Source organism: Loxodonta africana, chromosome X (genome assembly GCF_030014295.1).
Source record: "Loxodonta africana isolate mLoxAfr1 chromosome X, mLoxAfr1.hap2, whole genome shotgun sequence".
In the NCBI taxonomy this organism is placed as follows: domain Eukaryota; kingdom Metazoa; phylum Chordata; class Mammalia; order Proboscidea; family Elephantidae; genus Loxodonta; species Loxodonta africana.
The window spans coordinates 145,473,810-145,706,666 of NC_087369.1; the positions used below are offsets into that span (position 1 = coordinate 145,473,810).

At 39.2% G+C, this 232,857-nt stretch overlaps 1 protein-coding gene, 1 non-coding gene and 1 pseudogene across 12 annotated transcripts; 1 reads left to right on the forward strand and 2 right to left on the reverse strand.

Moving 5' to 3' along the window:
• Positions 1-19,908: 19,908 nt before the first annotated feature.
• Positions 19,909-134,503, reverse strand: THOC2 (THO complex subunit 2). 11 transcript variants are annotated; one of them, XM_064277550.1, is made up of 39 exons: positions 134,387-134,503; positions 122,478-122,536; positions 119,030-119,121; positions 116,720-116,771; positions 111,421-111,491; positions 110,432-110,553; positions 109,747-109,880; positions 95,026-95,192; positions 84,573-84,665; positions 82,340-82,495; positions 80,844-81,016; positions 78,276-78,471; positions 62,517-62,558; positions 61,701-61,831; positions 61,500-61,601; positions 59,152-59,236; positions 58,198-58,291; positions 57,533-57,613; positions 55,844-55,940; positions 52,408-52,525; positions 51,425-51,604; positions 50,465-50,629; positions 45,995-46,270; positions 44,833-44,974; positions 44,240-44,397; positions 43,194-43,322; positions 42,721-42,852; positions 42,443-42,627; positions 41,750-41,928; positions 41,407-41,509; positions 39,563-39,996; positions 39,304-39,362; positions 37,758-37,889; positions 32,565-32,702; positions 32,153-32,222; positions 31,915-32,072; positions 29,719-29,795; positions 29,233-29,272; positions 19,909-23,767 (listed from the first exon to the last, which is right to left on the reverse strand). In XM_064277550.1, exons 1-38 carry the CDS (start codon positions 134,455-134,457, stop codon positions 29,251-29,253), a joined length of 4,875 nt encoding a protein of 1,624 aa, XP_064133620.1. In that variant the 5' UTR covers positions 134,458-134,503; the 3' UTR covers positions 19,909-23,767; positions 29,233-29,250. The 11 variants fall into 11 exon arrangements, 10 of the variants coding, with proteins under 10 accessions (XP_064133620.1, XP_023409618.1, XP_064133621.1 ...); XM_023553850.2 differs by having other exon boundaries at positions 29,233-29,278; XM_064277551.1 differs by having other exon boundaries at positions 19,960-22,403.
• On the forward strand, positions 23,891-25,744 carry LOC104846318 (tyrosine-protein kinase Fer-like; annotated as a pseudogene).
• Positions 134,504-217,762: 83,259 nt separating the features above from the next.
• On the reverse strand, positions 217,763-217,868 carry LOC111751890 (U6 spliceosomal RNA). The gene has a single exon (XR_002786963.1). It is a non-coding gene; the product is annotated as a U6 spliceosomal RNA (small nuclear RNA).
• Between the last annotated feature and the right edge of the window lie 14,989 nt (positions 217,869-232,857).

The following is a 232,857-nucleotide window of genomic DNA, read 5'->3' on the forward strand; positions in this document are numbered from 1 at the left end:
CTATTTTAGGTGAAGGGAAAGACAACACAATACAGGAGAGGTCAGCACAACTGGGCTAAACCAAAAGCAGTTTCCTGAATACAACTGAACGCTTTGAAGGCCAGAGTGGCAAGGGCGGGGGTCTGGGGACCATGGTTTCAGGGGACATCTAGGTCAATTGGCATATCAAAATGTATTAAGAAAATGTTCTGCAAACCACTTTGGAGAGTGGCGTCTGGAGTCTTAAACGCTAGCAAGTGGCCATCTTAGATGCATCAATTTGTCTCAACCCACCTGGAGCAAAGAAGAATGAAGAACACCAAAGACACAAGGTAATTATGAGCCCAAGAGACTAGAAAGAGCCACATAAATCAGAGGCTACATCAGCCTGAGACCAGAAGGACTAGAGGGTGCCTGGCTACCACCAATGACTGCCCTGACAGGGAACACAACAGAGAACCCCTGATGGAGCAGGAGAACAGTGGGATGCAGACTTCAAAATCTTGTAAAAAGACCAGGCTTAATGGTCTGACTGAGACTAGAAGGACCCCAGGGGTCATGGTCCCCAGGCCTTCTGTTAGCCCAAGACTGGAACCATTCCTGAAGCCAACTCTGCAAACAGGGAATGAACTGGATTATAAGATAGAAAATGACACTGGTGAGGAGTGAGCTTCTTGGCTCAAGTAGACACATGAGATTATGTGGGCAGTTCCTGTCTGGAGGCATGATGAGAAGGCAGAGGGGGACATAAGTTGGCTGAATGGACATGGGGAATACAGTGTGGAGAGGAGGAGTGTGCTGTATCATTAGGGGGAGAGAAACTAGGAGTACATAAACCCAAAAAACCAAAACCCGTTGCCATTGAGTCAATTCTGACTCATAGCGACCCTATAGGACAGAGTAGAACTGCCCCACAGGGTTTCCAAGGAGCACCTGGTGGATTTAAACAGCCAACCATTTGGTTAGCAGCCATAGCTCTTAACCACTACGCCACCAGGGTTTCCAGGAGTACATAGCAAGGTGTATATAAATTTTTTGCATGAGAGACTGACTTGATTTGTAAACTTTCACTTAAAGCACAATAATAAAAAAAAAAGGGCATCCTTGTCTTATTCCTGATCATAGGGGAAAATTTCTGTGGCTCATGACCTTTAAGTTTTCTGCTCATAGTACATGTAAGCTACAGGTTGATTCAACAGCAGCTAACAACAACAAAAACGGGTTGACTGCAGGTCAGCTGCAACTCTGCTTGGTTCTTCTTACCTGTGCTCCATGTGTCTTCTCATTTTAGGATGCAGCCTGAGGTAGCATCTCTTACCTAGGCTGTACTATTCTCTTGGGAGAGGGCAAAAACAAGAGGCCAAGCCAAACTGCCTACATTAAACCTCTACTTGGATGTGGCATATGTCATATCTGTTCACAATTTTTTGACCAAAGCATGTCAGCCAAGCCTGAAACCAGTGAGGCGAGGACCTGTCGTCCTCCCACAGGAGGCGTGGCAGGTCACCTGGCAATGGGCAGGGATATATAATCCTCTTACAGGAAAGATGGGGAGTGAATAACTGAATAAGAATATCATCTACCATGTTAACTTTATATCTAATTTCCATTACCTTGAAGAACTGTAGAAAATGGTTGATTAAGCAACAAGTTCAGTGAATGATCTTGGCACAAAAACACAATGAGACCAGCTAATTTTTGTGACCAAGACCACTCTTTAGAAACTGTCCAAAGTCACAGAACACCACGTAGGAAAACTTATCCAAAACTTCAAAATAAGGCACAATGATGATTTTGTGACTTGTTAAATTTCATGGTGGCACATTTTCTGATAAGCTTGACTGAGAGTCACCTAATTTTCTTGAGGTTTGTAACTTTAACTATCCACAACTGATGAGAGCTCAGAAAAGTCTAGTTTTATCAAATTAAAGGTTAATGGACAGAAAACTACTAAGGTTTGCTTTTCATTTTTTTGTTGCGAGGGGTAAGGGGAACGTCTTGGTTCAGCAGATAATCCCAAAAATTTCAGTTTATTGCCCTATAAAGCATTAACCAATTTTGAAGCTAACTTAGCAATCGTATTTTGGTATTCTTTTCCCAACTGACTACTAAATCTCTATCTTCCAAATGCTCTTGAACAAGCGTTCTTGTCCTTCTGCTGGTTCTTTCATTAATTGGTGGAAGAAAACTTTGACACATGCTAACAAATGACTTTGTCTGAGATGTATGCTTCTATAGACATCACCTACTGCAAACAGTTTTCCCTGAACTCCTCTCCCTCCAGCCTCCCACCCATCCTCTGTGCTCTCACAGCACCCTGTAATTTCTTTATCAAAGCACTATTCACACTGCCTAGGAATGGCTGTTTGGACCCACCCAGAGGCTCTTGGGAAGACAGGCCAGGGATCTGCTTCCAAAAGGTCACAGCCTTGAAAACCATATGCAGCAGTTCTACTCTGCACACACGGAGTCGCCATGAGTCGGAATTGACTCAATGGAAACTAACAACAAACAACAACAAGGAATTGCTTATTAATTTATCTCCCTCCCTTACCACACTGTGAGCACCTTGGTAGGGATCTTGCCTTACATGATTGTGGATCCCCAAGACCTAGTGCAATGTCTCCCACATTGTACATGATCAATGTTTATAGATTGAATGACTGCTCTGTAATTGTTGTAAGCTGGTGACAAATAACTAAGGAATAAATGGAGAAAGACAACTTGGTCTCTAGAATGTAAAAGAAATGATCACAACAGAAATAATAGCCAAGGAAAAAAATTAAAGAGAAAAAAATATATAGGCTAGGTGGTCTTCACTTTCAGGTAAGCCAATAAATGAAATTCAAATTTAGAACACAAGAATGCACATTCATTTTTCAAGTTTATAAAACTTCTTTATTTCATGAAAGGATTCACTAGGGTTCCCTAAAACAGTAAGATCTCCTGAGTTTAAGTACCTCTTATTAAACTACCTTACTGGGTTAGTTTTAGAATCTGCTGGCAAATCAAGATCAGAAATGAAAATGTGAGTCAAAGAGAGAGAGAGAGATTGAAATTAGCATAGAGCTTTCCAGGAACATATTTACTGTGTAAAGTGAACCAGAAGTACCCAGGGTAGTGAAGAAGTTCCACTTACAGGCTAATAACTCACTGACTTTGAGGTTCAGAAATGCCTTTGGATGAAAAAATGAGGGGGAGGGGAGAATAAATACTGTTTACATGCTCCATTTTAACATCGAGAAGAATCCTTGCCATCTTACTTTGCTTTCTCCCTGCCCAGCCCCTCCCTCTCCTCTAAAACAAAGTGTTCTCCCATCCCTTCTCAAATAAGGACATATTGTTAATAATGCTCATATTTAATTAAGCTACATAAATCAAAATTTTAATGGAACATCACTTACCACCTTAACTTAAGCCACTGAGTCTCTTCTCCAAATGTGGTGGATAAATGGAATTTCTGACAATTGAACTATGGTTTTAGAATGTCCTAAGTGAGTTTTCTAACAAAACAGAAAAACAAATGACTTCTTTCACTGACTGTATTGCTTCACTATGGCAGAGAATGCATGTTGGACATATGTTTATTACTTTGAGAAAGAGTTTAGACTCTATTTGGGCCAGCAATCAGAGTCAGAATTTCCCTGGACATATTCCCCAGGGAGCAGTGGAATGTGGCCCTTGAAATATTTCAAATAACTTCATCTTTCAACCTACTAGCTCTAAAATGACTGCATGAAAGTTCACTCTGTCTGATATCTTCTATTATCTACAATGTTCTTTCTTCAAAGGTTAGCATATTCCTTATCCTGGGACATTAGACAGCTATATTTTATGTCCCACCAATAGAACTGAACAAATAGCAACCTTGGAAGAACCTGCCATATAAATTGCCAAGATGGGTGTTATTTTAGTTCTAAAGAGAAAAAACTGTATTTGAAAAAAGTTAAACTGCAATATTAAAAAAAGTTGCTCTGAACTAAAATCCTTCCCAAGTCAGTAACCACTACCACCAGAATAAAAGTGAGCAGAAAAAGAGTTTTCTTTAGACAACTCATCTTCTGTCAAAAAAAAAAATTATACCAAACTTAAGAAGAAAAATCTTCTCTGCTATTTGTCCAGAATTACAGAAAAGGGAATGGCACCTGTTATTATATGGAGACTAACATGGCAATCCATGTTTAGCTGCATAGGAAAGACCAATTACCAGCAAAGGACATCATGGTCAATAAAGTAGAGGGTCAGCAAAAATAAGGGAAACCCTCAATGAGATGGATTGACATAACAGCCAATACAATGGACACAAGCATACCAACAATCATGAAGATGGTGCAAGACCAGGCCTCATTTTCTTCTGTTTTACATAAGGTCTCTATGAGTCTGAGCCAACTCAGTGGCACCTAGAAACAACAACAACCCAAGCTCCTCGGTGGAAAAAGCATGTCTGAATTAGTCTACCGGTCATCTCCAATTTATCAGTGGGTTGTGTTCCAAAATTTATTTCTAAGTCAACTGTTTGAAAGTCAGAATATATTTTCCCGTAAGAACAAAGGATGCTTTGGGTCTCAGACCTGCTCACAAAAGCCTATAGGTTGTAAATCAACCTTAACCATGGGACTGCTGTTACTAGTCTGAATTCTGGGTCCTGAGAGCAATAGGTTGCAGTGCAAGAGAGAAAAGGAAGAGTCTACAGCTCTCTTTTGCAGAGCAATTCAGAGAAAAATTTCCCTAAACACCAAGCTTAGGTGTGACACCCTCTGTTCTCCTAATCCTCCTCCCCAGTGCTTTAACCTCTCCCAAACTCCTAAAGCTAACACAAGCCCTAGTTTCTGGTATGTGTTGAGGGACATTGACAGCAGGTATTAGGGACTCTGCTATGATGATTTATATACAAAGCATGGACACCAACCCTAGGCAAACTGGGATACAGAGAAAAGTCCTATTACCAAAACCTGTGAAACACCTGTCTAGCACTTTTCAACTTCTCCAGCCCAAAATAAGTCCAATCCAGACAGAACTGGGCCCAGAGTCTAAGTTTGGAGTTCAGTTTAGAGCAGGTTAATGCTCTAGGTCCAGTTAAAAGGCAGAGGTTGTCAAATTGCATTAAAAAATAAGAAATCCATTTGTCTTAGGCTGTGTTCTCTAGAGAAGCAAAACTAGTAAAGCACACAGATATATAGAGAGAGAGATTTGTACCAAGGAAATGGCTCACACAGTTGTAGAGGCTGGAACATCCCAAGTCTGTAGATCAGGATAGAGGCTTCTGATTCACATAGCCACAGGCGCTGGCAAATTCAAGATTGGCAGGTCCAAGAGCAGGGCTCTTGCTCACAGGCTGTGAGGATGGACGAATCCCAAGATCAGCAGGCAAGACTGCAGGTAAGCTGCTAGCTCAAGTCCCAAGAACCAGAGGTCAGACAAACAGGAGCCAGTTGCTGGATCCAGAGGAGGCAAAAGCCAGAACATCTGCTTATATTCGAATGCAGGCCACACGCCCAAGGAAACTCCCTTTCAACTGATTGGCTACCCACAGCAGATCCCATCACGGGGGTGATCACATATCAAACATCAACAGGGAAGTGATCACGACATTATATGACTGCCAAAACACTAGAATCGTGGCCCAACCAAGTTGACACACAATCTTAACCATTACACTCTACCCCCTGTCAACTTGGCACCTGTATACATCACCTTAAACCATACATAACCTCTGAATAAAGACAATTACAAAGTCATACTTGCGCCTAACATGATACAACAAACACCCATACAACCAAAAATGCACTAGCCCTGTTTACATCTTATATTTTATAAATGAAGAAAAGAAAAATATTTGATGCACACTGTCATGGATTGAATTGTGTCCCCCAGAAAATGTGTATCAATTTGGCTGGGCCACGATTCCCGGTATTGTGTGATTATCTACCACTTTGTCATCTGATGTGACTTTCCTATGTGCTGTGAATTCTGCCTCTATCATGTTAATGAGGGGGGGTGGGCGGCAGTTGTGTTGATGAGGCAGGGCTCAATCTACGGGACTGGATTGTGTCTCGAGCTGGTTTCATTTGGGATATAAAAGACAGAAGCGAGCAGAGAGACAGGCGGACCTCATACTACCAAGAAAGCAATGCCGGGGGCAGAGCGCATCCTTTGGACCTGGGATCCCTGTGTGGAGAAGCTCTTAGTCTAGAGGAAGATTGACAGGGGATACACTTCTGTTTGTTAAAGCCATTCACTTACGGTATGTCTGTTATACCAGCACTAGATGACTAAGACACGCACATACAAAGCAGAAATACTCATAACAATTACAGTCCTTGTTTCTGCAACTGGTCACATGGCTGTAACTTGTATTTAGAACCACATTCTCCCACACCCATTCCGTATTCCCTTTGCCCACAGCAAGCACCTCAGCTGGTTGTGGTTCTTTGCCTGGTGGGGTGACCCAAACCTTCATTCCTGAAGGGTCAGGCCATTAGCAGTCGTGTCAGAATTGTGTTGCTGTAGTTTTCCATTGACTATAATCACAGGGTGTGGTAGTACTAAGGAGATGCCCTAAGGGATCTCCTGCATGCCATACATACTCTTCTTTACCTCCTTTATGTAATATCAATCCAATTTCCTCTTGGTAATCAGGATCAGTCACACCAGTCAGAATGGTAACTCCCTTCTTTGCCTGTTGATCCTGAGGCATAAGGAGCCCAAAGTGGCCAGGTGGCATTCTTGGCTTCCAGTTCAATGGAATCAGTGATGTGCCTCCAGGTGGGAGCATTCCTTCTTGTGGAACTAAGGCCTCTAGACCTGCAGAGCATAAGGTCGTGGGGACAGGAAGCAAAAATCTTGGGAGTGGGTCACTAGAGATAATAGTGAGTGGTGCCAATCCCATTTCCACCCCTTGATTCCTGGGCCCATAATTCCTGGCTATGGGAGAAACAGCCCCATATACTGGATGCTGGTTTGGAGCACATACAGTCTCCTGGAGACCAATGTCCCAATCCTGCAAGGTATTCCCACCTAGCTGGCACCGTAATTGTGTCTTTAAAAGGCCATTCCATCATTCTATCAAGCCAGCTGCTTCAGAATAATGGGGAACACGCTAAGACCAGTGAATTCGTGAGCATGGGCCCACTGCCACACTTCTTTTGCTGTGAAGTGAGTCCTTTGATCCAAGGCAATGCTGTGTGGGATAACATGACAGTGAATAAGACATTCTATAAGTCCACAGATGGTAGTTTTGGCAAAAGCATTGTGTGCAGGGAAAGCGTATCCATATTCAGAGTAAGTGTCTATTCCAGTAAGAACAAAACATTGCCCTTTCCAAGTGGTCCAGTGTAATCAACTTGCCACCAGGTTGCTGGCAGATAGGTCCCCTCAAGGAATGGTGCCATACCAGGGACCCAGTGTTGGTCTCTGCTGCTGGCAGATTGGGACTCAGCAGTGGCTATAGCCAAGTCAGCCTTGGTGAGTGGAAGTCCCTGTTGTTGGGCCCATGCATAACCTCCATCCCTGCCACCCATGGCCACTTTATTCATGAGCCCATTGAGCAATAACAGGAGTAGCTGGGGAAAGAGGATGACTGGTTTCCACAGAAAACGTCATCCTATCTACTTGTTAAAATCATCCTCTGCTGAGGACACTCTTTGGTGAGCAATCACACGTGACACAAATATCTTCATTTCTTTGGCCCCTTCAGGGAGGTCTATCCATATACCTCTTCCCCATAAATGCTTGTCTCCAATTTTCCAATCATGTTCCTTCCAAGTTCCTGACTATCCAGTCAAACCATTGGCCACAGACCATGAATCAGCATACAATTGCATATCTGGCCATTTCTCCTTCCAAGCAAGGTGAACAACCAGGTGCGCTGCTCGAAGTTCTGCCCACTGGGAGAATTCCCCTTCACCACTGTTCTTCAGGGAGGTTCCAGAAAGGGGCTATAGTGTTGCCGTTGTCCATTTTCAAGTGGTGCCTGCATATAGTGCAGAACCAACTGTAAACCAGGTATGAGAGTTTTCTCTTCTTCAGTCACCTGATCATAAGGAACTCCCCATGAGGCCATAGGTGCAGACTGGGAGATGGAAGGTAATGTGACAGGAGTGGAGACCATGGACATTTGGGCCACTTCCTCATGGAACTTGTGTTTTCAGGTCCTGCTCAGGCCCGATCTCATATATACCACTTCCATTTAAGCATGGACTGCTGCTGTGCATGTCCCACTTTATGACTCTGTAGGTCAGCAACACCCAGTTCATGATGGGCAGCTCAGGCTGCATGGTGACATGGTGTCCCATTGTTAAGCATTATTCAGTCTCTGCTAAGGCCCAGTAACAAGCCAAAAGCTGTTTCTCAAAAGGAGAGTAGTTATCTGCAGAGGATGGCAGGACTTTGCTCCAAAATCCTATGGGTCTGAACTGTGATTCACCAATAGGGGCCTGCCAAAGACTCCAAACAGCATCTCTATCTGCCACTGACGCTTCAAGCACCATTGGATCAGCCAGATCATATGGCCCAAGTGGCAGAGCTGCTTGCATTGCAGCCTGAACCTGTTGCAGAGCCTTCTCCTGTTCTAGGCCCCACTCAAAACCAGGAGCTTTTCAAGTAAATAGGTCAATAAATAGGCCAGAGTAGCACACCCACATAAGGACCACGTTGCCTCCAAAACCCAAAGAGCCCTGCTAGGCGTTAGGCCTCCTTTTCAGTTGTGGGAGCAGCCAGATACAATAACTTATCCTTCATTTTAGAAGGAATATCTCAACATGCCCCACGCCACTGGACCCTTAGAAATTTCACTGAGGTGGAAGGTGCCTGAATTTTTGGGGGTTAATTTCCCACCCTCTAGCATGCAAATGTTTTACCAGTTAAGTTCAGGGTTATTGACACTTCTTCCTTACTAGGTCCAGTAAACATAATGTCATCAATGTAATGGACCAGTGGAGGGGAAAGGTGATCAAAGTCCCTGTGGACTAAATTATGACATAGGGCTAGAGAGTTGATGTAGCCCTGAGGTAGGCAACTGAAAACGTATTGCTGGTCTTGCCAGCTGAAGGAAAACTGCTTCTGATGGTCCTTCGAAACAGGTATGGAGAAAAGGGCATTAGCCAAATCAATAGCTGCATACCAGGTACCAGGAGATGTATTAATTTGCTCAAGCAACGAAACTACACCTGGAACAGCAGCTGCAATTGGAGTCAACACCTGGTTAAGTTTTTGATAATCCACTGTCATTCTCCAAGATCCATCTGTTTTTTGCACAGGCCAAATAGGTGAGTTGAATAGGTATGTGGTGGAAATCACCACCCCTGAATCCTTCAAGTCCTTGATGGTAGCAGTGTTCTCTGCAATCCTTCCAGTAATGTGGTATATATTGCTTTTGGTTTACTATTTTCCTAGGTAGAGGAAGTTCTAATGGCTTCCACTTGGCCTTTCCTACCATAATAGCCCTTACTCCATTTGTCAGGGATCCAGTGTGGGGGTTCTGCCAGTTCCTGAGTATATCTATTCCAATTACGCATTCTGGAACTGGGGAAATCACTACAGGATGGGTTCAGAGACCCACTGAACCTACTGTGAGATGGACATAAACCAAGACTCCATTGATAACCTGACCTCTATATGCTCCCACTCTGACTTGTGGGCCACGATGACATTTTGGTATCCTGGAATTAGTGTCAGTTCAGACCCAGTATCCAGTAATCCCTGAAAAGTCTGATTATTTCCTTTTCCTCAATGAACAGTCACTCTCATAGAATACCATAGATCCCTTTGGGGAAGGCTGGGAGAGAGATTAACGGTACAAATTTTTGGCATTGTATTGGAGTCCTTCCCCAAGGGAACCCAGCCTCCCCTTCATTCGGGGGGTTGTGGGCCTTTAAGCTCCCTCAAGTCTGGGAATTGGCTGAGGGACTGTGACTCTCTATTCTGGTGATTCAAGGTAGACTGCTGTTCACCTGACCTAAAATTCATCCATTTGTACAGATCAAATAATGCCTATTTCACTCCTAGGGACACCATGACTAAGTAGCCAATGCCATAAGTCCATATGAGTCAGACTATTCGGATTACTGCTTTGACTCTGCTGTCCATAACCATTACCATGCCCACCTTGTCTTTGTCGACTGAGTGCAGCCACTTGGCCCCTACTACCATGGGGTTCAATCAGCCCTATTGTAGTTAGGTGTGTTAATTCAGTTACGGCAGTTCCCACTGTCAAATCTGATTTATAAAAAATAGTAATCACAGCAGTCTTCAAGGAGGCTGGAGCTCCCTTTCACAAATTTGTTCTTCACCTTTGTGGTAAAAGGTGTGTCCTCTGGACACTCCGTGTGTGGGTCTGTGGGTCTAACCTGGTAAATCCACTCTAGCATGCCAATTTACCTAAGCCTTTGGATACCTTCTTCTACAGTATACCAAGGCAGGTCCGGTACTTCAACTTGATTTAGTGTAGGTCACCTTGTAATTCATGCTTCAGCAACCCAACCAAATAAAACTATTAGATCCTTTCCTAACTTCTCAAGCAGTAACACTGAATGAAGAATCTGTGCTTAGTGGGCCCATATCAATAAACTCAGACTGATCTACCTTTATGTTCCTTGCACAATTATCCCATACCCTCAATACCATTCTCACACATATTCCCCAGGTTTCTGTTTGCACATATTAGAAAAGACAAGGAGTTCTTTTGGAGTGTAGTGTACCTCCTTCTGGGTCACACTTTGTACTTCACCTTTTGGGGTTCGCTGGCACTTAAGTCTAGTTATAGGTCCAGAAACCAGAATCAAAAAAAAAAAAAACCAAACCCACTGCCGTCGAGTTGATTCCAACTCATAGCGACCTTATAGGACAGAGTAGAACTGTCCCATAGAGTTTCGAAGGAGCGGTTGGTGGATTCAAACTGCCAACCTTCTGGTTAGCAGGCAAACTCTTAACCACTGTACTACCAGGGCTTGGAAGCCAGAATCAGTAGTGTGGAATTGCTTGGAGAATATTCAGCATTGTCTTGCAAAGCATCTGCCTCAGGCAATGCCCCAGGCAATGACTCAGAAAAGGGCTCTTTAGAGGCAGCTGAGCTAATCTCATTAGATGGGAATGGAGGGCCTAATGGTTTTTCTGGGCAGCGTGTTTTAGCAGACAAACATGAAGTAATCTCTTCAGATGGGAGTGGTCCTGTTGACAGGAGTGATTCCATGGAATTTAGGGGCTCAGTGTCTCCAGGTTCCTGATTATCTGCCCATATGTCCCCACCCCAAGTTTCAGGGTCCCATTTCTTCCCAATCAATGCCCTCGCTTTAACTTCATACACCTCTCGAAGTTGACAGTTGAGTTGGCATCATAATTCAGCTACCCTTAGAATAAGACTCTGTGTTTGGTTTTCGGTAATATCAGCTCTGTTACTCCAAAAAAAAAAAAAAAAGGTTTTCTTTCAAAGCACAAGTCGGAACTTTGAGGTCGTTTATGCAGCACTTTAGCTTTGACTCTAAAGCTCTGAGCGCATCTCTTTCCTTCACCAGTTTGTCTACCGAATGTAGGACCAACCAACCAGCTTCCTTATACTTCTCATTATGACAAAACTGTAGAAAGATATCACAGCTGTTCACTCAGAGCCTCACCTTCACCAATACCTGATCTACTGGTGTTGATATTTTGCATATCTGTATGGCACCTCACACAGTGGATTAACAGTGCCCTCTTTACTACTGGAAACAGAGTCATCAATATCTTTAAGACTAACCAGACTTGAGAACCAATTTAAAAAACTCATCCTTACCATTTTGTTTCTCTAGAACCACTCTTGGTACCAAATGTCTTAGGCTGAGTTCTCTAGAGAAGCAAAACCAATAAAGTGTATAAATATATAGAGAGATTTATACCAAGGGAATGGCTCACATGGTTGTAGAGGCTGGAATGTCCCAAGTCTGTGGATCAGAATAGAGGCTTCTCCTGATTCACGTAGCCACAGGGGCTGGTGAACCCAAGATCGGTACGTTGGAGAGCAGGGCTCTTGCTCACAGGCTGTGGAGATGGACAAATCCCAAGATCGGCAGGCAAGACAGCAGGTAAGCTGCTAGCTCAAGTCCCAAGAACCAGAGGTCAGACAAACAGTGGTCAGCTGCTGGATTCAGGGCAGGCAAAAGCCAGAACATCCGCTTATATTCAGATGCAGGCCACACGCCCAAAGATACTCCCTTTCAACTGATTGGCTACTCACAGCAGATCCCATCATGGGGGTGATCACCTATCAAATCTCAACAGGGAAGTGATCACGACACTGGAGGACTGCCAAAACATGGAGAATCATGGTCCAGCCAAGTTGACACACAATCTCAACCATCACACCATTTTTAAAATAAAGGAAAACAATGGAATCAAATATACCATGCAAAAGCCAAACAAAGGAAAGCTGAAGAGACTATATTAATATCAGACAAAGTAAACTTTGGAACAAGTAATATTACCAGTGATAAAGAACATTTCATATTGATAAAGGCATCAATTCACCAAGAGTACGTAATTCTAAATGTGTATGCACTTAATAACAAAGTTTCAAAGCACATGAAGCAAAAGACAAAAATGAAAAGAAAAATAAGACAAATCCACAATTACAGTTGTAGATTTCAATATTCTTCTCTGAGTAATTGACAGAACAGGCAGACAGAAAATCAGCAAGACTATAGAAGACACAGACCTAACTAGCATTTATAGAATACCACACTGAACAAGAACAGTGTCATGGATTGAATTGTGTCCCCCCAAAACATCTGTCAACTTAGCTGGGCCATGATATTCAGTGTTGTGTGATTGTCCACCATTTTATGTGATTTTCCTATATGTTGTAAATTCTATCACTATGATGTAATAAGATCGGTTAGTGGCAGTTATACTGATGAGATGTATAAGACTAGATAGTGTCTTGAGCCAATCTCTTTTGAAATATAAAAGAGAGAAGCAAGCAGAGAGACAGGGGAACCTCATACCACCAAGAAAGTAGCGCCAGGAGCACAGTGCTTCCTTTGGACTTGAGGTTCCTGTGCTGAGATGCTCCCAGACCAAGGGAAGACTGATGACAAGGACTTTCCTCCAGGGCTGACAGAGAAAGCCTTCCCCTGGAGCTGGTGTCTTGAATTCAGACTTCTAGCCTACTGGACTGCGACAGAATAAACTTCTCTTTGTTAAAGCCATCCACTTGTGGTATTTCTGTCATAGCAGCATAGATGACTAAGACAAACAGAATACACATTCTTTCCAAATACACGTGGAATATCCACGATGGTAGGCTAAATTCTGGACCATAAACAACTCTCAGTAAATTTAAGAGGATCTGAATAATTCAAAATACATTCTTTGACCACAATGGAATTAATGTAGATGTCAATAACAGAAGGATATTTGAAAATTCACTAAGTATTTAGAAATTAAGCACACTTCTACATAACCCATGGGTCAAAGAAAAAAACTACAAGTTAGAAAATATTTACAGCTGAATGAAAATGAAAAGGCCACATGTCAAAATTTGTGTGATGTAGCTAAATCCGTGGTTAGAGAGAAATTTATAGCATGAAATCATTAGATGCTTACACAAATTCCCAGTCATTTATATCAGTATATTATCCAAGGAAAAACTAGGAATGGAGGCCAAAACCTAGCCCTGAATACAACTGTAATCATAGAAAAGTGAACTACTGCAGATAAAAGTTAAAGGAAAAGGTCTATGTGATAATAAAAGTAGCTCTGAGCTAACTCCAAATTGCTTATCATGGTAGTAGGTGTCTGCTGACAATAAATCTAGACTAACAAGAAGTTAGGTCCAGGAAGGTCAGTGGGGCTAGGCTGAAGAATACAGGGAGTCAGCAAAAACAAGAGCAACATGGGCTAGCAAAATTGATGAACTCTGATCCCAGGGTAGAGGCTGTTGCTTTTACTTTAAAAATATTCCTTGCTGGGCATGGGTTGTCCCGGGGCTTAATAAATTTATCACCTGCCGAAACAAGAACGCTCTAGGTGGTTTCTGCCCCTGATTAAAGGACAGAGATGCTGGGATTGCCGGCTGGTTAAACTCAGTAATTCATTCCCAAATGCCATCCCTATATTAGAATCACCTCAAGGACTGTTTAAAAAATATTATCCTCACCCCAATAATATCTGATTCAATATATTTCAGTTAAGGACCTAGTTTCCCCAATAATTCTGATTTTGATGATTCGCAGTTTGGAAACTTGTTAGGTTATGTTGTTAGGTGCTGTCGATTGGGGTCCGACTCAAAGCAACCCTATGTACAACAGAACGAAACACTGCCCAGTCCTGTGCCATCCTCATGATCATTGTTAGGCTTGAGACCCTTGTTGCAGCCACTGTGTCAATCCATCTCCTGGAGGGTCTCCCTGTTTTTCACTGGCCTCTACTTTACCAAGCATGATGTCTGTCTTAGTTATCTACTACTGCTATAACAGAAATACCACAAGTGGATGGCTTTAACAAAGAGAAATTTATTGTCTCAAACAAAATCTAGTAGGCTAAATGTTCAAATTCAGGGCACCAGCTCCAGGGAAAGGCATTCTGTCAGCTCTGGAGGAAGGTCCTTGTCATCAGTATTCCTCTGGTCTAGGAGCTACTCAAAACGGGGATGCCAGGTCCAAAGGATGTGCTACACTCCCAGTACTTCTTTCTTGGTGATACGAGGTCCCAATGTGTCTCTGCTCGCCTCTCTTTTATATCTCAAGAGAGATTGGCTCAAGACACAATCCAATCTTGTAGATTGAGTCTTGCCTCATTAACATTTAGTTGTTCTTGTTAGGTGCTGTCAATCCCAACTCATAACAATCCTACGTACAATGGAACAAAATGCTGCCTGATCCACCGCCACCTCACAATCCTTGTTATGCTTGAGCCCATTGTTGCAGCCACCCTGTCAATCCAACTCACTGAGGGTCTTCCTCTTTCTCTCTGACCCTCTACTTTACCGAGCATGATGTCCTTCTCCAGAAACTGATCCATCCTGATAACATGTCCAAAGTATGTGAGATGAAGTCTCGCCATCCATGCTTCTAAGGAGCTTTCTGGCTGTACTTCTTGCAAGACAGATTTGTTTGTTCTTTTGGCAGTCCATGGTCTATTCAACATTCTTCACCAACATCACAATTCAAAGGCACCAATTCTTCTTCGGTCTTCCTTATTCATTGTCCAGCTTTCACATGCACATGAGGTGAGTGAAAACACCATCGCTTGGGTCAGGCACATCTTAGTCTTTAAGGTGACATCTTTGCTTTCCAACACTTTACAGAGAGGTCTTTTGCAGATTTGCCAAATGCAATGCGTCTTTTGATTTCTTGACTGCTGCTTCCATGGGTGTTGATTGTGGATTCAAGTAAAATGAAATTCTTGACAACTTTAATCTTTTCCTCCCTTATCATGATGTTGCTTATTGGTCCAGTTGTCCGGATTTTTATTTTATGTTGAGGCTTAATCCATACCGAAGGCTGGTCTTTGATCTTCATCAGTAAGTGCTTCAAGGCCTCTTCACTTTCAGAAAGCAAGGTTGTGTCACCTGCATAACACAGTTTGTTAATGAGTCTTCTTCCAATCCTGATGCCACATTCTTTTTCATATAGTCCAGTTTCTCAGATTATTTGCTCAGGATACAGATTGAAGAGGTATGGCGAAAGGATACAACCCTGACGCACATCATTCCTGACTTTAAACCACGCACTATCCTCTTGTTCTATGTAACGGTTCCTCATGAGCACAATTACACGTTCTGAAATTCCCATTCTTCACAATGTTATCCATAATTTGTTATGATCCACACAAATGTCTGCATAGTCAATAAAACACAGGTAAACATCCTTCTGGTATTCTCTGCTTTCAGCCAGGATCCATTTGACATCAGCAACGATCTCTCGTGTTCCACATTCTCTTCTGAATGTGGCTTGAATCTCTGGCAGTTCTCTGCCGATATTCTGCCGCAGCCACTTTTGAATGATTTTCAGCAAAATTTTACTTGCTTTTAATATTAATGACATTGTTCAATAATTTCCACATTCAGTTGGATCAGCTTTCTTGGGAATGGGCATAAATACAGATCTCTTCCAGTCATTTGGCCAGGTAGCTGTCTTCCAAATTTCTTGGCACAGACAAGTGAGCACTTCCAGTGCTGCATCTGTTGGTTGAAACATCCCAATTGGTAAATTCTGTCAATTCCTGGAGCACTGTTTTTCACCAATGCCTTCAGTGCAGTTTGGACGTCTTCCTTCAGTACCATCGGTTCCTGATCATATACTACCTCCTGAAACGGTTGAATGTCAACCAGTTCTTTTCGGTATAGTGACTTTGTGTATTCCTTCCATCTTCTTTTGATGCTTCCTGTGTTGTTTAATATTTTCCGTGTAGAATATTTCAGTTTTGCAACTCAAGGCTTGGATTTTTTCTTCAGTTCTTTCAGCTTGAGAAATGCTGAGTGTGTTCTTCCCTTTTGGTTTTCTACCTCCAGGTCTTTGCGCATGTCATTATAATACTTTACTTTGTCTTCTCGACGCAAGCCCCCACAGTACGACAAACTGACAGATGCATTGGGGTCTACTACGTACTGCATAAAATTAGGATTATGAGGGCCCTGTACATAGTACAATAGCATTCTTGTTAAAGTATATGAAAATTGTGAGGGAGGCTGTCAGTGTGATACTCAAGCCCCCAGACAACTAGCTGTCATCTGACAAAAAACAGGGGTCAGACTAAGCTAGGGGTTATGTACCAGGTCATTTTCTAGCTATTTCTGACTTGCATTGATGTATTTCTTAGGTTTATGTGCCCTGTGCCTAATCAGAATCTTCTTCTTTCCTTGTTATATTCACCATCTTTATTTAGCAGCACATCAAATAAATTAAGCTTTTTCAAGCTGACTCATGTAGAAATGGCTGTTAAGGCTTAAAACAGTATCTAAAAATCAGGACAGAAAATCAAGTATTTGTACATTAAAGTATATCCTCTCGGGTCATCTTGCTTCCTTCTGCCACTACTTCCAATATCCCTTCTCTTGATATTCTTAATTATCATGTCTATTTATGTCTGTAAGTATAGCAAAATATGTATTCAATTGGCATGAATTAGCATCTTTTAAGCAGCTCCTCTTTTTATTTTCAATTCTAGACCCAACAGAATCTCTTTGGCCCTGACATGTAGTGTCTCTAGAAATGTTATCAATTTTAAAAATTAAACATTTAATTTTAACAATGCAGTATCTAATATAATAACAAAAAGCACAAAGGACAAAATAAATGGGACCTCATAAAAATTTTTTAAAAACTTTTGTGCATCGAAAGACTTTACCAAGAAAGTAAAATGATAAGCTACCGACTACGCGACGATCTTTGGAAACCATATATCTGACAAGAATCTAATCACCAAAACACACATAAGACTTCGACAACTTAACTACAAAAAGGCAACATAATCATAAAATGGGAAAAGGACTTGAACAGACATTTCACCAGAGAAAATGTTCAAATGGTCACCAAACACATGAAAAGATGCTCAATGTCATTAGGCATCAAAAAGATGCACATCAAAACCACAATGAGATACCATTTCATTCCCACTAGGATGGCTAAGATAAAAACAATAATAAATGTTGTCAAGGATGCAGGGAAATTGGAACCCTTACCCATTGCTGGTGGCAATGCAAAATGGTACAGCCATTGAGCAGAACAGTGTGGTGGTTCCTCAAAAAATTAAAAATAGAACTACCATAAGAGAACTACCATATGAACTAGCAATTCCACTCCTAGGTATGTACCCAAAAGACGTGAAAGCAGAGACTCAGACTTGTACACCAATGTTCATTGTAGCACTATTCACAATAGCCAAAAGGTGGGAACAATCTAAATGCCCAACAATGGATGAACGGATAAGCAAAATGTGGTACATACTTACAATGGAATACTACCCAGCCAGTAGGAGAAATAAAGCCTTGATAAATGCTACAGGATGGATGGAACTGGGAGACATTTATGCTGAAAGACAAATATTGCATAACTTCACTTACAGAAAAAGACAAGAAAAAGTTGATGTAGAGACCAAAGTTTATTAGTCATTACCAGGGGTGAGAGGGAGGAGGAAAGGGGGGGGGTTAAAGGTGATGGAAATAATCACATCCATTAAGGGTAGAATTGCACAGCTGTTAACTGTGATTGCTGCCAGTAGGTTATAAAAAGTTGAATTGGCAAAGAAAAAAAAAACATTTAAAGCATTCTTCTGATAAGTGATGAGATGGAATATTAAGTGGCTGTAATGAGCTTCACTCTAAGGGGCAGTCCTGGACATCAGTATCCACAAAAATGGAGGGGGGAGATCAAAGGCTGAACACAGCTGTTAAACTGAGATCTTGTTCATGTTACTGGTTTTATGGGAACATGCCTATGAAGAGGAAGGCTAGCACAAAGCCCAGTTTAAGAGCCCTGTTCCAAATATTCAAAAATATTTTCTTGTACTGAACCCAATCAATCATCGGGAGACCTGGCTGCCTGGACCACATGTTTTGGTGTCATTGTAGAAATACTCTTATTGGGAAAAATTGAGGTGCTGGTCATCAGGGCCAATACAAGATACATCCCCATTGTTTTATTTTTGGAAAAGACATGGCTTCTTTATGATAATCCAAAGGGGAAGTTTCTTTCAGGCCTCAGTGTCAGGAAATACTATTCTCCACTGCCACTAGCTTTTTATTTAGTGGACACCGCAATTCCTCTAAGTGACCACATTACTTTCTCTACGTGGCCTCTCAGAGCCAAATCATAGCCCAAGTATACACTTTTTGGGGGTATTAACCTCACTTGGGATATTTTTACCCAGAAACCAAATTTTCTCGTTAAAAAAAAAAAATCTTGTATTGCAAGTTTTTACATAAATCCTTTTTGGACCATGATGGGGTGGAATAAAACAATTACATAATTATTGGAAAAAAAATAAGACCAAGAGGATTTCCACCCATACATGGCTAAATAAAGTGATGCCTTGAAATAGAAAAAGGCCCTCTACCACGGACCAGTGACTTTTCCAACAATAAGCTGCAAATCACTTGTAGCTCATTTGCCAAGGCAAGGCAAGCTGCTCTAACTTTTGCCCCTACTATTTGCCTTGGGCAAATCTGCCGCAAAAGACCTCTTTTTAAAGTGTTGAAAAACAAAGATGTCACCTTGAGGACTAAGGTGTGCCTGACCCAAGCCATGGTGTTTTCAATCGGCTCATATGCATGCGAAAGCTGGACAATGAATAAGGAAGACCGAAGAAGAATTGACACCTTTGAATTGTGGTGCTGGCGAAAAATATTGAATATACCATGGACTTTCAAAAGAACAATCTGTCTTGGAAGAAGTACAACCAGAATGCTCCTTAGAAGCAAGGATGGCGAGTCTGCACCTTACATACTTTGGACATGTTGTCGGGGTGGGGGGGATCAGTCCCTGGAGAAGGACATCATACCTGGTAGAGGGTGAGAAAAAAAGACAAAGACCCTCACCGACATGGACTGACACAGCAGCTGCAACAACAGGCTCAAGCGTAACAATGATCGTGAGGATGGTGCGGGACCGGGCAGTGTTTCGTTCCGTTGTGCATAGCGTCGCTGAGTTGGAACTGACTCTATGGCACCCACCAACATTTAATCCAAGGAGTCCCTGGTTGGTGCAACTAAGTACTCAAATACTAACCAAAAGGTTGCCAGTTCAAACCCATCCAAAGGTGCCTTGGAAGACAGGCCTGGTGATCTGCTTCTAAAAGGTCCTTGAAAACTGTTATGGAGCACAGTTCTACTCTGCAACACGTAGGGTCACCATGAGTTGGTGACTTGATGGCAGCTGGTAGGTAGGTTTAATGCAAAGCAGATGGATAGACAACTATCTTCCAACTTCTCACCAGTTTCAGATAGACAGGTTCAGGGTTATATAGGTTTTGATTGCTTTGGAACAAAACCCAGAAAAAGTTGTTACCTCAAGATCTACTGAGCTATATTAATTGTGCTCCTACCTTTTTGATAACCAAGTGAAAGCTAAAGACCCAGAAGAATACACATATCACAAACTTGCATTCAATTTCTGGGGGTCCATAAGTGTCCTCCAAGCCCATTTATGAGCCCAAAGTTAAGAACTTCTAGAAAATGGACAAGCCTGAAGAACAGCCACTAGAACTCAGCCCAAGTTCTGAGAAATTCTGCATATTACATGATATTCAGGTAAAAGGTTCAAAGATGAGTTGTGGATCAGGAATATTTCCTGCTCATATTACTTGGTAATAAAATATTCATACTGTGACATCTGCCTCAAAATATCCTGCTTTGCTCTTCATTCCCTGATTATATATAAAGCAGTAAGCCCTGTCTCAGCCTTTCTCCTTATCCTAGTCTATTTTTCCTCAGAGCTCATCTCACCACCTAACATAAATGCCGTCAACCTCCACTAACTAGAACGGAAGCTCCATGAGAGCAGGGACTTTGTTTTGTTCATGGCTGTACCTCTGGCGCTGTGGTGCACAAATACCTTTATTTTTTCAATGAATCTTCTCTAGGACTCTCTACTCTCTATAGCAAGGTTAGGACTCTCTATAGCAAGGTTTAATAAACTACAGTCTGCATGCCAAATCCCACTCCCGTTTTTGTAAATACTGGAACTCAGTCAGGGTCATTTATTTACATATTGTCTATGGCTGCTTTCATGCTACCAGGGCAGAGTTCAGTAGTTCCAAGAGAGACCATATGGCCTACAAAGCCTCCAACACTCACAATCCGGCCCTTTACAGAAAAGTTTGCTGACCCCCTACAGCACTCACTGGACTTTTATTTTCCCAGCTAGACTGGAAGCACCTTAGGGGCACGGTCTTACACAAATACAGATTTCTTATTTCCAAAATCATTATTGCTGCACAGCTAAATCCAAAGATTTAACATGCTAGATTTTCCATTCGCAATGCATTTCTACCAAGGCCACAACCAAAGACTGCCTGTGTTCAACCATTTGGGGGACAGGGAGAAGAGATACTGATGTTAAATAGTAAAATTTCTAGTTCAAATGCACAATCATGTGACCTTTAAAATGAAAAAGTGAAAGCAATGCAATACCTGGAAAGCTCTTCCCTGATGTTTCAGATGAATTTGAGGTGAACCATATTTTCTTAACACCGAAATCACTCTAACGAAGTATTTATTTTTATGCCAGCAAATTATGGCTGTTCAATAGTGACTGAATGGATCGCTCTCTCATAAATATTCTGCTCAACCAATTTTTGCAAATTATTAACTACCTGAAAAGCAGTACTGAGATACATATATATACATATCCCTTTGCCAATTCTAAAATATGCTCAGCATTTCTCAGCAAATTACATCCTTTTTATCATTCTCTGCAATTTTTAATAGGCAAGGTATCATTGGTTCCAAGGAATGAAAAACTAAATGGATAATTCTAGGCATGATTTCAGCACACTGTTTACCCCACCGCAGAGGTGATCAAAGAGAATTTTTTAATATTACTGGACATGTTATTTTAAAACACTGTAGCCCATGTACTAAGAATCCTTATGAGTTATCTTTGCTGAGGTATTCTGAATAAGCAACAACATACACAACGATGTACAATCAATTGAGAAAACTATCGTTTATTTAGAAAAAAGGTTACACTGGCATAATTCAGTAGATAAAAAAATTCTCTTTTAAAAATGTCACTGTGAAACTTTTCCAGACGAAAGTTCAGCAATACAAAGCTCCTGTAGCTGTAGAATTAAAACACAAGTAACTTCTGATTCCCCCCGACCCCGATTTGTCTCACATAATTACAAGAAAAAACATGGCAAGGGACAAATGAGCGCTGGTACTTTTTTTTCTTTTTTACAGGTTTTAATATTGTCCACGTACTATATAAAAGGATTCCTAAGCATTGCATAAGACACTGCTCCCACTTTGTTTTTAGTGACTAATATTAAAAAAGAGGCCAAATAATAAATTAAAAGTGAGTTTTAAAATGAGGTAAATTCAAAATGGTTCCATAATTGTTTATTTTCAGTCTCAACCAATAAAAAGAAAGCATTTCAGATTAAAAAAAAAAAAAAAACCAAACCAGGCAATATTTAGTTAACCTTAAGTGAAATTCTGTACATATGTAACCTTATTTGCTTGTTGGGAACTGTAGGCAGCACATTGTGCTAAAAATATTGAACAGTTAACACTTTCAGCCATTTACTGAAAATAAACATGTAGATACGAAGCAACAAGTTAAAATACAGTAATGCACGACTCAATAATTTAAGTTTTCAGCACGGAGCAATAAAGCAGATAACTGAATAATTTAAGGAGATGAAAATGGGCCCTCTTCATTCATAATTGCTCGGCAATCTACTCAGGAAAATAAATTTCTGGTCACAGTTGAACAATTTCATTCCAATCTCACCTGAAAGAAACAAAGTGATTATATTGATAGACAGGAAGGAAGGCAGGCAGAAAAGGAGGGAGGGGAAAGGATGGGAGGAGGGAGGAAGGAAGTAGTGAAGGAGGGAAGAAAAGGGAGGAAGGAAGGAGAAAGAAAGAAGAGAGGATTGACTGGTTTAAGAAAGAAAAGTCAGTGAGTTCCATCAATAACAAATGCCTGAATTAAGTCCCCAGAAAGGGATAAAATATTTGCGTATTTCTTACTGTCCAGTCTTAGAAACCATTAAAGACAGGGACATCATGATGACTTAAAAAGAACACTTAGTATTTTGTTCATGTGAGAGGGAGGGGAGAATGGGGTGAGGAAAGAAAAAGAAAAAGCCAGAAATAAAACATTCCACAGGGGTAAGCAGTAGCTTGTCAAAAGTAAACAGAACATGGAGCAATGAAAAGGAAGCTATTTCATATGACCAACAGCCAAAGAAAAGAAATGAGAGAGAAAGAGAGAGAGAGATGCCATCACATTTTTTACAAGGACACAATTTTAATAGTAACTTATATTAAGATGCAATGTCTGCTAAATTACAAAAATTGCTTTAAAAATATATTGACTCAATTATACTCATTTTCTTTCCTTTATGTATTGACATTTTTCAAATACTGCATATTGAAATAAATTCAAAACATGATCATTACAACATGTGGCAAATAATTTCATATCTGCCTAACATTGTTCTCATTCAAATTTTAAACTAATGCTTAACGCATTAACCTTTATTGATGAAAATACTACATTCATATATTTGATAAAATCAGAGCAAGAAGGGGCCTTAGAAAATCATCACACTTTCATAAAATGCTGACAAATAATTTACATATTGTTTCTACACAAGCGTTCTATTCACACCGTGAACAATCTTGACATTACCAATTGTAACTGTGGATACACTAATGCTGAACTTACAATTTTAATACTTAAAAATCATCATTTCTGTCCATCGACTGATGAATAAACAAAATATGTTACACATTCATTCAATGGCATATTATTCAATCATAAAAAGGAATGAAGTACTGATACATGCTACGACATGGATGAGCCTTGAAAACATGATGCTAGGTGAAAGAAACCAGAAACAAAAGGCCACATATTGCATTATTCCATTTATATGAAATGTCCAAAATAGACCAAATTCATAAAGAATTCATAGTGGTTTCCAGGGGCAGAGAGGAGAGTTGGGAGTGATTGCTAATGGGTACAAGGTCTCTTTATATACACTTTTTAAATGGTGAATTTTGTTATGTGAAGTTCATCTCAGTAATAAAATTGGAAAAATAAAGGTGAATGTTCCAGTAAAGAGCATCATGGTATCAGTATGGCTATGCCTATGAGGAAAAGAAATGGGTTTCAATCATTAAGATGTCACATTGGGAGAATTACTGGGCAAGGGAAATATTGGTGACGTATTTAAGGGCACATTGAAGGATAAAATTGCTGTTGCTGTTAAAATGTGTAAAGAAGCTCTTTCCCAGGAACAGAAATTAACTTTTTTACAAGAAGCCAAAATCCTCAAGCAATATGATCATTTCAATATTTTCAAACTCATAGGAGTTTGCACACAAAGACAGCCTATCTACATCATTATGGAACCGGTTCCAGGAGGCGATTTTCTCTCCTTTCTGAGGAAAGAAGGATGAACTAAAATTCATTTAGTGAAATTTTCATTAGATGCTGCTTCTGGGTGACGTATCTCCAATAAAAACTGTATACACAGGGACCTTGCTGCAAGAAACTGCCTGGAGGCGGAAATAATGTTCTGAAAATCAGTGACTTTGGAATGTCTCGTCAAGAGGATGGTGGTGTGTATTCATCTTCTGGCTTAAAGCAGATTCCCATTAAGTGGACAGCACCAGAAGCTCTTAATTATGGGAGATATCGTTCTGAGAGTGGCGCATGGAGCTTTGGCATCCTCCTCTGGGAGACCTTCAGCTTAGGGGTCTGTCCATACCCTGGAATGACAAATCAGCAAGCACAAGAGCAAGTGGAAAGAGGATACTGGGTGTCAGCCTCTCAGCAGTGCCCAGAGGATGTTTATAAAACTATGCTCAAGTGGTAGGATTACAAACTTGAAAACTGCCCCAAGTTCAGTGAACTTCAAAAAGAGCTAGGTGCTGTCAAGAAGAAAGTCACACAGTGATGAAACAGTGTCACGCTCAGCCACTGGGACTCCATCTTCCAGCAGAGCAGTAGTTTTCTTCTCATTGAGTTTATACCATACCACATTACCTCAACATTCTTCAAAGGTTATTTTTATTAACTATTGTTTTAAATATGTGCCACTTTAACCATTGTGAATAAGAAAGCACAGGCTGTAAATGTAAAGAATCACACAGATCTCTTTTTCATACCTAGGACTACCGATGTTTCTCAAGTGTTTTCTACTGCAGGCTCAGTTCACAGTCTCCTGTCCTATTAAATGGACACCTACCTATTGGTGCTATAAACTGCATTGGTAATGCCATGTTCACAAGAAATGTTTAAACAAAATGTGGCTTTCTAATCTGCTGAGACAAGATTCTACTTGTAAACATCATTTTATATTGGGAATTATCTTGGGCCACTGGGTTTTCTCTCTCTTTTTTTTCCAGAAATAGGCCTTGCTCTATCAGTAGGGCTATCATTTCCCTATGTTCTATCATGCCCTCTCCTCCTCTGTCAAGGAATCAGAAAACTATGCATGAAATGCCCTCAAAGAGTACCCTCTGAGAGTTGAGGGTGCTGCTTTTAAATAACGTTATGGAGAGCTGTGACAGCAAAAAGCAAATCTGAAAGGAGGATGATCTGGAGAAAAGAACAGCTAGAGCAGTGATCAAGGCAGAAAAGCTGTATATATAAGATCAGCCTTCTTATCAAAGGTACGCCTTTATACACACACACACTTTTTAATTTTATGCTCAGAATAAATGTGCGTACAGGGGACAGTCATGCTCAGGGGTCAATGTGACATGGGAGACTTTTTGAAGTGCTCGTGCCTATGTCCAGATTAAAAAAAAAAGAGCACCTTACAGTCTACCTTAAGTGGAAAAGCAAGGAAATAGAAAATCCCTTCTGCCCTGAATATCAGTGCACAGAACCCACACCCAATACTTTTAAATAAGGGATGATAATGAAAAGAAAAATGGTTTGCATCAACATTTCAATCTCCTAACAAAGGTTTTGTATACATTCAATGATTACTACATACAGACCAAAATGAAAGTATAATAAGCTTGCCCTCAAAAAATATGTTGGAGCACACAAAGCGACTTCTTTTTAATCAGTATGGCTTTCCCTTCTAACAGATGTTATAAATAAACTGAACCTTCTTTTGATAAAATAGCAGAAAATAAAAGCCAATATTCCTCCTCATCAATGTTCACACCAGATACCAAAGAGAAACATTTAATACCTCGGGAGTAGGTGGTCCTCTACGTAAAGTTAACAGAGTATCTGAAACATAGCAAGTAATACAAAAAAAATAGTTGACTGATTAGAAAGAAGAGATGCAGGTATTGCCTTCAAAAAGATCCCAATCTAGGGAGGGGGGCTATGCAACCATGTAATAAAATCTTATATATACTCATACATACATAGGAATCAGTGACTAGGACTCTGCAGGCAAGCTCGTGTGTAAGCAATTGAGAAAGAAACTTAATCAAACATTTCCTACTCCAACACATATTACCAGCATCTAGGGCTATGCCTCAACCGGGTAGTACATTCCTAAATTTAAAACTCTTTGAGCACTTGGTAGGTCAGTTTCCAAGTATGGACTGAATAAAACAATGGCTTAAAGCAGGAGTTGCAAAACCAGTTGTGGGTTGGGTGGGGACTGACTGTGCTGCACTGAAAAAAAGGTCCATGGCCTAAACAGGAAAAATTACAGGTCGAAGCCCTGCTGGAAACCTAATTTCCCTCTTTGAAAACAAGAGCAGTGTATGTGCTGCATAATAGCAACCAAATTTCTTGCCAGACGGATTTTGAGCAGAGTCAGAAACAACGGTGTCCTGCTAAAAGATAGCGGCCGACCACACTGCTTTGAATGTGTGTCACTCTCCACAGTCCTGCAAATAATCCAAACTCATGTATCAGGCTCCTCAATGGGCTCACTACGCCTCTTCCAAGTCTACCATTCCAGGGCTTCGACCTGTAATTTTTCCAGTTCCAGTTATCGTTCCAGATCATCCAAATTGTAAAAACTCGGTTCTGTTCCAGTTTCGCTTCAGCGGCTATGACTGAATCAGTCTGAACTGGCTCAAAGCCCTGGGTTAAAGGCGAAGCAGCCAGTGATGTTCAAGTGATTAGTCAAGGAGTGGCAAGATGAATCTGGATGAAGACTTTAGCAATAAAAGGTAACAGAAGATGCAGAACTCGGAGGATAAGCAAAAAGAGTTTTGTAACTAAAAATATGAAACAGGAAAAGAAGACATAACACTGCAAGTAATTTAATCTGAGCCATATTGGTATACCGTATTTTCTTAGTTCTAATATGATCATTTTAATGTCTCAGAAATCGGGGTGATATTTAGAAATCAATGTTATTTCTCTACCCACTCCTGTCAAAAAATGTTCTAGAAACTAACAATGAGTCTTAGAATAAATGACATCTCTGAATCATGGAAATGTGAAATAGGCAGCAGCTCTCTTTCCCATAGGATGAAAAATAAATAAAAGAGGGAGCGGGGTGGAAATGATTTAGAAGTAGCCTATAGGTAGATGGTGCCAATGAGAAATGATGAGACCTCTACACAAAAAGGAAGAAAAATAGAAAACACTCGACCAACCCTAGAATGTATCCAGATAGGAAGCAGCCAGAAAAAGGAAGAATCAACCAGAGCCTCAAAACTAGAGTCTACTTAAGAAGAAAAGTATAGTACATAGTTGTCAGCAAGAAATTTAACAGGGTGAACATCAAACTAAATGTATTTTAAAAGGATATCTGAATCTAGAAGCTTTGCTACAAGGCCACTAGCCAAACACCAATCCATGGCCAGTCTTTTCATGCCTTTGGTCCTGAAAAATTCTGTAGAAAAGTAAAGTACAAATCCACGGCCAACATGAGAGAAAACGCAAAGGAAAAAAAAAAAAACCTATAGCATAATCTTCACATACCAAAGGTTAATATTTAGGTACTAAGTAAAGAGAGAGTATAAAATCACAGTGAAAGATGTGAGATGTGACAATGGTAGGCCCATTCCTAGTGAAGATATGAGAGGTAGGGCATTTTGGGAGACAGTTACAATTGAAGAATGGGCAATGATTTTTTTTTTATAATCTTCCTAATTAAAAAAAAACTCTATGAAATTAAAAATGCCCTCTCATAATTCTAGTTTACCCTACTCTACTACTTAGTTAACACGCACAGAATAATAAAGCCGTAAAACCACACCACTGATCAGGAGGTTACCTATTTGGCAACCTCAAGTACCAGTTTTGCAGCCAAAATAAGTATTACAAAATTCATACCCTAAAGCTCATTCCCTTGTACAGAGCTGGTTCTCAGACATTTCTCATTCTTAAACAACTCTAACAGCCTTGATCATCTATCCGATTTCATAAAAGACTAGAAGCAGCAAATGGTATTTGCGGTGAGGGGGTTACCATGAGTCGGAATCAACTCAACAGCAACTAACAACAACACAGACAGCAAGGATACTTGATATCATTAAGTGACAGCTAACATGGAACAGAGAAAACGGGCTATGAAAAAACCTGAGTCAACAACTTCAAATATAGCCACCTGGAACCATTAAATGTAGGAGGCAAAGGATTCTACATACCTCAGTAATCCCAAGGCATTATCAAGCAAAAACAGGTATTCATAAGATGATCTAAGTGCTCAAAAAAAGTTTTGATCACTATGGCCACTAAGATGGACAAATGATTTATTTAAGATGGTTAAAAAAAAAACCTTTCGCATGAAATACCATTTTGGTATTTAAAAAGGTAAGCTTCTATATCTGGAAATTTCATGTAAGGTATAAGTGAATTATCTTGAAAACAAAGCCACATATTTTAAATTCCAGAACTAAAAGTACAGACCAAAGGTTTCCGCACTGCAAAATATGCGCAGAGGTAGAAAAAGTGGTACAAAAACTTAAAAACCTTGGGATAACATGTCTGCATGAGAAGCCAAAAAAAAAATTAAAAAAAGGAAGAAACACCGAAGGCTTTAGAAGACCTAGATTTGAGTCCTGGCTCTGTCGAGTAATATCTCCATGACCCTGTCCAACTTATCCTCTCCAAGTCTATTTCTTCACCTATAAAATGCAGATACCACCAATGGCTATATTCATTGCTGTCGAGTTAATTCTGACTCATAGCAACCCTGTAGGACAGAGTAGAACTGCCCCATAGGGTTTCCAAGGCTGTAAATGTTTATGGAAGCAGACTGCCACATCTTTCTCCCACGGAGAGGCTGGTGGGTTCAAACTGTCAACCTCCTGGTTAGCAGCCGAGCGCTTAACCACCATGCCACCACAGGTCCTTTTGCAGGGCTAGAGGTACATTAAAAAGGTAACTAAGTATCCAGAGAAGATGGGAACCAGTGGAAAAAGAAAGTCAGATGTTCTTGAATACATCTTGGTACTTAAAAAAAAAAAAAGTGTAGCTAATTGGCAAGCTTAAAATGAAAACAGCTTAAAAATAATTGAAATGAATCTTGTTTTGCATCTGTACCCAAACGCGTGGTCATTATATTTAGGTACAAATTTCAAGTAGCTGAATCTTGCAAAATGGACCTGGTTTCTTCAACGTTATCAAACCTCATTTTATGTTTTTACCTTTAAATAAAAAGCGAGAGAACACTCACCTTGATGGAAAGTCTTCATTATCTGTGCTTGTCTGAAGACTTATGAGTAGATGACAAATTAAGGGAAAGCAACTTTGAAAAAAAACAATGGTATTTTGCGTTTTAGTTCAATCCCTCAGCGTGCAGGCCTCATTGGCTCCAATCAGCCTGGTAGCCACAACCTACCAGCTCTGCTTGTCATCGGCATTATTTTGCCCTTCTATTCCCCATGTCTCCAGCCCAAGGAACTGTCTGTGGTCCTTCTTCCTCTCAGTGATAATACAGCCTAAGGAACTCTAAATCCCTTGGTAGCATGAAACAGCCTCAGTCACTACAGAAGTTAAACCAAGAACATCAAAGTCTCCCACTTCCGGATTCCGTACTAGAGAGACCACTTAAAAGCTAAGAAGCACTTAAGCATTTAGACCACCTACTACAAGAGTATAGTTCTAAAACATGACCAGTATCAAAGTTTTCCGTTACATTGACTGAAAACAAAAAGGATATTGTTTCTTCTCTTCCTTTCCTCCTGAACTGTCCCGTTTTTCTTTCTTTTCTATCTTTTCTTTATCATGCCTGGATTCCTATAAGGAATGGTGGAATTGGGTGGGGAAGGAAATACCAAATATAAAAATTAGCTCAAAAACCCATTTCAACACTCACCTGTCATAAATTTTTCCTTAAAAGCTTATTTAATATGACAACCAAAAGCACAAGCAACACAAGGAAAAAAATTGACAAACTGGACTTCATCAAAATTAGTAACTTTTGTGCATCAAAGGACACCATCAAAAAAGTAAAAAGACAACCTAGAGAATGGGAGAAAATATTTGTAAACCATATATCTGATAAGGGTCTAATACCCAGAATATATAAAGAACTCTTACAACTCAACAACAAAAAGACAAACAACTCAATTAAAAAATGGGCAAAAGACTTGAATAAACATTTCATCAAGAAGATGGACAAATGGCCAATGAGTACATTTAATAATGCTCAGCATCATCAGTCATTAAAACAAACAAACAAACAAAAAACCCATTTGCCATCAAGTCGATTCCGACTCGTAGCAACCCTATAGGACAGAGTGGAACTGCTCCATAAGGTTTCCAAGGAGAGACTGGTGGATTCGAACCGCTGACCTTTCACTTAGCAGCCAAGCTCTTAACCACTGTGGCACCAGGACTCCTCATTAGTCATTAGGGAAATTCAAATCAAACCCACAATGAGATATCATTCACTTCCACTAGAATGGCTATTATTTAAAAAAAAAAAAAAAGCATGGGCAAGAATGTGGAGAAATTGGCACCCTCGTATGCTGCTGGTGGGAATACAAAATACAGCCACTGTGGAAAACAGTCTGGTGTTTCCTCAAAAAGCTAAACATAGAATTACCATCTGATCCAGCAATTTTACTCCTAGGTATATACCCAAGAAAAGTGAAAACAGGTACTCAAACAAATACTTGTACACGAATGTTCATAGCAGCACTACTCACAATAGCCAAAAGGTAGAAACAACCCAAATGTCCATCAAGAAACGAGTGGATAAATAAAATATGGTATACATATACAATGGAATATTATTCAGCCGTAAAAAGAATGAAGTACCAATACATGCTACAACATGGATAAATCCTTATGCTAAGTGAAAGAAGCCAGACATAAAAAGTCACATATTACGATTCCATTTATATGGACTATCTTTTTTTTTTTTTATCTAGAACAGGTAAAGCCAAAGAGATGGAAAGCGGATTAGTGGTTGTCAGGGGCTGAAAGGAGGGAGTGATGGGCAGTGACTGCTTAACGGATACAGGATTTCCCTTTGGGGTGATAAAATATTTTGAAACTAGACAGAGGGAATAGTTGCACAATATTGTGAAAGTACTAAATGCTACTGAATTGTACACTTTATTTAAAATGGTTAATTTCATGTTACGTGGAATTTTACCACTACTAAAAATAAACTTATTTACAAAGAACAGTCTCTTTTAAAATATACAGAAATTTTAAAACTTTCACCTTATAATTTTCTAAAACTGTTTTTATGAAATATGAATATGACATATATTTTATATTCTATGATAATGCTTTATAAACACTACACGTTTATACTTTAGTAATGATTTGCTTACTTTTAGCAGATACATGAGATCTATTTTTAATACCATCCAAGTGATATAATATCTTAGTATCTAAGGGAATACACCCTACAGTTAATTTTAAAATCAAATACAGGTTGCAAACACATTAATTTATTAAAAAATGTTATAAAAATACATTTAAAATCATGGCTCACGAAGGCTTTACGACAAAGTGATGGTCAGAGAGAACACATGTGACCATCTTTTGATCTCATAAGAGAAACTAAAAGCAAAAATGGGTGGAGAAAAAAGATATGAAGAAAAGCTGAAAATCAAAGAATGGAAATAGGTGGGAGTAGAATGGAGAGGAAAGGAATTTCTGAGGTAAGCTCTGTTTGAAAAAAAAAAAAAAAAAAGCTCTACCTACCAGTAATTTGGAACTGAGCTGGCACAAGTCCTGGAAACAGATAACCTCCCCTTTTTCTCAATGTCTCTTCTTCCCACACCGAAATAATTAACAAAAGATTGTTTGACTAGGAAAATATTCAAGACATGCTAAATTCTTTAAAGAGTTGATTTTTTAAGAAAAAATATATCATTCTTTTGTTTTCCTAATTTACCTTTTTGCCACCGGAGGAGATTTTATCCATCTTTTCAGATTTAAATGAATCGCTGCCTTTTTCTTTGCCTGAAGATTTTGACTTATTTTTTTCCTTGTCTTTCTCATTTGGGTAAGGAGACTCACATGGACTTTCACTTTTGTGTTTTGAAACTCCCACTACAATTACAAAAGAGAATCATGAAAGCCTCTTCCAATTCAGTTTGATTGCTTCAAAGGTATTTAATAAGTCTACCTACTTGTTCCATTTTCCTCTTTACGCCTCTTGGTTAAGTCCGGTGGCACTTCACGGTCATTGTTTGAATGATCCTAGAACCAAGAATTGTGAACTACGTTGATCAAGGGTTTATGCTTTTGTTTTAAGGTATTACTTTTACACTAGAAGAGCACAGCTAACTAGCATTGGAGAATTATTCGTGGTAGTTTCACATACTTGGTAAAGTGGCACGAAAGACAAGCAGAGCTGGTAGAGATTACTAGATTGAAGATCCTCGTTACTGTAGAAGTTGCACACTTTAGGGCTAAAATACCAGGTAAAACACTAAATAACAGACTTCTATGGAACGAACCAGTATTAAAAAATAAAGACAACAACCATGCTACTGTATATGATAATGAGTTTTCCAAACTAATTTATAGAAGGTTACAAACCCTTTTCCGCTCTTTCCTGTCCTTTTCATCTTTTTTTTCTCTCTCTCTGGATCTTTCCCTTGACTTGTCCAAATCTTTCTTGTCCATTTCTCTCTCCTTACTCTTGGACAGTGGTGGAGGAGTATGATTAATGTAGAGCTGTTAAATTAAGGCAATATTACTAAAGATTATTAGTTTTCCAGTACTGGTATTATTTATTTATTTAATGAAAGACGATTGGTAGTTAGACCTAAAGCCAAAACTGGTCAGCTGTCTGGATTACAAGAGGTAAAGAAAAAGCTATGGCACAAATTATGCAAAGCTTCCATGTTTTTCCTTTTTAAAAATTACCATCTAAACTCAGTTCATTACTGTCTCAACTGAGACTCAGTAAATTCACAAGCTAGCGTTCTCCTTATAGCTCTATTTTGAAGATCTATAACCTCTATTACAAGAGTCCATATGTGAAAAACAGTGACTGAATTTTCGCTACTGTAAAAAAGGTCCATGTCTCTAAACAATCATGGGGACTGTAAGCAGTTTTACCATCCACTGATAGGCAGTGATAACAGTGAGTAAAGATTAAAAAAAAAAAAAAACAGGACCTAGCCATGACTTTACTAAAGGTCTTTTCTGCCTCAGCATAAACCATGCACAGACTTCCCTAAACTGTTTTTACAAATGTACAGGCAGCATATTTTCTACTTCAACTGACTGTAAGATTTGTCTTGATGGTTCTAAATAACTCAGAAAACCATCTGGTCATTCTCATCATCTGAAGATGATGAAACAACTCAAAGACTGCAAATGATGAACCAATGTTCTCCTTTGCCTATTCTGTCGCTGCCAAAGGCCCACTGGCAATAAAACAGCCAAAGATCACAGAAACTGGATATTCTAGTTCTGAAGAATTGAGAGATGATCCTACTTATGCAAGTTGTAAATATGGAAATCCATTAAAAAAGAAAACATTTATGAAGTAATCAGGAAATTATCAGATACCTAACCTTACGGCATTTTTAACTGTGCTATAAGCTTACGTTTAATTGAAGACATTAAAAGTATGAGGCAGTAGATACACTGAATATGACTCATTATATAACTATATTAATTCTAGATATACCTTCGGAATGAACAGAATAGTCAAAAGTCAAATATTTGTACACAAAGAAATTCTTTGGTATTCAAAAGAATACATGAAAAAAAGATAATCCAGTTTAAGAATTAAGAAACAATTTTTTTAATACCACCAAACATTTTCAATTCAGTTAGCTCCAAAATACTATTATAGCAATGCAGAAGTAGAATCTTTAAAATTTCAATGTTTAGAAGTTGGTGACCGACTGAAATACACAAAATGTTCACTAATTACAAGCAGCAAGAGAACAAGAAACAGTCATAAAAGTGCTTGTCGAAAAGATACTCTTGCTGGGTATGCCTTAAATAACATTTCAGTCTTTCTAATTGTGAGGTTTATTCACATCTTAAGTTAATATTAGTTAAGAAACTGATAAGAAATAATATATTATTGCAATACTCAAAGGAAATTTCTCTAAGAAAAGTATTGCTTAATTTCTCTCGATAAAAGAAAGAAAGGCTTGTGGTTACAAATACATATACACACGAACCAATGTTCTCTGTAAGAATGAAGTTTTTAAAGGTGCCTAACTTGAATTCTGTATTGCAAGCAATTGAAAAACCTTTTCTAGGACTTACTTTTGGCATTAATGTTCAAATAAATATTTCATTCTTGGCCTAAAGAGTCAAATTAACCCAGTGCCGTCGAGTCGATTCTGACTCACAGCGACCCTATAGGACAGAGTAGGACTGCCCCACAGAGTTTCCAAGGAGCGCCTGGCAGATTCGAACTGCCGATCCTATGGTTGGCAGCTGTAGCACTTAACCACTACACCACCAGGGTTTCCTAAAGAGTCAAATAGCTTGATTAATATACAATCAGAAATTCTTAGTTTAGAAATGCCCCCAGTTCTATTCTTATTTTCTGTCCTTCTAAGAATACCTCTGATCACAATATTCTTTTCCACAAAAACATACAGTGTCCCATTGCCTACTCAATAAAATATATAGTCCTTAGTTTGGGGCTTCCAAGCTCTCCTCATCTTTTCATAATTACATATATCCTCTACACGGTAACCCAGTGCACTCTATGCCATGACCACTAGTGCTCTCTAACACCCTCCCCTTTCCAGCAATTCTCTTCACCTGCAAGGGTCACTCACATTTCTTCATCTTTTGAAATCCTATTTAGCCTTCAAAGACAGCTCAAAACCGTCAGCACTCAACCCTCCCTCAACTCTGCGACTCCCTTTCCTGAGAACTCTTATATTATTTTACATTTGCCTTTTTGTGGCAAGTATTCTCTATGAATTTCATGATATTTATTTTTGTTCATAACATAGTTTCTGGTATGGTAGAGGAGCCAAGTATTTTTTCTACTTTTATACATAGTATAATACATGTTTGCCAAATAAAATAAATGATTCATTAATGAATCATCTGTATTCATAGCATTGTTGGATTTTGTTTTTGATTTGCTTTTATTCCTGACACTGGGATCATTAGGGCCAAAAGAGAAATTTAACCAATTTTCAAAATCTTTTTAAGGGAACACTGTCAAAGTGACAAAGTGACTTCATTCAGGCTGCAATATACAAAAGTGGCCTGACTTTTTCAGGCTTGGTTGTGTCTCTACATCGTTATTTTCAGATGGTGAATAGAATTAAAAGCAGAATTCTCTGTTAAGGTGCTGCCCTTCAAAATTACAGAGAAGCTTGATTAGAGGAACATGTTCTTAATACTTTTTTCATCAAATACAGCCGCTAAGATTAGTAGGTCAAAACACAACTGATCAAAACTGGAAATATGCCAGTTGGAAATTGGGGGAGAGGGTGAACTGACAAAGATTTGAATACTAAGCTAGATTTTTTCCCCTTTAACTACTAAATCCCACTTTAGAAGTTGAATTCATGTATTACTTTTACCTTAGATTAGAAAGTAAAAATAATAACAGAAAATGCCAGGGACAAAGTACAACTAAAAAACTCAAACTAAGGCAGGGAAAGAATTTTATATGTACAGGTGACAAGCTACCCCCAAAACACTGAGGTTATAGATAATCAATTTTAGAGATCATTCAAATTCCAGTAAAATTTGTTCTCTAAAGCAATAATATGCTATTAAATTTTCTTAGACATGTAAAAATGCAACATCAGCTGTGATGAAACCAGTACTTTGGATGCTTTACCAAAGTCCAAAGGCTTAAGAGTTCATTTCAAATATTTACTGAACACCTAATCATACTGCCAGATATCATGTGAAGCACTAAGGATCAACAACGTGGTTATGATTCATATAATTTTTAGAAATATATTCGTATGCCATTTTCACTTTTTTCTGGTTGAATAGCAAAAATCTACTGAATTTTAACTACCCACAAAATCATCACTTTAAAAAGGGGGTGTGGACACTAACTTGGATCACTACCATTTTAAAATAAACACACTTAGAAACCCTTTCAACCTATGCTGAAATGGGTGCTAAGAAAGAATAATCTTAATTTTACTCCCAGTTTTAGTACTAACACGTTGTAGGCCACTGGGAAAGTTTCAAGAACTTTTTCAGTCTCTTATTTGTCAAAAAGACACCACCAAAGGCCCTATCTACCTCACAGTGCTGTTATAAGCACCAAGTAAGATAACCTAAGTTATCTCACAGGTTTTATTTTCAAAAAGGCTTTCACAAAAGTGAAGTAACATTATTTTTATCATAGATTAGAAAAATCCAGTTAACTTTAACAGCAGGTTTCAAACTGCTTCTAAGCACGTTTCAGAAAATACTAAAAACTTAACCCATGAATTAAAACTAGCCCACATGCGCGTTGAAAGTTAATACTGACACACGCAATCTCAAAAAGGTTACAGAAACCTACTACATCGCAATGCAGGTTTAATCTAGCCAATAAAAAGTTTTACTTTAAAAGAAAGTGCTCACAATACAGCTGATATTCTTTCTTGATTAATACAGTATATTCTAAAAACAATCCTACAATTTTAGGACACAGGCACATTGGCTAATCTTAACTGTTAAAAATGAGTGCTTATTTACCCAACATCCACAAACATTTCACTATAAAGCTATAGATCTAAAAGCCATTAGCGATGTCACCTGGCTCTGTTTCAGAATTTTATTTTGTATTGGTCCACCAGTAAGCAATCATACTTAGCAGATACAAGAGGAAGCAAAGTAGAAAATCAAAGTAACCAAAACCAAACCCACTGCCATTGAGTCAATTCCGACTCATAGCAAACCCACAGGTTTCCAAGGCTATAAATTTCTACGGAAGCAGACCGCCACATCTTTCTCCCGTGGAGTCGCTGGTAGTTCCAAACCGCCCACCTTTCGGTTAGCAGTCGATTGCTTTAACCACTGAGCCACCGGGGCTCCTTAATCCAAGTAAAGAAGGGTACAAATTGTGTAAGACAAGATAACATGAATAACGAACAATACAACTACAATACTGAAATGATCTCTGTCATAACATACACAAACTGCACATTACTTGTAGTAGCAGAATTCTCAGGAATGTAGAGTAATGAATAAGAATTAATACTGACATGTAAACACAACCACCAAGTTGAGTACTCCCCCTCCAGGGGAATGATTACATGCCCTGATATTGTGCGACAACTACCAAAGAACTAGCTCAGCAGAAGAGAAATTTATGGACTGAGATAGGCTCAGTTTTTAGAGCAGTTACGTGAATGAATAAAATTTACTTTTTGGTCTTTTGGATTGTCTAAAAAAAAGTCAGAAAATAGCCTGGCAGATTTGTTTTGAGAAATTAAATAAGCACACTCCCCAAAACAAACCAACACCCTCCTTGTCCAAAACTTAAAATTTATTTCCAGGTCTTTGAAGCATAAAAGGAGAATGCATTTAACACAGCAGGCAAGGAGAGATTATAGAAATGTTGCCACATTACACACATTTTATAACAATTTCTTTAAAAGAGACCAGTATCATCTGTTGTGTCAGTTTGTGATAGGTATTTTTAGAGGTTATTCTAAATAAGCAAAATACTTTTTCTTGTGGATCCTAGCTTAATGAATGTATCGGGGCTACGGAATCTACTAAATAAAAGAAGTAAAGAATTTTTTGATTTACTTAGGCATGATGATTTTAAAAGACTCAAACCTTTGCTGAAGACTCCTTGAGTTCGATGAGACTGTCCTGTAGAAAATGAATGGAGATGACAGGTGAGCTGGCATAGTTCTCAGAACCCAGAGGAACTTTGGGAAGTGTGGCTGTAACCTGGAAATAAACCAGCTACTTCTTGTGAGGATAAATCTCGTGATGTCATTATCACATGAATATCAACAATAAAAACAAAAACAAAACCATGTAATGGAATTGTAATGTTGAAAAAAATGAAATTGTACATACTCAATGTAACAAATAAAAATCTTTTTCTGCTCAGAATTTAAAAATATGTCAATGCCACATTTTCCATAACTTAAGCTATAGGTAATGTTAAGAGGCTTATAAAAGCAAAACATTCTTTCTCCACAAAAAGTTTAAAATAGTGGAGATGACTGTGGAAGAACAACATTGTCTCAGATTTTCAGTTTTTCTTTAATTGGGAGGCTTTAAGCTTTACTTTACTTGTGACTCTAATATAAATATGCACTTTTTTTTATCCTAGCTGGAAAACTTAGTGGCATTATATAACAAGAAAACAAAATGTATTCTATAAAAAAGTAATCTTTTTTTTTTTTTTTGCAAAGTGCCTATCTGTGATGGTGCATCTCACACCTCCCATGAAAAAAGGAAAAAAAAAAAGGCATTTAAAAGAAAAGAAAAAGAAAAAAAAGGAATTACAGTATTCCACCAGTGCTCTTGATGAAAAATTAGTAACTTACAGTTTTAAAAGTTCAGTGTACTGCAAATTCAAAGATTCCATGAAATTAGATGACTTTAGAATTAAAATTAAATATGGAGCAAGGAATGGCTACCCTGAGTCTTCAAGAAGGCTACACCCACGATTTTGTGCTGCAGTTGAATGCTTGGGGTTTCTCTTTGCTGGTAGGACTGGATGCCACATCTGCTTTTATCGTAACGCAAGGTTCAACTTGTTGGGAACCCAATGGGTATAAACAAACCTCCAAGGGAAGATACAACAGAAGCTGCATGCTCACTCAATACACACAACTACAGGAGAACTGATCACCAAGGAGACTTTAAAATGGGAACTCCTTTCAAGACTCCTTCTTAGAAGGCACACATCGGTATGATGCTCATCAAGAAGCTTGATGAATTCAGAGGTATCTTGTGATCCTGTATCATCCAGGAAGTCTTCAGTGCTATATATTCTTCGATATTTATGCAGAAAAATAGGCTTTCATTCTGCTGAAAAGATTCATTTGCTTGTAGCTACCATTGCACTCCAAAAATAGACTGCTTAAAGCAGTGAGGCACTTCTGGGTAAAATTTCTCTTGTACTTTGAAACATTATTTACAAAATTAGTGCTAAGTCCTTGAAGTTTTAATATTTTTATTATAAAAACACTCAATAGTAAAAAATATCAGTCCACCAATATAGAAAAAATTCATTTTCTAATGCAACATAAAACCTCCAGTGGCTCCAGTGAATACTTGGCACAAGACTTGAAGGAAGTCAGGACACTGGTATTCCAAACAGGTGAGCCTAACATGGACGCTGCCTTCCTCAGGCTATACTAACCTTTACTGTTGAGGAATGTGATGGAGAAGGGTGAGAATCAATTTTGCGGCGTTTTTGTTCTGTTAGGACAAAAAAGAAATAGAGTAAGGTACAATTCCACTTCCCACTTTTTCCAAACAAAAACAACCAACTTTTACGGTCATCAAGTATTAGTTCCCCTGGCAAAGTCCCTAGATCACTTTACCAAAACAAGGAGGCAACAACCAATTATACATTAAAACAGTAAAAGGTAAACAAATATAAAGAAAGATGAACTTGCCCCTTTCAGGCTCTGCAATATCTGATCGGGGAACAGGTGACTTCAAGGACCCAGGAACTGCTGTTTTTTCTCCTCCTTTAACATTTTCCTTAGATTTCATTTCCTTTGCTATATCTCTTTCTCTGGATGGCTCCTTCTCCCTTTCCTTTTCTTGAGTTGATTTTGACTCTACGATGGGGACAACGGTCTTGAATTTTTCATCTTTAGCTTTTTCTTCCTTCTTGAATTTTTCCTTCTCTTTGTCAGATTTTGGTGTTCTTTCCTTGGTCTCTCTTGCTTTTTCATCTTTATTTGCCCGCTCTTCCTTTGGTTTTTCTTTACCATCTTTACCAAGTACCCTGGCCTCTGGAGTAGTAGCTGGAGTCTTTTCTTTTTTCTCTTTTTCTTTCTCTTTTGCTTTTTCTTTGTCATTTTCTTTAACAGTTTTGTTGCTGCTGAATAAAAATATGAGACTTTGAGACAAATGATCATAACATATATTCCATGTTTAAAATCATAAAGGGTTTCTAATGACTTAAAAAATTCTCAAACTAAGGGTAGCCCTTTGAAAACCAAAGGATATCTAAAAACTCATTGCCGTCAAGTTGATTCCAACTCATAGCCGACCCTATAGGACAGAACAGAACTGCCTCATAGGGTTTCCAAGGCTGTAAATCTTTATGGAAGCAGACTGCCACATCTTTCTCCCACAGAGCAGCTGGTGGGTTCAAACCGCTTTAACCACTGCACCACCGGGGCTCCTTACATCTTAATCCAATAGGTAGTAAATAAGCAAATTCATGAATAACAGATTTAAAAGAATGATTACAGTGATGTCTGGCTTTACTGTTTATTTTATACACTCATAACCTTTGAGGATAATAAGGTAAAGGTAACAACCAAAAATATATCCCATAAACCAACCAAGGGTGTTACTATCAGGAAATGGATTACTTGGCTGGATAGTGATTCATCTAAATTGCACAGGCTCTTATGATGTTAATTATCCTTATCCAGATTGTCTACAGTCATCACTCAATCCTAAAGTTTTTTATTTTTCCTTTGCCACCTACCTTCTCCTGTATACCCTAGCAGGGAAAATTAAGTCCCAGTATTATACAAAATATAATTAGTAGGAGAGTAAATGCATCATCAAAATAAGAACATATACCAAATTTCAGAGTCTAACATGAATGATTTTCATATTACTCAACTACCACCCCCTTCCATTCATGGTTAATGATGTCAATCGTATAAGAATATAGAATTTTCTACCACAGCCTCTATGAGACTGAGCCCAGAACAACCAGATGGTGCCTGATTACCACCACTGACTGCTCTGACAGGGATCACAATAGACGGTCCTGGGCAGAGCAGGAGAAAAACGTAGAACAAAATTCAAATTCACAAAAAAAAAAAAAAAAAGGGCAGAGACTGGAGAAACCGCAAGAGTATGGTCCACAGACACCCTTTTAACTCAGTGCTGAAGTCACTTCCGAAGTTCACCCTTCAGCCAAAGATTAGACCCGTCTATAGGGCAAACAATAACACACGTGAGGAACGTGCTTCATAGTTCAAATCATGTATACGACACTAAAGGGCACACAGCCCAGAAGCAAAGACAAGGAGGCAGGAAGGGACGGGAAAACTGGACAATTGGAAATGGGAACCAAGAGTGGAGAAGGGGAGAGTGTTGACACATCACGAGGTTGACAGCCAATGTCACAAAACGATTTGTGTATTAATTGCTTAATGAGAAATCTGCTCTGTAAACTTTCGCCTAAAGCACAATCATTAAGGAAAAAAAGAATGTAACCAAAAATAAATAAATAATTTAGAATTTTAACATATGGTAGAGTTCGTACCTGGTAGAGCCACTATTTCCATTGCTTGAATTCCCTTTCGGTGTGGCATTAGAAGCTTTATTAACAGCTTTCACACCACACTGAGATCTCTCCCTTGATTTATCTGAAATAAAGGTAAGGCTTTATTTGATAAGCTCCTAATGTAAATAAATTACAATTTCGCAGCAAAATAATTAAGAGATTAATTAGAAAGAAATAATAGGCTGATTACTTCCTTGACAGTCATATAATCCAACCAAGGAAATTAAAAAATACTAAATCAGCATTTCACTTGTAACATTACAAAATACTTCAGTTTGTTGAAGCAAAATGTATTACGTTAAGTTATTGCAAATAAGCATACCAGTCTCCTCAGTACTGCTTTCGTCCGATTTAGATATACTTCCTATCGATGATGAAGAAGGCCCACCACCAGGCCCATTTTGTACACTGGCAACTGCATTCCTCGGAGGGGGGTCTTTGTGATGAAACTCATTTTCAGGTATCATGTATGACTTTCTACTTTTCAACTGCCCAGAGTAGCTGAAAGTCGCACAAAGTGTTTAAATATACAAGCACAAATCAGAAAGTACAAACATGGAGTTTAAAAGAATAAATTTAGCACGTGATTCACTCGGCTACTTGGTTCCAGAGAATAAAAATATTGATTTTTTCCGTTAAGTTACTGGAAGTCTTTATAGAAAGCCCTAGATACTTTGTTAAAAATAAAAATCTCTCAATATAAATTAATACTTGAGCTGACTTTTGTTCTTTTTGCTATTAAAGATCTGATAACTCAGCTGATGATAAAAATTAAAACTTTCTCCCAACCAAGACATACTAAGTATGACTTTTGAAACTATCATCCAGTATAGACCGGAAGTTGATAATCAGAAGTGCCAACTCTCACCAGCCTGTGGGAACATGATCGCATAATCTCCCATAATCTCCTGAAATAAGGCAGAAGATAAACTTCAACACTGTAAAACATTTTAAAGTCTTCAGAATCCTTCGGTCATCTAGTCTCATAAAGCACTTTAAAGTAAGATTATGTTACCCCATAGCCAATGCATATAGATCAGGCCTCTTCTCTTTTTCTTCTTGGTAGATTTTATGCACTCTTCTTTCCAAAGCCTGACCCAGATTCAAAACTTTTGGGTACCAAGGAAGTATTTTTGTTAGCACAATCAAGATATTCCTGATGTGAGTATATTCGCCTGTTTCAAGGCAATGTACTGATGCCTACAACAAAAATTTTAAGATCCATTATTATAAATGTGTAAGCATGAAAAAAATTACACCCTTGAAAAACCTCATTTTTTTTTCCTTTTTTACCTTGGTTAGTTTGTAATGCCATTTATGTACAACATGTCGAAAATTTTCATAGTCTAATTGATCAGCTTTATTTCCACCATCAAATCCAGTTGCCCGTAATATGGTAAGGAATCCTGGATAGTTTCCACATTCCTTTTTTAAAAAAAAAAAAAAGGAAAGGAAAAAAGTTTGTCACTTTTAAAAGAAAATCTAGTCCTACAAAATAGCAGAAGCTGAAACTTAAACATTAAGATTAATGGTTCCGTGTGAAAATATGATGTGTTTTTTATGGATAGTAGGTAGTTTTCACATAAAGGTTCAGCTTATTTAATGGTACTAATTTGGAATGTCAGTTCCAGATAGGATAAAAAAGTACAGCACTTTTTAAACACTGCTTGACAACTAAATCTTAAACTCAGCTTTTAAAGGTGAGTAATTCAGAGATTACTGGAAGTACTCATGTCATAGGTAAAATATATGGGTATCAGTTCTACCTTCTCATATGTGGCTCTATCACTGTGCCACCTGGTCACAGTCTCTAACATGCAGCAAAGAAATCTCCCGTATCGACTAGCTTCATTTTCAGTACAGCTTGCAACTGTGTAAATTATGTCAGAGAAAACCTACAGGAAAAAAATTATTGAAAAATAAAAATAAATCAAGGTCAAAATTCGTTCAGAACTTAAAAGATCATTTTATAGTAAATGATAATAACTTAAACAGGTAAGTTTAGTTCAGATTAATTTTCTCCTTTTATATTCACACTTGCAGAGGCCTTTGGAGATTATAGATTTTGTGGAAAAACAGCACACTCATAAGGCAACCCCAAAAAACGTTTACACAGAAAGGTGATTTACAATGACAGAAGAAAAAACTATCATCATTATTACATAATATCATAACTTCTTTAGCAAAGGTTTAGCCATAGATGTTACTGGGGTTAGGGGAGCAGTAAGCAGAGGCAAGGCTGATAGAAACCAGAAATTGGCAGCTGACATGCTGGAACAAGACATTTTTAAACCACAAAATGTAATCATTTATTATTAAGAAAAGTCAGGCGTAAAATCTGCTAATGTGACCACACTGAAAAGTTTCACTGCTTTTACGTATGTGTGAAGGTGTAAGTAAGCTTTCTGTCGTTTTTTGAGGGGATGGAGGTTAAGAGTAGAGAAGAGGATTCTACCTATAACACATGTAAACCCAAATGCAGAGTTAATAGTTTAACCTTGAGTGCTTATTATGTACCAGGCACTATCTAAAGTGTTTTTATGTGTAGTGATTCTTTAACCCTAACAACAATCTTATGAAGCAGCTACTATTATCCCATTTTACAGGTAAGAAAACTGAGGCACAGAGAGGTTAAATAACTTGCCAAAGATCATATAGGTAGAAAGTGGTGGAGCTAAGATTCAGGTTCAGGCACTTGGCTCTTGAGTTCATGCTTTTAAACCACATACACAGTAATACTTGTATAGATTATAATGTTTAGCTATCTTTGCGTGAGACTTTTTTTTTAAAGGTTGCAATAAAAAGAACTTACTCGATCATAGCAAAGAAGTGTGGAAAAATTTGGAGTTTTCTGTTGATGTACCAATTCAACAAAACGAGCACAGTAAACAGCATCAATTGCTGAAAAAATACATCGAGGAAATATACACAGCTGTAGAAATTTTGTGATGGTCTCATTTTTGGTAGATTCTAAAAATAAGGGAAGAATATATTAAGTGGGAAACTTCTTCCTCAAGTGCCTCAAGGCCACTAAACATGATAACATATTAACTTTCGTGTAGAAAATGCTACAAAACCACAAACTATTTATAGTTTGTACCAAAGGGTCATGCCTGGGATACTCTGTGGACACTTTTCTATCTATAATTTCTCCGGAAATATGATTTTATACAGAAGAATTGAATGATAAGCTGCCAATACTGTAGTTATAATTAATTTCACCAGCAAACTAAATCGTTCCTTCAGTGAACATGTGAAGTTGGTTCTGCATTAATGAATAACCCAAGAATGGAATAGTGAACACTGGGTTGAAATACAAACATAATAAACACCTCAACACCTGTAAAGTTACATTTTCTTTTGTAATTTAGCAGCAACAGGAATGTAGCGATTCTAAAAACCTACTTGCTAAAAGCCAGTTGTCCTTTTCCAGTTTCAGTCTTTGTAGAACTCTCTGTACATGTTCCATCTGTTTCTTTTCTTCTTCAAGAAGCTTGTCCTGAAGGGCAGTACAGCGCTCCTTCTCTTTTTTCTTTTTATTTGGAGGCTACAAAGTATAAGTTAGATTCTTTTCTAACTATATGCAATTACCTCCCTTTTTTAATGAAAAGTTTTAAAAACAGATAAATGCTGAAACTCTATAATTACTTCAACATGGTTATACAGGAGGCCTACTTGGATGTGCTGCTTTCAGGTCCATTCAAAACAAAGTCACCCAGTCTTCGCACCCTCTCAAAACAGGCTGCCTTCCCAACACTGCTACTATTAATCTTAGGCACAGAATCCTCTTTGACTTGTTCTCTTTCATTCCTATATCCCATCGTTGACAAGTATTTTATGCATTCCCACTACTTCCACCATAGTCTAGGCTCTCAGTACCTCACACTCAATCACCCCAAAAGCATGGCCTCTATAGTCTAATGCTAGTTCCTCCCGTTATCAAATGCATCCTTCATACTGCTGCCATAAGTCATCTTTTTAAAGTGCCGTTTTTACCATTATCACTTCCCTGCTAAGGAATCTAAAATAGCTGTCAATTTTACCAAGTCTGCTTTTCTACCTGACTTTCAATGCCCTATATAATTACACCTTATCCTAACTATTCAAATTTACCACTAATCCCAATCATTACAGTATAAACTGGTCTCCTTAAACCCTAGACCGCTTCATACCTTTGCTGGAGCCCTACAGTGGCCTCCCTAGTTGCCTCTATATATACAAGTCTATCTTCAAGATTTACCCAGCTCAAGGCCCATGTCTTCAACAAAGCCTTCTCCCAAAAAGAACTCCTACTCTTGCAATTGGAGTCACATAGATCACTTTAAGTTGATTAACACAGTTTTCAGTAGAAAAGCAAACTCAAATACCTTTATTTAAGGATGAAAACCTCCACCCATTCATCAAATCCCCCCACCATGACCCACTGAAACGTTATCATCAACCTACTTAAGAAAATGTTATACAGCAATAATACAGGTTTTATGAACCTGAGCTAAAACAATTTCCAAGTATGGGTAATGGTGTACCATAAAGTTATTGTACTTGAGCTGATAAAACAAAAACCTACCATTTCCTGATTGTCATCAATTGCTTTCATCTGGATTTTAAGTTTATTGACTTCTCTTTCATAGCTGGTTTGTGGAACTGCAAGGTCATACATTGTCAACGACCAGAATGTAGCATAGAATTGAGGGCTGATGTCATCCCAGACTTTGGAAATGTGCAAGGAGACCACTGCTTCATGAACAGGAGCCATCACCATCTCACATGATGTGATGTACTTATGAACTTTATGTTGCTGTTTACTTCCCTTTTCTGATTTTTTAAGTTCATCATATTTTGACTGGAGATAGAAAGTTAAAAAAAAATACAGACAGACACAACATAATTTATAGCATTGATTATCATGGGAAAAATGCCTTTTCAAGAATCAGAAGATCACCAATCTCAAAACTGTTACAGGAATTCTAGTTTCTTACCAACATTTATTTTCTGATAAATCATCCCTGGCAATTGTTCCAATCTTTAATCCCTGTGCTAAGAGCTTTTTAGAAGATTCTTATGGAATCTGACCTGCTGATTAAGTGAATAGGGTATGTGTGCCCTCCTGTCCGTTATCCCCATCTTACTCCCTCTTGTGCTGCATCAGGGATTGAGCATGTAGGGCTTCCAGTCCCAGTTTTGAGCTATTCAAGAGAACCAAGTCAAGGGTCTTAACACTAGTGAAGAGGCAGAATGGAACTAGTAACAGCCAGCTAGGACAGGATGTACTGTTGCTACATATAGTCCCTACCAGTTTTTATAATCTGTCAATTAAGAAGTCCAATTATTGCAAAAAAACAAAAGTTATAAGAAAGTCACTGCAAGACTGCTAAGTAGGGTGACCAATCTCCTAGGCTTGCCAAGGACTGAAGGGTTTCCCAGGATGCAAACTTCTGAGCTAAGCCTGGGAAAGTCCCAGGCAAACCAGGACCATTTGGTCACCCCAGCGCTAAGCCAAATGAGACTTTCTGTAAACAGCTATGGTTAAGTACATTGGAGTTTAAAGCATGTGGAAACTAAAGCTGTAGTTTCTTTGCCCTGGCTGGCTTATTTCATTTAGGGGGAGAATCAGAAGACAGCCATATTCTTAACTGTATGAGAAAAATAACCTGCTAGTACAATGGAGGGGAGGGGCAAAAGGAGTTGCTGTGGAGTAGACTCCATGTGGAATAGACTCATGGTGACCCCAAGTGTGTCAGAGTAGAACTGTGCTCCATAGGGTTTTCAATAGCTGATTTTTCAGAAGTAGATCACCAGACCTTTCTTCCAAGATGCCTTTAGGTGGACTCGAACCTCCAACCTCTTGGTTAGCGGCCGAACATGTTAACAGTTTGCACCACCAAGGGACTCCAGTACAATGGAGGGAACTACAAATTAGCTCAGAGCTTATGCCAAATAATAAAACAGTCAGTTGTTGCTATTGTCTCTTGTCCTTCAGTGTCTTTAAGATGAAAGAATTTTCATCTCAAAAACTCTGTTTGGGTTAAACATCATCCTTGAAGATGAACCTAAAAGGAGATGTAAAACTAGCTTCCTTTTGATAGAAAAACACTTAAATCATTCTATTTGTGCTAAGCACGGTACCAAAAATTCAGAACTAGAAGGTCAGAGGACAAAGGTTCCACTTCCAATTCTGTATGGTGATAGGCAGGAATCTTAGCAACTTAAAGTACAGCTGCCTTCCCTCCTGAATGCCCTGGATGCTGCCATACCCCCCAGCTCATTGGGCTAAGGGCGTACCAAGTAACTGTTTACCGTCTTGAGCAGCATCTGAGAATCCTATGATTTTCCTAGCAGTAGGAAGATTTACCTCCTGTTCTCATCATTTTAGAGAGCATGTTGATAACTAAGACCACAGAAGTGACAAAGCTACAAAGAATAATATTTATGACAGACTTCCCAACTGCATCAGAGATTTGAAAGACCAGCACCTAGGCTAAGGACAAGTTTTTCTTTTTGTTTGTTTTTTGAGGGCAGGTCTTCTTAAAGGTATCTAAAATGAATCTAGTTGAGCAGAATTGGCATGTACTAAGTAAGGTTCTAACAAAACACGGGATAAAGTAGTGCTGAAACTACCTGTGTAAGGCAGCCTAGCTAGCTAATATGGGCAAGATCTAGAATATGAGCTGGGGGAAAGCCTTTCATTCACTTGTCACAAGGTGGGTCTCATCAAGTAAAGCTGAACATTAGATTACAGGTATGAGAGAGTTACATGATAGCCCCAGTCTCCCTAGTCCTTCTTGTTCTGAATCTGAGTTCTATTGCTAGGCACCCCTAGTTCCTAATCTAGTTATAAAATAGGTTTGATAAGAAAGACGACTAAACTTCATATTTACCTAGGATGGATATTTCCTTGTCTAAAGTCAGTTTAACTCCCACTTCAAGCTCACATCTTCAGTCAAATGGAGAGGCATAACAGCTCTACATCTGAAGTCACCTGGGGTACTAGATCTAGGGAACAGAACTGATAGCCAGTTATTGGTGTATTTCTAATTACTGTTCAAAAAGCTCTTGTTGCCCTAAGAATCTGAGCAGTATTTGGTTGGCAGAATTATTCCCAAGAAAGCCTACTGGTCATCCATTTAGGGAAGAGGCCTAGCAATCCTCCAATACTCATACACATTCACTAACCCATCAAAGTCTCTTCAAGAGAGGCTTTCACTCAATAGGCGAAAGCAAGGATCCCCAGCATAGCCTGGATGCCCATCCAGTACAACCAAGGTTGCCGAGAACTCCCTTTACGGAGGGTGCCAAGTAGCCTGAGGACACAGGGCTTATCCCTCCCTAACTTGGCTTGTATAGCCACCTGTTTTCCTCCTTTCCATTTCTTTAATTTTTATTTAATGTTTTATTTCTTTAATGACAAAGATATAATATTTTACACAGACTAGGGATGCAGCAGATATTCCTTTGAATGACCTGCTCCATTTTCTGACCTGCAAAAGCTCAGCCAACCAGGTATTCTTGTTTGCTAGGGTTCAATATAGCCGATTGGTGTGCTCACTTCTCAGTATAGCACAGGGCAGGTCAAAATTCCTGAGATGAAGCAATCCTCCCACCTCAGTACTTCAAGAAATCAGGTCCCCTGCTGTATAGCTGAGACTGATCGACCGTGGGATATAGCAACAACACAAGACATAACTACTTAAAGAGCATACAAGTTCTCTGGATTGAGAGATTCCAAAGGGGAAGAAGGTAGCTAACCCCACTCCCTTACTGCCTTTTCCCCCTCCAGAGAGAGTAGCACAGGAACTGCTGTATAATGCTAATAGAGATAATGTGATAATTAAGTCAATTAACATTTAGTTAGTTGTTAGAGGGAGGTGAGAGACTACAGCAGCTGATATGTAAACAGTAACAAGTGATAGTCTATTAAATGATCAATTAGACCCCAAACTTTTTAGCACCTTTTTTGCAGCCTCTGCTACACAGCTCTGGTGTCTTACTGGGAACAAAGAAGGGACCAAGACCTTCCCCAAATTCTGTAGTGAAGGCCATGTTTACTACAGACTTAAAAACAGCAACAAACGAAGAGAAGGGACAGAATCCAAGCCTACAGAAAAACGAAGAATATGCTGGGACTCCAATCAGAGTAGGGAAGTACCACAGGTTCCAAACTGAGGACTGATCATGGCCCTGAGGGAAAAGGAAATTTCCATGCAAGGTTACTGCTTTGCAGGGAAGAGTCCAGGTGGCAGGTAGAGAAGGGGAGGGAGGACTGCCTCCTCTCTCCCACATCCTTACTTGAATTTTCAGTCACTACTAGGATGCCCTGCCTGGAAAGTCCATGGTTTGTGTTTGGTTTTATTTTGGAATTGTTTCATTGAGGTGGAGAGAAATAAAACAAGAAATACGAGCGCATCCTTCCTAGACGTTACACAACAGAGACTGCAAGGGTTTTTAAAGAATTGGGGGTACCTTTTTTTTTTTTTTTTAAGCCTTTCTGTCTCTCTGTTTCAAGGCAGTATGGGCAATAACAAGTCAACATCAAACAAAAACACTTGTCACTGAGGAAACAGGACTCTCTGGACTCAACAGGGGTCTTTCTTAGAGTGAGGTACCCAGGCTCACCTGCATAAGAATCACCTAGTGCTTGGTTAAAAAAGACAAACGAAAACATAACAAAACACCAGAAATCCCTAGGCCCTATCCAGGTTACTGAACTAGTACCTGTGAAAGTGGGATTCTGAATTTTTAAGATGCTTCCCTGGTGACTCTCATCTTCACTAAAGTTTGAGAACTACAGGTTCTAGAGGGCTGGTAAGATATCTATCTGGAAAACTGACAAAGTTGTAACAGTAAAATTATAGAAATAGTAAGACTTTACAGAGACATTTTCATTGGGCATTGCTCAGAGCTAAGTATTAACAAAAGATGAGAGTAACTCTCCAAGAAATATTATCTATACTTCTGTCAAACTAAAATGCATTTAAAAACAAAACACTTAAACAATTTAGAATCATTCTTGAATGGCAACAAGGATACTTGTACTTACTGAAATGTGATGTGCATACATTGGCCTAGACAGGAAAAATGCTGCATCATGAGGTGTGTGAAATTCATTACAGAGCACATCAATTGAAGGTACTCGTTTTATGTAATCTTCTGTGCTTAGGTTAGATGCCAAAAACCCACCAAACTGTACCAGGGTATCATGACACTAAATTTTAAAAAATAAGACAAAAAAACACAGATGTGCTACCATTCTACAAAACCAACATATTTTCCAAAATAATCATGATGTTATTTTAACAATACTTTGATTAACAATTAAGAATCCAAATTTCAGAACTTCAAAGGACTTTAGAGACCATTACAAACGTAATCACATAAACATATTACATAAGTCACTGAGGCCCTCATAGGTTGACTTATCCAAGGTTTTAAGAGTCAACCAGGTCTCTTAAGTTTCAAGCTACTGCTCATCACTTTTAATAAAAGAATATATTTACCTAAAGCATACAAAACAATATGCACAGGCAAACAGAAGTAAACTCCTTTGCCCTTAAAATATGCAAACTTTATTTATTTATAAATATTAAGCACCAAAATCTATGATTAACCTACAAAATGTGTTCAATTATCACCAACTATTATTATAAAGGGGGTGGGGGGGAAGACAGCATCTACTCTGCTGTAATTGAAATTCCAGCTTTCCGGAGATCAGGAAAGGTATGACAGCAAACAACTTGAAGTTGCAGAAATTTGATGCTAGAATGTCTATTTAAAATTTTGTACGTTATGATAGCTCTCCTACAGCCATCTCTTCAATACCTTCCTTTGCATCCATTTCTGAAGTCATACAGAAATAGGCCCTACTTCCAGACTACTTTACATCAGCGCTGCTTCACACTGATGTGATGTGCATACATGACATTTTTCAAATTATACCAGTTTACATTTTCCTTTATCCAAATAAAAAATCTACATAAACACAAAAGCCACTTTAACTTGCCTGATCATAGAGCTTTCCCACAAGTTTCAAATGTTTCTCTCCACCTTCCTGAAAGATTACACCATTCCGCTGTTGAGCCATAAGCAAACACAGAGGAAGCGCAAGATCATGGTCCAATAGTGCGTCCTTCAGCCTCTGAGAGGATTTTTTAGTGTTTCGGATCTGGCCAAAATAGCCACCCTGTACAAGAGAAGACACAAATTTACCAGTGTACAGTACATAACAAAGGCCATTTGACTTGAAAAAGACAGAGAAACCTGAGTTCAAACCTTAAAATAAAAATCTCATACATTCTGCATTCCTTAGCCTTCACCCTTCTTCTGAAATTTATTTAAATGACACTATTGGAATCAACTCGACGGCACTGGGTTATTTCTGATAATACGGAGCCCTGGTGGCACAGTGGTTAACAGTTTGGCTGCTAACCAAAACGTCGGCAGTTGGAATCCATCGACCACTCCTGAGAAACCCTATGGGGCAGTTCTACTCTGTCCTATATGGTCATTATGAGTTGGAATCGATTCGACAGCAACAGGTTTGGTTTTTTGTTTTTTGTTTTTGTTTTTTTGGTTTTTATTTCTGATTATAGTTACTAGCTTAAAGATAACTGTCCATTGTGTTTAAACTACTACATATTTTCTTTGTCCACACTGCAGTCCCTTATAAAGGATTATTCTTTGCTCAGTGTGGAACAGATTTAACACCAAAGTGATTACCTTCAGATTTAAGTCATATCAAGGACCACAGATGATATGGTATTTACTTCCCTTACAGATGTATTACTATCTTTCACACTTTGTTTCAACTTTTAAAAACACATTAGGTTAAAATAACTAGTATATCTTAATTTTAAAAAGGAGGAGGTGCTTGTGAAGGAAGGGTATGGCTTTATGTACTTCTGTATCATCTGGAATCTTTACTATGGGCAGGCACACCTTTTGAATTTTAAAATAATTTCGATAAATAAAAATAGCAGTGCTCACCTCAGCTTTAAGTTGTTCTCCACCAGTCATAGCCTCTAGTTGCTCCATTGTCATTTCTTCTGTAATTTCTATTCCTGCCATTTTTTGTACCACTTCTTTCAATATTAGCAGGTCAAAACTATTTTAAAAAGAAACAGTTTGTAGTTGAAACTTTAAATACAAAAGTAGAAAAATATTTTAATTAGAATATTGATAATCTCTAAATTATTTACAATTAATACAAGGGAGGGGCTGAAGTAGTTTTTATGGGGAGGAAGAAAGGAAAAGCTGCATTCCTAGAATGAGATAAAAAATTTGGCACATTTGTTTATGTTTATTTTAATTTTTTATTCGAAAATAATTTCCAATCTGGAGATAGGCTGCAAAAATAAAAACACTACAAAGCAAACCTGTATACCTTTTGTCCTAGCTTCACACCTATTAACATTTTTACCGCCATTAGCTTTATCATTTGCATGTTCTTTCTCTGAGAGAGTGCGCAAGTGTGCACACATGCACAAATTTTTTTGAACCATTTGAGGGTAAGTTAGATACATCATTGCCCTTTACCCCTAAATATTTCACTGTGCATTTCCTAAAACAGGGATATTCTCTTACATAACCACAGCAGTTATCAACTTTAGTAAATCTAAGGCTCACACAATAGTTGTATCTAATCTACTGTTCAGATTTCAATCTTATCAGTTGACCCAATAATGTCCTTTATAGCATTTTTCTCTCCTCCAGTACAGAATGGCCGATATATTTTTGATAATATAGAGGCCTTCTCTCTAAACAACCTACTTATTAAAAAGGAAATAAAGGTGTGGAAGGGACATATACACTTGGAAGAAAGGAAGGAGGAGGGAGGGAGAGAGGGAGGGAGGAGGCAGGACAGGGCAGGGAAGTTACAAGTTGAAGTATCAAGCCTAAGATGACAGTTTAGTGTCCAGTCCTAAGTACATTTTAGTAATGTGCCAACAGTCACACATTTTAATTTTCGAAGTGTAGGATTATCTATGGAAAGAACACCATATGACTTCTAAGATTTTCTTTAATAAGTTAAATAATGAAGATAAAGTGAAAACATTCCTTCCTACAAAACAAGTACAAACGTTTTTCCAAAGTTAAAGCTAAACATACCCAAGACACAATAGACAAAGGAACCATTTCCTAAGATTCTCATCAAGTGTTTGCTCTCTCAACTTGCCTTGTCTTTCCTAAAGACAGTTTTCGAAAACAATTAGGTCTCTCATCTAAATCAGTGTACAAACTCCACCAAACCAAACCCACTGCTGTCCAGTCAATTCTGACTTATAGTGACAATATGGGACAGAGTAGAACTGGCCCAAAGGGTTTCAAAGGCTGTAAATCTTTACAGAAGCAGACTGCCACATCTTTCTCCCTCAGAGTGGCTGGTGGGTTCAAATCGATGACCCTGTGGTCGGCAGCAGGGCACTTTAACCACTGCAATTAGTGTACAAGTACCCATTAAATCCTCTGGTTTAATTTTTCTTTAAACTACCTTTCAATGAGATGGTCATGAAAACTGTATTCATGGTACAAACATAAACTGAGTTATATATTCAAAAGTAATGTGTAGTTTCCTGGCCTATAAACGGAGAGCCCTGGTGGCACAGTGGTTAAGAGTTCAGCTGCTAACCAAAAGATCAGCAGTTTAAAATCCACCAGTTGCTCCTTGGAAACCCTATGGGGCAGTTCTACTCTGTCCTACAGGGTCGCTATGAGTCGGAATCGACTCAATGGCAACGGGTTTGTTTTGCTTTCTTTTTTTATAAACAGAGAAGAATAAAATGGATAGGAATGGCCAATAGATGAGCACAGTATAAGTGGTAACTTATCTGCTGATAAAATTCTGAGTCTAATTTTTTTTAAGTTTTCCCTAAGTAAGCACCTGTCAAGAATTACATAGATAATGCTTGCTTAGACCACCAGACTTTTTTTGTTTGTTTTTTACAGAAAGCTTTTAAAAACAATTTCTAGTTCTTTGATTCTAATCAGTCTACTGCTGATGAATTTAATATACATACTAATTCAAACATTAATCACTGATACTGGCCCAGAATAAACTAATAAAATTCAGTATTTATAAAGAAAAGAGGATGTCATCCAAAAGATATGCAAACGGCCATTTAAGATACAACTAGTGGTCTCTACTTCTATGGAGCAAAAGAGAATAAAGGAAATCAAAGGCTCAAAGAAGAAACTAATCCACGGGATTAACAGCCCACACGAACCACAGTCTCTTCTAATCTGAGACAAGCAGGACTAGATGGTGCCCAGCTACCACTACCGACCTTTCTGACCAGAGACACAATGGAAGAAAAATGTAGAACAAAACTTAAATTCTAAAAAAAAAAAAAAAAAGTCCAGACCTACTGGACTGATACAGACTAGACGAACTCCCAAGACTTATCGCCCTAAAATAACAACCTTTGAACGTGGAATTGAAGCTATTTCTGCAGTTCACCTTTCCGCCAAAGAATAAATTGGCTTATAAAATTAACAGTATCAACCATGAGTGATGTTCTTAAACAATAAACCATATGAGACCAAAAGGTCAACATTTACCCAAAAGCAAAGATGAGAAGGCAAGGAGGGGAAGAGAAGCTAAATCAATGGAGACAGAATAAACAGAATGGAAATAATGAGAATGTTGACACATTGTAAAAATTGTAACCAATGGCATGGAGCAGTTTGTATACTGATTGTTAACCAAAAAAAACCCACTGGCATCCAGTTGATTCCAACTCATAGCGACCCTATAGGACAGAGAACTGCCCCATACGGTTTCCAAGGAGCACCTGATGAATTTGAACTGTCAACTTTTTGGTTAGCAGCTGCCACCAGGGTTTCCTCACAAATTGTTAATGGGGAACCTAATTTGCTGTGTAAACTTTCACCTAAAACATAATAATATTTTTAAGTATGCAATTCATACATATCTCTGAAGTTCAAATTCAAAAATTAACTGTTTTACAGGTACCATATACACCCTCAAAATTAATAAACACTCTCCTACCAAATACTCAATTTAAAGGTCAATCACTGTCTAGTAACATAATCAATAATGCAATATGTTCTGTCATGAGAGGACATACAACAAAATATTCCTATTAAAAAGGATCGCCCATTTACTCAAAAGCCTAGCAGATAGGCAAAATGAGTTAAAGTGTCTTTTTGGTGAATTATACATATAGCCGAATAATAAAATTACTTCTGTAAAAAAAAAGTGTTCATATTTTAGCAGAGTTTGTATTAAATTATAATTTCTTTTAATTAAAGAATTTCATGTAAATAAGTGAGCAACTATTCTACTTGAGCATACAACCAATCAAGAAGTAGCCTTTCAGGATAATAGCAATCTTACATTCCCAATACCATCAGATGTATTCTAATTATTGAATTCTATTTATATACAGTTTACTATGAATACCTTTTGCCTGCCTTTAGCTGATTGGCGACATATTGAAGAAGACCAGCAAGATCAATTGGGTATTTACGAAAAACTGCACCGCAGAAACTAGCCAGACCTATATGAAATTTAAAAAATGAGATTACTAACAGTTCATAAAACAGAAAACACAACATTAAGTGTCAACTAACATTAGTGTTCAACTAACAAAATATCTAAAACAAATAAAAGTAGGAATGAATAATTGTATTGTTGATGCCACTGAATGGGGTTTTATAATTAATAATAATAGGTAACATTTGCTGAGCCAAGCACTGTACTGGGCATTTTACATTATCTCATTTAATCCTCACAACCACCATCTTAGGTTCATAGAAACCTATCGACGAGGCGGATTAGGAACAAACATGTCAAGTAAGTTGCTCATGGTCACATAGCTAGTATGAGGTAGAAAAGTAATTCAAAGCTATGCCGCATGACTCCAGAAGCTGTGACATTAAATAGGACACAACAAAATCTTACCAATTACTCAGTAAAGTTAAATAAACAACAAAACACCCCCTCAAATGTTTGAGTCAAGAAAGAAAATATCTTTTTATCTAGGAACATGCGCCTTGGGTAGGGGCAAGGAGACAGGTAAAGATCGCCAGACCGAAGGCAGACAAAAGACCGATTTTAACCAATAGTCCTTTATCCTGAGTAGGGAGGAAACCCCAGTCAAGACAAAAGGAAGGGATCCCAGTAAAGTCAAGCAGATCTGTAGCCTACTGAACAATTATTTGCTAAGAACCTAAATGACAATGGACAAAACACACATCCTGCCCTCAAGGAGTTTATTGTCTAGTGGGTGATACAGAAAAGTAAAATGAAATAACTATAGTGAGTATAGAGTATCATGGGAATACAGAGGAGGAGAACTGAATTCAAACTTGTGGGTGGGAAGCATAACAGGGAAAGCTTTCTGAAGGAAGTGACCTCTAAGGTGAAATCTGGTGAACGAGTAGAAAATAAAGTGCAGGGAGATAAGTGGGCAAGGAAGGGCATTTCACGTAAAAGGAATGACATGTGCAAAGGGCCAGGGAAAGTACGAGAAGTATTACTGGAGCCTAGAATATTGGGGAAGGGGGGAAAGATGAGGCTAAAACAGTGAGTAGGGACTTGATGCCAAAATAACTTACTTGTATGACTTATTAAAGATTTCAAACTTTAAAGGGCAACAGGGAGCCACTGAAAGACTCAGCTATCAGACATGACAGGTTAAAAGAAAACAGAGAACTAGCTGCCGGAAACCAAAGGTACAAGAAGTAAAAAGAAACAAGTCTAAGTTTTTTGTTAAACAACCAAGTTTTTGTTCTTGTAAGATGAACAGAACCTCAGGATAAAAGGGAAAGAAGGGAGACTAGTTCCCTTAAGGTCAACTCCTCTAAAGTCATAGTTAAAAAAGAAGAGGAGCTTCATCTCCCCAGTCATGCTTACCTGAATTCTATCACAACCAATACCAGCCTCTTGAGTTGGAAAAATGACTAAATACTATATAAACCTGCTTACACACCCAGGGGCTGGATACTCTGTCAAACAATCACAGTGGCAAGAGATTCTCAACAGCTGACAAATAGGCTCTTAAAAGTCTCTAAGCATAGGTAATGAAATATACAGTGTAGCAGTTACCAGAGACAGTAATTTCACCTTTGGAAAAATAAAAACACTTACTCTGAAGCCAGCTTGAGATGGTTGTGTCATCATGTTTCATTCTCTCCTTTTCTGGATTAGCTAAAGCTTCAATGATACAATCTTGCATTCATTAAGAACAAAATTTATGTCACTATGTCTCTAGCAAAGACCCTTAAAACAAAAAGTATGCTACATCTTGGAAAAAATAAAACATCTGCTTCACGTTATTACAAACTACTGAAAAATACACTCATTTTAGTACCAACTTTTCTTTAGCCTCATTCCCATCTTTCAATGAGCAAGACACATTCTACTTTATCAAGGTGTTTGGTACAGTGGTTAAAGTGCTCAGTGGCTAACCAAAAGGTCAATGATTCAGACCCACCAGCTGCTCCATGGGAGAAAGATGTGGAAGTCTGCTTCCGTAGAGATTTACAGCCTTGGAAACCCTATGGGGTAGCTCTACTCTGTCCTATAGGGTCGCTATGAGTTGGAATTGACTCAATAGCAGTGGGTTTGGTTTCGTTTTGGTATATACAACACAAAGACACACGCATTCTCTCCCTCTCTCTTTTGAGAGAAAAAGATGACTGGTCAAACTTCAAAATCAGCCATGTGAATCCACCTCAGGTAGTTACAAAAATAAAATGTTCACCTCTTAGATCTATGAAATGTGAAATATATGCATTACTTTGAAAGGATACAGGCCAAGACATCATAATTTAATGAAGTGAGGTATTTCAATGAATCTACTACAGGTGTTATTAAGTTATCATACTTCTGTATTTGTGACAAGATCTGGAAGACAACAAAAAAGAACAGATGGTATTAATCAAAGGACTTGTACTGTGCTAAGTAAGTAACGGCTACACTTTCTACTTTTCAAAATAAAGGAACCGTGTTTATAACTAAAGTGGTTTTCTTCCATTTTGTATTCATATAAACCCACTGTTCTTATCATTGCCTCAGAGGTTATTTTCTTAGGCTACATTTTCCAATTAGGAAATAATTCTAGAAAGTCTACTAAACTTGGCTTTTGGAATTATAAAGGCTAGTCTCATCACAAAGGTTTTAGAAATCTTCCTAAAGTGAAAGTAATAGTGCTATATCTGAATCACAATGAAACGCTATTCAAATGTTTCTAAAAACAGAAATCAACCAATAATTTATCTTGCTATCAGAATGCAGTAAACAAGATTAACATCAGACTGTTTATAATAGTAACAATGTTACATAGTAGGAGCCCCAGTGGTGCAGCGGTTAAAGCACAGGGCTCCTAACCAAAAGGTCAGCGATTTGAATCCACCAGCTGCTCCTCAGGAGAAAGATGTGGCAGACTGCTTCTGTAAAGATTTGCAGCCTTGGAAACCCTACGGGGCAGTTCTGCTCTGTTCTATAGGGTCACTATGAGTCGGAATCAACTCGACAGCAGCAGGCGGGTGATGGTGGGTTAAAAAAAAATAGTACTAGAAAATTGTATTAATATATTAAATATATTGTGTACTAAGTTTTGTTTTTAGCATAATCATACAATGTTTCCTTTGCTAAAGGTTCTCCCCCTAAAACTACCATTTTTAAAATATGTCATTCCCTTCCTGCCTGCTAATTTGATACAAAAAGAAAACATCCCTTAAAATGATATTAATCTCCAAACATACATAATCAAACAAAATGGTTGGATTGCTGTGGCTCAACTTCCCAATTTGTCTTCCGGAAGGTTTCACATTTTCCTTGGTTAGACGCCTACGAGGGGAGAAAAAGGTGACAGGGTTTATCTTAAGTAACTTTCCTCATAATGTTGATAGCTTTGTTACATTATGGGAGAAAAAAAATTATCTCCCATATATCCAAAATAGATACATACAAACCACCACATTCCTCATATTCCTTACCACAGGACTTAGGCTATTTTGGTTAGGCATTCTCCCAGAGGGTTATTGAGAGTTTATATAAAATGCTTAATATTTATAAAATACACATTCTCATTTTATAGTAATACGCTAAATAAGCATTAAAACTCACTATACAAGTTTTTTTTATACAAGTTCTTATTACAGTAAATCATAAGAAGTGCTTCTTTATCAGTTTAGGGATTAAGATATCAAATTTGGTATTAATGCAATGAAATACCGCATGGCATCTGCCTCAGTGACCCTAACAGAACAATAGCTAATGCTGTACTTCTCGATACAGAAAGTTCTCATATTCAAAGAAAACAACTTTACAGAAATCAATTCTATTCCTTTCTTTCCTCCGCTCAGTGTTCTTTTACCAACATTCTGGAGACACATGTCAATGAAATGCTTATCGTTCAAAACAATTACTACACAGAATCCTGAACTTTTCTGATGAAATTATTACATAACAAATCCAGAAGCTTGAAAACATTAGAAGTGATAGGAAAGAAGTTTTCTAGAATGCAAATGTAATGGAGCAAATTCCAAATTCAATTTATACGTCAAGGAACTATATTCCATTCTGGAAGTGACAAACTTGATACATTACCTTAAGAAGCTTCTTATGACAAAACTGACCCATCAATCAAAATTATGCCATCACCAACTGCTTTCCTTTCCCATCCTCCATGGCCCAGATTCTTTTTTCACAGGGAAGAGAGACCACCAGTTTTTAAACTTTGTCTACACTCTGTTCTACCTTCAAACTTACCACCACCTCTCCTTATTCCCAACCCTACTATTTCAGGTATCCCTCCCACTTGCCAAGGCTAACCCTCCCCTCCAAACCTCCACACCCTGAAGGGAAAAACAAACACACAAAAATAAAACAAATATTTTCTTGATTATGTCTTCCTACCACCTGAGTATGGTATCTGGCATATGAAACACCACAAGCAATAAGGATTCATGGAATGGATTACTGAAGGCCCAGTAGAAAACTCACATTTTAAACAGTATTCAAAACTTATATTATATAATTATACAAGTGATAAATTAATACATTCCATTCTCAATGTAAAAAAGTTCAAGCAATACCAAAATCATGTTGTTCAAGACTAGTGAACGTTATAGCTTACAAACGTAACGAAAATCTGAGTACATTAAATACTCTGCACATATTCTTCTGTGGTAAATTGTATTTTTAATTAATTTATTTATTCACTCATCATGCGCCTACTATATGCCAGGCAAGGTGCTAAGCACTAAGGATACAAGGATGAGTAAGAATAGCTCCAACTCTCAAGCTCAGTCCAGCTGGGAAGAAAGATTTAAAACCATTTTTTAAATTTCTAGATAATTAAATAAAAATAGTAAATTACAGAACAGTACCTGTTATATGCTATCAATAGTACAAATGGGGGCGAATACACTAGTATTGCCTTGTATATGCATTAAAAAATATCTGGAAGAATAAAGAAGAAACTAAGCAGTGGTTACTTTTCTCCCTTGCAGGGACTAAATGGATGGGTGAAGAGGTGGTGTAAACATATCTCAACTGATACTAACCTAAAGTACGCAGCTTTCGTAATTAAATTTCAAATAGTCTACCGGAAAGTAAAACTAACATCACTCTCATGTTAATAACATGAAAAAACAAAATACCCAAACGAAAAAAAAAAAAAAACAGAAATTTCTCAAAAGTTTGACTCCTTGTGGAGATGTGCATAATTCCATTAGATCCTCCTAACAGATAAAACAGCTTTATTAAAATAACTTCCAGCAGAAAAAATTCCTAGAACATTGACTACTTTGCGCAAACTATTAAATGCATTATGCACACTGAGCAAAGGCGACAGCATATATGTATGCATAAGAAGTATTTTCATTAGATTTTATACCTATACAAATATGACAACTATTAAAACATTAATTAGAAGTCAAAATGAGCTAAAACCACAAAAACTGATAGTTCACCTGGAATATACAATCAGTGATAGCATTAGCAAACATTCATGGACTTCCTCAAAATCAAGGCAGACTTAAAGCTAGCTGAAAGAAAGTAAAATCAGATCCAGATATAATTTAGGTTAATATGCAGAAAAACTTACTTCATGATATATTTGGCTCTGTCTATTGTTTGAGCTTTAACTTTTACTAAAAGTGGGTGACTGTTATAAGTTTCATTCTTCCACTGGCCATACAGACGATATCTTAAAAAAGGAAGATGAAGAATTAGAAAAAGTGTTAAACAATTAAAGGTTAATACACTAGAACTAACGGTACTTAAAAATATGAAAATAATTATTTACCTATGCTGATATGGAAATGTTTTAAACATTCCCCATAGTTCCTCAGACATACAAGCATTGCAGTCCATCAAAGAAAGAGATGGAAGTAGTACCTGGTCAGTAATGCTAAGCAAACAGCTAAGGATAACTTCCTAAGAAGAAAGGGAGAGAAATTATTTCAGTAAGAGGTAATTGCCTATGCACATTCATCTTCCCCCACACACGATATAAACTGACAGCAGCGTTGGATAAACTGCCATTCCGTCTCATAACATACGATATCTAATTCCCCCACTCTATTTTTTTTTATCACTATCCTTTTCATAATGCTTATTTGTGTTTCCCCAGAAGAGCAAATCTAAGGAGCCTCGATGGCACAGTGGTTAAAGCGCTCAGCTGCTGAACTAAAAGAGCAGTGGTTCAAACCCACCAGGCACTACACAGGAGAAAGAATTTTTTCTCTGCTTCCATAAAGATTTACAGCCTTGGAAACCCTATGGGACAGTTTTATTCTGTCCTATACGGTTACTATGAGTCGGAATCAACTCAATGGCAATGGGTTTTTGGGGGGATACCGAACAAGGTGAGGGCAGGAAAAGGGTAGCAAGAGTATGTGGAACTTTTACACCTCTTTCTTCTTCAACATGTTAATCCTCAAAAAAAAGGAAGTTGTTAATCTTAAAAGGTAACTCTGTACAATCTACCAGAAGTTATAATCAGCATACAAAGTATAAAATAATTATTCACACATGTGATTAAAGCTTCTTCACATAAAATCTGCAGTCTGCTGTACTTAGACAAACATTAGACACATACTGGATTTTTCTAGTCTCTTACCGTTTTCTCTCTATCTTCTTGTTTGCTTCCATCAGACTGAAACTAAAATTTAAAAAAATACTATAAATAAAATGCAAAAAGGTTAAGCTGATGCTATCAAAATTTAGTTTCTCCTTTGAAAAAAAATTTAACTTGCACGTGTTTGTGAATTGTTTCCTTACTTTTTACACACATACAGATTTTAAATATAGCCAATGTTACTAAATTTTTTATTTCATCCGTATTGCTAACCTCCAAATCATTCTTGACATCCATGAATTTTAAATATGAATTTGATAAGCCAATTCTTTTAACCTCATTATTGCAATCCAAAGCATCCTGAAACTGATCTAAGTATTTATCATAAAATTGTAGCTAGCACCGTAACTTAGTTGTAATGCATTTTTCCACCCAGAGGTTTCAGTTTTCCCCCTACTAAAAAAAAAAAAATTTTCCCCCCTACAGAGTTAGAAAAATCAAATACTAAAGCAACAACAAAAAAACACAAATTAAACACGAAGAAATTTAAAGCTTTGTTTTAATTCACCACTACTGAAGTCCTCATTGAAAAATAGGCTCAAGATATTAATAACATTGCTGACAAAGATAAAACCATTGCCTAACTTGGACAAACTGAATGAAAAGGCCTGGGTCCAGATAATTAACATCTATGATTTGCAGGTGGGTCGCCTACAATGCTATGTTTGAATATGTTCTGTGTTCATCCAAAATGAAATAGTAATACTTGTATGTGTACACGCGGAGTGGGTTGTGCAGAGGCCAAAAGGACAACTGAAGCATTGATAACTATCTAGACTTCTAAGAAGGATTTAGCTCAATACCAAGTAAGGGAAGGGGAAAAGCTAATAGACAGCTAACAAAGTTTCTTATTTTCTCGGCAAATAAGGGTATTTTGTATGTGTTTTCATGCTTGAGTAATTTAATGGGTGTTACCAAGGGAAGTCTAACTTCTGTACATCATTTTTACGTAAGACCAATTCAGAAGAAAATTCTATCTCTTGGGCTTACCATGTTACCTTGATTGGAAAACATATAAAAGGTATAGTTCCCTCTCACAGAAACAATTATTAAGCCAGGTTAGGGAGGATGGCCCGGCAGAAAAAAAGCTAAATAGGTTTGTTTTGGGGGGGTTTTCCTTTGGGGGGGGCAACTCTAGCAGCACATTGGGTACACTGGGAAGCAGAAATAAGGGTATGCCACAGCTCCTGTCTGCAAGGGAGATGAGAAGGCAGAGGGAGACAGAAACTGGCTGAATGGACACGGGGAATACAGGGTGGAGAGAAGGAGTGTGCTATCACATTAGGGGAAGAACAACTAGGAGTATATAGCAAGGTATATATAAATTTTTGTATGAGAGACTGACGACTTGTAAACTTTCACTTAAAGCACAATTAAAAATTAAAAAAAGAAATGAGTATGCCATAATTGGAAGACCTAGGTTTATAGAATACTATTTTGGAGATAGAAGCAGTTAAGCTACTCCTTCCCTGGTATACTATGATTCAAATAAACCTAATAAAGCTATACACATAGTTTTCTCTATAATAATAAAATATTTTCTTAGTTACTAAGCTGTTCTAATTCCTTTAAGGTACATGTATGAGTTTCTAATGCCTACATGCCAATTATTTAGATTTCAAAAACAGGAAGATTTGAAAAGGAGAAAGAAATATGGAAAGCAAAATGAAACCATCTAGAAGAATAATAAGAAACCTTTCTATCAAAGGCTAATTATCGCAAGGATGAACAAAAATAAATCAAGAGGTACACATAGGTAAAGGTAACCTTCCGACTCACTTTAGGCTTTCTGTTTGTGTGTTTAACTTAATTCGCTTTTAAATTTAGCATAAATAATATAAAACTCTCCTTTCCCATAGTACAATACTAAAAGTTTTATTGAATGACCAGGCTAGGAGGAAATGGGGAGAAAGAAATTGGGGGGGTCGGGGGGGAGACAGACAGACATTCATTCATTTATTGACCAGGTGCCAAGGCACTGGGAATTCAAAGACGAAACGGACAGTTCCTACCTCTGAAGAGCTGACATCTCTTGGAGATAAAAACTGTACTTGCCAATGTACTGTTAGGAACTGACTTTTTAAGCTTGGAATAAAACTGGGCACTCACAGAGAGAGTGGAGGGACGGAGCAGGCTGTCTCATTAGGCAGAGAGCAATTGGGAGTATGTAGCAAAGTGTATATAAGTTTTTTGTGTGAGAGACTGACTTGATTTGTAAACTTTCAGTTAAAGCACAATAAAAATTAAAAAAAAAAAAACTGGGCACTCACAATTATGCCTGGACAGGCCATCAGCTGAATGGCCCAATGCAGGTTTCAATCTTGCCCCTTAAAGATTGAGCAATTGACTGGGCCGCGCAATAGTACTGGGCACAAAAAGAATGTTGGTCTATCAAGAGGGAGGCTTTTGAAGAGTTGAGGAATAAACACTAGGAAAAGTTGTAAATATAACTAAAGTATTGTTATTAATTACTTATTTTTAGTATCTCTAACTCATGAACATTTCAAATGCTTCTTTAGACTACACATTATCTCAGAAAATACTTAAGATTTGTGACTAGATTGCAACCTGAAGCAATATCTATGTAAATTAAGGCACTATTTTCACCTTTCTTATTCTTACTAACCACCATTTATGGTGTACTCACTATGTGCCACGTACTAGGCTAAGAACTTCATATATATTATCTCATTTACGTCTTAAACCTACTTTATAAGGAAAATCTTTTTGCTGGAAAGGATCGAAATAAGACCATTAAAATAACTAAGACATTGGAAAATATAACCTATAAAAGTTAAAGGAACATGAGCTTACAAGCCTGGAGAAAGGTAACTAAATCACCTTTCACTGCTTTGGAGAAAAGAGTATCATTCAATCAGAAGCCCTTAAAACTTTATAAAAGCACTTAGAAATAACCAGTAATGTCAATACTATATCATTTGTGAAAACTCAGGAAAAGATACTAGATAAAAATGTACTATCTCGTGCAACATTTCATTTTTGGTCAATACAAATCCACGCTAGGAGCCCTGGTGGCGCAACGGTTAAAGCTAAGACTGCTAAACCAAAAGGTTGGCAGTTGGCAGTTGGAATCCACCCGCCGCTCCTTGGAATCCCCATAGGGCAGTTCTATTCTGTCCTTCCACTTCGCTAGGACTCAGAACTGGCTTGCAGCCAACAGGTTTGGTTTTTTTTGTTTGTTTACACGCAGGATGATGATAAGCACTGGTTCTTGCTTTTTATTCCAGTGCAATTAATGGCACAATCTTTCAATCTCAAAAGAGTTCTGGTTGAGTCAATAAGTCACATGGTTTCCCTATCACATGGGTAGCATTCACAGTGCAAACACAGTATATTTGGGAGGTAATCCTAGAAACCACCCATAGAAAATTATCCCTGTGAGTAACCTGGAGCTTAATCTCACTGGGGATCCTGAGAGTCTGTGTAGAAATACATCTCAGGGTTACTCCATCTCAGGGGCAAGATAGCTGGTAGTTACACACACAATTCCTGTCATTCAGTGGTTGAGAACTAGAGGAGAGGGGTGTGATTAGTTTTCGCTCTCCAGCAATGCAGGCTCCCAAGCAAAGATACAGGTACCAGCAGTTGGAAATTAGGCTGGGACACACTGAAATGGTAAGTACCTGGTATAGGGGCCAAAGAGAAAGAAGTGGAAACTGATAGCATCTGCTACGCTCTGCGTAAACAAATAGCCAAAGCTCTAAAAGGTAAGCATTTTCACAAATGTTTTCAAATGTAACCACTCCTTTGCAGACTTTTAGTTTTGTTTTTTGTTGTTGTTGTTTTTTGTTTTTTCCCCCTGAAATCGAACTTCAATTTCAAAAACAAAGCCTTTGGGGGAAGAGACAGAGGGTTCAATCAATTTTTTACAGTGTGCATTTCGTCCACACTAAAAATGCTATGTACTTTTCTTGTAAAAAGTATACTTTTAAAAATTATATTTGTACATAAAGTCTACATATGCCTATTAACAGACTGAGTAAATGCCTATCTTCTATATTTATATACCTCTCAGCTAAAAAGCATAGCTAACAGGAAAAATGTTAATTAATTAAGGTCCTATTTGTAATTTATTACCTTAGCTATGATTCCACACCTTGATTAGAATTGTTACATGAAGATATTCAGTAATAGCTAAGGTGACCTTAGTTCAAACTAATTATTATAGGTGACAATATAAGCGCAAATACACTAAATGCCCTAATAGTTCTTCCTTGTTCAGGCTCATTAAATAGCAAGAGTGTTTTATTTTAAACTTGGCCCTCAACTTTAGAGTTCCTCATTTGCTTTTGTATAAGACCTAGAAAATACATAGGGGAGCTTAACAAATGGTGCCAATAATAGCAGTATCTGTCTCTATTTAGAACATAAGAACTATAATGCAACATTTTGATTGTTTTTAAAATATTCTAACAAAATTTGTTTCCACTTAAAATGGAGAACAGATACACCCGTAACTACCCTTCACCAGTTCACTCACAAAACCCCAGCAATAAAAATTTTCTTTATTTGTTACTAATTTATAATATAAAATATAACAAACATCTGATTATCGCTAAAAAGTAGTCAAAAGAATTATGTTCGAGGGAAATGAAGCTGCTACTTTAAAGAAGCATCTAATATTTAAAGACAGAAAATAGACAGTATATTAATACTTTAAAACAAATTATCAAAAGTTTAGTAAAGCAATAACTTACTTTGATCTTAAGAATTCATGACTACTCATTTTTTTCTTTACTCTCTGTAGTGTATTACCTAATTAATACTTAGACATATCTCATTTGATCCTCATAGCAACCCCAGAAACTATTTAAGGCAATTATTACCACCACCCTTCTCTGGCTTAGAAAAGTGACTGGCTTAAGATCACATAACTAGAAAATAAATAGCAGCTTGTCCTAATGAAACCAGTTAGCGTAACGATCGACTGTTAACCCTCTAATTACTTTGTCTGGGGGACAGCCTTAAACGAACACTTTTTGTGGGCAAGTTAGGTTCTAAACTCACTGCATAAGACAGAAATTATATATACTCACAATTACCCTTGAAAATCCATTAAATCATCCATAAAGTATACAGATACACAATCTCTCAATTAAGCCAATAAAGACTGTATTTGTTTCCCTCTAGCATTAGAAGAAATCACTGTTAATTCACTTGAACATAAGTTGAGGTGACTGGCTTGAATTTCGGGGTCATGTCACTTGAAAACACATAACTTTAAATACCAGGCTCACCCACTCAATGTGGTGAGAGACCCTAGAAGAGATCTGAGAAACTGAACCAAATTGAAGGGGGAAAAAATGCCTCCAAACTCTACCCTTACTCTTTGGGCATGCACACTCACTGAGTATTTTGATGGTAAAAGTGTGGCTACATTCACACAAATTAAGCACAAGTATGGTGCAACTCCACTGTTCTTGAACTCCATACTTCCATCCAAAAGGAAAATTAATTTTGACCTCTAACCTACACAACCAGAGTAGATCTTCAATTTCATAAAGAAACAAATGGAGTAAAACAGGATTACAGACTCTCCCTGTCATGGATTGAATTGTGCCCCCCAAAAATACGTGTATCAATTTGGCTAGTCCACTGACTCCCAGTATTGTGTGACTGTCCACCATTTTATCTGATGAGATTTTCCTATGTGTTGTAAACCCTGCCTCTAAGATGCTGATGAGATGGCATTAGCTGCAGTTTTGTTAATGAGGCAGGACTCAATCTACAAGATTAGGTTGTATCATAAATCAATCTCTTGAGATATAAAAGAGAGAAGCAAGCAGATAGACAGGGAGATCTCATACCACCAAGAAAGCAGCGCCAGGAGCAGAGCGCGTCCTTTGGACCCGGGGTTCCTGCACAGAGAAGCTCCTAGTCCAGGGAAAGATTGATGACAAGGACATTCCTCCAGAACCAACAGAGAAAGCCTTTCCCTGGAGCCAATACCCTAAATTTGGACTTGTAGCCTACTAAACTGTGAGAGAATAAACTTCTGTTTGTTGAAGCCATCCATCTGTGGTTATTTCTGCTATAACAGCTCTAGATGACTAAGATATTCCCTTCCCTAACAGCTGATGAAAAATGAAAAGTAGTAAACATTGGCCCCAAAACTCTAAAGCAACTGGTTCATAAACCAGAGTTTTGGAACCACTGGCCTCAGGTACACTCTCCCCCTAGACATCCAAAGTTTTATTATGAAAAATTTCAAATATTCACAAGAGCTGAAAGAATAGTACTCTCAACACCTAAATACATACCTTCTAGATTCAGCAACTGACATTTCACTTTTTTTGTTTTTGGCTGATCAAAAACAACATTGCAGACGTGACACTTTACCTCAAAATAATTCAGTATGCATCTCTTCAGAATAAGGACATTCTTCTATCCTACCACAATATCATTATCATACCTATTTCCTAATATCATCCAGTACTCAGATTAAGGTATATTTTGACCATCTGGCTCCAGGTTTTTCTAAACTTTATCTGTGAATCAATTGAGAGCACTCTGACTTTGCCAAGGGCCAATATATGAAGCAGCCATATACAGTCACCATGTTGTGCATGATGAATGTAATTACTTTCACTGAACGGTACAAGAAAGAATGGCAGAAATGGCAAATGCTTTGTTATACATATATATTTTTACAACAATAAGAAGAAACAGCCATACAAAGAACCCACCCAGACAAGTGAATTCAGATGACAAAGTGAAGCATAAACCCAGAATCTCTCTCCCCTAGTTCCTAATACAATGAACAAACTTTTGGTTGTTTTTTTTTTTTAATGTCCAAAACTCACCACCGACAACAAAGCCAGAAAAGAGGAACCTATGCCATTAACTTCAAAAACTAGTGACCAGAAACAAGACCCATACCTCACACCATGCACAAAATCTAACTCAAAATGGATCAAAGGCCTAAATACAAAATCTAAAACAATACAGATCATGGGAGAAAAAATAGGGACAACACTAGGAGCCCTAATACATGGCATAAACAGTATACAAAACATTGCTTACAATGCAGAAGAGAAACTCGATAACTGAGAGCTCCTAAAAATCAAACACCTATGCTCATCCAAAGACTTCACCAAAAGAGTAAAAACATTACCTACAGACTGGGAAAAAGTTTTTAGCTACGACATTTCCGATCAGTGCCTAATCTCTAAAATCTACATGATACTGCAAAAACTCAACTACAAAAAGACAAATAACCCAATTAAAAAATGGGCAAAAGATATGAACAGACACTTCACCAAAGAAGACACTGAGGAAGCCAATAGATACATGAGGAAATGCTCACGATCATTAGCCATTAGAGAAATGCAAATCAAAACTACAATGAGATTCCATCTCATTCCAACGAGGCCGGCATTAATCCAAAAAACATGAAACAAATGCTGGAGAGGTTGTGCAAAGACTGGAACACTAACATATTGCTGGTGGGGATGTAAAATGGTACAACCACTTTGGAAACCAATTTGGCGCTTCCTTAAAAACTTAGAAATAGAACTACCATTGGATCTAGCAATCCCACTCCTTGGGATATATCCTAGAGAAATAAGAGCCTTTACACAAACAGATATATCCACACCCATGTTCACTGTAGCACTGTTTACAATAGCAAAAACACGGAAGCAACCAAGGTATCCATCAACAGATAAATAGATAAATTATGGTATATTCACACAATGGAATACTACACATCGATAAAAAACAATGATGAATTTGTGAAACATTTCATTAGTTGAGTGAAATTAGTCAGTGGCAAAAGGACAAATATTGTATGAGACCACTGTTATAAGAACTCAAGAAATAGTTTAAACAGAGAAGAAAATAATCTTGGATGGTTACGAGTAGGGAGGGAGGGAGGGAGGGAGGGAGGGAGGGAGGGAGTGGGTTTTCACTAATTAGATAATAGATAAGAAATATTTTAGGTGAAGGGAAAGACAACACACAATACAGGACAGGTCAGCACAACTGGACTAAACCAAAAGCAAAGAAGTTTCCTGAATAAACTGAATGCTTCAAAGGCCAGCTTAGCAGGGGCGGGGGGTTGGGGACCATGGTTTCAGGGGACATCTAAGTCAACTGGCATAATAAAATCTATTAAGAAAACATTCTGCATCCCACTTTGTGAGAGTGGCATCTGGAGTCTTAAACACTAGCAAGCGGCCATCTAAGATGCATCAACTGATCTCAACCCACCTGGATCAAAGGAGAATGAAGAACACCAAGGACACAAGGTGATTATGAGCCCAAGAGACAGAAATGGCCACATGAACCAGCGACTACATCATCCTGAGACCAGAAGAACTAGATGGTGCCCAGCTACAACCCACAACTGCCCTGACAGGGAGCACAACAGAGAACCCCCAAGGGAGCAGGAGAGCAGTGGGATGCAGACCCCAAATTCTAGTAAAAAGACCAGACTTAATGGTCTGACTGAGACCAGAAGGACCCTGGAGGTCGTGGTCCCCAGACCTTCTGAGAAACAAACCATTCTCAAAGCCAACTCTTCAGACAGGGATTGGACTGGGCTATAAGACAGAAAATGATACAGTGAGGAGTGAGCTTCTTGGCTCAAGTAGACACATGAGACTATGTGGACAGTTCCTCTCTGGAGGGGAGATGAGAAGGCAGAGGGGGACAGGAGCTGGCTGAATGGACACGAGGAATACAGGGTGGAGAGAAGGTGTATGCTGTCTCTTTAGAGACAGAGCAACTAGGAGTATATAAATTTTTGTATGAAAGCCTGACTTGATTTGTAAACTTTCACTTAAAGCACAACAAAAAAAAAATTTTTTTAAATAAGTAGTGACCAAACCAATTGGCATGACACAGTTCATAAATATATTACTCTACACTCTAGTTTGGTGAGTAGCCCCTGGGGTCTTAAAAGCTTGTGAGCATCCATCTAAGATACAACTATTGGTCTCTACTCATCTGGAGCAAAAGAGGAAGAAGGAAGCCAAAGACTCAAAGAAGAAACCAGTCTGGCTACCACTAACAACCTTTCTGACCAGGGACACAACAGATGGTCCCGGAAAGAATGGAAGGAAAATGCAAAACAAACCTCATATTCCTAAAAAAGGCCAGACTTACTGGACTGGCAGAGAGACACTAGAGGAACTCTCGAGACCGTCACCCTGAGATATCGTTTAAGTTTGGAACTGAACCCACTCCCAGAGGTCACGTTTCAGCCAAATAATAAACTGGCTCATAAAATAAACAATATCACCCATAAGTACTGTGTTCCTTTTAAATAATCATCTATATGAGAACAAACAGTCAATATTTACCCTAAAGCAAAGATGAGAAGGGGGGACAGGGAAGCTAGATTAATGGAAACAGAACAACCAGAATGGAGATCATGGGAATGCTAACACATTGTGAAAAATGTAACCAATGACAGTGAGCAATATGTACAGAAATTATTAAACGGGAACTTAATTTTTCTGTGTAAACGTTCACCAAAAATGCAATTTAAAAAAAATCGCCTACATGAGACCAAACAGTCAACAATTACATTAAAACAAAGATGAGAATGTAAAATCAAAACCAAACCCTTTGCTGTCAAGTCGGTTCCGACTTATAGCAAATAAAGTTAACAAATCTGTTGCTGTCAAGTCCATTCCAACTCACAGCAACCCTACAGGACAGAGCGGAACTGTCTCACAGGGTTTCCAAGGAGTGCCTGTTGGATTCAACCTGTCAACCTTTTGGTTAGCAGCCATAGCACTTAACCAGTATGCCACCAGGGTTTCCAATGAAGAAGGTAAATCAACAACAACAAAAAAAAAGAAGGTAAGTCAACAAAATCCGGGCAACTAGATTAATGGAAACGGAGGAACCAGAATGGAAGTAATGAAAATGTTTACATGTCATGAAGAATGTAGCCAATGTCACTGAACAATCTGTGTAGTAATTGTTGAATAGGAACCTAAACTGCTGTGTAAAACTCTACCAAAAACACAATAAAATATTATTAAAAAAAAATAGCGACCAAGGCAAAAATAAATACAAGATTCTGGTACAGTACAGTATGGCTCCTGTCCCCACTCCAATCCCCAGAAGTAGTATTCGATGAAGAAGGTAAACAAAACAAAACCAAACCCACCGCCATCAAGTCGATTCCAACTCATAGCAACCCTATAGGACAGAGTAGAACTGCCCCATAGAGTTTTCAAGGAGCACCTGGTAGATTCGAACTGCCAACCTCTTGGTTAGCAGCCGTAGCACTTAACCACTATGCCACCAGGGCTTCCAATGAAGAAGGTAAATCAACAACAAAAGAAAAAAATGAAGAAGCTAAATCAACAACAAAAAAAAAATGAAGAAGGTAAATCAAAATCCTCCCAAATTTTCTCATGAATACCTTCCAGTTAGGCGATGTAGCCTGCAGGGTAAGTAGGCAGCCCAAGAAAAACCCCTGCAAGCAGAAGCCCAGGAGGACACTGACAAAGGGAGAACCAGCTGCCAAGGCCTGCTGTCTTACAAGGCGGGCCTAGTATAGGGTTCAGAAAAGAAAACAGAAGTGAGGTCCTAAATAAGGGCTATACTTATCCTCAGCTGAGTTCATTCACTCCCCTTCTAAAGAACAGAAGACTGAAAACAGAACCCAATACTCAAATTGTAGCTTGGCTGCGGGGGGCGGGGGGAAGTCTGGCCATAAATAAGGTGGAAAGGGTGTGAGGATTCACTCACATTCTGTCAGAAAGAATAAAAGATCTGAACAGAGCTGTTCACATTAAGATGAAAAGAAATGTTGTGGCAACTATGGAAACACAGATGGCCAAAAGCGGGGGAGGGGGAAGAAAAGCATATAAAAGTCAAATGAATTTAGTATGGAAGAAAGTACAATACAAAGGACAGAGGCATGTTCTTCACAAGTAACTATATGAAGTCATAGGAAATTTAAGAATGAACTGAAAACAAAAAAACAAAGAGATGAGATGAAAAGACAGACTGCTAGAGATAAAACACAAAAACACTACTAATACAGATACAATGCAAAACAGCAAGGTATTTCAAGAATCGCAAAATTTCAGACCAAAACAAAAACCAAACAAAACTCGTTGCCGTCGATTTGATTCTGATTCATAGAGACTCTATAGGACAGAGTAGGACTGCCCCATAGGGTTTCCAAGGCTGTAAATCTTTACAGAAGCAGACTGCCACATCTTTCTCCCAGGGAGCAGCTGGTGGGCTCAAACCACCAACCTTTCGGTTTGCAGTGGAGCATTTAGGCACCTAAAATTTCAGACATGCTACATTTGTGTAGACAGTACAGCATGGTGATTTTGAGCTTGGTCTCTGAAGCCAAATTGCCTGGACTGAAATTGCAGCTCTGTGCAATACTAGCTCTATTACCTGGGATACGTTACTTAACCTATAACACAAAAGGTGGTATGGTAAGGATTAAATGAGCTAATTCAAGTGAAGCACTTAGAATAGGGTCTGGCACAGAGTAAGCACTCAATTAATTTGAACTAACATCGTAAACAATTTCATCCATTAACATCAACTGGATGCAAAAAAGCACCAAGGCAAACAGATACTTGTATACCAATGTTCACTGCAGCATTATTCACAATAGTCAAAAGGTGGAAACAACCCAAGTGCCCATTAACAGATGAGTGAACAAACTGTGATATATACAATGGAATACTATGCAACTATAAAGAGAAATTAAGTTCTGATAACACTATATCAATAAGTAAACCTTGAAAATATTATGCAAAGCAAAATAAACCAGTCACAAAAGGACAAATGTTGTATGATCACACTTACATGAAATATCCAGAATAGGCAAACGCATAGAGACAAAAGATGATTAGTGGTTACGGGGCGGGGGGGGTGGTGGTGAGGAAGGGAGGAATAGGGAGTTCTTGTTTAAGAAGCACTGACTTTCTGTTTGTGGTGATAAAAAACTTTGGGAAACAGTAATGATGACTGTACAACATGGTTAATCTAACTAATGTCACTGAAATGTACACTTTAAAACGGTTGGGATGGCTTATTTTTTGTTATATATATTTTACCACAATAAAATTTTTTTAAAAAACCAAGGAATTCATGTATGTAGGTGCTATCAAAAACATTTAAGTATGTCAAATGAGTATGCTAAAGCTATGCTCTACAACAAAAGAAAATGTTAAAGATAACAAAATGTTATCTGTTCACAGAGAAGTATTCTATAGAGCCCTTCCCTTTTTAAGCCTGGGGAAAAAAAAAAAACTGTTAGTCAACTAGAACAACTGTGCTCAAATTTTGGTCTCTGCAGCAGCAACATCAGTTTCACCCAGGAACTTGTCAGAAACACAAATTTTCAGGCCCCACTCCAGACCTACTAAATCACAAACTCTGAGGATGGGGCCCAACAATCTGTGTTTTAACAAGCACTCCAGGTGATGTGCGTGCTGAAGTTTCAAAATCACTGTACTAGAAAGTTAGTCCTATACTAGAGTACATACCTCAAATTTAGGAAACGTATATATAAAAATTAATATACATGATTAAAGAAATAAACGATTATAAATAACTACAGGCTGGACAACTATCCTGTAAAGTGATATTTGGTATAAGCATATAAGTTACTTCTTTAAAATACGAATTACTTATATATACAAGGAACCCCAAACTTACTAGTGAGATCTGTTACAGACATTTCGGTATAAATAATTTGGAATGACAGTCATGTTCCCCCATTAGAAGCAATCTTAAAAACCTGGTTAAATTCCTAGCTAGGCCACAAAAGCCTTTTAAACCTATAAACACAGAACAAATGGTTTGTTGTGGTGAAATATTTATACAGGCAAAAACGAACCAAAATTCTAACTCAGATCAGGCAGATTCCTTCCCATACTGGCCCAAGTGGTTAAAAGAAACCTTTTTTTTTTCTCTTCCCTTCCCCCTTTCTACCTCTGCAAGTCTCTACTCAGACTGAAGTTGGGGCAGGAATCAAGCACAACTGGGACAGAACCAAGGTATAGGGGGGCTGCAATAGAGATGGAGGGAAGGGATGGCTGAGAGCTCTAGCACTTCTGTAACAGGGCAACAATATTTTATATGCATAGGACTTCCATAAGTTGGATGTCTGGTCTCTTGTTGACAAGTTCATGATACAGCCAAAGAAAGAATTTCAGAACAGGAAATTTGAACAATAAGATTTTCAGTTAACAAGAACTGCATTAGTGGGTGAAATTATTATGAGAGCAGGCTATTTACACAGTCTCAAAGTATCTCCCCACAAGATACATATTAACAACAAAGGAAAAACTAGTAACTTTAGAAGAGGGAAATCTGACAGTCATCACCTTAAACAAGTAATCGAAGTTAACGTTACCAAAAATGGTACAAACTGCCATCACGTGCCTCTTACTATAACGCCCTGGAAAAGACACAACCATTTTGTTCTTTGAGCAGGCACTGGTGGCACAAATGGCTAAGCACTCAGCTACTAACCAAAACGTTGGCGGTTCAAATTCACCCAGAGGCACCTTAGAAGAGAGACCTGGCTATCTACTTCCAAAAGATCCAAGCCACCGAAAACCCCATGGAGCACACTTCTACTCTGAAACACATGGGGCCACCATGAGTCGGAAGTGACTCGACAGCAACTGGTTTGGTTTGGTTTTAGGTAACATGATTCATTCTTTTCTGACTATAAGGATCAACCCAGGGAAATGTCATTATATTTCCTTTTTATATGAATGCATGTGTTATATAATAAATGATACACATAATAGTAATAAACTAACAGATTGTTTTAGAGTACCTTTACCCAGCATAAATTTGCAGCTAAGTATTAAAAGCCAAGTCAAATATTTCAGGTGTGGAGTGAAATCAACAACAGCTGTTTAGTTTTTCTATGTGATTACTGTTGTCTAGAATTAAAATTAGATAAAATTACCAAAACACTGGACAAACCTGCATTCGTGGTTATAACAACTTCTAGATATTCTTCTGGCTATCTTACTTTATAATTGAGAAGAAATTGTGTATTATTCTTTTCAGCTTCAAGACCTCGGGTGGGCAAAGGTTTCTTAGAACACAAAAGGCAAAACATAAAAGAAAAATACTGCTAAATTGGAATTAGTCAAAAATTAAAATTTCTGCCTTTTCAAAGACAGTTAACAAAATTAGAAGGCAAACCAGATTGAGAAAATTTTTGCAAATTATCTGAGAAAGTTTTTGTGTCTAGAATATAAAAAAGAACACTTACAATTCAATAACAAAAAAGAAAATAACCCAATTAAAAACTGGGCAAGAGATCTGAACAGATCCTTCACTAAAGATGATTGCAAATGGCAGATAAACACATGAAAAGATGCTCAGTATCCCTAGTCATCAGGGAAATGTAACTTAAAAGCACAATGAGATACTACTACACACACCCACTAGAATGACTAAAATGTGAAAGACTGTCAACACCAAGTGTTGGTGAGGATGTGGAGTAACTGGAACTCTGATTCACTGCTCCTAGGGATGTAAAATTGCACAGACACTTTGGACTAGTGTGGCAATTTCTTACATAGTTAAACATACACTTATCCATATGAACCAGCAATCCAACTCCTAAACAAAAACCTACGCCCTCCACCCACAAAAGACTTGTACAAGAACATTCATAGCAATTTTATTTATAATACCTCCAACTAGAAACAAACCAAATGTCCATCAACTGCTGAATGAATAAACAAGCATTGGTATATCTATAATATGAAATATTACTCAGCAATACAAAGGAACTACTGACACAAGCAACAACTCAGATGAATATCAAAAGCACTGTTAGTGGAAGAAGCCAGACACAAAAGCGTACCATACATACTATGCAATTCCATTTATATGACATTGTAGAAATAGCAAAACTATAGTGACAGAAAGCGTATCAGTGGTTGCCAGGACCCAGCAATTGGAGGCAGGGAATTAACTGCAAAGGGACACAAAAGAACTCTACCAGGGTGGTCAAAATATTCTATTATTATTATTGTGTTGGTAGACACACAACTGTATATATACATTTGTCAAAACTCATCAAACTGCACACTTAAAATTGGCAAAGTTTATTGTAAATTATACCTCAAAGCTGATTTTAAAAAAATAGCACAAATGGTTACCCGTGGGGAGTGGTAGTAACTGGAAGGGAGTACCAGGCAACTCTGGGATGTTGGTACTGTTCTATTTCTTGACCTGGGTGGTAGGCACCAGGGGGTTAGTTTGTGAAAAGTTGCTGAGCTGTACAATTATGATTTATGTACTGTTCTCTATACATATTTTACTTTAATAAAAAGTTTACTTAAAAACATAAAAGAATGCATCCTCAATATTCTACAGTTGAAGGGGCTTCATATAAATAATGATGATGATTCAAAATTGCAGCCAAGACAAAAATAACCGATCAGAAGAAACTCAACTTAAAAGAACACTAAGTTACCACTAATTACAAGGGGATTCGAAAAAGAAATCACTTGTTCAAAGGTAATTTGTCACTTTCGTATGTGGAGGACCTGACCACCTAGATTATGAGCTATATTTGGGTTATGTATTTGGTTAGGACACACGGAGTTTCCCCAAACCTTACCCAGCATAGTATTTTCTTAAATTAGGTTCGCTCTATTTTTCTGTCTAGAGTTATTCACAACACAAATATACTCAGAACATTTCCATTTCAAAATTTAGTTTTCTGCCTGGAAGAAAAATCTTACTAACCTCCTTCATAAATGACTTGCCTATGCGAACCACTTTTGCAAATAAAATGGGATCGTGAGAAAGGTGAGGACCAAGATAACAGAACATATGGAATACGTCCCTTCTCAAATCTTCAAAGTTCTCTGCTTGTTTTGGTGCTCTCTTGTTTTGCAAAGCAGTAACAGGTGAGCCTTTAGCACCTTTAGGAACTCCAACTCTATAAAAAGAAGTAAAATGTATATGTATTATACAACACCTACCATTTTAACACCATCATCTTAGTAAATAAAGCTTTTCTTGCTCATATTTGCTTTCTATATTTCAATTCTGCCTCAATTTATTACATGAGATAATTCTCAACCAGTAGAAAATGCAAAAACAATATTGACTAGAAAAATTAGAGCTTAGAGAATGTTTCAAATTAACTGCATAAGAAAAGGAAATCAGAGAAATGAAGATTTCAAGTAACATTTAACATAGATCATAAACATGGCCAGTATCAGGAATATGGATATGGGAATGAGGAACAAGAGATGGATCTCAGAGACACTAGAAGGTAAAACAGAAAAATACGAATATAACAACACTGATTCAAGTCAATAAACATTTCTGAATCTGGGTTCCACTACCTAGACTGAGTGTGAGGGAAGTAGTGGTAGGGAAAGTAGGCAGAATAATGGAAGAGGGTATCACACTAAAAAGGACAGTGTTGAAAGGGCTACATAAACCAGAGACTACATCAGCCTGAGACCACAAGAACTAGATAGTGCTCAGCTACCACCGATGACTGCCCTGACAAGGAACATAACAGAGAACCCCTGAGGGAGCAGGAGAGCAGTGGGATGCAGACCTCAAATTCCCATAAAAAGACCAGACTTAACGGTCTGACTGAGAATAGAAGGACCCCAGACCTTCTGTTAGGCTAAGATTGGAACCATTCCCAAAGCCAACTCTTCAGACAGGGAGTTGGCCTGGAGTATAAGATAGAAAATGATACTGGTGAGGAGTGAACTTCTTGGATCAAGTAGACACATGAGACTATGTGGGCAGTTTCTGATGAGAGGGCAGAGGGGGACAGAAGCTGGCTGAATGGACACTGAAATAGAGGGTGGAGAGAAGGAGTATGCTGTCTCATTAGGGAGAGAGCAACTAGGAGTATGTAGCAAGGTGTATATAAATTTTTGTATGAGAGACTGACTTGATTTGTAAACTTTCACTTAAAGCACAATAAAATTTTTTTAAAAACTGTCAACCTTTTGGTTACCAGCCAAGCTCTTAACCACTGTACCACCAGGGCTCCTACTTACCTTACAGGGGGGTTGTAATGATTCAGTAGGATACTGACTATAAAGCACTAGCCTCAGGCTTGGTAGACAGTTGTTGTTATTGCAATTAGTACACCTTGAGATGTTTTTGAAATGCCCCAAAATAAGATGGAGCAACTTGTGAAATCTGAGTAAGGTCTGTAGATGGAACCAATGTCAACTGCCTGGTTTTGATGTTGTATTATAGCTACTTAAGACATTACCACTGGGGGAGGCTGGGGCAAGGGTTCTCAGGACCACTCCATACTATTTTTTACAACTTCATGTGAGTCTAAAATTATTTCCAAATAAAAAGTAAAAAAACAAAAAAGGACAGCGTGCTCACAGTTCTCACCTGCTGAGCAGGTGTCCAGCTGTGGAGTTACAGGGGTCACCCTCTGAGAAAAAGCCTTCATCGTCCACAGCCCAGGTGGCACTGAATGCAGCAGCCAGCAGCTAGGCACAAGTCACAAGGCTGGGGCTTTTGAGGCAGGCTCTGGTCTGTGGGGCTGAAGCCACAGCTGCTGCTAATACTGTCCCTAAATGTCCTGCAAGTAGGCCAGGGGCTTGAGGACTAGTGGACACAAAAACCAGGAATGATGAGAGGGGCTACACTAGCAATTTCCAGAAGAGCAGCCTATATGCCAGGAGAGATAAGGCAAGTGGAGAGGCAAAGTCCTCACTCAGAAATACTCAACCCAGAATACAGAAAATTTACACTAATTAAAAACCTAAGGAATCCCTGGGTGGTTCAAACAGTTAACACACTTAGCTGCTATCCAAAAGGTTGGAGGTTCAAGTTCACCCAGAGGTGCCTCAGAAGAAAGGCCTAGCGATCTACTTCCAAAAAAATCAGCCACTGAAAACCCTATGGAGCACAGTTCTACTCTGACACACATGGGGTCACCATGAGTGGGAACTGGCTTGATGGCAACTGGTTAAAAACCCTTAGGAATTCTCTGACCCCCTCCCCTCAAAAGAAATGGAAAAGTCAAAAGTAGAAGAATGGAGTCTTCACTCTCAATGGAGCAAACCCAACCTAGAAGTCTAACCTACGGTTTTTAAGACTACACTACAGCACAGGTTTTACAACACCTAGTCTAGACATTAGGAGATAAGTCACTGATTAATCTATATCAGACTGATACACTCTGCAAATAGTTTTCTTTTGACAAAACATACCAAAATATATGCTTAGTTTGAATAGACAAGGTAGGTATACAAATATTTTTGTAGTCCTCAACTATTTCTACCACAATGATTTATAAAGTATCCAGCAACGTACCTTCGGTAGAGAGGCTCAATAGTTATGTGAATGAGTTTGCAAATAGCAAGGGCTATTAGCTTATGTGAAGCTGCATAGAATGGAGGCATCTGATCCATAATGTTCTGTGCATGCTGCCAATCACCGATCTTTAACAAGGCTTCCAACAAACCAAGTTTTTGGTTGTCAGGTGGCTAAAAAGAAACAATCACAGCAATACTTATGATACTGATAGGAAGAAATCTTAATACTTCTCATAAAAAAATTAAGTTATACAACACAACATACAACAATAATAGCTGCCATTTGTGGGAAACTCAAGAGTATTTTCCTGAAGCTACATTTAGCAGACACAAGAGTGACAGTTTATAGACTTGGAATTAAATTACCTTTTACTAAATGGCATATTTTGTCATAGGGAGCTAGAACTAATTGCTTTTTATTTGACAATCCCTTTAGAACCTGAGGCATTATCAAATAAAGTACAAACAGGTGAAATCAATCCACTTAGTCATTTTAGTTAGAATACATTTTTAAATTAAATTTTTATATAAGAAAAAATATGGCAGCCTCTTTTGGAATATTGCTCGTTAGATTAAAAACAAACTCTTTTTTTTTTTTTTTTTGCAAATTACTATCCCAAAAACCAGGTTTCATCATAATCAAAATTACTCAACAACCCTGAGGGACCGAATTGCTGGGCTGAGGGCTGTGGGGACCAGGATCTTGGGGAACATCCAGCTGAACTGGCATAACATAGTTTATAAAGAAAATGTTCTACATTCTACTTTGGTGAGTAGCATCTGGGGTCTTAAAAGCCTGAGAGCGGCCATCGAAGATACTCCACTGGTCTCACTCCTTCTGGGAGCAAAGAAAACTAAAGACACAAGGGAAAGATTAGTCCAAAGGACTAATGAACTACAACTACCATGGCCTCCACCAGACTGAGTCCAGTACAACTAGATGGTGCCTGGCTACCACCACTGACTGCTCTGACAGGGATCACAATAGAGGGTCCTGGACAGAGCTGGAGAAAAATGTAGAAAAAAATTCTAACTCATAAAAAAGACCAGACTTACTAACTAGCCTGACAGAGACTGGAGAAACCCCGAGAGTATGGCCCCAGACACCCTTTTAGCTCAGTAATGAAGTCACTCCCAAGGCTGACCCTTCAGCCAAAGATTAGACAGGCCCATAAAACAAAATGAGACTAAAGGGGCACAACGGCCCAGGGGCAAGGAATAGAAGGCAAGAGGGGGCAGGAAAGCTGGTAATAGGGAACCCAAGGTCAAGAAGGGAGAGTATTGACATGTTGTGGGGTTGTTAACCAATGTCATAAAACAATATGTGTACTAAATGTTTAATGAGAAACTAGTTTCCTCTGTAAACCTTCATCTACAGAGCGATAAAAAAAATATTTAAGAAATTATACCTCTATAAATTAACTATTAGAACTTAAAACTTCACAATTCTAAATCCAGAAAACAATGTTAATTTTACTGGAATTAATTACATACCTTCTCTACTTTCTCCTCTTCTTTTTCCTTTTCTTTTTCTCGCTCATCAATTTTTTCGGAAGACAACACAACCATTGTAAGTTTTCTAACAATTTGCTTAGCTTCCACTATTTCTCGTTTATGTTCATCCATAATGCAATTATCAGCTGGAAGAAGCTAAAAATGGTTCATTAAAAGTTCGTGTAACAGCTAATACCAACTTGATCATATAAAACGCAAACACTACTACTCTCAATCGATAAAAATGTAAATAAGAAGTCTAGTCTATTCTTGACCATGATTTCCCTTCTCATAAGTTTCTCTTGGTTATTTTTGTATAATTTGGCAAGGTTAAGTACCTGAATTTTGGACACCTTTTAAAATCAGACAGCAATTCGAAATTTCCTATCTTCTGTCTGCTACAGTGATGCTTACCATTGAATTTACTAGCTTACCCAAAATAATACGCACTTGTTCCATTAAAAATATCACAAATTTCCCCTTTAAAGTCCAAACTCCAAGTTAAATAAAGTGCTGTATATAGCTCTAATTAGGGAGAGGAGAGCTACTGAATTATATAAGGAAGTAAATTTGATTCCTCTAAATGAAAAATCTCAATTAGAAAAATCAACACCTTAACATTTCACTTTTAATTTTCTAGATATCTGACTTAAGTCACAAAACTAGTTTCTAGTTTATTACAAAAGAGAAAGTAATGTCTGTAGTCAAAACTCCATTACAACAAAGGCTTGAGTTGAAGATGGTGAATGTACACATTCCATGAAATACCCTAACACAAAGAAAAATATAGCCAATAAACCATTATTTGGTGGTTTGCGCTAGGCACTATGGTGAGTTGTAAAAGAAATATTCCTACCCACTAGAAATCTGTAATCTATTTCAGTAAGTCTAATGCAAAGGAAACAATCAGTAAACAATAAAAGGCAATATGGTGAAAACATTTCAGCAATAAATCTATCATTTTTGTGCTATCTGTCCTACTAGTCTACATCTGCCTCTAAACTTATGTTTCCAAATTTTCCCTTTTCCATATTCTCTCCACTTTACATCTTAAATGGCTCTCTACTCCTGAGGAAAAAAAAAATCCAAACTCCTCACTATGACATTTAAGGCCCTTCACAATTTAGCCTCAACCCACTTCTCCATCCTTATCTCCCTTACAAGCCCTAGGGGCCAACCACGCTGAGATTCCTGATATTTCCCCGAGGGGATAATGAAGCTCTTTCAAACCTGCTGCCTTTACACTCAGTTCATTCTTTCTAGAAAGCCTCCCCCACCATTTAAGTCTGGCAAACAACTACTCCCTTATCAAGATTCCAGTTCAACATCACTAATTTGTAACCCCCAGGCAGAGATGTTATCTACTCTTAGCTTCCACAGTAATTTGTGCATACCTCCAACAGAGCACTCATTGCTTAACAAAATGTTTATCTCCCTTGCTACACTATGAACGACTTCCAAAGTAGATACCAGGTTTTATTCAATGCTGTATAGGGTCCCTACGAGTCAGAAATCAACTCTGGGGCAAAAGGTTTGGGTTTTTTTTTTTTGGTAGCCACAGTAACTAATGACAGGGAAGTTACAAAGTGATTTGAAAGGCAATGAGGATGATGTAAAACATAATCAAACAGGAATTTCTACACTACAAACCTAAGTTTTTTTTTTTTTTCAAATTGATTGGTTAAATTGGTAAACTAGAGGTCCTCTATCACAATCACATACACACTCTTCTAGATTATGGTTTCAGCAATAAAAACAATGTTAGTCATTCATTACCCGGTAAATACACAAGAAAAAAATTTTAAATACACTAACAGTTTCCCATTTATTTTGAATGCCTAAAAGTAACATTTTTGGGAGAAGGAAGAAGTAAGTACCCCTTATTTCTCATAATCTGTGTATAACAGAGAAGCCTAAGATCACATTGGTTAGATCTTGGCCTCTCTCCTCAAGGCATATGCCTGGATAGCAACTAAGAACTTGAATTTTATATCCAACTTCAAACTCTGTATGGGTGACCATAAGGTATTTTGCTTCTATACGTTGCTGAAGAAAAGACTTAAATTCATTCATTTTATAAAATAAACACAAGGTTTTTTTTTTTTAATGTATTAGGGTTTCAAAAATTAAGACTTTAAGAGCCTAGAACCAACTCTGAAGTATTATATGACTGCTTACTCCTCTTCACTACCCCTGAGATGGACAACTATTCTTAGCAGACCATTTGACTTACATGTACATAAAGATCATCTAAATCAATAAGATTAAACTGGAGAAGTACTGCTGCAACTCTGTATAAAGATGATGGAGTCTCTCCATTTGGTTCCTTTAAAAAAGAAAACAAAAAGGTTTCTATTTAGTACACAAAGTACAACTGAAATCATATTCTTTATCTACCAATAATTAATAACAACCAGATAAAAAAAATCTCTAGGCCAAGAATACACTTCATTGCTCTCCCTTATCTTACCTAACATCTGAATCCAGGACAAAGATTAACATGTCAACATCCCTTTTCACATTGGAACGTAACTCTGATGAGCACAAGGAAAACAGTTTTGAGAATGGACACATTTTGCTATGCATGCTAATATATGAATAAAATCTGACAAATAGATTGTGATTTTATACTGCCTAATATTTAGTCTGGGTTTCTGTTTACATGTGCATGTATTTTCTTAACTTATTTTGTCAAGGAGTTCTCAGTGGAGATGCAAACGGACAAGGCTGACAAATGGAAATGCAGAACCATCTGCGTTTGCTGTATACTTTTCTCCATTTACTTTGATTTCTTGGATTTTATATTAAGTGTATCTGCTTGTCATCTAATTTTCCCTTCAAAACAGTTGTCTATACATACTGTTTTTAGTCAATTTTCGACTCACAGTGACCTCATGTGACAGAGTGGAACTGCCCCATACGGTTTTCTAAACTACAATCTTCACAGGAGAAGATCACCAGGTTATTTCTCTCACGGAGCTCCTGGGTAGGTTCAAACCACCAACCTTTCAGTCAGCTTAATCACTGCACTACCAAGGTTCCCGTATTACATATGAATAAATCAACATTTTAAAATATGGAATGGCAGAGTCATTTCCAGGCCAGCCCTGAGGGCCCTAAACAAAAATACAAGGATCTTTGAATGCTATCAATTTTAGAAGTATTTCCCCTGGCTTTTTAACTAATGGGGTCAGATGAATGGAGAGGTAAAGTGAAGATTACCGGCAAATACTAAATGGCCAAATGCAAATAAAAAATAGAGACAATCCATTAATCCATTATATTTTAATTCTACTCAGTGCTGAAAATGAGACCTTTGTATTTAAGGTTCCTCCCACAGTTGTGATGTATACTGTGTGCACATAAAATAAGAAGGTAACCCAACTAACAAATATAAATAAGGCATTCTGCTTCACTTTATAACAGGTTAAATCTTCAAATGTTTGTTTATAAATGGTTATTTATTATCAAAACAATATCCAATAATAAGAAATGGTGGTCAAGGTCTCAGACTAAACCCACAAAAGCTTACTTATTACAGCTTCTCCTCCATTATCTGACTTGAATCCATCAGGACTACTCTCATTTATTCCTTTTAACCCTGTTGAAATGAATCACAAAAATTCCCAGACTGCCTGGTCACATGTCACCTCCCACACTGTGATCCCGACCTTGCTCTGCACAATCCCTGTTCTGTCCTTTCCCCATTCTTGAAACCTTTCCACATTATCCATTGGAACTCATGACCCATTGGAACTCATGACCCATTGTTAGCAAAACCCCCTATATCCTGAGCCTCTCCTCAGACTGTTGCCTTCACCTTACCACTGGAACAGAACCTGGCTCTCCTTAAGAACACCACTCCCACTGTTTACATGTAAAGTCCTTAATGATAAGGAAGGGCTGACTTATGCCATTTTGCTATGTTTTCTTTTTTTGTTCCTCAATTACTATCTTCTTTAGTGTTTGATTTTTTTGTAGTGTACCATTTTGATTTCCTTCTCATTTCCTCTCTGCTTATGTTTTAGTTTTTAGTGGTTACTTTGGGGATTACATCTTAAACTTACAACAAGATAAAGTGCGAATAAATACCAACCTATCTTCAATAGCATATAAAACCCCTACTCCTATACATCTCCATCCCTCCCCCTATATTATCACAAATTACATCTTCATGATTGTGTATCCATCAACATACTTTTCTAACTATTGTTTTATACATCTGTCTTTTAAATCATTTAGGAAAAAAAGAAGAGTTACCAACCAAAAATACAATACTGGCTTTTATATTTACTTATGTAGCTACTTTAACAGTGTTATTTCATTTATGGCTTCAAGCTACTGTCTGATATCCTTTTATTTCAGCCTAAAGGACTCCCTTTGACATTTCTTTTAGGGCAGATCTAGTGGGACAAACTCCCTCAGTTTTTGTTTATCTGGGAATGTCTTAATTTCTCTCTCATTTTTGAAGGGCCATTTTGCCAGATACGGAATTCTTGAGTGACAGTTTTTTCCTTTCAGCACTTTAAATGTCATCCCACTGCTTTCTGGCATCCATGGTTTCTGAGGAGAAATCAGCATGTAATCTTATTGAGGATCCCTTGTATGTACCAATCACTTCTCTTTTGTTGACTTCAAGATGCCGTTTCTGTTTCTTCTGACAATTTGAAATGATGTGCCTCAGTGTGCATCCCTTTTCAGTTTATCCTGCTTGGAGTCCATTGTGCTTCTTGGATGTGCAGATTCATGTCTTTCATCAAAAAAAAAATTGGGGGAGGGGGTAGGCCATTACTTCTCCAAATATTCTATCCATTTCTCTCTCCCCTCTTCCTCTGGTACTCCCATTGCATTATGTCGGTACACTTGATGGTTTCCCACAGATATCTTAGCCTCTGTTCATTTTGCTTTCACTCGTTTCTTTTTCTGCTCCTCAGACTGGATAATCTCAATTGACCTATCTTCGAGTTCGTGGACTCTTTCTTCTTCCTGTTCAAATCTGCTTTTGAACCCCTCTAGTGAATTTTTCATATTAATTATTGTATTTTCAGCTCCAGAATTTTTTTCATTCCTTTTTATAATTTCTCTTTATTGATAATTCTCTATTTGTTGAAACATTTTTTTATCCTGGTTTCCTTTGGTTCTTTTTCCATCGTTTCCTTTAGTTCTTTGAGCATATTTAAAACAACTGATCTAAATTCTTTGTAAAGTCCAATGTCTGGACATCCTTAGGGACAGTTTTTATTAATATTTTCCTCTAAATGAGCCATGCTTTCTTGTTTCTTTGCACACCTAGTAACTTTTTGCTGAAAACTGGGCATTTTGAATATTATAATGTGGCAACTCTGGAAATCAGATTTTTCTCCATCCCCGGGGTTTGTTGTTGCTGACTGCTTGCTTAGTGACTTTTCTAAACTATTTTTATGAAGTCTAAATTCTTTATCATGTGTGGCCATTGAAGTCTGTGTTCTGTTAGCTAAAAAGCTACTCTCCCAGTCTTTGCAGATTGGATCTATGTTCAGGCCCTTCTTCAATGCCTAACCAGGCCGTTTACAACTCTGCCTTAGTCTTCACTTCCTACTAGCATGGAACCTGAGGCTATCCCAGAGGTGAAAGCTTAGGGGCTTCTCAGGCCTTTTCTGACCAGGCATCCAGCCCTGGGTATGCAGTTGGCCTTTTCAATGTCTCAGTATATGCAGGAGCTTTGAAAAGCCCTTATTTCTCCACATGTCTTCTTTCCCAACTTCTTCCTTCCCAGTTCCCAGCTTTTCTGGTCTCTCTACTGCCTGCCCCGACTGCTGACCTTTGCCCCAGACTGCTGTGGCCAATACTTACACCTTTAAATCCTTTTGACAAAAGCCAACCAAGAAGCCACCCCAGCCCTGGGAATGCTTTGAGTCAGATGAAACAAAGGCAAGTCTTTGCACCAGTCCTTCACAGAGCAGCCACACAAGTCAAGGCCCACAACCACAACTATGAGAAAAATTCTTTGCTCCCTCTGGCACTAGCAACCTGCACCAAAAGAATGGGTTTCTGTCCTCATGGGCCAATGTGAAGGGTGGAAGATGGTAGGCAGGGAGTTTAAAACTCCCTGGTGTTTTCTTACCACACAACAGCAGCTTCTTTCTTGACTAAGTCTTCCTCTGGTTGTTGTACGATTTTGACTAGATTCCAGAGTTCTGCAAAAGTTGATTCTGACAGTTTTTGCCAACTCATTAGTTGCTTTTGCAGAGGGACAGAACCCTGACGTTCCCTGCTCTGCCATTTTCAGTGACATCCTGGTGCTGCCATCTATGGAGCCCTGGGTCACTAACCTTCACGTTGCAATGATTTTAACTTCTAACTAATTGTCACTCTCTCCAACTCTACTTCTTAAAATTTGGGGAGATTTTCAATTACACATTGTTGCTCCTTCTATCACGCTGGCCTCTCGGTTCCTTGAACTCCTTTCTTGTAAAGACCTTCTCTATCTTATCTCAACCAATCACTCCATATCATATGCCTTAATATTATTAATAGCTACAACCTCCCCAAAATCTTGATTTCATGTGTCCAACCTCAAGTAGGCCATTAACGTTGCTGGCCAAGCATAATCTATTCCTCTAGTTCATTTGCTCTCCTACACAATTATTTCCTGCCTTCTCCTCTAACTTCCAATACCTCTTCTCCCATCCTCTCTCTCAGCTGATGACCTTGCTTTATACGTCAGTGAAAACACTAAAGAAATCATTAGGACTTCTATAAACTACCATCACATCTACCCACCTACCAAAAACTGTACCCATATCTATTGCCTTACTACCTGTTATTATAGATGAATTCCCTCTGCTCCTATTTAGAGTCAATCCCTCCACTTAAGACTCCATTTTCTGTATCCTACTCAAGAACAATGCTCCAGTAATTCTACTCCTGTTTCCTACTCAATTATTCCCATCAACATACAAGTACTATTTCTCTCATCTTTAAAAAAAAAAACTATTTCTCTTGACTCAGCTTCCCCTTCCAGCTACCACCCCATTTCTCTGCTCCCCTGTGTAGCAACTCCTTGATAAAGCTGTCTGTTCTCACTATCTCCAAATCTGCTCTTCCAGTTGTCTCATAATACCATGCCAACAACACGAAAATGGCTAGTTTTGACCTCCCTGCTAATAAATCAATGGTCAATTTTCAGCCCTTATCTTACATGAACTATCAGGGGGCATTTGACACAGTTGATCATTTTTCCCTCCATTTAGCTTACAAGATGCCACATTCTCTGTTTTCCTCCTATCTCACATTATTCCTTCTCGACTTCCATTCCTGGTTCCTCCTCTTTTCCCAGACCTCTTAACATTGGAGCACTCCAGGGCTCGGTCCTTGGAGTTCTCGCCTCTCGTCTCTCTCTATTCATCCTATGGTGATTTCATCAGGTACCACAATTTTAAATACCATCTACATGCTTTTGACACCCACGTTTCTATTCCTAGCCCAGTCTTTTCTCCTGAACACGGATCCATATATTCAATTATTTAATCAACATCTCCACCTAGATATCTAAAAGACATCTCAAACTTAACATATCCAAAACAATTCCTGATTCCCACCCCCAACACCTCAAGACGCACTCTACCTGAAATTTTCCCTATCTTAGTTGATGACAGTACCATCTTTGTAGCTGCTCAATCCAAAAAAACTTTAGAATATTCCTTAACTCTACTTTCTCATACCAATGACCATCAAATACTACTGGTTCTAACTTCAAAATACATCTAAAATTTGATCAACTTTCACTGCTACCACAATCAGACTGATCCCTTATGAATCTACGTCAACATACACATGTACAGGCACACTCTCTCTCTCTCTCTCACACACACACACACACACACACATACCACTCGTGTCACCATTGGAGGTAGCTATTAAACTCCTTACTCTGTTACCTGGCAATTAAATGGGCAGGGGGAAGCATTTGCCCTGCCTTTCCAGTAGGAATTGTATTTCAGGGTAACCAAATAGCCTGAGTTGATAAGACAGCTCTTCGTTACAGAAGAATGACAGCTAATAACTGTAGAAGACATGATACAATTAATAAATCAACAATTTGGAACCCCTAAAAAATAACTGGCTCAGGCAAGGCTCATCCATGAAGTCTAAAACATTTTAATGTTTGGTTAATAAGAAGTTAGATATTCACATGGTAGCAAAGTATCGACCTGCAGATAAATTGCTGCTGCTAAGGAGGGAAATATACCTGTATAATGGAGGGAATTAAGACTGTCACCAGCTTACTGAAACATTAAAAGTGAGACAGACATTAGATGTTATACAATATGAAACATATAACACAAGCTGTAAGCATTTTTGCCACAAACATTGTACCTGAACATTATCAAGACTTTAGACCTAATTCACAGTATAAAATATACAGGGGACAGTGAAGAAATTAACCATGAAAAAGTAATTATATAAATCTAAAAGGTGGAACCTTCCAAAGGGAATGCTCTCTTCAACAAGTTAATGGGATTAAAGGAAGGGGAGCACTATTATAGGTTAAAAAGAGACTGAAGAATCATTAACAACCAAATACAATGTGTGGTCTTTGATGGAATCAAAGTCTGAACAAATAAGTTGTAAACTACATCTGGGGGACAATTTGGGAAATCTGAATATGGTCCGAGTTAATGGCAATGAATTACTATTTATCTAGTTAGGTATGAAATTGATATCATGGTTATATAGAAAAATGTCCTTATTTTTCAAAAGTGCAAACTATGTAGGAGAGACCTTTCATGGTATTTGTAATATGAATTAATATTTCAAAAAAGTATGGTAGCATATTAATAAACCTAATTCTAGGTGATGGGCTATGGATATTTATTACACTACTCACTCTTTTTCTGTATGTTTGAAAACGTTCACAATAAAAGTGAAAAAGTAAAAGTGAAACAAAAAGCTAAATAATAAGATCACAACAAACAGCAATTACCCATGAGGAATGCGGTCCTGAGGACAATCAACTAAATGAGAACAAACGGGCAATATGTGCCGAAAGCAAAGATGAGAGGCAAGGAACAGCAGGGAATCTGGAGGGATGGAAGGCAGAGGAAGGCAGAGGGGGAAACGGGGAGAGTGCTGACACAACGTGGGGATAACAAGCAATGTCACAGAACAATTTGTATATGAATTGTTGAATGAGAAACTAATTTACTGTGCAAAGTTTCACCTAAAACACAGCAAAATGTTAAAAAAAAAAAAAAAAAACCACATCACCCCCTGCTCAAAACCCTCCATCTGATTCACTCAGTACCCAAGTCAAACCCTACACTAGCCTAGAAAGCCCTACGTGATCTGGTCTCTCATGTTTGACCTCTTCTCCTACTACTCTCCCACTGGATCACTCTAATTCACCCGCACTGGCCTCCTTCCCATTCCTCAAACACCTCAGACATGCTCACCTTAGGGCCTCTGAACTGGCTGTTTCCTTTGCCTAGGGGCTCTTCCCCAGAGGTCCACATAGTTTACATTTTCACATCCTTGAAGCCTTTGCTTCAATCTTATCTCCTCAATGAGGTCTACTCTCACCATTCTATTTAAAATTGCAACCTACCACTCCAGCTCTCCCAACCTTCCTTATCCTGCTCTGTACTTTCTTTTTTGTCCCATCACGCTGATCACTTTCTAAGATACCATATAATTTACCTAGAATGTAAGGACCACTAAGGCAAAGATTTGTTTACAGATGTAGCCACAGCACCTAGAACAGTACCTGGCACATAATAGGCAATCAATCAATATTTCTTAAATGAATGAATTTGGGGTATAATAGGACCTAACAATGGTACCACTATTACCACTATCATTGCATTTTGAATTCAAAAATCAAGGGGCTATGCTACAGGTGAGAGCAATTATCACCTTCTTTCCTGTTGCAAGACAACTACAGCCAAGTTTGTTTTGTGGTACCCTCACACTTTCCAGTCCTTTCTCCCTGTTCCCTGTGGTGTTCCTCATGCTGTCCCTAAACCCTCTATTATAGCAATTCCTGTCAGGGGAACAGGGCAGATGTGGCTGCCCTATTCTCCAAAATGCTCATGTGCTCTACAACGGCTTAAATTCCCCATCATCCTTCTAAGTCAAAGCATCCATTATGTCTGATCACCGCTTGACGTCAGAATAAAACCATCCTCACTGACATTACAACTGGAATAATTAGCTATGCCTAGAAGTACTAGCATTAAAAAAAAGAAGTCTATTAATCCAAATTCTCAATTGGTCAGAATATGGGTTGGGGCTGAGGAGCTGATAGGGAGAAGGGGGTTGGAGTTAAGCAAGGGACTAATACATAGACCACACATGCCTAGAAACCTACCAGGGTTACACGCCCTAAGCAGTTCTTGATTTTCATAGTTTTCCTTACTGTACCTCCCAAATCACAAATTATCTAGACTTTCTAACATTTCTCCCCTTACCCTCAGTGGCCCTTTAAGTTGCAGATTCTCACAAGACAGCTCTGGCAATAGAAACGGGGGAATACAGTGTTACACAGAGCAATACAAGGGTTGCTCTTTCCAGTAACAGGTTATTTCTAAATCAAATGTTTCTTGTTTGGGTACTGCTTATATAAGAAAAATGTTCACAAAAAAATTATTCAAATATTGTCAACCACTCCAGGTACATTTTAATTCAGCTCAAAAGATGTTTACATTATCATGAGGAATATTTTCATACAAAAAGATTTTTTCCAATTCTAAAACTCAATTCAGCTAACAATACTTGATTTAATGCAGCAGATCATTATTATTCACTGTGATCTGCTCTGAAAGCTAGTGTCTCCAAAGCCCTAACCTATATTCTAATTTATCGTGCCCAAGTCAAATTTCAGCTACTGTCACTTCAGCAGCTGGGTTCATGTTTCCAAACTCAAAGCAATCATGGTGCCTCTAAAAAACTGATGGAATGCTTGAATCTCTCTTTCCTGTATTAAGAGTATGCTCCTTGGCTATTACTAGGAAAAGGAGCAGCTACCATCACTAATTTCTGAACAAAGATGAAGGTGTAATGAGTTTGCCCAAAAGCCCTGCCGTGTATCTTGTTTGGTCTCTAAGTGCTATACGCTTTTAAGCTCTGATCTGTTTTCTGTCTTTTGCAGCATCCCAGAGAATGGAAAGTGAAAGTATAATCAGAGGCAGTAGGTGATATATCATTTGAGAATCCTAAAAGGAATCCTCTTACACAAGCTCCAAGAAGACAGGAATAGATACTCCTCTTCATCAGAGTATGTTCTGTGCCCAGCAAAGCAACAGTATATTATAAATGCTCAATAAATGTATATTTCTTAACTGATCATCCAAAGCAGATACGCAAATTAGCAAAGCTATGCCAAAAGGACAATGGAGGCCTTATTACATGGAAATCCCACTACCTACCATCTACTAACTAGAGAGTTATCTTCCTGAAATACAGATCACTCATTTATATTTAGTGATCTTTACTACAGGCTGAGCTGTAAACTAACCCCCAGAAATTAGTAAAACACACACCCGGATACAAATTGCACACAATCTGACAAAGGAGATAGGCACAATTTATTCTAAGATAAGTACTAGAAAAATGTGTCAAGTCCTATAAAAATATAGATTAAGAATCCTGCATGGGTGACTTGTCAGTCAAGCCTTTACAGAGTCAAGTACCACTTGATATTAAGGAATAAATAGGAACTCACAAGATGAAGAAAGGGGAGGTGAAAGGGTTGGGTAAGAATAGTTTTCTGGTTATAAGGAGTTGTACAAAGGTTCACAGCAATGCCTATACCTAAGCTCAGGAAAAGGCCAGGTATTTGATATGACCAGAATAGTAGATTTGACAAAAAAAAAAAAAAAAAACATGATTAAAGATGAGGCTGGAAAGAAAGTACAGGGTTAGACTGTAAAGAGCCTTTCCTGCCACATTCAGAAGTTTGAATTTCATCCTATAGGCAAAGGATTTTGAGCAGTAAAGTGCCTCAATTAGATCTCTTTTAGAAAGTAACAGTAGCAATAACATGGAAGATGGATTTGAAGGAGAAATAACTCAAGGCATAGAGATTAGTTAGATACCTACTGTGGTCTAAATGAAAAACGATATAAGATATGCCTCAAGTACGTATTCGCATCCTTAAAATATTCCAATGGCCACTGTCTACACAATAAAATTCTAACTCTTAACACAGTTATTAAGTCCCTTAATAATCTAAAGTGAGCCTACCTTTCTAGCTTTGATTCTTGCCTCTTCTTTTCCCCACATCTTATAATTCAGCCACATCAGACTATGTATCATTCATTCCTTCAACATGCATGTACATGCACACCCCTACATCTTCGCTCTCACACTGTTACTTCTGAACAGAAAACTCTCAACAAATTCCTACTCATCCTTCAAGGACCAAGTTAAAGGAGGTCATGTCTGTCAAGTATTCCCTGACTCTATCTCTCTCAAGGCAAAAATTAATCATGCTTTCCTCTACGCTTTCGTATCACATCATTCATACCACTAAAACACTACTTATTACGTTGTATTGTTAGCTATCCATTTTCTATCTCTCTGCTAGAATGAGTTGAAACCAACAATTACAAATAAAATTCAAAATTAAATTGTATATATAAAATTATGAGATTAACCTGTAGTATGTGTGTGTGTATATATATGTACATATATATATTTTTTATTACCTGGTAAAACTTGAATTTGAACCCAAGAATATGACACAGTGTTTGCGGTTCACACATACTCATGTAAGATTCTAATAAAGATATAAAGAAGTCATCGTGTTCTGGCCTGCATTCAAACACTTCTAAAATGACATCCAAAACTCTATTGGGATCCAGATTAAAGCATCCTGCAACAGATGAGATATACACAAATTCAAAAGTGATTATACATCATTTCTAATAAAGCCATTAATTTTCAGGGATAACTTATATAGCAAAAAAAAAAACATGTTTGCAAAAACAACTTATTTTGCACATTGGCTTCCCCTCCCCCAGAGGGAAATCTTCATAGCTTTCAATACCAAATCCAGACCCCACATTCTAAAGATGAGAATTGTGACTTGCCCAGGATCACAAGGTGGGTTACAAACAGGGCTGGAGCTCAGAACTTGTGACACTGAGTCTAGTAACCTTTCTTCTATGCCACACTGTCTCATCAGTTCTTAATTACTCAGGCTAGTGAAAGAAATCCACATCTTTAATTCTTAAAATATGAAATAAAACAATGCTGTACACAAATTAGGCAACTAAAAATTTTATTAAATTTTTACAAAAAAGTTATTGGAACATTGATAAACAGTTAAAAGTTCAAGTTCATGAACATGGACCATCTTTTTTAAAGTCAATTTTTAGTTTATCTTACATATACAACAGATCTATAAAATATAATTTTAGCGCTGATTTATATTTATGGTTTTTGCAGCATTCTAAGGGGAAAAGAGGTATGCTACTGCTACTCAAGAGATGAGAGAATATAAGGGAGTTGAGGATACAACAAAGGAATGCAGAGGACACAAGTAAAGAGAGAAGGAAGAAAGCAGACAACCTAGGCGTATTAGGAAAGGGAAAAAAGCACTGAATAATCAATTCAGGTATTCATGTGTACTGATCCTTCCTAATCTCCTAGGGTAAGTTAAAACCTACTAGCCACCCTATTATTATTATTATATGCATATGGCTTCAGCCGTTAACATAATTTTATTATACTGCAGTCACATCATATATGCATTTACCTTACGAGAATTCGACCATTTACACACAAAAAAAGAGAGAAATAACTGAAGTCAACAGTCCCCCTTTATCATGGGGGAATACGTTCCAAGACCTCCCGTAGATGTGTGAAACTGCAGATAGTACCGAATCTTATATATAGTAAGATCTGTCCTAAACATACATACCTATGATAAAGCTTAATTGATAAATTAGACACAGTAAGAGATTAAAAACAATAACTAAAAATAGAACAATTACAACAATATACCGTAATAAAAGTTATGTGAATGACAGAGTGGGACACCATGAGATTTCATCATGCTATGTACTAATTTAACATTTTCGAACCTTGGCTGACCACAGGTAACTGAAATCGTGGAAAGCAAAACCACTGATAAGGGGGGCTACTGTATAGACACTTCCACCCATCATTCCTCTCAACAAACCGTATGCCTATGACCTAGAGTGAGCATAAGATATGAAATTGCTGTTCCCTCAGTTTATGTCAGTTTCCACATGCCTCACATCAAGCTGAATGGGATTCTAGTATTTTAAATTACTTTTCATTAGACATAGTCCCTAAACGCAAGCTAACCACTTTACTGGAATAAGCAAATAAACAGTGATTTATTCTCATGCTGGAAGAAAAAAGAACTGTATTGAACTTCACAAGAGATGTTTGGTACCTTATTAATGACTTACATGATTTTTCCAAGATAAGCCTTACATAAGCTATTTTTGTCCTCACTCTTTTGTAAGAGGAGATTTCCAGAGTTACATCTATTAACTCCATACATAGTTATATTAAATGCTATAAACCTAATGTCTGATTAACTCTTCAGTTCCAGGTAAGAACACATTTTCTCCTGTTTCTCATACTATGAGAAAAAAGGACTAAAGCAGTGATCATGTCTTACTAAAAAGTGCTCTAGATTTTCATAAATTTCCCAAAAATATGTTTCCCTAAATTTCTGGGATGAAAACATCTAAATACTTTGCACCCCTCCAAAAAAAAAAAAAAACCAGTATGGTCTTCCAATGTACAAGTGACTTCAAAATAGCAACTACAACTCTCCTTATATGCTGCCGATGAGGCTGTAAAATGGTACAATCACCTTGTAAAACTGGCAGTGTCTTAAAAAGTGAAACAACCCAATTTAAAATGGAGCAAAAGACATGAATAGACATTTCTCCGAAGAAGATACACAATGGGCCAACAAGTATACGAAAAGACCTTCAATATCATTAGTCATCAGAGAACTCGAGATCAAATGAGATACCACTTCACACCCACCAGGACAACTATTATCTAAAAAGCAGAAAATGATAAATGTTGGCAAGGATGTAGAAAACTCTGCACACTTGTATATTGCTGGTGGGAATGTAATATGATGCAGCTACTGTAGAAAAGTTTGTCAGTTACTCAAAAAGTGGACACAGAATTATCATATGACCCAGCACTTCCACTACTAGGTATATAACCCTCCCCCCAAAAAAATGAAAGCAGAGACTCAAGAAGACACATGTACACTGCAGTGCTATTCACAATAGCTAAATGTGGAAACAACCCAAGTGTTTACAACACATGAATGAATGAATGAACAAACTGTAGTACATACACAATGGAGTATTATCCAGCTATAAAGAAAAAGGAAGCTCTGATATATACCACCACACAGATAAACCTTGAACACATAATGCTAAGACACAAAACGACAAATATTATATGATCTCATTTGTATAAAATATCTATAATAGGTAAATCCATCAAGACAAAAGAAAGAAGACTGCTGGCTACCAGAGGATGGGGGGAGGGGGGCAATGAGGAATGGGGGGAAAAATCAACAGTGTCCACTTAAAATTGCTAAATTATTTTTTATGGGCATTATTCCTCAATAAAGATTTTTAGAAATAACTACTACTACTCTATTCTATCAGAAAGGACAAACAAGATTTTGAATATAATATTGAAAAACTGTAATTAACCATTAAGCTATTCACACAACACTTGTGAAAAAGGACTAGAACAGCAACATGTTATATGGAAATTTTTTAAGTGTTTCCTTCACATTGCTCTGAAATTCATGCTTTCAATGTGATAAAATGTCAACCACTAATATTATGTTTTATTTAATAGTATTACTCCATCAAAGCTATTCTATCAGTGATTTGTACTATCAGCTACCCATGTCCCTCTAGGTGCTAGTAAGGCGATAGTCTGAAAGAAAAGGTATACACTTTTGTTTATGACATAAGTCAACCTCTGCACCTTTCACATAAGAAAAACTAGCTTGTGAGTTATCTATTAAGTATCTCAAGTGCCCTAAGTCAGTGCAATCAATTAGGATGACCATTTCTATATAAGGTTTAGAAAATGATTTTTAAAACTTTAGATATTTGCTAAGTAACAGCTATTTCACATACAATGAGACTCTAGTAAAAATCAGTAGACTTACAATGACAAAAAAATTTTTTTCTAATGCCCAGCTGTGGTAGAACATAAGCACTCTTATGCTCAAGTATCTTAGAAAGACTTGTCCAGCCCAAGAATCTATAATCATATACTCTGGACAGAGATCATAAACCTAGCTCCCTTCTTCTACTACCAGTTACACTGAGAAATATATTTCATTTGCCTAAATATACACACACATGCCTTTATGTATTTTGAGAAACAAACAGGGAACCAGAAGGGGGCCAGTGGCAAATCCATAACGGCCATCCTTTTTTTTTTTTTCCAAAAAAATAAAAGGAAAACAGAAGAACTGATGCAGTCAAACTGTGGTGTTTGTGAAGAATACTGAATATACTATGGACTGCCAAAAGAATGAACAAATCAGTCTTAGAAAAAAATACAACCAAAATGCTCATTAGGAGAGAGGATGGTGAGACTTCTACTCGCTTACTTTGGAACAGATCATCAGGAAAGACCAATTGCTAGAAAAGGACATCAAGTTTGGTAAAAATAGAGGGCCAAAGAAAACAAATGAAACCATTAATGACATGGACTGACAGCACTGGCTGCAACAATGGACTCAAATACACCACTGATCAGGAAGATGACCCAGGACAAGACAACATTTCAGTCTGTTATACACACGGTCACCGTGAGTCAGAGCTGACTCCACAGCAACTAACAGCAGCCATGGATTCGTCCTTTCATTTAAATAAACATTAAACAAAAATCCATTAAGTGTCAGTTGCTTGTGATCCAGAGATTAATAAAATGTTTCCCCTACCCTTGCAAAGAATTCACAACCTTTTAGGATAACGTATCTTTGAAGAAATGCACTGAAAAGTAACTGGAATGGTGCCTGGCTACCACCACCGACCGCTCTGACAGGGATCACAACAGAGGGTCCTGGAAAGAGTAGTAGAAAAATGTAGAACAAAACTCAAATTAGGAAAGACCACCTAACTTACTGGTGTGACAGGAGGAATCCCCAAGACTATAGCCCACAGACACCCTTCTAACTCTGAACTGAAGCCACTACCAAAGTTCACCTTTCAGACAAAGATTAGACAGGCCTATAAAACAAATAATAACATACAGAAGGAATGTGCTTCTTAGATCCATCAAGCATACAACACACCAAACAGGGAACATCTGCCTGAAAGCAAAGCCGAGAAGGCAGGAAAAGATAGGAAAAATGGACAAATGGAAATGGGGAACCTGGGGTGGGAAGGGGAAGAGTACTGACACATTGAGGAGATTACAACCAATGTTACATTACAAAACAATCTGTGCATAAGCATTTGAATGAGAAACTAATTTGCTCTCTAAATTTTTACCTAAAGCACAATAAAATTAAAAAAAGAAACTGGAGTTTCTCCAAATATGAACAAGATGGCCAGGATATTAGAGCAAATGACTATAACAAGAGGAAAGAAATATGATTAAACTGACAATGGCTGTTGTAGCAATACGGCCAAACTGAGATTTTAACAGCAAAAAAATGCCAAGGTAATATTGTAAACATGACTAGAGACAACTAGCCTGTATATTTCAGACAAGAAAACATTATAGCTTCAATCATGTTCCTGACAGAATGGAACTTAGGACACAGAAAAACTCTGTTTTTTAAAAAAGGAAAAGCTCTGGCATCCAGGAAGAATTCCTTTAGAAATAGGCTAACAAAATCTACGCTACACTGTTTCTAAGAAACAGTATTTGTAAAACAAAACTCTGATGTCTCAAGGCAAGAATCAAAGAGATACATTTCACTCCCACTACGAAGGCTAAGGAAATCCTGGTGGCATAGTGGTTAAGAGCTATGGCTGCTGACCAAAAGGTCGGCAGTTTGAATGTACCAGGTGCTCCTTGGAAACCATATGGGGAAGTTCTACTCTGTCCTATAGGGTCACTATGAGTCAAAATCGACTCGACGGCAATGGGTTTGATTTTTGGTTTAGGAAGGCTAAGATCAGAAAAAAAAAGAAAATAACAAATGTTGACCAGGATGTGGGGAAACTGGAACCCTTATCCGCTGTTGGTAGAAATGCAAAATGGTACAGCTGCTGTGAAAAACAGTGTGGAGGTTCCTCATGAAACTAAAAATAGAACTACCATATGACCTAGCAATTTCACAATTAGGTATATATCCAAAAGACTTGAAAGCAGAAACTCAAACAGAAACTTGTACACCAATGTTCACTGCAGCACTACTCACAACAGCCAAAAGGTGGAAACAAACTTAATGCTCATCAATAGATGAATGCATAAACAAAACGTGGTACATAAATACAATGGAATACTACTCAGCCAGCAGTAGAAACAAAGTCTTGATACGTGCTACAATATGGATAGAGCTGGAAGACATTATGCCAAGTGAAATAAACAAGTCAATCACAAAAGGACAAATACTGTATAATCTCACTTATATAAAAAGATAAGAAAAGGGATATGTATAGAGACCATAGTTTATTAGTCATTGCCAGGGGTGGGAGAAAGGGGCAGGGGGGGCTTAATGGCGATGAAAAAAATGATACTAAGGGTAGGGCTGCACAGTCAATTATTGAAATTGCTGTCAATAAGTTGTATACCTATAAAAAGTTGAAGTGGCAAAAGTTGTGTGATATACATCCAAACTCCCTGAGGCAACAAATTGCTGGGCTGAGGGCTGTGGGGACCATGGTCACAGGGACTATCTAGCTCAATTGGCATAACACAGTTTATATGGAAAATGTTCTACGTTCTGTTTTGGTGAGTAGTGTCTGGGGTCTTAAAAGCCTGAGAGTGGCCATCTAGGATACTCCACTGGTCTCACCCCTTCGGGAGCAAGGGAGAATGAAGAAAACCAAAGACACAAGGGAAAGATTAGTCCAGAGGACTAATGGGCCCAAAACTACCACAGCCTCCACCAGACTGAGTCCAGTACAACTAGATGGTGCCCAGCTACCACCACTGACTGCTCTGACAGGGATCACAATAGAGAGTCCAGGACAGAGCTGGAAAAAAATGCAGAACAGCATTCTGACTCACACACACACACACAGAAAAAAAGACTAGGCTTACTGGTCTGACAGAGACTAGGGAAACCCCAAGAGTACAGCCCCCAGACATCCTTTTGGCTCAGTAATGAAGTCACTCCTGAGGTTTATGCTTAAGCCAAAGATTAGCTTGTCCAATCATTGGCTTAAGGGTGAACAGGTAAAACAAAATGAGACTAAATGGGCACACCAGTCCAGAGGCAAGGACAAAGCTGGAGGAGACAGAAAAGGTGGTAATGGGGAACCTAAGGCTGAGAAGGGGGGAGTGTTGACATGTCGGGTTGGCAACCAATGTCACAAAACAATATGTGCATTGTTTAATGAAAAGCTAGTCTGCTCTGTAAACCTTCATCTAACGTACAATAAAAAAAAATGATAAATAGATTCACAAAAAAAGAGTGTAGCTGCTAAGGCTTCTTATGTACAACCAAAAACCTCATAGGATTTGGTTCCTCAGTTTGGAGGTTTAGGGTCATGGTTTCATGGAAGACCGCAGTTAATTGGCCGAATAATGTGTTAACTGCTTCTGTTCTATCTTCTAGTTGCACAGTGCCTGGGGTCTTAAAAGTTTGCAAGCTGCCATCCAAGGCACAACGATTGGTCTCTATTCACCTGGAGCAACAGAGAAAGGAGAGTCAAGAATAAGAGAAAGATATGGAATGTGTGGCTAACTGCCTCCATGGACAACTGCCTCTTGTGCTATGAAACCTGAAGACCTGGATGATGCCTGGCTCCATTACTGAACATTTTGATCAAAGAGTCCATAGAAGAATCCTGATCAAAAGGGGAAACATGTAGAACAGAATTCCAAATTCTCATGGACTCCAGACTTTCTAGAGCCATGGGGGCTGGATGAACCCCTGAAGCTACTGTGCTGAAATAATCTTTAAAACTTAAACCAAAAATATCCTGAAGTGTTCTTAAAACCAAAGAATAGTTTCACTAACTGGTTAAAAAAAAAAAAAGTCTGCCTTGAGCATTTTGTACCATCATGGATTGAATTGTGTCCCCAAAAAGTATGTGTCAACTTGGTTAGGCCATGGTTCCCAGTATTCTGTGGTTGTCCTTCATTTTGTGATTTTCCTATGTGTTATAAATCATAACCTCTGCCTGTGGGTTAAAGAGGATTAGGGTGTGACATAACACCCTTGGTCAGGTCACATCCCCGATACAATGTAAAGGGAGTTTCCCTGGGGTGTGGCCTGCACCACCTTTTATCTTACAAGAGATAAAAGGAAAGGGAAGCAAGCAGAGAGTTGGGGACCTCATACCACCAAGAAAGCAGTAGGAGAGCAGAGCGTGTCCTTTGGACCCGGGGCTCCTACATGGAGAAGCTCCTAGTCCAGGGGAAGATTGATGACAAGGACCTTACTCCAGGGTGAATAGAGAAAGACTTCCCCTGGAGGTGAGGCCCTGAATTTGGACTTCTAGCCTACTAGACTGTGAGAAAATAAATTTCTCTTTGTTAAAGCCATCCACTTGTGGTATTTCTGTTATAGCAGCACTAAATGACTAAGACACGTACTTTTAAGAACTATCTATATGGGATCAAACTGACAACAGCAACTTGAAAGATCAGATAAGAACTTCAGGGGGCAGTGAGTTTATGTTAATGGAAGAAGAACAACTCAGAAAAGGACAGTGAGAATGTCTGCATAATGTGAAGAATGTAATCAGTGTCACTGAATTGTACATGTAGAAACTGTTGAACTGGTGTATGTTTTGCTACGTATATTCTCAACAACAAATAAATAAAATTTTTAAAAATACCACTATGTCCCTCTCTCAAGAAAAAAACTGCCCTGTGCATACCTAGCTGCCACGTGTGCCTATGTGGGGACAAGCTTTTTAGCTTCTCCCACCAACATCCATTCCCTGAGTTTCACCCATCCTGAAACCCAAAAGAACCAATCAAGTTTAAAAATGGAGGAGTAATCCTCAAACTTTACTGACAGAAATGTTAAAACGACAGAGCCACTGTGGAAAGCAGTTTCTTAAAAAGTTAAACATCAGTTTACCATACAACCCATCAATTGTATTCCTAGGTATCTAGAACCTATTTCCCACAAGTTGATTCCGACTCATAGTGACCCCACAGGACAGAGTAGAACTGCCCCACTGAGTTTCCAAGGAGTGCCTGGTGGATTCAAACTGCCGACTTTTTGGTTAGCAGCCGTAGCTCTTAACCACTACAACACCTGGGTTTAGCCAAGAGAAATGAAAACATATGTTCACACAAAGACTTGTACATGAGTGTTTATAATAGCAATATTCATAATAGCAAAAAGTGGAAACAACTCAAATGTCCAACAACTGGTTACACAAAATGTGGCATTATCTATACAGTGGAACACTAGCCAGCCATAAAAAGGAAGGGAATACTGATATATATGTTGCAATATCCATAAAGCTCAAAAACAGTATGCTAAGTAAAAGCCAGACACAGAAGACCACATATTATATGGCCTCATTTATATGACATGTCTAGAATAGGTAAATTTATGGAAACAGAAAGTAGATTAGTGGTTGTCTAGGGATAGGAGGTGGAACAGGACATGATTCCAAAAGGGCATGAGGGATCTTTTGGGGATAAGGGAAATGTTCTAAAACCAAATTGTGGTGATGGTTGCACACCTCCACACATTAACTAAAAATCACTTAATTGTATACTAAAATGGGTGAATTTTTAAGGAATGTAAATTATTCTTCAATGAAGCTATTTTTAAAAAATTCAAATGCAAAAAAAAATAAAGATGAGTTCTATATGCAAAGAAACCAAAAATCACCTCCAGTAAGCTAGCTCCATGACTAGTTTTTAGCCAAAACTTAATTTAGAGCAAAGATCAGCAAACTACAGTCTGTGGGTCAAATCCAGTTGGCTGCCTACTTCGGTAAATTATAAAAAAGTTTTACTGGAACAAAGCCACACTCGCTTTCGTGTCATAATGGCAGCATATAAGTAGCTGCAACAAAGACCACATGGCCCACAAGGCCAGAAAATATTTACTATCTTGCCCTTTAAAGAAAAAGTTTGTTGATCATTGATTCAAAGGAGAGGGAAAGAATCTCCAGCAATCACTTTTTTTGAAGGGCATCTAGAAGAGTGTAGTACTTATAGTTTAGCTCATCAAAGGAGTCCATCTCTGATATCTTCTCTAAGTTCTAAAAGGTGCTTTTTCCATCTTGATTAAGGAACTACTTTTGTGCATCTATAACTTGGCAGCTCAAAAGCCTGCTAATTAAATTATTAAATTCCTGTTTAATAAGATGTTCAAATTTAGTGTCAGACTTGAGATCGCAACCAACATACAGATTCATAATAGTTCTAACTCCTTGCTTGATGCTGCAGTAAAGAGTCCCAGACTCTCTAATACGCTATGAACACTTGGATTTTCCAGAATCTTTTAGGGAACATGTGACTTGACTGCCTTTTAACTAAAGGATGATAAATAGTGATTTCTCCTGATAAGACCAAGTATACTGGAAGTGTAGGTAAAGTACCTAGTCTCCCAAACTAGTTTATCAGCTCTGACAATGGATGGTGAAGGAAATCAGACCTGAGATAGTTTTTTGTAAGGTACAAGTCTAGGTTGCTCCTAAAAGGAAAACAATGGGAGTAAACAAAGAGAAACTAATCCAGAGATGCCATGAAAAACAGGATGCTGGGTCAGCGAGCTGTTTTGGCCAGATGAGGCAAGGCCTGGATGGAATTTACACTGAGAAGGAATTCAATAAATTCAAATACTGAAAGGATATTCATTAGAATTTAAGTCGTAACCTCAATTTTCCTGTCAACGAAAAATTCCTGTCTCAGATAATGACAGGAAGGAATTCGTAATACACATAAATGAAAGCTCTGGGGTCCTCAATAAGAGCATAAAGGGGTCCTGAGACAAAAAAGTTTGGGAACTGCTGAGTTGGCCATCCCAGTCCCCTACCCTTGCCCGTGTACCTAGGCAGCTATTCCTCCCCTGACACAAGAAAACCTCCCAGGACTGAAGAACATTTGTTATCAGGTTGAAAGGGCCCACTGAGTGCACAGCACAATGGATGAAAAGACCCCCACCAAAGCATATCATTTAAGAAAACCAGGGCCAAAGAAAAGGTCCTAAAAAACCTCTTGATAAGGGACAAAAAGGCCACCTACAAAGAATGAAGAACCAGAATGACCCCAGGGTGCTCAACAACACTGGCAACCAGAGACTGAGCAATATCTTCAAAAATTCTGAAGGAAAATGATACTTGCCAAAGTGTTGCTCAAGACAAAGGGTAAAATAAAGATATTTTCAAAGATGTTAGGTATCAATTTGTACTTGCCACGCACCCATTCTCTGAAAGCTACTGGAAGATATGCTCCTTCACACCAAGAAAGTAAACAAAGAAATAGGAAAACATGATTCAGCAAACGAAGAGACCCAACACAGGAAAGAAGTGAACGATGGTGAATGGAAGTCCTAGAACCCCAGCAGTTGAGCAAATACATGTTAGAGGAAGAGGATGCAGATTCCAGAAGGGATATTGCCAAGGGGGAAAAAATAGAACTGACTGATACATGCATGTATTGATCTTAAGAGTTTTCAGAGTTAGGAAAATTAACTAGCAACAGATTTCACAGAAAATTTAAAAAATCAAGGAATTATTAGTTCCAGGAGAAGCAAAAAATTATACAAAAAAGGAACTATACTCACAGAAAACTGTAGTTCACCTGCATATTATACAGTTGTAATAATACAAAAACACTGATTTAACCAAAAATCTTAATGTAACTATTAATTTATTGAAAGGATGGGAAAAGGGGAAGTGTGATGGGGACATGGTATAAGAGATAAATTGATACTGCACATAGAAGTCAACAGATAATATTAAAAAAAAAAAACATTAACCAACAGCAAGAAAGGCATGTCATTTCGAGTTATGGACATAAATGTCAGAAGAAATAGCAGAAAGAGTTGAAAATGGATTCCTCTAGAAAAGAGGAAAATCATTTTAAGTACAATAATATTTTAAGTCTTTGAGTACAACTTAATTTCTTCAGTTATGCTCATATACTGCTGGATAATAAAAAATATTTTTAAAAGGAAGAAAAGAAATATAGACCATTCTATGTAGAGGGACTGTGTTACCAACAAGATGTTAAGCTAATCATAAACTTCAAATGAAGTTTACAAAAATGCCCTTCCATGATATCTTCATTAGGCAAGAGTCTTACTTAATTTGAACACTCCACCGGTCTATGTTCCTTTTTGGATTTGAAATCATTTTCATGAATTAGAAAGGTATATAGAAATCGCCCTGAGATAAAGGGAGGAATCAATAATTCATTCTGTCTTAAACTTACTCCAAAGGGTCACTTCACTAGCTCCACCAAATTTCCCCCCTCATAAATTTCCAGTTGATACTGTCACCATGACACCTGGCACAAAGTGCAGGGGTCAGCAAACTAAAGCCCACAGGCCAAATATGGCCTGCTGCCTATTTTGTATGGCCCACTAGCTAAGAATGGTTTTTACATTTTTAAAGATTGAAAAAATATCAAAAGAAGAATATTTTGTGACACATGAAAATTATATGAACTTCAAATTTCAGTGTCCATAAATGAAGTTTTTGGACCAATAAGCAACATCATGATAAATGGAGCAAAGACTGAAGTTGTCAAGATTTTATTTTACTTGGATCCACAAACAACGCCCATGGAAGCAGCAGTCAAGAAATCAAAAGACGTACTGCATCGGGCACATCTGCTGCAAAGGACCTCTTTAAAGTGTTGAAAAGCAAAGATGTCACCTTGAAGACTAAGATGCGCCTGACCCAAGCCATGGTATTTTCAATTGCCTCATATGCATGTGAAAGCTGGACATCGAATAAGGAAGACTGAAGAAGAACTGATGCCTTTGAGCTGTGGCATTGGTGAAGAACACTGAATATACCACGGACTGCCAAAAGAATGAACAAATCTGTCTTGGAAGAAGTACAACCAAAATGCTCCTTAGAAGCAAGGATGGCGAGACTGCATCTTACATGCTTTGGACATGTTGTCAGAGGGATCAGTCCCTGGAGAAGGACATCATGCTTGGTAAAGTGGAGGGTCAGCAGAAAAGAGGAAGACCCTCAATGAGATGGATTGACACAGTAGCTGCAACAATGGGCTCAAGCATCACTATTTTAAGGGTGGTGCAGGACCAGGCAGTGTTTCATTCTTTGGTGCGTGGGGTCGCTACAAGTCGGAACTGACTTGATGGCACCTAACAACAACAAATGAAGTCTTACTGAAACACACAGTTATTCATTTATATACTGTCTATGGCTGCTTTCATACTACAGTGGCAGAGCTGAGTAGGTGGGATGGAGACCATATGGCCTACAGATTCTAAAATATTTACTGTCTGGCCCTTTACAAAAAAAATTTGCTAACTCCTGCCAGAAGTCCAGTGTTAGCCCAGATGTGAACAAATCCCTGAAGCCATTTATATATCAGAGACAGGGTCAGGAAAAGAACCAGCTTCTTCTGTGCGCCCAGTAAACTGTATGAGCCTAAAAATTCTGCAATTAAACTTTAGTTTTCTTAAAATAAAAATTCTGTGTGATGTAAACTGCTCAATTGGTTTTATGTCTTTTGTTTTTACTTTATATCCCTATCTTATCTTCCCTAAGTTTCTCAGCAAGGTATCTACCTACCTCTCAGTCTACGGAAAAAGCCATAGGAAGCCAGTGTAGGCATGATACATAGAGTGCTCCATATATACAACCCAGATGGAAACCTGGGGAAACTAAGGCAGTTAAGTGACCACCCACTCTACACACAAAGAGTACATTTGGTATAATACCAATGAGGGTTTCCTCTTCACCTAAAAGGCTCCTCTATCATGAGAATAAGAGGTAAAAGTATTTACCCTTACAGCAATAGCTGGCTCTTCTTAAAGAGAAGGGCAAACCAGTCATACAACATCTAGTGTAGACCAATATATGGGGAATAACATCTTAACTAAGTACACGGCAGGATACAGGAAAAGCAAGTCTATAGCAAAGCAGTACTGACATGCTTCTAAAGCAAGACCAAAGTGCTGTAGGAAAAATGTAGAGCCTACCCTGGAAAGGATGGAAAGGAATCTCAACAGAAGGATTAAAAAAATGGCTCACTGCCACACAAGTAAGCAAGGGCCCTGCAGCCGGGGTGGGGGCAGGTGGGAGGACACCACTCTTGGTGTTAAATTGACAACAGGAAGAAGTAGCAAAGAGAGTAGATCTGCTAACAGAATTAAGCTTACTCCAAAGGGTAAATTTAAACTAAAAGTTCCTTACCTTCTATATTTGTTGGTCACCAAAACACTTAGCTAAAAACAGGATGACTGTAGTAAATACAGTTTTATTTGAGTCCCTACACAGAGCACTGGAGAAAGGGGATAAGGATTGGGTCACCTCCTCTCTTCCGTAGTCATACATAAACTCCAAAAACGGAGAGAAAGAACTGAGAAACCAAACATAGGCATCCCCTACAATATAACCAGGAAGTCAGGGAATATGACTTCTATGACAGGTCTCAAAACCTAAGGCACCTAGGTGTTGTGAATTCTTCCCTAGGACATTGTAACACCTAACAAATAGTAGCAAAACTCTCCATCCTTGAAAAATCAGGATTACTATAATTTTCTACTGTCATTCCTACTTTGTATTTCCTTCAAATTCCCAATGCAAATAAAAAGAAAAAAATAATGCTAAAGAAATTCTATTTAAAAGGTAGATATAATAACACTTTCCTATCAATTACATACTTTTACAACATCTGCTGCACTTACCTTACGGGGCTGGAAAGATAAAATAAGATGTGTATCAAAGTCCCTTTTAAAGTTATTTTTAAAATCAAGTTCAAAACAACTATTCAATGAAGATTTTATTAAATGTTCCAATTTGCTCATTTATTTTCTGCCCTCTATAAAATGACTGAGAAATACTAAAAAATTAAATATGGAAATACTAGAGAGTAGAAACTAATACAAACACATAGGTAACAGTGACAAAAAGATTTCTGATAAATATCATCCCATAACTGCTGATAAAATCTTAAAAGTATAAGATAGAAACTTTCATTTCTTAATTAAAAAAAAACTATATTCAATGCACTCATTTTGTCTTTATGGATATTCTCCAATAGTTTAAAAAACTTATCTTAATAATAACACATACTAGATAGATATGTCTTACCTATTAAAGATTTGATATTTTCTAAGATTAAATCACTAGTAATATTTCCAGATAAATCTTGCCCCAATTCAGCAATCAGCTTGGCATAACCTTCATTCTCTTCTCTTAACAAATTGAATTTTTGCTGTTTATAACTGAAATTAGATAAACATTATTAAGGGGATAAAATTAATTTTAATTAACAAGCTTGCATAAGAGTAGTGTATTCTACTCATTGAATTTTCTTATCTCTCTAATTTACAACAATCATAAGAATAGGTTTGGTAAGTTTACCTCTTTGTGTATCTTTTAGATACGATGGTTCATAAGAGACATCCCAATATTAATTCATGGGAAAACTAGTAACACAAGAAGAGGAGACTGCTAATACCCAGAGACAACATACCACTATTTCCATCACTGACTAGAATATACTCAAGAGTATAGCCTTAGTTATAAATTATTTTATTGGTAATAATGAAAGCATTGAATATTATTTTAACTTCTAATATGGATAAAATTAACATCAATGTCACAAAGGTAAAGTTTACTGGTAAATCAATAATCTTAGCCTATTTTTAGAAAGCAAAAAACACAAGACACATGCTAACGCCACCAAAAGAAAAAATCTTTAAACTTGCCTTTTCATAAGAACCAAAAACCATACTCAGCTACTAAATCTGCAACATAAGATGCATGTACTTACAAGAGTTTTGTCTTGATTTTAACTGACTTTTGATTGAATTGCTGTGATTGTTTGATAAGCCCCAATGATTCCAGTGTTTCTGGATCCAGACGTTCCTTTAGAACTGTGTCTGAAACTAAATACTGCATTAAAAAATATTAAAGGCCATTTATTCCTCAGCATTCCAACTGTGCATACACAATCTTAAATAAATTTAAAATAATTTTCCCAAATAAGAACACAAAAATCACATTCTAGATATATCAATAAATGTATAATTTATAAAAAGACCTGGAACTTCAATTTAACAAAAGTGATGACTCTCCGAAGATTGAAATATATAACATATGGCTCTTTAAAAAATCTCATCAAAAAAATGTATGCATGCTATATACAACCCACAAATGACAAGATGAAATTCTAATTAAAACTGTGTCTGTCTTAACTGAACTTTCATTTAAGATAATACCGCACGCACTTCAGCCTTCTTTAGTTTCTACTGTGAGTCAAATTCTAGTACAGCAAAGACAAGGACATTCTTCCAGGTCTGAGTGATGGCATTTCTCCTTGGTTCTAAATTCATGAACATAAAATGATTTACTAGACAATAATTATGACAAGTTCTAGAACTTACTATTTTTAAACTACCTCCATTCTTTTTCCCCTTGCCTAATAAAGAGTTTATGAAAACATTCTCAGTTTAAAAGCTGTCCAAATCTTCCTACTCACTTTATAATTGCTTACCTTTTCCTTAGTTAAGAACTTTAAAATACTAAACAAGGAATATCGCCAAGTCTTATACGTACAAATAGTTTAAGGAATATGATAACATGCCTATTTCATGGAAATAATTAGTATGTCTAATTTCACAAAACGTTCAATCTCAAAACCCAAACCTCACCTCATAATGGTCAAATGAACGTCAACTCTCTCCTCCATTAACACGATTAACTGTGATTACAACTGTTCAATACAAAACTTAGAAAGGAAAACAAATTTTTAATACTTACCAAACATGCTAATACCAACTGAGTAAAATAGTCTCTTTTGTTTTTTTCTTCTAAACAATTTGTCTCAATATCTATAAGGATGAAGAAAAAAAATGAAAGTCTGATTTTTTTTTCTAGACTCTCTAGCACTGTAAGACACTTGTTTTCTTTAAGAGTAGGTCATTTTAAAATGCCTCATTCTGAACTTGCAAAAATATAAAACTACAGTAAACATGAGCTGTCCTTCATATGCAGCATATGAATGCTCGGAAAGAATTTCTCCTGATAATGGAGGCTGACCCATGCTCTCTAACCGAGCTCCCTGTAATTTGTGACATATCCATGTAAGTCAGTTATATAGGAGATACCTACCTGCATTGCCATGTCAAAGCTTCAAAAAAAAAAAAAAAGACTATTCTCCAAAACGGAAGGAAACTTCAAGTAAAGTTTAAATGTCCACTTGTCAGAGATGCTGAAGAGATTCCTTCCTTGGGTAAAAAGCTGAGCTGGGTGACAACAAAGATGTCCTCTAACTCTAAAGATCCTATTACTCATGAAGATCAAACCCTTGACCTTGGCAACCTTGGTTCCAAATAAAATGTTCTAACCAAGGCACCTGGCCACAATACTATGAAAAGACAGTATTAAAAGATATTTTTTAACATCCTATTTTGAATCAAAATTCTATTCAGTAAACAAATTCATTCAAGTTTTTAGTTTTCTTCCTACTGAAATGTTAAAAAGAAAAAACTAAGACCTCCTTGAGTTTCAGTAAATTATTCAGAAAGTTTGTCAAACAATTTTCTGATTTGAGGATCAACTAGCTCTAAATGTCAAGCATCAGAAATTTCAACCAGGACTGGCAGGATTACAAGGTTAATTTTCAGATAACTGTTTTTATTGACTACATACTATTACCCTATTTAAAAAGTCAACTGATAATTTAGAATGTACTATAGAAAGAGGAAGAGCTACGGTGGTGCAATGGTTAAAAGCTCGGCTGCTTAACGAAAGGTCAGTGGTTCAAACTCACCAACTGTTCCACAAGAGAAAAGACCCAGCGATCTGCTTCCATAAATATCACAGCCTAGGAAACCCTATGGGGCAGTTCTGCTCTGTCCTATAGGGTCACTATGAGTGGGGATCAACTCAGTGGCACACAACAGCAACACAGAAAGAGGTCCCAGGGTGGCACAAACTGTTGGTTCGAATCCACCCAGTGCCACCTCAGAAGAAAGGCTTCTGTAACAATTACAGCCAAGAAAACCATACAGGGCAGTTCTATTCTGTAACACACGGGGTCACCATGAGTCAGAATCAACTCGACAGCAACGGTTTTGTTTTTCTTGTTTTTATAGAAAGAGGTAATGAAGTAATAAAAATTGTCCTCTAAGGGTTCTCTCCCAAACAAAAGATGCCCTACCACTGCTTTGGTTCAGTTTACTTTCTACTGCCATCACTGAGATGTGAAAGAGAAGAGGATTTATCCTCAGGCATGTCCACATTTTCCTGGCCCTTCTCTTTCCCTTCTTGGACACTGCCATTTCTCCATATCCTGGCCACTGCAGCTAAGCACACAGTCAGCTTGGAGTGTATTAACAGAAATTTAGGATGTAACTGTATGCAAAGTAAACTGCAGTACAATCTCAATTTCTCACTAAGGCTGTTTATCTGTATCTAATCAATCCCTTCCAGGAACTCCTCTTGTCACTTTGCTATCTACTCTTTCAGGTTCCTCCTCAGCCTACAACTTCAAGGACACTTATTTCAATGGGTCAGAGCTAAACTGTGCTCATTTCTTTAACCAACATCTATCTATCCTCCAGGGCCCTAAACCCTAAGATCTACCTCCCAGGTCCCTAAGCTCAGGGTACCTGGGTACCAGGTTCATCCTCCTATCCTTCAAGTCAAGTCTGCTCTCATTTTAGCCATCTGACCTGATTAAGATACCCATCACTAGGTTCTGACCATAATAAACCAAAAAAAAAAACTTGTTGCCATCAAGTTGATTTTGACTCAGAGTAACCCTATAGGACAGAGTAGAACTGCCCCATAGGGTTTCCAAGAGCGCCTGCCTGGTGGATTCAAATTGCTGACCTTTTGGTTGGCAGCCATAGCTCTTAACCACTACACCACCACGGTTTCCCTGACCATAACAAGAAATGCTTAATAGGATCTCAGTAAATTTTTTAGCTGAGTTACCTCAGCAATCAATATAGCATTTTATTATCCCAACGGTGCTTTTCCTGCTTTCTTTATTCTTTTTGTTCTAACTCATAAGACCATTCTAATAGACTCATTCATTATCCCTGACTTCTCTACCCTCAATCAGCTTCTAATAAGTTCTTTTTACTTTCCCTGTGAATTTACTAAAAAGCCCTCAGCCATTTCCAACTCCAGTCCTCAGTATCACCAACTACCTAACTCACCTCGGAGGTCCCAACAGCCCATCAAGTTACCTCAGATTCCTCTTTCAGGTTAATATAGCTCTCAGGTCTTTTTAAAGAAAGTTGTTATCTTAACCTGGAAATTATTTCCCTACAACATGATGTAGCAAAAAGATCATGGGCTCTGGAGCCAAGAAAACCCAGGTTCAAATCCTGGAATGTAGGCAACATGGTCTGGAAAAATCACTACTTCTCTGAGCTTCATTTTTCTGATCTACCTTATATCAACTGCTACGAGGATTAAAATAAAATTAAAAGCTGCTTATGTACAACCAAAAACCTCATGGGGTTTGTTTCTTGGTTTGGAAGTCTGGGGTCATGGTTAAATGGAACATCCCAGTTAACTGGCCTAATAACACATTTAGTGCTTCTGTTCTGCCTCCTAGTTCATCATGTAGTGCCTAGGGTCTTAAAAGCTTGCAAGCTGCCATCCAAGGCAACTGATGTATTGGTCTCTATTTGCCTGGAGCAACACAGGAAGAAGGTGAGCCAGGAGTAAGAAGAGGATATGGGAAGTGTTGGTAATTGCCTCCATGAACAACTGCCTCCTCTGCCATGAGACCATAAGAACTGGATGGTGCCCAGCTACCATTACTGAACATTTTGACTGAAAGTTCTATAGAAGAATCCTGATCAAAAGGAGGAAAATCCAGAACAAAATTTAAAATTCTCATAGACTCCAGACTTCTTAGAGCCATGAAGGTTGAATGAACCCCTGAAACTACAGCCCTGAGATAATCTTTAGACCTTAAACCAAAAATATCCCCCTGAACTCTTCTTAAAACCAAACAATAAGTTTAGCTTTTTTTTTTTAGTAAATAATGTCTGCCTTGAGCATTAAGCTCTTATAAGAACTATCAGTGTGGGATCAAAGTCACAACAGCAACTTGAAAGATTAAATAGGAACCTCAAGGGGCACTGAATTTATGTTAATAGGGGAGGAACAACTCAGAAAAGGAGGGCAAGAATGGACGCACAACTTGAAAAATGTAGTCAATGTCACCAAATGCTACAGGTAGAAACTGTTGAACTGATGTGTGTTTTGCTGTGTAAATATTCTCAACAACAAAATTTAAAAATTTTTAAATCAGATTAAATGCTTAACACAATGCCTAGAACATAGAAGGTACTCCAAAAACAGCACCTACATTATCATTATCATCATCATTACTATAGATAGCTCACATTCTTACTCCTATTCCCCTACCTTGGTCTGGGACGACCCTTGGATCATTTTTTTTTCTGCCAAGGGTAGGGGTAGGTGAATGAGGGGGCAGGTGAGGGAAATTCTCTTTCCAAGTTTGCCGTCCTAATCTTGCTTGTAAAAATGGACTGGATAGGCTAAAAGAAATTTCCCAAGAGCAACCAAACATCATCTTCATGAATTCACGTTACTAGTAAAAAGCAATGACGTATAATAATAACTTATCTTAATCCAACCATATTACTAAGTAACCATGAAGGGAAAAATACACCCTAATAAAATAATAAAGAAATTACTGGAACTAGTAAGCTGATAATTGACGATTACTCAAAGAAAGTCATAAAACATACTTCTGACAACTATCCAGGAACTTCTACAACACGTTACCTACAAATCAGTCTTTCAGTCTTACAAATTGATGGTAAAAGCAAACATTTTTTTTAAATTGAACGTTACTTCATCTTATATTTATTTGTAACATAATATCATTAGTGCTTGCTTCAAAAATTAAGCTTAAAAGGTTTTTTGTTGTTGTTGTTATAAATCAATCAACCCAACAGATAGTTGATCACATACTTCACAGTTTTGATACTGTAAAGAGCACTTTTAATAATTATACCAAGGGAAACAAGGCAAACTGGGACATATGGTCACCCCATCAACTATCTGCTCTGTTCATTTATCACTCACAGCCCACATATGAGTTGACCTGTTTCCAACATTATTGCTGTTATGAAATCTTAAATATCCTGAAGGATCAAGTACCCGGCATTTGTATTTATTGAGATCAAATTCTAGACTCTCAGTAAGACATTTAAGTAATCTATCCAATTCTAGGAATTAGGATTAATGAGCTAAAATAATTCATTTCAGCTTGACAAACCCTCAGCGGACAAGTCTTATTTTAAAGTAAATATTATAATGTCTCACAATGTTTTCTATTAGACTCAAAGTTATAGAAAGCACAAGACTGATGGGAATAACTGTGCTCAGAGTTATTTTAATCCAGATCTAAAATTAAATAAATTTGTGATACACATTATTTTTTTTAATCCATGCTTCCCATAGAGGGATGCTACTTTTTGTTAAATCGAAGAAATATTTCTTTTTACTCTAGCATAAATTATTATTTATTCTGGACAAATAGAGAAGTTGTTATTTCCAAAGATGGTTTCTGATCCTCAAAAGTATTTTTGATTACTTTGGTTCTTCTTGTTCTTTCTAAAATTAAGAAGAATCATAACAGCACAATAGCAAAGTTATTATCTCTCTTGAGTGTCCTAAATTGGAGATTCTGACGCCATTCACTGATAACCTGCGCTGAATATTATTTGGTTACTTTGATCTCGATAACTCAGACTAACCCAACGTCAAAAAAACCTGGCTTCTTTACTTGAAATGATCTAATGCAGCTCAACTTTATTTAAACACACATTGTTAAAAACCCAAACCACTTGAATAATACTCTAAAGTGAGTTAATAAAGTAATTGTACTGCCATTAGATTTACAATACTATTCTTTGTAAATATACATGTATATACTTCTAAATTTGCAGTCATGTATACATTTGTTTAAAATTATTAGCATAGAAGAAAGCATTTCATTTAACACAGTTCACTGATTTATCAAACAGCACTTATTTTACAGGGTAAGTAAGGCAATACCCACCTAATATGCAGAATACGTCGGCAAGAATGGAGGGCATATCCTCACGAAATTCCTAATTTTAAAAATATAATCATTCATGGTAAATAGTAGAAGAGAACACCAGCAAGTACTATGGTTTGATAATATAATTCTTTGGTAATACTTAAAAATAAACAAAAACCCAACACCAGTATGTTCACAAATGTTAAAATTCAACTTAAGCTTCATAACACAGAAGAAAAGAGGGAGATAAATGTTGAAAAAATGTTTAAATGTCTATCATGAAAACACCTGATAAAAAACAGAAACCTAAATAAGCACCTCAAGAAACATTAAAGAACACAAATAACATTTTTCCAATGAGGTTTTATGTTAGAAACCACTTGACTGTAGAGCACCTTACACCTAACCTATAGCAAGACTGTTAAAAAATGGTACATTTTTTAATCCAAAACCTTAAAAGCTGTGCTCATGCCTGAATCAATACTGATCTATGCAAGGAAAAAAAAAAAAAACCACAGTGGTATAAGATGAACAGAAATCTAAAAAATACAAAATAAATTATAAGCTGTTGTCTCATAAAAGATATCTCTATTTTCTTTATTCATTAATGCTTACAGTCTTTGGAGAAGCTGACCCAATACTCTCCCTTAATTTCTAGATGAAAACGTCAGCATTTTTTCTAGATTTTTCTCCTGACTTCCCACCCCTATTCCCAATTGTAAAGCCATTTTCCACTAGTAATGATCATAGTTCAATTACTTACTGCAATTAGTTTTCTGATACTATAGCAACCCTAAAGGAGCCCTGGTGGCACAGTGGTTAAGTGCTCGGCTGCTAACCAAAAGGTCAGCAGTACAAACTCACCAGCCATTCCGCGGGAGAAAGATGTGGCAGTCTGCTTCTGTAAAGATTACAGCCTTGGAAACCCTATGGGGGCAGTTCTACTCTGTCCTATAGGGTCGCTATGAGTCAGAATCGACTGGACGGCAGGGAGTTTAGTTTTTTGGTTAGAAGCCCTAATATTAGCCTATTTTCAGAGACTAAAAGGAAGGGGCATAATTCTCAAGAAAAACACAGCAGCTGCAAGGAGACACACAAGGTGTGCTTCTTTGGCTAAGATATGGAACAGTATATAGTACTATGAGAAAGCCATGGCAAAGGCAATCAGCTGCAGCTAACTAAGAACTGAATAGACACACATGAAGTTCATCTGGACTATTCACTTTCAGTAAATGGGAAAAGAATTAGAATCAGATTCTATAAACACACTAAAACCTATACTGACACCCAGTTTACAGAATGAAAAGAATCTTAATTATCAATCAGATTTTAGTTTCAAGTCCCAGGTCCCACCTCAATTGTACTTATTAAAATAGCTGTTCTCAAGTGGGCAGATAACTTTTTTTATACAAGCTCAAAAACCGGCCTATTAACACATTTAAATGTGTAAAAAAAAAAAAAAGGCACAGTAAAATTTCAAATTTAACTACTGATTTACAATAAACCAAAACCAACCCCAGTGCCTTGGAGTCGATTCCAACTCATAGAGACCACATAGGGTTTCCAAGGCTACAAATTTCTACAGAAGCAGACTGCCACACCTTTCTGCCATGAAGCAGCTGTCAATTTCGAACCACCAACCTTTCGGTTAGCAGTCGATCACATTAACCTAAGAGCCACCAGGGCTTCTTACAATAAAAAAAAAAAAAATTTTTTTTTTTTTTTTTTTTATTAAACACCCTTAAATTTGGGAGCCCATCTTCTAATTCAAATACCAAACAACCATGAAAAGTATCTGGTCTGAATCTAACTTAAATTCTCTAATAAATGAAAACAGAATAACCGCTTAAATGTTAACAAAAAATCTAGTTATTTCTAGAAAAAAAACAGCAAACATGAAAACTGACAGCAAGTGAATGCGAGAGCTGTGAAACCTTAATTTAAAATAATATAATCCTTAATTTCTTAAATATATATTTAATTTCCAAACAGAAGGACAAACAAAAGAAAATACCTAGATATGCTATACTGGGAGAAAAACATTCTACCCAACTTTTTTTTGAGGATAGCATTTTTATATTAAGGCTACCTTGATTTCATTGCAATGCAGGCTTTCCCCCATCCCAGCTTACCTAACATTTTCTGCTTTACTCACAATTGAGACAAAAAGGCAAAAATATCTTTATTTCTGTCTAGTCAAAATGGCTTACCAATATTATCTTAAAACATTCACTACTACAATTTCTAATAAAATGAAATGCAAGTTATGCACTTCAAGGCAAAAAGAGATATGTAACAAGTCTTAAATTAATATATATTCATACTTACACTAACGTCATTAAGAACATTAGATGCCTGTTCATGCTTTAGATTTCCCTTAATGACATGATATGATAACTCATAGAGGGCTTGCTGGAAATCTGTTGAATGTAAAAGAAATAGTGAAAGGTCGACTCTTTGGGAGAAAATCTATGTATTTTCCACTTCTCAGAATTACTGTAAACATCAATAATGATAAGAAAAAGTACACTTCTAATGCTTTCCTCTAGCATGTTTTTCTCTTTTATATTCACAAAAACACAACACTCTAAGATGAGAAAAAGCCAAATGATATTCCACTATTATTAAGGTAACTACTACTTGAGCATTCCCTGCCAGTCTTTTTCCGTGTCTACAGCTTCCACATATTTCCATTCACAGTGTGCGATATTTGCTATTCTGGTTCCCCCCACAAACACTTTTGAAAGCATTTTTTTCATGCAACCTAAATATAATTATTTTTAAATTAACCATTTCTGTCACCAGCAGATTTCACAATAATTTTTCTAAATTTACTCAGATGACAGTTAATTCAACCTCAGGGCTACAGTGACAGGAGTAAATATAAAACCAAGTTTTCTCCATATCCTACTGTCAGAAATTTACCCAAACCTAAATCTCTTTTTATCTTTTTCTATCGGCATTCCAACTAAAACATGTACATACACACATACATCAAATGGCAGTTCTCTGAGAACTGTTAACCACAAGTAGCTCCAGGTACTATTAATTACTATGTCCTCTTTCTTGGAGAGGAACTTTTTTTTTTTGGAGGGGAGGGCTTAATGATCAGGTGAACATCTCCTTCCAGTCATCTTTTTCTTTAGTCTGCAAAACTAAAACTTGTACCTCCTTCCTCTCATTAAAAGTGGGAAATAAGCAGCTCTAAGATCACAATTGTAAAAGTCTATTTATAATCACCTTTAGAGAAGAATCAAAAATCTTTGAGAAGAAAACAGCAAGTAAAAATCAAGTATTTTAAAGTCTCCCCTGGTTTAACTACCAGTCACAAAAAAGGAACATAAATGAAAATTTATATCAATCCCCCTTTAACCAATGAAAATAGTAGTTTCCAATGAAATTAATTTGTCCACTAAATCACTTGCTAAAAGAAATATAGCCAGATTATCCCACTTCCTCATGAAGAGTTCATTATTAAATATATTCTGCCTTTCTGACAACTATGCCTTCATTAGGCTTATAAATAAACAATATACATAAAAACTGGAACCCTGGTGGCGCAGTGCTTAAGTGTTCGGCTGCTAACCAAAAGGTCTGCAGTTCAAACCCACTAACCGCTCCTTGGTAACTGAGTTGACTCAACGGCAACAGGTTTGGTTTTTTGGCTTTTATACATAAAACCTAAAATGCAAAAGGAAAAGCTCTATTTGTTGGTATGGTAAGAATATGAGATCAATTTCACACTTCCCGTTTTCATTAATAAAATACTTATTTAAAATTATCCAGATAACTACTTTAAAAAAAAAAAAAGCAATCACTTTTAGAAGGACAAAACAGTTGATCAGCATGACCTAAATTCCCATAAGAATATGTTCTCTACTGCTCACTGGGGCTGAGGGAATTCTAATCTTACTCACAGAAGGAGATTAAAATAGAGAACAAATGGCCAGGCTCATTTTACTGACATTAAAGTGACATACAAAACAGTCACATTGTAATCCACAAAGTAGCAAAAAAGTCCCTAAAGCACAAGTAAAGTTTTCTAAGTGTCCTTTAAAAGTCTGAAGTTCAGAACTCCTATTGCATTCAATCCACAGAAACAGGGAAACTGTCTATCTGAACTGAAATTAGCTCAAAGGAGGGGCAGAAAGGGAAAGGCAGAAGAAACACTACCCAAGGGCCTCAAGATAAAACAAAGATTCGGAAAAAAGGACAGTTTCCTGCATATGACTACCAACTGGGGCCCTCAGATGAAAGCCCTCAGAGATCAGGCAAAGGGTGTGTGTGTTGAAGAAACAGGTAGGGGCAAGAGAGGGAAAACAATGGCAGTTCAGCCAATGAAGCCATACTCAGAACTATTTTTGGTTTCACAAGTTAATCAGACCTGGGCAAATTAGCAATACCCCGGTTAAAATTAAAGAACCATACAATCTCATTTAAAACTGAAAGAATAGTCACCCTGTGTTTTGCTATTTAGTTTTACTGAGAATTCTTTTTCTCATTTGAGCCACTCAAGGTTTCAAGAGCTGACAGTATCAAAGCTAATTACATAGTTAAGAACTTGTTTCAAACATGGGGAAGAAAAATAACTTAAGTATCAGACTGTTTTTAGAAAGGAGTCTTTTGTACTTTCTTACACTTCTGACAGTCAGCTGACTTATTCAAACAATAAGGCATTGCAGCAACCTCAGAAATCTTTATGAATGATCACACAATTTTATAAGCACAATTTGTAAGGAATTATCTTTGGGGGCTGGTGGCTGGGGGTGTTAAGTCTTAAAACAGGTCTTCCCCAAGTGGGAAAAAGACTGCTCTTTGATTTGTTAAAAAATGCTTTCTACTCAAATATCCAAATGTTCTTTAAAAAGCATAACCTCTAAAGGTAAGGTATAGTCAATTTTTGATAAAACAAAAGGAAATGTATCTACAGAAAAACATTCTATTCTTAATCTTCTATTCATAAACGTATAATTTAAATAATTATAATAAATGTTATCTAATGATATTTGCTTTAAAATATTAGTTATAAAAAATTTACTTTCCAGATCAAAAATATGTTCAGTTCTACACCTAATGAAAACTATGTATGAAAATGTTTTAAATTTATTAATCATAATTGCTCTTATTTTTTAACCTCCCCTTTTTCCAAATCCATACACTCAATTTTAAATCAATGAACGTTAAATGGTAAAATCCTTTAAAATTAAGGAAGTTTATATACTGTTTAATTATATAACATTTTACTTAATAAATCGTATTCGTGATATGCAGTAAACAATGCTTTGCTTTTAATGTTTTCTATGACAACTGCTTTAATAAGATCCCCAGATACCACCTAAACATAACCAGCTTTAGGAAAAACACTGAACCTCAGTTTCTGGAAATTTTGCAGTGCAATTAAGATGAAGACAGTTTTCTTTCTGTGCCAGCTTCTCTTTTCTGTTTGTGATGGGTAGCTAGCCTGTGTAATTTTTAATACAAGCAGCAACTGCTCAAATTCAGTGAATATGCCAAGTCCCAATTATAAAAGTCAAGTGATATCATATAACTATAACATATCTGCATGTAGAGATCAAAAAATATCTGTATGTAGAGATGGACAGTCTTGCTATAACCATGGTTTTAACCCTGACAGTAATACATACATATAAAAGCTTTATATAATGTGAACTATCTTATATCTTTTGTTTTCAATCATAACACTGAATGGGAAGCAGATATTTATTAACTTCCATCAAGCCAACAACTATAGCTATTATACTTTTAAAAGTCTTACCTCTATATGTTGAACTATCATGGCTTTTATTTTCACTGAGGATTCGGCATAAATGCAAACTAGAATAAAAGAGAAATAATCTGTATTAACTTCTGATCCTAACACTGGATGATTCTTACACAGCAAATTATATCAACGAAACAATATTTGGAAATGTATCAGGTATATTTAAATCCATTTGTTTACAATGACACTAAAACAAAGCTAAAAACCTAATTGGTCAATATTGGAGGATGCCACTGAACCAATTTATTACTTTGAAAACTGGTAAATAAAAGAAAAAAAAACAAGCATTTATTCTGCCCTTCATATATGAACTATACCTATTGTCTGTTGCCATCGAGTCAATTCTGACTCATAGCAATCCTATAAGACAGAGCAGAACTGCCCCATACAGTTTCCAAGCAGTGCCTGGTGGATTCCAACTGCCAACCTTTTGGTTAGCAGCCACAGCCACCAGGGTTTCCATGAACTACACCACTGGGAAACCAAATAGTAGATAAGAAATTTCTCTGTATCAAAGTATTTCAGCTGATAAATAATGACAGAATTAGAATGTCATTTTAAGATCTCTAATGAATAAAAGGATCAGTGGCTGTTTGCATCATTAAAAAAAAAATCAGTATGTGCCTCTTGATCCTGATGAAAGAGTATACTACCCACCTATGAAGTTGTCTTTAGAAAAAAAAGCATGAACCTAAATCTGATCAAGCGATCTAGACCCAACTATCAATTTACAGAAAACAGATGCACACATTAAATGATGCCATGGGGACGCAATCAGCAAAACTCAGACCATGGCAAACTCTCATCGGACAAATTACCCAGTTTCCCCAACAAATAAAATTGCAAGAAAAAAATAAAAGATAGTAGGGGATCCTGAGGTTATGAGAGGCTTAAGAGACATAACAATCACCATGTATGGATCCGTATTTAGATCCTGTTTCAAATGACTATTTAAAAAACTGACATTTATAAAACAATTGGAAATTATAAAGCGTCTGCATCTTTCAAAGACAGACTCAAATATTTACAGATGATATGACAGTGTCTGGGATTTGCTTCAAAATAATACAAAAGAATGGAAAAATGGGTGGGATTATAGGTGAAACAAGATTACTCAGGAGTTGATAATTGTTGAAGCTAACTGATGATTTCAATAGGAGCCTATTCTGCTACTCTGTCTACTTTTTAATGTGTTTGAGATTTTTCCCACAAAATAAACATAAAAAATTGAAAATTAAAAATATACTTTCCTGTTTTGACTATTTCTTCATTAGATTAATTTAAACACAGCAAAGAAGATACACAGGATATAGTGAGCAAAGATACACAGGATACGGTGAGAAAGTACACGATTAATCGGAGCTGCAGAAAGAAGAGAATAGGGCAAAAGCCATATATGAAGAGATAATAGCCAAGAATCTAGTTTTCCAGAACTGAAGTAAAATCCCTATCTGGAAACATCATAGCTAAGCTACAGAAAACAGAAAACAAATCCTGTCCAAAAAAAAACAAGATTATCTTCATAAAGTCACATGACTTTTCAACAAGAACAGTGACCTCGAGAGACAGCTGAAAGATACATTCAGGGTGCTGAAATCAAGTATGCCAATCCAAAATTCTATACCAAAGAAAATAGTTCCAAGAAAAGTCAAAATAATGAATCTCAAACAAACAAAAACTGAGAGTTCGCCTCCAGCAGACAAACACTAAAATAAATGCTTAAGAACTGTTCTCTATTCACCTGGAACAACATAGGAAGGAGAGTCAGGATAGGAGGAGGATATGGAATATGTGCCTAATTGCTTCCATGAACAACTTTCTCCTTTGCCATGACACCAGAAGAACTGGATGGTGCCTGGCTACCATTACCGAACATTTTGGTCAAAGACTCCACAGAAAACCATGACCAAAAGGGTGAAAATGCAGAACAGAATTTCAAATTCTCATGGACTCTAGACTTTTTGGAGCCATGGAAAGCGAATGAACCCCTGAAACTATTGCCATGAGATAATCTTTGAACCCTGAACCAAATACATCCCCTTAAGTCTTCTTAAAACCGAACAACAGTTTAGCTTAACTAGTAAAAAAAAAAATTTTTTTTAGTAAAAAAGGTCTTCCATGGGCATCATGTTCTTTTAAGATCAATACAGGACCAAACTGACAGCAGCAACTAGAAAGATCGGATGGGAACCTTAGGGGGCAGTGAGTTTATGTTAATGAGGAACAACTTAGAAAAGAAGAGTGAAAATGGTTGCACAAGTCAAAGAATGTAATCAATGTCACTAAACTGTTCATATAGAAACTGATGAATTGGTGTATGTTTTGCTGTGTATATTCTCAACAACAAAATAAATAAAATTTAAAGGAAAAAAAAAAGCTTAGGGAACCTGTTTTAATTCCATAAAGTAGCAGTTCTAGAGTGAGTGGTTCACAAACCCTTGATCCTTGAGATTCTTTCAGGGGATCTGCAAGGTCAAAACTATAATTACACATAGTAGTATTAAAACTTCACTTCCCTTTTTTCACTGTAGTAACATTTGCACTAATAGTGCAAAAGCAATGGAAGATAAAACTGCCGGCACCTCAGCATGTATCAGTGCAGAAGCACCGAACTGTCTCATCCTACTCTTCACGACCGTGAACTCGAAAATAAAAGCCAGTCTCAGTTAAGATGGCACCAAACTGTACCTTCATGACCATGCGCTCTCAAGTGAACAAAAGCCAGTCTGTTAAGAATGCCCTTGATGAAGTGATAGAATTAGTTTTATTAAATCTCAAGCCATAAGAACATTTTTAAAAGAACATGCCTTTTTAACATTCTATGTGATGAAATGGAAAATATGCATAAAGTATTTCTACCACACACCAAAATATTATGGTCATCTCCAGTAAAAGCATTTGTGCGACTGGTGAACTGTGAGCTGAACTAACTACTTCTTTATGTTTTACTGGAAAGAACAACTGACAAACTATGATTATTCAGACTTGGGCCTTGGAAAGACATTTTCTCAAAATTGAACCAAGTGAGCCTGTCACTTCGTGGAAGCCAAATGAGAGTACTTGCTGCCAATGATAGAAATTTAAGATTTCGTGCAAAAATTAAAATTTTGGAAAACTTGTATCTGCCACCATGAGCCTGTTTCCTAATTCATAAAGACTCTCCTGATTAGTTCAGTGATGATACGTAAAAATGTGATTTTTGATATTATACAACGAAGTGTGTCAATATTTGGAAGATCTGCATAGACAGTGAACCAATATTTTTCAACTGATCAACGGATGATGTTGCAAAATGATGCATGGGTAAAAAAATTCATTCCAAATTCAAGAGAGACAAATGGATTTTAATTTAACAAAATATGAAAAGTTTACATTACAAGAAACCACTAAGAAACAACCACTTGTCGAATTTTGGTGTGGTATTAAAGAAGAATACCCACAATTATCTGAAAAGCTGTAGTTCTTCTCTCTATGCTAACTACTTATCTGTGTGAGGCCAAATCTTCTTCATATACTTCAACCACAACATAGTATTGCAAACCCCTAGTTCACAGTATACACAAAAATCAATAGCAGGTAGATAAGATCAAAAAATAAGGAGCAAAATAATAAAGTTTCCAGACAATTATAGGAGAATAGTTTCATTACCTGAAAACTGGGAAAGACTGCTCAAACACAAAACTACTAGCTATAAAGCAAAATATTGATCAATTTGACTATACTAAAATGTATAGTTTCTGTTCATCAAAAGTCACTATTACAAAAGGGTCAAACAACAACAAAAGATATTTGCAACACATACAGTGTAACAAAGGACTCAGATACAGACTATACTGTTGTTAGCTGCCATGGGGTCAGCCCCCAACTCGTGGCAACCCCGTGCACAACAGAAGGAAACACTGCCCAGCCCTGCACCATCCCCATGATCGGTTATGGATCTGATGGTTGGTGCTTCAGTGTTAAAATTCTCACTTTCCATAAGGGAGACCCGGGTTCAATTTCTGGTCAATACACTTCATGTGCAGCTACCACCCATCTGTCAGTGGTAGACTGCATTTTGCCATGATGCTGGACAGGTTTCGGTAGAGCTTCCAGGCTAGGAAGAAAGGCCTGGTGATCTACTTTTGAAAATCAGCCAATGAAAACCCCACGGGTCACAACGGTCTGACAGACTACGTAACGAACTACAAATCAATGAAATAAATGCAAACAATCCAACAGGAAAGTGAGTTAAAAGATATGAGGCCCTTCAGAAAAAGACATCAGAAATCCACATGGTCAATAACATATACAAAGATACTCATGAAAATATAAACCACAATAAAATATCATTACATACCTATCAACTTGACAAAAAAATTTAAATCTAACAATGTCAAAAATTAGCCAGGATGTGGAACAAGTGAACTCTCCATACACTTCTGGTGGTAGTACATATTGAATTAGTTTGGCAGTATCTAGTAGAGCTGAAGTCAAACATAATCCATAATGCAGTGATTCTACTCCTAAGTATATACTCCATAAAAACACATGCTTGTGTACACAAAATACTTGTACAGGTTATGTTTCTACTACACTGTTGGCAATAGCCAAAAACAAGAAATAACCAAAATACTCATCAACAACATAAAAGATAAACAAATTAGGGTATAGTTATACAATGGTATATTTTGCCTCTATGAAGACAAAATGGAAGAACTATAAATATGTGCAACACAGACAGATCCTGAAGACATAATGTTGAGCAAAAGCAGCCAGATACAACAAAGTACATACTCTATGATTCCATTTATATGAAGTTCAAGAACAAACTTGAACTAATTGGGAAGTAAAAGCAATACAGGTCTATCTTGTTGACCTGGGCATGAGTTATATGGGTGTGGGTTTTACAATCATTCTTTAAGCTCTGCATTTGTTTTATGCACTTGTCCGTATTTTTGTTGAATTTCACAATTTAAAAAAAAAATTATTTGTACAAGTTGCACAAGGCTTTAAAGAAAATGAAGTCAGTGGCCAACGAATAGGAGTTTCTTAGCTCTTTTATGTCTAGCAATCTTTTTTCTATAGTGAAAAAACTAATTTTAAGACACTGAATTTGCTTATATGCCACATCTAAAAAATGATGCCACATTACAATCATCCACAGAAAATTACGTATTTACTTTGCAGATTATCCACGCCCCTGCAGCTCACCTGTGTCTTCTGATCATTTCAATGGTCCATCATCAAGATGAGCAGGGTAAGGTTATTAAAAGCCAACTAAGTATACTTTTCTGGTCAAGAATTCACTTGTAGGTCTCACAAAATTATTTTCAAAACCAAAGAATAAAAAGGGCTTGCCAATGAAGAGTTAATACTACACTAAATCGGAATAGTTTAAAAACCTCATTTTTTAGTTAGTTTTTAGCCAATTCGTTTAAAAGAAAAGCTCTTCAGAGAGCAACTTACAAATGGTAAAATCAACTGCTTTAAGTTTGATCCCAAGTGCTTTTGCTTACTTCCCTGGAGAACTACTACAGGCCTTCCAATGGGTTGAGAGCACTGGTTAAGCTAATTTCTCAAAATATATTAAACCTACCCATAAGCTTATCTGGAATGTAAACCAAAATCAATTTTCCTTCCAATAGGCAACAAAGAAATACCATTTGCTTCAGACTAGCATGAGAGAGTATAACCAAAAAATGTCTGCTACCGAGCTCCTTTCTGTTGAGAGTAAATATATATATCAAGATTGCATCAATATTTGCTATAAAATTACAAGAGTCCCCTCCTCCCCCTCCTTGTGGTTCTCACTGCCTCCAAAGATTCATTTCCCTTTAGAACACAGTGGCAAGAAACACTGCCTTTGACAGAATTTAACAGAATCAAGTAACTCATCTTTCCCTTTGTACCCAGGCTACAAAGTGCAAGGTAAAATATTCCTTCTTATGATGAATGTATTTGCTTCCTCCCCATTTTCAGTAACTTCATTTTTCTATTTGTCTTAATAAGCTTAATGCGTATGTCTTTCAAGGTAAGCCTTCCAAAGAGGGTAGTAGGGATAGTGTCAGTATTCTAAACCCCTAAATAATCTAATGGTACATTCATCATTACATAATTTTAAGAAATAATTGAAAGATCATTCTATCTTGTCAGTTACAAGGCCACAAACATATTAGTATGCAGATGACAATGGCATCATGAACTATTAATTCCCATCTCAAAGATTTTTTGAAATTGTGTAAAGAATCACTGATGGGTTATTACAATAAGGCAATTCACTTGCATAACAGATACTTATATTACCTTAGTATAAAACAGGCCTTCCTTAGTTGGAAGAAACTAAAACCAATCACTAAGAATTTTCCCCCAATCAGTGGGTTAATCTGTGCTCTTCTCTCTAAACCACTAACAGAAGAGCAAGTACCCTTAAAGAAACAATTGTTTCTTACAATATTGTTCAACAGTTTTAGTATCCTAATCTAAATTACGGAGGAAAAACAAAACTACCTCCAATGGTTGGCCATTGTAACATAACTTGAAAAATAACCAAATCTTCCACCTTAGTTCAAATTCAAATGATTAGTTCCTTAATGACCTCCAAATAATTACGTTCAGCACTCTTTCCGCTTTTTACACATTTTAGTGTTATTGTGGAGATGCTGTCTTAGGTACCTGAGAAGGACAGAATCTGCTTTCTGTCGAAGATCTGTGAAACTTAAACTGAATAAAATGTCTTAAGCTCTTCCAAGGGCTTCAGAAGTATTTTGTGAATACTTGTTAACATGAGTAGCTAGCATTTCACCTTACCGGCTCCCATTTTCCAGTAAAAAGGAAACACAGCACAAGCCTGAACTACTTGATTATGCTCAACATTTCAAAGCTGGCTTCACATAGAGAAGGCTGATGTTCATTTGTGCCTCAGTTAATTGTTAAAAACAAAACAATACCGAGAGAGTATGACCCCCAGACACCCTTTTAGCTCAGTAATGAAGTCACTGTCGAGGTTCGCAGATTGGACAGGCCCATAAAACAAAAACAAACGAGGCTAAAGGGACGCACCAGCCCAGGGGCAAGGACTAGAAGGCAGGAGAGGACATGAAAGCTGCTAATAGGGAACCCAAGGACGAGAAGGGAGAGTGTTGACCCGTCACGGAGTTATTAACCAATGTCATAAAACAATGTGTACTGTTTAATGAGAAACTAGCTTGTTCTGTATGCCTTCATCTAAAATACAATAAAAATAAAAAAGGCTAAATTTGGTAAAGTGAAGTGCTACCTCTATTTTCAGTGTTCGAACACAGACATAATCCATAAAAATGAATACCAGGACAAAGTAGTTGTATCTTGTGAAAACATGCATTTATGAGCAAAGGGAACAGGGAATGGTAAAGAGACAAGAGAAGCTCCTGTACTTACAGTAGGAAAACGCACAAACACTTTAACAGCACCCACTCTAAATGTTTAAGCCTTATACAATATTTTAATTTTTTAACAAAGAAAGAAAAAAGTAACCTAGATAACCTCCTGATATTGTTTTAACATTTTCTAAAGAAGGCATTTCTCTTACCAGGAAAACAGACCAAGACTTATACTTGTGAATACAGGTTGCAATGAGAAATTAAGGCCAGATGTTTGAAGACTAAGACATCAACTAAACATCAAATAAAGTTTAAGCAGAATTTAGAGCACCTTTGGGGAGAAAAAATCTTCAGCCACCAAGACTAAAATTTCTAAACCCTCCCCTCCTACTTCCCTTTAAAAAATTCAGGTCAGACATTTATTGAGCATCCAAGTGTATTTAGACAAGTTCTAGAATGTTTAAAATCATTTAGCAGCAGTAGAAGAAAAAGAATGGCAACCAAAACATTTAGCAATTAAATTTTAAAGCTTTATTATGATTACCAATGATTAATTAATAAGTCCTAACAAAAACTTCTAATTGGAATATGTAGATTTTTTAAAAGAAAAATAAATTCTTCAACCAGACAAATTGATGATACTAAACAAATATAAGTATGCACTTCAAAACTAGACTAAAGCATTTACATGAGGCTAGCATCTTCAGATTAAGAGCTTGGAACATAAGTCTTCCATTAAGGTTGCCTGTGACAGAGAAATGCTGAGCTCACTGTGTGACTGATTTCTACTAAAAGCAGAATTCTCTACTGTATCTACCAGTACATGCAAGTTTATTTGCTTCATCAAAGCAAGTCCTATGCTAACATAAAATCATAAAGACACTAAAACTCTTAATTCCAAAATTAAAGTGATTAAAACCATATCTTGCACATGTGGCAGAATCTGAAAGGGTTTACATTGTGAAACTTCTAAAACTAGATATAAGGGAAAAAAAAAACCTAAGAATCTAAAAAAAGATTCTAAATCTAAGTGTTACTGGAGAAGACAATTATGTTTTGGTAATCCTTTGCCTTTTTGCTACCATTTGAAAAAGACCATTTTAAGAGTTCTGTAATTTATCATCAAAAACTATCAGTATCTCTGGAAAGACAGGTATGTGGTGGACTATGCAGTTAGGCAAAATACAGTTTTAATTCTCCTTTATGTACCTAACAAAGCTTATTTTTCAAAGCCAGGATCTTCCAGCTAACAGACAATGGCTTTTCATGGGGCACAGTTAAGAATTTGCCCTCTTTGAAAGTTTTTAAATGCCCATATCTCATGTGTTGCTTTTAACACTATGATGCTGAAATTAACTGCAACTCCCAGAATACAGACTTAACGATAAGAAGTGACAGACAAGAAATGAACTAACAATATCACGAACTACATCATACCTTTTTAAAAGGTAATTTTCAGTCAAGTTAAAGCTCATCTGTTAATTCATCTCCTTAAAAAGGAAAGATCCATCAAAGATCCAATTTTAAATATTGGTCATACTCTTAAGAGCCAGAACTATAAATGGACTCACTTCTAATTTGGTGACACACTACCTTTGTTTTTAACATTTTCATTTGCTGTTTTACACTTAAAAGAGGCTGTTTTCAGACAAAGGAAAGATTTTTTTGGAATATATTTACAACATAATTTGTTCTGTCTAATGAAATTGCTAACATCTATCTTTAGTAAGATGACAAGAAGTCCCAAATTAGGCTATATGCAACAAAGTTTTTATAGCGGGAAAAGGAATCAAATATATGAAAACTAAGTATCAAGTGGTGAAATGACTGACTATTTAAAATATTCCATTATGTTACACAGTTAACTTCAGACACTTTATATAACAGAATTCAATTACAAAACTGACTATACTGATTTGGATGTAGTATAATTCAAACCACATTCCACAAGCCATGCAATAACTATATACATGTAAGTCCTCGTAACAATTCTGAAGCAGCTCTTCAAACTCAGGAACTATGACAGATATCATGGAGCGTGTAAATATACATAAAATGAATTCAAAATTCCATTCTGGCTAGGTATTTTAACTCCCAACATCATTTTGTTTTTCCCCAACCACTGCCAGTTAGAAGCCAAACAGAAGGCTCTTGATTTTACTTCCTAGCCCATAGCACTCATTCTAAGGTGGGAGCAATAATAGTAAAACTGTCAAAAACAGCAGGAAGGAGAAAGTTGAGCAATCTCCAAAGATGACAACCCCTGAATAAATAAGTTGGCTTTAAAAGTAAACAAAACAGACAGAAAACCAAACCCACTGCCAGCAAGTCGATTCCTACTCACAGACCCTATAGGAAAGAGCAGAACTGCCCCATGGGGTTTCCAAGGTTGTAATCTTTACAGAAGCAGACTGCCTCACCTTTCTCCCTTGGAGTGGCTAGTGAGTTGGAACCGCTGACCTTTCAGTTAGCAGCCAAGCGCTTTAACCACTGTGCCCCAGGGCTCCTAACAAAACAAGGAAGTGATTTATCAATCTTTTGGGTTATCCTAATCTAACACAGATGATGATCATCCAGTCTTCCCTGCATGCACACAGGGGACTTAACAGATAATTGTTGACTGTCTGTGTAAGAATCTGGACAATGTTCATGACAGTTCAAAATGAATGTTTATCAAATAGACTTCTCTATCCGTTAATAGGAAACCCTGGTGGCACAGTGATTAAGGGCTACAGCTGCTAACCGAAAGGTCAGCAGTTCGAATCCACTAGGCACTCCTTGGAAACGTTATGGGGCAGTTCTACTCCGTCCTATAGGGTCGCTATGAGTCGGAATGGACTCGACGGCAACGGATTTTTTTTTTTTTTACCGTTAATAAACCAATAAGCACTCCAAGCACGTGCCAGAAGGGCTGGCAGGAGGGAAGGGGCAGAATCAAAAGAAATATGAGACACAGTCCCTACTCTTCAAGGGCCTCTCAATTCGTTGGAGAACAGAAATAAATACACATAAAAAGTCAAAGACCAATTAACTGCGAACTGAGTGCTACAGACTTTAAGCGCAAGGGCTGTCCCGCTAAGTTTAAACATCTATAGGTTGAAATATTACTATTAATAGCTATCACTATGGCACTTACTATATGCCAAGTGCTTTACGAGGATTATCCTTTAGTCTTCACAATGCTCTTCTGAATAGAGTACTATTATTCCCAGTTTATTCAAGGGAAAACAGTCAAAGTGGTTAAGGAACTTAACCAAGGTCACTCAGCCAGTTAAGAGGCTAAAACGGCCGCTTACTCAGGCAATCCAACTCTAGGGCTCCACTGTTAAGACTTCGTGGCCGTGCGCGTAGGAGGGGCGGTGGGCCATTGGGGCGGGCAATATTACACCCGTAAGATCCAGCAACGCGTTCCCCGCATTTCCTTCCGAGAAATGAAGTTCCAAAGATTCTTATCTTTTCACACCAGCAACCTTAAACAAGCTACTGGAAGGGAGGATGGGGGCAACGACGACAAAAAGGGCTAGCAAGCATTCAGCTCATAGAGGGTTCAGCTTTAGCTTCTAAAGCAATTCAGTGAAGGAAATTAGAACTAAGTTGTTTTTAAACCTGTGGTTTCTTTTGCTGCTTAAACGGTATTTTTTTCACAAGGTGGGGGGAGGGAAAGAGCGAGCGAGCTGAAAATTTGGGCGAGGAAACCGCGAGTACGGCAAATAACTGTTTTCGGTGTTACTGGGGGAAAAATTAAGTTTTATGGCTAAAGGAAACGCGTTATCCTAGGTACTCGAGAAGCTTGGAAAGTTGCCAAAATTAGTTGAAGTCCCAGGACAAAATGGGGTTTAGGAAACATTTAATGACGACAGTTGAATCCAACCCGAAAAGGCTCTAAGGTGAAAAGACGAGCAAAGAAATGCCGGTAGGTCTTCGAGGAAAGAGGCAATCCCTGCCACACTTCCCCACGGCCGCGGCGCCGCGCGAGGCCGGGACAATCCGAGAGATCGCTCCCCGGGAGGACGAGAGGTGCCAAGCGGGGCTCTTCGCGATGCCCGGGGCTTCGCGGCGGCGGGCGGAGAGGAGGGGAGGGAGTCCGGGACGGTTCGCCCTCCTCGGACTTCGGGCAGAGGAGGTTCCGGGCTCCCAACTGCGGAGTCGAACGGGTGCAAAGTGAAGAAATGGGACAGAGAGAGGTGGAGAGTCCGAACCCCCCCCGGCGGCCCCGTAAAGAGAAAGGAGCCAAGTGAGCTCAAGCGAAGAAGGGGACAAAAAGAGACCGAGCAGGAGCGCAGGGACCCGCGGGGGCGAAACGGAGTTCTACGAAGAGGCTAAAGGAAGCCGGGGCTACCGCAGGAAGCAGGGACTTTACGGAGGCCAGGGAAGGAAGGAGGTCGGCGGCGGTTACGAGCACCTCTCCTCCCTGAGTTCGAAACTCCCAGACAACCGTCCACGCCCGCCGCCCTGATGGGGGAGGGGGCGCATCTTTCTCCCCAACCTCCCGCCACACAAGAGAGGGCGGCCGCCGCCCGGGCCCGGCCTAGACGGGCGCCTGCCTCCGGCCTGGACACTCACAATTCGCCTCTCCCTGATTTCTCCCAGTTCTTTATCCACTCTGCGGGAACCACCACAGTTGCGGCCGCCATCTTCCCCTCACTAGTAGCAAAAGCCCGGATGTGTAGCACGCGAGCGAGGGGTCAAAGGGGAGCACCGCCCACGAGGAATGCCGGGAGCTGAGAGTTCGGTTTTCGATTTCCCGCCCCACCTTCCTCCTAACTCCGCGTGAGTGAGAGGCCCGCCGGTCAACGGTGAGGCCGCGAGCCGTGGGCCCCTTCGCAAAGTAACTGTATCACACGTGCCCTCCGCCACCCTCGCTTCTCTTTAGAACAGGAAACGTGCCGTCCCCAGTCTGACTTGTAACTCTTAGGTTCCATAGTGTCTACAGGCGACTGTTCAAATTCGATTGTAATTTATCTGCTTGTATCTCCAGTGTCTAGCATGTATTGTATGCGTGCTATACTTTGGTATTGAGAAACAGTAGGCCACGATGCCTGCCCTCGACGAGTTCATAGTTTGTGTGAGAGACAGACATAAATTACAATACACTCTGCTCAGGGCTGAGATAAAAAGAAACTAGTCGGGTAGGGGGCGGGCATTCACTGCGCGCCAGGCGTTATGCTAATGCAAGGGAGGGATCCAGAAATCGGCCCTGGGAAACACAAGGAGCTACGTATTCTGAAACCCTACTCTGTCTATCACTATTGTAACCTTACGCAGAACTAGGGAGCGCAAGTAAGATGAGAAACTGAATATTTACGTAGTCTCAAAGTATATTCCCAAAAGATAGTTACTATTTCAAAGCGTGAAATAGAAGCTTTACAATGGAAAAACATGGTGGACGCCGTCCTAACTGAGGAAAGTAAGCAGCCCCAGAAATGAGACAAATGGACATCAAGCGCCTCCTGATGAGGCACTAAGAAAAACCCTGATCGATTTTGCAGTATTAGTGCCAAAACTTTGCATAACCTAAATCTGATCCTGAGGAAACATCGGACAAACTCAAATTTAGGAACGGTCTACAAAATAATTTGTATCCACTCTTCAAAATTATCAAAGTCATGAAAGACAAAGAAAGATTGAGGAACTCGTCCAGATTAATAGAAAAGAGGTAGGACCACTAGTCCTGGACGGAAAAAGCACTATTTTTAACTGACCAAATTAGAATAGCTGTAGACTAGGTAATAGTATCATATCAATGTTAATTTCCGATTTTAATACATGTACAGTAGTTATGTAAGAGAAAGTCTTTGCTGTAAGAAAATTCTCCCTGAGATGTTTCGAAATAGTGCGGCGTTGTTTTGCAACTTACTGCAAAATGTTTCAGAAAAATAACTCATAGCAAGTAAAGCAACTGCGGTAAAATGTTCACGTTTGAAGAATCAAAGGGCATATGGAATCCTCTGTACTATTTTAGCAACTTTTAAAATAAAAAGTTTTAAAATGTTAATTCAAAATAAAAGTTAATGTTTGTTTCAAAACAACATTTCATGTTATGTCAACATTTGTTTCAAAATGAAATATTTCATGTAGATATATATATGCTGTTGTTCCAAAAATACAACCTGCTGCCAACTGAGTGGATTTCAGCAGAGTAGAACTGCCCCGTAGGCTTTCCAAGGAGAGCACCCGGTGGATTCAAACTGCAGACCTTTTGGTTAGCAGCCGAGCTCTTAACCACTGTGCCACCAGGGCGCCACGTTGTTAAAAAAAAAAAACCAAACCCGTTGCCATGGAGTCGATTCCGACTCCTTGTGACACTATAGGACAGAGTAGAACTGCCCCATAGAGCTTCCAAGGAGCACCTGGTAGATTCGGACTGCTGATCTTTTGATTAGCAGCCATAGCTCTTAACCACTATGACACCAGGGTTTCCATGTTGTTGTCAGTTGCCTTCAATGTTAGCCACATCCCTGTCCTCAACCTACTAGTTGTCAGTAGCACCCCCATACACACACTAGTTGATACAACCAACAATGTCTCCAGACATTGCCAAATGTCTCCTGGAGGGCAAAAGGTCCCCTGTTGAGAACCACTGATCTACAGTATTCTACTGTATTGTGGCTTACTTTGCCACTATGTCGCAGTGATTTCTTCTTACAGGTACTGAACTGTACAGTATGAATACTATGCAGTATGCCATAAATGTGGTATGAGCTAAGTGCAGTGGTGCCCTTTGAGGCTTTTGAAGTACACAGACCTTGGTTTTCCTTTCTCCCAGAGGCCACAAAACTATTTTTACATGCTATGACAATTCCTTTAGGAATTCCTCAGGGCTAATTGGCTTCTTGCTCAATAAGATTGCGAAGCTACTGTATCTTTTACATCCTTGTTGTTGGCTTACCTGTTCTTTGCTATCAGTGTCTGGTATTGTCTTGGCACCTGGGAGTACTGTTCCCTGGTGACCTAACTGGCTCAAAGGTAGCAATCTGCTAGGCAGGGACTGAGATCTGTGGTGATGGCTAGGGACTGGTTAGTATCAATGTTGATAGTCTGATGCATGTAGTCATAGATTGGTTTTGGGTGATGGTAAGGTCAAGCAATCATTTCACTTACCATCTCAGTGAGAATAGATAATGGAACCAAGAAATAGGCACATAAAAATAAACCAAGACAAAATAAGTAAAATAATAAAAGAATGAACACAAAAGGTTTTCCAAGATCCCGACTTAAGTTCCTTGGAATAAGGTACCTAATAGCTTCTGCATTTTATGCTAAGGCTGTTTATGCCAAACCAATCAACTTGGCTCTACCTTGACTGAACTGCTCGTCTGGTGAGAAAAAGGTCCTTCAATCATCTGTGTCAGGTAGTATAGTTAGGTCTTCAGGTTGGAATTGGAATCTCACAGAAGAGGCAGTGTGGGAAGAGGTAGTGGTCCAGATGCCTGTGAGGGAGAGGTTTGTCAGAGTCACAGGGCAGATATGGCCATAGTTTGAAAACTGGGACATGTTAACACTATCTGTCTGCTAGGTTTGAACAGGGCCCAGATTATAAGGATTCTCACTATCTCCTCTAAGCTTTTCGTTGTTTCTCTCCCTACCATTTAATTTTCCTCTTCTCTCCCACTTCAAACCCAAGCAGTCTGGCTCCAGAGCTGACAATCTTACCTCTGTTGTGCCTGAGCTTGAACCCAAGTTCTTCCACTTAGCTATGTGACTTTGGGAAAGTTAATCAACTTCTCTATGCTTCTGTTTCTTCCCTTATCGAATAGGATTGAAGGGAGCCCAATGACTTACACTTTTCTTTCTTGCCCAAATTTCTAAATCAAATTTTAAAAAAAGAAGAAAGGGGGAGGCAGCTAGTAGAATACGGTTAAATCTGTAATCGATTGGGCCTCTATGAGGCGCATAAGGCAATTTCACCTTTATTCTCAGTTCCTGAGAGCTGGAGGACAACTGAGACTAATGAGTGGGGGCTGACCAGAGCAAGAAGGACCACCTGGCGGCCTGATGTTGACTAACCTCTAGAGGCATAATGTATCATGACCACATGGTGAGACTGATAAAAGCCCTGAGCCCTAAGGCTCAAGTGGACTTCCTGGTTGGTAAGAACATCTGCTCTCAGGAGGGTAGTGTGTCCCTTTGGGGTGTGGAAGCTCCATGCTGGGACCCCTCCCAGACCTCACCCTACGTGCCTCTTCATTTGTATCATTTTTGGTTGTAATAAATGTGTAGTCATAAGTATGGTATACTTTCTGCAATATTCTGTGAGTCATTCCAGAATATTATCAACCCAAAGGGGCAGTGAAAGCCAGCAGAGGCTGGCGTCTGCCTATTTGGCAGTCTAAAGGATGGTGTCCATCTAACTTGTGAGCTCTGACCCAGCTCTGGGTGGGTAGGGTTGGAGAGAGAGAGTACCACTTGGAAGGCTGGTGATGAGGATGGAGAAGTAGGAAGGTGTAGACTATATCAGTCTCCACATTTTGGGGATTGGTTTCATGCTGATTCTTAACACTCAACTGGCAATGAAGGTGGGATTTGCCCCTTACTTAGTACAACTGGCCACAAGGATGGGATTTGCCCACTTTGCACCTTACTTAGTACAGCCTTCTAATACTTAAACTCCAAAATCAGACTGACCCACTCAGTCACATGCAGCACTGAACCAGGGCAAGCCTCCCCCTGACCCCACAGGGGCATAGGTTGCCCTTATAAAAACTGACAGCATTAATAGAACTGAGCAGAACATCTGTTCTCTTCCCATGATGAAGTAGAAAGGTAGGGGGCCAGGCTACACATGACCAGTTTCTTCTTCCAAAGGGACCCATCACGTAAGTCACAGCTCCTAAAGAGGGGAGTTGGAGGAACAGTGGAGAAATTAAGGAGGCAGAGAGTGAAGGGAGAGAGGCAAGTAGTATTAGTCTGTGGAGCAGGGCCCCGCCCCCACCGAGAAGGATACATCGGGAGTGGGAAATCATATGCTCCCCTTAATGGCACCAATTTCATGGGACTATTGTGAGGATAAAATCAGATGACAGGTGGTAATACATGCTTACAACAGTCCCCAGCACATAGTAAAAGCTCAATAAATATTAACTATTACAATTTGTGTGGGCCCTGATCATGGCAGGTACTATTTAGTGGGATGCTGAAAAGTGTTATAGATATGGACAGACACTGAATATGGGCTTTTGCCATGTGTGTATTGCAGAGATTGTTGGTATAGGCCTTATTCTTAGGCCCTTGTTTGGGTGGGGGCTATTTTAGAGAAGGCTGACCTTTGTTATATGCATAGGCCCTGTCTTGGGTTGGGTTCTACACAATTAGACCCTGAGATGAGGATTTGTGTGCAAGTGGTATATTACATAAGCGCCCCCAGGAGAAACTGGTAAAGCAGTGGAGAAACAGGACAGAAGGGGATGAGTCCAAGCAAGGGTGTGAAATGAAGTACCAGCCTCTGTCATTAGCACCCCTAAGCCCGAAGGGGCAAGGGGAGAGAGTGGTTACCAAAAACTGATGAGAACTCTATCAGTAGCTATGAGGAAAAGGCCACCTAACAGTAACTGTGGTCTTCTGTAGAAGAACACAGTCAGTGCCAACTCACATTCCTTCAGGGAGAAAGTATGGAGAATGACTACCCAACTGTTCTCTCTTTCCACCATCTGATCTTCTGCTGGTACCTCCCATTGGCTGAAGGCTACTAGAAGCCATTATGCAAAGGAACTTGGTTAATCCAGTTCATATAGGTCAGGGCACAGAGGAGGAAAGAGGAGGGTGAAGAGTGGACCCTGAAAAGACAGAGAATTTACATCACTGACTACTCCTTTTGTCGTTCCACATTCACTTTTGCCCTTTTTCCAAATAAAAAATCCATGTCCTCAAACAAAATGCACACCAACATCCCAATTAAAAAATGGGCTAAGAACTTGAATAGACACTTCTAGTTTGTCTTAGTCTGGAAGCTCCACTGAAACCTGTCCACCATGGGTAACCCTGCTGGTATTTGAAATACCAGTGGCATAGCTTCCAGCATCACAGCAACATGCAAGCCCCCACAGTACAACAAACTGTCGAGGGTTGATTGAAAACCTTAAGCCAAGTGAAATAAATCAGACACAAAAAGACAAACGTTATATAACCCCACTTCTATGAACTGTCTAGAATAAACAAAGGCATAGAGATAACAGTTTATTAGTGGTTACCAGGGGATGGAGGAGGGGGAATGAGAGTTATTGCTTAAGGTATGCTGAGTTTCTCCTTGGGGTAGTGATAATCTTTTGGACAAGGATAGTGGTGCTGGTAGCACAACATGGTGAATGTAATTAATGTCACTGAATTCTACACCTAAAAATGGTTAAAATGGCAAACTTTTTGTTATATATATTTTACCACAGTAAAAAAAAATAGTTAAAATGAAACAGAATGTACAAATGACAAAAAAATTAATTATTCAAAAAATGCAATATACGGAGTCTGATCAGTTACCGTGTCAATGCGAGGTAATGTCAATTCATTTGTACTTCCACATAAAACCTAAAATATTAGCCACCACTAGTGCCAGTGCTTTTCATATAAAGTAGAAGGGAAAGGAGAGAGAATTAACATAAAACATAGCTGCTACAGTCCCTGCTTCTGGAGCTAGAAGTAAGCCCTAAGTTGATAATCAAGTTTCCTTAGTCTGCTACCTATTCTATGTTGCCCTTACCCTCTGCCGGCATCTCAGCAGGAGAGAGTACATTACATGGTGCCATGACCTAAACCCTCCTTTCCACAGGACCTCAGATCTTGCAGCCTTGTCTTGATTAGGTTACCAGTTTTCATGAACAGGTACTATTGAGCAAGGGAGTATTAAGAAACACCCCAGTAGTCTTAAACTCTAGCAAGCAGCCATCTAAGATGCATCAATTGGTCTCAACCCACCTGGAGCAAAGGAGAATGAAGAACACTAAAGACACAAGGTGATTACGAGCCCAAGAGACAGAAAGGGTCACATGACCCAGCAACTACATCATCCTGAGACCAGAAGAACTAGATGGTGCCCGCCTACAACCGATGACTGCCCTGACAGGGAACACAACAGAGAACCCCTGAGGGAGCAGGAGAGCAGTGGGATGTAGACCCCAAATTCTCATAAGGCCAGACTTAATGGTCTGACTGAGATGGGAAGGACCCCGGTGGTCATGGCCCCCAGATCTTCTGTTGCCCCAGGACAGGAACCATTCCCAAAGCCAACTCTTCAGACATGGATTGGACTGGACAATGGGTTGGAGAGGGATGCTGGTGAGGACTGAGCTTCTTGGATCAGGTGGACACTTGAGACTATGTTGGCATCTCCTGCCTGGAGGAGAGATGAGAGGGTGGAGGGGGTTAGAAGCTGGTGAAAAGGACAGGAAAAGAAAGAGTGGAGGGAGAGCGTGGGCTGTCTGATTGGGGGAGAGTAATTGGGAGTGTGTAGCAAGGTGTATGTGGGTTTTTGTGTGAGAGACTGATGTGATTTGTAAACTTTCACTAAAGCACAATAAAAAATTATTTAAAAAAAAAAAAGAAACACCCCAGTGAAGCCTCTGAGTTCTAGCCATTGTCTTCCTTGCCTCCACTGTGTAGAAAACACCTAATTTGCTCTTGGTAACCAGGATAGATAACCCTTGTCTGTACAGTGAACCCTTAATCTTCCTGTTAGTTCATTTTATGCATGAACACCTTAAAATGACCAGAGGACAGTGTCAGCTTTCAAAACATCAGAATCATGGCTATGTGCCCTGGGGGAAGCATTTCTCCCTTGGGTACTAGAACCTCCTAACCCACTGTGTAACCAACCTGCCAGCAGCTGTCTATCTGGTCCCCTGGGGAATGGTGCCATAGTGGTGCCTCAGTGTTTGGTCTCTACTGATAACCAGGTAGCCCATTTAATAGTGGTGATAGCCAGATCAGCCTCACTGAGGGGAAGACTCTGTTGCTGAGCCATATATAGGCCACCTCCCTGCTGCCATGGCCATCTTGTACATGGGCCTACTGAGCATGTACTAGAGTGGCTGAGGAAAGAAGCTGGCTAACATCAATAGAATAGGTCATCTTATCTACCTGTGCTGCAGTGGAGCGTGTCCCCAAAAATTCAGATTCACCTTGAACCTCAGAATGTGACATTCTTTGGAAATAGAGCCTTTGCAGATGTAATTAGTTAAGATGAGGTCATATTGGGTTAGGGAGGGCCCTAAATTCAATCTGACTGGTGTCCTTGTAAGAAGAGGAAAAAAGACAAAGAGACACATCCAGGCAAGAAAGCCATGTGAATGTGGAGGCAGAGATTGGAGTTATGTTGCCACAAGCCAAGGAATGCCAAGGATTGCTAACAACCACCAGAAGCCAAGAAGAGGCAAGGAAGAATTCTTCCCAAGATTTCAGAGGGAACATGATTCTTCTGACACCTTGACTTTGAACTTCTAACCTCCAGAACTTTGAGAGATAAATTTCTGTTGTTTTAAACCACCAGTTTGTAGTTACAGCAGCTCTAGAAAACTATTATACCACCTGAGCAATGAGAGCCTCCTCTACAGTGGATGCCTTCCCGTGTATGTGGAATACAAATATCTTCACACCCTGGCTCATTTCCAGAGGCCCATCCATATACCTCTCCCCTTGCCTCCTTATCGCTAAATTCCTATCTTTTACTTTCCAAACTCTTCACCAACCAGCCAATTCATTGGCTTCTGTCCATGAATCAGTATAGATCAGTATGTCAGGCCATTTCTCCTTCCACCAAAGTAGACAATCAGATGTACCACTTGGGAAGATTTTTCTTCACTGCTATCTTTAAGCGACATCCTTGAGTGGGGTTGTAAGACAACTGACACCCACTTCTACCTGGTGTCAGCCTACCATACAGACTATAAACAAGGCCTGCATTTACTTGCTCTGTCAAATGATTATAAAGAACTCTTCTTTAGCCCATATATATGGGCTGATGGAGAGGCAGTGATGTAGTAGGAGCAAGTGCCATGAGGGCTTGAGCCACTTACTCATTTTACCTTCCCAATATACTGGGACCTGTGTGGTGGTTAATATTATGTAGTAACTCATATGATTCTCAGTTGTTTGACCAAGCACTATTCTAGTTACTAACAAGGAGTAATAACACGTGATTAAATCAGTTGGCCTTGAGTAGAGCGGGTTACTTTCCATAATGTAATCTAATGTTGGTTTATAGTGTCGTTCAGGTCCTCTGTTTCCTCGTTGATCTTTCTAGATGTTCTGTCCAATATTGAAAGTGGTATATTGAAATCTCCAACTACTATTGTAGTACTATCTATTTCTCCTTTAATTCTATCTGTGTTTGCTTTATATATTTAGGTGCCCTGATGTTGGGCACATATATATTTATGGTTGTTAAATCTTCTTGATTAATTGACCCTATATCACTATATAGTTCTTGGTTTATATCAATATATAACGTCCAACTTTATCTCTTCTCACAGATTGTCTTGAAGTTTTCTTTGTCTTATATTAAGATTGTCACACCAGCTCTCTTTGGGTTATTATTTGCATGGAATATTTTTTTCCATCCTTTCCCTGGATGTGTCTCTTTGTCTTTTTTCCTCTTCTTACAAGGACACCAGTCAGATTGAATTTAGGGCCCTCCCTAAACACCTATTTGTGTTCTTGGGTTTAAGGCATGTCTCTTGTAAACAGCATATAGTTGGATCACATTTTTTTTAATCCATTTTGCCACTCTTTGCCCTTTGACTAGAGCATTTAATCCATTTGCATTTTCTGCAATGATTGATAAGAAGTGCTATTTTGTTTTGTTTTGTTTTGTATGTGTTTTAAGCCTTCTTTGTCTTTGTCCTTTAGTACTGCTTGCTTTTGTGTTTTATTGGTCTATTGCAGTGTGCCTTTTTGGTTTCCTTCTCCTTCCCTTTTTTTGTGTTTTCTATGTATTTTCTTCGTAGTTCCCATGAATATTACATTTGACAGCTTGTATTTACAACATTCTAGAGTAAGTTGGTACCAACTTAACTCCAGTAACATACAAGAAATTCTATATCTATATCATTCCTGTCCCTCCTTCTGTTGTTGTCATCACTAATTACGTCTTTATATTTCAAGTGCCCTGTAACAATTTTGTACTTGCCTTTTATATATTTGTTGTTAAAAAACATGAAGGACAAAACATTTAGGATTATCAAGCGTGAATACTCTATCACTAGCCTTTATACTTGTCCATGCATTTTCTTTATTTAAGGATCTTTCTATTTACGTATACCTTTGAATTACTACCTAGTGTCTTTTCTCTGGTGGCGTAGTGGTTAAGTACTACCAAAGGGTTGGCAGTTCAAATCCACCAGGTGCTCCTTGGAAACTCTATGGGGCAGTTCTACTCTGTCCTATAGGGTCGCTATGAGTCGGAATCGACTTGACGGCACTGGGTTTGGTTTTTGTTTGGCTTGGTCTTTTCTCTCCTATCTAAAAAAAAAAAAAAATTTTTTTTTTTTTCTCTCCTATCTACATAACTCCAATTAGTACTTTTTGTAGGGCCGGTCTGGTGGTTATGAACTCTCTCAGCTTCTGTTTGTCTGGGAATGTTTTAATTTCACCCTCAATCTTTTTATTTATTTTTTCTTTTTAGTGTTTTTCCATCCCCACCCCTTCCCTCCCTCATAACCATCAATGATTGTTTCTTTTTTTGTGTGTAAACCTTTTCATGAATTTTTATACTAGTGGTCTCATACAATATTTGTCCTTTTGTGATTGACTTATTTCACTCAGATTCATCCGTGTTGTGACATGCTTGACAGATTCACCATTGTTCTTTATTGTTGCATAATATTCCATTGTGCATGTACCATCATAGTTGGTTTATCTATTCATCTGTTGATGGGCACCTAGGTTGTTCCCATTTTTTGCTATTGTGAACAATACTGCAGTGAACATGGGTATACATATGTCTATTCATGTGACAGCCCTTATCTCTCTAGGGTATATTCCTAGGAGTGGGATTGCTGGATCATATGCTATTTCTATTTCTAGCTTTCTAAGGAAGTGCCATATAGATGTCCAAAAAGTTGTACCATTTTGCATTCCCGCCAGCAGTGCATAAGCATTCCAATCTCTCTGCAGCCTCTCCAACATTTGTTATTTTCTGTTTCTTTAGTTCATGCCAGTAGTGTCAGGGTGAGATGATATCTCATTGTAGTTTTGATTTTCATTTTTCTAATGGCTAATGATTGTGAGCATTTCCTCATCTGTTAGTCACTTGAATGTCTTCTTTGGTGAAGTGTCTGTTCATTTCCCTTGCCCATTTTTTAATTGATTTATTTTGTCTTTTTGTTGTAGAGGTGTTGGATTTTCCTGTAGATTTTAGAGATTAGAGCTTCGTCGGATTTGTCACAGCCAAAAACATTTTCCCAGGCTGTAGGTTCTGTTTTTACTCTTTTGATGAGCATTAAGTGTTTCATTTTTAGAAGAGCCCAGTTATCTAGCGTATCTTCTGGAGTTTATGTTTGTTAGTTACGGTTTTTAGCCTTCTTAATGCTGTATATTAGGGCCTCTACGTTGATCCTATTTTTTCATCTGTCATCTTTATAGTTTTGGGTTTTATATTTGGGTCTTTGATCCATTTTAAATTAGTTTGTGTGTATGATGTGAGGTCTGGGTCCTGTTTCTTTTTTTGCAGATGAACATTTAGTTTTGCCAGCACCATTTGTCAAAAAAACTGTCTTTTCCCCATTTGATGGACTTTAGGCCCTTGTCGAAGATCAGGTGACCATAGGTGGATGGATTTACATCTGGGTTCTCAATTCTATTCCATTGGTCAATGTATCTGTCATTGTACCAGTACCAGGCTGTTCTGGCAACCGTAGCTGTATAGTAGGTTCTGAGGTCAGATAGTGTAAGCAGACAGACCAAAACTGATCCCCAGGGAGGTCTATCCTGTTGGTTTCAGAGACCTAAACTATGGGGTACATAGGGAGGCAGGTCGAATGCTGAGTGTGGGAGCAGACTCCACTGCAGGGGCCTTTGTAGCAGTTTGCAATAGCCTGGCAACCAACAATTACCAGGTTGGGGAGGGGGTGTCTTGCTCTGGTCAGATCCCCAAGGAGGTCTGCATTGTTGCTATCAGAGTCCCTCCGGTAGATTGCTGGCTGTGAATGCAGCCTCCGCTCAAGACTTCTGCTTTCTAATGCACAGCAGCCTCAGTCAAGAGTCCTCAACACCAGCTGGAAGTGGGGGCAGACTAATCCTAATTGATCCCCAGGGAGGTTTGTCCTGTTGATTTCAGGGGCCAGAGCTATGGGATATGCAGGGAGGCGAGTAGAGAGCTGACTATGGGCGCAGACTCCACTGCAGGGCCTTCTGTAGTAATTCACAGTAGGCTTGCAGGTGATAGTGTCCAGGCGGGAGAGGGACTGTCATGATACAAACAGGCCTCCAGGGAGGCCTGTCTTGTTGCTATCAGAGCCCTCCCTGTAGTATGTTGGCTGTGGGTGTAGCCTCCACTAACGATGCCTGCTTTTTAGCACACAGTAGCCTGTCAGCAGTCCTTAATACTGTCCAAAATGGAGAGCAGATAGGCCTAAAGTGATTCCCCAGAAGGTCTGTCCTATTGGTTTCAGAGGCCTGAGCTATGGGGTGCGCAGGGAGGCTAGTAGAGTGCTGACTATGAGAGCAGGCTCCACTGCACAGGCCTTCTGCAGCAATTCACAGTAGGCTTGTAACTGACAGTGTCTGGGTGGGGGAGGTGCTGGCACACTCCACATGGACCACTGGGGAGGCCTGCCTTGTTGATTTTAGAGCAGAAGCTTGGGGTCCTGTCTCCTTGTACAGGCAGGAGTTGTGGTGGTTAGGGAAGCAGACTCTTTTTCTGGGGCCATTACCCCAACTCACAGCAGCTGGTGGCCCATATGGCTGGAGGAGGGGCAGGGACTGTGGGAGAAGCAATTTTCCTACCATATGTGACTCGTTGGTTTGTTGATTCTTGCTTGTCTGCAGTTCCCTGCTGCTTTCCTCTGCTCCCTGTTTAAGTGTTCCTCAAAGCTGAGCACCTTTTCCTTGTTGTATTTGGTGGCAGGGGGCTGGGGGGTGAGTGGAATGATGGTTTGTTTATGCTGCCATCTTCCCAGAATCCCAATGTATTTCATAATGTCTTAGTGAAGGGTGTGTCCTTCCAGTAGGGTGACCAAGTTGTCCTGATTGTCCTAGTACTGTCCTCTTTTTAAACTGAAAATCCCATAACCTAGGAAACTCTCAAGTCCTGGGCAAACCATGACAGTTGGTCATCTTATCACCCAGTCCTCCTAAGAGCATAGTTGGAAGTAGACACTGAGCAGGTTACACATAATAGATCCATTTCAGCATCTTCATCCACTTGGGCATTTGGGCACCTGGGCTATGCTGGGATCTAACAATTCTTATGAGCATGGAGGCAATGTGGTGTGTAATGGCCAGTCCTGAGGAGAATCAACATTCCTTGTGAAGCAAATGCCCCAGATGAAGTCACCGAAAGGTTTTTATGCAGAGGAAGTCTGGCTCCTTTACATAAGCGATGACGGGCTGCTTCTACTGTCAAGGAAGATTCAGGGGGATTTGGGGTTTAAAATTTTCTCAGCCTCATCTGCTTATGCCCAAATATTCCACTCAATATCTTAGGGTCTTATTCTTTCCCCAGGAGTGCCCTTAACTTAGTGTATGAGTCCTAGCAAGGCTATGCTTTTAATTGATGCTGCAACATGTATAATCTGTCCCTGAGCACGATCTTCAGGCATGTCTGTCCTGTGGCTCCAGGAGAATCATGGCTACTTAAACCCTGACATTGAGGCACTTTGATTTTCCACCTGTGATATGAGTTGTACATTCAAGGCTTTCAGTTTGTGGTGTTTTCTATGTAAGCTCTCTAGGGTCATCAAAAGCAGTTAACCCTTGCCACATCCTTCATAATCATCATTGTCACCATAGGGACTAAGTGCAGTTTGAAGTAGTGACAATCTAAGGAGATTTTGAAATAAAATTCAACAGACAGACCTTAAAGAAAGGAGAGAGAGCAAGTTAATCATGTGAATGTATGAGGGAAGAGTATCCCAGGCAGAAAGAACAGTCAGTACAAAGACCATGAGACAGGAATGTGCTTGGTGTGTGTCCCTGGAATAATTCAAAGCCAAGGATTTGACTTTTTGTTCTTTCTGGTTCCTTATGTTCTTCCTTCCCCTGGGGAATAAGGTTCAGTTTATTATTCTATCACACAAAAGGGGACATGACATACATGCTGTGCTGCAACTCTCATTTTCCCTTAATGATAAATCATGCGCATTCTTTCAGGTCACTACATTTAAAATCTACCTCATTGTTTATAAAGGCCGCATAGTATTCCATTTTATAAACGTATCAGAGATTTACTTATAAAAAAATCAATTATTTCATGATTAAAAGCATTCAGTAAACTAAGAATAGAAGGAAACTTCCTCAACATGATAAAGGCCATTGTAAAAAATGGTGTGGCAGCAGCGTCTGACCTCCTCTAACATCTCAAGCGGGAAGGAGAATCAAGATCAACAGCCCAAGGCTGATTCCTCTGAAGCAGAGGTCAGACATGCCTCCACCCTCCAATCTTTTTACTAATTCTGACACCAACTGTCCCTCCCACGGCACTCTCTGCTTCTCTGCTGGGCTTGATAATTCATTGCAATGGCCACACAGAACTCACAGGCCATACTCACAGTTATGGGGTTTAATAGGGGAGTTAACAGGCTACAATTCAGGTTCAGAAATGCTCAGGATACAATTCTTCAATCAGGACAGCCACTTCTCAGCCCCGTCCACAGGCAGGACTCCCTCTGGCCCTTGTTCTCTCAGCCTGGCCCCTGCCCTGCTTAGGCGAGTTTTATAAAGCTCTTTTAGCTCTGCTGGTAAGTGTCCTGAGGTACCCCACTCTGCCAGTAAGCCTCGGCCAGAAGGCACTCAGCTCTAGCTCCTGTGGGTTGGCAAACCTAACTCCACCAAGTGCTTGGAGGCACCCTATTCCTCCAGCAAGCCTCCTGCCTGAATGCACTCAGTTTCTCACTCATGGGTCCACTGCATCATCTCCTACCAGCCTCCTGCCTCTATAGCTGCTGCTGCTCTGCTGCTGCTTCTCACTGTCTTCAGTATTACAACTCTCTCCCTTTTTTTTTTAAATAATTTTTATTGAGCTTTAAGTGAATGTTTACAAATGAAGTCAGTCTGTCACATATAAGCTTATATACACCTTACTCCACACTCCCACTTACTCTCCCCCTAATGAGGCAGCCCTTCCAGTCTCTCCTTTCGTGACAATTTTGCCAGTTTCTAACCCTCTCTACCCTCCTATCTCCTCTCCAGACAGGAGATGCCATCACAGTCTCAATTGTCCACCTGATACAAGTAGCTCACTCTTCATCAGCATCTCTCTCCTACCCATTGTCCAGTCCCTTCCATGTCTGATGAGTTGTCTTCGGGAATGGTTCCTGTCCTGGGCCAACAGAAGGTTTGGGGACCATGACTGCCGGGATTCCTCTAGTCTCAGTCAGACCATTAAATCTGGTTTTTTTATGAGAATTTGGGGTCTGCATACCACTGATCTCCTGCTCCCTCAGGGGTTCTCTGTTGTGCTCCCTGTCAGGGCAGTCATGGGTTGTGGCCGAGCACCATCTAGTTCTTCTGGTCTCAGGATGATGTAAGTCTCTGGTTCATGTGGCCCTTTCCGTCTCTTGGGCTCATAGTTATCGTGTGACCTCGGTGTTCTTCATCGTCCTTTGATCCAGGTGGGTTGAGACCAATTGATGCATCTTAGATGGCCGCTTGTTAGCATTTAAGACCCCAGACGCCACATTTCAAAGTGGGATGCAGAATGTTTTCATAATAGAATCATTTTGCCAATTGACTTAGAAGTCCCCTTAAGCCATAGTCTCCAAACCCCCGCCCTTGTTCCACTGACCTTTGAAGCATTCAGTTTATCCCGGAAACTTCTTTGCTTTTGGTCCAGTCCAGTTGAGCTGACCTTCCGTGTATTGAGTATTGTCCTTCCCTTCACCTAAAGTAGTTCTTATCTACTAACTAATCAGTAAATAACCCTCTCCCACCCTCCCTACCTCCCCGCCTCGTAACCACAAAAGTATGTGTTCTTCTCAGTTTATACTGTTTCTCAAGATCTTATAATAGTGGTCTTATACAATATTTGTCCTTTTGCCTCTGACTAATTTCGCTGAGCATAATGCCTTCCAGGTTCCTCCATGTTATGAAATGTTTCAGAGATTCGTCACCGTTCTTTATTGATGCGTAGTATTCCATTGTGTGAATATACCACAATTTATTTAACCATTCATCTGTTGATAGACACCTTGGTTGCTTCCAGCTTTTTGCTATTGTAAACAGAGCTGCAATAAACATGGCTGTGCATACAGCTGTTCGTGTAAAGGTTCTTATTTCTCTAGGATATATTCCGAGGAGTGGGATTTCTGGGTTGTATGGTAGTTCTATTTCTAACTTTCTAAGGAAACACCAGATAGATTTCCAAAGTGGTTGTACCATTTTACATTCCCACCAGCAGTGTATAAGAGTTCCAATCTCTCCGCAGCCTCTCCAACATTTATTATTTTGTGTTTTTTGGATTAATGCCAGCCTTGTTGGAGTGAGATGGAATCTCATCGTAGTTCTAATTTGCATTTCTCTAATGGCTAATGATCGAGAGCATTTTCTCATGTATCTGTTAGCTGCCTGAATATCTTCTTTAGTGAAGACTCTCTCCCTCTTGGTCTTCTGGTTCCAGGAGCTTCTCAGTACAGGGATCCTAGGCCTCAAGGATGCACTCTACTCCTGGTTCTTCTTTCTTGATGGTGGCGAGATCCTTCCCTCCCACCTCTGGGATGGCTCATTTTAAGCCTAGTGGAATGGCGAAACTGACCTACCGCCTTGTTAGGGTTCTATATACTTTATTTACATGGTCCCCCATATATATATATATAACCCCAAAGAATCCACAAGAAAATTACTAGAGCTAATAAATGAATGCAGTAAAATTACAAGATAAAAACTCAACACACAAACATAAGTTGTATTTCTATACACCAACAATGAGCAAACCAAAAAGGAAACAATTCCATTCTCAATAGCATCAAAAAATAAAATAAAATACTTAGGAATAAATTAAACCAAGGAGGTGAAAAGCATATACATTGAAAACTATTAAACATTGCTAAAAGAAATTAAAGAAGACTTAAATAAATGGAAAGACATCCTGTGTTCACAGATTGAAAGACTTAATATTGATAAGATGTCAATATTACCCAAAGTGTTCTACAGATTCAATGCAATCCCTATCGAAATTCCAGCAGCTTTCTTTGCAGAAAATGGAAAAGCCAATCCTCAAATTCACATGGTATTGCAAGGGGCCCCAAAGAGCCAAAATAATCTTGAAGAAAAAAAAAAGAACAAAGCAAGAGGGCTCACACTTCCCGATTTCTACACTATAAAGCTACAGTAATCAAAACAGACTGGTACTGGTACAATGATAGACATATAGACCAATGGAATAGAATTTAGAGTTCAGAAATAAACCCATACATCAACTGATTTTTGACAAGGGTGACAGGTCCATTCAATGCAGAAGGAATAGTCTCTTCAATAAATTGTGCTGGAAAAGGGAGAATGTTGACATGTTTTAAGGTTGGCAACCAATGTCACAAAACAGTATGTGTATTGTTTAATGAGAAACTAATTTCCTCTGTAAACCTTCATCTAAAGTACAATAAAAAAATTTTTTCCCACAAGCAATCCCCTCTTGCCAAGCCAGAGGCCATGTGTATCTGAGTTATCACATAGAGAAGAGCTGCCAAAACTAGTACCTGCTAAAGAACATTTGCATTGGACTTAGTGTAAGAAGTTTATTATGTTAAGCCACTGAGATGTGGGGTATTTGTTATCGTAACTAACATTAATCATTCAGATTAATACAACTCTTTTCAAAATGTGTAATAGAATAAAAAATAAGAATGAAATAAAAGTACATAAGGTGGCAAAAATAAACAAATTGTGCTGGAACAATTGGATCTCCACATGCAAAAGAATGAGCTTGGGCCTATACCTCACACCATATAACTCAAAATGGATCAAGGATCTATACATAAGAACTAAAATCATATAACTCTTAAAACAAAACAGAGGTGTAATGCTCTGGTAATGTTTTCTATAATACATTCTTAGATGACACCAAAAGCATGAGCAACAAAAGACAAAATTATAAAATGGATTTCATCAAAATTTAAAACGTTTGCATCAAAAGCTTTACCAAGAAAGTGAAGAGACAACCAACAGAATGGGAGAAAATATGTGCTAATCATATATCTGGTAAGGGTTTAATATCCAGAATACAACTCACCAACAGAAACAATTCAATCAAAACATAGACAAAGGACTTGAATAGACATTTCTCCAAAGAAAATACACAAGTGGCTAATAAGCACATGAAAAAACGCTCAAAGTCGTTAGTCACTAGTGAAATATAAATCAAAACCACAGTGAGATACCACTTCACACCTACTAGGATGGCTATCATCAAAAAAAAATGGAATATTAAGTGTTGGCAAGGATGTGGAGAAATTGGAACCCTTGTGTATTGATGGTGAGAATGTAAAATGGTACAGCCACTGTGGAAACCAGTTTGATGATTCCTCAAAAAATGAAAAATATAATTATCTTATGACCTGGCAATTCCACTCCGGCATTGCCTTTGTTTCCTAGTGCTGCTATAACAGAAATACCACAAGTGGGTGGCTTTAACAAACAGATATTTATTTTCTCACAGTTTAGGAAGCTGTAACTTCGAATTCAGGATACCCTCTCCAGGGAAAGGCTCTCTATCAGATCTAGGGGAAAGTTTTAGTCTCTTTTCAACTTCTGTTCCTCGGTTCCTTAGTGATTTTCACGTGGTGTGTATCTTCCTCTCTGTTGGTGCTTCCTTCCTCTGTGCCTAACTGCTCTTTTTATATCTCAAAGATGATTGGTTTAAAACACACCCTACACTGACGTGGTCTCATTAACATAACAAAGCCCTATTCCCAAATGGGATTACATTCATAGGAATAGAGGTTTAGGATTTACAACACATATTTTGGGGGGACACAATTCAATCCATAACAGGTATATACCCAAAAGACATGAAAGCAGAGTATATCAAAAATTCAAAGCAGCATTATTCACTGCTGGGGGGAGATGGGTAATGGGAAGTTATTGTTTAACGGGTATAGAGATTCTGTTTGGGGGTCTGGGGAACATGGTTTGAGGAGACTTCTAAGTCAACAGGCAAAATAATTCTATTATGAAAACATTCTGCATCCCACTTTGAATTGTGGCGCCTGGGGTCCTAAATGCCAACAAGCGGCCATCTAAGATACATCAATTGGTCTCAACCCACCTGGAGCAAAGGCAAAGGAAGAACACCAAGGCCACACGACAACTAAGAACCCAAGAGACAGAAAGGGCCACACGAACCAGAGACCTACATTATCCTGAGACCAGAAGAACTAGTTGGTGCCCGGCCACAATCGATGTCTGCCCTGCTAGGGAGCACAACAGACAACTCCTGAGGGAGCAGGAGGCCAATGGGATACAGACCCCAAATTCTTATAAAAAGACCATACCTAATGATATGAAAGCGACTAGAGGAATCCCAGAGACAATGCTCCCCAGAACTTCTGATGGCACAGGACAGGAACCATCCCCGAAGACAACTCATCAGGCATGAAAAGGACTGGTCAGTGGCGGGGAGAGAGATGCTGATGAAGAGTGAGCCGATTAAATTAGGTGGACACTGGAGAGAGTGTTGGCAACTCTTGACTGGAGGGGGGATGGGAAGATAGAGAGGGAAGATGGCAAAATTGGCACGAAACGAGAGACTGAAAGGGCTGACTCGATAGGGGGAGAGCAAGTGGGAGAAGGGAGTAAGATGTATGTAAACCTACATGTGACAGACTGGAATGGTAAATGTTCACTTGAAGCTTAATAAAAATTAATTAAAAAAAAAAGATCAGGAAATAGATAATAGTGATGGCTACACAACATTGTGAATGTACTTAACACCACTGGATTGTACACTCAAAAATAGTTAAAATGGTAAATTTTAGGTGATGTATATATTTTTTCATTTTTTACTAATGTAAAAATAGATATAACATTTGCCTGTTCACCATTTTTCACGTGTACAATTTATTGATGTCAATTACATTAATCATGTTGTTCAAGCATCACCAATAAAAATTTTTTTTTTTTTTTATTTAGTCACTGCTAAATTTTCTGTCACCTATGTTTGGTATATTTTACCATAATAAAAAAAAATCACTTATTTAACCAGTTTCCTGTAAATGAGCATTTAGATTGCTTCCAGTTTTTAGCTATGACCAAAAAAATGATTTTTCATGTATGTGTGTCTGTGTGTGTACTGGCTCACGCACTCCTTTATCCACCAAAAATTTACTGAGCAGCTACTATGTGTTAGGTACTTTGCTGAAAATACCCAAAACCAGTGCTGTCGAGTCAATTCTGACTCATAGTGACCCTATCAGATAGAAGAGAACTGCCCCATAGGGTTTCCAAAGCTGTAATCTTTAGGGAAGCAGACTGCCACATCTTTCTCCCGCAGAGCGGCGGATGGGTTGCAACCGCCGACCTTTCAATTAGTGGCTGAGCACTTAACTACTGCGCCAACAGGGCGCCTACTGAAAATACAGCGATGAACAAACCAGACACGGAATGTAGGGTCTACTAGGGAAGAAAATCATACAATAAATACATAATTACAAACTGAGAAGTGCTAGCAAAGCATGGTAGATACTGTTGTTCAGCTGACCCAACTCCCAATCTCATTTTCCCCAGCCTTCTACCATCTACAATTTTGGCTAATGAGCTCAATGTCATATTTGGCCAATGAGACTTAAGTGGGCTGTGGTAAACAGAATAATGGTCCTCCAAAGATGTTCACATCCTAATTCCCAGAACCTGTGAATATGTTATGTGGCATGACAAGGAGGAATGAAGGTTGCAGATGGCTTTAAGGTTGTTAATCAGCTAACTTTGGCACAGGACCAGGCAGTGTTTCCTTCTGTTATACCTAGGGTTGCTATGGGCCGGAACCGACTCGACAACACCTAACAACAACAACAATCAACTAACTTTAGGATAGGGAGATTACCCTGGATTATTTGAGTGGGCCCAATGTAATCACAAGGGTGCTACATGTGGAAGATGGAGGCAAAAGAGTCAGAGTCAGAGAAGGTGATGTGACGATGAAAGCAGAAGTCAGACTGATGTGATTCCTTTGCCGTGAAGACGGAAGGGGGCCACCAGCCAAGGAACCCAGGCAGCCTCTAGAAACTGGAAAGGCAAGGATTCTTCCCCAGTCTCCAGAAGGAACACAGCCCTGCTGACACTATGATGTTAGCTCAGTGACACCCATTTCGGACTTCTGACTTCCAGAACATTAAGATACTAAATGTGTGCTGTTTTAGGCGCTACGTTTGAGGTAGCTTGTTACAGCAGCCATAGGAAACTAATATATGGGTTCTTTGGGGAAAACTTTGGCTTTTCTGATACAGATGCTGTCCCTTCTTCTTCATTATTCTTGCCTTGAATGTGGAACTGTAAAAGTCATCTAGTAATAATAATGAGGGAAAGGCCAAGAGAATTGCAAAACCATCATCCCTGACATTGTTGAGCTGCTGAACCTATGCCAGCAGTCCCTGATCTCCACCCTTCTAGTTCTGTGAGAAAAATAAATCTGTAAACCCACATTTTGGGGGTTTGGATAGTTGTATATTCTGTTACTTGCAGATAAAACCATCTCTAGGTGATAAGAAGATAAAAGTATAAGGAGTTATGAGAGAATATAACAAAACAACCTAACTTGGTCATGAAAGGTGTATGTAGTGGACTTTTTTTCTTTTTCTGTACAAAGTCCAATTTCCCTTCCTCTTTGGAACAAATTCCCCAATATGTATAGTGAGTTAATAGTTGGCTGACCAAACCTCTCATTTGAACTACAGTTCCAACCCCCTCCTTCAGGATCTAAAGGGTGAAATCTTCCATCTCCCTGTCTCTTGGTAGCCAGTGCAAGCTCACCTAAACCAGAAAAAGGATTGTTGTTAGGTGCTGTTAAGTTGGCTTCAACTCATGGAAACCCTCTATATAACAGAATGAAACGTTGCCTGGTCCTATGCCATCCTCATAATCATTTGCACGTTTAAGTCCACTCGCACAATATTCTGTTGTGATCCATAACGTTTTCATTGACTAATTTTCAGAAGTAGACTGCCAGGTCCTTCTTCCTAGTCTGTCTTAGTCTGGAAGCTCCACTCAAACCTGTCCACCATGGATGACCCTGCTGGTATTTGAAATACCAGTGGCATAGCTTCCAGCATCATAGCAACACCCAAGCCACCACAGTACAACAAACTGACAGGCAGATGATGGAGAAAAAGGATGCAAGTATAAAGAAAAAGTTAATAATTTCCCTTCACTCCTTATAGTCAACTCTGTTGGTGCCCCACCCAATATCCTCCAGGCACTTATTGTTTCTGTACAGATCAAATGCTTCTTATTGCAAGCACCTGTGACTCTCTGCCTGAGGCCTTTCTGGCCACAGGAGTGTGCTCAACCAGTTTGCAAGGCAGGCCAGAAGTGCCAGGGATTCACGCCCACAGGAGCAACCCTCAATCGTGATGGACAGGAGTTGATGGAAAACACCCCAGTTTCTTTGTTCCCTGGATAGAAAACCTCTGAGTCATGTTCTGCATGGTCTTCCTGCCAAGGTCCCAGTGGAATTGAGTCCCAGTTGCTTACAGCACTAACCTGCTCATTAACAGGCCTTGTATTGTTTTTCATCCTCTCCCTATCTCATTTCCATACTTCCTCCATTGCTTCCTGGGATTATCCCAAATAAACCAATTGCACACAAATATTAATCTCAGGGTCTATTTCACCCAAAGCAGGACAATTTGTACGAGAAATGATCCTTAGAAGAAGACCCTCAAGATAGGAATCAGATCACTTGTAGACTGTATGACAAAACCCTGCTTGCTCATTAAGTGGTAGTAATAATCCCTGCCATGTTGTAGCATCACAATTGGTGAGACTCTTACCTATGCTGGATTGGGACGGGGTACAAGTGGCAGGAGATGCACTGGTTTATGCAGTAGTCCTAGCCCTTGAAAGATACGGGGTAACGGAAATTTTAAGAATCATCGAGTTGGTTTGCTGTCGTCAATGGCCATAGAAACCCTGAAGCAAATAATACGTTTGACCAGCCAACTATTACCTGAAGGAACAGCATGAAAGCAGAAGGCCTTCGATGGAAATTTTATCTTGTTTCATCTCCTGGAAAAAAAAAAAAAGGCAGAGGGGGCGTCTAAGCTGAAAATCGGGTCCAAGATTTAATTGCGAAAGTGGTAGACTGCACAGGATGATGCTTGTCTTCCTCAAGGCCTGCGCCGCCCCCCCCCCCGCCCGCCGCAGCTCATTTCTTCTATAGACAAATAACTAGGGGCAATTATTAGCATGGCCCAAGCAGGGAAGTACTGCTCCTCCTATAAGAGAAAAGAAACTATTTACTCAAATAGTTGTAACCTGTTGCTGTCAAGTCACTTTCAATTCATAGGGACCCTATACGACAGAGGAGAACTGCCCCCTAGGGCTTCCAAGGCTGTAACCTTTACAGAAGCAGAGCTGCTGGTAGATTCCAACTGCCAACCTTTTGGTTAGCAATCAAGCACTTTAACCATTGCCCCACCAGGGCTCCTGAAATAATTGTAGGTCTTGGCTAATATGTATTGGGAAGAATCAGAAGAATAAACCTGGGAATGGATCCTGAGGGTGCTGTACCAGGGAGAGAGGAATATAAAGCTGGATGTGGGAAAGTTTATTGATATTGGAACACTCACCCATGACTCAGGATTTAACAGTCTGGCAAGGACACCAGGAGCCAGCTGTAATATGCTGATGGAATGATTCCTTAAAGCTTGAGAACAACAATGCCTATATAGTAAATAAAGTGGAGTTGTTGGAACTGTCTTGACAGAGTATAGAGAAAAAGGTCAAAAGGCTCAGAGAGGTGGGCAAATTAGACTCACTTTCTTATTATAAGACCAGAAAACACACTAGCTGACTATGCCCCCTTGGGAGGGCCCAGAGAACTCTTCTTCTGTTAAGGCAATAGGGAATGTGCTCTGGCACTGTTGGGATCTCCGTGGTGACTGTCTTCTATGGGCTAGAGGTGACGATAAGGGAGACTGCTGTGTGTTTGGGCTTCTTGGTGTCACTGGCGATGAAAGGATTCTAGAATAGTAGAGGCCAACTGTTAGAGCCAAGTTGGGTGTAGTAATCATAATGGGCATCAAGTCTGAATGGCAAAGATGGAGCTTTGACCTGCTGGGATCGGTAGAGATGGCCACTAAACTGTGGCATCACTAGGAACAAGATAGGAAGCCAATGAGGATATTGCTTATAAAACAAAAAAAATCAAGAATAGTTGAGCATTAGACTGATGCCAGTTGCCACAATGGAAAAATCATGATCCTTTGCTTACTTTCCATCCCTGAGCAAGTTCTCAGAGCCATAACTGAGAAGTAAAGAGGAGGGCAGGGACCCTTGAGGAAGGACTCTACAATGCCACAGCAAATATATATAGTTACGAGTCCGTCAATTCTTCCCTAACAGAACCTAGTATAACTGTAATACTGTTGCTGTCATTACTGTTGGGTGCTACAGTTTTCGACTCCTACTGATCCTATGGGACAGAGTAGAGCTGCCCCGTGGGGTCTCCTAGGCTGTAATCTTTACAGAAGCAGGTCACCAGGTCTTTCTTCTGTGGAGCTGCTGGCTGGGTTCCAACTGCCAACCTTTCAATTAGCACCCCAGTACTTAACCGTAGAGACACCAGGGATCCTTAACTGTAATACTAGGGCAAGAGAAATACCCATATTTCAGGGGGCTGGTACCAAGGACCCAAAGCACCATCGGGAGCCCCTGTCAGAGTAGAAGGTATGGCAGCCTGGTGAGAAATGGAGCCCTGGCCCAGCCTCACAGTGAATCCAATGGACCACAGACCTTCTGTGGCAACAGCCTGGCCAGTCCTGGCTGGTGGGATACCCTTGTTCCAAAAGGTTATTCGGTGACCCATGTTCCTTCCATCTTAATGTCCTGCCATCTACTGGGGTGTTATATTCATCTGCATGGTTGAGGCTGAGTTATAATTATGTCTACGTTCCAGCCTGTGGGGAGCAGGATGGAAGGAAAGCTCAGGGCGAGCAATTTCCTTTTAAGCAATTGAGGGATAATTTGAACTCACCACTTCTGTTCACGTTCTCTTGGTGCAAATGCAGTAATGTGGCCTCACTTAGACTGGCCAAAGCAGTCTCTCAGTCATATGCTTAGGTGAAACTGTATTTCTAAAGTAGAAAGGGAGAATGGATTTGGGGGGACAACTAATGGACTGCTATACATAGTACTTCAATTTCTTGTCTTACTGCATTAGTTAGACCATCGAAAACAATATTGAATAGTAGTGGTTATAGATAGCATCCTTCTCTTATTCCTGATTTTAACAAAGATGACTTCAGTGTTCCATCATTTAGTACAATGTTTGCTCTTTAATATTGGTAAGCAATCTTTATCACATTTAGGTAGTTTATTTTTTTTAAAGCACTTAGAACAACGGCAGGTACATAAACTGAAAAACCAAACCCACTGCCGTTATATCGATTCCAACTCATAAAAAGTAAAAAGAGTAGAGCTATAGGGATTCCAAGGCTGTAATCTTTACAGAAGCAGACTGCCACATTTTTCTCCCACCGAGCAGCTGGTGGGTTTGAACCGCTGGCCTTTTGGTTAGTAGCTGAATGCTTAACCACTGCACCACCGGGGCTCCTTGGCTGGTACATGTTGTGTTGTTAGGTGCCACTGAGTTGGTGCTGACTCATAGCGACCTTATGTACAACAGAACGAAACACTACCCAGTCCTGCGCCATCCTCATGATCGTTGTTAGGATCGAGCCCATGTTTGCAGCCACATGCCGATCCACCTCTCTGAGGGTCTTCCTCTTTTTCACTCTCTACTTTACCAACCATGATGTCCTTCTCCAGGGACTGATCCCTCCTGATAACATGTCCAAAGTATGTGAGATGAAGTCTCACCATCCTCACTTCTAAGGAACATTCTGGCTGTACTTCTTCCAAGATACATTTGTTCATTCTTCTGGCAGTCCATGGTATATTCAATATTCTTCACCAACACCATAATTCAAAGGCATCAATTCTTCTGTCTTCCGTATACATTGCCCAGCTTCGCATGCATAGGAGGCGACTGAAAACAGCATGGCTTGGGTCAGGCGCACCTTAGTCCTAAACGGTGGAGAAAAAAGATGCACATAGTAGACAGAGAAAACAAGATAAATAAAATTAATCTAACTGTTCATTTCGAAAGAATCAATGGAGGTAGATGGCCAAGAGAATGAAGGATTCTCATGTGAAAATCAGGGAATTCCAATTTGAGTAGTTTCTTTTTCATTTCGATTTTGCTTTGAATATTTATTAGGAACCGCTGCTGAATTTTTAAATGCCTTTCAGTGTGTTTCTATTGACATAATAATGTGGGTTTTCACCTTTAATTGCTTCGTATCATGAATTATGCTGATAGACTTCTTAATGCTGAATCAGTTTTTGCGTTTCTGAAATAAACCCTACTTGGTCAAGGTGTGTTAGTCTTTGAATACACTGGAAGATTCCGTTTACTAGCATTGTATTTAGAATTTCTACATGTATATTTTATACAAGTATTATCATATTCTAACACTTGGTATCTATCATATTGTCATTATTTAAAGCTACGTTAGCTTTACAAAAGGAATTTGGGATCTTTTCCTCTTTTTCTATGGTTCGCTATGCAAAGTGTGGTCTGAGGACTGGTGGCAGCCTCTAAACTGTTCACTACCAATCCATGATGAGATACAGAAATTGAAAGTGTTTAGAAACCTTTATAGCAATCTGACATAGTTACGACATCCAAGCAGTGATCAGTGAATCAATGAATAAAGTATTCCGTTTTTGTCATTCCTTTTTGTCCCTATGTTAGATTTGTTTTGCTTGTATTTAATGAAATCTAATTTTAGTTATGATGAATCTAAAAATTAGGTTCATTTAATCTAATGTAATTAGATTGCATTTTATGTCTGTTTATTATTTCATTTTTCTAATCATTTTTATTGAGTTTTTTTAAATTAGATGTCCACTAAGATTATGGACACAGAAAAGAAAACTTGGGTCTTCACTACGGATACTGGTCCAGAATTTATTTGCTCTTTAAAGTTAGCTATAACTTAGTGGTGCAGAGGTTAAGAGATAAGGCTGCTAACTAAGGGGTCCGCAGTTGGAATCCACCAGCCGCTCCCTGGATACCCTATGGGACAGCTCTACTCAACAGCACGGGTGTGCGTTTTTTTTTTTTTTTTTTTTTCAATAGCTTGATTGTAAAACCACCTGAACCTGGTAATTTTCATTTTCTTCTATGATTGTTGCTCTCTTCAGGTTTTCTACTTCTGCCACCAATTTTGGTAATTTATCACAACAGTTAAACACTCCAACCCTACGTCCAGCTGCTAACCAAAAGCTGGGTGGTTCGAACCCACCCAGTGGCTTCCTTGCAGAAAGACCTGGCAATCTGCTTCCATATAGATTATAGGAAGAAAACTGTATAGAGCAGTTCTACTCTGTCACACGGGGTCATTATGAATCAGAATCAACCCCAGGACACACAAAAACAACATAATTTGATAGGAAATAAACCATTCCTTCTATAGATTTGGAAACCCTGGTGGTGTAGTGGTTAAGTGCTACAGCTGCTAACCAAAAGGCTGGCAGTTCAAATCCACCAGGCGCTCCTTGGAAATTCTATGGGGCAGTTCTACGCTGCCCTACAGGGTCACTATGAATCGGAATCGACTCGAGGGCAACTGGTTTGGTCTATAGATTGGAATTTGCTGCATATGATAAAAAAATTTTAAAAAACGTTGCCCCGGAGTGGATTCTGACTCCTAGCGACCCCATGCGACAGAGTAGACCTGCCCCATAGTGTTTTCTAGGCTGTAATCTTTAGAGGGCGGGAGAAAGATGTGGTAATCTGCTCTCTAAAAGAGTTACAGCCTTGGAAACCCTATGGGGCAGTTCTACCCTGTCTTATATAGGGTTGCTGTGAGTTGAGATCTACTGCATGGCAGTGAGTTTGGTTTAATCTCTAGGGGAGCAAATCGCCAGGCCCTTTCTCTTGCGGAGCAGCTAGCGGGTTCCAACCACGCACCTTTCAGTTAGCAGCCAGTGCTTAGCCACTGCGTCACCACGGCTCCTTTTGCACATGATAGTCTCTTCAAATTCTTTTAATATCTTATAAAAAAAATACATCTGTATTTTTATCTACTTTCTCATTACTATTACTTTTCCCTTCCTGCCTCCCTCTCTTTTTTCCTTCCTTCCTACTGTAGGCGGGATAAAAAAAGCAGGATAGCCAGGTGTTTATCTAGTTTCTTGGTCTTTTCGAAAACAACCTGCCTTGGGGGGCGAGCAGGCAGGAGGGCTGCGCCCGGGGTAAGGTGGGGGCGTGGCGGGCGCGCAGCCGGGACAGCCGCCTGAGCCGAGAGAGAGAGAGAGAGAGAGAGAGAGAGAGAGAGGCGACGGGGCTGCCCAGCGGGACCTGCAGGCGGGGGACCAGTGGCAACTCCGGGGCCGGAACCAGGGTTTTCCGGCTTTAGAGGAAGCCTCCTCCGGCCCCGTCTTCCGACGTCACCGCCCCGGATGCCATCTCCTCCTCCTTTGTCGCCACCTCCTCCTTCTCCCGGGCTGGGCTCGCGGAGCCTGGTTCCTCCTGCCGCCGCCGCCTCGCCCTTGGTTCATCTTCCTGCACCACATGTCCAACCTAGCGATCAGCCGGTACACAATGGTTCCCAGTTGAATGCACAGCTAGAAGGTTGGCTTGCACAGAGACAGCCAACAACAACAACGAACTCGCTAGAGCCATTATCGCGGACCATGCAGGACATATTTATTGTGGGTTTTTGTGTTGTCTAGGCTTACGGTCTTCCCATCACGTGCCCCCCTCTCCATGAGCACTTTCCACTATGGGTACAGTGTGGTCAAAAAAAATTATGCAGAAGTGAAGATGGGCACAGTACTGAAATACATTGGCCTTATACTGTTCAAAGGAGCCCTGGTGGCATAGTGTTGAAGCGCTCAGCTGCTAACTGAAAGGTGGGCGGTTTGAGCTCACCAGACACTCCCCGAGAGAACCATGTGCGTAGTCAGCTTTCCTACACCTTACTGCCTTGGAAACCCTGCGCGGCAGTTCTACTCTGTCCTGCAGGAGTCGATTGCCTCTAGGGCAGTAGGTTTTTTGGCGTTTATACTGTTAAAGCCATGGTAAGGCACGGGATGGGTTGGAATTCTGAGCAAGTCAAAAGAACAAGCATTCAGGAAATTTTGCAGTAGATGCCCTGTGCAGTGCTCTCCAATAGAAAGATAATGTGAGCTGCAGGTGTAATTTTTAAAATTCTTTATTTTTTGTTGTTAAGAATATAAACAGCAAAACACACCAATTCAACAGTTTCTACATGTACAATTCAGTGACATTGATTACATTCTTCGAGTTGTGCAACCATTCTCACTCTCCTTTTCTGAGTTGTTCCTCCCTCACTAACATAAACTCACTGCCCTCTAAGGTTCCTATGTAATCTGGAGTTGCTGTTGATCTCTTAGAACCAAAAAAAAAAAAAAAAAAAAACCAGTGCCGACTCATAGGGACCCTATAAGACAGAGTAGAACTGCCCCATAGAGTTTCCAAGGAGCGCCTGGCAGATTGAAACTGTCGAGCCTTTGGTTAGCAGCCATAGCTCTTAACCACTACGCCACCAGGGTTTCCAGTGATCTCTTATAGATAGTTCTTTAAACAAGCACAATGCTCAAGGTATTGTTTACTAGTTAAGCTAAACTGCTGTTTGGTTTTAAGAATACTTCAGGGGATATTTTTGGTTTAAGGTTTGAAGATTATCTCAGGGCAGTAGTTTCAGGGGTTCATCCAGCTTCCATGGCTCCAGAAAGTCATTTTAGAAACAGCCTATCACAGCTGGGTATAGGATTTTTACCTCACAGCACTTTTCTTCCAACATTCTGTAGATGGTATTCCACTGTTTTCTAGCTTTCTGTTTTGCAGATGAAAAGTCTAATTCTAGTTTAAGTTATTTTTCTTTGTAAGTGCATCAGTCAGGGTCCAACCAGAAAAATAGAAACTGCTCTGAGTATTTAAAACAGAGGGAATATAATAATGCAGGGAATGGATCTCGCAGGTAATGGAAGAACTGATAAACTTAACAGGGGCAGCCCAGAGATTAACAATAGCAGGGAGCTGCTACTGCCCCTAGTCAGCGGAAGAAGTTCCAGGGCCGGGGCTACCCAGTAAGATCCTGTTTGGCAGGAGCTGGGACCACAGAGTTCCTTGGGAAACTCAAGCATTCTCGACATGCTTGACAATGGGAATACAGGCTGCCTCACTTCTGCTTTCCCTCCTTACCCTGCTGTCATAGGCTACTCTAGCCAGCACCCCCACCTGTAGCATTCTTTGGGGGGAGAGGTGGGAACCATTCTCCGGGTTCACATATGACCCCAAATTCCAGGGAACACATGTCAAGTTCTCAATGATTTTGTCACCACCCTCCACTCTGGTGGCACTACCCGGGTAGGCCTCTGTGGCAGGCATGATGGAGCACTGCTAGGATCTCCTTTCAAGAAAGAACTTTCCATTTACTGTGAGGAATGAAGCAGCTGACATCCTCAAGCTGCAGTGCCTTCAGGATCCATTGCACTATTTTAACAAATGCAAAGCTCTTTCTGGGCAGCCTCCAGACAATGACTGAACATGGCAGGGGTACCAGGGTACCAGGACCTGTCCATATATACCCAACATGTGACTCCTCTAATGGGCAATTTATGCTCCAGAGTTTGGTTGGCTGAAATTTTGTCAAATCTACATTGTGGTCTCAGGCTCTCTGCCCAATCCTGCTTCCCACCCACCCCTTTCTTTTCATAGGTGTCATATCTGCATCACTACCTGCAGGCTCTCCCTGCCCAGTTCTGTTCCCTCCTATTTGTTTTCACAGGTGTCAGATCTGTATCATGGTCTGAGGCTTTCCCTGCTCAATTTTGTTTCTTCCCCCTTTGTCTTTCACCAGCATCACCTACCCAATAAACCTATCACACTCCTGATTCACTCCCAGCATCTGCTTCCCAGAGGACCCAAGCTGACACAGCCTCCAAATTTCTGCAGCTCAGCAGCCACCCCAATTTCTGAGTGGTTTTCTTGGATCCCTCACCCTTGAAGGGAATGGAAAAACTCCAGCACTTCGCTTAAAAATCCTTGAATCTGGCATCTTGTTCATATTTCAATGAGTTTGCCTCAAGGAATGGATTACCCAATAAGCAAGGTATGAACAGGAGTACTTGAGCTTACTTATTAATCTTACTAAAGAGGTGAAATTGTGCACTATAGATTAGTAAGTAAGCACAAGTAAGTTGTGAAAAACAGGTGAAATTATACATTACAGATTAGTAGGTAAGCACAAGTTATTCCACGCATACCTTGCTTAATGTAAACCCATGTGTACCTTGCTTATTGGTTAATCTGCCCCTGTTGCCTCAGCTTTCTGGTCTTCATATGTTGGGGTGGTAGAGATAATGGTTGAAGAACTAATTTTTCTATTCTTAGCATGTGCTGGAGGGAGTGTCTGACGGTTCCTAGGTCCACTCTTTAGAAAGTGGAGCTATATATTTCCTGTTATCCTGAGCTCTGAACTTTAGCAAAAATTCTACTCAGACTTTACATGCACACACACATATATATTATATAAAAAAAAAACTATATATACACAGAGCCCTAGTGGCACAGTGGTTAAGTGATTCGGCTGCTAACCAAAAGGTTGGCAGTTTGAATCCACCATCTGCTCCCTGGAAACCCTATGGGGCAGTTCTACTCTGCTCTATAGGGTCACTATGGGTCAGAATCGACTTGATGGCAATGGGTTTTTTTTTTTTGGTATATATGCACAGATATATTTGCATATACAATTTTTTACAAAAAGCTTTTTTAGTTTATAAAACAACATGCTATTTGTTTATTTCTGTACTTGCTTTTTGAAAAACCTAAAAATGATAATTTATCTAATTCTTTAAATGGTTACGTAAAATTCTACCGTTACTATGACTTATTTAACCAGTCCTCTCCATTTAGGATTTTTTTTCTTTATTTCCTCATCATTTCAAATAATTCTGCAATGATAATCACTGTATATCCATCTCTACGTGTTTCTTACAGTGTAGATTCACCAATGCGTAGTTGCTAGGTCAAAGGGTCTACACATTTAAAATGTTTATAGATACTAACAAAATGCCTTCCAATAATATTGACCCAATGTATAGTCCCACCCACAGTGTTAAGAGAGTGGCTATTTCTCCACACCTTTGCTAACCCGATATTGTCGATACTTTAAATCTTTACCAATCTGATAGGTGAAAGGAAATATTTTGATTTGCATTTCTTTGGTTATGAATAAGGTTGAGCGTCTTTCATACATTTAGTAACCATCTATGTGTTCTTTTGTCCTTTGCCCATGTTTCCAATGTGTTGTTGGTTTTACTGATTTATAAGAATCCTTTTGTGTTAAGTAAATAAGCTCTCATCATATGTGTTGTAAATGTGTCTTCCCAGCTTCTTCAAAATAATCAAGTAAAATTTTTTATTAAATTGTCAGTTTTTACTTTTTTTTTTAACAATTTAAATTAAAACTAAATGAACAGCCCTTAGCATTCAGTATTACACAGTGAAACTGCTTATATATTCCGGGAGCTTTCACACAGCTTAACACCATGAATCCTGTTGCCCATTGCCGTAGAGTCGATTCTGACTTATAGTAACCCTATGGTACAGAGTAAGAACTGTCTCACAGGGTTTCCAGGGAGCACCTGGTGGATTTGAACTGCCGACCTTTTGGTTAGCAGCCGAATCACTTAACCACTATGCCACCAATTATCAATTTGCACATCAGTTGCTCCACTAATCTTTGAGCTTTTTAAGTCAACGACCACATCTTATTCACGGTTGTTTTCCTGTTACCTTGTACGCGCCCATTTGCTGAATGAACAAATTGGAGCAAATGTGTAATTGGTCTTCTGACTAGTAGCTGAATACTTTTCCATAGTAACTGGATGATCTTTTACAATGAGCTTGTTAAGATGTGCTTAGCTATGTTACAGCAATCCCACAAGGAGGGGCCCCAGTACAGCACGTTTAGAAGGGCTAAACACCTTTTAAAATCCTCATTTCAACAACATTGTGAAGGCAGATAATGATCTTTTCCATAATAAGACTTTTCCCAGTTGCTGGAATTAGGAAAGCCCACAGTGTTCAGTTCCTACAGTCTACTCTATTGTTGCTGCTGAAATATAAGTAGGACAAACAACAAAGAAGTTATCCATATCCCAATTCATTTTAATCTTTATTTGTGGTGTTTTATATATATATATAGAGAGAGAGAGAGAGAGTTATCTTTTTTTGCCTTCAGAGCTTCTTGACTTTGTGTAATGCTTAGAAAGTTCTCACCCACTTTTTTCTTATACAACCTTTATGGTTTTATTATTTTTGACACACTCAAATTTATTTTGGAATAAGGAATGAGGTAGCAAATCATCTTTATTTTCTAAATGGCTAGCTTGCTTTCTAAACACCTTATTGGACAATGCTATCTTTTCTCTGCTGATTTCAAAACGTTACTGTACCAAAATCAAAATTGTCATAGTACTTGGTTTGTTTCTGAACCTTCTACACTTGTTTTTACTGTTTTAATTATGATATCTTACTTTTAAAAGTATTGTCACCTTATGATATATTTTAATATCTAATAGAGCTAGGTTTTCCTCTATTAACTTGTTTTTATAAATTTCCTAAATATTCTTGCACATTTTTACTTATATGATTCTTTAGAATCATTTTGTCAGCTATCCAAAAACTACCGAGGGATTTTAAAATCAGAATTCCAATAAATTTATAAATCAATTTAGGGATGGTTAATACCTTTGCAGAATTCAATCTTTTGGTGTCCCTCTGGAAAAATTCTAATTTCCTTTATATAGGTTTTTCATGATTTCTTCATTAATAAAATATTTATTGGGCACCTATAATGTGCAAGGCACTGTTTTAGATGCTGAATATACAACAATAAATTAAATAAAGTCCATGCTTTCATGGTGTCTTAGTCATCTAGTGCTGCTATAACAGAAATACCACAAGTGGATGGCTTTAACAAAGAGAAGTTTATTCTCTCACAGTCCAGTAAGCTAAAAGTCCGAATTCAGGGCCCCGGCTCCAGGGGAAGGCTTTCTCTCTCTTTTGGCTCTGGAGAAAGGTCCTTGTCATCAGCCTTTCCTTGGTCTAGGAGCATCTCAGCACAGGAACCTCAGGTCCAAAGGATGCACTCTGCTCCTGGCGCTGCTTTCTTGGTGGTATGAGGTCCCCCTGCCTCTCTGCTCGCTTCTCTCTTTTATATCTCAAAACAGATTGGCTTAAGACACCATCTAATCTCGCAGACCTCACCAAAATAAGTGCCATTAATCCATCTTATTCCATCATAGTGGTAGGATTTACAACACAGGGAAATCACATCAGAAGATAAAATGGTAGAATATTATACAATCATACAAGAAATTCATGATCTAGCCAAGTTGACAGATATTTTGGGAGGACATAAGTTAATCCATGACACATGGAGTCTATAATACAGTGGGGGAAGGAGACAATATTTATGAAGAAATAAATATATGACAGGTGGTGACATGTGCTATAAAGGAAGCAAAGCTGGATAAGAAGGTGAGAATAAAGGGAAAGAACTGCTATTTTACATAGGGTGGTCAGGGAAGACCTCTCTGATAGGTGAAACTTGAACAGCAGCTTGAAGGAGGAGGGTGAACCAGCCATGTGATCATCAGGGTAAAGAACATTGCAAGCAGTAAGTACAAAGCCCTTAAGGCTTAAGCATGATTGGCCTGTTTGAGGAACAGCAAGGAAGCTAGTACAGATGATAAGATCTGAGTGATAACCAGGGGCCAGGTTATGTAAGGCCTTGTAGGCCATGAAAAGGACTTTGGATTTTATTCTGAGTGAGTTGAAAAGACACTGGGAGGTTTTAAACAAAGAAGTGGCAAGTCTAATTATGCTTTTAATGGGTCACTGTCACCTCTATGAGGAGAATAGGGGCGCAAAGATGGACAGAAGAAGACCAGCTAAGTCCAGGAGATACGTGATGGTAACACGAACCAGGGTGGTAGAGGTGAACGTAATGAGTGGTCAGAACACAAAGAAGTGAACTGGAGCCTATTCTACCCAGAGGCATTTGCCACAGCCATAGTCAACAGCTGAGAGGTGAAGCACCTTACACACACACACACACACACACACACACACACCACTATGATCCTACTGTAGCCTTTGCTCAGGGGTCACTTGCCCAGCCCAAAAAACAGTTAATAAACAAGCAGTGCTTTGGTGGACACCAGAGCTGAAAGAGAGCAGTTGGAGATTAGTACCAGTCAAAGGGTGACTCCTAGTGCAACATACATTCTATTCTGAGGAGGGACTTCAGAGGACTACACTCTGGAAGGGGGGAAACAAAAAAAAAATCCTCATGCTTTGGTCCCAGACGAATAATGCCTTCAGGTAAGCAATTATTGAGATTATAGTTGAGAGAGGCTAAATACCCTCTTAGCAGAGCATGTTGTTGTTGTTGATAGGTGGTGTCTAGTCAGTTCTGACTCATAGTGACCCTGTGTACAACAGAACGAAACACAGCCTGGTCCTGAGCCATCCTCACAATCGTTGCTATGTTTCAGCCCACTGTTGCAGCCACTGGGTCAATCCATCTTGTTGAGAGTCTTCCTCTTTTTCGCTGACCCTCTACCAAGTGTGCTGTCCTTTTCGACTGGTCCCTCTTAATAACAAGTTCAAAGTACAGGAGACAAAATCTTACCCTCCTTGCTTCCAAGGAGCACTCTGGCTATACTTCTTCCAAGACAGTCTTGTTTGTTCTGCTGGCAGTCCATGGTACACTCAATATTCTTTGCCAATACCATAATTCAGAGGCATCGATTCTTCTTCAGTCGTCCTTATTCATTGTCCAGCTTTCTCTTTCATATGAGGCAATTGAAAACACCATGGCTTGGGTCAGATGTACCTTAGTTCTCAAAGTGACATCTTTGCTTTTTAACACTCCAAAGAGATCTTTTGCAACAGATTTGCCCAGTGCAATCCATCATTTGATCTCTTGACTGCTGCATCCATGGATGTTGATTGTGGATTCAAGGAAAATGGAATCCCTTACAACTTCAGAATTTTCTCCCTTTATCATGGAGGTGTTTTTTGGCCCAGTTTGGAGGATTTTTGTTTTCTTTACGTTGGCGTATAATCCATACTGAAGGCTATAGTCTTTGATATTCATCAATAAGTGCTTCAAGTGCTCTTTGCTTACAGCAAGCAAGGTTCTGTCATTTGCATATCACAGGTTGTTAATGAGTCTTCCACCAATCCTGATGACATGTTCTTTTCATATAGCCCAGCTTCTTGGATTATTTGCTCAGCATATAAATTGAATAAATTTCCTAAAAGGATACAACCCTGATGCACACCTTTCCTGATTTTGAGCCACGAAGTATCCCCTTGTTCTGTTGGAGCAACTGCTTTTTGGACTATGTTCAGGTTCCTCATGAGCACAATTAAGTGTTCCAGAATTCCCATGCTTTACAATGTTATCCACAATTTGTTACGATTCATACAGTCAAATGCCTTTGCATAGTCAACGTCTTAGGCCGAGTTCTCTAGATAAGCAAAACAAGTAAAGTGTATAAATATATATAAAGGGAGATTTCTATCAAGGAAACAACTCATGTGATTGTAGAGGCTGGAACGTCCCAAGTCCGTGGATCAGGATAGAGACTTCTTTTGATTCACATAGCCACAGGGGCTGTTGAACCCAAGATCGGTAGGTCAGAAAGCAGTGCTCTTGTTCACAGGCTGTGAAGATCAATGAATCCCAAGAATGGCAGGCAAGATTCAAGGCTTCTCCTTATTCACGTAGCTGCAGTGACTGCCGAACCCAAGATCGGTAGGTTGGAGGGCAGGGCTCCTGCTCACAGTCAGTGAAAGATCAACAAATCCCAAGATTGGCAGATAAGCTGATAGCTCAAGTCCAAGAACTGGAGGTCAGATGAATAGGAGGCAGTCACAGGATCCAGAGAGAGAAAAAAGTCAGAATGTCTGCTTGTATTTGGATGCAGGCCACACCCCAAAGGAAACTCTCCTTTAACTGACTGGATACTCACAGCAGATTCCATCATGGGGGTGATTAGATATGAACACTGAGAATCATGGCCCAGCCAAGTTAACACACAATCTTAACCATCACAGTCAATAAAACACAGGTAAACATCTTTCTGGTATTCTCTGCTTTTAGCCAAGATCCATCTGACATCAGCAATGATATCTCATTACACGTCTTATGAACGTGGCCTGAATTTCTGGCAGTTCCCTATCATGTACTGCTGCAACCATTATTGAATGATCTTCAGCAAAATTTTACTTGCATGTGATATTAATGATATTGTTCAATAATTTCTGCATTCTGTTGGATCACCTTTCTTTGGAATGGGCACAAATGTGGATCTGTTCCAGTCAGTTGGTCAGGTAGTTGTCTTCCAAATTTCTCGGCATAGATGAGTGACACCTCCATCACTGCATCCATTTGTTGAATTCTCTCAATTGATATTCCATCAATTTCTGGAGCTTGTTTTTCATCAAAGCCTTCAGTACAGCTTGGACTTCTTCCTTCAATACCATCGGTTCTTGATCATATGCTACCTTCTGAAATGTCTGAACGTCGAACAATTCTTTTTGGAACAGTGACTGTGTATTCCTTCCATCTTCCTTTGATGCTTCCTGAGTCATTCAATATTTTTCCCACAGAATCCTTCAATATTGCAACTCGAGGTTTGAATTTTTTCTTCAGTTCTTTCAGCTTGAGAAATGCTGAGCGTGTTCTTCCCTTTTGGTTTTCTAACTCTAGGTCTTTGCACATTTCATTATAGTACTTTATTTTTTCTTCTCAAACCACCCTTTAAAATCTTATGTTCAGTTCTTTTACATCTTCATTTCTTCTGTTCACTTTGGCTACTCTGCATTCAAGAACAAGTTTCATAGTCTCTCCTGACATCCATTCTGGCCTTTTATTTCTTTTCTGCTTTTTAATGACCTTTTGCTTTCTTCATGTATGATGTACTTGATGTCCTCCCACAACTCGTCTTGTCTTCTGTTATTAGTGTTCAATCCATCAAATCTATTCTGGAGATGGTCTCCAAACTCAGGCAGAATATACTCATTTGTGTTTTGGTTCTCATGGACTTGTTTTAATTTTCTTCAGCTTCGACTTGCCCGTGAGCTGTTGATGGTCTGCTCCACAGTCAGCCCCTGGCCTTGTTCTGACTGATGATATTGAGCTTTTCCATCATTTCTTTCACAGATGTAGTTGATTTGATTCCTGCATTTTCCATCTGATGAGGTCCACGTGTATAGTCACCATTTCTGTTGTTGAGAAAAGGTATTTGCAATGAATAAGTAGTTGGTCTTGCAAAATTCTATCCTGTGATCTCCAGCATCATTTCTATCACCAAAGCAGTATTTTCCAACTACAGATCCTTCTTCGTTTCCAACTTTTGCATTCCAGTCACCAGTAATTATCAATGCATCTCAATTGCATCTTTGATCAATTTCAGGCTGCAGAAATTGGTAAAAATCTTCAATTTCCTCATCTTTGACATTAGTGGTTGGTGTGTAAATTCGAATAATAGTCGTATTAACTGGCTTTCCTTTTAGGCATATGAATATTATCCTTTCACTGAAAATGCTGTATTTCAGGATAGATCTTGAAATGCTCTTTTTGAAAATGAATGTGATGCCAATCCTCTTCAATTTGTCATTCCTGGCATAGTAGACCATATCATTCTCTGATTCAAAATGGTCAATACCAGTCTATTTCAGCTCACTAATGTCTAGGATATTGATCTTCAAGCGTTCCATTTATTTTGACAACTTCTAATTTTCCTAGATTCATACTTTGTACATTCCATGTTCTGATTATTAATGGATGTTTGGAGCTGTTTCTTCCCATTTCAAGTTGTGCTGCAGTAGCAAATGAAGGTCCTGAAAGCTTTACTCCATACACGTCACTAAGGTTGACTCTACTTTGAGAAGGCAGCTCTTCCCCAGTCATCCTTTGAGTGCCTTCCAACTTGTATTTTGAGGGCTTTTCAACCTGAGGGGCTCATCTTCTGGCATTATATCAGACAATGTTCTCTGCTATTCATAGGTTTTCGCTGGCCAATTTTTTCAGAAGTCGACCTCCAGGTCTTTCTTCCCAGTCTGTCTTAGTCTGGAAGCTCCACTGAAACCTGTCAACTATGGGTGACTCTTCTGGTATTTGAAATACCAGTGGCATAGCTTCCAGCATCACAGCAACATGAAAGCCACCACAGTATGACCAACTGACAGATGCATGCTGGAGCAAAGCTTGGAGAGAGGCTTTTATCCTAAGGTACCCAAAGATATATCTGATAACCTGAGTTGCTCTTTTGCTGGTTTCATGGGGTAGAGGGATAAAAATTGGAATCTGAGGTATGGGCTTAGAAACTAGACGGCTACACCCTAAGAATAAGGATGAACCCGAAGTGAAACAGCCATTGTAAAGTCTATACTTCAGCTTTACCATTTGAATAGCCCCAAAATATCAAGACTTAAATTTGGATTAAGGTAATTCCAGACTCTTAGTGTACCCAGACACCTGGCAAGAAGCAAACAAATCCTTTCTGGAAGAAGATAATATTGTTCTAGGCTTCAAATTATTTGTATAAATAATTCTTCAAATACAATATCCAGCACATAGCTGAAGTAACCAGTGAAACACAACACAGCTAATGCAAGAAACATCAGAAACAATAGGCAACAGAAACAAACCCACTAGGACTCAGGATACTAATAAAGAAATAAAGTCAGTAAAAAACAAATACAAAAAACAACTTTGTATAAAGGAACTTCAAGCCCAGACAGCATCGCAGGTGAGTTCTACCAAACATTCAATGAAGAAAACATTCCAATTTATGTAAAGACTTCCAGAGAATACTTAAAGGGGTACCCTCCCCAATTCGTTTTATGAGCCTAGCATCACCTCTATACTAAAACAAACAAGCAACCAAAAAGACAGTTCAAGAAGGAAAAACTACATGTTAATCTGTATTGTGAACTTTGCAAAAATCCTGGACAAAACGTTAGCAAACCAAATCCAGCGATATATAAGAGGGGCAGTGCATCGTGACTAAGCTGGATTCATCCCAGGAATGTAAATGTGAATTAACGTTAAAAATCAATCAATGTATGAGTCCACTTACATGAAATATCTAGAATAGGCAAATGCATCAAGGGCAGAGTTTATTAGTGGTTCCTAGGGACAGGAGGGAGAGGGAGAGGGAGAGGAGTCATTAGCTTACAAGGCACTGAGTTCCTATGAAGGGCAATGGAAAAAGTTGGAAATGGGTATAGTGGTGATGGTTGTACAACATGATGACTGTAATTCATGCCACTGAATTGTATACTTGAAAATGGTTATAAAATGGCAAACGTTTTATGTATTTTACCACAATAGAAATTTTTAAAATCAATATATGTAATTTGCCACTTTAACTGAGGAAAGGAGGATAATTATATGATTACATCAGTAGATGCAGAAAAAGCATTTGACAAAATTAAACATCCATCCGTGATAGAGAAAAGCTATTAGCAAAACAGTAAGGGAATGGAGCTTCCTTAAACTGGTGTGGCCTATCTATGAAAACAAATACCTAAAGTATCAAACTTCAAGGAGAAATATTGAAAGCTTTCCTTTATAGATCAGGAATGAAACGATGCTATCCACTACTTCTTTTCAGCATTATACTAGGGAGAAGGCACCAATAAGAAACAAAAGGTTTAAAGATTACATTACAACACAAAAATGAAATTTACAAATGATATGTTCATGTACATAGAAAATTTAAAAAAGTACAGTAAGTTATTAGAATTATTTAAAGAGTTTAGCATGTTTCCTGGATACAAAATTGTTATTCAAAAATAGATTATAGAATTATTATAGAAGTAAATCTTTGTGACCTTGGGTTAAAAAACAGTTTCTTAGATATGATACCAAAAGCAAAAGTGACAATTTAAAAATAAGTAAATAAGTTGGGCTTTGTCAAAATTTATAATTTTTGTGTATCAAGTGTCACCATCAAGAAAGTGAAAATACAACCCACACAATCGGAGAAAATATTTGCAAATCATATTCAGGAGAAGGAATTTGTGTCCAGAACACAAAAAGAACTCTTACAACTCAACAATAAAAAGACAATAAAAACTCAAAGAATGGGCAAAGATTTGAATAAGCATTTCTTCAAAGATATAAAGTGGCCAATAAGCGTTCCAAAAGATGCTTGCCATTAGGAAATGCAAACCAAAACCACAGTGAGATACAACCTCACACCTACTAGGCTGGCTATAACTTTAAAAATGGAAAATGACAAGCCCTGGCAAGGATGTGAAGAAATCGGAACGCTCAAACATTGCTGGTGAGAATGTAAAATAGTACGGCCACTTTGAAAAATAGTTTTGCAGTTCCTCTAAATGCTAAACATAGAGTTTTCATATATTCAGTAATTCCATTTCTAGGTGTATTCCCAAGACAAACAGAAACACATGTCTGTGCAAAAACTTGTGCACAAATGTTCATAGCAGCATTTTTCAAAATAGTCAAAAAGTGGAAACAACCCAGATGTCCATCAACTGATGAATGAATAAACTAAATGTGGTACATCCATACAACGGAATATTATTCAGGTATAAAAAAGAATGAAGTACTAATATATGTTACAACATGGAAGAACCTTGAAAACATTATGCTAAGTGAAAGAAGTCAATCACAAAGACCACATACTGTATGATTCCATTTATATGAAATGTCAGGCAGGAATTGTAAAGATTCAAGGGGTGTGTTTCAAGGTACTTGAAAAAAAAAAAAACCCAGCTGCCATAGAGTCCGACTCGATGTGTTTCATGTGTTTCAGAATAGAAATGCCTCCTTAGGCTTTTCAATGGCTATAATCTTTTGGAAGTAGATTGCCAGGTTTATTCTTCTGAGGTGCCTCTGGATGAGTCCAAACTGCCAACTTTTTGGTTAGTAGCCGAGTGCTTAACTCTTTGCTCCACCCAGGGACTAAATCCTTTGCCATTGAGTCAATTCCAACTCATAGTGATCCTGTAGGATGGAATAGAACTGCCCTATAGGGTTTCCAAGGAGTAGCTGGTGAATCTGAACTGCCAAGCTTTTGGTTAGCAGTGGAGCTCTTAGCTACTGCGCCACCAGAGCTCACCCAGGGACTAGCAGTGGTAAAACATGATAACATTACATAAAGTTCACCCTCAGGAGAGCAAACCATAACTAAGTAAACACAAAGAACAGGTTTGGTATATGGTAGACCAGAGCACTGACTAAGAATCAAAAGGAGGGACTTCAAATCGCACAGGATCAGAGGCAGCAGTCTTGCAAAGGAAATAAGGAAGTAACTTGGAAGGGAGAAGTTCCCCTTGGAGGAATAGTGGAGTAGCATCACAGAATCAGAAGATCAAATGACCCTTCTCCAAAAAAAGGCACCATTTATTAAAGAAATTGTACTTTATTCTGTCAACAGAAGAGGGTGCTCTTAAACCAATAAGCCAAATAAGGCATCCAAACCCCTTTCTCTATGTAGAATCATCTGTTATTATTGAACCCAGAAAATCCAACACAATTTATCACGACTAGAGGAAGGAATGCAGCACCCACATGAAGCAGAGAAAAACATGAATTACATATAATTATACAAGCAATTACAGATATGAAAGAATGCTATGAATCAGAAATTTGGAAAGCTCAGAATAGAAACCAACAATAGGAGAATGTGAAATGAGTGCTGACTGAACCGTGGAAAGAAAGTTAAGAAAAAGACAAAATCATCTCGGAAGAGAAGACTAAACTATATCATACCCAAGGGAGAATGGATATGATTGGAAAATGCAGTAAAGAAAAAGTGGAAATGAAAAAGATAAGAGTTGAAGAACCGCCTGTATAACATTCTCTGACAAAGTAGAAATAACAACTAAACAATGGGAGTGCAGGAGAGAGGGAAAGGGAAATATAGAAGAAGCTCAATGCATAGGTCGCAGGTGGGAGTCAAGAAATATTTAAACTAGCAACTCAAATAGTAGAAAGCCAAGTAAGGAAAATGGGGACTAAGAGCTAAAAGAGCTAAGGTCCTTATCTATTCTGGTATGATCACCTCATCCATCCTTGTCATGTTCTAACCCTTGTGGGTATCTTTTAAACATCTTATGTATCACATAAGCCCCTTGCTAGACAATTCATCTCTCTCTCTTTCTCTCTCTCTGTCTCACGTGCGCACACACACACACACACACACACACACACACACACACACACACACACACACGGCTGCTAGCCCAGGCCATTACATAATACCTCTTCGCTCAATGTTTTGTAATCTTATGGCTACACTCTCACAATCTCAGCTCACAGACAAGGAATACTTTACCTTCCTGCTGGGCCAGCTGCCCCAATTCTAGGCAGGGAATCCAGCTCCTCTTCGGCTTGACAAAGGGCTTCTGGGCCGGCTTTATTTACACAGACTTACGCAACACATTTGTCCGTGCCTTCAGTCAGAAGCAGATATTGAAAGGTTATCCTCCACTCCAGAAGATTGCTGAAATTTAAAGACTTTTTTTTTTTAATTCTAAGCCAAAACAGTTTGCTTTAGGGCTTACTCAGTTGCTTGCTACTCAAGCCATAAGGGAGCAGATAGGAGATAATTCAGAAAGAAAATCGCATAAAAAGATGATGCTGGCTTTTTACTTGAAGTCTTTATTTATTTTTATCATGTTAAGGCAGTACCATCTATCTTTGTCTACTAAGGTTTTTTAAGATGTTATCATAAATATTGAATTACCTTGGGTGCCTTTTTATCATGTATCAAGAGGGTCATACAGTTTTTCACCTTTCACCCATTAATACAATAAATATTATAATATTACTATATTTGGTCTTACTGAATCATCTTTACGTTTCTGGAATGGATCCTACTTGATATAATTAATGCATGTCTGTATTTCTCTTTGTTAATATCTTATTAAGATTTTTGCAGCAATATTTTGCCGTGATAGTTAATCAAATTTATTTTGAAGAATACTGTTTCCTTGACTGATTTTTTTCCTACCCAATCATCTCTTTCTATCAAGAAAAGAGCTCACTAGTGGACACAGCTTCTGTTAAGGATGATGGAAAATTTTGAAAATGGATAAGGGTAATAGCTGAAGATGATGAACGTAATTAATGTCACTGATCTGTACATGTGAAATATATACATATATATAGTAGCAGGTATTTTGTTACATATATATGGGAAGTTTCAACAAGCGAATGCAGTGCTGGAGGTGCTCACTCATCTATGCCAAGAAATTTGGGAGTCACCTACCTGGCCAATTGACTGGAAGGGATCAATATTTGTGCCCATTCCAAAGAAAGGTGATTGAACAGAATGTGAAAATTATCAAACAATATCATTAATATGACATACAAGTAAAATTTTGCTGACGACCATTCAAAAGCAGTTGCAATAGTACCTTGACAGGGAACTGCCAGAAATTCAACTTGGATTTAGAAGAAGACATGGAACATAGGATATCATTGCTAATGTCAGACAAATCTTGGCTGAAAGCAAAGAATACCAGAAAAATATTTACCTGTGTTTTATTGACTATGCAAATGTATTCGACTGCGTGGATCATAACAAATTATAGATAACATTTCAAAGAATGGGAATTCCATAACACTTAACTGTGCTTATGAGGATCCTGTACATAGACCAAGAGGCAGTCATCCGAACAGAACAAGGAGATACTATGTGATTTAAAATCAGGAAAAGTGTGCATCAGGATTGTATCCTTTCACCATGCTTATTCAATCTGTATGCTGAGCAAATAATCAGAGAAGCTGGACCGTAGGAAGAACATGGTATCAGTATCGGAGAAAGACTCGTTAACAGCCTGTGATATGCAGATGACACAAACTTAAAGACTTGAAGCACTTAAGATGAAGATCAAAGACTACAGCCTTCAGTATGGATTACACCTCAACATAAAGAAAATAGAAACCCTAGATGAGAAGGCAGGAAGGGACAGGAAAACTAGACAAATGGAAGCAGGGAACCCGTGGTGGAGAAGGGACCCCCCTGACACATCATGGGGCTGGCAATCAATGTCACAAGACAATTTATGTATTAATTGTTTGATGAGAAATGAATTTGCTCTGTAAACTTTCACCTAAAGCATACACATACACACACACACGCACAAAAAAAAGACAAAGAAAGAAAACAAATATCCTTGCAACTGGACCAATAAGCAACATCACGATGAATGGAATAAGAACGAAGTCAAGGATTTCACTTGGATCCACCATCAATGCTCATGGAAGCCAAAACCCATTGCCCATTGCCATTGAATGGAAGCAGCAGTCAAGAAATCAAATGACGCATTGCATTGGACAAATCTGCTGCAAAAGATCCCTTCAAAGTGTAAAAAGGCAAAGATGTCACTTTGAGGACTAAGGAGCACCTGACCCAAGCCATGGTATCTTTTTTTCTTTTTTTTTTCACCAATATTATTTTTATTGTGTCAACACTCTTCTCGACCTCAGGTTCCCCATTTCCATTCGTCCAATTTTCCTGTCCCTTCCTGCCTTCTCATCTTTGCTCTTGGGCTGGAGTGCCCCTTTAGCCTGGTTGAACTACATGTGTTGTTTGTTTTATAAGCTGTCTAATCTTTGGCTGAAGGGTGAACTTCAGGAGTGACATCAGTTCTGAGTAAGAGTGGTGTCCGGTGGCCACACTCTCGGGTTTTCTCGAGTCTCTGTCAGACCAGTAAGTCAGGTCTTTTTGTGGTGTGTGTGTGTGTTTGAATTTTGTTCTACATTGTTTTCCAGCTCTGTCTGGGACCCTCTGTTGTGATCTCCGTCAGAGCAGTCAGTGGTGGTAGCCAGGCACCATCCAGTTGTGCTGAACTCAGTCTGGTGGAGGCTGTGATAGTTGTGATCTGTTAGTCCTTTGGACAGATTTTTCCCTTGTGCCTTTGGTTTTCTTCATTCTCCTTTGCTCCAGATGGGATGGAATCAGTAGATATATGTTAGATGGCTGCGCACAAGCTTTTAAGACCCCAGACACTACTCACCAAAGTAGAACGTAGAACATTTTCTTTATAAACTGTGTTATGCCAGTTAAGCTAAATGTTCCTCGAGATCATGGTCCCCAGCCCTCAGCCTAGTAACTCAGTCCCTCAGGGAGTTTGGATGAGTCTTTGAAGCTTCTATGACTTTGTCCTGGACAAATTGTGCTTACTTCCCTAGTATTGTGTACTGTCTTACCCTTCACCAAAGTTACAACTTATCTTCTGTCTAGTTAGTGTTTTTCCCTCTCCACCCTTCCCCTCCCTCATAACCATCAAAGATTATTTCTTTCTGTGTGGAAACCTTTCCATGAGTTTTTATAATAGTGGTCTCATACAATATTTGTCCTTTAGTGATTGACTTATTTCACTCAGCATAATGCCCTCCAGATTTATCCATGTTGTGAGATGTTTCACGGATTCATCATTGTTCTTTATCATTGTGTAGTATTACATAGTGTGTATGTACCATAGTTTATTTATTCATTTATCTGGTGATGGGTACTTAAGTTATTTCCACCTTTTTGCTATTGTGAATAATGCTGCAAGGAACATGGATGTGCGTATATCTATTCGTGTGACGGCTCTTGTTTTTCTAGGATATATTTCAAGGAGTGGGATTGCTGGATAGTATGGTAGTTCTATTTCTAGTTTTGTAAGGAAACACCAAATCGATTTCCAAAGTGGTTGTACCATTTTACATTCCCACCAGCAGTGTATAAATGTTCCCATCTCTCCACAACCTCTCCAACATTTATTATTATTATTATTTTTTGATTAATGCCAGCCTTGTTGAAGTGAGATGGAATCTCATTGTAGTTTTGATTTGCACTTCTCTTTTTTTTTAATGGCTAGTGAACGCAAGCATTTCTTCATGTGTCTGTTAGGCACCTAAATCTTTTCTTTGGTGAAGTGTCTGTTCATATCCTTTGCCCATTTTTTAATTGGATTGTTTACCTTTTTGTTTTAGAGATGTTGGATTTTCCTATAGATTTTAGAGATTAGACCTTTGTCAGATATGTCATAGCCAAAAAAGTTTTCCAAGTCTGTAGGCTCTTTTTTTACTTTTTTGGTGAAGTCTTTTGATGAGCGTAAGTGTTTAATTTTTAGAAGACCCCAGTTATCTAGCTTATCTTCTGGTGTTCGTGTATAGTTAGTTATGGTTTTATCCTATTTATGGTGTATATTAGGGCCCCTAAGGTTGACCCTATTTTTTCTTCCATGATCTTTATTTTTTTATTTTATATTTAGGTCTTTGATCCATTTTGAATTAATTTTTGTGTATGGTGTGAGGTATGGGTCCTGCTTGATTTTTTTTACAGATGGGCATCCAGTTTTGCCAGCACCATTTGCTCAAAACACTGTCTTTTCCCCCATGTAATGGATTTGGGGCCTTTGTCAAAGAGCAGGTGACCCTAGGTGAGTGGATTTACATCTGGGTTTTGTATTCTGTTCCATTGGTCAATGTGTCTGTCACTGTACCAGTACCAAACTGTTTTGACTACCATAGCTGTAAATTAGGTTCTCAGGTCAGATATTGTGAAGCCTCCTACTTTGTTCTTCTTCTTCAGTAGCGCTTTACTTATCTGGGGCCTCTTTCCTTTCCATACAAAGTTAATGATTAGTTTTTCCATCTTGTTAAAGAATGCTATTCGTATTTGGATTAGGATTGCAATGTATTTGTAGATTGTTTTGAGTAGAACTGACATTTTCACAATGTTGAGTCTACCTATCCATGAGCATGGTATATTTTTCCATTTATGTAAGTCACTTCTGGTTTCTTGCAGTAATGTTTTGTAGTTTTCTTTATATAAGTCTTTTGTGTCCCTGGTTAGATTTATTCCTAAGTTTTGTTTTTTTTTTAGGAGCTAATATAAATGGTATTGTGTTCCTGATTTCCTTTTCATCATTCTCTTTAGTGGTATATAGGAATCCAACTGATTTTTGTATGTTTATCCTGTATCCTTCTTCTCTGCTGAATCTTTCTATTAGTTCCAGTAGTTTTCTTATGGAGACTTTAGGATTCTCTATGTATAGTATCATATCATCTGCAAATAGGGATAGTTTTACTTCTTCCGTACCAATTTGGATATGCTTTACTTCTTTTTCTTGCCTTATTGCTCTAGCTACAACTTTCAGCACAATGTTAAATAGGAGTGGTGATAAAGGGCATCCTTCTCTTGTTCCTGTTCTCAAGGGGAATGTTTTCAGTCTCTCTCTGTTGAGAATGATATTAGCTGTTGGTTTTGTATAGATACCCTTCATTATGTTGAGGAATTTCCCTTCTATTACTATTCTACTGTGAGTTTTTGTCAGGAATCAGTGTTGGACTTTATTGAGTACCTTTTCTGTGTCGATTGAGATGATCATGTAATTCTTTCTTTTGTTTTATTTGAGTGATGGATTATGTCAATGATTTGCTAATATGGAACCATCCTTGCATGCCTGGTGTGAATCCCACTTGGTCCCAAGCCATGGTATTTTCAATCATCTCATATGCATGTGAGAGCTGGACAATGAATAAGGAAGACCGAAGAAGGATTGATGCCTTTGAATTGTGGTATTGGTGAAGAATATTGAATATACCATGAACTGCCAGAAGAATGAACTTTGTCTGGGAAGAAGTAAAGCCAGAATGCTCCTTAGAAGACAGGGTGGTGAGACTTTGTCTCATGTACTTAGGATACGTTATCAGGAGGGACCAGCCCCTGGAAAAGGACATCATGCTTAGTAAAGTAGAGGGTCATCGAAAGAGTAGAAGACCCTCAATAAGATGGATTGACACAGTAGCTGCAACAATGTGCTCAAGAGTAGCAATGATTGTGAGGATGGCGCAGGATCGGGCAGTGTTTCATTATGTTGTACATAGGGTGGCTATGAGTTGGAATGGACTTGATGACACCTAACAGCAACACTATATATATATATATATTTGTTGTTGTTGTTAGGTGGCGTTGAGTTGGTTTCAACTCATAGCGACCCAATGCAGGACAGAAACAAACAATGCCCGATCCTGTGCCATCCTAACAATCGTTGCTATGCTTGAGCTCATTGTTGTAGCCACTGTGTCAATCCACCTCGTTGAGGATCTTCCTCTTTTCCACTGACCCTGTACTTTGCCAAGCATGATGTCCTTCTCCAGGGACTGATTCCTTCTGACAACATGTCCAAAGTATGTAAGACGCAGTCTCGTCAGCCCTCCCTGCTTCTAAGGAGCATTCCGGTTGTACTTCTTCCAAGACAGATTTGTTCATTCTTTTAGCAGTCCATGGTATATTCAATATTCTTCGCCAACACCACAATTCAAAGGCATCAATTCTTCTTCGGTCTTCCTTATTCATTGTCCAGCTTTCATATGCATATGATGCAATTGAAAATACCATGGCTTGGGTCAGGCACACCTTGGTCTTCAGGGTGACATCTTTGTCTTCAACACTTCAGAGAGGTCCTTTGCAGCAGGTTTACCCAATGCAATGCATATTTTGATTTCTTGACTGCTGCTTTCATGGTTGTTGATTGTGGATACAAATAAAATAAAATCCTCGACAACTTCAGTCTTTATTCTGTTTATCATGATGTTGAGTATTGGTCTAGTTGTGAGGATTTTTGTTTTCTTTATGTTGAGGTGCAATCCATACTGAAGGCTGTGGTCTTTGATCCTCTTCACTTTCAGCAAGCAATGTTGTCTCATCTGCATAATGCAAGTTGTTAATGAGTCTTCCTCCAATCCTGATGCCCTGTTCTTCTTCATATAGTCCAGTTTCTTGTATTATTTGCTCAGCATACAGATTGAATAGGTATGGTGAAAGGATACAACCCTGATGGACACCCTTCCTGACTTTAAACCACTCAGTATCCCCTTGTTCTGTCCGAATGACTGCCTCTTGATCTATGTAAAGGTTCCTCATGAGCACAATTCAGTGTTCTGGAATTCCCATTCTTTGCAATGTTATCCATAATTTGTTATGATCCACACAGTCGAATGCCTTTGCATAGTCAGTGAAACACAGGTAAACATCCTTCTGGTACTCTCTGCTTTCAGCCAGGATCCATCTGACATCAGCAATGATATCCCTGGTTCCGCGTCCTCTTCTGAAACCAGCCTGAATTTCTGGCAGTTCCCTGTCAATATACTGCTGCAACCATTTTTGAATGATCTTCAGCAAAATTTTGCTTGTGTGTGATATTAATGATATTGTTCAATGATTTCCACATTCGGTTGGATCACCTTTCTTGGAAATAGGCATAAATATGGCTCTTTTCCAGTCAGTTGGCCAGGAAGCTGCCTTCCATATTTCTTGACATACACAAGTGAGCACTTCCAGCGCTGCATCTGTGTGTTAAAACATCTCAGTTGATATTCCGTCAATTCCTGGAGCCTTGTTTTTCACCGATGTCTCCAGAGCAGCTTGGACTTCTTCCTTCAGTACCATTGGTTCCTGATCATATGCTACCTGTTGAGATGGTTGAACATTGACTAATTCTTTTTAGTATAATGACTCTATGTATTCCTTCCATCTTCTTTTGATGCTTCCTAGGTAATTTAATATCTTCCCCATAGAATCCTTCACTACTACAACTCGAGGATTGAATTTTTTCTTCAGTTCTTTCAGCATGAGGAACGCCGAGCTTGTTCTTCCCTTTTGGTTTTCTATCTCCAGCTCTTTGCACATGTCGTTATAATGCTTTACTTTGTCTTCTCGAGACGCCCTTTGAAATCGTCTGTTCAGTTCTTTTACTTCATCATTTCTTCCTTTTCCTTTAGCTGCTCAACTTTTGTGAGCAAGTTTCAGAGTCTCCTCTGACATCCATCTTGTTCTTTTCTTTCTTTCCTGTCTTTTCAATGATCTCTTGCTTTCTTCATGTATGACATCCTTGATGTCACTCCATAACTTGCCTGGTCTTCGGTCACTAGTGTTCAATGCGTCAAATCTATTCTTCAGATGGTCTCTAAATTAAGGTGGGATAGAAAAAAAAAATACTCAAGGTCACTATTTTGGCTCTCGTGGACTCACTTGAGTACCTTTTTTAAAACAGGATTCAATTTTCATGCAGGATTCAGGAATATAGATGTTGCATAGAGCAAAGCTTGCCCCCATTAGGGGCACCTCACTAGTTTGTGGCTTTGATTATACAGGTCAAATTACATTATGTCCTCTGTGTCAATTGATGGGCAGTGTGTTTCTCTCTAAGGTGAAAAGGCCTCATTCTGTCCATTGAAACCAGTATGGTAATAAGTTTCAATTTGGCTTCTCTAGGGATCTCTTCTTGGGATATATTCAAGGTCATATTTTGGCTCTCGTGGGCTTGCTCTGATTTTCTTCACTTTCAGCTTGAACTTGCATATGAGCAATTGATGGTCTGTTCCACAGCCGGCTCTTGGCCTTTTTCTGACTGATGATATTGAGCTTTTCCATTGTCTCTTTCCACAGATGTAGTCAATTTGATTCCTGTGTGTTCTATCTGGCGAGGTCCATGAGTATAGTGGCCGTTTGTGTTGGAGAAAGAAGGTATTTGCAATGAAGAAGTCGTTGGTCTTGCAAAATTCTATCGTTCAATCTCCGCATTGTTTCTCTCACCAAGGAATGGCATTGCATTAATCATCAAAAAGAACATTTCGAGATCTATCCTGAAGTACAACACTGTCAGTGATAGAATACTAACCACAGACCTACAAGGAAGACTAGTCAATATAACCACTATTCAAATTTACTCACCACCCATTAAGACCAAAGATGAGAAAATTTAAGATTTTTACAACTTTCGCAGTCTGAAATTGATCGAACATGCAATCAGGATGCATTGATAATTACTGGTGATTGGAATGCAAAAGTTGGAAACAAAGAAGAAGGATGGGTAGTTGGAAAATATAGCCTCAGTAATAGAAACGATGCCAGAGATCTCATGACAGAATTTTGCAAGACAAATTACTTATTCATTGCAAACAGAAATCATTACTCCTTTTTATAATTCCTCTGAGTCCACCTCTGTACTGGCTGTGACCCAGTGATCCTTTACATGGATTTTTCCCTCCTGACTACCCTAGGAGGAGGAGGTGCTCAGACATCTTGGCGCCTCACCTGGAATTGTATCTCTTTAGCCCTGATGACATTTAGATAAGCCATTAGGCTTCAGAGGGCCTGGTTGTGGTGGTTTTTTCCTGAACCCCAAAGATGCTAGCAGGGGGAGGAATGGGGAAGACATGGCCCCCGGGCTTGTCTGAAGGACTGTCACCTCATACCTGGAATCGACCCCCAACAAGAATCCTCTCTTCTATCTCTTCATTCACTCCTTTTCTATGGATTCCTTCCCTAACCATCCTCCTTAAGACCTGTTACAGCCCTTTCATCCTAAAACAAAGCCAGCCCTGGGCCCTAAATACACTTATTTCTATTTATGTCCGAGCCAAGCTCTAGAAGAGCAGCCTGTAGCCTATCTCCGCCTCTTCACTTCCGATTCACTCCTCTATCCCCTGTAGGCTGGACTTTGCCATCGTGGCTTGACTGTGAAACTGCTCTACTGAGATCAGAAGTTGCTACATCCAAAGGTTGGTTTTCCAGCCCTCAGCTACTGGACCTGGTTGGGACATCAGACACCTGAGTCTCACTCTTCTCGGTGAAACTCTCCCCTCCCTCAGGTCCCCTCACCCTTGCTATGTTGTTGTTAGGTGCCGTCAAGTCAGTTTCGACTCATAGCAACAGTATGCACAACAGAACAAAACACTGTCCGGTCCTGCGCCATCCTTACAATCGTTGTTATGCTTGAGCTCATTTTTGTAGCCACTGTGCCATTCCACCTCATTGATGGTCTTCCTCTTTTCTGCTGACCCTGTACTTTACCAAGCACGATGTCCTTCTCCAGGGACTGATCCCTCCTGATAACATGTCCAATGTATGTAAGACACAGTCTCGCCATCCTTGCTTCTAAGGAGCATTCTGGTAGAACTGCAACCAGAATGCCCCCTAGAAGCAAGGATGGCCCCTCACCCTACCTTTCTGAAAATACCTCCTGCTGTCCCAGGTCCCAGTGGATGCCCTTCTCTGGGCCCTTGAAGACTTCCCCCAAAGTCCCCTGCTTCACATAGCTTCCAGGCAACCTGCAGTCTCCACTCAGGTGTCCCCTCCCCCAAAAGCCCTAGCTGATCCCACCCACAGCACCTGGGGTTGCCTCTATCACAGAGGGAGGGTGTGATCTCCCTCCAGGCCTTAGGTCTTCATGGGCAAGAAGCCCCTGCCCTCACTTCTGGGTCTCCAGGACAGGGCACTGTGCCTGGCTCTGAGGCAGGACTTGGTGATGCTGGGTGCCCTCGAGCTCAAGGGCTGTATGTTTGGAAGCCAGAGTGTGGCTGGGACCTGCACACAGGATTCCTGAGCACCCACGAACAGCATGACACAGGACGCCGGCTGCATGCTGCTGCGGGAAAAGCTGTTGCAGAAGGCAGGAGAGGCTGGCAAACCAGGCCTGCTCCAGCAAGTGGCAGCAAGGGCCACCTCTAATAACCCCTGTAAGGGCTCCGTGAATGTGTGTTGAATCAGCTGAGAGGCGTCGGTGCAGGCTTAGCCATCAAGAGAGGCATGAAGGGCCCTTGAATTCCCTCTGTTAGTAAAGATAATTTGGTGAGCAGAGGAGAGGGAGGTTGCATCAGTGGCTTGTAGGGAAAAGCGCCCAGCTGCGGCAGAACCAGCAGGAGTGGCCCAAAGATGTCAAGCCAAGCACAGGGCGAGGATGGCTTCTGGGCACTGAGGGTCGCCAGGCCTCCTCCTTGCACTCAGAGCTCTGTCTTCCTGACCAAGCTGGCTGAGCACTCTCCACAGCAGTCCAGTATACACATTCTGTCATGGGGGTGGGGGTGACTTTAGAGTGTCCAACCATCCCGGCTTGCCTGGGACTGGTGAATTTCCCAGGAGTTTTCAGACCTGAACAATCTGGGGCAAACCAGGAGAGTTGGTCACCCTAGGTGGCATTGGAGGGGGCCATCAGTCTCAAGCAGGGCCCCCTTCTGCTGTTTTGAGCAGGGGAAACTGAGCGGGCCTTAGCCTGAATTGCAGCCCCATCAGGACGCTCCCAGTGAGGTTTGGGCCTGCATTCGGTTTTGACAGAGGGCTGCCTGGAGGTGACATCAGTGTGGGTCCTCTTTCTGGAGGGGTTACCATACTAAGGAACGCCCAGCAGAGCTTTTGTCTCAGCTATGCTTTGGGGACAGTTTTTCTGGCAGATGTGCACATAAGGTCTTTAGAGTCAGCTGAGACTATTCTGCATCATGCTGAGCTGGGGTCTGGGTGTGGCCCTAGTCTGCCTTGAGGAGTTCCTAAACCTTGGTAAGGTTATGTACTGTGGACTGAGTTAGGCATGGGTGTGTGTTCAGGCCTGTGTGGAGCCAGTGGGTCATTGTGTGTTGAGTGAGCCAGAGTCCAGACCCTAGCAAAGGCTGCCTCTCAGTGGAAACATGAGCAGGTGTGTGAGAAGCAGCTGTCTCACAGTGTGTCCAGCTTAGCCATAAAGTCTGATCTGGGCACTGGCTGCTTTGGGAGGTGCTATACGCCAAGGCCGTGGCAGTGATCTTGTGCCATGATGTCATCCTAGCTGGGGGTGTCTCCTGAGGTATATGATAAAAATAAGGGTATGAATTGTGGCTATCCCCTGGCCGTGGGGAGAGTATGGTAGTTTTTGAACTGGCCCTTCTCTAGACAGTGGCCTTCTAATGACGTGTGTCTGGCCCCTACCTAACTAGTGGCTGATGCATGCTGTTGCCTATGATGGAATCTGTGTGGGCTGTGCACCCTGAGATCTGGGCAGGTTTTGAGTACTCCAGTTAGAGATTTCCCATGTTTCTTCAATAAGGATGGAGAATTTTCTCAAGTAGTAATGGTTTGAATGAAGAGTGACTGTTTTGGGCCCTTCAATAAGGAGCAAGTCCCAAGTCTCAAATTCAGCTTGGGGTAATCCAATTGGATGATCACAGGCAGAAGCTGCTTACGGAGGGTAGCAGTGGGGGAGATGTGGTCCCTAGCTTGTGCTAAGGAAACAAAATTTCTCCTTCTTTGAAGGGACGCATAGTATAGCTTTTGGTATGGGTCCAACCAGGGTCTAGGAAGGTGTGCCACACACCCCAAATAACCTAGGCCATCTACCATTTTGAGAGATAAGTGGAGCGTTCAAGCATTTGAAATGCTAGAGCAAGGGCTGGCACACTACAGTCCAAGGGCCCACTGCCAGTTTTTATTAATAAAGTTTTATTGGGACACAGCCATGCCTATTTGTTTATGTATTATCTGTAGTTGCTTTCTCCAAACAACAGCAGAATTAAGTAGTTGTGACAGAAACCTTATGCTCCTCAAAGCCTTTTGTATTTACTATATGGCCCTTTACTGATAGTTTTTCTGGCTTATGTGTTAGAGACATCAGTGCAGCTTGCCTGGAAAAATAATAGTGGAAAAATAATTAGAAAATTCAGTCAGTGGCTTCTAAACAACCCTTTGTCATGGGTACTCTTAGTCTCATCCACATTTTTTCAGGTGAAGAAACTAGGATACAGAGAGGTGGAGTGACTTGTGCAGGGTCACACAACCAGTGAATGCCAGAGCCAAGATTTGTCCCTAGGCAGGCTGGCTCTACAAACTGGCTCCTAACTACCACAGGTAACTGCCTCCTTTGTAGAGCAGAGCTAGGAATGCAAACCTTGTAGGACCTCCAAAGTGTTAGTATCATCATGATTCCAGAGTCCCATCAGTCCTCAGTCTGAGGCTGGACTGAAGCCACATTCTCCCAAAACACCACCTGGACCCTTGAAGACTGATAATTGCACTCTTCTTTACATCCTGTTTTCTTTGGTCGCATCTGTGATACAGGCCTGTCTGGTTTCCTCTCACCAGCTATGTTCTGCACACACAGAAAAGTACAAGGAATTTCATAAGTAGACCGTGTTGTTGTGTGATGGCAAGTCAATTTAGACTCATAGCGACCCCATGTGACAGAGTAGAACTGCCCCACAGGGTTTTCTAGTTTTTTTAATCTTTACAGGAGCAAATCGCCAGATCTTTTCTCCTGCAGAGTCGCTGATGGGTTGGAACTGCTGACCTTTCTGTTAGCAGCCCAGTGCTTTAACCATTGTGCCACCAGGGCACCTTAGTAACACCCTACCACTCGCTATTATTGAACTCTAGCATTTTCTCATATTTGCTTCAGAATTTCATTTATTATTAAATAAAATCAAGACCCAGTTAAAGTCCCCTCTGTACTTCTCCTGGATCTCTTTTCCTTCCCTCTCCAGAGGAAAGTACTGTACTGCAACTGGAGTTTATCTTCCTCATGCATGCCAGAACCCTTTACTAGCCTTCCCCCCTCCCGATTTTTTTTTTAATTTCATCACCCAGCGTGGGCAAGAAATGCTAGTTCTTCAGGTTCATATAGTCTCCCCAATCATTTCCATCCATCTTCTGATGAGGTACCATTTGTACCTGGTCGTTTGGAGTCCAGTGTCTTTATTCTCAGTGACCCTAATCTATTCATGAGCTTGATTGCCAGGCAAGGGAGGGGGTGGAGGTAAACAGAACTGGAATGATGGCTGAGTTATTCGCCTGCCACAAATAAGTGCTTCCCTTCTCACTTTGTCACATCCAGGTGTCACTCACAGGGCCAAAGTGATTATAGCAGGGACACTCGCCATGAGAGTCTTTGGTCAAATAGTGTTCCAGAGTGCATACTGAACCCGACTAGGTTAGCCAGAGTAGACGAAAACATCATGGTCAAAGAAATGAGGGAGGAAGGAAACCAGAAGTCACAAGTAAGAAGCAGTGACAATGCTATCATGCTGAACAGGTTTCAGCGGAGCTTCCCGACTAAGACTAGAAAGAAAAGCTTGGCAATCTCCCACCAAAAATCAGCCAATGAAAACCCTGCAGTTCACAATGCTCTGACCTGAACTGATCATGGGGATGGTGCAGGGCTGGGCAGCGTTTTGTTCCGTTGTGCATAGGGTCACCATGAATTGGGGGCTGTCTTAGTCATCTAGTGCTGCTATAACAGAAATACCACAAGTGGATGGCTTTATCAAACAGAAGTTTATTCTTTCACAGTCTAGGAGGCTAGAAGTCTGAACTCAGGGTGCCAGCTCCAGGGGAAAGCTCTCTCTCTGTCTGTTGGCTCTAGAGGAAGGTCCTTCTCATCAATCTTGCTCTGGTCTAGGAGCTTCTCAGTGCAGGAACCTCGGGTCCAAAGGATACACCCCAGAGCTGCTTTCTTGGCGGTATGAAGTCCCCATGTCTTTCTGCTCACTTCTGTCCTTTATATCTCAAACGACATTGGCTCAAGACACAATCTAATCTTGTAGATTGAATCCTGCCTCATTAACAGAACTGCCACCAATCCCATCTTATCAACATTGTGGAGACAGGATTTACAGCACACAGGAAAATCCCATTAGATGACAAAACAGTGGACAATCACAGGATACTGGGAATCATGGCCTAGCCAAATTGATACACATATTTTTGGGGGACACAATTCAATCCATGACAGGGGCCGACTGGATGGCAGCTAACAACAATCATTTCCGTAATGGTTTAATAATCTCAAAGATGCAGTGACAACCATTAGCTTCCAAGGATGCTCTTCAGTTTTACATAAGGAATCCGTTAAGGGTTAAAAGCTGGTAAGGTCAGGAACTGGCCTGGAAATCAAATATAAGTTGAGTCAAAGAATTCACGATATAGACTGTGATGAGAAGAGTGCTGCGTATCCTTCATTGATTTCCCCCTCCAGACGCACTCTCCACTACGCTCTGTACTCTGGGGGGCTGACCTGTATATACAAGTCAGTGAGCTCCCTTGCCTCAGTCTTCCAGCTGGGCTTGGCCAATGGGGAGAACTGACAAGATAATTGGAGAGGATGGAGGAGGATGGAGTTGCAGTACTTATTTCTCTGTTTTTTTTCCCTGAGGGGTTTCTGTAGGACACTGGCCTTTTCCCTCAATCAAAGGCCAGAGTTTTTCCTGTCAGGTAGCCTTTCCACACAGCACTTGCACCACCCGCCCTACCCTCAGGTTCAAGTAACCACTCCCTCCCTTCCCTACCCCCAGGTTCAAGTAACCACTACCTCCCTTCGCTGCTTCCAGCCTAGGGGTATTAACAGCCTCGTACTTTACTAGCCCTGGGTTCTACAGTATCATTTGTGGATCCTCTACACCTTATCCAGATTTTGTAAATCGTTGCTTTATTAACTGCTTTGCTAAAAAATCTGAGTGTGCCATTTGTTCCTGCTGGGCATTAACTGATTCAGGCTGGTTCTTGTATTACGAATTACTTAGAAAATTCCAGAAGGTACCTTCTATTAATAAGTCAATAGCATTAAACTTCCATTTAAAGAGGAGATTTACAGAAAGTCTCTCTGATGATTTTGTAAAACCACAAAATGTATACACCCAAACCTCCTAAAGAAACATTGAGTCTTAAGCCAAAAGATATCGTATATTTTTTGAAATGTTGAGTTTTAAAAGGTAATCTCTGGTGTGCTTGTCTAACGTCTATCTCCCCAACTAAACAATAAATTCCATGAGAACGGGAACATATCTGTTTTGCTCACTGTTGTATCTTCAGTGATCAGGACCCAAACCCAAACCGAACCCATTGCCGCCGAGTCGATTCTGACTCATAGTGACCCTATAGGACAGAGTAGAACTGCCCCACAGGGTTTCCAAGGAGCTGCTGGTAAATTCGAACTGCTGACTTTTTGGTTAGCCGCTGAACTCTAACCACTACACCACCAGGGCTCCTGTGACCAGGACAGTACTCCTCAAATAATGGATAACAAATTTTTTTTAATGACTGAGTGAATTATGGTCCCTTGAAAAAAGTCAAAAGCAGTAGTGAAAAAAATTAACTGGCGTGGATGAGTCATTCTCTTAATTAAAGGCAGTTATAACAAGGTAGACACCTGTTTGGGTGTTTTCCCTTGTGAATCATATGACCTCTTTATGACTTACAATCGTATCTTTCTGTGAAGGTGGTATGGGAGTGTTCACAAAATTTTCAGGGTGTCTGCTCAATTATAGAGATAGAAGGAGATGGTAAATTTCAACATAGGCTGCACAAAATTGCTTGGGCTTTACTTTAGGCAAGGCTTAACATATTCAGAGCTGAGGAATCCCTAACACATGCTTTGCAGAGGTGTGTCTGTAAAATCTAATGAACCCCTGAAGGGAAGAGGCAATAACATCAAGAAATCTATAGAGGCTTTTGATAATAGCATCAACGGAGGTTCTATAACTTACTTGAACCCCTGACTAACACACCACCCAGGAAATAGTCCTTGTCAGTACACTTCTTGCAGGGCGTTCATAGCCCATGCCTGTGATTGCTCACAAATTGGTGGGGCCACAATCCTAATATAATTTAATGACAACTCTAATAAAGGCATTCTGTTTTATTTATTTATTATTTTTAACTTTTTATTTGGAAATAACTTCAAATTTACAGAAAAAGTGCTAGAATAAGAATAGTCTAATGGACACCTGTACACCCTTAACCCAGATTCACTCATTGTGCTTTATCATTTGCCCTCTCTCTTTGTATAGTACTTTTTTCCTCACTATTTGAGGGTATTATATATCTTGGCCTTTTACCTCTGAACAGTGTGTATGTCCTAAGAAAAAGGATATTCTTTTTTTAATTTATTTATTGTATTTTAAGTGAAAGTTTACAAATTAAGTCAGCCTCTCCTACAAAAACTTATACACACCTTGCTATGTAACACTAGCTGCTCGCCCCCTAATGTGACAACACGCTCCTTCTCTCTACCCTGTATTCTCCATGCCCATTCAACCAGCTCCTGTCCCCCTCTGAGAAAAGGGATATTCTTTTCCATAACCATAGCACAGTTATCAACTTCAGAAACAATGCTTTTATCTAATTTATCAGCCCATATTCCAATTTTAGCAGTTGATCTAATAATGTCTTTTAGATCATTTTTTCCCCTCAGTGCAGGATTCAGTCTAGGGACAGGTATTACATTTAGTTTTAAAAAGCAATCTCATTGTCGTCCAGCCAATTTCGACTCATAGCAACCCTATAGTACAAAGTAGAACTTCCCTATGGGATTTCCAAGAATGTAATCATGTCTCCTTAGCCCCCTGTAACCTGGAATATTTCCACAGGTTTTCTTTGTCTTTTATAACTCCGACATTTTTGAAAAATACATGTCCTCCTTTAAAAAAATCAAACATTTCTCACTTGTGTTTGTCTAATGTTTCCTCATGATTACATTGAGGTTATGTATCCTTGACCAGAATCTTCCATTGGTGATGTTATGTTCTTCTCAGGGTATTACATCTGGACGCACCTGATGTCCATCTGTCCTTCACTGGTAATATTAATTTTGATCACCTGGTCAAGGGATTTTCTGATATCTCTGCTGTATAATTACTGTTTTTCTCTCCCTGTGGGTAAATACCTTAAGTATTTTGTGGGTAGATACCTTAAGACAATGAAAATATCCTGCTCCTCTAAAAAATCCCACTAGGATTTAGTTTCTTTTGTAGATTCTTTTCTAATGCAATCTTTACTAAGAAAGTTATAAAACGCTCATTTTCCTAGTCCAGTGTTCCCCTCTGCTCAAATGGCATTTGACAGACATCTACTTTAAGCAAGAGCCCTCCCTCCTCTCTTATTTATTTACTTAGTTATTGTCAGTAGGGACTCAGGAATTTCTAGTTTTTTGATGATTTTTAATTTATTACCATACTTAATTATTTCGATGCTCAAATATTTCCAGACTTGGCCAATGGCAGCCCCTTCAAGCTGGCTCCTGTACACTTATATGGTCCCATTGTTTTTTAAAGCACTTTCTTACTTCCCTTACTGAAATACCAAGATGCTCCAGGTTTATCTTGTCCCTACCCTGTCCCAGCTCTGGAATCAGCCATTCCTCTGAGAAGCCCTCTTTGGTTTTAGTGAGGAAACAATATTCGAGACCAGGATCTGGGGACTAGATACGTTCATTGTTACTGGAGTGTCTTTGCCTCTTGGCCCTTCAGCAGACATAGCTCGGACATATCTGCATGCACGTACACATATACACACACGGGCTCATAAACACGCACATATTGTAGTTGTTGTGTATCATTGAGTCAATTCCGACCCATAGCATTCCTATAGAACAGACTAGAACTGTCCCATAGGGTTTCCTAGGCTAAAATCTTTATGGGAGTGGATCACCAGGTCTTTTCTCCCGTGGAGCAGCTGGTAGGTTTGAACAGCTGACCTTTTGGTTAGCAGCCAAGTACTTAACCAGTGCACCACCAGGGCTCCTTAAAACCTGCATATACACACATGTGTACGTATTCAGAAATTATGAATTCACACCAATACTTCCAATTCCAATCCATTCCCACAGAGTTCTTTCTTGCCTTCCCTTACCTCATAATTTATGTCCTTTCTCCCACAGTGAAAACTTTGACTCCCAGTTATATCAACACATTTGCTCATTCGCTCAATCCTTTATCTAGAATAGTTTCAGAACTGTTTTGCCATACAATTACCAAAAACAAACCTACTAAAAGGCATTCAGGATTTGTTTGCAGTTCCCCTTGCCTCACAACTTCATCCCACCTAAGACTGGCTAGTCTTCTTTTCTTCTTCTCTTAATAAGTGTGGTTATGTGATATACAATGGAGTTCATTTGTTTCAGTTTTCTTTCAGTTCAGTTTTTTTTCCCCTTTCCATCCTTATTGGTTTAGTTCTATTTTTTTAATATGAAGAACATCACCATGCTTACAGAAGTCAAAACTATACAATAATGGATACTCAGAAGTGTCAGTCCTTTTCATAGCCTTCTGTAACACCTCTCTTCCCTCTCCCAACCTCTTGTAGGTAATCAACTTAGACTGGGTTCCTTAGAGAAGTAAAACCAGTTAAGTGTATAAGTAAATAAATAAATATGCATATACATGTAGAGAGAGAGCAAGGGAGAGAAAAATAGAGAGAGAGAGAGATTTATCTGAAGGAAATGCCTCATGCAGTTGTAGAGGTTGGCAAGTCCCAAGTCTGTGGGTCAGGCATCAGGCTGGAGGCTTCTCCAGACTCACATAGCTGCAGAGGCTGATGAATCTGAGATTAGCAGATAAGACAGGAGGCTACTGACTCATAGGCCACAGAGGCTGACAAATCCCAAGATCATCAGGCAATACGGCAGGCCACTGGCTCAAGTCCCAAGAACTGGAGGTCAGATGATGATGAGCAGGATGCAGGATTCAGAGCAAGCAAAAGCCAACAAGCTTTGACAGAATGTTCATACATATTGGATGCAGGCCACACCCCCAAGGAAACTCCTCTTACAACTGATTGGCTGATAACATCAGATCACATTATGAAAGTGATTACATTATACCACAAAATGGAGGATAACTACATCATTGTATAACTGCCAAATTACATCAGTACATAACCGCCAAACTGTATCATTACGTAACGGCCAAACCACTGAGCATCATGGCCCAGCCAAGTTGACATACAACCTTCACCATTACGTTAACATTGCTATTTTCCAATTTATTTGTCTTGTGTTTCTTTTTGTAAAGATAAGCAGGTATATGTGCATTCTTATTTTGTCTTCTTTCTTGAACAATTGATAGCCTACAGTATATACTCTTTTTTCCACTTCACTTCTTTTACTTAACACGACATAATGGAGTATTTTATGTTTTAATGATTTATTTTACTTTTGTTGTTGTTACTGAGAATATACTCAGCAGAATACTGGGGGTATCTTAAAGGGCTACCAGGGCTGGACTAGGGTGAGGTGACTGAGGCGCCTGGATGGAAAAATTTAAGGAGATACTAGAGAGTTTTGCCAGGAGAAGTTTGACAGATGAATAGCAGAGAAGAGAGACAAGGTCATTTCCAACAAAGGGAACAGAATATGCAAAGGCAAGAAAGCATGAAAGTGCACGGTGAGAAGTACAATGTAAAGAATGTTAAGGAAGGCGTGAAAACGAGGTTGATACAGCAGATTGAGATCAGGTTATAAATTAATTGCCTTAAGTGCTAAGAGCCAGGACTTTATCCTATAGGCATTAAGAAGCCCTTGAAGATTTTTTTTCCACACCCTTGATTGCTTTATTCACTCAGACTTCTCGTTCCATCAATTCCACTTTCACAATGGCTGGCCTTGAAGCAGGGCTTCAAACAGGTTCAAATCCCTCCCGAGATTTGCATTTCTAACAAGTTCTCAGGAAGTTATATATAAGAATCACCTGGGGATCTTGTTAAACTATAGATTCTGATTTGGTATATCTGCGGTGGAAATGCAAATTCTCAGCAGGGGTTTGAAACTGTTCGAAGCCCTCCTTTGAAGGGCTTTAATCAGATGAAGTAACATGTATGAGTCTAGGAAAATTGAAAATTGTCAGGGTAGATGAGAGGGTAGAGGGGCTTAGAAGCTGGTGAAATGGGCACAAAAAGAGAGAATGGAGGGAGAGAGCGGGCTACCTTATTAGGGGGAGAGTAATTGGGAGTGTGTAGCAAGGGGTATACAAGTTTTTATGTGAGAGACTGTAAACTTTCACTTAAAGCACAATAAAAATTTTTTAAAAATTGAAAAGTGTCAAAAATGAAATGGAACACATAAAGATCAATATCCTAGGAATTAGTGAGCTGAAATGGACTGGTATTTGTCATTTTGAATCAGACAATCATATGGTCTACTATGGTGGGAATGACAACTTGAAGAGGAATGGCGTTGCATTCATCATCAAAAAGAACATTTCAAGGTCTACCCTGAAGTACAACGCTATCAGTGATGGAGTAATATCCATACCACAAGGAAGACCAGTTAATACTATTATTCAAATTTATGCACCAAGTGCTAAGGCCAAAGATGAAGAAACTGAAGATTTTTACTAATTTCTGCAGTCTGAAATTGATCAAACATGCAATCAGGATGCATTGATAATTACTGGTGATTGGAATGCAAAAGTTGGAAACAAAGAAAGATCAGTAGTTGGAAAATATAGCCTTGGAGATAGAAACGATGCCGGAGATCGTATGATTGAATTTTGCAAGACCAACGGCTTTTTCATTGCAAATGCCTTTTTTCACCAACATAAACAGTGACTATACACATGGACCTTGCCAGATGGAATACACAGATTTGACTCAACTACATCTGTGGAAAGAGACGATGGAAAAGCTCAATATCATCAGTCAAAACAAGGCCAGGGGCTGATTGTGGATCAGACCGTCAATTACTCATATGCAAGTTCCAGTTGAAACTGAAGAAAATTAGAAAAAGTCCACAAGAGCCAAAGTATAACCTTGAATTTAGAGACCATCTCAAGAATAGATTTGATGCATTGAACACTAAGGACTGAAGAGCAGATGAGTTGTGGAATGACATCAAGCACATCACACACGAAGAAAGCAAGAAAAAAAAACAGGAGAGAAAGAAAAGATCTAAATGGATGTCAGAAGAGACACTGAAACTTCTTCTTGAACATTGAATAGCAAAAGCAAAAGGAAAAAATGATTAAGTGAAAGAGTTGAACAAAACATTTCAAAAGCTGGCTCAAGAAGACAAAGTAAAGTATTATAATGACGTGTGCAAAGACCTGGAAACAGAAAACCAAAAGGGAAGAACACGTTCAGCATTTCTCAAGTTGGGGGAACTGAAGAAAACATTCAAGCCTTGAATTGCAATGCTGAAAGATTCTACAAAGAAAATACTAAAAGACGCAGGAAACATCAAAAGAAGATGGAAGGAATACACAGAGTCACTATACCAAGAAGAATTGGTTGATGTTCAACCATTTCAGGAGGTAACATATGGTCAGGAACTGATGGTACTGAAGGAAGAAGTCCAAGCTGCACTGAAGGCACTGGCGAAAAACAAGGCTTCGGGAATTGACAGAATACCAACTGAGATGTTTTAACAAACGGATGTAGTGCTAAAAGTGCTCACTGGTCTATGCCAAGAAATTTGGAAGGCAGCTACCTGGCCAACTGACTGGAAGAGATCCACATTTATGTCATTCTCAAGAAAGGTGATCCAACCGAATGTAGAAATAATCAAACAAAATCATTAATATCACAAGCAGGCAAAATTTTGCTGAAGATCATTCAAAAGAGGCTGCAGCAGAGTATCGACAGGGAACTGTACATGGATCAAGAGGCAGTCATTCAAACAGAATAAGGGGATACTGCGCAGTTTAAAGTCAGGAAAGGTGTGTGTCAGGGTTGTATCCTTTCACCCCTTTCACTTTACCTATTCAATCTGTATGCTGAGCAAATAATCCAAGAAGCTGGATTATATGAAGAAGAATGTGGCATCAGGATTGGAGGAAGACTCATTAACAACCTGTGTTATGCGGATGACACAACCTTGCTTGCTGAAGGTGAAGAGGACTTCAAGTACTTACTGAAGAAGATCAAAGACCACAGCCTTCGCTGTGGATTACACCTCAACATAAAAAAAAAAAAAAATCCTCACAGCTGGACCAATAAGAAACATCATGATAAATGGAGAAAAGATTGAGATTGTCAAGGATTTCATTTTGCTTGAATCCACAATCAGCACCCACGGAAGCAGCAGGCGGGAAATCAAAAGACGCATTGCATTGGGAAAATCTGATGCAAAGGACCTCTTTAAAATGTTGAAAAGCAAGGATGTCACCTTGAAGATTAAGGTTTGCCTGACCCAAGCCACGGTGTTTTCAATCGCCTCATATGCATGCGAAAGCTGGACAATGAATAAGGAAGAGCAAGGAAGAAATGACGCCTTTGAATTGTACTGTTGGCAAAGAATATTGAATATACATAGCATGGACTGCCAAAAGTGTGAACAAATCTGTCATGGAAGAAGTACAAGAATGCTCCTTAGAAGCAAGGATGGAGAGACTGCATCTCACATACTTTGGACATGTTATCAGGAGGGAGCAGTCCCTGGAGAAGGTCATCGTGCTTGGTAAAGTGGAGGGTCAGCAAAAAAGAGGAAGACCCTCAACGAGGTGGATTGATACAGTGGCTGCAACAATGGGCTCAAGCATAGCAACAATTGTGAGGATGGCACAGGACTGGGCTGTGTTTCATTCTGTTGTGCATAGGGTCAGTATGAGTCTGAACGAACTCAAAGGCACCTAACAGCAGCAACAACAACAACATGATTACAATTTTGTTTTAATGAGAGGAAGCTGACAATGTTGTCTAAGATAGACTGCCTGGAGTGGGTAGTGAAAATGGTGGAACCAGAGGTAGGTGAGGCGGTTCAACAAGTGCACGATGATAAAGAACTGAATTATGAAGGCAGTAGCAGCCATGTTGGACAGGAAGGTATAGATTTTTATGAGATAGAACTAATAAAACTTGGGTGCTGATTATATGTGGAGAACAGAGTAGAGAGAGGAGCCCAGGATAGCTTTCCAGTTTCTGGCTTGGGAGACTGCATAAGTAAAGATGCCATTCAATAGGGTAGAGAACATGGGAGGATAGTTTTGGGGAAAAATACTAAGTTCAGATTTGGACATGTTGAGTTAAAGTTGGCAAAAATATATTCAAACTAGAAGTTTTCATGAAAAGTTTTTTTTTTAATTTTATATATGCACCTTGCTATATATATATATATATACTCCTAGCTGCTCTTCCCCTAATGAGACAGCACATTCCTTCTCTTCACCCTGTGTTTCCACGCCCATTCAGCCAGCTTCTGTCCCCCTCGGCCTTCACGTCTCCCCTCCAGACAGGAGCTGCCCAGATAGTCTCATGTGTCCACTTGATCCAAGAAGCCCACTCCTCACCAGTATCATTTTCTGTCTTGTAGTCCAGTCCAATCCCTGTCTAAAGAGTTGGCCTTGAGAATGGTTCCTGTCTTGGGATAACAGAAGGACTGGGGACCATGACCTCCGGGGTCCCTCTGGTCTCAGTCAGACCATTAAGTCTATAGTCTTTTTACCAAAATTTGGGGTCTGCATCCCACTGCTCTCCTGCTCCTTCGGGGATTCTCTGTTGTGCTCCCTGTCACGGCAGTCATCAGTTCTAGCTGGGCACCATCTAGTTCTTCTGGTCTCATGCTGATGTAGTCTTTGATTTATGTGGACCGTTCTGACTCTTGGGCTCATACTTACCTTGCGTCTTTGGTGCTCTTTGTTCTCCTTTGCTCCAGGTGGGTTGAGACCAATTGTTGCATCGTAGATGGCTGCTTGCTAGAGTTCAAGACCCCAGACGCCAGTCTCCAAAATGGGATGCAGAATGTTTTCTTAATAAATTTTATTATGCCAATTGACTTAGATGTTCCCCGAAACCACGGTCCCCAAACCCCCTCCCCTGCTACACTGGCCTTGGAAGCATTCAGTTTATTCAGGAAACTGCTTTGGTTTTGGTTTAGTCCAGTTGTGCTGACCTGTCCTGTATTGTGTGTTGTCTTTCCCTTCACCTAAAATAGTTCTTATCTACTATCTAGTAAAAACCCCTCTCCCTCCCTCCCTCCCTGTTCTCATAACCATCAAAGAATATGTTCATTTCTGTTTCAACTATTTTTCGAGTTCTTATAATTGTTGTCTCATACAGTATTTGTCCTTTTGCAACTGACTAATTTCACTAAGCGTAATGCCTTCCAGGTTCCTCCATGTTATGAAACATTTCACAGATTCATTGTTGTTCTTTATTGATGCATAGTATTCCATTGTGTGAATATACCATAATTTATCCATTCATCCGTTGATGGGCACCTTGGTTGCTTCCACCTTTTTTGCTATTGTAAACATTGCTGCAGTGAACATGAGCGTGCATAATATATCTGTTCGCGTAAAGGCTCTTACTTCTCTAGGATATATTCCAAGGAGTGGAATTGCTGAATCATATGGTAGTTCTATCATGAAAAGGTTTTGAAAAAATGTCTTAGTGAAACTTGGGCAGTTCCTTCCTCTGATTGCCTTTTGCCTTCATAACCAAGATGAAACCAGAAACTTTGGGTAAAATATTTATTTCACCAAGTTGTGTCTAGGAGTCCCCAGGAAGTGTTTCTAATGTCCTCATGAACATGTCTGTGAGCTATTGTTAAAATGTAGTCTCTGCCATTTTTCCTTCTCACCTACTGCAACCCCCTTTATTGTTATTCATTGTTTCATGAAACACTTGAGAGTGCCTTGCCACAGCTGCTAGTATCCACTGTCAGTGTATAATTTCTAGAAAGTTAAAAACACGACTCATACAAAATATAAAGTAAGCACCTCTCAAAAATTTATTTAACTTATTAATGAGGAAACGGCACTATGGCAAGTTGGTTCAAAGAAGAATTTGAAAGACTGCATATAGTCACTGAAAGAATGAATTCTAGAATAAGATTACTAAATTAAATACAAAATTAGTTAATACTGCATGGGGAAATAAAACTTATTTTGGAGGCTATTTTTTCTACTGGACAGAAATCATTTGCGTCTCTACAAACACAAATCTGCAAGTTAATGTGTAACTTCACAAAGACTGGGACTTAATAGTAAATAGTAAGTCAAACAAGATGCCTTCCCCTAGAGAATTAAATAATCCTTGGGATTAATTTAAGAATCCATATCCAAATAGATAATGCTCTAACATGACACGGAAAGGGCATCCTTTTGCCTTATTTCCAAGTTTTCAATAATTGTTCTTACCACCACATAAGAACATCTGTGCCAAGAGTGTGGCCTTTACATATTGCTGAAATTGTGAATTATTGAGGTGTCACTGAAGTGCTTCCTCTCACACTGTCACACTTCAGCTGGGAATGAGATCCATCAGCTTCTGCCATTAGTCTCTTTTCCATAGGGCTCAAATATGTGTCCCCGAGGCTGAACAGGGAAGTCAATACTCAAGAAAAATAAAGTGCCATCCTCTTTATTTTCATCTCTCCCTAGGTGCCCATGCAAACCTTTATACAGGTGCCATGTGCATTTGATATAAAAAAATAAATAAATAAAATAAATGTCTTTGGGTTGCCTGCCATTCCAAGTCATCAGAGATGCCCAGACATGGCTGAATTCCAGCCATGGGAACAATTAACAAAAACCAGGAGGCCCACAATCATCATCTTCTTAGATGATTACCGTCATTCCAAGAGGTCATGGAGGATGCCATATAGCTGGCTTGGGAACAACATGGGGCCATTGCCAAGTCCAAAGGTAACACACAGTGCTCACACTGCCCTAGGAAGGACTAAAATGATATCTTGATTTATCATTATCTCTGATTCAGAGAAGACTGTTCATTCCCATGAAGTCTGGGTTTGAGAACACATGAATCCCCCGAGACAAACCAGTGAGCGGATAGTGATTCTGTATTATCCTTTTTGTTTAGGATCTAGTAGCCCTAGCGGAGCCTGGCCTTCTCACTTCACTTTTTCACAAAAAGACCAGAGGCTTGCAGGAAAGTGTAAATTCCTCCTGCATACCTACTTCAGGTTTGTATTTTCCTAGGACCCAAGACCATGGCTTCAAGAAGTACTCTGACACTTGATGGGGAGGACAGCTCCAGGCTCAAAGGAACTGGCAGTGTCCTAGCCCCAGTTCCCCAGTGAACCATATACACATATGGAGCCCTGGTGGCACAGTGGTTAAGCCTTTGGCTGCTAACCAAAAGGTCAGTGGTTCGCATCCACCAGCTGCTCCTTGGAAACCCTATGAGGCAGCTCTACTCTGTCCTGTATGATCACTACAACGTGGAATCGACTTGATGGCAATGGTTGTATATATATATAGAGAGAGAGGAGAGATTTATGTCAAGGAAATGGCTCATGCAGTTGTATTGACTGGCAAGTCCCAAGTCCATGGGTCAGGCATCTGGCTGGAGGCTTCTGCTGACTCGTAGCTGCTGGAGCTGACAAACCCAAGAATGGCAGTTCAGACAGCAGGCCACTGGCTCATAGGCTGTAGAGGCCGACAAATCCCAAGATTAGCAGGTAAACTGCTAGCTCAACTCCCAAGAGCTGGAGGTCAGATGATGATGATCCAAATGCAGGATCCAGACCAAGAGCCCTGCTGGAATATCCATTTATATACTTGAATCTCCCTTTCCACTGATTGGCTGTTCATAGCAGATCTTATCATGGAGTTGATTACATCATTACATAATTGCAAAACTACATCATAACTGCCAAACCACTGAGAAACGTGGCCCAGCCAAGTTGACACACAACCTTAACCATCACAGGTGCCATCTAGTTGCTTTCCACTCATAGCGACCCTATGTACAACAGAATGAAACACTGCCCTGTGCTGTGCCATCCTCACAATCACTACTATTTTTTAGCCCATTTTTGCATTCACTGTGTCAATCCATCTTGTTGAGGGTCTTCCTCTTTTTTGGTAAGCCTCTACTTTACCAAGTATGATGTCTTTTTCCAGGGATTGATCTCTCCTGATAACATGTCCAAAATACATGAGATGAAGTCTCACCATCCTTGATTCTAGGGTGCATTCTGGCTGTTATTAGAAAAATGCAAATAAAAACTACAATGAAATACCACTTCATACACACTGTTGTTGTATGCCTTCAAGTTGATTTCAACTCATAGTGACACTATAGGATAGAGTAGAAGTGCCCCATAGGGTTTCCTAGGCTTTATGGGAGCAGATTGTCAGGGCTTTTCTCCCATGGAGTGGCTTGTGGGTTCCAACCTCTGACCTTTTTGTTAGCAGCTGAGTACCTAACCACTGTGCCACTAGGGCTCTTTTCACACTCACTAAACCCAGTGCCGTTGAGTCAATTCTGACTCATACCGACCCTATAGGACAGAATAGAACTGCATTATTCATTATAGCCAGAAGGTGAAAACAACTTCAATGTCCATCAACTGATGAATGGATAAACACAATGTGATGGATATATACAATGGAATATTTTTCCGCTATAAAAAGAAACGAAGTTCTGATGACATGGGTGAACCTTGAAAACATTATGCTAAGTAAAAGAAGTCAGGCACAAAAGGAGATACGTTCTGTGATTCCAGAAGAGGCAAATCCATGAGACAGAAAGTAGATTAGTGGTTGCCAGGGGCTGAGGGAGAGGGGAATTGAGAGGTACTGGTTTTCTTATTGAGGTGATGGAAATGTTCCAAAAATAGACAGTTCTAATGGCTGCACAACACTGAATATATTAAAAAGCACTGATTTGTACACATGAAAATGGTTAAAATGGTGAATTTTCTTATGTGAATTTATTCTCAGTTAAAAAAAGTAAACAAAACAATGAGACATTCTAATACAAACTGCCCTGAAACTCCTTGGTCCCACACTATTAATCAATATATTTTATGCTTTGACCAGAAACCAGTGCCAGGCTAGAACTTTGGCAAAACAGCTCAGGCTAATTGCAACTTTACTGGAATTAATCTGCACAGCTCACCTGCCAAGCACGGTGTCCCCAAAGCGTAACTGAGATGAAAGCCTGGCTGGGCATTCCTTAGTATGGTAACCCCTATAAAAAAAGGGCCCACACTGATGTCACCTCCAGGCAGCCCTCTGTCAAAACCGAATGCAGGCCCAAACCTCACTGGGAGCGTCCTGATGGGGCTGCAATTCAGGCTAAGGCCCGCTCAGTTTCCCCTGCTCAAAACAGCAGAAGGGGGCCCTGCTTGAGACTGATGGCCCCCTCCAATGCCACCTAGGGTGACCAACTCTCCTGGTTTGCCCCAGATTGTTCAGGTCTGAAAACTCCTGGGAAATTCACCAGTCCCAGGCAAGCCGGGATGGTTGGACACTCTAAAGTCACCCCCACCCCCATGACAGAATGTGTATACTGGACTGCTGTGGAGAGTGCTCAGCCAGCTTGGTCAGGAAGACAGAGCTCTGAGTGCAAGGAGGAGGCCTGGCGACCCTCAGTGCCCAGAAGCCATCCTCGCCCTATGCTTGGCTTGACATCTTTGGGCCACTCCTGCTGGTTCTGCCGCAGCTGGGCGCTTTTCCCTACAAGCCACTGATGCAACCTCCCTCTCCTCTGCTCACCAAATTATCTTTACTAACAGAGGGAATTCAAGGGCCCTTCATGCCTCTCTTGATGGCTAAGCCTGCACCGACGCCTCTCAGCTGATTCAACACACATTCACGGAGCCCTTACAGGGGTTATTAGAGGTGGCCCTTGCTGCCACTTGCTGGAGCAGGCCTGGTTTGCCAGCCTCTCCTGCCTTCTGCAACAGCTTTTCCCGCAGCAGCATGCAGCCGGCGTCCTGTGTCATGCTGTTCGTGGGTGCTCAGGAATCCTGTGTGCAGGTCCCAGCCACACTCTGGCTTCCAAACATACAGCCCTTGAGCTCGAGGGCACCCAGCATCACCAAGTCCTGCCTCAGAGCCAGGCACAGTGCCCTGTCCTGGAGACCCAGAGGTGAGGGCAGGGGCTTCCTGCCCATGAAGACCTAAGGCCTGGAGGGAGATCACACCCTCCCTCTGTGATAGAGGCAACCCCAGGTGCTGTGGGTGGGATCAGCTAGGGCTTTTGGGGGAGGGGACACCTGAGTGGAGACTGCAGGTTGCCTGGAAGCTATGTGAAGCAGGGGACTTTGGGGGAAGTCTTCAAGGGCCCAGAGAAGGGCATCCACTGGGACCTGGGACAGCAGGAGGTATTTTCAGAAAGGTAGGGTGAGGGGCCATCCTTGCTTCTAGGGGGCATTCTGGTTGCAGTTCTACCAGAATGCTCCTTAGAAGCAAGGATGGCGAGACTGTGTCTTACATACATTGGACATGTTATCAGGAGGGATCAGTCCCTGGAGAAGGACATCGTGCTTGGTAAAGTACAGGGTCAGCAGAAAAGAGGAAGACCATCAATGAGGTGGAATGGCACAGTGGCTACAAAAATGAGCTCAAGCATAACAACGATTGTAAGGATGGCACATGGCCAGGCAGTGTTTTGTTCTGTTGTGCATAGGGTCGCTATGAGTTGGAACCAACTCGACGGCACCTAACAACAACATAGCAAGGGTGAGGGGACCTGAGGGAGGGGAGAGTTTCACCGAGGAGGGTGACACCCAGGTGTCTGATGTCCCAACCAGGTCCAGTAGCTGAGGGCTGGAAAACCAACCTTTGGATGTAGCAACTTCTGATCTCAGTAGAGCAGTTTCACAGTCAAGCCACGATGGCAAAGTCCAGCCTACAGGGGATAGAGGAGTGAATCGGAAGTGAAGAGGCGGAGATAGGCTACAGGCTGCTCTTCTAGAGCTTGGCTCGGACATAAATAGAAATAAATGTATTTAGGGCCCAGGGCTGGCTTTGTTTTTAGGATGAAAGGGCTGTAACAGGTCTTAAGGAGGATGGTTAGGGAAGGAATCCGTAGAAAAGGAGTGAATGAAGAGATAGAAGAGAGGGTTCTAGTTGGGGGCTGATTCCAGGTATGAGGTGACAGTCCTTCAGACAAGCCTGGTGGCCATGTCTTCCCTGTCCCTCCCACTGCTAGCATCTTTGGGGTTCAGGAAAAAACCACCACAACCAGGCCCTCTGAAGCCTAATGGCTTATCTAAATGTCATCAGGGCTAAAGAGATACAATTCCAGGTGAGGTGTCAAGATGTCTGAGCACCTCCTCCTCCTAGGGTAGTCAGGAGGGGAAAATCCATGTAATAGATCACTGGGTCAGGTAAGCTAGGGGTATGAAAGAGCTGGGGGAGGAATTTTTCTCTGTCTCCTCAGCTATGGTGCTAGTGGGCATGCATAGCATTAAGCTTACAGCCCACCTAACTGTATCTACCTGACCAGAGAGATACCTGCAGAAGGTAAGCCCTCACTGTGTCCCTCACCCACAATGCCTGGTGGGGGGCTTGTGTGGAAGAGTTCTTTATATTCACCAGGACAGCTTCCAGAAGCCAGGGGGGACTGGCATGCTATGTTACTTTCCCATTTAAGTCCCTCACCTGTGACACACAATTGAGTGTGCATAGAAGAGTTATCATTTCTGCCCAGCTTTTGAGCCAGGAAGGACAACTAGTTATGGAACTTTTCTGGCTGTATGCTGTCTGCATCTGTTTGTAAGTAATAAAATCTATTTTCCATGCATTAACATGTGTTCGGGAGCCCTGGTGATGCAGTCCTTGAGCGTTAAGCTGCTACCCAAAAGGTCGACAGTTCGAATCCACCAGCTGCTCCTTGAAAACCCTCTGGGGCAGTGTCCTATAGGGTCACTATGAGTCAGAATCAACTCAAGAACAACCAGAACTCGTAACATGCGTTTAGGCTCTGACCAGAAGGACTCGATTGTTATGGAGCAATCCATATTAGTTATTCGTTCCCTTTTTCTAATGGCCTCCTGGCTATGTAGAAATTGGGGACAACCTGAGAGTACATCACAGGTGTACTCTCAGATTTGCACGTCAGATTTGGCACCGCAAAGCAGAATCTGACGGTGTCGTATCTCAGCAGGTATGTTGACAGGGATTGAACCGAGTTTCTCATTTGTTATCCTGAGCAGCTGAGAGGGCTGGATCTCCCTCCCAGACCTTTCTACTGGGCCCCAGGAAATTCTCAAAGACAAACTCTTCTCCATTTGGCCCCCCTCCATGGACACTCTCCCAAGTTTCTGCCCTTAAATAAAATTGGTTCTTCCCTCAAGACATCGCTTCCCATTCCATTTCCCTTCAGTGGACGCTGATAGTTTGTTCATTCTCCACATGTCACAGGACCCAGAGGTAGGACTGGCATTCTCCTACTACCCCATCACTACTTCTAAGCCATAACTCTTTCAACCTTGCTGCTTTGAGATTCATGCCATCCAACCTCTCTTGTTCATTGTGGTCATCTAACAACCTACTGGCCAGCCTCTTTCTCAGTCACTGAATATGTTGCCACCTGACGCAGAGTCTTCCTCTATGAAGTTGGCCATTACCCCAGGTGACTTCAGTGTTCTTATCAACAAGCCATCCATCTTGGCTACTTCATGTCCACGTAGGAGAGTCTGAGATGGAAGCATTTAAATGGTCTCAGCTGATTGAAAAACTCAACCTTGTGGTGTCCAGGATAGAGGGTCTAGGATGGTTGTAGTTGGTAGAGTTTCAATAGTTTTGAATTTGTCTCAGAAGGTTTGGTCTCCAAGTATCTGAGATGGAAGAGAGATTGTCCAGGAAGGGGTGTTTAAGCAAGAGTTGCAACAGACTGGGTCTAGGTTTACCTGGCTGGTAGCACTGTATTCAAATCAAGTCTATTATGAAAAGATGACAGGTGAATACCCTCTGAATAAAAGTTCCATAATGGTACGTAAAAAACATTACTTCAATAAATATTTCTTGAGAATCTGCTATGTGCCAGGTACTATCCCAAAAATTCCTTACCCCATTGCTTAAATCAGTTTATAACTGTTTAATAGAAATCATTCCTCTGTAGAATTTAAATAATGATATTCCCTTTAGTGGGTTGTTGTGAGTTTTAAATGATTCACGCAAAATGAATAGTCAGGTAAATGGTCACCGCATGGGGTTATTATGGACACTTCTGCACCTCCGAAGTGTAACCACCAGGTGTCAGCCTCCCCTAGCTAAACACTGCTCCGCCAAGGGTGACTCGGTTATCTATCCCCTTGTTTAGCCACTTCCACTCCAACACCAGAAGGCACAAAGGACATTGCTATCACTATTTGCCTTTTCCTACTCCTGGTCAACCGTATTTAGGTGCAGAAACTACAAAGTACCAGTTTTAGGTGAGAAGTTGTTTGCCTACAGAGTAAGCTCAGTTCAAAGCATTCTACAGTCTCTCTAGGCACTCCAATTTGGAAATAACCAAGATAAGATCAGGGAGCAGCAGAAAAAGGACATTCAAGACAAAGAGAAGTAGTGCAAAGCCAATTCAGGAAAAGACCAGGGAGATAAAGAAATAGGAAGAGGGGAGAAGAGACTGTTAGAGGGAAAGATAAAATTTCACTTCCTCAGTCACCTCTCTAGGGCCTCACCCAAAGCTTTACCAAAGCCCTCTCCTTTAAACCACCAGCAACCTGAAACTCCCACCTCCCAGACTCCTACCACATGTCAAATCCCTTTTTAATCCCTGTAATCCCATTGATTCTCTAGCTGGCTTTCTCTCAGGTATATTTCAGAGAGGAGCTTTAGCATCCCTGGCAAAGAACTCATCATTCTTTTTTAGCCCATGCAATTTCTACCCTGGATCTCAGCTGCCATATTTTCCAGACTTCCCTGTTCCCCTCATTAGAAACTATATTGCCATTTTTTGAAAGACGCCTTTTTCTCCCTTACAATAGCCTCTTTGATTTTGCCAGTTAACCAAGCGGCATATTTTATTTCCCTAGTGCCTAGTATTTTTTATCGTTGGCATACATTTTCTCAGGCTTCCAATAAGGTATTTTTAAAACAGTCCACAGGCTTCCTGAGGGTTATTGACTTTTTGAATGTTAGTCTTAATTTTTCCTAATGTCTTGTAACATGTGGCATACCCAAACAGGAATAGCCCTTGTTCGGACATCACGTTGAAGCAAGACTGTTGACTTAGCTTGCTCTGGGCAGAAACTGGCTGGAACTGTTAGGCCCAAGCACCAGTTAAAAAGTCTTTCCTTAACACAGAAAGAGATCTTTACTCAGAAATGTCTAAAGAAGGTTTAATTGAGGAAGACTGAACTTATACACTGGAAAGAACAATAAACACAATAAAAAATGAAAACATATTGTAACTCTTGAGCTACCACTAATTCCTCCTTTCCCTTAGCAAGGTGTGGCTAAGGGGAGTGAATCAATTTCTAGGGCCACATAATGATTCTAGGAACTAACATATCCAGTTACCTGAAAAATCTGAATTTGGAATTTCCTCTAAATCATGACCAATCAAGATTTACATAAAATCTCCAGATCAATCAAGAGAGGCCTAAGTCCTTCCACATACCCAAGGCTGTGCCTGCTACTGTTCCTATCCATCCTTAATAGAAAAAGAGCCTTATAGGGAAATAGCCACGGCGACCTTGCACCTATGCACATAGGCAAGCAAAAGCTTGAACTGCAGCCTACCTGCGTCTTGGCAGAATGCCTTGTGATTCTCCTGGAACATGAGAGGACAGGAGGCCTGTAAGCAGCTGCTACAAGACCATCTCCTGCTTGCCTCCCTATCTCCATGGGGAGGTGTCGTGAGACAGTTTCTCATGGCCTCCCAGGCTCTAATGAGGCCTGGGGCTTTCTGCCCTGCCTCCTCTTTTTTCCTCAGAATAGAGCTGCAGAAAAGATAAAAGTGCTTAGCACCAGCAACGAGGTATCCAACAGCTCACTGCGGTCGCCCGGCCCCTTGTGTTTCCATATCATCCTTTTTAGCGTGTGGTACAAGGATCATCCAGAACTGGAGCCTTAGGCTTATCCTTCCTTTCACTGATTATGTAAGTAATAAACAGTCTAAATCCAAAAGTGGCTTCTTGTATCTTTATTGGCCGAATCAGTCTAGGCCCTGACTTTGCCTTATCTTTTGTGTGTGTATGGCAAGCCTTAGCCCATTCCACACAACCAAGCTATGATTGCATCCAAAGCGTGATCAGTTGAGGCCACAGCTAATTCCATGGAACAAGGTCTGAGTCCTTCCACCCACTGGAGGTTGCTGCTGTTTCTAACTCTGGGGAGGGGCTCAGTGGAGGGACCTAGGAACTAATTTGTTCCTTCTCTGTAGACTCAGCTAAGACTGCCTTTGAGACACAATAACTTGTCTCCAGCATTTTTTCCTATTTTTTAATTGAAGTATAATTTACATAAAATTAAATGTACAGATTTTAAGTGTACCGTTTCATAAGTTTTTGACATATATATATAGAGAGAGAGAGAGAGAGAGCCCTGGTGGCATGGAGGTTAAGAGCTCGGCAGCTAACCAAGATGTCAGCAGTTCAAATCAACCAGCTGTTCCTTGGAAACTCTATGGGGGTAGTTCTACTCTGCCCTACAGGGTCACTATGAGTCTAAATAGACTCAACAGCAACAGGTTATAAATATACATATATATGTGTGTGTGTGTGTGTGTGTGTGTGTGTGTGTATACACCCACATAGCTACTATCCCCATCAAGATATAGAATATTTCAATTGCCCCAAAAAGCTCCCTCTTGCTCCCTTCCAAACTAATCACTACCACCTCCAGAGAAAGAGAGGCAACCATTTTTCTTATTTCCATTTGTAAATACTTCATATAAATAGAATCATAATGTATAAACTCTTGTGTATGGCTTGTTTTGCTCAACACTATGCTTATGAGATTCATGCAGGTTGTTGTACATATCAGTAGTTTGTTTTTTGTACCGTCGAGTAGTCATTCCATTGGATGAATGGACCATAGTTTATCCATTCACCTGATGATAGACAATTGGGCTGTTGCCAGATTTTGCTATTATTTATAAATTTAGATTTGTGTACAATCTAACATTGCTTTGAATTCTGAAGAAATGCCTGTTTACATCTTTTTTCTTTTTATCATGTATTTCAAATATACGAACAAGAATAGAGAGTAATTAAAGGAATCCCTGTTCAGCCCTCCAATCAATTTTAACAATCTCAACATTTTGCTGTGTGTGCTTCAGATATTTTTTAGAGATAGACATTACAGATTAAAAAAAGTTATAGACTTGAGACGCCTTACATACCTCTTCTCTAACCCATTTCCCTCTCTCCCTCACCAAAAATCACCACTATATATACTTTGGTTGTATCATTTTTATATACGTATTAAATTTTTCTGTGTAAAGATACATAAACAATACAATGTAGCACGTTTTTAAACTTTGTATAAATAGTATATTTATGTGTTATGGATTGAATTATGTCCCCCCAAAATATGTGTGTAAATCCTGGTGGAGCAGTGGTTAAGAGCTTGGCTGCTAACCAGAAGGTCGGCAGTTCAAATCCACCAGCTGCTCTTCGAAAACCCTGTGGGACAGTTCTACTCTGTCCTATAGGGTCGCTGTGAGTCAGAATAGATTCGATGGCAGTAGGTTTGGTTTTTGGTTTTATACCTGTAGTTATAATGCCATTTAAGAATGAGCTTTCTTTGTTATGTTAATGATGCAGTGTCACTGAAGGGTGTGTCTTAAATCAATCTTTTTTGACATATAAAAGAGCAGATTAATTAAGCAAGCAAGGAAGGAAGCACAGAGGGGGAAAATACAGGCCACTTGATCCCAAAGGAACCTACTGGGAATAGAAGCTGAAAAGAGACAAGGACCTTCCTCTAGAGTGGACAGAGGCAGCCTTCCTCTAGAGCCAGGGCCCTAGATTCAGAGTTCTAGCCTCCTAAACTGTGAGATAATTAATTTCCATTAAAGCCACCCGTTTATGGTATTTCTGTTATAGCAGCACTAAGTATTCTGCAACTTCCTTTTTTGCCTCAAAATTATGTTTTTGAGGTTTATCGACATTGATGTATGTAACTCTCTAGTTTATGCCTTTTAACTGTCCTATGTGATTCCATTGTATAAACACATCATGATGTAGTTATTCAGCCTGTGTTGGCAGACATTTTGGTCATATCCAATATTTCACCATTAAAAACAATGTTCCATCACTTGAAAAATGCAAACTAAAACAATGAGATAATACTACACACATATTAGAATGGCTCAAACCCAACAAACCAGCCATACCAATTGCTGGTGAGGATGTGGAGCAACAGGTATTCTCAGCCCATCCCTGCAGACGGAAATGAAGAACAATACAGCTACTTTGGAAAACCAACCCAACCAACCAACCCAGTGCCGTCGAGTCAATTCCAACTCATAGCGACCCTATAGAACAGAGTAGAACTGCCCCATGGAGTTTCCAAGGAGCGCCTGGTGGATTTGAACTGCTGACCTCATGGTTAGCAGCTGTAGCACTTAACCACTACGCCACCAGGGTTTCCATTCTTCCTATATGACCTAGAAATTGTGTTCCTAGGTATTTGTACAACTGATTTGAAAACTTATGCCCACACAAAAACCTGCACATGAATTTATGACAGTTTCATTCATAAAGACTAAAAACTGGAAACAACCAAGATGCCCTTCAGAATGGGAATGAATAAACAAACTAAGGAACATCCATACAATGGAATACTATCTAGTAATAAAAAGGAATGTACTATCAATCCATAAGATAATATGGAAGAATCTTTAATGCATATTGCTGGGTGAAAGAAGCCAGTCTGAAAAGCCTACACCCTGTAGGTTTATATGACATTATATGACATATAAAGCTCTTATATGACATTTTAGAAAAGGCAAAATTATAGAGATGGTATAAAGATCAACGGTTGCTGGGAGTTCAGGAGGAGGGGAGAAGGGTTGAATGGACTAAGCCCAGGAGAATGTTTAGGGCGGTAAAATAATTCTGTATGATACTGTAAAGGTGGACACCTGACATTAACCGTTTGTCGAAACCCATAGAACCTTATAACATAGCGTGAATTTTAATGTATGCAAATTAAGAAGAAATCATTTAGGAGATTGGGGGATCCCAGAATGGAATGCAGAATGTGACAAAAGAATCTATTTTTACTGTTTTAGTTTCTTAATGCCACTGTAACAAAAAATACCACAATTGGGTGTCTTTAACAAACAGAAATATATCTTCTCACAGTTTAGAAGGCTAGAAGTCCAGGTTCGGGGTTCTGGCTCTAGGAGAAGTCTCTCTCTGTCCACTCTGGGGGAAAATCCTTGTCTCAGCTTCTCTAGTGTTCTTCTTGGCATTCCTTAGAGATCTCCACTTGGCATCCATCTTTACCCCATTTGTACTTGCTTGCTTCTATGCCTGATCTGTTCTTTATATCTCAAAGATGATTGGCTTAGGACACACCCTACACTGATACGGTCTTATTAACGTAACAAAGAAAATTTTATTCTCAAATGGGATTACATCCATAGGTATAAACCAAACCAAATCCGTTGCTCTCAAATCAATTCTGACTCCTAGCAACCCTGTAGGACAGAGTAGAACTGCCCCATAGGGTTTCCAAGGCTGCGATCTTTACAAAAGCAGACTGGCACATCTTTCTCTGGAGGAGTGGCTTGTGGGTTCAAACCGTCGACCTTTCGGTTAACAGCCCAGTACTTAGCACGCTGCACCACCAGGGCTCCTTCTGGAACCCGTAACACTTGTTTAATCATGAGAAAAACATCAGACGAATCCCGGTTGTGGGACATTCTGCAAAATACCACACCACTACTTTTCAAAACTGTCAACATAATAAAAAACAGGGATGTTCATGCTTTTGCTGTTGTATCTAAGAATCTGTTTATCAAAAGAACAAAACTGGATCTTGAAGCATTGCCCCTATGTTTTCTTCTAAGAGTTCTATGCTTTCAGTTCTTACATTTAGGTCCTTCATTCATTTTGAGTTAATTTTTGTATATGGTTTGAACTATGAATTCAACTTCATAATTTTGCATATGAAAATCCAGTTGTCCCTGCACCATTTGGAAACCCTGGTGGCTTAGTGGTTAAGAGCTACACAGCTGCTAACCAAAAGGCCGGCAGTTCAAATCCACCAGGCGCTCCTCGGAAACTCCATGGGGCAGTTCTACTCTGTTCTATAGGGTCCCTACGAGTTGGAATCGAGTCGACGGCAACAGGTTCAGTTTTTTTTTTTTTTTTTTGGTCTGCATCCTTTTATTAAAGAGACTAACCTTTCCCCCAAGGAGCCCTGATGGTGCGACGGTTAAGTGCTCAGCTGCTAATCAAAAGGTCAGCAGTTAGAACCCACCGGCAGCTCCATGGGAGAAAGATGTAGCAGTCTGCTTCCATAAAGATTACAGCCTTGGAAATCTTATGGGGCAGTTCTACTCTGTCTGATAGGGTCTATGAGTCATACAATTTGTGGAATCAACTTGTTTTTTTATTTTTATTTTTAATCTTTCCTCATTACGTGAACTTAGCACCCTTACACAAAATCAATTAACTATAGACATATGGGCTAATTTCTGGACTCTCAATTCTATTCCATTTGTCTCTTTGTCTGTCATTATACCAGTACCAGACTGTTTTGATTACTGTAGCTTTATAATAAATTCTCAGATTAGGAAGTGTGAGTCCTACTACTTGGTTCTTCTTTTTCAAGATTGCTTTGCTATTCGAGGCCCCTTATAGTTCTACATAAATTATCTAGTGCTGCTATAACGGAAATACCACAAGCAAATGCTTTAAACAGAAATTTATTCTCTTACAGTTCAGGAGGCTAAAAGTCCGAAGTCAGGGTAGCAGCTCTAGGGCAAGGTTTTCACTTTCTGTCAGCTCTGGGGGAAGATCCTTGTCATCAATCTTCCCCTGCTCTAGAAGCTTCTCTGCGCAGGGGCCCTGGACATGCTCCACTCCTGCCTCTTCTTGTTTGGTGGTAATGAGGTCCCTCTCCTCTCTGCTCACTTCTTTCTTTTATGTCTCGAAAAAGATTGACTCAAGATACAACCTAATCCTGTAGACTGCATCCTGCCTAATTAACATAACTGCCTCTAATTCTGCCTCATTAACATCATAACCGAAAAAACCCAAACCCTTAGCCATCAAGTCAATTCTGACTCATAGCAAACCTATAGGACAGAGTAGAACTGCCCCACAGGGTTTCCAAGGAACAGCTGGTGGATTCAAACTTTTGGTTAGCAGCCAAGCTCTGAACTACTGCACCACCAGGGCTCCACTAACATCATAGAGGTTAGGATTTTAGGATTTACAACACATCAGATCACAAATTGAAAGATAGCAATACTGGGAATCATAGCCCAGCCAAAATGACACATATTTTGGGGGACACAAATCCATAACACCTAGTATTAACATTTTAACAATATTAAGTCTTCCAATCCGTCAGCACGAAATGTCCTTCCATTTATTTCAGTCTTGTTTAATTCGGTAATGTTTTATAGTTTTCAGTATGTAAGTCTTTTACTTCCCTAGTTAAATTTATTCCTGTGTATTTTATTCTTTTAGATGCTATTGAAAGTGGAATTCTTTCCTTAATTTCCTTTTCAGGATGCTCACTGTTGATGAATAGAAGCCTAACTGATTTTTGTATGTTGACCTTGTACCCTGCCACTTTGCTGAATTTATTAGCTCTAGTAGCTTTCTTGTGAATTCTTTGGGGTTTCTATATATAGGATCATGTCATCTGTGAAGAGAGATCATTTTACTTCTTCCTTCATGATGTGGATACACTTTATTTATTTATTTAGCCTCATTGCCCTGTGTAGAACTTTCAGTACGGTATTGAATAATAGTGCTGAAAGCGGGCATTCTTGTCTTGTTCATGATGTTAAGGGGGAAATTCCTTAGTCTTCCCCCACTGAGTATGATGTCAGTTCTGAGTTTTTGATAAAAGCCCTTACCGTATTTGATTACCGATTCAAACTCTTCACTTGTTATGGGTCTGTTGAGATGTTCTATTTCCTCTTGAGTCAACATAAGAAGTTTATGTGTTTCTAGGAATTTGTCCATTTTATCTAGGTTATCTAATTTGTTGGCATACAGTTGTTCATAGTAGTCTCTTTTTTATTAGCGGTAAAATAAAATATTATTATGCAATTATTTCCAAAGTCGACAGGCAAATGGATCAAATATTCAAAAATATGGAATACTTTACAAATTTGCATGTCATCCTTGCACGGGGCCATGCTAATCTTCTCTGTATCATTCCAATTTTAGTATATATGCTACTGAAGTGAGCACCATAGTATTCTCTTATAATCCTTTTTATTTCTGTATGGTCAGTTGTAACATTCCCGCCTTCATTTCTGATTTTATATATTTGCATCTTCTGTCTCTTTGTCAGCGTGGCTACAGGTTTGTAGGTTTTACTAATCTTTAAAAACAAAAACGAAAAAACTTCTGGTTTCGTTGATTCCATCCATAGGTTTTCTATTCTCTATTTCATTTATCTCAGCTCTGATCTTTGTTATTTCCTTCCTTATGGTAGCTTTAGGCTTGGCGTGCCCTATTTTTTCTATTTTCCCAAGTTAGGTTATTGACTTGAGATCTTTCTTCTTTTTTAAAGTAGGTGTTTACTGCTATAAATTTCCCTCTGAGCACTTCCTTTGCTGCATCCCATAAGTCTTGACGTGTTGTACCTTCATTTTCATCTAAGTATTTTTCTGATTTCCTTCTTGATTTCTTCCTTGACCCATTGGTTCTTTAATAGTATGTTGTTTCATTTCTACATATTTGTGTATTTCCAGTTTTCCTTGTGTTATTAATCCCTAGTTTCATTCCACTATGGTCAGAGAAGATCCTTTGTATTACTTAAATCTTTTCACATTTATCGAGACTTGCTTTGTTATATAACATATGGTTTATCCTGGAGAATGATCCATAAGCCGTTGAGTCGGTCCTGACTCGTATCACCCTATGTACAACAGAAAGAAACACTGCCAGATCCTGCGCCATCCTCACAATCCTTGTTATGCTTGAGCCCATTGTTGCAGCCACTGTGTCAATGCACCTTGCTGAGGGTCTTCCTCTTTTTTCTGACCCTCTACTCTTACCAAGCATGACGTCCTTCTCCAGGGACTGGTCCCACCTCATAGCATATCCAGAGTATGTGAGACAAAGTCTCCCCACCCTAGCTTCTAATGAGAATTCTGGCTGTATTTCTTCCAAGACAGATTTGTTTGTTCTTCTGGCAGTCTGTGGTATATTTCATATTCTTCGGCAACAACATAATTCAAAGGCATCCGTTCTTCTTTGGTGTTCCTTATCCACTGACCAGCTTTCACATGCATATGAGGCAATTGAAAACACCATGGTCTGGGTCAGGCGCACGTTAATCCTCACAGTGCTTTTCAACACTTTCGAGAAGTCTTTTGCAGCAGATTTGCCCAATGCGATGTGTCATTTGATTTCTCGACTGCTAATTCCATGGGCATTGATTGTGAATCCAGGTAAAATACTCGAAACTTCAATCTTTTCTCCGTTTATCATGATGTTGCTTATTGGTCCAGTTGAGAGGATTTTGGTTTTCTTTATGTTGAGGTGCAATCCATACTGAAGGCTGTGGCCTCTGATCTTCATTAGTAAGTGCTTCAAGTCCTCTTCACTTTCAGCAAGCAAGCTTGTGTCATCTGCATATTGCAGGTTGTTAATGAGTCTTCCTCCAATCCTGATGCCCTGTTCTTTTTCAAATAGCCCAGCTTCTCAGATTATTCGCTCAGCAGACAGATTGAATAAGCATGGTGAAAGAATACAACCCTGATGCAAACCTTTCTTAACTTTAAACCCCGCAGTATCTGTTTTTGTTCAAATGACTGCCTCTTGGTCTAAGTACAGGTTCCTCAGGAGCAAAATTAAGTGTTCTGGAATTCCCATTCTTCACAATGTTAGCCATAATTTGTTGTGATCCACAGAGTTGAATACCTTTGCATAGTCAATGAAACACAGGTGAACAACTTCCTAGTATTTTCTGCTTCCAGCCAAGATCCATCAGAAATGAGCAAGGATATCCCTCCTGCTAGGTCCTCTTCTGAATCCGGCTTGAATTCCTGGCAGCCCTTGTTGATGTACTGCTACAACAGCTTTTGAATTATCTTCAGCAAAATTTTACTTGTGTGTGATATTACTGATATCGGTTGATAATTTCTGCATTCTGTTGGATTACCTTTCTTTGGAATGGGCACAAATATGGGTCTTTTCTAGCTGGTTGGCCAGGTAGCTGTCTTTCAAATTTCTTAGCATAGACAAGTGAGGGTTTCCAATGCTGCATCTATTTGCTGAAACATCTCAATTGGCGTTCCATCAATTCCTGGAGCTTTGTTTTTCCCCAATGCTTTCAGTGCAGCGTGGGCCTCTTCCTTCAGTATCATTGATTTTTGAACATACACTACTTCCTGAAATGTTGAACGTCCAACAATTCTTTTTGGTACACTGGCTCTGTGTATTCATTCCATCTTCTTTTGACACTTCCTGCATCATTTAATATTTTCCCTATAGAGTCCTTCAATATTGCAACTCGAGGCTTGGTTTTTTTCTTCAGTTCTTTCAGTTTGAGGAATGTTGAGCATGTTCTTCCCTCAGTTTTCTATCCCCAAGTCTTTGTAATTTCACAATAATTCTTTACTTTATCTTCTCCAACCACCCTTTGAAATCTTCTGTTCAGCTCTTTTTACTCCATGCTTTCTTCTATTCACTTTATCTCCTCAACATTCAAGAGGAAGTTTCAGAATCTGTTCTGACATCCATTTTGGTCTTTTCTTTCTTACCTGTCTTTTTAATGACCTCTTGCTTTCTTCATGTATGATGTCCTTGCTGTCATTCCACAACTCCTCTGGTCTTTGGTTCTTAGTGTTCAATGTGTCCAATCTATTCTTGAAATGGTCTCTAAGTTCAGGTGGATTATATTCAGGGTTGTATTTTGTCTCTCGTGGACTTGTTCTAATTTTCTTCAGCTTCAACTTAAACTTGCATAGGAGCAATTGATGGTCTGCTCTGCAGCTGGCAGTTGGCCTTGTTCTGACTGATGATATTGAGCCTTTGCTTCGTCTTTCCGCACAGATGCAGTCGACTTGATTCCTGTGTATTCCATCTGGTGAGGTCCACATGTATAGTGGCTGTTTGTGTTGTTGAAAAAAGGTATTTGAAATGAAGAAGTCATTGGTCTTGCAAAATTCTATCATGTGCTCTCTGGTGTCGTTTCTATCGCCAAAGTCATATTTTCCAACTACTAATCCTCCTTCTTGGATTCCATCTTTTGCATTATAATTGCCAGTAATTATCAAGGCATCTCGATTACATCTTTGATCAATTTCAGACTGCAGAAGTTGGTAAAAATCTTCATTTTTTTTTATCTTTGGCCTTAGCAGTTGGTGCACAAATTTGAATAACAGTCCTATAAACTGGTCTTCCTTGTAGGCACATGGATATTATCCTATCACAAACAGCCTTGTACTTCAAGACAGATCTTGAAATGTTCTTCTTGACAATGAACAGGACACCATTCTTCTTCAATTTGTCATTCCTGGCATAGTAGACTGTAAGATTGCCTGATTCAAAATGGCCAATACTAGCCCATTTCAGCTCACTAATGCCTAGGATTGTAAAGTACAGGGTCAAAGAAAAAAGAGGAAGACCCTTGATGAGACAGATTGACACAGTGGCTGCAACAGTGGGCTGAAGCATAACAACAATTGTGGGCATGGTGCAGGACCAGGCAATATTTTGTTCTGTTGTACATAGGGTCCCTATGAGTCGGAACCAACTCAACGGCAGCTAACAACAAAAATGCCTAGGGTATTGATATTTATGTGTTCCATTTCATTTTTGACAACTTCTAATATTCCTACATTCATACTTAGTACATTCCAATTATTAATGGATGTTTGCAGCTATTTCTTCTCATTTTGAGTTGTACCACAAGAGCACATGAAGGTCCTGAAAGCTCGACTCCATCTACGTCATTAATATCAACTCTACTTTGAGGATGCAGCTCTTCGCCAGTAATATTTTGAGTGCCTTCCAACCTGAGGGGCTCATCTTCCAGCACTGTATCAGACAATGTTCCACTCCTATTCATAAGGATTTCACTGGCCAATTTTTTCAGATATAGACTCCCAGGTCCTTCATCCTAGTCTGTCTTAGTCTGGAAGGTCCACTGAAACCTTGTCCACCAAGGGTGACCCTGTTGGTATTTGAAATACTGGTGGCATACCTTCCAGCATCACAGCAACACGCAAGACACCTCAGAACCACAAACTGGCAGATATGTGATGGCTTCTTGGTATAAAAAAACCAAACCCGTTGCCGTCAAGTCAATCCTGACTCATAGCGACCCTATAGGACAGAGTAGAACTGCCCCACAGAGTTTCCAAGGATCACCTGGTGGATTCGAACTGCCAACCTTTTGGTTAGCAGCCATAGCACTTAATCGCTAGGCCACCAGGGTTTCCTTTTTTTGGTATAGTTACTAGAAATTGAGAAAGTGAATTGACTCTAATGAACAAGCAACAAACCCTTTTGCAAGTCAGGTGGTTTCCAATCCTTTACTTTCAACAAAATTAATGGAAAACCTGATCAAGAATTCAGACAATAGATCATAAAAAAAATTTCTGATAGATGACTATGTGATTTTTGGCAAATAATTCAAAAAGAGTTCAAATTAATGACTGTTATTAAAGTGCTCTTTCTATTCCCATCTTCTTACGTGTTTAAACAAGTTTCTCAGTGCTTATATCCATAAAAACAAAAATAGAAATGGAATTGATGCTGAACTCTGTCTCAGTCTAGCAACAAGTAGTATTTATCTATCCAGACATGGGAGAAAAAAAGTCCCATCCAGCTTATTCAAGAGTGTATTTCCAATAAAATTTTGCTTTTTATGTTTTCCATTTATTTATCAAATGTATACAATACTTATGTTTTGAGCAATTTTATACCAATAATAATGGCAGCAATAACTCAATCCAAAAGGAACTTTTAATACCTAAAAATACGTTTATCGGAAAAAATTTTTTAATTTAATTTTATATTCATATTTTTGCTGCAAAGGACTATGATAGGTGATCCATAAAAGACTTTTAAGCATAAAATATATTACATTAAGATAAAATTCTATGCGGGAAATGGAATATAAGGATGATTTAAAGAAGGAAAAATGATGTAAATTTCTGGCTGTTAAAGAAGACCTTATTCTTTTAATTCTGACTCATGGCAACCCCATGTGACAGAATAGAACTGCCCCATAGGGTTTTCTTGGCTGTAATCTATACAGAAGCAGATAGCCAGTCTTTCTTTCACAGAGCCATTGGGTGGCCTCGAACCCCCAACCTTATAACCATACACCACCAGAGCTCCTTCAAAAGGGTGATGATGGGTATCAAATCACTGCAGTATTTAGATTTCATTTAAAATAATGATAGATTCGGGTTTTTATGCCAACATTTACAATAGATTGGAAATTCCTTCCTTTGTAATTATTTTAACTTATGGTGAAAACATTTGTATGTCAAATTAAAAATGTGCAAGAGGATTCATAGTTTTTCAAAATTCTTTTAGGGATATACAAGCAAAAACTATGAAAACTGCTAGTCTGGGAAACTTTTTTTCTGCCCTTTATGGTAAAAATATATTCGCTTATGTTTTCCTAACGATTTTTTAAAGTTTTGCCTTTTACATTTTGTTATGGATTGAATTGTGCCCCCTCCCCCGAAAAAATATGTATTATATCGGAAGACAGGCCTGGAAATCTGCTTCTAAAAGGTCACAGCCTTGACAACCCTGTGAACCATTTCGGCTCTGCATGCATGGGGCCACCACGAGTCAGAATCCACTCCACAACAACTAACAACAGAGGTCTTTTTGCATTATCTTTAGTAACAGTGAGAGCTTGCTGAACGTAGTTCTGTTTCCTGCTTTACTTAGCATCATATCATAAATATTTTGTCATGTTATAAAAATTCTAAATAAAATTTCTAAAGGCTCATAATAAAAAAATAATGTGTTGTAAATGCTAACCTCTATTTTTTTTATACCTGTGGATGTAACGCCATTTGGGAATAGAGTTTTCTTTCTTATGTTAAAGAGGCCATATTAGTGTAGGGTATGTCTTAGGTCAATCACTTTTGTTTAAGATACAAAAACAGTGGATTAGGCACAGAAGCAAAGAAGCATAGATGGGGGAAGATAAACGCCACACCTCACGAAGATTGCCAAGGACCTTTCTCCAGAGCCAACAGAGAGAAAATCTTCCCCTAGAATTGGTGCTGTGAATTCGGACTTCTAGCTCCGAAACTGTGAGAAAATAATTTCCTGTGTATTAAAGCCATCTACTTGTGATATTTCTGTTATAGCAGCACAAGCAAACAAAGACATATTTATGTCTCTAATCAACCTGGAATTGATTTTTTTAATAGGGTGTCAAGGAGAAAAAATATATATATTTTCCTAACGAATAATTGATAGACGTAGCACCATTTACTGACTACCCCACCCATCTTTTCCTCACTAATTTGCAATGTCGCCTTGGTCATATATCAATTTTCCAGGTATATGTATCTGGGTCTAGGAAACCCTGGTGGTGTAGTGGTTAAGAGCTATGGCTGCTAATCAAAAATGTCCACAGTTCAAATCCACTAGGTGCTCCTTGAAAACTCTATGGGGTAGTTCTACTCTGTCCTGTAGGGTTACTATGAGTCAGAATTGACTCCACACAAGTGGGTTTTTTTTTTTTTAATGTGGGTCTACTTTGAATATTCCTTTCTGTTTCCTTATCCTATTTGCCTATTGTGGACCGTATCACGTTGTCTTAATCACTATAGCCTTTATACTAAGTCTTTTCTTTTTTTAATTTTTATTGTGCTTTAAGTGAAAGTTTACAAATCAAGTCAGTCTCTCATACAAAAATTTCTGTAAAATAAAAAAAAAAACGAGTGCCGTCAAGTCAATTCTGACTCATAGCAACTGTACGTATAGCACCTTGCTAACCCAACCCAGTGCCGTCGAGTCGATTCCGACTCATAGCGACCCTATAGGACAGAGAGGCACCTTGCTATATACTCCTAATTGCTTTCCCCCTAATGAGACAGCCTGCCACTTCCCTCCACTAGCTATTTTCGTGTCCATTCGGCCAGCTTCTAACCCCCTTTTCCCTCTCATCTCCCCTCCAAACAGGAGATGGAAATACAGTCTCAAGGGTATACTTGATCCAAGAAGCTCATTCTTCACCAGCATCTTTTTCTACCCCATTGTCCAGTCTAATCCCTGTCTGAAGAGTTGGCTTTGGGAATGGTTCCTGTCCTGGGCCAACAGAAGGTCTGGGGGCCATGAACACCAGGGTCCTTCTATCTCAGTCACACCACTAAGTCTGGTCTTTTTATGAGAATCTGGGGTCCGCATCCCACTGTTCTTCTGCTCTCTCTGGGGTTCTCTGTTGTGTTCCTTGTCAGGGCTGTCATCTGCTGTAGCAGGCACCATCTAGTTCTTCTGGTCTCAGGCTGATGTAGTCTCTGGTTTATGCGGCCCTTTCTGTCTCTTGGGCTCGAAATTACCTTGTGTCCTTGGTGTTTTTCATCCCCCTTTGTTCCGGGTGGGTTGAGACCAATAGATGCATCTTAGATGGTTGCTTGCTAGCATTTAAGACCCCAGTTACCGCTCGGTGTCTTTGGTATTCCTCATTCTCCTTTGCTTCAGGTGGGTTGAGACCAATTGATGCATCTTAGATGGTCACTTGCTAGCATTTAAGACCACAGATGCCGCCCTGCAAAGTGGGATGCAGAATGTTTTCTTAATAGATTTTGTTATGCCAATTGACTTAGATGTCCCCTGAAACCATGGTCCCCAGACCCCTGCCCCTGCTACGCTGGCCTTCAAAGCATTCAGTTTATTCAGGAAACTTCTTTGCTTTTGGTTTAGTCCAATTCTGCTGACCTCCCCTGTATTGTGTGCTGTCTTTCCCTTCACCTAAAGTAGTCCTTAGTGAAAATCCCCTCCCTCCCTCCCTCCCCCATCTCGTAACCTTCAAAGAATATTTTCTTCTCTGTTTAAACTATTTCTCGAGTTCTTATAACCATGGTTTTGTACAATATTTGACCTCTTGCAACTAATTTCACTCAGCATAATGCCTTCCAGATTTCTCCATGTTATGAAATGTTTCACAGATTCCTCACTGTTCTTTATCAATGCGTAGAATTCCATTGTGTGAATATACCATAATTTATTTATCCTTTCATCGGTGATGGGCGCCTTGGTTGTTTCCATCTTTTTGCTATTGTAAACAGTGCTGCAATAAACATGGGTGTGCATTTATCTGTTCATGTAAAGGTTCTTATTTCTCTAGGATATATTCCAAGGAGTGGGATTGCTGGATTGTATGGTAGCTCTATTTCTAGCTTTTTAAGGAAGTGCCAAATCGATTTCCAAAGTGATTGTACCATTTGACATTCCCACCAGCAGTGTATAATTGTTCCAATCTCTCCACAGCCTCTCCAACATTAATTATTTTGTGTTTTTTGGATTAATGCCAGCCTTGTTGGAGTGAGATGAAATCTCATTGTAGTTTTGATTTATATATTTTTTAATGGCTAATGATCGTGAACATTTCCTCATATATCTGTTAGCTACCTGAATGTCTTCTTTAGTGAAGTGTCTATTCATATCTTTTGCCCATTTTTTAACTGGATTATTTGTCTCTTTGCAGTTGAGTTTTTGCTGTATCATGTAGATTTTAGAGATCAGGCGCTGATTGGAAATGTCATAGCTAAAAACTTATTCCCTGTCTGTAGGTAATCTTTTTACTCTTTCGGTGAAGTCTTTGGATGAGCACAGGTGTTTGATTTTTAGGAGCTCTCAGTTATCTGGTTTTTCTTCTGCATTGCTAGTAATGTTTTGTACACTGTTTTTGCCATGTATTAGGGCTCCTAACTTTGTCCCTATTTTTTCTTCCATAATCTTTATCGTTTTAGATTTTATATTTAGGTCTTTGATCCATTTTGAGTTCGTCTTTGTGCATGGTGTGAGGCATGGGTCTTGTTTCATTTTTTTGCAGATGGATATCCAGTTATGCCAGCACCATTTGTTAAAAAGACTGTCTTTTCCCCATTTGATTGATTTGGGGCCTTTGTCAAATATCAACTGCTCATATATGGAAGGATTTATGTCTGGCTTCTCAATTCTGTTCCTTTGGTCTATGTGTCTGTTGTTGTACCAGTACCAGGCTGTTTTGACTACTATGGCAGTACCCAACCCACTGCCATTGAGTCGATTCTGACTCATAGCGACCCTATAGGACAAAGTAGAACTGCCCGATAAGAGTTTCCAAGGAGCACCTGTCAGATTCGAACTGCAGACCTCTTGGTTAGCAGCTGTAGCACTTAGCCACTACGCCACCAGAGTTTCCTGTGGGGGTACAGTATGTTCTAAAATCAGGTAGAGTGAGGCCTCCCACTTTGTTCTTCTTTTTCAGCAATGCTTTACTTATCCAGGGCCTCTTTCCCCTCCACATGAAGTTGGTGATTTGTTTCTCCAACTCATTAAAAAATGTCGTTGGAATTTGGATCAGAATTGCATTAAATCTATAGATGTCTTTTGGTAGAAAAGACATTTTTACAGTGTTAACTCTTCCTATCCACGAGCAAGGGGTATGTTTTTCCACTTTATGTAGGTCTCTTTTGGTTTCTTGCAGAAGTGTTTTGTAGTTTTCTTTGTATAAGTCTTTTACATCTCTGGTAAAATTTATTCCTAAGTATTTTATCTTCTTGGGGGCTACTGTAATGGTATTGATTTGGTGATTTCCTCTTCGATGTTCTTTTTCTTGGTGTAGAGGAATCCAACTGATTTTTGTATGTTTGTCTTGCATCTGGATACTCTGCTGAACTCTTCTATTAGTTTCAGTAGTTTTCTTGAGGATTCCTTAGGGTTTTCTGTGTATAAGATCATATCATCTGCAAATAGAGATATTTTTACATCTTCCTTGCCAATTTAGATGCCCTTTATTTCTTTATCTAGCCTAATTGCTCTGGCTAGGACCTCCAGCACAATGTCTACTAAGAGTGGTGGTAAAGGCCAGCTTTCAGGCTCTCTCCATGTAGGAAGATTTGGCAATTGGCTTGTATAAATGCCCTTTATTATGTTGAGAAAGTTTCCTTCTATTCCTATTTTGCTGAGAATTTTTGTCAAGAATGGGTGTTGAACTTTGTCAAATGCCTTTTCTGCATCAATTGATAAGATCATGTGTTTCTTGTCTTTCGTTTTATTTATATGATTGATTACATTAATTGTTTTTCTAATGTTGAACAATCCCTGCATACCTGGTGTGAATCCCACTTGGTCATGGTGAATCATTTTTCTGATATGTTGTTGAATTCTATTGGCTAGGATTTTGTTGACGATTTTTACATCTAAGTTCAGAAGGGATATAGGTCTGTAATTTTCTTTTTTTGTGGTGTCTTTACCTGGTTTTGGTATCAGGGATATGGTGGCTTCATAGAATGAGTTTGGGAGTATTCCATCCTCTTCTGTGCTCTGAAATGCCTTTAGTAGTAGTGGTGTTAACTCTTCTCTGAAAGTTTGGTAGACCTCTGCAGTGAAGCCCTCCGGGCCAGGGCTTTTTTTTGTTGGGAGTTTTTTCATTACCTTTTCAATCTCTTCTTTTGTTGTGGGTCTATTTAGTTGTTCTACCTCTGTTTGTGTTAGTTTAGGTAGGTAATGTGTTTCTAGAAATTCATCCATTTCTTCTAGGTTTTTGAATTTGTTAGAGTATAATTTTTTTCAAAGTAATCTGGTATGATTCTTTTAATTTCTGTTGGGTCTGTCGTAATATCGCCCATCTCATTTCTTATTTGGATTATTTGCTTCCTCTCCTGTCTTTCTTTTGTCAGTTTGGCCAATGGTTTATCAATTTTGTTGATTTTTTCAAAGAACAAGCTTTTGGTCTTGTTAATTCTTTCAATTGTTTTTCTGTTTTCTATTTCATTTAGTTCAGCTCTAATTTTTATTATTTGTTTTCTTCTGGTGCCCGAGGGTTTCTTTTGTTGCTCTCTTTCTGTTTGTCCAAGTTGTAGGGATAATTCTTTGATTTTGACTCTTGTCTTTAGATGTGTGGATTTATTGATATAAATTGACCTCTGAGCACTGCTTTCGCTGCATCCCAAAGGTTCCGATAGAAAGTGTTTTCATTCTTATTGGATTCTATGAATTTCTTTACTCCATCCTTAATGTCTTCTATAATCCAGTCTTTTTTGAGCAGGGTATTGTTCAGTTTCCAAGGGTTTGATTTCTTTTCCGTGAATTTTCTGTTATTGATTTCTACTTTTATGGCCTTATGGTCAGAGAAGATGCTTTGTCATATTTCAATGTTTTGGAGTCTGCTAAGGCTTGCTTTACGACCTAATATGTGGTCTATTCTAGAGAATGTTCCATGTGCACTAGAAAAGAAAGTATACTTGGTTGCTGTTGGGTGGAGTGTTCTGCATATGTCTATGAGGTCAAGTTGGTTGATTGTGGTATTTAGAGCTTCCATGTCTTTATTGAGCTTCTTTCTGGATGTCCGGTCCTTCACCAAAAGTGGTGTGTTGAAGTCTCCTACTATTATTGTGGAGCTGTCTATCTCACTTTTCAATGCTGATAGAGATTGTTTTATATATCTTGCCGTCCTGTCATTGGGTGCATAAATATTTAATATAGTTATATCCTCCTGGTATATTGTCCCTTTAATCCTTATATAGTGTCATTCCTTAATCTTTAAGATGGATTTAACTTTAAAGTCTATTTTGTCAGAAATGAATATTGCCACTCCTGCTCTTTTTTGATTGTTGTTTGCTTGGTATATTGTTTTCCAACCTTCCAGCTTTAGTTCGTTTATGTCTCTAAGTCTAAGGTGTGTCTCTTGTAGGCAGCATATAAATGGATTGTGTTTTGTTATCCATTCTGCCACTCTCTGTCTCTTTATTCGTGCATTTAATCCATTTACATTCAGCATAATTATGGATAGGTATGAATTTAGTGCTAGCATTTTGGTGTCTTGTTTTGTGTGTTGTTGACAGTTTCTTTTTCCCACTTAATTTTTTGTGCTGTGTAGGTTATCTTTATATATTGTCTTTTCCTCATATTCGTTGTTGTTGTTGATTTTGTTTCTGCTGAGTCTATTTTTTTCTTGTATTTTATTTTGATGAGTAGTTATTCTCCTTTGTGGTTACCTTAATATTTACAGCTATTTTTCTAATTTTAAACCTAATTTTTATTTCTTTGTATCACCTTGGCTTCATCTCCATCTGAAAGATCTATGACTACATTTCTTAGTCTCCATTGTTTTAATGTTGTCTTCTTTTGCATAATAACATCACTGTTTCCATTTTGAGCATTTTTTAATCTTGATTTATTTTTGTGATTTCCCTGTCTGGGTTGACATCTGATTGCTCTGCTCAGTGTTCTAGTCTTGGGCTGATACCTGATAGTATTGATTTTCTAACCAAAGGATTCCCTTTAGTATTTCTGTTTATCTGGAAATGCCCTAATTTCACCTTCATATTTGAGAGACAGTTTTGCTGGATATATGATTTTTGGCTGGGAATTTTTTTCCTTCAATTTTTCATATAAGTCATCCCATTGCCTTCTTGTCTGCACGGTTTCTGCTGAGTAGTCCAAGTTTATTCTTGATGACTCTCCTTTGTAGGTGACTTTTCGTTTATCTCTAGCTGCTCTTAAAATTCTTTATCTTTGGTTTTGGCAAGTTTGTATATAATACGTCTTGGCGACTTTCTTTTAAAATCTACCTTATGTGGAGTTCGATGAGCGTCTTGGATAGATATCTTCTCATCTTTCATGATGTCAGAGAAGTATTCTGCCAGAAAATCTTCAACTATTCTTTCTGTATTTTCTGTTATTCCTCCCTGTTCTGGAACTCCAGTCACTTGTATGTTATTTCTCTTGATAGAGTCCCATGTGATTCTTAAGGTTTCTTCATTTTTTTTTTTTAATTCTTCTATCTGATTTTTATTCATATGTATTGGTGCCAAGTGCTTTATCTTCAAGTTCACAAATTCTCCCTTCCACTTGCTCAATTCTACTCCTCTGACTTTCTATTGAGTTGTCCACTTCTGCAATTTTATTGCTAATCTTCTGAATTTCTGATTGCTCTCTTTTTTTCTCTGTCTATGGATTTTTCCAGCTTATTAAATTTTTCATTATGTTCCTGAATAATCTTTTTAATTTTTTCAATTGCTTTATCTGTGTGTTCTTTGGCTTGTTCTGTGTATTGCCTGATTTCCTTCCTGATGTCTTGAAGGGTTCTGTATATTAATCTTTTGTATTCTGCATCTGGAAATTCCAGGAAGACACTTTCATTCAGATAAACTAACAAGACTATTCTTGCTCTGGGCGTTGTGCTTTTATTTTTTAAAGAATTCAGCCTGTTCTGAGAAACTGACTCCCAAGATTAGTAAACAGAGTTATGGTTAGGGTAAATCAGTAATCAGTTTAACCATTCTTCAAGACAATGTTGTATAAAATACCTGTCTAATGTTTATAATCAAACTCTCACCCTCTCGCTATGGAGAAAATTATCTGCCTTAAGAAAACCATGTTCTCAGAGGAGATCGATCTCATGAGTCAGACTCCATTTTGTCTTAGATTCCACTTCTGCTTCTGAGAAAGTGACCCATGACTGTTAATAGGTAAACCAAGGAGGGGCAGCTTGCCCTCAGGGAGTACATTTAGTATGTTTTAGACAGATTAATTGGAGACCTCCAACAGGAGAAGTCCATCCTGTATTATCTTGGTAATCATCAATTCTCTAATGGAAACTTAGTTGTCATGTGTAAGTTCTTCTATATTTTCTGTTTTCGCTGGATAAACGTTGTGTGTTCCTTCTAGATATGCTTTTTATGTGATATATTCACCTATACTAGTTTAGATGATCTCTTTCCAACTGATAGTGAATTTATGTAGACAATTTCTTGTTTAAATTCCTGATAAATGCATGGACGGTATACTTTGGCAACTTCAAGATTATCTTTAGATATCCATAGCAAATATTAAAAAGGTAGTGTTAGATTTGTTACCCACTTGAAAACAAGAGTCAGAGAAAAAAAAAGCCCTTTGGTCCAACACTCAGGGTATGGTGGGTATTTTTAATTCCTATTGGAATTGGAGAAATCTTTAAGAAATTTATCAGTCACTATGGGACAAATAACAGATGAAGTTGCTAGTGGGATGGAAACACAACAGTGATCTCTGGCCTCATTAAGCCAAGGTGACATGACATAACAGAATAGCCTTAGATTTTTATTTATTGGTCCAAGAAAAGTGTAGTCTGTGCTGTACCAAATACTTCTTGTTAAATAACACAAAAGAAGTAGAACACATAGAATTGGACAACAAGCTACTTGGTTACACACTGTAATACCCTCACAAACACCAGATTTATTGGGTTGGTTACTACCAAGAATAAGTACATGAGCTAGGTCACTACTGCAAGGGATGGTCCTGATAGTATTAGACATAATAGAATCTATCCTCTATTGTCTTATATACTCAAAAGGCAAAAGGAAAGCCTTGGACTAAAATATTGATGTACATTGAGTCTGAATTGATGAGAACTTTGCTCTTACTTAAGATCCTGGTGAAGAACCAGGTGGTATCCAGTGGAAAGCCAGCACCGTGAGTTTAAAGAGCCTGCAGTGGCTGCCATCTAGGAGCTCAACTAAGTCCAGGTATTGATCATTGATGTGTTCCCTGTCCTTGAGCATAGAGAATGTAACCCAGCTGAAGCTGGGCTCCCAAGGATTCACAAGGACTCACAAAGACACACCAACTGAGCCCTGAGATAAAGACAAAAGATGAGACAATCCTGAAAATTTTCTTTTAGAGAACTTTTCACATAAAGCCAATCAAACAGAACACAAAAGACTGTCCACTCTTATCTTTTTTCTATTAGTGTTTAGTAAATAGAAAATTTGTTGGACCAATAAAGCCCCCAAAATCCTGACCAATTGCCAGCCAATAACGCAGTCCCTGGAATTGATCCAGAGTGGGACAATTAATCCAAGGAAGACATGAGTAGGCTGAGGCATTGTAGAAAGCACTTACTAAAAGGCCTTAAAACTGAGGTACAAAAACTGAAAAACCTCTCGAAATTTTATGAAGTAATTCAGGGACCTAAAGAAAGCCCCTCTGAGTTCCTTGAAAGAATTTTTCAGGCCTTCAGCAGACACACTGACATAGATCCTGAAGTTGCTGAAAA

Bases quoted from the DNA above. Each gene is read 5' to 3' on its own strand.
- THOC2 (XM_023553850.2), bottom strand. From the start codon at position 134,457: ATGGCGGCCGCAACTGTGGTGGTTCCCGCAGAGTGGATAAAGAACTGG. The intron at 50,630-51,424 runs GCAAGTTAAAGT...TTTAAAATTTAG, and splicing joins TGGGAAAGCTCTATGATCAG to TGTCATGATACCCTGGTACA. The intron at 44,398-44,832 runs GTAGGTTTTTAG...CCTTATTTTTAG, and splicing joins GGACAACTGGCTTTTAGCAA to AATCTACCAAAAATGAGACC.